Source organism: Nyctereutes procyonoides, unplaced genomic scaffold (genome assembly GCF_905146905.1).
Source record: "Nyctereutes procyonoides isolate TBG_1078 unplaced genomic scaffold, NYPRO_anot_genome, whole genome shotgun sequence".
NCBI classification, from domain to species: Eukaryota; Metazoa; Chordata; class Mammalia; order Carnivora; family Canidae; genus Nyctereutes; species Nyctereutes procyonoides.
Genome location: NW_026575047.1, coordinates 35,438,023 through 35,726,380, shown reverse-complemented (window position 1 = coordinate 35,726,380; position 288,358 = coordinate 35,438,023). Strand labels below are relative to the sequence as shown.

The following is a 288,358-nucleotide window of genomic DNA, read 5'->3' as shown; positions in this document are numbered from 1 at the left end:
GGCTCCGGGGTATAAGCAATGCGCCCCCCCCCCTTAGTTTATTTCTTGCATGAATCACTCTTACTAGCACAATAGGCAAAGGCTTTAGTAGGATAATAGAGCAGTAGATCCAGAGGAGGTGGGCTTGGGGGTAACTGTCATCATCAAATGTTGATTATTATAAACACTTATGGCTGAATCCATGATAATTAGCATAAGAAACGAGCATAAAAATCCTTTTTAAAATGGGTCAGAGTATGAGCAAATTAAACAAAGAAACAAGACATAACTTATTTAACTTCTTTGAGCAGTACATTCCTAATGGGCAATGTCAGGCCATCTTATCCAGGGATTAGCCTGCTACCCATTTTTAATAAATAAAGTTTTATCAGAACACAGCACATCTATTCATGTGCATATTGCCCAGGGCTGCTTTCACACTACAGTGATAGAACTGAGTAGTTGAAACAGAGACCATTTGACCCACAAGGGCTAAAATAGTTCCAAAATGAACCTTTACACAATTTGTCAACCCATGCTTAATACAGTCTTGGTAAAATTGTGTGCATGAACAAGGTGAGAACTAATATATCTTGTGAAAGGAACGCATCGTACAAACACAAGAGCTGATGGGTTCCTAACACTGACCCACTGTGTATTAGGTCTGCTATCCGGCTGCTTCATGCTTGAAAGAAATGAATACACAGGATGTAGTTAAGTGATCAACCAGTCGACACCTTCGCAGGCACCTGGTATAGGCATGGAAACTTGGTACCTGTCACGTCCGGGCTGCGGTTCCCCTTGCCGTACCGCTGGGGTGCCACACCAGTGCTGCTGTGGATAAAACAAAGGAAAAAAAAATCAAGGAAATCTTGAGCTTCCTTCAGAGAAACCAAACCTCAATTTCTTATTGTAGCTTCCCTAGCTACTACATAGTTAAAACCTCAGCCGGGCATTCTCAGGGGAAAAAAAAAATCCCAGTGCTTTGGGAACATTGCCAATTCCTGACACTGGAGCCCTTGGAGTTTGGGGGTGGTGATGAGGAGACCCACATTGTCCTCCACCAGGAAAGGTTAAATTTCCATGTCGAACTTTTTAGGAGTACGTGTTTAATGTGGCTGCTCGGCTGTAGAAGTGCCGGAATGCCTAATAAAGGTTTTTCATGTGTGCTCCCCCGTTGAGCGCAGGGTGAGGCCAGACTGCATGAGCCAGCCCGGCGGCTGCGGGGCTCTGGGCAGATTTCCATCATTGTTAGGATGGGCAGCGCCCCACGGGGCGATTCGCCACCGCAAGGAGGCTCAAGCCATGGCTTCCTCCCAAAGCGCATCAAATTCTTCCATCTCCAATCATTTGACCACAAGACTCCCTCATCTGCAAACCTGGCCCCTGCGCCCACATCGTCCACCATCCGGCCCGATTCAGATAGCAAGAGCCGAAGCAGCTCCTGTTGCTGGATGAAGCACACCTTGCTCTACGCGGGGACTCATATTTCCTCTCCGGGCACAAAGCCATGAGTTGAAACCTCCTTTCATCCTGAGATGGGGCTGTGCCCACTGGTGGTTAGAGCTCTCTTCTGCGTCTCTGTTGACACATGCAAATAAGATGATTAAATTCAGTGAGAGCCATAAAGCGATCGCATTATCTTACATTTGTGTCTCAGTGATCCTAGTCTCTTGTATTTAAGAATAACGACCCCTCCCTTTAAGACTCTGTAGATCTCTGAGGCTACTAACCCACCGTGTGGTGTTCCTGATCACTGTAATAAATCACCTCTCGGGAGAGGGCGTCTGACCTCCACGGACCGCTGTGGACTCTCACCTCTCTGTGAGGTTCAGATAATGAAAGCCACCTCCTGCTCATCTTAGAAGGATGCTATAAACACGTATGAGGTCACATCTCTGAATGGAGCTCCAGAAGTGAAACTCAGAGACTGTTTTTGCCTCCTTTTCTTCTCCACTCTCTCCTGACTCCTTTTCCTACTTGTGCTCAGAGAATTCTATCCATTGTGAGCAGAAAGTCCCCTAGGTCATCTCAGAAGGTTCCCACTAGGAATCTACCCTGCATCGTTCTTGGGGACTTGTTCATTTTAACCAAAGATGCACCCAAACAAGTGTGCAGGAGCCAGCACTCACATGTTTATATCAAAACGGGAGATTTTTGCTCTTAGAAGGCATCCCTGGTACCGCCGTGTGCTCTCAGGCATGGGTTCTTGGCAAAACGAAAGCTCTTCCCTCCTCTGTCCCCCCAATACTTCTACTTCTCCACACACTGCCCCCTCGTGACTCTGCTTCCTTAAAAATCTCTCTGTAGGAACTAGCTTCATTCTTGTTTTGTTAAATATCCCATCTCCCAGTCCTCTGGGAAGGGTCCCCTTGACTCACTCCTCTGGCAACCAACCTGTGCCTCTGTTTCCTTCACCACCCTCTCTCCCCACACCCAAGCCATCTTATGGATTCTCTCCAAAGCTACCCATCTGGTTGTGCCTTTGATTCTAACTGGAACATCACCAAATACATTGTGTCTTATGCTCTTGGAATCTTAACCCTATCCCTCCCTACTGAAGCATCCATTCAGCTTACAAGCGTGTACAAACATGCATGTGTATCTGCAATTGCACTGTTCCCACAGCTATGCCTATATCAGGACCCTGGAAATTTACAAAGTTGATTTAGTCAAACAATGTGAAGATGTGTTAAGAAATTGAAAAGGAAGTACATTTGAGGTTGATCATACGACTAGGTAATAAACGTGTTCTAAAGCAGTAATGATTATCCAATAAAACAACCATACAGCCCACCAAAACTTTCAATGAATTGTGTTGAATGGATAAATGAATGCCCATTAATATAACACATTAGAAAAAGAATAAATGTCGAATGTGTTATGTAAAACTTTTAAGGCAGCTGGGTAAAGCCAGCTCCACATCTCATCGCATACAAAATAAATTCTGACTGTGTTGAAGGGGTAAATTCTCAAAATGAAATTATAGAAACTATAGAGAACAGAATATGTCAGAACTTCTGAAAAGATTAAATTGACCATTGGATTTCTAGAAAAGATAGAAAAGTCACAAAGCTAGAGCTCTATGAGTTATGTTTACATAAAACTAAACTATTTTCTATTAGAAACAATAAAAAATGAAAAGGAAATTAGGGTAATTAAATATAAGCCATACAACAAATAAGACAATCATTGTACGTATCATGAATAATTTTTGTCTCCTTATATCTGAGAGGAATTCTTTTGTATGCCCTATAAGCTGATTGCCACATTATCTACCAATGTTTTTAGGTTTTCCTGATTAATTTTTAGGAGCTTTTGATATGTACACTGAATCATTGTCTGCCATATATTTTACAAATATATTTTTGTTTTCTCAATTTTTAAAAAAACATTACCTGATAGTTATTTAAGTATTTATGAAATACAATTCTATCAATCATTTTGTTTATGATTTCTGCCTTTAGGACCATGCTTAGGAAGATCTGTTCTATCTTGCTATTATGTAAATTCACTTATGTTTTGTGGGTTTTGTCTACATTTTACTTTTAATTATTTAATGTTATAACATATTTTTCATGTTGTTGAAATACCTTGCTACATTATTGTCCTGACATTTGTTTTTGACTAATCCAGCTTTACTAAAGATGGATATGAAATTCCATCTTTAGCACATGTTTGATTATAGCAGACACATGCATGTAAACACTCAGATGAGTCTGTTTTTTAGGATTTCCTTCTGATCAATTGATTCTGGTGTTGGTGCAGTTGTTGAGATTGTTTGAAGCTTGGTAATAAATGTTAACACCCCTCAGGGAAAGTTCTACTTTATCCCTGAACATTCGAACATGCTTACTTATAAAATTTGGGCTCATTGTGTAAAGTCCCTCCAAATATTCCTTTAGGATTTTGAATGCGATTATGCTGAATTAGCGGATAAAATTGGGTTACAACTGAGGAGAATTGGATGTGTTTACATATTGCCTGTGAGTAGAGAACTGGCTCGACTTTCTGGAATTGTCCTCTGCATTGGGATCGACCTGGCCACCTGGCTTCCTCCAGTGCACTGGGAACAAACTTCTGAGCAGAAGCTTTAAGAGCCATGCCCAGTTCTGTCCTCATCCTCTGTCTTCTTCCATGAGGCCAGCTTGCCTCCAGTGGACAGAAGACCTGAATGGCACAGTCAGTTCAGTTGGAGGACCCAGCATTTTTGAGGAGAAAAAGAATAATTGAAAAGTGAGCTTCTGGAAAGTTCGAGTTTAATACTGGCCCTCAGTACCCCCCACTCCACAGATGACCTTGCCCTCTTCACTCCATCTTGCTGACCCCACCCCCTGACAAGCAGACCCGGGAGTAGCATGAATTCTATCTAGAGACTGGGCAAAGGCTTGGGATGGGGTCCCTTCTGCCCTCACAAATGAGCTCTGGGGTGGTTGTCCTGGGAAGCTGGGGAGGTGTCCGGGCTCCCCATCTCTTGAGGTGTGTGGTTGCACTGTTCCCATGACACAGTCATAAATGTGTCTCATCTCCTCGACTAGAGCATGAGCTTCTGAAGGGCAGGGTCCAGGCTGTGCATCACTCCCAGTGTCCCTATGCCTACAGACGGCTTGCTTGTCACTAGAGAGAAGTCCTTGCAGGTCAGTGAAGAAGAGACTCTGTAGCCAGACTTCCTGGTGTGATCCCACCTCTGCACATCCCCGCTGTGTGCTCCTGAGCACTGTGAGGAACTACTCCAAGCCTCACTTCCTCACCTGTAAAATGGGCTGATAACTATAGTACTTCTTTCACAGGGCTTCAAAGAAGATTACATGGGTCTCTGTCTGCAAAGCCCTTAGTACCGTCCTTGCACGCTATTTCTGCTATATTAGTATTTGTTCAACAAATGCTCCCTTCTTATAAAGAATGATAATCTAGCTTTTCTTAGGTCGGTGACAGTGCATGTTTGCTAATACCTCATAAATAACAAATAGCTAGCAAGTTATTTCCAATGTAGATAGGATTTGATGAGATTTATTATGTAAAGCACAAAGGATAGAAGTAGAGCAAGGCATTGGAATTTATTCATTCATTTATTACTCAGCCAGTATTTATTGAGAGCACTGGACCAACCTCTGGGGTTATGACCCTGAGGAAGCAAATGAAAACCCCTACCTTCATAAAAGCACCATGTGGGGGCACTTAGAGGGAGACAATGAACAGGTAAGTAAGATAAACATCCACACTTTGTTAGATGGACATAAGTGCAAACAAGATAAATGTCAGAGAAGGGGAAGTGCATTGCAAAAGTAAAAAGTAGATGGGAGGCCAATGATGGGAAGGCCGCTTGTGGAGGCAGAGCTCCAGGCAGGTTGTACACAATAAACTTTTGCACAGCTCAGGCAGTCAGTGGTTGCAAATTCAAGTCCACCCGCTCCCTACGTCTCCTGATCCCAGATGACACAATGTGAGTGAGTCTCCCCTTTTGCACGCACCCACACTACACATTTAACTTGGCAATTCTCAGAAGAACATGGCTTCTGGGCCAGGGTAAGCACACCGAAGGGACCCCGCCTACAAATTCCATTTTGAGAAGGGAAGAGATCTTCATCAGGAGTGCAAAGATGGGAGGTTTCCTGCCCAGGGCACCCCAGACTGAACCCCACACAAGGAATTGAGAAGAGAGCTGGAGCAGAGGTTGCACAGGACACCCCACCCCTGTCCCTCTGAGCTCACCATGTGCAAATCCCAGGGTGCATGAGAAGAGCTGGTAATTATACAAGGAGACTCCTGGCACACAGACCCCAGCCCCACCAGGGTGTGTGCTCAGGTTCTAATACTAAGAGGAACCAGCCCTGCCACTGTGGTTGGTAGTTTGGGTTTATTTATCATTATTTTTACAGCTCACACTCAAATCCCAGTTTCAGAACCTCTGCCGTTTGTTGTTGAGACTCAGAGCTTGTGGAAAAGGAGCCTGGCTTCAGATGGAAGGGTTCGAGCAAGGACTTGCTTGCCGCCAAGCCAAAGGCCTGGCCTCTCTCCAGAATGGTGCTGAGGAAAGTAGCAGCCCAGAGCAGAGGACAGAGGGCTCTTCTCCATGGAGGTGAACAGAGAGGCTCTCTCACTTTTGCAGGACTCGGTCTATCTCACCTGAACAAGCAATTGTGTTCTACTTTTCTTGTGTGAAGGCCCAAAAAGGAAACAAAAAGCATTGAGAAAGCAGAACATTATATTTTGAACATAGGCTGCATTTTTGCGTGTTGTACCTTTACAACCAATGCGTAGCCCTCGCATCTAGCCAGGTATGTTGGTTGCAGGTGAGGACAGGCAGGGGTGCCTGAAAGGACACAGAAACAGAATGCCACAGTGACATCATTGACACAGGCTGCACCCATGTGAGACACTAAAGAGATTTCTTGCAGTTTTCACTGACAGTGGCAGACCTGTCCAGTGTAGGAAAAGAACTCAAATTCCTCATTTTTCTTTATAGATTTGTCTTCAATTCAGGAACTCTTTGTGAGATTCCAATTTTCTCTAGCATCCAAGGAAAACAAAACCCACGTAGCACCTGCCCCTACTTCTGACCCCTCCATGTCCCCCACACCCACCGTATGTCATGAGCACCTAATGAAAGGACTCCTTTTGAAACTCTCAGGAAGCCAACAACCAGCCCGTAACCTCAGCGTATCCTGGGCACTGCCTGGGATGGTTAATTCTATGTGTCAGCTCAGCTGGGCCACAGTGCCAGATACTTTGCCCAATATTATTCTGCCTATTTCTGTGCAAAAGTTCTTCAAATGAGATTAACATTTAAATCAGTGGACTTTGAGTAAAGCAGATTGCCCTCCTGAATGTAGGTGGGCCTCATCTGATCAGTTGAAGGTCTGAATAAAACAAACACTGCCATCCCCTAAGAAAGAAGGAATTTTGCCAGAGATGACCACTAGACTTGTTTGGTCACACCAGCTCTTCCCCGGGCCTCCAGCCTGCTGGCTTACCCAGTAGAATCTAGATTTGTGCCTATAAGTATCGTCAAACAAATCTTTAAAACTACCCTCTCCGGTAGTATCCAGTTGCTTCTGTTTCCTTGGAAAATTTTTGTAAAAACGGCACGCACATTTGTTGTAAAGAGCTAAGACAACACATAAAATAGGAAGGAAAACATCACATATATGTGTTAAATTTTGGCAAGCAGTGTTTCGGACCACTCCATGCGGGTACACGCTCTCGGCCACACACATAGACAACTTTGAAAAGGTAGCACTACGTATTGCTGTTCTCTGAGTTGTCTGTTGCATTGAGCAAAATATGAGCCCTTCACCACCATACATACCACTTTTTACTAAATGGTTCTTCTATATCATTACTGATTTGGGTTCCATTTTAAAGAGCACATAGGGTTTTTTTTCCTAATTTTTAAGTATTAAAACCTAGTTCTGTGATGACCAGCTTTTCACACATGCCACTCTCATTTGTGTGCTTATCTGCTTAGGGAACATTCCTTGAAGTGGTTGGATGGCCACATCGTAAGTGCATACATTCTTTTATTTTGATGCATGGTGCCAAACAGCCCAGGGGGAGAAAATGTGATGGTTTACACATCCTCAAAGAATACAGAACACCTAATTTCCCACATACTTTCTAACTATGACTTTGATAGTAACGCCCATAAATTGTCCTGATATTGCCGCATGGAGAGCGAGCTTCTCTGGTGCTTTCCTACCCACCACTGTGCACTGACCAGCCTTGCTCTGGGCCACCTCATTCCCTGTTGACCACGCAGCCCCATTCATCTTCTCTGAATGTGACTGGTTGTTCCCCTTGGCCCGTCCTTGCTGTTCTCACCTCTTCAAGATCTGCTCCCCACTTCCAGTCCCCTTCCCCAGGGCAAGGAAGGCTCGCGGGATGTCTCTTGTCACCACAGCATTGGCTTGTTCTCTCCTGGGTCCTCCAGCATGCTCTCTCTTCATTTCACAATATTTGTCTGCTGGGTTTATAGCCTCATCCTGAAAACTCCCCAAGGGCAGTAATGTGTCTCAGGGATCTGGGTACTCTGCAGCAGCTCCTCCCAGGGTGGGAGGACCAATGAATATTCAACAATGGTCTTGATGGAAGCCTGTCACCAGCAGCACATGCAGACATTTGATGTCTTTACAGCAGCATTAGCAGCATTTTTGGTGGGAAGAGAAGGAAGGCTCGGGCTGGAGAGGGTGCAGCTAAGTGCACTCTTTGGACAGTGGAACCCTGTTCTGACATTCTTCCCTTTGCCATCATCACATAAATAACCTGCCAAGTCCCCAGAGTCTCTGGATCCTCCATGCAACCTGGAGACTTGGTTTGGACCTGCTCTATGGTATTCCCAGGGGCTCTAGAACCCCCCAACAGGCATCACTATGTCTGAGATGGCTTCCCAGTAGCCCTGGTGTAGCCTGGCTCGATTTCCAGACATCTTTTTAAAAACCACCCATGAACATAACCACTCCAGTTCACAAGTAAAATTCCTGCAGATGCCTCTGCCCATATTTAAAGGACAGGAAGAAAAAAAAACAAACAATTAGTGAATGAGGCAAAACCCACTATATCCTCACCAAAGACATCATAAACAGCAGCCAGGAAGCACTCAGCAATCAAGATGAATGGAATACTTAGAAGGACCCTGGAAAGTGAATGGCGGCGGGGTCAGAGGTGCTCCCTATGGCCAGGTGCTCCAGCGGCGGTGCAGGCGTTCCCTCCTGTGCCGCCTGTGGGGACAGCGGCCAGCCCCTCCACGTGAGCCATTGTCTCCACCTGCTGACACCGTTGTCCTCTGCAGAGATGGATTCAGGCTTCCTATTGCACATGTTGCGTGTCTGGTCCCAGTCCTGCATGTGGCCCAGTGCACATTTGACTATGCAAATGCTGTCCCCTGGTGGGGACTCAGAACAATGCACGCCCAGTCTCTGAAACCTCCTACCCCGTGTTTATTCTTGGGATTCTGTGCGACCCTTTCATGGCACAGTTGAGGGAAGTGAGGCCCAGAGAACAAAGTGACCATCCCAGGGTCACACACTAAGTGGCAAAACCCTCCTTCTGCTCAAAGACGCTCATTGCTGCCTTGCCATCTCTGCCGCCGTTGGTCACAATGCGCTAAAACGTTCTCCTAAGAAAACTGCACGTTTCATGGAAGAGAAACACTCTGCAAAAGGCTACCATCCTTTGTTTTGCTAAGTCTCAGAGAGAAGCCTTTGGGGTTTCTTGCTGTTGTTTTGTCTGTTTGGTACAAATTCTGTATGTGGATGTCATGGTGCTTTTTGCTGGGTTCTTCGTATACATGCTCAGTTTTTTCACAGTGATAATTTTGCATTTTTACAGAAGCCATGCTCAGTTTTCAAAAAAAAAAAAAAGGAGGTCATAGTAAGCAGAAGAAAACTGTATCACTGAAAACAATTTATGAAAATCACTATTCTTTAGGTGTCTAAAGTTCAGGATTTAGCTATATCCTCTGAAGCAGGAAAAAAGTCAATACCAAGTGTACTCTTTTCTTCCACTTTTCTCCTTTATTTCCTATTACATTTATTTGTTTTTAAGATTTTATTTATTTTTTCATGAGACACACAGAGAGAGGCAGAGACACAGGCAGAGAGAGAAGCAGGCTCCCTGTGGGGAGCGATCCCAGGACCTGGGGATCACCACCTGTGCAGAAAGCAGATGTTCAACCACTGAGCCACCCAGGTGCCCCTATTTCCCATCACATTCAAAGAAAAATGAACATGATGCCCAATATTGTTACTGTCACTTATGCTTCCTGTTGCTCTGTGGCCACAGCAGCAGCAGCAGTGGCCCTGGAAGCAGAGGGAACCTACCTGTGCTGAGGCCAGTGTGCTCCATAGAAGGAAGGGAGAGCCGGTTAGCACCCAGATGGCCCTGGGTCTCTGTGCCACGTGCCCCAGGCTGGCAGGACCCAGTCCCAGCTCTGGTTCCTCCTTCCCAGATCAGCAGAGCTTCAACCACCAGCTTGAACCCACTCAGCAAAGGAAATAAATCCCCATCCTAAACCTGGTCCCCTGATGTCCTGGCATGTTTGATCCTTTGCTCTCATATTTGCTCTTCAAATTTTTCTCTTCCTACCGACCACTCAACCACAACTCAGCTTTCAGGATGAACACATCACTCAATAAATAAATGCAGAAAAGTGGAAAATTTAGATCCAGTTGATTTTGCTTCAGAAAACCAATGAAAACTCTTCTATACTGTTAAGAAATTTTAATATAAGGTTTGTGCATAATAATATTAGTATCATTTACCAATTACTGTTTCCCATGTTTGATTAGCATTTTATGGTTTACAAAACACTTTTGCATGCGACCAGCCAAGACTCCTTTCACTGTTTCACTGTTTGTTCTGAGACAGTCACTTCTTTTTTTTTTTTTTTTAAGATTTTGTTTATTTATTCATGACAGACAGAGAGAGAAAGGCAGAAACACAGGCAGAGGGAGAGGGAGAGAAGCAAGCTCCATGCAGAGAGCCCAACACGGGATTCAGGGAGCCCAATGCGGGATTCAATCCCGGGTCTCCAGGATCACACCCGGGGCCGAAGGTGGCGCCAAACCACTGGGCCACAGGGGCTGCCCTGAGACAGTCACTTCTACAGAGGCTCCTTGTTGTCCCATCCCTAAGGCAGTCATCAGCGCCTTTCACAGGGTCCCTACCAGTGTTCAAAGCCACATCACAAATAAGTGGGAGGCCTGAGATTCCAATCAGTCCTCTCTGCTGCCCGCCTCCTTCTGCTCACCCAGCCCTGAGTCTGCCCCGAGGCCAGCACACTGGGAAGGATGTCAGCAGTCCTGTCCCACAAGCTGGGAAATGCATGTTGGAGGAGCTAAAAGCCTCACCTGAGGATCTGAAGTCAGGCCTTCAGACTCCCATTTGCATGCTTGTTCAATCCTTCATGAGCAACCTACACAGGGAGATGCCTTCTCTGGGCCGTCCCACTCCCAGCTCAGACTTCCCCACTCCTCAGGCAAAGGGCTAGACACACAGCTGGCAGCTTGCTCCACCCAGAGCAGGAAAGGGGAGTCTAGGCTTTATTAGGCACTACCAACCTTATAATACCTTATTTATGTAGGACCCTTGGAGTGTGGGTTCTTCCCTTCCTCCTCATTGCAATTCTGGAAATCCTAAGGTTAGCAGATGGCGTCAGGGCACAGAAAGCATCATATATACTTATCCCAATGCAACCCCATCCCCATGTGGTTTCGTCTCCTGTAAACCACACCATGCTTTAGGAAAAAAAAAAAAAACATGTTGCTTATTTTTTGTTTGGTTTTCAATCTAGCAGCATTTTAGGCCTCCTAAAATTTTAGGCTGTATTGTCAAAAAGAAAACTATATTCCTTTTTGATTTTCTCATGTATTCACTCGCTCATTCAGCATGTAGTCACTGAGCATCATAGAGGTGCCTATTTTGTTTGCAATAAATAAACTAGAGGTACTATTTTGTGATTTGATTTTCTCTGTTTGCTTTATATATTGTGAACACACTTCCTGGTCATTAAATATCATATAAAAATTTTTTCATCACTTTATGTCATTTGTTTTTATTCATATTGATAACATAGCACATTTCAAATGATCAGATAGTAAGATTATTTTTAAAAGTGGCCCCTACAGAAAGCCTTGTGATGGACATTGCCTGCAGTAAGATCTTTATGCACAGATCATTTGCACAAGAAAACAGTTTTTGTGTGAAATTTGTGTTTGTAGAGGGTAAAATCAAAGGTCAAAAGGATGAGAATTGAATATATTTGAATGCATTAATAATTCAGAGAATAATTACATTAATGGAATGGGGAGAGATTTTCTGTAAACAATTCTAAAGAAAAACTAAAGAAAAAGTTTGAGGCTAATGACTACATAAAAGTAGAAAATGTCTATACATAAAAAGCATACAATTAGAGGGCAAGCCAGAAAATGGAAAAATAGTGACAATTATGAAATGGAGCTAGCAACTGCAGTCTGAGGGCTAAATCCTGTCTAATTCCTATTTTTACAATAAAGTTTTGTTGGAACACAGCCACCCCTGGTTTATGTGTTGTCTATACTACTTTCACACTGGAATGGCAGTAGTTGAGTAGTCGTGATGAGACCTGATGACTCACAAATTGTCAAATATTTACTATCTGGTCCAGCACGAGAGAAGTTGGCCAACTCTTGATATAGGAGGTAGAGGTTCACCATCCCTAATATTTAAAAACTCTTACAAACCAGTGAGAAAGGGCCCTTGACTAAACCAATATCTCCTCAGCATCTACCTATGCTGGATATATTGTTGAGAATAAAGTGGGAACAAGATAGCCCCTGTTTTCATGGAGCTGACATTAAAAGGGAACAAGGCAGGAGCACCTGGGTCGCTCAGTGGGTTGAGCGTCTGACTCTTGGTTTCAACTCAGGTCATAATCTCAGGGTGCTGAGATCAAGCCCCATGTTGGGCTCCACACACAGTGGAGCCTGCTTGAAATTCTCTTTCCTCTCCCGTCCCTCCTGCTTGTGCTCTCTCTCTCTCTCAAATCAATCAATCTTTAGAAAAAAAGGAAATGAGGCAGGTAATATAAATACATTAACAAATGAATAAAATGATATAATTCTAAGTATCCGCAAGTGCTGTAAAGATGCTTAAAAATGGCCATGATACATCAGGTTGATTTGGGGACCAGAGATATCACTGGATGGCTGGATGGGAAACTTTTGTCTGTTTCCTCAGCAGAGTTCAAGTTTATAATCCCTAGATTTAGGATCAATTTCTAGTGTTTGGAGCAGCCAAACTTGAAAACCCAAGTACTGATACTGTGTTATGTATCCTTATAGTATTGTATCCATTAATGTAACAAGTTACCTGTCCGTGAATACTAACAAGTGGAAAAAAACTGTATTCTATATCTGGCTACATAATTTAGTTTACTTACATATACTTCTACAATACATTTACTATTGCTCTATAAGTTATTTAATAAATTCCCTATGCTTGAATAATTTGCTTTTGCTTTTGATTATTATCTCCTTCGCAACATATGAAAGATTTTGTGTAGAATAGCTTTATAGGTAACTCTTGCCAAAACTATCTTTTATGGGAGGCAAAGGCTCCTAGAGGAAGAATTGTTAGATCAAAGAAAATTCACAAGCTTAAGGCTGTTGAGATACATGGAGAGACTGAATTGATGACAGTTTACAGCTATTTGTGTTGCCTCTAAGCAATGAACATGATAGCCACTTACCCTTAGTGCCATGAAAACATTCAAATTTTTCTTGGTGTGATGTGGGTAAATGTTATTTTTTGTATTTTAGTTTCCATGATTTTTGTTCAGGTGAAGTAGCATTTATTTATATGTTTATTTGTCTATCACCTTCTGAGAAATTTCTTTTTAAAATCTTTGCCTATCATATTTTATATGGTTATTGATTTGGAAGAGCTCTTTACATATTAAAGATAGTAACCCCTTGTTTTCAAATATTTTCCCCAGTTCATCATTTCCCTTTAATTTCTATTTGTGACATTTCTCAACAAAAAAGTAATTTTTGTACAGTTAATCTAATGCATTTTTACTTGCAATCTCTGCCTTTGATGTTGTTTACATAAAGAACTTTCCTAATTATACTTTATTTTCACCTGATATTTTCATTATAACTTTATCATCTATCTGAATATTGTAGAAAAAAAAGACTCAGTATTCTTCTAATTAGGGCTGTTTTCAGCCATAAGTTCTTTGAGATGTTTTATTTTCTTTTATTTTCAATTTCCAAAATAATTATACTAAAATTGTTAAAATTATATAATATTATTTGCTTATTTAGAGACAGTGAGCACATGAGCAGAGTCAGAAGAGAGCTGGGGGAGGGGCAGAGGGAGAGGGAGAGAGAATCTTAAGCAGGCTCCATGCCTAGCATGGAGCTGACGTGGGGCTAGATCCCACGACCCTGAGATCATGACCTGTGCTGAAATCAAGAGTAAGATGTTTAACTGACTGAACCACTCAGACACCCCTAAAATCATGTTTGAATTATAGATTTATTTGAAGTGGATTGAGGCCTTTATATAATCTTCCAAGGCAAAATTTCCATTTACTCTGATCTTTCACATTCTTCAGTGACTTTTTTCATAAAAGCCCTACAGTTTTCTGTCAATGTGAGTACAAAATGAGATATTTTTATGCTTCTGTGAATGGAATCATTATTGTATTATACTTTTCAATTGCATATTCCTGACATATAGCAAGTACATTCTTTTTTGTATATTTCTTTTTGTTAATTTTATAACTTTCCCTTTATTGAAATTTTTCATCAGTCTCAATCAATTTTATATTAATTATTTTTAGTTTTTCTATGCCTATAATAACACCATCTACAAAAATGTAACTTTTCATTTATTAAACATTTTATATTATTCATTTTCCTCATCTGATCATGAGGGACTGAAATACCAAACCTATGTTAAGTGATGATGTCAACAGGAGATATTTATAGCTTGATCCTAATTTCAATGGTAACCCCTTGTGGTTCTCACCATCAAATAGGACAGGTGACTCAATTTAAGACAGACCTCATTTATGCTATTATGGGAGTTTCCTTTCATTCCTACTTTAACAAGAGTTTTTAATCAAAATGAATGTTGAATTTTATCCAATGTTTTTTGGGGAAAAGTGGTATACCTATCAGGTTAATTGTATTATTGTATATTTGTGACCTTCTAATCTGACCCATTATATTAACATATTAAAGCATGTTTAAGTGTTCCTTTCTTGGGGTACCTGGGTGGCACAGTCAGTTAAGCATCTGACTCTCCATTTTGGCTCAGGTCATGATCTCAGGGCTGAGAGATTGAGTCCCGTGTCAGGCTCCATGCTCAGCATGGAACCTGCTTAAGACTCTCCCCCCCTCTCCTGCTGCCCCCTCCCAATAAATATATGTCTTTTAAGAAAAGTTTCCTATCTTCATAAAATTAAATCTACTCTATCATGGTTTCATTTTCTTTTACGAAACTTTGAATTCCAAGTGATAATATCTTATTTAGAATATTCCCCCATTACTTTTTTTTTTTTACATTTCAATCTTTAAACTTTTTTTTAAGATTTTATTTATTCATGAGAGACACAGAGAGAAAGAGAGAGAGAGAGAGAGGCAGAGACATAGGCAGAGCGAGAAGCATGCTCCCTGCAGGAAACCCAATGCAGGAATCGATCCCAGGTGTCCCACATTTCAAACTTTAATCCATTTGGAATTTGGTTTAAAATATGTAGTAGAAGAAAACTTTGGGTTTTTTTTAATAAAAATGTGTAGTCAACTGTCCAAAGATCAGTTACTGAGTAATTCAAACTTTTGAAATGCCAAATTTTCATGGAATAAGAATATGATTGTCTTAGTCATAATAAAATACTGTAGACTCAGGGGCTGAAACAAGAGAGATTTATTTTCTCACAGTTCTGGAGACCTGAAATCTAAGATGGAAGTGCCAATGTGGTTGGGTTCTGGTGAGAGTCGTCTTCCTGGCTTGCATATGGTCACCTTCTCACTATGTCCTCAGTTGGCAGAGAGAGAGAGAGAGAGAGAGAGAGAGAGAGAGAAGGAGAGAGAGAGAGAGAGCTCTCTTCCTCTTCTTGCAAGGACGCAGTTCTCTTAGATTAGCGCCCTACCCTTATGACCTTGTTTAACCCTAATTATATCTCTAGATACAGTCACATCGGGGATTAGCACTTCAACATATGAATTTTGAAGGGACACAATTCAGTCCATAGCAATGAGGTGATAATGTGATATTTGGATCCAAGGCACAGAGAACTGAGTTAACAGACTCCTCATTTCATGACATATTGTCATCAGTCTGAGCATGGTGACTCTAATCTTCCTCTTTTCTTTTTCTGTTTTTTTTTTAAGATTTTATTTATTTATTCATGAGAAACACAGAGAGAGAAGCAGAGATGTAGGTAGAGGGAGAAGCAGGCTCCCTGTGGGAAGCCTGATGCAGGACTCGATCCCAGGATCCTGGGATCATGCCCTGAGCTGAAGGCGGATGCTCAACCACTGAGCCACACTGGTGCCTCTGATCTTCCTTTTAACTGCTGGTGCCAGTTCCTCACTCCTTTTTTTTTTTTTTTAATTTATTTATTTATGATAGTCACAGAGAGAGAGAGAGAGAGAGGCAGAGACATAGGCAGAGGGAGAAGCAGGCTCCATGCACCGGGAACCCGATATGGGATTCGATCCCGGGTCTCCAGGATCGCGCCCTGAGCCAAAGGCAGGCGCCAAACCGCTGCGCCACCCAGGGATCCCAAGTTCCTCACTCCTAAAGACATACAAGCTAATGTGTTTGACTAATTTCTCTGGTGCATATTCCTTTTTAATACAAATATCTCTTACCATCATTATTTAACACTGGTTTGGAACTTCAGCCCCTTGTGGTTAGACAAGGAAAATGAGTAAGAGATAAAATATTTAAGAGATGGAAAGACCAGTTTTGCATACATTGTCATCTACATGTTTGTTGTGTATCAAAGATATATAAACAGGTATGTATCAAAGACACTACACATCTCTAAGATATGTGTATGTTTATCAAAGACACTACATATCCTTATAAAATATTAGATTAATTACATATAATGGTGCTTCTAATTAATTTACATAAATGGCATTAGCTTGCAGATCTTATTATGTTCCTCATTTTAAAAATCAATATTAGATTTTTTAAATCAATAGATTTAAAAATAGATTTCCATTTCAATAAATCTAAGACATTACCATAGGAGACATACAGAGTAAGTTTGAACATATAGCATCATAATGTTTATTGTTACCTAAAAAACAATAAAATAGGTCAAAGATAAAGAAAATAAATTACATCCATATTAACTTTTGGAATGAAAATGAATTATCCAGCATAGTAGCCATTAGCCACATATAGTTATTTAAATTTAAATAAAATAAAATTTTAAATTCAATTCTCTAGTCACACTAGCCTCATTTCAAGTGCTCACAAACCACGTAGGGCTGGTAGCTACTACACTGGATGGCACAGAGCTAAGACATTCCTTCATCACAAAGCATTCTTCTGGAGGATTGGAGAGTGCTTTACCTAGACAGTATCAGTGCCACGGAGATGGGGAGGCAGAGCATGTGCAGAAAAAGTGATTCATTTTCAGAGATACAATGTCTTCTGAATGTCCTTTTTAATTAAGAAAAAGTACAGAATTTCTGAAGTTTTACTTTGTATCTTTAGAGTATATTGGCTGAGTTCCCATTTATGCTTTTATTTACTCATTCCATGGACACAAATGTTTGGGTTCCTGCTAATCTGGGGTCTTTATCTGAGCGCCTGGACCATGTAGTGAACTAGTCAGGAAAAGGGGTCCTCTCTGTTTGATGCCTATATCCTAGTGAGAGGAAGCAAGCAGCAAACAGATAAACCAACGACAGAGTAATTTTAGATAGGGATTAGGTGCAATGAAAGTTAACGAAGGGTCGGTAGATGCAGAGTAGATGTGTGGAGTGAGGTCTCTCCCAGTCTGGGGCAGGAAGGGATCTTCTCCCTGCAGTGATATTTCCAATGAAACGTGAGTGATGACGAGGTGTACACAGACATAGGACTTCAGGAGACTTCTCTGGGCAGAGGGACTGTAAAGTGTGAAGGCTGGTAGGAAGCATGAGCTACTGGGAAAGAGCGGTAGGAAGCGTGAGCTATTGGGAAACCAATATCCAGGGGAGTTCAAACCCCATGAGAACAGAAAGGATGGGCATCCAGTCACATGGGGTTTTGGGAACCCTGAGGAGGAATATAGATTGTGTTCTTATTCACTGGATAAAATTCCTGTATGAATTTAATCAAGTTTCATACAGAACCCCTTCAGTTTGGATTAATCATCTTGAAGTTTATATTGAAAGAGAAATGCTTTAAATAAATAACAGAGCTATGAAAACTATGAGAGACCATTTTAACCCAGATAAGAAATTCAGAGTGATCAAAGAAGAGCAATGGGCCTATTTGATCACATACTTTTCTTAATTATGAGAATATTTATACATAGAGAGTTTATCATTATAAATTCTCAGACTAAAAAACATCTTGACCTTTCCTCTAATAAGAGCCTGTATCACATGGGAATGGTCCCAGCTCCCATGACCAGAAAATACTCGGGAGATGTCATTAATTCAGAGGCTACTTGTTCTCTGGTACCAGACAATCTTTGAAGGAGTGATAACAACTATGGGGTCTTGCTCTTGTGGAACTCTACATTCTAAAGGTTACCAGTGAAAGCTGGCATTGGTGAGGAAATGTGGTAAGTCTCACAGAACACCTTGGAGAAGGGATTCTACTTTAGAATGGGTGGTTGAGAAAAGCCTTTCTAAGCACACAGCATTTTGTGGAGACCAGAAGGATGAAGGAAAACCTAGCCGAACAAACCCATGAGGGAGAAGGAAGAGCAGGGCAAAGTGCCAGGCCATGAACAGGCTCAAGCATTTCAGGAAACAGAGGAAGGCATGTGTCCTTACAGCCAAACAAGTATTAGGGTGAGGAGGGGGATGCCTTGAGAGAGATGCCATCTTGGCAGCAATAAAGGATGAAGAACATTTTTCTTGGAAGACCAGTTTGTCAAACTTGAACGATGAGCATTCTGAGCCAGATGAGTCTTTGTTGGTGGAGGGGAATGTCATGTACATTTTAAGACGTTTTGCAATATCCCTGGCCTCTACCCTCCAGATTCCAGTAGCATCACCCTAGTTATGACAACCCCAAAATATCTCCAAATATTTCCAAATATCCCCTGGAGACCAAGCTGCTCCTGGTTGAGAATCATTGTACTGGAGTATTTTATTCTTTACCTTCCAGGTCAGGATATTATTCCACCCCAGTCTGTGATTCCAATGGGCAGCAATGCTAGCAGCACACTTGCCCCAGGGCCAGTGGTTGACTTTATTTCTCTTCCTTTACTTACCTGGAACAGGGGGACACTTGTAGCACATGCCTGTACTCACCAATGAATTTTGGCTGGTAATCTTCCATTTTACCAGATACTATAAAACTGACTCATACAAAGATTCTACTAATGTGACCTGAGTCAGAGACCCCTATCCACACCGTTAGGATGCCGATTTGGCTTCTCTCTCTTGGCAGCATCATTAAAAACCTTGCATGGAATAACACAACTGTAGGAATAGCAAGAGGAAAAAGGGTGAGACTTCTTTCTGGCTGGTCTTATTATGGCAAGTGTTCCATTGGCAGAGACCAATAATATTTCATTTCAATGACACACGATCAGTGTGATGTTAATTTTGTGTGTCAACTTGAGTAGGTCACCAGGCGCCCAGACATTTGGGCCAACATTATTCTGGGTGTGTCTGTGAGTGTACTTCAGATTAGCATCTGAGTCACTAGACTGAGTAAAGGAGAACACTCTCTCCAATGAGGGTGGGCCCCATTCAATCAGTTGAAGCCCTGAACAGAACAAAAAGGCTCTACCACAAGTAAAGAAAAACTCTCTCCTTGACTGACTTCGAGCTTGGACATCAGTCTCCCCTGCCATCACACTCAAGCTGAGGGTAGAACTTATATCAATCAGCAAGCCTCCTAGTTCTCAGGCCTTCTGCCCTGAACTGGAATGACTGCCTTTTCCTCCTGCATCTCCAGCAGGTCTTGGGACTTCTCAGCCTCTATAATCTCTTTATGATGTGTATATATACTATATATACCTATATACACACATATAATAAGTCTATTATATATAATGTATAACATATTAAGTAAATGTCATATATAATATTCATATATGATATAGTATAATAGTATTTTATATTGTTATATTACATAAGTATTATATTTATTTAATATTTTTCATATATACAATAGATTATGAAGCTGAGCAACCCTAAAATCTTCAATTGTCAAGCTGGAGACCCAGGAGAGAAGATAGTTATTATATACATTGTGTAATTAATAATAATACATAGTAACTATCATATATATTCATATATATAATTAAGAGATTTATTCTAAGTAATTGGCTATTGCCTCTATTTCTCGGGAGACCTAGATATAGATAGGATTGGAACTGCTTTCAAACCTACAAAGAGCAACGTAAGTGATGAAATAGATCAAGTTTGCGGCAGAACTGATTGTCTCTGAAATGTTGACACGTGTCCCTGCCCTGCCATTATTCACTCCATCTTTATGTTTCGCTCTCAACTGTTCCTATGCAGGAGCTGGATTATTCTCCACTTATTATTTCTGAACGACAATGTGAGAGCAGAAAGAAAGAGATAAAAGCACCTGCTATCTGGCTTTGATATACAAAACACACGTCGTGGGAGACAAGGGAAAGAATGAAGGATGAGACAAAGACGTTAGGAAAAGCAAGATCATACAGGAAGGGCAAATCTCTGTCCTTTGTCCGCACCCTCTACACACCAGAGCACACACACACCCTGCCCTTGGTGGATGGGAGAGAGCCCAGAGGCAAGAGGAGCCAGCAGGGTCTGGACAAGGGGCACACTAACCATAGAAAGTGGGTCACTCATACAGATTGCCAGCAACCCAAGCGTGGTGTGAGCCCTGAGGCAATGCCCATTACCTTTTCAACAGGTGTCTCTCTGACAGCAGCCAACACTTTGTTCCGTGACTACCCATCAGGCCCTTCAAAATCCCTGGCAACTTCCCAGGACACTTACAGGTCCCCCAAAGCCGAGGACTCTGGTCCCCAAGTTCAGTGAGGTTGAGGCTGGTTACACAACTTAATCCATGGCACGAAGTAGGAGTGAACATTCCTTCTAGAGATCACGATGGCTACTCCTAGTCTGCTGTCTGTGCTTTCTGTAAACAAGAAGCCCAGCTCTGAATAACCTGCTTCTTGTCACCACCCAGCATTTCTTTGAGGTGTGGAAGATACTCCTTCATCCCCCTGTGGCCGACTGGCCCCATCGTTCCCAGTCTAAGCTGCTGTGAACTCCACACTGCACAGGTGGTGAGATGGTTGCTTCTCCTCTCAACCCAATCCTCTGTGTGCATACCCCATGGAATTTCCCCACAGTTTCTGGAACATGCATGACATTTTCCCCCTTTGAAGTGCTTAGACTGATTTTCCCCTCCTATTTTCATATTTCTTTGGTCATTTCAATGGAAATTTGGAAGGGAGAGGCTTTAGCCAGGTGGACTAAATTACCTCTCTTGAAATTCTATGCATTATCTTTCCCCAGTGTCATCTTAACTTCACTGTTTGTAAAAAGGTTTTGAAGTTTCTGGAATTCCAATGATTGTACAAACCTTTCCTCATCTATGGTCATTTTAAGAAGAATGTGTGAGAAGAATATATATGTTGCGTATGTGGGCTCAGATTGCCATGTTTTTACCAGGCTCAATAGATTTAAAAAAAAAATTCCAGCTCCAAGTTGAGAGTGTGCAGTCTCCATTCTGGGATTATTTCTGCTGTTTGGGGTATAGTTCATAGATATTCTATGGAGAATTTTGACATTGACAGAAAGAGAAAGAGAGAAAGAAAAGAGAGGAAAGAAAGAAAGAAAGAAAGAAAGAAAGAAAGAAAGAAAGAAAGAAAGAGAAAGAAAGAAAGAAAGAAAGAAAGCCTCTAGTGTAATGCCAATGCACACAACTGCCTTCTTAATTTTCTCCAGGGCTGAGTAGACAGCAAACCAGCATTCTTTGTCCCTCTGTACCTAGTTCAGTTCTTTAATTTTCTTTATTGGCAGTTTACATGAAAGAAAATGTAGAGAGTTAAGAATGCACTTTAGGATCTTTTACCCTGCCAAATTTGCTTGCAAATGTTGCTCCCGCTGGAGGATAAAATGGAACACTCTTGACATTGCCAATATTCCTGGCTGTAAGATCACTTAAGATATTACTTTCCGACTTAGCAATCCCTGAAAGTTATTCTCCTCCATGATTTGATACAGGCCATTGCCAATTTGCTCTCTCTTTTTTTCACTTTTAACATATTTCCATGCAATATACAAATGCCAGTGTGCAAATCATCCAGGATTATTCGCATCCTAAAATAAAATTCCTTCCCCACCCCTCTCTCTGTGAGATTATAAAGCTGAAGGCAAAGTTTAGGAGAAACAGAAAAAAATCCCCGAACCCAGACAGATTGTTTTCATTTGTCTCTGATGGCTTTGTAGTACAAGTGGTGGTTTTATAGTGTGCCCTCTTAAGTGCACCAGCCACCTTGATTAAATGGTGAGATAAGCGGGCTGACCCTGAGCAGCACATTTGGAGGAACACTTCTAAATGTTGGCGTGAGTGGCTAAGACGCCATGGGGGCCTGGTCATGAGTTCAGTTGTCAGGGCTCGTATTCTTTCCTACATCCTACAAGAAGAGGCCCTGAAGGAAACTAAAGAGACTCTTTGCGGGTTTGAGGGGTTGGGGGATTGGGGATCTAAATAGGGCTGACTGCCATTACGGGGGTGTGGGTTGTGGGGACACTGGGCAGGGGTAGGCCCAACTCTGAGTAGCTCAGAGTCCCTAGAAGACGCCAGAGGCCCCAACCTGGAAAGAACAAGAGGTCAGAGGTTATGACCCTCCCACCGGGGTCAGCTCTTTGCCCCCCAGTACTCCCACCCAGTCCTAGGTCAGCTTAGCCACAGACATGACTGAGAAAAAAATTGAAGTCTTGGCTGCTTCCCTATGGACTCTTTTTCTTTCCTGAGTCCTATAGTTTCCAAATTCAGCACTTTGAGCTCATTTTAGGGGCAGTTAGTTGTTGTCGAGCACTAACCTCATTCGAGCTCTGTGCAAATTGCTTACATTCATGATCTCTTTGGATTCTCACAAAACCCCCAACCCCAGGAGCCTTCATTATTCCCATTTGACAGATGGGGACAGCAGGAGGCAGGTGTGTGGAGCAGGGGCCGCATCCGGGAAGGGAGGGCAGAGCCTGGACCACTCACCACTGAGCCCCCCAGCTTCTCAGCATGGGACTCATACGCTGTTTTGAAGGTGCCTTCACTGGTTTTCTCTCATAATAAACTTTTACGCTTTCAGGATTTCAACCTCCTTTTTATCTCTCATTTTTACAATCATTTAAAATTTGTGTCTATTTATTCCTTAAATATTTTATATCTTATTATTTACCCTTGAATAATTTAACAAGGACATGATTTTTCCGTGGTTTAATGTCTGGGCTCTAATTGCCAGTAGCAAGCACTTTTCCTGGCACACAAAAAGATCCAAATGAACAGTTTGAAGAATGAGTGACCTTCCAGCTCTCATAGTTTTGATTTGTTAATCTGCTTTATAAGTGGCCTTTTAATTATTTATCTTCTTTTCATTCTTATTAGTCGCTCTTCTGTGGCTGAATTTCAACCTAATTCGATCACAGTAAATTCTGAGCTAGTACATTGATTTATTATGATTGTTTTAATGTTTCTATTGATTGTTAATAAGTCTTAAATTTTTTTTATTTTACCTTTCAAAGTGCAGATTGATATTTCTTTTGCTCTGTTTGATCTCTCTATACTTAACTTCTAAATTCTTAGATTTCTGGTTTTCTTAAACTTTCAGTGTCTTTCTTTTTCCAGGTTATAATACTTATATCGCATCTTTTTACTCATTTTCCACAGAGAGTTTTAATTGTTTCACTCTGGATATGGCCTTAAAGGTGATGATTTCAGAGAGAGTGGAAGATGAAATGTAGGACCTATTCATGCTCTTTTTTTTTTTTTTTTTTTGTAGATTCTCTTAGTCCACTGAATTCTACTGGTGAAAATAAGAAAGGAAGGAAATAAGGAAGGAAGGAAGGAATGAAAGAAGGTAGGAAGGAAGAGAGGGAGAAACAAAGAAAGAAGTTAATTGTAATAGCAAAAGAATAATGGGAAATAACTAGAATAAGATATACAGTGAAGATATACAGATAATAAGATATACAGTGAATATCAGTTAAGAAATAGAAACAGCAGAAGAATAACTGGACAAGAATAACTAGAATAACAAACATATACACAGCATATCCATATCAGAATGAACCCCATTAACTCTCAGACTAGACTCAGGCACCATGCTGCCCGACTGCCCACCACCTGCCAGGCTGCCCTGGTGGGGACCAACAGCCATCCAGGGACATGAAATCTGACTCCATTTACCACATATGTGCATTCCTAAACAATACATGATTTAGTTTTTCTACTTTATTTTTTTATTTTTTTAAAGATTTAATTTATTTATGAGAGAGAGAGAGAGAAAGAGAGAGAGAGAGAGAGGTAGAGACACAGGCAGAGGGAGAAGCAGGCTCCATGCAGGGAGCCCGATGTGGGACTTGATCCCTGGTCTCCAGGATCACAGCCCAGGCTGAAGCCGGCGCTATACTGCTGAGCCACCTGGGCTGCCCTAGTTTTTCTACTTTAAAACCAACTCTTTGTAAATAGATGTACAGTCTATGCATTGGTTTATGACTACCTTTAATTGACCAAGACCAAAAGTCATCCTTATTCCTCTCCCTAACTGTGGTTTATATGTTTATTGCTGTATCGTATTTTCTGTTGTTCAAATACTCCACAATATATTTATCCAGTCTATTTATAAAATACATATGGATTTTCCTCAGGTTTTTTTTTTACTAAGCTATGAACATTCTGATTCTTGAGTCCTGATGCCCATTTCTAAGAGCAACTTTCTAATTGTCTAACTGAACAACTAGAAATGGAAACAGGATGCCAAATTGTATTTGAATTATGTTACACCAATTTACACTTCCTCCAGCACAGTTATGAGTTATTTTCCATACCTTTGTCAACATTTGATCTTATACGTGTAAGTATTTTTGCCAACGTGATGGGTGAGAAATCATAGTTTTGCATTGCTTTTTCTGGAGTACAAATACTATCGGACATCTTTTCATATGATTTGTTGTTAATTCATTTCTTCTTTTATGTGATGCCTGTTCAAGAATTGTGCCAGTTTTTCTATTGAGTCATTTTCTTTTCCTAATTCATCAGTTAAAATTATTTATATACTCAGGATATTGTACATTATCTCTTCACTTTATTTATGGGCCTTTTGTTTAAACATAAATTCTTAATTTAATGCAGTGAAATTTATCAATCTTGTTCTCTGGAGTATGCCGTATGTGTCTTGTTTAAGTATTCCCCCCACATGCCAAAGTCATAAGCATATTCTGTAGTTTCCTCTAAAAGTTTTATAGCTTTGTCTTCCACATTTAAGACTTCATCTATGAAAGATCTAACTTTTGACCTTGCTCATTCTCTCTGTTTTATGCTTTTTTTCCCTCCCACATTAATCTCTCCCTTTATCTGGTATAATCACTGATAATCTATCCTACTCATATTTAGGTAAAAATGAGCATATGCATAAATAATTTTTTTTCAAATTTCACAGTAGGTATTGGTTAGAGTACATAAAAGGGCTTGTCTTAGTATACGTACATGTGTAGATGATGCACCTTTCTTAATTCTTCAGACCTCAGAGAACTATCAAAACCTTATCAAAACCTATCAGAGCCTTTGATGGTCAGAACTACATTTTAAAACTATAACTCTGGCTGGAGGAGGTAAGATCATGGAATTCTGAACGATGTCATTGACAATAGGAATTCAAGAAGAGAGGTTAGCCTGTTCTTATAGGGTGTGAGGGATGCCAGAGAATGGGTCTAGGGTCAGTGTTTAGTTTTAATATTAGTAGAGTATGTGGTTAGTAACTATTAGTTGAGATGGGGGTATTACAGACTGAATGTTTATTTCACCTCCAAAAGCCATGTATTGAAACCTAATAATGCCCAGTGGGATGGTATTTGGAAGTGGAGCCTTTGGGGGTGATTAGGTCACGAGGGCAAATGGGATTCATGCCTTATAAAAGAGACCCCACAGAGCTCCCCAGCACCCTCTGCCATGTGAAGACACAGTGAGAAGTCACCCATATATCTCATCAGGTGCCAAATCCACCAACACTTGGATTTTGGACTTCCTAGCCTTCAGAATGTAAGAAATAGATTTCTGATGTTTATAAACCACTCAGTCTATGATATTTTTGTGATAGCAACCAAAAGGGACTCGTATACGGATGCATGGTAATGAAAATAGGCTCAGCTGTTGAGGGTAGGGGTGGGCCAATCAGGATCTCAGTAAGAAAAGATGACACACAAACTGGCTAATTTGGTGAATCCAGAAAGAGCTGTGTATGGGGAAAGCCACCTTACAGGACCTGTAACTTTGCTGAAGGGATGTAGTCAACCCCCTGGGATCCAGCAAATGCACCTAGGGAGATAAATTTCCAACTTCACTTTTCTCCCTTCTTCCAATCTCTTGCTAATGCTCCTCATTTGCCAAACCCAGTTGGAAGGCGGAAAGAAAAGCATCTTTGATACAGACTAAGCAAAGTCTCTTTGGACACAGAGCAAAGAGCTGGAAGTTAGGGAGTGCTTTTGAAGAAACACATAGAGGATAGGCACTGGAGGCTAAAGGCAGTGGAAGGAAACAGAATGGAAACAAATGAAAGAAACAGTCTGGCAAGATGTTTAAAGCCACTGGATGAGTTCTTCATGAGGGCTGGTTACACTCTTCTTAGCACTTTTGTGTATGTTTGAAATTTTTAGGACTACAGAGGTAAAGGAAGAAGAAAAAGAGGAAGAGGAAGAGGAGGAGGGAGCTGTGATTCCAGCAGGTAACACTAAAAGTTAAGATTACACGTACATTAGACTCAATATGGGTTTTGCTCTCTTGTTTTGGGAAGTTCCTATTAGAGCTCAATGAGAGAACTGTAATAGCTGTGAGAGAAGACAAACAGCCTCAGAAAAAGGTGTGGGGAAGCAGAGACACAACGCACCAGCAGTCTCATGGGCAGGAGATGCCCCGCAGAAGCCAGGGTGACCTGCAGCCCCATTGAGCAGCCCTCCACTCTCAGACCAGGTCAACAGGAAGCAGGGTGACTGCTAGGACAGAGGAGTGGAGAGGAACAGCAGCCACAAAGGATGCCATCCAGCGCTCCCAGGTAAGAGGTCCTGTGAAGCAGGAGCGACAATCCTCTGGTGAGACTCCCCAGTAGTTTTCTGCCTCCCAGCCTCCAATACCCACCATCACGGGGGAAGCCTGGAGGATCATGGACTAGCAACTTATTTGTGTGTGGCTTTGAACTTTTGAAAGCTTTGCTCTCTCCTTAAGAAATAGGATGCAGAAGCCAGGGTTGGTTCAACATCCAATAGGAGTGGGATGGTACTAAGATTGTATTCTGTGCTCTCCAGGTTAACGTGGGTCACTGAGATCCAGGTCAGATGCACAAGTTTTTCTGACTTCTCCCAGCTGCATGTCAACATATACCGCTTACTCATCCCTTAGTTTGGTGGGTATGCACGAAGAATTTGGTGTCAGACAAACTTGATTTTGGGTTTCGATGCTAACTAGCCATTGGCAAGTTCTGTAATCACCTGGGAAAAGAAAAGCATCATAAATAGCTCTCCCTTCCAGGGCTATTGAGGAGATGAAGTGCACACAAAGATGCAGGATATAGTTAAGACCTCAGTGAATATTAGCTATTCTTCTATTTGCCAGTATGTCTGATGCCAACCACTCAAGTACTGTGCTGGGCATTGGACCCACGTTTTCATTCATCTTCACAACAGCAACCAGGTTACCCGAAATCCCATTAAGCTTCAGGGGAGTAGGTTCCATTTGTGAACTAATTTCTTTAATGATCATTCAGTTAGTAAATGTGGGGACCATCATGTAAATCTGGGTATCTGATTAAGAAATGATTCGGAATTTTTCATGTCCTGAGACTGAATTGTTTCAGATGATCCAGAGAACTTGCTTCCAAATGAAGCGGTGCCTAGAGAGGAATTAATTGATTAGTATTCAGTTCAATTTCTGTCTTCATATTGGCTTTGCTGCTTGGTCTTTTAATAAAGACATGTGCTTTTATTTTTTAAGACATGTACTTTTAAAGTAAAAGTGGGAAATTGGGTGGTAAAGGGAACCCCGATCTCATGGTTTAGTACAGAAGCCAAGTAAACTAAACTTAGTCTTTAAAAAATATTTTTATTAGAAAATATTTCAAACATTCAAAAGACACAGAATAAAATGCTCAAGTACCTATACCCAGATTTGATACGCTTCAACAATTTTTCTTTTTTCCCCATATTTTTTTTAAAAGCAAGCATTTCTGATGGAAATCCTATTGGACAATAATCCTATTGTCCATCCCCCTGTCCTTCCCTGGTGGTACCAGCCCCATCTTGAAGTTAGTACAGATCCTTATCATCCACGTCCCTCTTCACAGAAATAAACAGTATATAGCATTTGTCTCCTTGATTTTTAATTTTAAACTCAACCATACTGTACATACTCTGCAGCTTGCCTTCATTTGCTCAACATGCTTTTATAGTTAATAGATGTTCTTATATAATTCTAAAGTATTCATTTTTATTTTTATTATAATATTCATATAAAAACAGCATATTCAGACATTATGTTACAAATTAATTTATCCATTCTCTTATTGTTGCCCATTGAGGCTGTTTCCAATTTCTGCTGTTAAGAACAGTTGCAGTAAACACTTTGGCACATCCTCCTTGACTACATGTCTCCAAGAGTGGGATCCTGGAGGGTTCCCATCTCCGAGCTGAGCCTTTCTTGGATATTGCAACTCTGTTCCAATTTTCACCCCTACATGAAGAATTGGTGACCTATGTTTCCCTGCACCTTTCAATGATTTTCTTAATTTGTTTATTTCTTTTCCTCCCTACCTCTTAACTTCTTCCCAGCTATATAGATCTGAAGTATTCTTTTTATTACTAATACCTAATATACCCATGTCCCAGCTGTTGATCCCAGGTTAGATTATCAGGTCAGAGGCTAAATGGACTTTTTATATTTTAATGCAATCACCTCCCAGGAAGGCTGTTGCAATTTTCTCTTTCCACTATGTCTCATTTTGTATTCTCTCTCTCTCTCTCTCTTTTTCTCTCTCTCTCCCTATTTATCTTCTTTGCTCAATTTTCCATTGCACTTTTTCACTTGCCAATTTGAAGGAGCTCTATTTCGTATTAAGAGTATTTACTCTTTATCTATTTTGGCAAACACTGTGGTTGTCCTACTTGGCAGTTACGTCCTCCACTCACCCTGTTCCCCTCTGACGATAGAACCCTGCATTTCTTAGTATCAGCTGAGCACTGCTCAGGCCCAGGAAAAGGCTTAGTAGAAGTTCATTACCCCATTGCGGAAATCTCACTACCAATTTCCAGGGGTTGGGGTGGAGGTGGCCTTATGCTCTAATCTGCCCAATAAGATATAAGTGAAAGTTTATTAGAGTGGAGGCCTTCCATGGAAGACGTGTTGCCTCCTTCATGGAAAACTGACAGAGACAGAGACACAGGGGCAGGGGAAGCCTGTGGTTTGCAGCTGGAATCATACTAACTGATAGATCACTTATTCTTACTGCAAACGTCTCCCCATTGCTTTTGTTTCTATCTTCTGTTGTGCAAAAAAAAAATTGTTTTGTATTTTCAAATAGGGTTATACTTTTCTTTAGACATTAAGCTTTCTGTATTAATTAGATGGTTTCTCTAACATCTAGATTATAGAACAGTTGCTGTTGTTCTTTTACATTTAAGTTTTTACAATGTTTGGAATTGATCTTTTATGAGACATGAAATAGAAATTCAATTCTTTTTTTTCCAGATGAACAGCAAATCAAGCCAATATTATAGAATATTAAATAGCCTATGCTTTCCCACAGTATGCAGAATGAAGCCACTCTGTTGAGTTTTTATCATAATACTCAATACGTATGTGAATTGTTCTGCTATCATGTAATCTAATTAAATCAGGGAAGAACACAGGGCTCTGACCAGGGGATCCAGTGTCCTTTTAAGAGATGCTTTGTAAAGGGCACCTGGGTGCCTCAGTTGTTGAGTGTCTGCCTTTGGTTCAGGTCATGACTCAGGGGTCCTAGGATGGAGTCCTGCATCGGGCTCCCCGCAGGGAGCCTGCTTCTCCCTCTGCCTATGTCTCTGCCTCTCTCTGTATCTCTCATGAATAAATAAATAAACTCTTTTAAAAAAAGAAAAAAAGAGAGATGTTCTCCAAGCTCTCCGTGGGGAGGGCCACCTCCACCTTATCCCCACTGAGTGGGGGTTCTGGGCTAGGTCCTTCCAGGGAGGAACACACTGTCCTGCAAACTTTTGAAAAATTACCATGCTAAATTCCACTGATATAGTTGACCTTCAAATAGTTGTATGAGATTTAATTTAAGGGAGAGTGAAATCTCTCTGGTGGGTAAGGAAATCAGAATGTGTCATGGGCACACTCTTTCCTCAGCCTGCACCATCTGTGTGTTGTTGAACATATTCTAAATTGGGGCAAAGTAAAACAGAGACTCCCCAAAGCGAATTTGCCCATCACAAGAGGCCTGACAGCTCTCTACCAGCATCACACCATTCAATCTTCTGGTTTCTTCTGGAGCCAGCCATACTTCCATCCCGTTAATATGCACTTTCAACTTTATTAACAAGGGTGACTTACCAAACAAAAGCCTTTCAAAAGCAGTAAAATCAATGGCTTTCCTTCGCTTTGACTCCTGAAGGCTGACAAAAAAATGGACCCTGATTAATTATGTTTCTACCACATGTATTTCTTGGAAACTCAGGCAGGGGTGTGTCAGATTTATAATGGCTATTAAGGAGAGTGAGTGCTCGTTTTCATCTGCATACATAATTTATGCTAATGGATGCATTTTCTGTGCGTGCATTTAAAAACTAGCAGGTTGAATTGTACTTGTGGAATGGATACAATCAGGACATCACGTATGTGGCATCTCCCTCTCCCGCAATTTCGCATTTGTAATCGAAAGCACGGAACTACTTAACAATGACGGAATGCACGCTACGTTGCAAAGATAATTGCTTTTACATTTCATCTGTTATTTGCTAGCATAAAACTTCTTTATATGCGGATTTCTTACCAAATGACTTCCAAATGAGTATTTAAAGTCACCGTTTACAATGAACTCAGAGTCCCCACTTTGATGCAATTGGGAGACACGAGAACCAGGTCTTCTCCTGTGTCTCCCCAGTCTGTCACTCGCTGATCATTTTGGAAAATATAACCAAAGTATATTATTATAGATGAAACTTTAAAAATAGGTAACAGAACCCCTAGGGTTCTTTAAAGATTTTAGATTAACCAAACATAAAATTGCTCACTTTGTCAGGTCACTACAAAAGCTCTAACTCTCGATTCTAATCTGTATGTCATTGCAGACCAGTGACAATTAGTTCAGGAGGAACTGCTCTTCACAGACTCCTCTTGAGTGGTGCTGCCTAGACAACAATTCACAAAGGAACATGTGCAACTTCCAAGTTTCTCCTTTGTTCGAAGACACCTAGAAAGTTAATGAAAATATATCCTGCCTTTGTCTAAACTGCAGGGATTTATGGGATCTGATAATGTGTCTTGGATTCTATTTCTGAAGAGCTGGCCCAGAGCAGAGAACCCATAAGTCCAGGATTTTCTCTTAAATCACATTTGGTTAACCATCTGAACATGTGAATAAATTTATTTAAGATCTTATTAAAGAACCAGAATTTAGGAAATAGCTTCTTGAGGATGGGTGCTCTCAGGGTGCCCCAGGAACATTTCTCTAGGCAACCTGCCTCTCTCCCACCCTGCTGCCTTCACCAGTCTAAACCAGTGCCATCATGCCCTTTTCTGAGCTTCTGCAAAATCTATCCACGGTTCTTTCACTCATTCATCCCCTCCTGAAAACATGGTCGTGTCAGAAAAACTCAGAAGCCAACTGGTAAGAAGCTGCCGTTACCAGAAAAAGACAGGAAAGTTTGAGCGATCCTGGAAATAATAATTACAATAGCTCAAAAAATAAACCGTAGTGTGTTAAACTTTTCAAGAGTTTCTTTGAGCAGTGCCAAATCAAAAGTGATTATGAGTGCTCTACCACAGGAACTAGGGGAGAGGGTTTTACAGAGAAGACACACAAGCAAAGCAAGGAAATTATTTGATGAGTTTGGACCTACACAGTTGCCTTATTTGGCAAAGCCTAGTTGGCTGTTTGTGACTGCTAAGTTTCATTTTCTGGGATATGAGTGCATTGACCCCAGCTCACGGGGGGTTTGGTTTGCTTAGAAGTCTTCCAAGGCATTGGAGCCACCCCAGTCTGATGGCCTCTTGTTTGATTATATTAAAAGTTTCATCAGTTTTTTTCCTTTTAATGAACAATTCATTGCAGTTAAATGTATCAAGGACTTATTCTTTTAAAGACACTTTTTTTAATTTTTATTTATTTATGATAGTCACACAGAGAGAGAGAGAGAGGCAGAGACACAGGCAGAGGGAGAAGCAGGCTCCATGCACCGGGAGCCCGACGTGGGATTCGATCCCAGGTCTGGAGGATCACGCCCTGGGCCAAAGGCAGGCGCTAAACCGCTGTGCCACCCAGGGATCCCCAAGGACTTATTCTTTTAAAGTAAACCTGATGGGACCCCTGGGTGGCTCAGTCAGTTGAGCATCTGACCCTTAGTTGTATCTCAGGTCATGATCTCAATGTCATGAGATGGAGCACCATGCCAGACTCTGTGCTCTGTGAGGAGTCTGCTGGAGATGTTCGCTGGAGATGCTCTCTCTCTTTCCCTCTCCCTCTCCCTTTCCCACAACTCACAACCGTGCTCTCTCTCTCTAAGATAAATAAATAAATCATTCTTAAAAAAAAACATGCCAAATGTATTTAAATCATGTGTTCACAATAATACATTGGAAATGCATGGGTCTTCTTTGGAGAATCCTAGAGAACAGGTCTGAAAATCCATGAACAAAGGAAAGACAATCATACAAGTTTTGCTATACAAAACTATACATATATACTATATAGGTATCACCTATATATACATCAGGACAATCAAATAGTTGGTGAGGGAAAGTTTTTCCTTATATCATTATTCCAACTAAGATGAGAGATGATTATCAGCCATGGCCACCCCCAATGCAATATCAGAGTGAGGAAATAATCAGCAGTGGGAGTACTCTTGCTAAAAATTTAACCCAAATCTGAGCAAACATCTGGATCTAACTACACATTTCGGGAAATACATGAGGTGGTGAAATATACTCTGCATGCCACGGGGATGCAGCTGGGAAAATCCAGACCATGAGAGTTCTGCAGGATGAACATCCCACTTTCTTCAGCAGATAACTGGCAAGGGAAAGACAGAGACAGGGAGCTGGAAATCCATAGAGCGCACACACATGACAGATCAACCAAATGTCATTTGTAGACCTTGTTCGGCTTTTGATTTGAATCCACCAAACCTACTCATCTTTATGTGAAATTATTGAGAAAATTTGAATCTTTAGTATTGATGTTAAGGAGTACTGACAGTTACATTAATTTGATAGTAGTAGAGTGGCTGGTTTTCTAAGACCCTCTATCTTGTAGAGATGCATAATGAAATGTTGCAAATAAAATGACCCAATGCCTATGCTTACTTCAAAACCCCAGTTGGGGAAGGGGGATTACATGAGAATATTCATGAAACTAGATTGGTTAAGAGTTAATAATTGAAACTGGATGGTAGGTTCATAGGAGTCCATTACTATATTCTTTATAATACTATGTTCAAATTTTTATAATAAAGTATCTTCTATTAAATGACCTATAATTTCAAGATCCAGAGGAATCACCACTTGTAACTATTTAGCCAGTACTTCTCTATGAATATGTATAAATAATACATATAATACATACACATAATTGACATCTAATTTTATTTTTAAAAAAGACAATTATATACCTTTGTTTCTCATTCTGCCATTTACATATAACTACATCATGAGAATTTTGCATATCATTAAATATTCTTCTACAATATTATTTTAATGACTTCAGAGGGTCCTACTATATAATATATAATAATTTTTTACCACATTTGCTTTCTATATTTTTGGCTATTTCTATTGTTTCTACTATGTTGCTATCATAAATAATGCCCCATAGAACTTACTTATATGTTGATTTTTTTTTAAATGATCATTTCCTTAGGAAGTATTTCAGGTATATTGAAATAAAAGATACAAAAGTTTTAAGACTCAGCACACCTGTTTTCACATCGCCCTTGTGCTTACTCGTATGCGTCCATGCCATAGGCGGCAAGCATGCTCACTTCGCCACTCCTCCTTCAACAGGAGATACTATCAACTTTAAACAAATAGAGTAAACCTTTTTACATCTGATTTTTTTTTAATTCGGTGCAGAGCATTATGAGTGAACAACTTTCATTCTGAAAGGGACTTCAGAGGGGGGACGTTAGTGGCCATCTACCCTCAAAGCCAACCTTGCCATGTAGCAACCTTTGGGCCATCCCACCTCTGAGTATGCACAAGAAGTAAGAGAAGCCTCCGAATAAACCAGAGCATGCCGCAGACTGTGAAATGTGTCCTGATTTCCAAGACCAAACACATGGAATGTCTTGCGTCTTGAAGCCTGGTGTTCACTTCATATCATTAATATATTTACTCTACCCATATGCTTAGTATATAATTCCCTCATTCAGAAATAGTTTTCCAAGCCCCTCACGTTCAAGATACTGTTTAGAATGAGCCTATAAAGGTGAGATAGGGTGGATTCTACCTTCAGGGAGGCTGGGGTATAGATCTGTGTAACTCACTACAATACAATATTTGTATGCTACATCAGAGGTAAACAGGAAATACTATAGGAACAGAGAAATAAACACAATTAGTAATTTTCTGGGGATATTGGACAGTGTCAGTGAAGAGCATGCGTGCCACCTTGAGGAAAGAGCCTACTTATCCAGGGAGGTGGAGGCGGGTGTGCAAAGACATGTCCACCATGTCCTGGTCCTCTGGTCCCACCTGTCACCTGCCACCTTCGTAAATATCAGGTAAATATCCAAGACTGAAATGCAGTGCTTACTACTCCGCCTAACGAAAAATCTTTTGCAAAGATTGCAAAAGCAGGGTTTTTTTTTTAAGCTTCTGAGGAATTCTGGACTACAATGGATTGCCTCCGATGCCAGAGTGAGAATCTAAAATCAGCACAAAGGTTTGAAAAAGAAAAAGTCTGTAGCTATATCTGCCCTGGGGGAAAAAATTAAGTCTTTTTTTAAATTACCTAGACTTGGGCCCTTGAAATTCCAAAGATGTGATTTTTTTTCCCATCATTGTTCTGCATCTTTAAAGTGATGACTTTTTTTTTTTTTTTTTCCTTCTGGCATTTGAGGAAAAGTCCTTGGGAAGGGCAAAGGAGGAGATAAAAAGCTTCTCTCTCGCTCTCACTCTTGCTCTCTGTCTCTCTCTCCAGTCTCATAGTTGAATTTGCCTGAGTTGGATGCTCAAACATGATTGCACTCCAATCACCGCAGAATTAAGGCAAACAGTCATTTAAAACAGTTAAAGAATAGAAAGCAAGTACATACTGGAGAAGACAAATAAAAATAAATGTCACAAACCCAAAGCCAGGCTGAGGCTAAACCATGGTTGGAGCAATCCTGAAACAATGGTCATAAATGAAGGAATGAGGCATTCCAAACAAATTAAAAACAACAACAACAACAAAAAAAAAAAAAAAACAAGATAAAACCTTAAACCAAGTGTCATGTTGTCTATAGAATTCTTGGTTGGCACTACTTTCTTACAGCACTTTTTAAAAAAAGATTTTAGTTATTTATTCACGAGAGACACAGAGAGAGAGGTAGAGACAAGCCTGATGCGGGACTCAATCCCAGGACCCCAGGATCATGACCTCAGCCGAAGGCAGATGCTCAACAACTGAGCCACCTAGGCGCCCTCCAAGTATTTGTTTTAAATAATTATTTAACAAGAAGATGTAAGCTCTGCTTAGAAAATATTCAGGTGCCATCCCATGAGATACAGCTAAAAGGAACTTTCCCGCATCCTCTTCTGCTTCTATTCTATAGATACAAGCACTATGAACAAGTTGGCATATATTCTTCTGGGTTTTCTGCTTACACATATGTAGTATACCGCATATATAACACTGACATGTGCTAACATGCATGTTTCCTCCCTTGTGACTGCCCACTTTTCTGGCAGAGGATCAGGACTTTCACAAGGGAGCAAGGAGAAGTAAGTATCGTGCTGATGGGATAGCAGTCAGCGTAGGGATTTTGGTCAGCGTAGGGATAAAGGTTTTGCCATGCCAGCTTGCATGGGTCCTGAGAGAAAGTAATTTCTAAATTTTTAAGTTCATTAACATAACCGATCTGACCTTATAATTCAGGAGATCACCATTCTCGTACAGATGGAGAGAGGGAACTCAGGTGTGCTCACCTGCCTGCAAAATCCTCTTTTCTTTTCCAAGGGGAAAGAGGTCAGACTCCTACCCACCTCATCCGTGAGTCATTCTTGGGGGAAGGGACCTTGAGGGCCAGGTCATACATCATTGCCGCAGAAGGAAGGAATCCAAGAAAAGTGAGACAGATGCCTCATTTCCATAGGCAAATGAGTGTCATTTGACTTGGAGTCACATCCAACATGGCATGGGAGCATCGTCAGTGCCACAGAGCTGTGCAAGACCTACATGCGCTGTGAGAGGGACTTTCTTGTTGATTGGTTTGGGGATTCTGCAAACGGGACAAAGAAGCCACAGGCTTAGGGCTTTTATGAAAGAACACCACCAGCCAGAGTGGTGTGGGGCCCAAGATGAGGGTCCAGTGTCATGAGTCACTTGAACATCTGGGGCAAAGTGGCCCCACTGCAAACCCACTTCCCCACTCTGCTTGGGAGCATTGGGCTCCCTTCTGTCACCCCTGAATCATGGCTTTCATTTCTCGGCCAGTTCATGGAATTACTCAAACAAATCAATCACAGCCTCCCCAGGAACCAGAGGTCCCCTCATTCTCTTGATACTACAAAGCCTGCCTTCTACAGTCCCTGGTGGGCCAGGTGGTATGTGGTGTCGTCCCTTCAGGCTGTGAGCATGCTATGTGGTGGACAGGCCACCATATGACAATCTTCTGTCCAGTGCTGGGGGTCATGTACTCAGACAGGTCCTTAATCCTCGTGAGGGGATCTCCCTCACCAACACGGTGAAAACAAGGTGTTACAACAGCCTATGTTGCCTACGTTGCTCTCTTTAGCACAAGGGCTGACCCAAGGCCCACACTGGCCTCGGGTACTCTCTGCTAGTCTCCAGAAACCACCACCAGAATCTAAGGATGGTCCTGCCCATGAGGTCATACAACCTTCATTCCCACAGTCATCCAGGGAACTGGGGAGGGAATGTCTGTGATGGAACTTTTAAGGGAAAAACAAAAGGAAAATAAGTAAAATGATATTACATCCTTGACCTGCCCCCTGCTATTTAGTAAGAGTGGGGGAATCATATGAAGACCAGATTAAGAACTATAGATGTTAATTGTTTTCGCTGCAAATCTGAGTGTAACTGAGTAATTGTGAGACCCAATACACACACATCCATAGTCAAACTTTTAAAAATAGTATTGGAATAACAAACATAAATGGATTAAAAGTTTTATTTAAAAGACAAAACCTCATAGAGTAGGTAAGAAAAAAAAGAACACTTAAGTTCACTCTTTAAAAATGAATATTTAAAACCAAGTAAAACAAATCAATTTAGGTCAGTCATGTGTGTATTATATCTGACAATAAATGTGAAAAATGATATAAAATGAAGTCACATATTGAAAAAGGGAGCCATCGGGACACCTGGGTGACTCAGCAATTTGACGCCTGCCTTCGGCCCAGGGTGTGATCCCAGAGTCCTGGGATCGAGACCCACATCAGGCTTCCTGCATGGAGCCTGCTTCTCCCTCTGCCTGTGTCTCTGTCTCTGTCTTTCATGAATAAATGCATAAAATCTTTTAAAAAAAGAAAGAAAGAAAGAAAGAAAGAAAGAAAGAAAGAAAGAAAGAAAGAAAGAAAGAAAAAGGAAGCAATTAAAGAGCAATTGACATGAGGAGCTATTGTCACAAATCTTTATGTAATGAATGACATATTCTCTAAAAAAAAAAAAAAAGAATGTTTTCATCTTATAAATAATTCACAGCAAAATGTGATATCTTGATTTTACTGTTCCTCCTGGGGGAAAAAAAAATCCCCAAAGTATGTTTCTTTCCTGACATTGACATGTTGTGTGTATGTTTATGCCCTGGAATGTTTCTGTCATTTCCGCATTCTGTTCTTAAACGTGTTCAGTCTTCGCTTCAGACCCAGTATTTTCTCAAGAAACAGGTGCATCGTGTAAGCACAGTTGGTGATCTGTAGGCCCTATGCCATTTGACCAACACAAGGGGAGGGCATGGTGATGTCAAGGATAGTAATTGCTCTGGGCAGCTTTCCCTCACTTGTGTGCTATCCCTGAAATGGCTAGGCCTACTTAGTATAAGAATTGTCCCCCTTCATCTTGGGCCTGTGTCACCAGGTGTTAAGCTTTACAACCTGAAAAGTCTCCTAAGTATCCACTGACAGATGAATCGATTAAGAAAATGTGAGATCACACACACACACACAGACACACACACACACACACAGACACACACACGCATGCCCACACACAGAGCGGAAATAGTATTCAGCAAAAAAAAAAAAAAAAACAAGGAAATCTTACCATTTGCCACAACATGGATGGACTTGAGGGCTCTGAAATAAGACAGAAAAAGACAAACATCCTATGATCTCACTTATGTATAAATCTATAAAAAAAACAAACAAAAACTGAATTCATAGATACAAAGAACAGATTGGTGTTTCCTGGAGGCAGGGGACGTGGGGATGGGTAAAATGCATGAAGGGGATCAAAAGGTACAAACTTAGTTACAATATAAATGAGTCCTGGGGATGTAATGCACAGCATGGTGACTGTAGTTAATAATACTGTATTGTTCATTTGAAAGTTGCTAAGAGAGCAGATCTTAAAAGTTCTTACCACAAGAAGAAATTTTTTATAATTATGTATAGTGATGAACGTTAACTGGACTTAACCATGCTGATCATTTTGCAATATACACAAATATTGAATCATGATGCTGTACACCTGACACTAATATAACATATGTCACCTGTATCTTAATTTAAAAAATAAAATAAAATAAAATAAAATAAAATACAAGGAATCCCCAGATCCCAGGATTCTGATTCAAGAGGGAGCTGAAAATGCATTTTTGATAATCCACTCAGGCTTTAAGATTTTAAGATCCTGGCTCTCAGCCTGAGCAACACATTGGAATCCACTGGGAAAGTTTGGGGGATTTTTACTGCCTGGGTCCTTCTCCCAGAGCTGCTGAAGGATTGGTGTCCTTGTGTGGCCAGGACATTGGGATTTTTACAAGATCCTGGGTGACTCTAACGGGCAGCCAGGGCTGAGTATTCCTGCAACAAGCCAGAGCTTCTCAGAGTGTAAAGGGACCCACAACATCAGCATCACTGGGAACTTGTTAGAAACTTGAAAAACAACAACAACAAAACCCAAGAGTCTCCTCGGAAACCATTCTCAAGAACCACTGCTGTGGCTTTGACTAGTTCAGTGCTCTTACTGCAGAATCCTCTGACCCAGCTCACAGCAGCAAATGTAAATGGTCAAAGATTATATGCAAAACACAAAACCTCATAGAATTTAAGAATCCTACAAGATTTAAGAGGAGAAAAATGTAGCCTTTTACTGGAGGGCATAAGAAAAAAATGGGGGGAAAAGGAAAGATTTTGATATGGATATAGAAAGGCATAACATAATCCTATGTGGGAATAAGTCAATATTTTTAATCAATTCCCATTTTTAAAAATCTATCAATTAATGCAACTCCAGTCATATTCCCAGGTATTATTTCTTTAAGGGACGGGGGATAAAGGAGAGAATATAGGGAGGTCAAATTGAATAGTTTTTACAAAAAGCAAAATAATTATAGAATTGTTAATAAGGCAACAGAAAGAGTGTAGAAATTTTAAATTAAAGAAATTAAGAAAGCTATGATGAGGAAATACAAAGAAAAGAATAAGGCTAGCAATAGGTAAACAAAGAAAAGAATAAAGCTAACAATAGGTAAGAAAGATTTCAAGAGAATTTTATTTTCTAAGATAAACCTGAAGGTTAAGATGTAATATTTACAAATCTATGAATTGAATGGACTCACTTTCAAGTGCTCCCTCCTTGAGATGGCCACTCATTTACCATGATTGTAATTGTGGGTGTCTCACAAATTTCAGGCACTTGATGACAGGCAGTCTTTGGTTTGTATTCCCCAGGACTAGGAATGGCGGGTTCATGTGTGGCTCTCAGCAGTTCACATCCAAGGTTAGAGAGGCTCCCCCTTTTCATTTGCAGTACCTGACAACAAGTGCCAAAATACTGATATTTTTCAGAATGACATTGCCCTAGTGGAACTGATCGATCAATCAGTCAATGAATCTTTGAATGGTGTAAACCCAAGCTGCATGGCCTCTATTTTTTTTTTTTCTGAGTAGGAAGAAAGGAAGACATGAGGAAGAATTGCTGGATCTGCAAATCACTTCAGCAGATCTACAGTGACACTGCTAGATCAGGACAGTGCTGAGACGGGCCGGGGGAGTCAGAGGAGGGAAGAACAAAGAGTTACCTTGGATTCATTTGTTGGGGGGTTTGCAGGCAGCTGGATCATCTGTGTGGAGGACACTGCCTTGAGCAAATGCCACAGACATAGCCCTCTTTTCATTATTGAAACTCTCTCGGACAGTTGTCGTTGCTGAAGTCTTTTACAACAGTGGACAAAATTGCTGCAGGAAATATAGCGTGAAAAGGGAACAAAACCCAACATATCTAGGTTAGGTGAGCACTTAGTTTTCAGCACAAAAAAATTCAGAACAGTGAAAGAATCATGCTGGTCTTTTCATCCCTATTCTGCCTTCTGTGGATTCAGTCATCTCTAAGAGTTATTTCAAGAACTGTTTTCACACATCCACTGATTTTGTTTCTTTTTTTAAGCTTTCTGGAAGCAAAACCCAAGCTGTCGATTGCAGCTATGGAGATAAACAGAGATCTGAAAGCCATAATTTTTTGAAGTCTTCTTCTCTTTTAACTATTCTTAACAGGATGAAGCTACCCTAACTGCATGATAGATCACCTGGGGAGCTTTTCAAAAACTCCAGATGCTCAGGATACATCCAAGGCCAATTAAATGTGAACCTTGTGAGGTATGCACCAGGCATGACAGAAGTAGATGCCTCCTGGCAGCAACATTGTCTTGGGACCCAGATTCATGGATATTTTCTAGGTCATCAGAATAAACCTTCATGTTGAAATAGCTTTCACTTCTCTCACAAGTATCATCTCAATTAATCCTCACCACAAGCTATGTGGTGGGTTTTCTTCTCCCTGTTTTACAAATGAGGAGATTAAGGTTCAAATGTACTTGTAAATGGCAGACTCAGGTGTATAACCCAATGTCCTGAATCCAAGAAAAAACTAGATCTTCCTGAACTAGATCCTCTACCAGTTTCCCTAGTGACTTAACTCCCATTGCAGAAATCCGGTAAAAGAGAATGTCTGGGTCCATATTATTAAAAACTGAGGAGTACTGGGGAAGGCTACCCTTGCCATTCATATCATTCCTCTTCTGAGGAAAGTCCTATAGCTTACAGTGGGTATTCATTTGTTAGTATGATTATAATTCCTCACACATAGGAGTTATATAAGAAACTGTATAGGAAACATATAGACTCACACAATCTTGTGAGATAATAGAAAATGCATATTGATTTCTGCCCCCAGCTCCTGATATGGCACTCCTGAAACCCTTGAAATTTCCTGGGTGATAGGGACATCTTTTATTCTAGTGAGGTGATTCTGGGTGGCTGGATAGGGACTGGTCATGGGAAAGACCCATGATCAGAAACTTGGAATGTTCAGCTCCACTCTCCATTGTCTTTAGAAGGGAGAGGAGCTGAAAATGGAGCTCATGATTGATCATGCTTACATAGAAATCTATCAACAAGGGATTCCTGGAAGGCTCAGTGGGTGAGTGTCTGCCTTCGGCTCAGGTCGTGATCCAAGGACTGAGTCCCAAGTCCCGCATCAGGCTCCCGGGGAGGAGTCTACTTCTCCCTCTGCCTATGTCTCTGCCTTTTTCTCTGTGTCTCTCATGAATAAATAAATAAGATATTAAAAAAAAAGAAATCTATCATCAAGCCTTCAGAAAAATCCCCGAAGCACAATATACCCTTCCCTTGCCCTATGCATCTCTTCCATCCTATGTTCATCTGTATCATTTATCACATCCCTTAATAAACTAGTATGTAATTCAGTGTTTCCTTGAGTTCTGGGCCACCCCAGCAAATTAATCAAATGGAGGGGCTTGTTGGAACCTCTGATCTATAGCTGGTTCCTCAGAGGCACAGGTGACAATGTGGACTCATGGCTGGCACCTGGACTGGGGTGGGCAATCTTGGGGACTGAGCCCTGAACTTATGGGATCTGATGCTTTCTCTGGGTAGACAGTATCAGAATTGAGCTACATTGTAGGACACCCAGCTTATATTGCAGATAATTGCTTGGTGTGAGCCAAAACCTGCAGACATGTGGTGACCAGAAATGTCAGAAGTGAGATATCTATGTAAAGTTAAAGGAAACGTGGGAAAGAAACATAGGTGGAAAAACCAAGTTTTTCCTTAACAAACCCATAATTTGGGGGAAGAAAAACACACAAAATTAGGAGGTCTTCAAATCATCCTGTGGTCAGACAGGTTCTCAGTAATGTGTACCATTATTTCTTAATGATAAAGCAATATGAACCTGATATTGTTTGGTCTATTTTAGTAGCTATAAAACATTGTTAACTTTATTATGATTATAGATGTGGAAGTTACCTAGAGAAGGTATCTGGCATCTCTTTCATTGTCAGCATTGATTCATTGATCGACCAGACAGGTAGAACTTTTCTGTATGACCAAGTGCTTTGTTGCATGATAGAAAATATGTCCTGGATTGAGGAGGATGATTCATTGAGCAAGAATATTAAGATTGAAACCAATCAAAAACATGAACGACTCCTGGAATTATAATTTTAAGACATGAGTGGCAATGGTGAAGTAAAGACCTCTGAAAATCCTTGCCATAAAAGCCGCAATGATAACATTGAAAAAATGACAAAATCTACTTCTTCAAAACTCTAGCAATGAACCAAAGGCTCACTGTAGACTGTTTATTCAAGAAAAATGGTGGATGTTACACTATATGTTAACTAAGTAGAATTTGAATAGAAACAGAAAAAGAAAAAAATGATGGAATTGTGGTTAAAAATAGTGAGCTTTGTGACATTTTAATTTGCCCTGTTACTATGACCTTCTCCTAAACTACATGGTACCCTTGAAAGCCAACTGCCCACAAGCAGACAGAAACCAGCAGCCTAGTGAGGCACTGAAAGGGCCAGACAGGGTTCAATCTCTTTCAAAACACCATTCTCGGGCAGCCCTGGTGGCTCAGTGGTTTAGCGCCACCTTCAGCTGAGGGCCTGGTCCTGGAGACCCGGGATCGAGTCCCACGTCAGGCTCCCTGCATGGAGCCTGCTTCTCCCTCTGACTGTGTCTCTGCCTCTCTCTCTGTGTCTATCATGAATAAATAAATAAAATTAAAAAAAAAACACCATTCTCAGAGAATTATTACTATTTGGCCCATCTGGAAAATAGCACACACAAGGCTTGTCTTCATTCAAACTTGGCTCTGAGGTCACCCAGTGCTAATAACCTTGTGCCCAGTGACATTTATCTTTTTTTTTTTTTTAAGCAACAATTATGAAAAAGAAAGAAAGAAAGAAAAAGAAAGAAAGAAAGAAAGAAAGAGAACGAAAGAAAGAAAGAAAGAAAGAAAGAAAGAAAGAAGAAAAAAAGAAAGAAGAAAGAAAGAAAAGCAACAATTGTTTAACATTGTTATTGCCCGAGGTGGCAACAAACACTGAAGCAAGCAACAAGCAGGCCAAAAATTTGAAAGGAAAAACTAGAGAGTGAGGGATTTTCATAGGATGCTTTGAAGAGGTGTGTCATGTTGCTGGGAATCTGGAAAGCCACTCCTACGTGTAGGGCTGTGCACAGGCCTCCCGACGGTTACACCTACTCAGAAATAACATAAGAAGGTTTTTAGCTCTCACATCTGACTGACATTGAGGCTCTAGGCAGGTAGGGAGAAAAGGCTAAGGCGGACTTGCGAGCTGTGTGATGGCCTTAACATAAACACAAGCTCTCAGCAAAGTTAGGGAGACTTACTAACTCAGGAAATTTAAGGAAATCTGAGTACAATCACTAGCTGAATACTAAACTAACCAAGCAAAAACTTCAATGGTCACCTGACAAAGCACACAGACTTTACATAATTAGTTCAGGAAAGAGATTTAAACACACAACAATGGCAACACAACGATAAAAAGCGACAATATTAAATACTACAGAAGGGGAGAATCTGGTTTCAAGAGGTGCCACATTATATTAACCAAAAAAAGTCTAGATTTCAGTAACAAAAAATGAGTTGTGCAAAGAAGTGAAAGAGTATGACCCATACAGAGGGAAAAGAAAACAGTCTATAGAAATGGTTCTTGAGGAAGCCCATATATTGGACTTAGTAACTACGTTAAATCTTTTCTTTGAAATACATTTTAAAAAACTAGGAGACAAAAAAGCACAATCTATGAAAGAAAAAAAGATACACTGGACTTCGCTCAAATTAAAACTGTAATTACACTGTTGAAAAAAAAGAAAAGACAAGTCATGAACTGGGAAAAACATTTGCAAAACACATATCTGATACAGGACTAGTGTTCAAAATACAAAATGATTCCTAAAACCCAACAAAAAGAACAGTCAGTTTAAAAATGGGCAAAAGATATGAACAGACACCTCACCAAAGAAAACACACATATGGCAAATAAACATATTTAAAAAGTGTGTCATCAGGGAATTGCAAATTAAAACAACACTGAGATAACATTGCACAACTAATACATACTTACAGTGAAAAGCTAATATGCTTCTATTAAGATCATAAACAGAATAAAGATGCCTGTTCTCATCACTTCCATTCAACACTGGGCAGAGGCCTAGCCAAGGCAGTTGGGCAAGGAGAAGGAGAACACCTATAGATTGCAATGGAAGTAAGAATACCTCTATTTGCAAATGACATGATCTTGTTTATAGAAAATCCTAAGAATCAAAGTATATTCTAAAGCTAATAAATACCATTCAACAGGCTTAGAATACAATCAATATATAAAAATCAAATGTCTTTCTATATACCAACAATAAATAATTCAAAAATTAAAGGTAAAACAGTCCCATCTAGAATAGCATCACAAAGAATAAAATAATTTAGAATGAATTTTTTTAAAAATGTATTACTTGAACTCCAAAAACTATAAAACACCATTGAAAGAAATTAAAGAAGACTTAAGTAAATGGAAATCTACCTCATGTTCATGGATCTGAAGAGTTAATATTGTTCAGATGGTAACGTCCCAAATTGATCTACAGATTCAATGCAATCCCTATCAGAATTCCACCTGCCTTTCTTAAAAAAAAAAATGACAGGCAGATGCTAAAAATCACATGGAAATTCAAGGGATTCAGAATAGCCAGAACAGGGATGCCTGGGTGGCTCAGTGGTTGAGCCTCTGCCTTCCGCTCAGGGCGTGATTACAGAGTCCCAGGATCCAGTCCCACATCGGGCTCCCTGCAGGGAGCGTGTTTCTCCCTCTGCCTATGTCTCTGCCTCTATCTGTGTGTCTCTAATGAATAAATAAATAAAATCTTTAAAAAAAAAAGAATAGCCAAAACAATCTTGAAATAAATACAAGAATAAATTTGGAGGACTCACAGTTCCGTATTTCAAAACTTACTACAAAGTTATAGTTAAGCAAGACTGTGTGCTATTAGCATAAGGATAAACATATAAATCAATGAAGTAGAATTGAAAATCCAAAAATATACCCTTACAGATGATAAACTGATTTTTGACAAGGATGCCAAGACAGTCCAATGAGGAAAATTTCAACAAATGGTTCTAAGACAACATGCAAGTACATAAGTTGGATCCCTATCTCACATCATATACAAAAATTAACCCAAATAGATTATTAAAAATGTAAGAGATAAAACTACAAAAATCTTAGAAGAAAACGTAGGTGTAAATCTTCATGACTCTGGACTAGAAAAAGTGTCCTTAGATAAGATACCAAAACATGAGCAAGAAAGGAAAAAAAGTTAAATTGCACTTCTGTTGGACTTCTTTTTTTAACTGAATTGTGCATTTTACAAGGATGAATTATATGGTATGTGAATTGTTTCAATTAATAAAAAAGGAAAAAAGAAAAAATCATACTGCTGAATGGAAGAAGCCAAACACAAACCTTCCATTTGTATAAATTTCAAAAGGCAAAACTAAGCTACAATGTTCAGAGATTTATACTTAGTTGGTAAAACTATTGCCAAAAACACTTGTGTTTCAAAGGATGTTATCAACAAAATTAAAAGACAACCCATTGGAGAGAGAAAAGTATTTGCAAACCTTATATCTGATTAAGGACTAGTATCCAAAATATATAAGTATCTCTTACAACTCAACAATAAAAAGACAAACAACTCAATAAAAAATGGACAAAGAATTCAAATAGACATTTCTCCAAAGAAGACATACAAATGGCCAACAAGTACATGAAAATATGCTCAACATTATTAGCCATCCAGGAACTGCAAACCAATGACTACAATGAGCTACCGCTTCACATTCACTAGGATGGTTATAATCAAAGTGATGGACAATAACAGGTGTTGGCAAGGATGTGGAGAAATTAGGACCATCACACATTGCTGCTGGGGCTATAAAATGGTGCAGTTGCTTTGAAAAACAGTTTGGCAGTCCTCAAATGGTTAAGCATAGTGCTACCATATGATCCAGCAAGGCACACTTTGGTTTACACCTAAGAGAAATGTAACTATATATATATATATATATATATATATATATATATATATATATATATATAAATCTTTACATGCAAATATCCACAGCAAGATTATTTTTAATAGTCAAAGAGTGGAAGCAACCCAAACACCCATCGCCTCATGAATGGATAAGTAAAATGTGGTTCATCCTTACATTGAAATTTTACTCCCTCATAAAAAGAAATGAAGTTAGTGCTACTGCATGGATGACTTTGAAAACCGTATGTTTAGCTCCTGCCTTTGGTCCAGGGCATGATCCTGGGGTCCCGGGATCGAGTCCCGCATCAGGCTCCCTGCATGGGGCCTGCTTCTCCCTCTGCGTCTCTCATGAATAAGTAAGTAAAATCGAAAGAAAAGAAAGAAAGAAAGAAAGAAAGAAAGAAAGAAAGAAAGAAAGAAAGAAAGAAAGAAAGAAAGAAAGAAAACCATATGTTACGTGAAAGAAGCTGGATGCAAAATCCACACATTGTATGATTCCACTTATATGAAATAACCAGAAGAGGCACATTCACAGGGACAGAAAATTGATCGGTAATTGCCAGGACCTGGGGGAGGAGAGAATGGGGAGTGATGCCAGTGGGTACAGGGTTTCTTCTGAGAGTAGTAAAAATGTTCTAGAATGAGACAGTGGTGATGGTGCACAACTCTGGAATGATCCTAAAAACCACAGAATTGTACACTTTAAATGGGTTAGTTTTGTGTCATATATATCATTACCTGGTTTTTTTCAAAAAGGAAAAAATCATGTTGAGCAAGAAGAAGTCAAATACAAAAATTCCATTTATATAAATTTCAAAAGACCAAGCAAATCTATAGGGCTGAGGAATACATGCTTAGGCTATAGCAAAAAGATTTTAGTGATTATTTTAAAATCCAGATAATAAGTTTACGGGCTTAAAGGTTTTTGGTTTGAAGGGAACACATGGAGAGAGCTAACGTGGTGTAGGTAGTGCTTTGTTTTAGGTGTAGGTGGTGGTCATCTGGCTGTTCACTTTATGATAATTCAATAAGCTGTACATTATGCAGTGTGCACCTTTTCTATTATATGCTGTATTTCACAATAAGTGTTCTTTTACTTTACTAGGAAAAAAAACCCCATGAAGTAAATGCAGTACACTTTACTTAATCATTCCCATATTGTTGACATTTTGATTGCTTCCAATTTTTCATCATTTGTAACAACATTGCAATTAGCATTTTTGTGCAAAAATCTCTTTCCATATTTTTATTAACTCAGGATAGATTTACATATGTGGGGCTACAGAGTCAAGGGATTCCAATATTTTGTAATTCGTACTAAGCCATCAAATATAGTTGTTTGTTTTTTTATGTTACATGTGGTTTATTTCAACCCAGTGTTCCAGTTTCCCATGGCCTTTCTGAATTCTGATTCTGTCCCTAGATATTTTAGCTACCCCCTATCCCTCTGAGACGCTGCCATCTTCCTCTCAGGCTCACCAGTTTCTCATTGCAAGCCCTAGTTTGTGCAGTGAGCTTGGTTCTGCCTCCATATGATTACCCATATCGGTGTTGGGCACTGTGTTGAGAGCCCTTGGCTGGAGATTTGTGACCTGTGACTGCCAGGCTCTGCTCAGCATTGCAGTCCTAAAACCGCGATGCATCACGTCCCCACTGTCAAGTAACAATGTTCTTGACTCTCACACAAATATAAATGAACATGCACCAAATGTGTTATTCAACTCAATTAATGAGGAACCGACCCATAGGATGGTAAAAGTGGTTCAAAGGACAATTGAAGGAGTGCAGGCTGATGGAGTTGGTCCAAGGAATACTGAAATGAATTTGCTAATAGATATAAAACTGTATGGTGTCCCACAAGATAATGTAAAAAAAAAAAGTAGTCTTTGGAATTATCTTTCTACCAGACAGTAATATACAAGTAAGCATGTGACTTCACAGTGTGTGGGTTCTAAATCAAGCACTAGCAAAGTCAAACTTAGGTGTGTTAGCTAGATAATAAATAACCTTTGAGGGAAGGACTATGAAACCCGGCTCCAGCAGAACACTGAAAGGACATTCAGTCATCCTTTGGCTTTGTTTCCAAGTATTGGATAAAGTTTCCTGACACCACAGTTTTTCATGTGGCCTTGAAAAAAAAATCACTGGGTTTTTGTCTTTTGCTCTTTTGAAAATCTTGAAAAACCTAAGTAGCTTACACTGTAAAATCCAAGTCACTACATAGAAGACTTTTTTTCCCCCTTAGGGCTAGCTCAGTTCTATCTTTTATCTGAAAACTCACCAAAAAATCAGTTCCCTTTTGCTTGAAGCCATTGCTCTTTTGCAGGATAAAAGAAATAGACCTTTGCCTAGTATCCGTGAAGGGAGAATTTGTGTCCAGGTGATTGCTATAGGTGCATATGTGCTTTCTGTCTAAACAGGAAATAAATTTTGATAACCACAGAGGGTTAAGTTGAGCTCCTGCAGCACTTTCTTCCATGAAACTAGCCACCTAATTGCAGGTCCTTTTGCTTTACTCTCATGAATGTCCTACTGTCTTCTTTAAAATCACTGATTATACACTCCGCTTCTTGTCACATCCCTCCCATCCACCAGTCTGTGTGCAGCGTTAGCCTTCTCAGTAGTATAAAAGCTGCCCAGAGTACTTCACAGTATTAATATATATACATGTTCAGGGTAGCACCACCAAAAAGGCAAAGCCATAAAAAAGGAGTTATATGCTTGTCTATTACATTTTACAAAACAAACAAAAAGCCCTGCTGTTAATGAAGCACTGCTTATTGTTAATGTAATTCCTTTTGCTCTAAATTTTATTTGCAGCCTTTCTTTATTAAGAATTCAAACACACCCTAACGTATCATTTGCATTATGTGAATATATGTTTAACATAAAGCTATTCCAAGATACCAAGAGGAGTTGATGGTAAAATTAGATCTCCTATGTAAGCCGTGAAATAAAAGTCCATGAAACCCATCTCCATGGTAGGACCAAGTTCTCAGTGTGTCTGTCACAGGTGCATTAAGCCATGTGGCCATTTGTTCAGTCCAAAACCAATGCCTCAGGCAAAGCCATTAAAGGCCACTTTCAACTCACAAATTTCACTCCAATTAGAGATGAGGGTTCCTGGTTGCACAAAGTATTGTTCCCCCTAAAAGCTCTATATTTAAATACACCAGGAGATACTATTTTTACCAGAATTATTTTTCCTTATTTTATTTTTTATTTTTTTTAAGATTTTGTTTATTTAGTCATGAGAGACATGGGGGGGGGGTGGGCAGAGACACAGGCAGAGAGAGAAGGCTCCATGCAGGGAGCCTGACATGGGACTCGATCCCGGGTCTCCGGGATCAGACCCTGAGCCAAAGGCGGTGCTAAACTGTTAAGCCACCTGGGCTGCCCCAATTTTTCCTTGTTTTAATAAGAGGGACCACATTGTAGGAGATGAAAAAGACAGGGGACAGGAAAGATAAAAAGACAGAAAGCAAGATTTTCAACCTCTCTGCAATGATAGATAAATAATGTTTCACAGTGTACTAATAGATGCTGTTTACTGAGCACTTAATATGTGCCAATCCCTGTGCTGTAAGCCTTAGAGATATTTGTTCAAGTCAGAGCACTTAGGATCGACCTTCTCAGAAAATTATTATGTAATGCAGGATTTACTTATTTAATTTTTGAAGATTTTATTTATTTATTTATGAGAGACACACAGAGAGAGGCAGAGACAGGAGAAGAGGGAGAAGCAGGCTCCATGCAGGAAGACTGATGCAGGACTCCATCCTGGGACTCCAGGATCACGTCCTGAGACGAAGGCAGACGCTCAACCATTGAGTCACCCAGGAGTCCCTCTAGTATAATATTTATTATTAACTGTGAGTGCTATGCCATACAGTGAATCTCTAAAATGTTTCATCTTAGTAACTGAGAATCCACATCCTCTGACTAACACCTCCCCGTGTCCTCTCTGCAGCCCCGCAGCCACCATTCTACTCTCAGCTTCTAGGAGTTTGGCTATTTTCGATTTCTCATGTAAGTGAGATCAAGCAGTGTTTGTCCTTCTGTGTCTGGCTTTTTTCACTCAGCATGATACCTCAAGGTCACCCCCATGTTGTTACAAATGGCAGGATTTCCTTCTTTATGAAGCTTGAGTAGTAATATTCCATTGTACGAATACTCCACATTTTCTTCATCCATTTGTCCATCAATGGACAATGAACAATGCTGAAGGTGAACCTATATCTTTGAGATTCTGATTTCAATGCTTTGGCTATACACCCAGAAGGGGGATTGCTGGATCACATGGTAGGTCTAGTTTTCGGAAGAGCTTCCATACTGTTTTCCACAGTGGCTGCACAGTTCACTTTCCTATCAACGGTGCCCAAGGACTCCCTTTTTCCCATATCCTCGCTAATGCTTGTTATCTTTTGAGGTTGATAATAGTCATCTTAAAGGATATGAGGTGTTACCTCTTAATTGAGATTATTTTGATTTGCATTTCCCTGAGGACGAGTTATATTGGGCACCTTTTCATATAATTGTTGGCCAGTTTATATGTCTTCTTTGGAAAAGTGTCTGTTCAGGTCCTTGGGCCATTTTTCAATTGGTTATTTTATTTTTTTTATTTTATTTTTGCTGTTGAGTCTTAAGAGTTCTCCATATATCTTGAATATTAACTATCAGAGTTTTGCTCTGATTTATTTTTGCATAGTTTGCAAATACTTTCTCTTATCCTGAAGGTTGTCTTTTCATTTTGTTGATTTTTTTTTCTGTGCAGAATCTTTTGTAGTTTAATATAGTCCCACTTGCCTATTTTTGCATTTGTTGTATGTGCTTTTGATGTCATATCCAAAAAATCATTGCCAAAGCCAATGTCAAGAAGCTTTTCCCCTATGTTTTCTTCTAAGAATTTTACTGTTTCAGGTCTTGCATTTAAGTCTCTAATCCATTTTGAGTTGATTTTTGTGTATGATGTAAGGTAAGGATCCAGTTTCATTCTTTTGCTTGCTGCTGCCTGGTCTTCCCAACACCATTTATTGACAAGGCTTTCCTTTCTGCACTGGGTATTCTTGGGGCCCTGGAATAATGGTGCACTCTTGTCAACATTCATTTACATATACAATTTTAGAACCCAAAATGTTCCTTAAAGAAAACAGGCTAATAGAATACAGAGGTACCCAGAGTAGGCTGGGGAGAAGCGGTTTTGGCCAGATGGTCAAAGGCCTCTCCAAGGAGGCCCCACAAGAAGACCTGGAGAAGAACTTTCTGGGCAAACTGCAAGTGCAAAGCCTTTAAGGTTGAATGGAATTTGGCATGTTCAAGAGACTCAGAAAGAAGACCAGTGGTCATATTGGATGAGGACAAAGATGGGGAGCAATGAAGAGGTCATTTCAGGGTTTAAGTAGGAAAATAATATTTCAGATTCATTTTTCAAAGGCCACTCTGGTTACTCTGTGGGGAATGCATGATAAAGAAATAGGAGGTCGTTGAGTTGGTGCAAACAAAAGATGAGGGTGGTCATCTTTTTGACCAGCATGCATGGAAGAAATGGCAGATTCTGTTTATATTTTTGCAGAGGAGCTAATAATGGTTCAATGCTGGTTTAAATACAGGGTGTGAGGTCTGGGAAAGATCAGAGATGAATATTGAAGCAGGAGAGAACCTCTGTTCTCTCTTATTCCTTTTCTACAATGGAGAAATGGGCACACAATATCACCATACTAGCTAAACAAGTGTCCCAAGACAATGTAAAAGATGTTCAATATTATGAGTAATCAAGTAAGTGAATATTCATATATTTAAAAAACCCTGTCGTTTTGGTTTCCCCAATTGGCAAAGAGTTTTAAAAGATACATATCAAGATCATCAAAAAATGTAAATGAATCTAAATCCTCTAAAGGGAGATTTGAAATGTATTTTCAATCACCCTCACAGTACACACTTTCTCTGGCAATTTCTACCTCTTGGAAAACATTCTAGGGAAATAATCAAATATGAGCTAGATTTATATACAAAAACATGAATTGCAATAACAATAAAGGGAAATTAGAAACAATATAAATATTCAACAATAAAGAAAGGGTTAAATATATGATGGTATAGCCATTTATGCTGTCATTAAAATCATATTTTGAAGTAAATTTTGTAATCATAAAATGATCATGATGTAAGCAATATTGAGTTCAAAAATATGGTTAAAGGGAGCCTGGGTGGCTCAGCGGTTTGGCGCGGCCTTCAGTCCAGGGCCTGATCCTGGAGACCCGGGATCGAGTCCACGTCAGGCTCCCTGCATGGAGCCTGCTTCTCCCTCTGCCTGTGTCTCTGCCTCTCTTTCTCTCTGTCTCTCTCTGTGTGTCTATCATGAATAAATAAATAAAATCTTTTTAAAAAATGGTTAAAAACTTTACATGTGGGGAGCCTGGGTGGCTCTGTGGTTGAGCTTCTACCTTTGGCTCAGGTCGTGAACCTGGGGTCCTAGGATTGAGTCCTGTTCAGGCTCGCTACAGGGAGCCTGCTTCTCCCTCTGCCTATGTCTCTGCCTCTCTCTGTGTCTCAGGAATAAATAAATAAAATCTTTTTAAAACTTCACATGCAAAAATATGCACATACATGCAAATAACAGGAAGGAGAAAGTGAAGATTAATAATTTTTTTTCCACAGAGGCCAGCTGATAGTTAATTATTTTCAAAACCTCCACAATAAACATGTATGACTTCTTTCCCTCAGCTTTATGAAGGCATGATTGATAAATAAAAATTGTATATATTCAAGGTATACAATGTGGTGCTTGATATATGTACATGTTTTGAAATGACTGAACTTCCATCATGACAAATTATACGAACCCTAAGAAATCCAGAAGATTTTCTGGGCTCCAATATGTGGTCCCAGCAGGATAGGATAGCTTGGGAACATTGATGGGTTCTCCCAAGAGTCCCTTCCATCCACTGTTGTGTTGGATTTTCTTTCTCGTGTGACTTAAAGATTTGTTGGACTTTCCCTCCATCTGGTCTTGGCTACATAAGACCGTGCTCAAATGCCTGAGGTTGGGGGCGTGCTTCTCTCCTGCCATGTTCCTTTCATGATTTAAGTGGGAATACATGAGAGGTGGAGTTAATTCTCTGAGCCCAGATCACATATGAATACAGAATGCTTAGTAGCTGGGCATCCCATATCTGACAAATTCCCTCACACCAGCAGGAGGAGAACAGAGGGGGAACTGTTCAGTCTACAGAAACTCAAGAACAGGAGGGTGCCATTTTAGGGGCATCCAGTACACATGGCTTTGCCTCTCTCTCTCTGGGTTATCTCACCAAATCTGGTGCCTTTTTCTCTAAATATGTGTAAAGCTAAGAAATAAAGAAAACCAAAGACACATTAGGAAACTTCTTTCTACCACAGTGGCCATGTCTAACCAGTTACAGAAGCACAAGTATAATGGATTAGTTGGTGTCCAAACACAACAAAGACCGAATTGCCAATCCATTTTGGATAGTATGACTTACAGGATTGTGAATGTCAGTTAGGAAGTTTTCCCAAAGGCTGTCACATTCAGTGACTCTGATCATCATTATACCAATTCTCAAATTTTATTTAATTCCATTTTATTAAAGTCCTTTATGAAAAATTTTGCTTGCGTGAGTGTTGTGTCCCTTGTGGTGGTTGTGTGGTTTTGGGGGAGAGGCAGTACCCTGGAAAGGTGGTTGCTGACGGGTGATTTAATCAGCAAACTCATAAATTACACATGTTTGCCGTCTGATTTGCATAGAGGGAAACATCTTAGGGCAGAAAAAGTGTCTTCCATATTTTAATTTGATTTCTAGGCCTAATTGCATTTGCTTAAATTCAACACACTTGTGATTTTATAAGGAGGACAATGTTATGTGATACGATTTCAGCTTCTTAAAACATCCAAACTTGGTTCTTTCCTAAAAATTAAACTCCCACTGTAGTCTAAAGATACAGGCATCAAAGGGAACTTATTTTGATTGCATATTAGAGAAGATTTCATGTAAAGTCGATAAATGCACAACAGCCTCTTTGCAAAACCTGATCATACAAAATGTAGCTAGACTTTTCAAAGATCAATAGGATAAAAAAGTGCCCTCTGTCAATCCTTCCAGGTACGCAAGCTCACACCTTCTCCCTAAATGCACCAGTTATATCAAAAAAGGTTTTAAAATCTTGTCTTGTTTTTTTTTAATGCTTTGCACAGTTTTCTAGACCAAATCTGAAGTCTTTTTTTGGATGAGCCTGAAATATCACAGTATCTCTCTCTCTCTCTCTCTCTCTCTCTCTCTCTCTCTCTCTAGTCCGCCACCTACCGATCTATTCAACACCTAAACCATCACTTTTATTATATAAATTACCTAGTTGAAATATTCATAATTATCTCCTCAATCAAACTCAAGCTCTTGAGACTGATAGGAACATAAAAATAAAAATCAAAATAATTATATACATTGAGAACAGCTAATTCTTAGTGAGCATTTATGTTCCAGACACTTTTCTAGATGTTTTGCCTGGATGTAACTCACTGGCTCTCCCAGTAACCCCACGATGTGGGTAAGGCGATGCCCTACTTGCCAGGTGCAGAGATAGAGGTGCAGGCCAGCATGGCCCCAGGCAAAAGCTGGGGAGGGAGCCAGCATACTTAGAACCACGTGTTAACCCAAGTAGTTAGTTAGTGGGTGGTTGCTGAAGGGGAAGCCAGTGGATAGCGCTAGAGAGGCTACTGGAGTCTTGATTATACACAACGAACATAGGAATAGATGGCCAAGGAGCCTGGAGTCAAAGATACCAGAAACTATTCGAGCATATAATGCCTCTGGAACCAAAGCAGATCCAGATGTACAAGAAAGAGTCAGCATCCATCCTCATTGGATAGTTCTGGAACAACCGGCAGATTCAAAGCTTCAAGGAAAGGCAGGACAGGAATGGTGCTAGATCTTCCAATGTTATCTACACACATATGTTATCTACATGTCTTCCTCCAGTTCATGGCTCCCATAAAATTTTCTCTGGATGCTTTGCCAATGAGCTCCGACTCTTCCTGTTGTTTCCAGCCTTCATTCTTCCTAAATGATAAACTGTATTATGATTTGATGTTTTATTTGGGTAGTGTTATATGTCCTTCCTAGTTCCAAGAAGGATTTAAAGACATTAATGTAGTGTCACCATCTAGCTCTTCCTGTGTCCATACAGGTATTTTTTCTTCATAGACATCGTGATTCCCACCATCTGACAGGCCTCTGTTTCTGAACTCAGCAGAGCTCTGACAGAGCGAGCGTGATATCCCTGGTCCTTTTCTTGTCTCGAGGCCTTGGTTTTGTTCTGTTTCGCAGCGCCCCTCCACAAGACTGGCGATGCAGCTGACAGCGAGCCTGGCCAAGTAGAGGAATAGAACAAACTACGTCTGTGGACGTCTCTCTCTGGCCCTGGAGGCCCTGTGCCTGCTCCATATCCTCTCTGAGCTCTGGTTGTAGGAAATAGCAAGTGTCCTTATAGCAATTTGATTCTGGTTTGGCTCTTTGTTGCAGACAAAGTGGTTCTAACCCACGGTCTACCACCATCCTTGCCACGTAATGGGCGCTCTGTTGGTATTGATTGCTAACTTAAATCAATAGTTCAACATATTATTTGCTAATGGGCTCAGATCACTCCATCACAAATTAAGAGAAATTGCCATGGGACAGTGTATTTGATTATCTGTCGTGGAAACGGATGTCTAATTTTAAAATTTTTAACAAGGAAATGATCATAGTGCTATAAAAAATTTGTATAAAGATCAATTATGGAGACATATTGTGATTTTAGGTATTACAGTGACGTAATACGGTTTCATACTGCAGTCATGGATATGGGTGACAACCAAATTCAACATATGCCAGCTATTCTTTTAAATTTTTAAAGAAGTTTTAGCCTACAGTGTTGTTAGTTTTAGGTACACAATATAGTGATTTGACACTTCCATACATCACCTGGTGCTCATCTTGAATTTAAAATATAGATCGTGGTGTTGGCTCATTTCCAATAGCAACAATGCTATGTTTCCATAACACTTAAACTTTCAAAAACCATTTTATATCTCCTAGTTTATTTGTTGATTGTTTCACGGTATCATGACCAGAGCAGTTCGTTATAAAAATGAGGAACTCCAATGTGTCACTTGCGGAATGAGGGAAAAAGAGGATGTGCATATTGCGAGGTTACCCTGTGGTTTTAAATGTGGCTACTCAATATGTCTATTTTTATCCACTGAAAACAGGTCAGGTATTTTTTAACAAACGACTGCGAAGACTGATCCCCAATTTGGAGGATTTTTAAGGATTTGAGTCAATGTTTCCTGTTTAGCTTTCTAGCAGGGAGGTTGAGAGACAAGCCCATTTATTCCCAACTAGACTCACAGCCTGGAGACAGAGAGCCCTTGAGGAATTCATACCACCTGTAGCTTCGGGGAACCACAGCTCTAGCAAAGTGACACTGACTCTGTCTGACCTGACTTCTGGAGCACGCTGACACAGGGTAGCACCGATGGGTCAGAGCCACCGATGAGGAATGCTCGGCACAGCATGGGTGACCAAGCCATGGTGAGAAAACAGGCGCTCAGTTTTCTGCAACCGCATGAGCTATCTGAACTCTGAGCCTGGCCACCTGGGGGACCCATGTCTTACTCTCTGGGTCTCAGTCCGGTCTGTGCTGGGGAACAGGAAAGCCAACACCAGGAGCTGTCCTGCTGAGACAATTCTAAGAGTCAAGGGTAGGGAGAGGTCAAGGAACTCAGCCATTTTCAGAGGCTCAGGTTACAGCCTGAAGACAAAACTGGAGCAAAAAAAAGTGCAGATCAGCAAAGCAAAGCCTTTTTCTTGCTTTTCCCAGACTGGGCTCAGCCAGGAACGGATAGGGTGACTCTACTTTTGAAATCACATCCAAGGAAGTAGGGATGAAAGAGCACCAGGGAGGTATTTGTTGGTGCCCTTAGAATGTGGACGCTAGACTGTGATTTTTCAATGACATGACAGATGGAAACCACCTGGCCACCTAGAACAGGTGCTAGCTTTGTGTCTTCATTTGCACAGGCGGCCACAACAAAATACCACAGCCTGGCTGCCTAGACAGCAGACAAGCATTTTCTCAGTTCTGGAGGCTGGATGTCTCAGCTCAGGGTGTTGAGATTTCGGATGGCCACCTTCACGCTGGTCCTCAGGTGGCACATGTATTGTGTGTACCCTGATCTCCTCTTTCTGTAAGGACATCAGCGATCTTAGATTAGGGTCCCACTAAGGATCTCATTTTCCTTTAATTACCTCTTTGAATGCCTTGTCTCCAAACACAGTCACAGTTTGAAGTATCGGGGGTTACAACTTCAACATACAAATGGGGGGCACATATCAGGGCATAACAGGAAGTTAGAGATGCCAAAATTAAACACACTGTACAGAAATGAAAATCACTCCACGGTGGACATCAATCCATGACAAAATATACTCAGCTGACAATGCTCACGACGTTCAGGAAGCATTCAGGAGGGTTGTCCAAATAGCCCTAAATCTGTTTCTTTTTTTTCCATCATAATCTCAGGGGCTAAATAATTTAAAAATCATATTGTAATAATACAGCGTTTTTGTTAGTATTCAATGCTGATGTGTTTAGGCAGTTCTGTTTCTTTCTATCTGATGGATGAGTTTTTGAAAGCCTAAGCCCTTGGCACATTTTTCATTAACATTACATTATTGCTTTCTAGCTTAATTGCACCATGGTACGACGACGTATGCTGTGTGGACATAGCTATTTTAAATGATTTTAAATATGTTGAGACTTTCATTATGGCTTAAGACTTATCCAAATGTATAACTGTTCCATGTGTACTTGAGAAAATTAGTGTTCTTTAGTGGCTAGGTGCCAGTTCCATGCATGTGTTACATCTACCTTATTAACTATTATCAAATTCTCCAGTTTGGGAGGGGAGTGTATATGCATGTGTATTTGTGCACATGTGTGTGCATGTGTATGTCTTTGTGCATATATGTCGTGTGTGCATGTGTGTTGGTGTATTGCATGTATGTCGATTGCGTGTGTATCAGCGTGTGCATGTGTATTGACGTGTGTGCATGCATATCAATGTGTGCATGTCTGTGTGTTTGTCTGTGTGAGCCTATGTTTGTCTGCATGTCTGTCTGTCTGTGTTTGACCTAAAATTACTGAGATAGGTAGTGAAATTTCCTAGTATAATAATGAATTGGTCACCTTTTCCTTGTAATTAGTTTTGTATACATTTTGATGCGGTTTTAGGCAGGTGTGTTTAGAACTGTCCCCTTGATGAAGTGATGCTTTTATCATAATTATTAATTTTATACACTTATTCAAGATTTGTCTCAAAACTCATTTTGTATTGATACGCGTATAGAGATACCAGCTTTCTTTGCCTGGCATATCTTTTTTCAGCTTTTACCTTCAGCATTTCTGTCGTCTCTCCATCCTCATACGTACATTGGTGTTTCATAATTATCAGATGGCTAAATTTGATGTCTTTAAACCTTAGAGGACAATTTATGCCTTTTAACATGTGTTTGGACCTTTCGCTTTTTTGTGTTATCAATTCTTTGATTGCATTTATCTTAAATTATTTTGTGCTATTTTAATACTTTTAAAACATTCTTTTTTTTTTTTACTTCCTTTTATTGCCCACATACACACCCTTATTATGTCATCTTTTGTCTGCTATTGGCAGATATGTACACTGTTTTTCCTCTTTTGGAAGTTCTACCAATCCTCGAACTCCTAGCACTTAATTTGAAAATGTTTTGTTTATGAGTCAATATCTGGCTACATGTATTCTCTGGGAACCCCAACAGCTATGGGTGGAGGATCCTTTTTCTCAAGAGAAGATCTGCATTTTTTTGTTTGGTTCAAGGGCGCTACCAACCTAAGGCCACTGCAATTTCAGGTTCCTAACTGGGGACTGGCATAGCCCTGCAGGTAGCAACCATCCACATCCTGAACTTAGATGGAACTAGCTTTGGGTTACAGGTTTCCTATTTGAAAAATTTAGTTTTGCTTTGCCCTTTGGTTTCTTGACTGCCCATTGTCTTGTTCTCCCAGTCCAGAGCCATGGGGAGATCAGCAGGTCTCTTTGTTGATGCCCTACAACTGCAGGCACACATTTCTTCAACCTCCTTTTGTGAGGGGTTATCCTCGTTAAGGGTCTCCGGTGCACAACCCCCCCTCTTTGTGCAAGGGTCTCAGCTCTGATTCTCCCACTGATGTTTGTAACTCACAGTGCTAATTTTGTGAAATCAGCAGCTGCCTTCAGAGAGTCTCTGGTTTGTGCATTTGTGCACTCTAGATTCAGCCCCTGAACCTATTATTGTAGGTACCTTTTACCTTCTGGAAAGTTCAGCAAGGCAAGTAAGATCTACTCACTCTAATGTATCCAGTAAAGTGGTTACTTTGCAGTGGCAGAAGCTTTCAGGATACCTAGACCACCACAGTGATGCAAGTAGAAATACAAAAAGTACTTTTAATAGAATATCAAGTTTGATCAGGTATATTTTTATCCTCTATGGAGAGATGTTTTCTCCCTTTTCATTTACTAATTAATAATATTTATGGAGGATTTACAGTATGCAAGGCATTCTGCTATGTGGTCCATATGTTTTATCTTCTCTGGTCCTCAAAACCACCCTGAGAGCATACACAACTATGTGTGACTGAGACAAGGAGTGCTTCCAGGCATTTCTTAGCCAAGACCTTTTTCTCCCACAGTAATTCACACAATTCAGTGAAATATCACTTAACATGGGCAATTTGTTATAGGTCATATTGTTCAATTGTTGTTTAATTATAGTGCTTAATCTTTTTAAGTCTGTTTTTTTAAATCTGTGAAATGGGGATAAAACTATTGTCTACCAGACAGGGTTGTATGAGATGAAGTGGGAAAAATAAAAAGTATGTAAAAATGTAGCACAGTGCTTGGAGCATAATGAGCGCTCAATATATGCATTCATTCATTCAACAAATATTTAATTGATTACTTTTGATTTATCAGGTACTATGCTAAGGGCTGGGAATGCAGCATTGAACAGGAGCACACAGTCCCCGCCTTCAAGATCCTTACACTCTAAGGAAGGTGACCATGAGGCCAGTTAACAAGTCGCACAGCTTACCACTTCATTACAATTTTGATCAGTTGGATGAGGGAGAGAGGATGGCATAAGAAGACAGGAACCAGAGCTAATCTGGAAGTCTGAGAAAGCTTTCTTGAGGTACTAAAATGATCTTTTCCAGCTCATCTGGAAGTTGGTTAAAGATAATGCAATTTGCAAGTACTAGACTATAAATATAGCAAAAATGCAAGGCGCCTCCCCCCTTTCAAATGAGTGACTTAATGGAGGTCCCATGTGGTTGTGCAACTCTGGATAAAATAGCAGATAAATCTGAGATTATGGCAACTTCATTCTGCTTCTTTTTGAGCCAAGATATACAAATTCTCATGGAAATTATATACCCTTATATATAACTCCTGTTCAGGATTCCTATGCCTTTGAGTTTTCTTTTTATAACTATTCAAAAAAATGTTCCAGTGCTTTATCACTATAGAGAATATATTCTTCTGAGTTATCTATAATTCCCTCTTGTTATACACCATCTTTGGCTAGCACATATTCTGTTGTTTGTGTTAATATAATACTCTCCAGTAATGGCTTTGATCCAAGCTTTATTTTCTAATCAAATTTCATAACCAGAAGAAAATAGAGAAATGGACCCACCTACCAGTCATAAGGTAGGTTCATTCAATCCTTATCAAACCTTCTAAAAAAGGGCCACACACTCTTCTAAAGGATAAACAGTAGGAGCCAGACTGAAAATGTTTCTGCCTGCTTGACCACAAACTCTAGGGAGGGAGGCAGACTCATAAGTAAAAGAAAAGATGATTTTTACTTTGGAAAGCTCTGGATGTAAGTAAGCAGGGCGATGAGAGAGTGGCTGGAAGTTGTTTTAGGTAGGATGGTCAGGGAGATTTCTCCAATGAGGTGACATATAATCTGGGAGCTGAGACAGACTCAGGAGATGAGCCAGGAAAAGTGCATCTGGGTCTCCAGATGTGCACTGGGCTCCAACTGTAGCAGGTGTATCAGTGTGGCAAAATTGAGTCATCAATTGTAGGATCAAAGGTGTCGATGTTACTGGAGGGGGTTGGGATAGGACCCAGGCTTCCCTAGACAGTGGAATCCTATGGAAGGCTACAGGAATAATGTGATGGGCGGGGGCATCTCTGGTTTCTCACAGCAGAACCTGTCTCTAAGATAAGCTAGTCACTGCTGAAGAAGGTAGGGTAGGTGGCAACTGTTGATTGAAACCACCAATTCCCCTGATGTATCTTGTCATTTATCCGTTTAGGGTACAAAGTACATGCAGGTCTCTGACTACAGAGGGAAGGGACGCGATCAGGTTTTCCTTGTGGTTAGTGAATCATCTCCTAGGTTTTGTTTATTTGTTTGTTTAGCAATTTGTTTCTGTTTTCAATCTGGTCATTTTCTGCTGCTTGAGAACCCATAGCAGAACTTGGTGTCGTCAAAGAGAATGAACCACAAAATCTAAGGTCGTATAGATCTTTTATGTTCCTGCTTTTCTAGAAGATATTTTTGTATATCTGATTATATTGCAAGAAGAACTTTAACAAGTAAATTCTGTAGGTAACACATCTTTGAGCACGTGTCCTAATTTGCTCCAGAGACAGCCAGGAGCATCATCCTTCTGCATCTCTAGGGTCTCTGCAAGAACAATAAGGCTTGAGTGTCTTCATGAGAGCTGTCCACGGTTACGGATCTGTCGTAGCACGGGGACATTACCAGGGCACCCAAACCTTCCTTCCAGGAAAGGGCATCCCATATGGTAACTTAGTGACAAATAGGGCGGCTTCCCTCAGCCTACAGTCTCTTGTAAACACAAAGGCTCTTTGGAAATGTAATTTTCCTCAGTTCTCTGGTGCCATCTGGAGGTTGGATGTTAAATTTGCATCCAATAATGTAATTCTGCAAAACAAGTCCAAACGTGTGACAAAGAGGAATGACTACTGATTCATAAATTAAGACTCTTGCTTGCATCCATAAAGGTGAAGTACGGGATGTAACCGAAGAATGAGGTCATGCTGGACCCAGGCAAATGGCTTTGCTTCTGAACACAGACTGCTAGAGTTCATAGTTGCCACCAGTAATCACACCAATGCAATTCTGGTCATTGCAGCCCTTAGTGAGTGGGGTGCTGGCTAGTGGAGAAGATCTGGCCTTCCCAAGAATTCTTGTCATGCATTCCAATCTAGTTGGAGACATCCTACAAGCACGTGCATGGTCCAGGTTCGGTAAGCAGAATTCAGTTATTGATGCAAAAGGAAACTTTCTGGACATATAAAGGAGGGACCAGAATCTCCAGATGTGGGAGGGAAGGAAGAGAGAGTCATGGTCTCCAGCACGCTGCCGTCAGAGAGATAACGCAATGCAGGGTGGATGAATAAGCTGTCGTACTGGACTTTGTGCTCCTTTTTTCTTAAGTTCACATTAACCTAACTTCTGTGTTATATTAACAATTGTTATTCTTTGGTGTTGGTCATACACCCTGCTCTTATGCAGTGTCTTACAGTTCACAAAGAATTTTCCCATGTGGGAGCAACATCGGAGGTTTTTATTTTTCTGTCCATATTGAGTTGATATACGTAAAGCACCTCACACAGTATTTGACACCATAGGCAGGCCCAAAGAAATTGCCATCATTGTCATCATTGTCATCATCATGAGAGGCAAACGGTCTCTAGTTACGTTTGGATCTAAGAAGACTTCCTTCACAGTCTTATGCCTCACACAGATGTGATTGTAAAACATATCCATTGTGAGATTCTGTCTTCGATGAGGAAAGGAAATCATTACTTTGAGAAAATTAAGCACTTTGGGATCAAAGTTGTGTGTCTCATTATTGCTTCCTGATAAACTGTGATATCACATTCTCAACATTAAAAATTGTGCTCTTTTGGGCTTTAGGTGATAAATTCAAGCTACTTATGATGTTAGCTATTATACTGAAATGTACTTCCAAAAAGGTATGACTGGGTTTCTCGAAAGGTCTAACCTAAACGTGAAAAGGCGTGGAATGGTTTTTTTCTCTAGTCTTTGCCTTCAAACTCAGGAAGCTGTGTCTCTCCTTTCCATCAATTAAAGATGCTTTGGGTAAATCCCATAGCTTTTGCTCACTATCTGGTAGTAAAGTGACTTGTGACAGCCTACCCTGTCCTGTTGGTTTCGGACTTCAGTCTGTTAGGGGATCTCATATAGCCCCTCATGGCCACTGATCCAGTTTTTTGGGTGTTTTTTTTTCCTAATTTATTTATTTGAGAGAGCATGGGGAGGGGCAAAGGGAGAGAGAATCTCAAGCAGACTTCTCATTGAGTGCAGAGATTGACTCAGGTCAATCGGATCTCAGGCACATGACCCTGAGATCATGAACTGAGCCAAAACCAAGAGTCAGATGCTCAGCCTACTGAGCCACCCAGGCGCCCACACTGCCTCAGTTTTAATAGGCCAGCCAGCCTCTGACCCAAGCCCTGGGCATTGGGGTGTTCTAGAGCTATGGGGTGGGACCACTGGGGCCTTGGGGGAACCATGCTTTCACCCCTCCAACACCTGGGAATTTTTCCAGGTCTCTCCCTTTTGGAATGTGACCATCTGCTCTACACCTGGGCCAGCTCTGGATTGCAGACTCCTGTAACTTGCTCTGTGTCACAGGTTCACAGCAGGGGAAGAATTTGGCCTCAGGATGAATCAGACCTCAAGTTTCTCACCATATCTAATTTGAATGATATTTAAATGAGACTCTGGGCTGTAGACACAAGTGTACGTGGGACCTTAAGACTTTGAGGCTATGTAAGACAGAATGGATATATCTTGCAGGTAAAAACGACATAAATTTGAGGGTGGGGGTCAGGGGTACAATGTTAAGAACATGAATGTGTATACTCCATCAAAATTCATGTGTTGAACCCTAATCTCCAATGTCATGGTATTTGGAGGTAGGGCCCTCAAAAGGTCACAGGGCTTAGCTGAGGTCACAAGGCTGGAGCCCCATGATGAGGTCAGTGGCTTTAGGACACCACGTGAGGACACAGCAGTCTGGGAAGGGCAGGTATCTCCTTAAAGCAACTTGAGCAGATTAGTACATATGTGGGGGGGGGTAGAGGGATGCAAATGTGCCTTTTTCTGGGGAGAAGTCATCACATGCATAATTATCAAGGTGGAGGAATCAGTCCGGTATAATTGATCTCAAATCCCAGTGAAGTTACGAATCATTTCATCTGGCATTGGCACAGACTCTGTCTCCACAGGTAGAGGGCCCAAGGATCTGAGTCTTAAACAAAATCATAAATGACTCTGATGCAAGTAATCCACTTCCCTCACCTTGAGAAACACTACGTTGAATCATTGTTAAGACCTCACTTAATCTTAAAAATCCAATTCCCTAAATTTTAGTCATGACCTTCCCGTAAGTGGACATACTTGGTCGGATCTAGGAAGACAACGTGTCCGGAGTTTTCTGCTGGGTATTTCCTCCCTCGCAAAGTTGTTGAACTCACTGATCTAGGACAGAAATTTGCTTTTTAGGATAATGACATGGACAGCCCTAGGGTCAAAGCTGGGGAATGGAACATGGCAGGGAGTGGTCTGAGGCTAGTACATGAAACCAGTCCTGCAAGAGACTCTGGGTCTGACCAAGAATTTATAGTAGCTTCCTTAAAACTCAAGTACAGAAAGCAGGTCCTCAGGCCCTTAGGTGGAGGCCGGAGTGTGCAGAAGCTTCTCACTTTAGAGCTAGAAAGCGTCCAGTAAAGAATTTCATGTCATGAATAACCACAGGAGCTCTCCAACCAGACTTACCCAAGGAAAACCAAGAAAATTGAAAAATACAGTACTGTCAAGTGTAAGTTCGCTGCTTACTATATCTAAGATGAGCTATAAAACATCGAAGACAAGCAAAAAGGACCAAGGATACCCTATACTTTCCCAGAAGGATGTCTTCAGAGTATTCCACTTATAAAGTATTTCTTGGAGTCCACATGTTTTGGGGGCAATGCACATGGAAGCTAAATAAAAAATAAAGATACTAAAAAGAAGGATATTCTGAAGAATCATAATCCATATTCTGAAATTACATGACTTGTGTTAGTCGTCTCTTTTGAATCAAATTATTTCTGCTTCAATTAAAAAAAAAAAGAAATCTCCAAGAAATTCATGCATATACTTGGAAAAGTCAAGTAGTCCTACGAGGTTTACTGTCAAGGAAGTGCAGTCCCTTGGGCTCCATCGTCCCCCTCTAGGAGAGCTGACTTGATCCAGGAGGGAGGACAGCCCTCCTTCCACCAGCAAGGAGGTGGGCTTGCAGCCATGAGCTGGGCTGAATCATGAATTAGTGACCTTTCCTGAACACGGCACTAAGATCACGGTTGGTAATGGTGATGGCCTTCCGCAAGTGAGGGCCCACTGGGTCCTGGATGACGGTGCCCCCTCCCTGCTGTATCCCTCCCTGGCAGTGGCGGAATAGATGCTGGCCAGACATGTGACGCTGGCCTGGTGACCCCTTTCCCCAAATCCCCTTTACTTCCTCCCTGGGGCAACCTGAAGATTATCCCAAAAATATCCACATCCTAATCCCCGCAACCTGTAGATAGCAAACTCCTCCACCTTCTATAGGAAACAGATTTGGCAGATGTGATTACATTAAGGGTCTTGAGATAGGAAGCTCATCCTAGCTTTGTCAGGGGACCCCAAGTAACTGCAAGTGTCCCTGTAAAGTGAGGCCGAGAGAGGTCAGAACACAGGGAAGAACAGGGCAGCGTGAGGTGCCACCCCACTGGCTGTGAAGGTGAAGAGCGAGGATGGGGACAGAGGCCAAGGCATGCTGGGAGTGCGGCTCTGGAAGCTGGGAAGGCAAGGATTCCCCCTGGGGCCTCCGGAGGCAGCACAGCCCAGCCAGCTCCTTGATTTGGGCTCCTGGAACTGTTTTTGAATTTCTGACCTCCAGGACAAGTAAGGGAATATATGCGTGCTTTTAAAAGCCACCAAATACGTGGTGATTTGTTACACTGGCCTCAAGAAACGAATACACTCCTCATTCCCTGATTCTTTTTTTACCCAAACACTTAAATTTCTGCTTCGCTTCAGCCTCCTGACCCACCCACTGTCTTCATGACATAGACTGTCCCGACTCATTCCTCACACCCTCCCTGCTCAGTCAGGGTCCAAGACTAACCCTCCTCCAGGTAGTTTGCTCATGCAGCAGAGAGCTCCAGGCACTGGCCATGCAGGGAAAGGCTCACAGGGCTGCAGGACGCTGAGGGCAAGGGGGAGAAGCTGGCTTTGCTGCTGTGGATTCTCTCTGGGGACTGATTCAAGCTGTGGGCCCAGAGAGACTGCGCACCGCGGGACCTGCCTGAAGTAGCTAACAGTAAAAATAAATAGAAGGACAGTTGCCCCAATAATAAAAGGAAATACAAAATGAAGAAACATAATTGGCTGGTGAACGTATAAGAGGTTACAGGCTTAGCTTACCTACTAATACGCAAATGTGGATTTAAATCACACCATGATTGCATTTTTCACCTAACTCGTCATCGTCCAAGATTAAAACAGTGGCCCGATGTTCGGGAGGTGAGGCGCTCACTCTCCAGCTCACTCTTCCCCCTTCCCGGGGGGAACCTGGGGCAGCCCGCTTACAGTACGACTTGCAATTCCTTATCGTGTCTCCTTAAACTATGCATCCTGCCGGCTCAGCTAATCTACCTTTAAGAATACGTCCTTAGGAAATAGTCCTGGAGGTGTGTAACATCTGACGTCAGTTGCAAAAGCGTCCTCAGCAGAATTCTTATACTAGCCAAAACAAAAGAAAAAACAATTAAACAATAGAACTAATGTAGGTGTGGAATAATTTCGAGCCAAAGAACAAGACAGCATCCTTTTCCACGATGTCCTTTCCATGCAGCCTGTTTTATATTCGTTTTAATGTCTCTGTTCTCCAACTTTTATTTTCTAGACCAATAATATGGACGCAATTTAGTGAAATGTCCAAGTTTTGACCTCATCCCCAAAGAAAGGCTAAAACCAACCGGCCCAGCCCTTTGCCCCTGGACCTGTCACTTTTAACCCTTCCCCTGAGCCTCTTTTTTTTTTTTTTTTAAGATTTTATTTATTTATTCATGAGAGACAGAGAGAGAAAGAGAGAGAGAGAGAGAGAGAGAGAGAGGCAGAGACACAGGCAGAGGGAGAAGCAGGCTCCATGCAGGGAGCCCGATGTGGGACTCCATCGCGGGTCTCCAGGATCACGCCCTGGGCCGAAGGCAGCGCTAAACCGCTGGGCCACCAGGGCTGCCCTCCCCTGAGCCTCTTTATTTTTGCCAGCCTGCTCTCTTCCCAGGACCGTATGTCACAAGGAAGGTGACTTGTCCCTTGGGAGAACCACTCTGCTAGCAGCAAAGAGTAAGTTGGGAGGGTGGTCCACACGGCAGACTTCAGGTTGTGCTGGGCCCAAAGCATCATGTGGGAGATGCCGTCCCGTGTCAACCATGCACACTTCACAGCTGTGAGGTGTGCTTCGTGGCCTCATGGAAGGTCTCATGAGCCAACTGTCCCCTCATCCTATGGCCTTGACCTCAGCTCCTGCTGGTTTGCCTGGATTTGCCTTGTGAACAGGTGCCCATCTCTCCATTTCAAACTGTCTCCGTCTCTTACAAGCATCACAGCCACATTTGCTTTTGATCCAATATAAGTGTTTTTCTCATTATAAATTAGTTAAACCACTTTGCATATTTATGACGCATTTCATCAGAATTGTCATGTGGTTTTATGGGGTAGTGTCTATTAGATGATTTTAAAAGCCTTTAACTGTGTGGCATATATTTATGTGTGTGCTTGTGTGTTTGGTTCTCTGATACCTATAATGGTTTGTAAATGAACTCTACTAGTTACCAACATAACATTTTTTAAAATTATTTCTTGATTTGTTTAGATGGTATCACCATAAACGGCGATAAGTTCACCCATTTCTTTTTCTTTTCCCTGTCCTACAACCACATTTTAATCTACAATATTATGTCTCTGGGTTGCTTTTGAACTATTTTTTTAAGTACTCTCTATGCCCAACATGGGACGTGAACTCACCACCCTGAGATCAAGGGTCGAACACTCCACGGACTGAACCAGTCAGGTGCCCTGCTTTTGAACTATTAAAGGATGTCATTACCTGATTTTTTAAAAGATTTTATTTATTTATTCATAAGAGACACAGAGAGAGTCAGAGACACAGGCAGAGGGAGAAGCAGGTTCCCTATGGGGAGCCAGATGCAGAACTTGATCCCAGGACCTCGGGATCATAACCCGAGTTGAAGGCAGATGCTCAAGCACTGAGCCACCCAGGTATCCCTCTCATTACCTGATTTAGACTAAGATTTGAATTGATGCTTTAAATCAATCCCTTTGGCTCCAGCTTTTAAAGAACAGGTGACGAGTCTACTTGTTTCACCTCCCCACCTTGAATTGCTTTTCTACCCGGTTCTGTTGCTTGTATCATCCCGACATCACTAACACATAGAGTCCGTACATTCTGCTCTAAAACCCTTGCACATTATGTTAGTCTTAGTTCTGTGATTAAGGGTGTTTCTCACTCTTCGCTGGTCCTTCTTCATTTCTTTTTCCACTGGGATTCAGCCTCTGGTAGCCTTCTCAGGAGTCTGAGCTCTTGCTGATTCAAAAGCACGTCTGCAGGCTTTGTACTTGCAGGGCAATTTACGTGGAGATAAAACCCTTAGATTATCCTCTTTTGCTGAGTATCTACAAAGGTTGTTATATTATCTTCCAGCTTTAAATGTTGCTGTGGAGACATCTGAAACCCGCCTGGCTTTCTTCCAAGCGTAATTGAATTTATTTCACTTGGACACTTGAAAGAGTACTTTCTTGGAGCGCCTGGACGGTGCAATCAGTTGAGTGGCCCACTCTGGATTTCGGCTCAGGTCTGATATCAAGGTCGTAAGATCAAGCCCCACATCAGGCTCTGCACTCAGCACAGAGTCTGCTTGAGTTTCTCTCTCCCTCCCCCTGCCCTGCTCCTGCTCTCTCTCTCTCTCTCTCTAAAATAAATAAATTAATTAAATCTTAAAAAAAAGAATCTTTATCTATTAGGTACACTAATTCTATTCAGCTATGTCCTTGTGTTGTTGGCCTTAGGTCATTTTTCCCTGCTACGTGAGGTGTCTTTACAGTGTGTAAACCAAGTATTCTTTAATCTCAGGAATGCTTTCTTCAGTTACAACTTTAAACACCATTTCTGTTCCATTGGTTTTGTTTCCTCACAGGCGATCACCTAACGGAGCACGTGTTGGATCCTCTACCTCTGCTTCCCGTCTGTCATCTTCTCCCCAGCCCTTTACACCTCAGTTCTGTGTGTCCACTCTCTGTGTCCCTTTCTCATGTGTCTCTTCCATGTTTTTCCCCATCATGTCCTCTTTCCTGTGACTTCTGGCCCTTGGGCTTCCTTTCCTGCCATCTCTCCATCTCTTCCCTGTGTGTCTGTATTTGTGCTCTGTACTTTCCCTCATGCTCGCCACGGATTTAAAAACAAGCCTTGGCAAATCATCAGGCCAGCTTTCCTCTCCTTGGCATCAACATTGTCATAGTAGGTTCTCTCCACCTCTTCATAGCTCACCCCTACTTTCTTCCATAGTTTTCTTTCATATGGATGCTCTACCAGTTCATTCTCTCTTCATCATAAAGTCATTCTTTCTTTGGGGATGCCTGGGTAGCTCAGCAGTTGGGTGCCTGCCTTCAGCCCAGGTCGTGATCCCAGGATCTGGAATCGAGTCCCACATTGGGCTCCCTGCGAGGATCCTGCTTCTCCCTTTGCCTGTGTCTATGCCTCTCTCTCTCTCTCTCTCTCTCTGTGTGTGTGTGTGTGTGTGTGTGTAAGTCTCATGAATAAACAAATAAAATCTTTAAACAAAAAAAAGTCATTCCTTTTTTTTTAAGACAAGCTCTTTTGTTTATTGAAGGCTTGTTACTCCTCTCTCCTGCTCCGCTGCACTGGGACATGGCTACATCCTGCACCCAAGGCTCCCTCGTGTGCTTCCCTGAATCCCCCAATCCCTCTGCTTCTCTACAGTAAGTGAGGGCAGGGATAGCTCTTGCCCCTAGCCCTGCTCGCTGCCATCCTGCATCCTGCATGTGAGGTGTGTGTTCGTCTTTCAGGGGACACCACGGGCTCCCAGAAGGGAGTCTTGCTGCTACTTTCTGAGGTCTACTGTCACCATGCTGTCTCACGACACCCTCTGTTCCTTCTATTTCTCCTGTATGTGTGATCCTAGTCTCAGCTGCTTCCTAGATTCACTGATGGCAGATCCAGTAAACTTCCTTTTATTTCCTTGTTTCATGGGAGTTATTTCCAAAGAGAGCCTTTACACCACATTAATGACATTTCTAGGGGAGGGAGAGGAGTCTGACTTAAAAAAAAATTATTCATTTGTGCAAAAGAGTATTTCCCATAGTGCATTTTAGAGACAACTACTTCATAGCACAAAGGGTTACTCAAAATAATTGCCCTGAAGAGTTCAGAAGATATTGGATTAACTAATGTAGAGACTTCTTTACTATAGAACCTGCTCACATCCTTCTCCATGCTAATGGATTTGTCAATCTCCCGTATGTACTACAATACTTCCCCTTGCACACCAACGATCCCTAATAAAACACTATGTACACTCAGGAAGCCCTAATCTAGGACATTTCTCTCAGATGTCACTGGACTTATTAGCCTTTAGCACCAATGCTAGGAGTATCTGCTGAGAGAGGGGTTCCCATGCCCAAGAGCAACTCCCTCTACCAGGCACACAGCCTAACCTCAGAGGAGACCAGCAGGCTGCTGGGACCCAGTCTGGGGCTGGGACAGCAGGGACGGGGTTCTTCTTCAGGAGCAGCAAGACTTGTGTTGCAGCAAACAGAGCCCAAGGAAGGAAGTGATGGTGCAGACAGAGGTGTGGGTGGCCTCCATGGAGGTGTGACAATGCATGTGTGTGGGTAGACAGGGCTGGTTTACAAGAAGCAAACAGGAACTCAGTTTTAGGGGTCTGAGTTCAAAGTCAAAGAGTAACAAGGCAGATTTCGTGAGCTGGCTGAGTGCTCTAGGTCTTCATATTTCCTGTCTCCACGAGCCGTTCCTGCAGGAGAGCATGAGTCCTGGCTATAAACGGAGAAGAAAAAGCAGAAAGACCTTGAGTCCTTCATTGCAGAGACTCCAAGCCCTAAAATGTTATACCAGCTCTTGATGCTAGAAATTTCATGAATGTGGCTTCATTTCACATTTGGGTGCAGAAAATGTTTGAGTTAAAGACCCAAGTAGTTACTTAGGAAACTATTTTCTGTTTGGAAAGAGAAGTGGGAGGAGGTGTCAGAGAGCAGATCTGAGCTGAGAGGAAAGGTCACCCCGAATAGCAGAGGAACTGATGCAAACAGCTGGGAAGAGGGGACAGAACAGAGCAGTTTAGGGACTTCTGTGATTCCAGCGCCACAATATCCAAGAGCACCTAAAACAGAAGAGCTTTCAGGGGCCCCTGGGTGGCTCAGTCAGCTAAGCATCAGGCTCTTGGTTTTGGCTCAGGTCATGATCTCAGGGTCCTGGGATCCAGCCCCACTTCAGGCTCCCTGCTCTGGGAGGAGTCTGCTTCTCCCTCTCCCTTTGCTCTTCCTTGTTCGTACTCTCGGTCTCTCTCACTCTCTTTCTTTCTCTCTCAAATAAATAAATAAAATCTTAGGAAAAAAAGAAAAAGAAAAAGCAAAGAGCTTTCAGCCATCTTGCTCACTTCCCTGAGAAGTAAAGCAGTCATTGGACAAGCTGCCCCGTGGTGGTGGAGCACAGCCCTTAGCACAGTGAGGCTGGTTTCCCCCAGAGGGTCCTGAGAGCCATGTGACCACCTCCTTTTCTCAGATCTCGGCTCTGGCCCCTCCTCACCACCCTTCTTCCCTTGAAGACCTCTGTGGTGAGCAGAACTCAAGGTGGTGATCCCCAAGGATCCCGCCAGCTAATGCACATGGCTCTATGACCCTTGCCCTGAGTGTGGACAGTGTATGTTGTGTCAACGATGAGAAGGTGTCACATCCCTGATCACCTTACGCTGTATAAGTCTCCATCCCAACTGACAGAGGGAGAGGTTCTCCCACTGACCTCAAAGACACTGCCAAGGAGGGGGCCACATAGCATGGAGATTGGACATGGACTCTAGGAGCTGAGCCCCTCTGCCCTACAACGCGAAGAACTAGATGCTGCAAGAAAACATGAGAGCTTTAATAAAGGACCCCAAGAAAAATAATTTAAAAAGATAAATAAATAGGACCCCAAAATCCACACAGCCCAGCTGACACTTGATTTCAGCATTGTGAGCCCCCTGGACTTCTGCCCACACAGTGAAGTGACAAGTGGGAGTGAGATTGTCGTCCTTTGTGACACAGAACTAGGAAACTAATGCAACTCTGGTTGTCAGCCACCCACTCATTACCCCAAACTTCTGGTCTCTTAGACCATCACAATTCCAATGACTTCATGAAATTTACCGTTATGATGAGAACATCTGGGACCTGGTCACATCCTGGACCTAACTCCCCTCTGCCCACTTTTTTTTTACTCTCCAGTCCTGTCTCCAGAGGGCCACTGTCACTCTCTAGCCATGCCCTTCTGGTCCATTTCCCACAACCCCAGCGTGTTCTCTCAAAGCACACGTTGCTCACATGCTTCAGGTGACGTCAGGACAAAATCTGAGCATCTGGCAGTAACTTCCATTGTAGTGTAAGATTTGCTCCTTTTCAAATTCTATACACACTCTTTCCTGATATTTAAGGATCTGTCATTCTCTTCTCTGCCCCCAATGCACTTCCCTTCCCCCTCTCCAAGTCAGCTTCTGCACCTGCTTCAGGTGTCAGCTCAGATCCCTCTGCTCTCAAATGCCCACCTGACTCCCTGGCTCTTCCCCAGGATCCCACAGCACACATACCTCCATAAGTATTTCTCGCTGCTACCCACCTGTCCACCTGTCTGCCCCACTGGACTGTGAGCTCAGCACAGGTAGAGACTGTGCCTTGCTCACCAACAGACTCACTTCCTAGCCGCAGTGGGCCCTCTCTTCAATAAAGGAACAAATAAATATCTTTGCACAGTTCATTGTACAACTTGAGATCCCCTTCCAATGGCCATGAATAAAACAAACCTGGATCTTAGTGAAGAAAGTGTGTTTATGCTGAGCTGCTCCTCTAAGTGGACTCTAGGGTTGCTGGATGTGAAGAGTTAATTGCAGAATTGAATTCAGCCACAAGATGGAGACTTCATCCTGATCTTGGAATTTCTGTAGGGAGCACTTCAGGATGGAACACCTTAATTAATTTCTAGCCCAGCCTCTGGCCCTATCTTCAAGAAGGAAGACCAGAGTCACAAAGAGTTCACAGAATTGGTTGTGAACAGACAGGAGGGAGCCATTCTTCGACTGAGTTTGAAGAAAGAGCAGCTATGAAGTGAGCTGCTCATGGGGAGGGCCTCAGAGCAGAGGACAGGGCAGGGTGAGCCTCCCTTGGGAGCTTAGCCTGGATTTGCAGGAATTCTGAGTAGTTCCTGATGGGATGAGGTTGACAGCGCCTTTCAGTCTCCCACAAGGCGGTTCAAAGACTCCGGGAAATCCCTGGGGTGGGGATGAAGGGATGGGATGGAGTGAAGGCTGAGTGGGAAGGCCAGTGTGCAAGGAAAGGGTGGGATCATATTCGTCCCTTCTGGTCCTGAAGGGAGTGTGTCCAGGATGAGATCCCTTACACCATCAAGTATAGACATCACTCCTCCCTTCACACATCCCTGAGTAGGGCAAGGCCTAGAATCAATTGTTTATTAGGATAAAAGATCCTTCCCAGGCAGGGCTTGAAAATGTGGAGGGGAAAATTCTAGATTCGGTATCCTGAAGCAAACCTCTTTGAGTTCAAGATAGTATGAGTTGTCTTTGTGCTGTGACCACGTTTGAGTCATGCACCCACGCACGCACATGCATGCACACACTCACACACATGCACGCGCGCGCGCGCACACACACACACACACACACACACACACACACATGCTTTGGGATTGCATCATTTCATCACTTGTGTAAGATAAGAAGCCTTGATATTTCCTGCCTTAAGGTACCAGGAGCTGGGGGACAGCCAGAGAAGGATGGAACAAGGTGAGCAAGAAAGGATAGGAAAAGACCTCCCTCAACAGAGGGAGCAGGCTTCATGAGTTATCATATTTAAGAGTTCAGTTGTCGGGATCCTTGGGTGGCGCAGCGGTTTGGTGCCTGCCTTTGGCCCGGGCGCGAATCCCACATCGGGCTCCCGGTGCATGGAGCCTGCTTCTCCCTCTGCCTGTGTCTCTGCCTCTCTCTCTGTGTGACTATCATAAATAAAAAAAAAAATGTTAAAAAAGAGTTCAGTTGTCTTTCTTTTTGCCATAAGGAAAGAAACAAAAAAGTCCCCGCTGCCTCTCAGTTGTTCGAGGATACTAACATGTATCTGTGCTGTGAGAACTTGCTCTGGCCTCCATGTGAGCCACTCCATGTGGACAGCACCCCACTCCGGATCCAGAACACATTTCAGCAGTGCCAGACACTCAGGATGGGGCCCTGGGCTCCTACAGAATGGCAGAGTCTTGAAGAAAAGTTAGCTGGCTACAAATTGAGGGGATCACCCTGGCCACTAGAATATCTCACAGAACTCAGGAAACCACCATCCTTACAACTGCAGTTTTATTACAGCAAAATGATTCAAATCAGAACCAGTCAAAGGCATAGAGAGACACGTAGAGTGAGCCCTTGGAGGGCCCGAGCAGAATGATTCTCTCCCCCAGGAATCAGGACGTGTGACATTATGCAGAGTATTATGAACCAGGAAAGCTCACTCCAGCTTTGGCGTCCAGAGTTTTTATTGAAGTTTCATTATGTAGGTGCGATTGATTGAATCATTAGCCAGGTGGTTGAACCCCGCCTCCACCTTTCTCCCTTCCCTGGCTTAAAGCCCCAGCCTTGTAATGCTATGGCTGGTTTTTCTGGCAGGACCAGCCCCCATCTTGAGTCATCTGCTTAGAATCAACTATCCAAGGTGGTGGTGGTGGGGGGGCATCATGAATAACAAAGACACTCCTATCATTCAGGGAATTCCAAAGGTCTGGAGGTTACCTCCCAGGAACAGGGCACAAAGGTCAGCCATATTCTTTATTACACACCAATTAAAGTAACAAGGAGGATGACACTAACTGGTTATGGGAGGTGCCACTTTGCAAAGTCAGATCACAGTTGGGGGGGGGGGGAGTGAAGGTTGGTAAAGCAGAGGGTATGGTCATCCAAGGGCCCAGGAATGGGGTGGGAGGATGGGCCATCATGCACAACAAAGTCTCAAAGTGTGAAAGAACAATGGGGAAGGGGTGCCTGGTGTCTCAGTGGTTGAACATCTACCTTCAGCTCAGGTCATGATCCTGGAGTCCTGCAGAGAGCCTGCTTCTCCCTCTGCCTGTGTTTCTGCTTCTTTCTCTGTGTCTCTCAAGAATAAATAAATAAAATTTAAAGAAAAAGAACAGTGGAGAAGATCCTGCCTTTTGGTTTAAGGAATTGGAATCCTTGGACTTTTTCAAAAACTGTCACCTACCATCTTCCTGGCGGCCTCCTGGCACTGAGATCTCTAGAATGCACACATAGCTTTGCTGGCAGTATACCTCAGTCCCCAAGCGCTGACCCTGATGCCCAAACACAGGTGAGAACATTGAGCATCTACCCAGCCTGGGCAGGAAAGTTCCTGTTTCTATTCCTATTGGGTCAAGACTGAAGACCATGGGGAGGATACTTTCTCCCTCTGCATTTTGTTGTGAACTAGGTCAAAGAAGGAAATTGCTTTTATTCTCATATTATCATCAAGCAAAAACCATAAGAACAAAGGAGTTGGGAATCCTTAGGTGGCTCAGCAGTTTGGCACCTGCCTTTGGCCCAGGGCACGGTCCTGGGGTTCCGGGATCAAGTCATGCATCGGGCTCCCTGCATGGAGCCTGCGTCTCCCTCTGCCTGTGTCTCTGCCTCTCTCTCTCTCTCTCTTTCTCTCTCTCTTTCTCTGTCTTTCTTTCTCTCTATGTCTATCATGAATAAAAAAGAGGAAAAAAAGAACAAAGGAGTTCATTCACTTACTCTTTATGTCAACTCTTCTCCTTGAGACGGTTAACTTTTACAAGCTGTGGAATTAAAGAATACCTTGGAGATGATGTTCTGAAGGCCCAGCATCCTGTTCCGAACCATGTAAGCATTTCGTTTCTCATGTAGATAAATCTCTGGCCCATGTAACTAGCCCTCCCAATATGCCTGGTCATGACTCCACCGTCCAACGGGACCTGGGTCCCAGCTGGAGACGAGGCCTCCTGGGACACAGAGATGAGGGAGGTTACATTGAGAGTTTGGATGTGGCCTGCAGATCCAATGGATTATTCACTGGCAAATCCGATTCTAATATAAATTTATAAAAGCTCTGCTCCAGAAGCAGTTTGGTTTGTGTTGACTACTTATGTCCATTTGAAATATCTTTGTTGCCCTGTTCTCCAGGAGCTGGTGCTATCATCAGAGCAAGGCCTTGCTGTGATTATGTTCTCAGTGAGACCCAGGCTGAAGGCTGAGGGCTGCCCTAGGGAGACACTTGGCTAGACTTCCACCTATTTATCTGCATCAGGGCTGGCAGACACTGTAACTGCATTTGCTCCATTTCCTATACAATTTATAGGAAGATCATTAAGCAGCAGGAAAGAACAGAGGTCAGGATATATGAGAATGGCTGTGGAAGGTCTCGGCTGGCTACTGGGATTAAAAGGAAACAGAAATGTCCACTTCAAGGACTTCCAAAAAGGTGTGAAATGAAGCTGTGATCCTCTCCATGATTTGTCATTCCTTGAGCCAATATTCTTCAGGAGATGTTATTACATAACCGAGACCATCAATGCTATGCACAAAGACTGCATGATCACACTGTCACTACATGGTATATATTATACATTACGTCTCAGCATTACAGGAGTCAACATTGAAGAGGTTATGTTCAACACAATCAAGATTCATATCTGGCTCGCATCAGGCACTACGTGGTTCCACGTTCTCCTCCATGTGGACATCCATCTCAACCTATGACCTCAATGGTCACCACCAAAGGGACAAGACAGGTGGATAGGTCTCACCAGCTGTTACACATCATGCTTTGCACATGACACATTTTACTTTGGCTCACATGTCACTAGAACCAGGCACAGGATATGGCCTAATTGCAATGTATTCAGGAAAAACAGGAAAACCAGATATGAGTGAGCCTGATTGTCCCTTTCTTCTTGTCTCATAACTATCGCTATTATCAGGATCATAATGGAGATACACTAGTATAGTTAGTAGATGTAAATAAGAGGTACAAACAACCCAATTAAAAAATAGGTAAACAGGTAAAAGATCCGAATAGACTCCTCACCTAATGACATAGGAGATAGATACTCAATTAATGCTAGCTTTTGTTTTAGTTATTCTATATCACTAACATATACATGTAGTTTGAGCCAAAGAAATGTCAGAAAAGCAAAAGCAGGAGACATTTGGAAAAGCAGCTTACAGCTTGTTTTTTCTGCACTTGACACTACTATTAAAAAAAAAAAACTTTCATTTTAGAATACTTTTAGATTGATAGAAAAGTTGTGCCGGTAACACACACAGCTCTCATATATCCCACACCCGGTTTCCCCTGTCACTAATATCTTACATCGGTCAGGTCCATCTGTCACAATTAATGAATCAATACTGATACACTGTTACTAATTAAAGTCCATAATGTATTCAGACCTTCTTGGTTTTTACTTAATGACCTTCATCTGTTCAAGGATCTCATCCAGGATCCCACATCACATTTAAGTCGTTATTTCTTTTTAGACTCCTCTTAGCTGTGATCATTTTTCAGACGTTCCTTGCTATTTAAGACTTTGACAGTTTCGAGAAGAGTTCAGTTCGGGTTAGGTATATTTTAGGATGCCCCTCAGTTGGGATTTGTTTAGTGTTTTCTCACAATTACACTGGGGTAATGAGTTTAGGGGCAAAGACTATAGGACCCATTCTGTATGGTGGTAAGACATGATTCAGAGTAAGACCTCATCTACATTTTTAGGAAACTGCTAACCCGTCTTCCAAGGGGGTTGCACCATTGTGCATTCTGACCACCAATGAATGAGCATTTCTGTTGCTCCACATCCTCACCAGCAATTGATACTGTCAGTTTTTTGGATTTTAGCCATTCTAAAATGGCTAGCCACTACATCTAGTGATTTAATGCTATTTCATCATTGCTTTAATATGCATTTCCCTAATGATGAATGATGTTGAGCATTTTTTTCATATGCTTACTTATTTGTATAAACCTTCTGAGTATCTTCTTCAGTGAGGAGTCTATTCAGATCTTTTACCTATTTTTAAATGGGTTGTTTGTATTCTTATTATTGATTTTTTTAAATAGCTTTTTGTGTATTTTGGACACAGTTTCTTTACCACATATATGTTTTACAAGTGTGGTCTCCCATCTGTGGCTTGTCTTTTCCTTCTCTTATAGGTGTCTTTCCCAGAGCAGAAGTTTTTTATTTTAATAAAGCAGTTAGGCTTTAATAAAGCCTAACTGATCAAGTGTCTCTATTCATGGATCATACTTCAGTGTTATATTTAAAAACTCATCATCAAACCCAAGATCGTGTATACTTTCTCCTTTGTTTTCTTCCAGAAATTTCATCGGATTGCATTTCACTGTTGGGTCTATAATCCCTTTTGAGTTAACTCTTGTGAATGGTATAAGGTGTGCTTCTACATTTATTTTTTTATGTATGAATATCCAATTGGTGTTTCAGCACCACCTGTTGAAAACACTGTTCTTTCTCTGGTGAATTGCCTCTGCTCTTTTGTCAAATATCAGTTGACTATTTGTGTGGATCTATTTCTGGATGCTTCTCATTGATCTGTATGTCTGTTCCTTCACCAAGACCATGCTCTCTTGATTACTATAGCTGTATAGTAAGTCTTGAAATTGGGTAGTGTGAGTCCTCCAATTTTGTACTTTGATGTTATGTTGGTTATTCTAGGTCCAGTGCCTTTCTATATACACTTTAGAATAAGTGTATTGACACATACAGAATAGCTTGCTAACATTTTAGTTGAGATGTTGAATTCGTAAGCCAATTTCATAAGAATCAACATCTTCATAATACTGAGTCTTCCAATCTATGAATGTGAAATAGCTCTCCACTTATTTAAATCTTTTATTAGTGTTTTACAGTTTTTCACATACAAATCATGTACACATTTTTATAGACTTACACCTAAATATTCCCTTACTTGGTGTTATCGTAAATGGCACTGTTTCTTTAATTTCAGACTCCAAGTATTCATTACTAGTACACACAAAAAAATTTTTTTTGAATTTTTATCATGACCTTGTGTCCTGTAACTTTGCCATCCCCATTTATTAGTTATCCGGCTCTAGAAAATAAAAATCAAATGCATGGGTAGAAACTTTAGAACAATCATTTCAGATCCATATAAAAAAGCATTAATGGCCAGGGCAATCCACAGATAAATGGACTACTTCAGGAGAAAATGATCTTTTAGCCCTTGAGGTGTTCAGGAAGGAGCCGCCTGGTCGTGTAGGGAAATGTTAATGATATTCAAATACCCCTAGAAAAAGTGCAGTAAAGAGCTCTGAGACCTCTTCTGGCGAGAAGACTTTCTGTACCTACTGGGCTGACCAGAGAAGCTAGGGGAAAAAGGAAGGGCGTGTTTACTAAATATGATCTCACTTCCAGATATCTGCTTCCAGAGGGGAGATGGCATTGATAATCAATGGAGAGGTGCTCATATGGTGAATAATATCAAGGGAACTGGAATTCTTCGAATTTTCTCATTCCATTGCAACTTCAAACCCAGTATCTGGAGGGGGCCATGACTTTGTCTTCCTTTTTCCCTCCCCATTATTACAAACCTAGAGATGCTTCATCAAGGAGCCTGTGTCTAGAGCAATGTTCCTGTGATTCCAGGAATCTTCCAGTAGGTAAGGCTGGGAAAGGGGGTGCTTCATGGGGCTGAGGTTCTAAGCTGGATGGATGGAGCATGAGAGATGGGGCATGATGGGGTCATGAGAGGAACGGGGCCGTTGAAGAGGGGACCAAGAAAGGGAGGAGACATAAGGAGAAGAGCTCCTTTTTTCCCAGAGGAGGACAATGAAGGACATCTGTGGTTGTAGGGGACTCCAGGAAAGCACAGGGGATCCAGACCCCACAAGCAGAAGAGGACAGACCACTCTCATGGGAGGATCAGGCCGGGGGGGGGGGTGGCAGAGAAGACGGGGGTTTGGAAAGACAGTCCAACTGCATAGATGGAGGAGATAAATGTTGAGGCTCAAAGGGGACAGATGTCACAAGTTCTTAAATGACAGACTGAAAAATAGAAATATAGGCTTCTTGTAATGAGGATGGCAAGAGGCTAGGGACATCTTCTCAGAAGTGTGGAAGGATAACACAGACTCATGAGTCACAGCTGACCAGGGCTATGACACAGAAGAACAGACACCAGACCCTAATGCCAGTTATCTGGGATGGTATCCCATTTGCCCTAGGTCCCCCGGGACTAGCCGGGGGGCAGAGAAGGGGCTGGCACATTATAGATATCAGTAAGTACTGCTCACTGGATGAATTATTGAATGGATGAGGCTGTGCTTGATGAGTGAGTGGAGCTCACATCAAGGCTTGCCAGCTTCACTTGACTTTCACCCAGCACATCTCCCAGCTCCTAAGGACACACTGGGCCAGGAGCATATTAGGTTCCCTGGATTGCCAGAACCTATGCCTTGGACTCCAGTTCAAGGCATCTGTGTCTTCTCAGGGCCTAGGGTCTAAACATCCATATCCCTGTGACCTTTCCTCTGTCCCTATATTGGGCAACTCCCTCACCTATGCTCTGCAGGTGGTTCAGGGCCTGAGGGACCAGAGGAGATTGGCTGCTCCTGCCTGTCCCCAAAGGTGTTTTCAGTCTTGAATGACCTACCCTTGCCCCTCACCCAGCCTCCACTATGCCTTCAGAATAGGACTTTACTTTCCAGGGCCCAGACAAGGCAATACTCCTTTCCTCTCTTCTACCCTTCTATAGCTCCAAGCATCTAGCTAAATTAAAGAGGTTCCAGAATCTGTCACTCCAAAATAGGCCACTTTAGCATATTGATGATTATGAATTACAGGTACTTGAGAAACAGTAGGTGCAGGAGGGACACTCTGCTTCCTTTGTTGACAGGTAAGATAACAAACCTTGTTGCTTCTTCACCACTTACTACCCATAGTCTAAATCCCTTTGTCTTATCAATTCTACATAAATTTATTGGTTTTTTAAAAATATTTTATTTACTCATTCATGAGAGACATATAGAGAGACATAGGCAGAAGAAAAAGCAGGATCCCTGAGGGGAGCCCGATATGGGACTCGATCCCAGGACCCCAGGGTCATGACCTGAGCCAAAAGCAGATGCTCAACCACTGAGCCACCCAGGCATCTCTATTGTTTTTTGGTTTTTTTTGTTTTTTGTTTTAACTTTAAAAAGCTTTCTACTCTGATCACTTCTTTAGGTGTTCATTCTCCTGTGAAGGTTCTCATGTACATATAAAAATTCAATAAAAGGTATAGGCTTTCCCCCTGTTAATCTGTCTTAGATCAGTAGAGTTCTTAAGCTGAGCCAAAGACCCAAATTGAGTAGACAAGAATATATCCTCCCAACATAGCAGAGCAATTACTTCATTGCCCTAGAACTCCTTTGTTTGCCTGTCATCCTACTAGACAACATATTGCTTTAATTAAGGAGAGGTTAGTGTATTTTTTTTTTCATTTCACCCCCAAGGAAGTGCACAGGTACAGGCACAAGCCAGCCTTAAATGATGAATATGCTAATTCATTCTGTATCTTTCTGGCACATCGGCTCATTCTCTCTAGCCCCACCATGTCAGCTCATCCCAGAACAGGTCAAGTTGGGAATTCTGTTTTGGCTTTGACATTTGGTTTGGAGGGGACAGAGCTGAAAGGCTATGGACAACAGGAGAAAAATAGAAACATTTTAAATGGGGACACCAAAGGATTTCTGCCAGAAGAGAGAGCAGGAAAGGGTCAACACAGCTTTGAGAATAAACGATCCTCAATTTTAGCCAACAAAACTTTGTTCGTGTTTTCCTCCCATCTGTGTGGATGGCCTTCTCCACTTTATGACCATTTGGAGATCATTTGAAGTCCATTCCATAATTGTTCTCTTGCTAAGCTTCCTTTATGCAGAAAAATGATAATGTAGTTAGGATGCTTTCAAAAGTCCCGGGGGAAATTAATTTGTTTACAGGATAGTGTATCGTATGGTTAAACCAACAAGGAAAAGCAGTCAGCCCTCTCTGGATGGAGTCACTAGGCAGGCGACGCTCACAGGGTCCCCGTCAGCCCCACTGGGGCTCTCTGTTTGCACCTGCTACCATGCAGACACAGGTCACGGCAGCATTCTTTGGAGTGGGTCGCTCTCAACCAGTCTCACCAGGGCCATTTGGTCACTCTACTTGACTCTCTGCCCTGGATTTTGTTAGTCTTCCTGGGTTCAATGTGTGCTGTATAGACACCCTTCTGCAAACGGCCCCTGCTGCTTTCCAGCCCACGTCCTCCCAAACCTCCTCTCTCCGTTTTGCAACCACCGAAATGATTTCCTAGAACTTGGGGGTTATTGCTTCTCCCTGAGTGTTACCTTGAAAGTGAATCCCAACAGCATTCAAGCTTATGGCATTAGGGGTTAAGTCTAGGTGCACAGAATGGAAATATAATAAACTTAAATCAGCGATAGGCCCATATCATCTGGCTCTGCAGCTCACATGAACTCTCCAAGTGACAGCATTTCATTGCACATATTATCCATCATGTAGGCCAGGTCAGCTTAACAAAAATTCCAAATTAGCAGCATAGAAATTTAATAAGATCCTATCATAATTCGTGATAATCTGTCTCCCTTTTTTAAACTCAGGAAAAACACCGCTTAATAAATTTCTCAGTTTCCTGCAGTTAGGCTAGAACCACACGTTCAGGTACATGGTACAGACTCATTCAGCTGTCAGCCTGCTTCCCCATGAGCTTTGGGGAGGAATCCTGTGTCTCGGGCCCTCACCCACAGCCTACTGCAGTGAATGCAGACACCTACGTAGATTCTGGATAGGTAATCGCTCACTGCTTAGGCTGATTTGTAAGATGCCTCTGCTTTTTAGAAGGAGGAAAGCATTTTTTTTAAGTTTCATTTGTATTTATAGCTATATTAAAGAACACACAGAGTATATCTATCATGTAATTAATAAATAGCTTTGCAATATACTTCCTTTGTAAAGTCTGTACATGAATCAGGTCTGTTGTCATGAAATATATGGTTTCAATACCATTCTAATCAGCTTTCATGCTGAAGTTAAAATAAGGCTGATGATAGGGATAATGATGGTCATAACAATTGCTCATATAAAATGACTAAGCTCAAATCATTCCAGTCCTGTTTTCATTTCATTTTTTTAACCCAATGATAATATGATTATAGACACAACAATAAAACATACCTGCCAGTTTGGGGCTCCTACTGCACTACAGGCACTGTACTAGGTCCATCCTACACAACAGCATCTACAACCTTTCAAGGTTACTTCCACTCTATAGGTAGGGATGTAAAGGCTCAAGGACAGTCCGTGATTCCTCCAAGGTAACCCAGCCCGCCAGCAGTGGTGCTGTGTTTAATGAAGACTATTCGAACCCAAGGTCCTTGCAAATTATCTTGGTTGATGAGTTAGATTCTTTTTTTTTAATATTTTATTTATTTATTTGAGAGAGAGTAAGAGAGCACAAGCGCGGGGAGCAGGAAGGAGAAGGAGAAGCAGGTTCTCCGCTGAGCCGGGAACCCAAATGCAGGGCTTGATTCCAGTACTCTGGGATCAATGAGTTAGATTCTTAGAAGAAACAGAACAAATTATAGATTTACACAAGATTCACACAGATTTTATTATTCACACAAGTTGGAGTAAATTCTATCTTTCTTAGAGAAAATGTAATAGGTAAGCCATTTTTTTTTTAGCTTTTGTGCAAAAATGTAAAATCCCTGATTTGTAACGAAGACCCTTGCAACGTTCGTTGCACAGTATTTAAGATGATGATAGAATTCACAGGTGTCTACTATTTCTGGGCACACATGGAGCAAAATTAATGCTCTTCACTTAAAAATCACCAGAGATGTAGGTAGATCTACATAAATATGCTTTAACCACAAAGAAGGAGACAGAGAATGAAAAGAAAAACAGTGAGAGGAGAAGGGCTTTCAATTTTTTTTTAAGTCTTCTTTAGGAAAGTTAAGTCAATGCTAAGGGTGAAATAGCATTGCACATCAAGAAGGGGACTTTCAGAGGTCATTATAAAACAAGAAATCATGTATCAAAACAGGATGAAAAAAGATGTCAGTGAAATTGAAGGGAAAAAATGAAGATCATTTGCTTAAGAGGGGGTTTTAAAATATTGCACTTAGACAGAGGCAGGAACCTGAGAAACCTCATGGTTGGGTGGTAAGTCCACATGTGATAAAGATATTTTGCCCCCGGCCTCCTCTGCCTCATGCGCTTGGCTCCTTGGGCTTCTGTCCACTGTCTGCCCCACCGCACATCCGCAGGGATGGAGAGGTAATGCTGGCAGGAGACTGTCCCTCCCCGGAGACACCATTGGCTGTGCTTCCTACCAGTCCCTGAGTATTCAGGGACATACAATCTAAAAATCATTAGAGAAAAATCACAGCCAACTATTAAGTGGTTGCTTGACAAGGAACTCAATTGCTTGTCATTATCCCAGTTTTCCAGAAAGTTCTATTCTCTTTTTCATTTCCAAGAAGGGGGCATGTGTTTAGATACAGCCCTCCATTAAAAAAGAATTTCTTGCCTCGAGAAAGCACGACAGCAGAGCAGGACAGGGCAGCTCTATAATTCGTATCTTAACTGCCACCCATCTGGGGATCAGCTCCTGCTCTGCGGGGATTCCGTGGATGTGGTGGTGACAGCCTGTCTTCACTTGCTGCCGCCCCTGTTAGGAACCTCTCACCGGCTAAATGAGTAACAGAGTATCACGTGACCCCTGATGGAAATCTCAGGGTGTCTGCTCAGTTTCAAACTTGTTTGCAGCTGATGAGTTTATGAGGAATTCACCACCAACAACATTCGCTCTCATGTCTCAACAAATTCAGTTATTATTCGGAAAACTGGAAACAATCTTTTCCCGAGTCACTCCCCTGAACAACATTTTCCAGACCCAAGATGTATTTCTAAACTTCAAACAAAAGGCTTTATTTAGAGTCACTGAAACAATACCCTCCGGCATGTCCATAATGTCTCAGAAATGGAAAAGTCTCTCTTGTAAAATGCAAAGATAAAAACTTGATGCCAGGGGCACCTGGGTGGCTCAGTGGTTGAGCATCTGCCTTTGGCTCAGGGTGTGATCCCAGGGTCCTGGGATCCAGTCCCACATCAGGCTCCCTGCAGGGAGTCTGCTTCTCCCTCTGCTTCTCAGGAACAAATTAGTAAAATCTAAAAAAAAAAAAAATTTGATGCCCTCGTAAAGGAGGAGCATTGGCAATGGGGACTCCTACGTGAGACTCTGAGATGTGCTCAAGGGTGTTACTGTCTCAGAATAGAAGTCATTTAGTGGGGGCGGGGGATTATTTAATCGATGACATAGATGATGAATGTTTTTGTTCCTGTAAGCTACACCATCTGATGATTTCTGTTAAGATCTCCTGGGATGTATCACAAAATGACTTGGGTTTGTTTTTTGTTTTTGTTTTTGTTTTTTTCGATGAAAGGGATTTGTATGTTCTACAAATAGATCTTCCTCCCCCCCCCCCCCAGATCCTGTAAGCAGTTGGTCTAGGAAATAATGGTTTTGCCTTATTTTGACATTGGATCCTTTCTGTTTTTTTTTTTAAGTGTTCTAATGGTGATCATTTGAGGGACTTTTCGTCATTTTGTCTATAGACACATCCTGGCCTGATTTAACATCATCCAGAGCACCTAAAGCCTCTAATCAAATTGTCAGAGGAAGTGCAACGCATGCAGGGTAATTGATCCCCTCGCATTCAGAACATGGCATCCCCTGTCCGCAGTTCCTCTGCCTGAACCCCCAGGAGCCTGGCGGGGGTGGGCCTTGGGGAAGAGCATCAGGGTCCTGAATGCTGGGTGCAAGGGGCAACAGTGACAGCCTCACTTAGAACTCATCGCCAGGATGGATGCCAGCAGGACTACAAAGGGAATTTTTAAAAATCCAACCAATGAAACCACAAAGTGACCACAGACAAATCTGACTGTATTAAAAAGTCATGTTACCAGTAATAATAATAATAATAATAATAATAATAATAAACCATTAAATCAACATACATGACAGTGACTGTCATTTGACAACATGATTGAATTTTTTAATGATATTCCCTTTGACTCAGTCACTTCTGGAAAACTAATTCTAAAGAACTGATGCTGAGGCACCTGGGAGGGGTTCAGTGGTTGAGCGTCTGCCTTTGGCTCAGGGCGTGGTCCCAGGGTCCTGGGATTGAGTCCCACATTGGGCTCCCCACAGGAAGCCTGCTTCTCCATCTGCCTGTGTCCCTGCCTCTCTCTCTTTGTCTCTCAAGGATGAATAAATAAAATCTTAAAAAAAAATGATGCTAAGAGGCTCAAAATCATTGATGGCAAAAAAATGCACAGGGAGAGACAACATGGATGGATGAGAAATGAGGCAAAATCTGAATATTCCATGTTCTAGTTAGAATATTCCACTAAGTACTAATGAAACATAGTCACAAAAAATTTGAAAAATAATATGGAAATTGCTTTAAGTATAAAATTGATGGAAAGGTGAGAGATACATATATAGAGTAAAATTGAAAAATATGTAAATACAAAAAAAGACACTTGGTAAAAAGCTGGGAATGTTGACTGGGAATATCACTAAGCAATACTGTTTTAGGTTTCTTAAATTTATAATTTTCTTAGTCTTTCTATTTTGGGGGGATACATTACTTTCATAATAAAAAATGTTTAGAAATCAACATTTCTTTAAAATTAGGTAAAAAATTGGGATAAATGATTCATATCAAAAGTAGTAATTATTCCTTTTTAATTATCACAGTTAATTTATGATTTGGATACTAAAAATAGTTAAATATCTTCGGATTAATCCATTTTATCTTACCCATACTGTTAAACAGAATTATCTAAATAAATATGAAAAGCAAATCATTGGTTTACACTATTTTGTTTTAATAAATCCCCATAGTACCTCAAAACTTCCTATTACTTTTTATATTCAAAAAAATCCATAAATATATATGCATAAATATTAATATATACCTATATACACATATATATGCAAAGAAGAGACAAAAATGTTCAAAATGTTAATATAGAGGGGCCTTCAGAAAAGTAGGATGAAAAAAACCTTTGAAATGCTCAGAAATAATCCTTATAGGTTAAGATCTCTAAAAGAATGCAAAAAAAAAAAAAAAAAGCCAAGGGTAGAAATAATCCAATTATATGCACTATTTTGTCTATCTGACAAACACAGATTTTATGTAGTGTTACTAGACAGAACATAAGGCCACATGGCCTCGGGCAAATTGGCAGACAGGTGATCTGGTCTCACAGTCCCCCCGGGGCCAGTTCTGGCACCGGCCTCTGCTGCCTTCCCCTGCCCAGAGCTCTCGGTCCAAACACCTGTCTGAGAGGCCCTGAACCCCAGGACCCTGGGCTAGGACTCTGGCTGGCCTTTGCCCTGCCAGTGTGGGCCAGACTGTAAGAGCCATGTAATCAATTTGCTAACGAGCCAATGGAGACATGAATAAATGAGTGAAGGAAGCCCCTCGCCCCAGCCCCACACGTGGAGCTGCTGATGGATTTCCTTTCGCCCTGGTGTGTGGTGCCTACCCATTCACTTCTTCACCTTCAGTGAGTACAAACTGCAAGTCCTGGGTTTGGGGAAATTCTTTGGTGGAGAATTCTAGTGAATTAGACTAAGAGAGGAGAACATGCCGATGACAAGGGCACTGGGTACCGTTCTGCCTAGGAAGGAGGGGCAGCTGCTGATGTGGCCTCAGGGACCGGCCTGCGCTGAGCACCCTGTCTTACAGCAGCAGGTGATTTGTTTCCAGAATATCTGTGTAAGTATTGACTGTCTACAAGCCTCACTTTCTTATTATGAAATTCCAGGGGGCCTCTTAAAATCTCTTCACCCCACTCCTTGTAGGAATTATCCTGCTGGGTGATGTGGCCACACTTAGAAAACATAAAATACAAGGAAATGTTAACTTGATTATTATTAATATGCTGGAATATTTAGGGGAGACATGTCATTATTTCTGAAATGTACTTGTAAATAGTGTTGGGGGAGAAGTAAGTAGATAGAAATAAAGCAGAGGGGGCAGCAAAGTGGATCCAGGTTGGGAGTATGTAATATTGGTGGTGCAACATTTCTGGACAATTGACTTTTCTCTAAATAGAAAAGGAAAGCTGAGAAAAAATTAAAAGCACGTAAGATGTTATGACTACCTCTCCTGGATTCTGCTGTGCAAACACAGACAAGATTCTTACTCTAAGCTTCTTTCTTGAAAGGTAAAAATGAGGGGGAAAAAGTTATGCCTTGCCTTCTCCCTATTTTCTCAACACCTGTCATGGGAATAGATGCAAAGTGCTTTGCAAAGCGCAGAGCTCCACCTGGGTACAAGGGGTCACAGATGTGATTATTTGGGCAGCACCTAGTGATCCCCAGCTCAGCTGGCCAAGCCTCCCGCCTTTGTCTGCCCAGACTCCAGCCAATCTCTGCTGCCGCAGCCACCTTAGCATTACATATGCACAACTGGCCTCCTCGCCAAGTACCAGCTGCAGACGCGCACTCTTGCTCCTGAGAACCAGAGAGCAGAGCGACTAGCAGCTCCCCTTCAGAAGCCTCGGTTGGAGCAGACCCCTGCTGCTGGCTTCTGGGGACTCAGCCGGCCCCTAGGGGTCCCTGGCAGCAGTCAGCCCCCATGAAACCCTCAAAGGCATCCCAGCGCTACAGAAGCATCCGGAGAAACACCAGTCAGCACTATTTCTACCAGGAGTCCCTGCTGCTTAGGTGAGTTGGTCCTGTTCCCCCGCTGGGCAGAGGAGGCAGGTGTATTGAGGAAGGGAGCCTGAATCACCTGAGCCTTGCCTGTATCTGACCTGAGGACGAAGTCCTCATCCCGCTCCCCTCTCCTTCAGAATGAACTCAGCAACTCCTTTATCCAGGCTTTTGGGTTGGCCACCTTGACGATGTGCACAGGGGGAGATGGCTCTACATGCTCATTGACTGGGAGAACCAGATCCAATGTACCCCAACCTGCCTGAATCCACAGGCACGCGTTCTGTTTTCTCTCTGTTGACTCCATCGGCGATGTCAAGAGAGAGCAGATAATACATCTGTCATAATAAATAAGGTGTCTGTTGGAAAAAGCTTCAGGCTAGGAAGAAGTGAGGGGGTTCTGTTCCAATCTGTTAAATATTTATAAAGGTATATTAAAGCCTCCATTAATTTGGAGAAATTGGAGACAATTCTCCTATGAGTAAGTAAAAACCATCTCTGAACTAGAGCAAAGCAGAGGAATTATTTTCTCTTACTTTTAAGTGTATCATTGATCAAGTAGCAGAATACTCTTACCTCCTCCTGAAAAGTTGTGTCAGGATTAACATATTAATTGTTACTGGGAATAAATGTTGCTCCATGTGGGAAAATGGTTCTCCTACACAATAACTCTTCCCCTGTAATATTGCCCATGTGAATCTGCTTGGCTACATTCTTGGTTTCTAGAAGTTTCTAGAACTTTCTGCCTGCACTATCTCAGTTTCAAAGAATGGAAGTGGACGCGCAGGGAGGGGTCTCTGGATGACAGCGTTTGGTTTTCCTTTATTTTGCCTCCAGAGCTAGAGAAATAGGGGAAACCCTGTCTCTAAGATGAACTGATTATTTCAGTCAGCCTGAGATAGAAATTCCTTGGCCACCAAAGATGCTGCCATTCAGGAATTGTCCGTAAGCTCCCTCCCGTCTCCTTCTATGACGTCTTCTGATAAAAGCTGTCCTCCAGAGAAACCATTGTCTTTCACCGGCCCACCGAAAGGACAGACTCCAATGAATGCACTGCAGTGGCTCCCGAGATGGCCAAATTCTCTCTCTGCCTCCCTGGGTCCCTCTCCCTCTACACATACCAACTTCATACAGATGACCCTGGGGCAGCGAGATGCTGAACGTGCCCGGGGCAAGATCTTTGCTGGAAGCAATTCTACTAATCAGATTTCCTCCTTGATGCCCTGATCCATTCAGCAACTTGGATGACAGCTTTAATGCTGATGAGCCAGGGGACAGCAATGATCCTGAACAAATCTTCCAGAATATACAGTTCCAGAAGGATCTCATGGCAAACATTCGCTGCAGACCGTGGACCATGGGGCAGAAGCTGGGAGCACTGAGGTAAGGGCTTTCCACAATCATTACTGATTATTGCAAATATGCTTTCCATGAAACCACCCTGTCCTGCCCAAGAAAATGAACACAAAGACCCATGAGAGAGTGGTGGGCAGGCACTCTTGATCTGACTCGGAGAAGTCACAAGCACCCCAAGGTGGCAATTTCTCTGTGAGTGTGAGTGTGTATGTGTGTCTGGGTTGGGGGTGTGCATTGGTGAGGGGTTGGTGGTTTTCTACCTCCCTTTCAAACACTAGATTTTAGCATTGTGTCTAGAGATAACCAAATAACTAAACTCACTGCAGACAAGTCTATAAGCTGGAATGAAAACAGATGGTAATTCCCCCTGCTTGCCGCTATTCCCTCTAGGGCCGGGGTGGGGGGGGCGGCAGGGGAGGGTACGACAAGATTCTATGGGAAACCAGATTATGATACTTACGGTCACTGGAGAATCCGTTTGGATTCAACGGCAAAAGAGTTGAAGAGAGGTTGCCCAAATTTGAATACTACCTCCCAATCATTAGCTACGTGATGCTGGGCAGCTCTCTTAATTTCCACCACTTTCTTTCTCTTTAAAGTAGAGATGATGATTAAAATAGCAACTTCTCGCCTGGGTGGCTCAATGTTTGAGCATCTGCCTTTGGCTCAGGTCATGATCCCGGGGTCCTGGGATAGAGTCCCACATCGGGCTCCCCACAGGGACTGGGCTTCTCCCTCTGCCTGTGTCTCTGCCTCTCTCTCTGTGTCTCTCATGAATAAACAAATAAAATCTTAAAAAAAAAAAAAAAAGAATAGCAGCTGCCTCTTGCAACACTGCTTCCAAAAATGTGCCCCGCCAAGCAAGCAGGGTGTTTGCTAAAGATTCAGAATCCCTGGTTGCCCTCAGACCTGCCAAATCAGAAAGTATGGGAGTGGGGCCCAGTATTTTAAACACACATTCAGGTGGATTCTTTTGCATACTGAAGTTTGAGATCCGCGATAGTTCTAGGGTTAAATGGAATGAGCCGTGTGAGCTCCTCACACAGTCTCTGGTACGCGGTTGTCACACCTCGACAGTGAGTCCTGATTGATGATGCTGATGCTGGGGGTCACAGGACAGGGACTTAATTGAACGGTCTTAATGAGCCACTCTGACCTGTCAAGTGGACCTTCCTGGAGAAACAGGCAGCAGCAGCCCTGATCATCAGGTACCCTGTGTAGACAGGATTAGAACCTCGGTCATGCCACTTTCCAGACACCAAGCACACAGCCCTCCCTCCTCATGTCTACCATTAGGCTTCCACTTCTCTCCTGTCAAATCATGGCTTCATTGGCTTTCCATGAAGGCATACTCTTCCGGTCTGGCCCAAGACGCAGCTGGTCCTCAGGTGGCTCGGCAGATGGCTAAGGACACCTGTCCCTTCCAGGCTCAGCAGTTTCTGGTTAATCCTCCGTGTCTGCTATCAGCTCCTACCACGTCTGTTTCTTTGAGTGAGGATAGCAACTTAAGACAGAAGACTGATGCCCAGAGATGTAAAGTGGCTTACCCCAGGACACACAGCCTCTGAGGGCCAGACCTGTGCTTTAAACCCAGGCCCTCTGACCCTGACTTCAAAATTCTATTGAAACAGAGAAGAACTCTGCCAAAGGAATAGTTGGAGCAATCTATGCTTAAAAAAAAAAAAAAAAGTGATGTGCTAGATTTTTTAAAAATCATGCGGAAATGTTGCTGATTGACGATAAATGATTAATAGGAGTAATTAGTAATTACTAAGTAGTAATTAGTGATCACTAATTATTAGTAAGAAGCTAAGCCTTTGTAATCTACAGGCAGAGCACAGCAAATACAACTTTTCTGTCAAAAGGGCAAAACCAGGCCGTCTGTGCTGACACCTGGCCAGGGGCTCAGCTCAGACACTGACAGGGTCACACCGGTGCTGCCCAGGGCTGGCAGTCAGGCTCTCAGAGGCGGTTTGTCCTCTGAGTACCTCCATCCATCATCTCCTGTTCCCCACGTCTCCTCCCTCGTCACCTTGAGAAGCTACTGGAGCAATGCATCACTAATTGGACCTGCTGGGGCGTCTGGAGAGCAGAGACCACTGAAGCCTAACCGTGTGGGAAGCCAGGAGCCCCAGCTGAGTCTGGAGCAGTAGGCACCTGTCTGGGAGCCCAGGGTGCAGGCTCATTTCCCTGGCAGGGAAGCAAGTGGTCAGTGCCCTATGAGGAGGCCTACGTTAGGTGGTCCTCCCTGGTACCTCAGGTCCTGGCTCACCCTCTCTCATACTCTTGCCACAGCCACTCTCCCAGTTACTGCACCTCTGGGCTCCTTCACCCTATTAGCTAGGGACTCTTCCAGCACGACTGTCTTACGCATCTCTGTATCCCACTACACTTAACCCAAGTGAGTGCAGAAAATGTTTGCAGAAAGAAAATTATGAATAATTAAATGAAATAAATGATTTCACTTGTATAAGCCTCTTGTCTTTTAGATGCCATGCAGGGTAAGGCATCAAGCCTCACCCCTGCCTGCATTTGTGGTTCTGACCGGAATGAAGCCAGGCCATCTGTGGGGCCGGGAAGCTGGGGTGATGGCCACAAGGGCACAGAGCTGCAAAACCCAGCAAGCGCTCCGATTAGCTCACGTTTCACTTGTCGGAAAAGGGAGTCAGCTAGTTCCTGCATCTCAGGGAAAGACTCAGAACCGGCGGGTGTTGCTAAAAGGCTGCTGGGGTGTCCACACAAAACCTCCCTAGCAGCTCCCAGGGCACTCAAGATTGCAGGATTCTGAAGAACCAAGCCCTTCAGCACTGGTCAGAATCAAGGGGTGGGGGGCTGGCCATGGATAACAAGGGTCTCATCAGTGCAGTGTCAGATGAGGTCACCTTGAAGGTGACATTCACCTCTGAGGGTCCTTGACTGCTGTCCTTTTTTCTCCCTGGTGCTAACAGTAATTGTCTAATCCTGCTATTCACAGGACTGTGGATGTAACCATCTACCCCAGTGAGTTCAATGCATTCCAAGGATTAATCATTTAGGTGGAGACATCAGGTCAACTCACCAAAGTCAGCAGTTCGTTTGGGCTGCATCAGGTTCTCTGTGGCTGTGGAGACACCACGTAAACCAGACACCATCATTTTCTAGAGGCAGGGTCTCTGAGGCTGTGTCTGACTTCACTTCCAGAGATGAGGGTTGCTGAGGTCAAGGGGAGGGGTGTGACCCCCTCGCGCCCGCTGCCAGGATTCCCCCCCTCCCCCCCCCAGGATTGATTCCCAGACAACAACCAGGGAAGGACTTTAAGAAATTCATTGCAACTCATTTTGTCATTGATTTATCATTCTCTAAGAATTTATCCATTAAAATTTTTTTTTCAAAAAGTATTTTTTAAAAGAGATTTCTGGTTGCCTGAGGTCAGGAGATGAACGATTTGCATATTTGCATAGCCCCACCATGCCACAGCATCTTGTCCCTCACATTTTGACCACCAGCTCCTGTTGCACTTCCACATGTTTTGCCACGGTAATGGGTGTGACAAAATCATGCTGACAATGGTGTTTTTCTTCTCTTAGGCGAGCGAAGGAGATCGTGCTGAAGTTTGAAGGGAGGCTGACCCGGACCCGCGGCTACCAAGCAGCAGGTGCAGAGGTGAGAGCATGTGGGCACAGGCGCTCCCACCCCTTCTGCTGGTCTTGGGGCCGAGAAATTGCACTCCATGGCATCTGTCATAGTACATCAATTATTACAGCCCTGAGCTGGCAGATACAAAAGTCCCAGAACCTGAATTTTAGTCCTGGATGCTGTCACTTACCAACTCGACATGACTCTAGGAGAGCCCAACTCATCCGAAAAAGGATATCTTCCCTTGAGAAAATGATCTAGCATCTTTCTTGCCTTACTCCCGCCCATACGTGTAGCTTTTATTCACTGTATGTCTTGTGATGAGAAAGTTACAGATACATTCCAATGCTCCTTTTATAATTCAGTGCTAAGGTTTTTGTTTATTATTTTCCCATTCAGTTCCTTAAAGCTAAACTTTAGTATATATTGAAATTATCTATTTAGAGAGACATCACAATAATTTTCATAAATGTTTAGAAGACAAAAAAATCAACACCCAAATAGTATCTTTTTAAAAATCTCACATTCCAGTCACTGAATATATAATTTTCACTGAGAGCAATGATAGTATACATTTTTGTCTTGCTTCTTTTTTTCACTTAACCTCACAGTAACAGAAGGATTTTTCCATGTTGCTATGTATTTTTTACACATAGTGTTTCCCCTGACAGATGACTGTAAGCTAACTTAATTAGTTGTTAGTCTCCTGGTGAATATTTAAATTGCCTATAATTTTTCATTATTGTTAATAACCCTGCAAAGAGTATCTTTGCACATATTCCTTTTCCTATCTTTTTAAAATTTAATTTTAAGGCTTTATTTATTTATTTGAGAGAGGGAGAGAGAGAGAGAGAGAGCACACACAAGAAGGAGGAGTGGGAGAGGGAGAAGTCAGCTCCCCACTGAGCAGGGAGCCAGACATGGGGCTTGCACCCAGGACCCTGAGATTATGACCTGAGCTGAGGGCAGACGTTTCACTGAGTAAGCACCCACGCACCCCCTCTTCCTATCTTTTAAAATTCCTCTTCCAGGATAAATGCCAGAACTATAATCACCGTAGAAAAAATATAATCCATTTTTTTGGTTCTTAATAAATATTAATAAATTATTTCCCAAAACCCTTGATAGTTTATCTTGCCATGCATGATGCTTACTGTTTTCATAATATTCTCGCCAATATTGGATATTGTATTTTTTTAGTTTTTAAAGTTTGTTGTACTTTAACAGACAAAAGCTGACAGATGCACTCCTTTTAGATTCTCTGAAACAAAAAAAGTATTCTTAATGAAATTTAAAGCTGGCCTCTATTCACATAAACAAATATATATTTAATGATATGTTTATATATACCTGGGTATCAACACATATATATATATAGTTAGTCCTATATATACTTAGCTTAATATAATATTACTTAAGCTTTTCTATTTGAATATATGTGTTTCTGAGACATCTGGGTGGTTCAGTGGTTGAGCATCTGCCTTCAGCTCAGGTCGTGATCCCGGGGTCCTGGGATCGAGTCCTGCAACGGGGTCCCTGCATAGAGCCTGCTTCTCCCCCTGCCTGTGTCTCTGCCTCTCTCTCTCTGTGTCTCTCATGAATAAATAAATAAAATATTTTTAAAATAAATAAATAAATAAATAAGGCTGGCCATAAATATTACATAATCATAAAATCTCAAAGGGTCTCTAGGGTCTACCTTGGCTGTCCTCTTACTCTCCACAGACTGCCTGAAGACTCTGATCTATTCCCACAACCGAGATTACCCAGGACTTTTTATGCCTATCACACTGTGATAGACTTTATGGAATCCATACAGAAAACAAAATTATCTTTTTAATTATAAGCATATGTGCTGCTGGGCTCCTTCCTTATCTTCCCTAAATAGAAAGTCTGAAATGCTATGGGAGAACACTTGCTATTACTAGGAGGCCCTTCCCTTGGGTTCAGACAACCTGTGACATATAAGAGTGAGAAGTACTGCACCTTTTAGTAACGGTAAGATCAATATGGATTAAAAGTGTAATTTGATAATGGACTGAATTATTAAAAGCAGGGTATTTAGAATGAGAAAGGGGATCTGAATTTTCAGCCTCACCTAGAGCTTGCCCTGAGGTTTTCAGCCGGCACCAGGCAGGCGCAACATTTGTAGGAGCACTGGCCCTGCAGAAAGTGGTTCAAACCAGTCCAGTTTGACCCATGGACTGTGCTTTGTTTCAGGCCCTCAGGTAACAAAATAGCCCAGACTGGGCTTTTTCTGCCTTCTGGGCACGCAGTAAAATGCCAAAGAAAATTCTTCTCCCACCACGTCTTCTTCACACTTTGGTTCTTCCCCTCCCCATATTCAGAACTGCATTCCTCTGTTTTTTTACTACTAATAATATTTTGATGCCAGAAATTTTTATTTGAAACACTTGGGACCAGCATCTGCTCTAGCTGCCACGTAGAGAAAATAAAAGGTATCTAGCCAGCCGGTGTACTGCCTGCAGCCCCTCTGTGTGTAGTCCTGGGTTTGTAAGCCCGAGATGGTAACTGTTTTCCAAACAGTAAATTTTATGTAACACAGCTACCCATTCTTCGTGACTCCCAGCACCAAGATCCTGGTCCCCATTCACAGGACTGCCACTTGGTCCTGTCTGGGGAATCACTGCTTCAGAACACAAGGCATCCTGGGGAGCCCTCCCCTGTTTCCAGCCAGCATCCTCCATTCCCGTGAGTCTCCACTCGATTCCAGCTCCTTATAGACAGTCTTCCTTCAGCACCAGCACATGTCTGTATTTCTGAAGGAAGCGAGGTGTGAGTGTGAGACAACCAGGACCCAAGACGTCACTCCAGAGGGAATCAGGACACCCAGGTCCCTCTGCCATTGTTTCCCTACTCTGGCTTTGGTTTTCACATTTGATTCTCAAGATTCCTTCTGGTTCTAATATTCTATGTCCTTTGTGTCTCTCATGATACTAGCAAAGGAGGTCACCCTTCTGGAGAACTTTTGTGGCATGGTTATCACCTGCCTAGGATGGTATATAGACTGATTGGCCTCCTGACAGGTCCTCCTGCTTCTACAAACATCCCCCAGTAATCTACTGTGTTCCCCACAGGAGCCCGGGCAATCCTTGAAACAGTAAACTACTGATGCCAACCCTTACTAAGATAATGATAGATGATTGATTGATTGATTGATAGATACTGAGACACATATTTACACAGATAGATACATAGATAGGCTTTTATTATACTTAGAATTAAATCTCTCTCCTTCCCATGACCCACCAATTAGATCTCACCCCACTTTCCCTTCTTCCATACTCTGCTGTAAAATGCCCAACACGTGCTAACTCACAGGTGTAACGGGCTGCCCTGGCCTCCTAGATAGCTCCTCTAATGATTTATTATTTTTTGAAATATCAGTTCCTTTTCATTCAAGTTTCAGCTCATGTATGACCTTCCCAGATCAATCTTTCCTGATCCTCTTGTTTAAAAAAGCTTTCTCATCCAGCCCTAATGGACCACGTCCCCCTGTGGCATTGATGCATCTGTTGCTGCCTTCTCTCTACCTAAACGCAAGCTCTGCGCCAGCTAACATCTTATACGTCTTGTCCATTTGCACCCACAATACTAGAAAGACACATGGGTGCTCAGTACATGCTCAGAATGAATGCATCTGTCATAAACTAGAATACGTGCTGTTAGAACACCTTTATTCCAAGTGAACTTACAGGCCATTCCAAAGAGGAGAGAATGAGCTTATTCTTATTTTTGGTACCAAATAACTCAGGCCCATAATTAAGATCTAATTCTTCCAAGTTTGGTTTTTGATTTTGCTGTTTTGTTTTTGCCTTGCTCTTAAAATTTCAAATCATTTCAGAGTTTCAGGGCTTTCCATGAAGATTTGGTGCAAATTATCAGAGAAGTGTGGTGTTTATTTCCCCACTTTACTGAATCTGGGTTATCAACAAATCACATCTTTCAATCCCATTTACCTCGAGGAAGCTCCCTTAGGAAGCTAGTGTAGACTCGTGTTAGCAGAATGAGTGCTGGGGTTTCAATGCCCTTAAAGCTGAGTCAGGGGCCCCTGACTCCTCACATGAGCACCAGAGGCAGGGAAGGAGGTTTTTCATCTCTTACCTACAAAAGTCGTTCTGCTTTACAGTGTTCTGCGCATTGAAATTCAACCAAAATTTAAATCGAACGAGTAACCCTGAATACTACTGATGGAATCCTGCTTCTCATACAGACAAGGAAATGGAATCTCAAAGAAAGAAAATCCCTTTCCAAAGAGTGTGTAGTAGGCTCACGACTGAGCTGGTGCTAGAACTCAGGGCTGGGGCCCTCCTCCCAGTGCCTCTTACCCTTAAGGACTTCACAGCTGGCCAGAGACTCAGCCGGTTTCCAACACCAAACCCACTCCCAAGGGTGTTTGAACACTGTGGCCCTGCACCCTGCACCCTGCAGGCTGTAGGGGATGAAAGGGCACAAGCTTTGGTGTTCTCCATGCTAAAGGACATACGCCACAGGAGAAATCTAATGGCAACACGAAGTAGGATATAATCAACATTACAAGAATATCCATCACTGGGAGCTTTACAGAGAGAAGGATCTATTTCTCTCTTCGGAGAAGCTGCGTGAACTCATCATGGGCGTGGTTAGGTTCGAGCTGGGTCTGGAATCATGAACAGAAGACGAACAATTGCAACGTCTGATAAAATTCAAACAGATTTTCATTTACAAGCAGCCGTTCTGGCCTCAGCAGACACATCCCGGAGGACATTATCATGCGTGTCTGCATCAGGACCATGTGCTGTCTCAGAGTTCAGAATGTTGTAATTACATTTGCAAGCCTTCTTTCTGCAATGATATCATTTGCTTCCAACACAAACCGAGATTGTTTGTATGTTAAAATGAACAGCCTGCCAATACTGTGGAGAGCAGAGCCAGCGTCAGGGCACATCGTGCTTTAGTCTCCTTGGAGGAAAAAGAAAGAAAAAGAAGATTTTTGAACTCTTGGCAATTGCATTTTAAACACACAAGACAAATTTCCAGATCTCACCGCTGGCAGCTTTGGCCAGGAGAGAGGGTGGGAGACAAGTACAAGGAGGACACCAGACAGGACGGGAGGCACACAACGGGCAGGCTTGGGTTCAGGGTGTCTTATTGACCCCTGGTCCTCAGTCCAGGGAGCGGTGGTCACCTGGGCCCCACTCCCAGGCTGGGGTCAACTGGGTGCATTTGGACATAATTCCTCAAGTAATTAAATGTTTTTGGTTCCCCAAAGCAGGAATGGGGAGAGTAAGGTAGGTGTGACCCCAAGGGCATGGGCTCCTCAGGACAGACACCACACTCAGAGCCTGAGTCAGGTGCCCTCCCCCAAGCAGGGGTACAGAGAAGACAAGGGGGACTGCTTTGGTCCTGGTTGTGCCTAAAGTCTTGAAAAATCATAGCTATAGGTATTAGACACTGTGTCTTGGGGGCCTGTGCTCCCCTCAGGACCATAGCATCACAAAGTCATTGCCATCTTGACAACTGTAAAGTTCTCAAACTCTGCTCCCTCCTTTTCAGCTCTGGCGGAAGTTTGCTCGTCTGGCCTGTAACTTCATGGTCATCTTCATTCCCTGGGAGATGAGGATCAAGAAAATCGAGAGTAAGTATGGGCACTCGGAGGAGTGGGGCAGGGACAAGGTACAAGTGGCCAGCCCACCTCCAGGCCTGAGGAGGGAGGAGCTGTGGGTCCCCTGGTAGTCACACTGTGTGCATGGTGCAGGCTGGGGCTAGACTTGGGATGGTGCGGATGGAAGACATCTGTCCCACCACTCCCCTGGATGACAGTGGTCCCCCTGTCGCTGCGGCTCTGCCACTCTGGCAGTTCATTTGGGAGTCAGACCCAGCACTGACCCCAAAGGATTAGGTTTAAAAACCGCAGAAGAATAAGAGAGTCATGGGAGCAGTTGCCAAACAAAACCTCGGAAACTTGCATTTTCTTAGAGCTGATTATAACCATTCAGAAAGCATATTCTAAAAAATAAATAAGTCACGTTCACAACAGGTTCACAAACCTGCAGACTCATTGTACACACATAACACGCAGCACACAACACTAAGAATAAACTTAACAGTGAATCTGTAGTGAAGAAAACTGTAAAATCAGGCCACAGGAAGTTTAAAAGGTCTTCTGAAGAGACATAGGATGATTTAATATTTGAAGATGTGCATTTTCTTAAATCAGCTTACAAGTTTAATGTAATTTTAGTAGAAATCTCAATGTAATGTGGTTTGTTGTTTCTTTTTTTGTACTTGACAAAATGATCATAAAACTTGTATGAAAGAAACACAACCAAAAGATTCATCAAAAAGAATTTTTCTTTAAGAAAAATGCAATTGAGCTTGCATAATCAAAACATTAAAATACATTTATAAACGCTACAGCAGTTGAAACTGTAGCATAGCACCATAGATGATCCTAGAACTGTTGATTCAACTGTTTTAAAGAGGATGCTTAGATCCTTCGCTTTAAGGTTCTATGAGCCATTAAATAGGAGATAGGAAGCCACGAAAGAATTAAAGGAAGTACAGAGCATGTGATCTCAGTGAATGCAAACCTGTCTGTGAAAGTAAAGAAGGAAATCATCAAGGAAAACAGCGCTGTATTTAATTACCTATAAAAGAAATTATACTTACATAAAACAAAGCTAAAAGCAGACAAATGGAGAAAAAACAATTTTCAGCATTTAAATGGAATTTAGAGTTTTCCTACACAGTGGGTGGGAATGTAAATTGGAAAGGCGTTTCTAAGGGAAAGTTAAAATTTGTAACCAAAGCCTTCATAATGTTTGTGCTCTTTGATAAAACTCTTCCATTCCCTAACAACCAGAGAAACAAGAGCCACAACAAAATTGATGCACCATCACCAAGTTGGTACCCCACCCGGATTGCTTGTCTGGTCCAGCTTTTTTCTCGGCTGCCCTGGGTGTTGATGCTGTGACTCACAGCTGCCCCTTCCCTGGAGCATCGCCCTGAGCCTGTGCTGTTCCAGCCACTGGGCACAGGTCACCTGCCCCACGCCCCAAGGGAGGGCCCAGAGGGAGGCAGTCCCTGAGGAAGGAGGAGTCAAGTCCTGCTCCTTGTGCAAAGTGGGTCAACTGTGTTGTGCAATTTGTCTTCCAGGGTCCCCCTAGGATGGGATGGAGTAAAGCTGGGCTCCAGGGAAACCACCTCCTTGCTTAGTTCTTCCCTTGCCCCCCTTCAGCTTGATGCCCACACTCCCTTTCTGCAGAGAGTGCTTCCTCAGTATGTCATAATAGCTGGACCCCTTCCTCAGGCTCTGCTTCCAGAAAACCTGCCCTTGGAGGGTAATTATTTATTGCAGGCTTACTTACCTTAAGGAATCACCTACCTGGTGAAAAGTCAGCAATTTAAGTGTTAAATGGTGGAGATAGATTAAACAGATGATGGAAAATTCAGTTGATGAAACAATAATATTTCTTTTATAGGAGAATAGTTTTTACATGAAAAAATGCTTATAATATATGAATAATTCAAGATTCATGTTGTAGAGAAATGCAAATTTTGTACAAAAAAAACTATACACATAGAATAATAATGGGGGACACACTGAAAGTTTACTAGAAACTAACTCATTCTAGTAGTTTAATTTAATGATCTCAAAATAGGTAATATTTTTGTTTTCTTGGTGATGGCTTTGTGTTTTCCTATTTACTATGCCAAACACAAACTAAATTTGAAATAAAAACTCAAGAGATTTTTTTTTTAAGTATGGCACAAATCACTCACTTCCTCATCTAATTTCTATGCTCCCTTAGTTTCTTAGTAGAAGCTGTTTTGAATATACTTTTTGTTTTAGGATAATATAGATATATAGAAAAGTTTAGATATATAGAAAAGTTGTAAAGTTCCTATAATTCACTCAGTTTCCCCTAATGTTAACACCTAGCAAATTGCTATATACCCTGAAATTAATACAAATCCTTGGAATTCTCAAAACTATACAAAATAAAAATATACATCTATGAAATTCTTAGAAGATGCTAGTTCTTCTGAACATATGTGAAATGTTGCAAATTTGACAAGTATTTTAGATGAATATGTCATAAGGGAAATTATTAAGTTAGGGTTTTTTTCTGTGCTTATAACTGGAAATACTAATGAACATCTTGACCCACACAAATGACTATTTTGGGGGGACACCCCAACTGATATAATCATGGCCTTCTTTGTCTTTGTCCTGATACACAAAACATTGCAGTGTTGCTGTACAGAGAACTTTGCACGGTAAGGGGTTTATAGTGTTCATCCTGTTTATACTGTGTTTTACCATTCTTATTTTCTGGCCTTTTTTTTTTAGGTCACTTTGGATCTGGGGTTGCTTCCTACTTCATATTCTTGAGATGGTTATTTGGAATTAATATTGTGCTCACGATTATGACAGGTGCTTTTATTGTCATTCCAGAGGTAAGAACTAGTTTAGGGAAAATCAGAAGTGCCATGCCTTAGAAACAAGAGATGTGAGAGTCTCATAAGCAACTGCCCGCATTATCCTCATGGGAAGGATAATCAAGAGGATGAAGTGAACCTTTTCTTTGCAGGGCCAGGTAGTAAATAGTTGAGGCTTTGGGGACCCACAATCCCTGTCACAGCCCTCTCACCCCCCATGCAGTGTGAAAGCAGCCACAGACGGTACACAAACTAATGACGGTGGCTATGTTCCAACCAAATTTTATTTACGAATACTAAAGTTTGACTTTTATATCATTCTTAAGTGTTGCAATATATTATTCTTCTTTTGATTTTTCCCCAGCCATTTAAAAGTGCAGAAACGATTCTTAAAAACAAAACAAACAAACAAAAAACAATTCTTAGCTCCTGAGTCATACAAAAAGAGGTAACAGGCTGCATTTGGCCCATGATCCAGTTCACCAGTGCTGTGATAAAATAAAACCCGCTTCTCAACTAAACTTCATCCTCACAAAGTAAATGGGACTGTTTCCCATGCAGAAACCCAGTGACCTCAAAAATCCACTTGTAGAAGCCCAGCAAGAGAGCACCCAGGCAGGCTGATCGAAAAAAGAACATCAGCCCACCCAGGATTACTTTTCCACCAGTGAGAATCAAGCAGAAACACAGCCCCTAGAGATCTTGTAACTGCAGCACCTTCACAGGCCATAGGGAAGGATCTGGGGATCGGCCACCCACCCCTCTTCTTCTGGTCCCTCCCCACCCCCCAGAGGATCACGGGACATCCTGTTTTCTCTAGCTCATTGCAGGCCAGCCCTTTGGAAGCACAGCCAGCAAGACCATCCCCAAGGAGCACGTGGCTTCGGCTCAAGACCTGGACACAGTCTGGTCCCTGGGGGTGAGGCTGAGTCTTGGCCGCACTCTTATCTTGAGGGAGGGCTGACTGGGTGGCAGTTCTGGAACCTAGGTTGGAAAATGACACTGAGTTCTCTCTTCACAGGGTTACCTGCAGTACTCGGTGCTCTTCTACGGCTATTATGGCAGGGAGCGAAGGATTGGGAGAGCTGGCTACCGGCTGCCCTTGGCGTATTTCCTGGTGGGGATGGCCGTGTTTGCTTACAGCTTCATCATCCTCTTGAAAAAGTATGGCTGCTCAATTTCTCTGCATGCCAAGAATGATGTGGATGATCTCAATCTGCTCCATAACTTGTAGAGTTCAGGCATAACTGTGCCCAATTTGCAGATGAGGAGACCAAGGCTAGAAGAGATAGCCACATTTTAACCAACACTTATTCAACATTTACTGCTTTGTGCCAAGCTCCGTGTTGGGTCTGGAGAAATGAGAATCACATAGGTTTAGCAGCTAAGGGAACTTCAGACAATTTAGTCATTGCTCTCACAGAGACAGGGACAACATGGTCTACGTGGCCAGAGGTTGCAGAAAGCAAAACATCCTCCTCTGGCTGCATTTTGCCAGTGACCTCGCTACAAGTCCTGCAGGGGCCAGGCTCATCTGTGTCATGATGCAATTTGCACCTCCAGTTCATCACTGAGCAGAGGCACAGGGGAAGGAAAACAAAGTGCTGGGGGTCAGGAGTCCTTCACCATCCCCACCATGAGACCTGTGGCCCCTCCTGGCTCCTCTCTGGGCCCCATCTGTAAAATGTGCAGGTGGGCTTGGTGGACGGCCAGGCTCCCTGGCAGCTTTCATGTTCTGTGCTTCTACATTGGAGCTAGCTAAATGGGGGGATGGATGTGTGGGCCCTGAGGCCACAGAGAACCTGGCCCCTCTCTGCTTGGTTCACCTATTACTTCTGTGTGCCTTGTGTGCCCCGGTGTGTCCTGTCACCTGCCCTGTGGGGCATCTTAGCCCAGGGCAGATACAAGTGCTGAGGGGGGTGAAAAAAGACCATGAGCATCATCATCACCACCAAACAACAGAAGCCTGAGAAGGTGCACTGTGACCTGGGGGCCTTCGGTTCACAAGAAACTTCCCCACCTAACTTCTGTGTGCTTCCAGACCCCGCCTGGAAGACAGGCCCTTTTCGAGATGTCACAGCTTATGGGAGAGATGGAGGCAAACTCAGGACAAAGAACTATGGAGGGAGAGGGTAGCTGGAGAAATAGTCTGAAGGATGTGGGACTCTCCGCTGGGGAGGGATGGTGACTGTTTCATGATATTCAGAAAAATCTAAGGTTTATTGAGGACTGAAGGGACCTGAAAGGCTCCCCCCTCAAAGGCAGGGCCTCCAGGAAGGCTGGTTCAGCTCTAAGGAGAGTCGGATGTCACAGTCACACTGCACAGAGATGGGAGGGGCTGGCCCCCCAGGTGCACACACCTGCGGTGACCTCCTGGCCACCGCGGGGGAAGGCCGCTTGTCAGATGGGCTTACCCCACACCCGGACAGTGCCATTTCCACAAGAGTGGGGTCAAAGCCAGCAGGTGCCACACTGGCCTGACCTGTATGGGGCCCTTCGTGGACCAGCAGCGGCCCTGGGGCGGACGGGGCCCAGCCGGCCCCTGCCTCTCATGCACGCGGCCCTCGCCCCTCTCCTGCAGGATGGCCAAGAACTCCCGGACCAGCCTGGCCAGTGCCTCCAATGAGAACTACACCTTCTGCTGGCGGGTCTTCTGTGCCTGGGATTACCTCATCGGCAACCCAGAGGCTGCGGAGAGCAAAACCGCTGCCATCGTGAACAGCATCAGGGTGAGTGGGGGGCGCGGGGGCCCAGGGTGGGGGGGGTCACACCTTCACCGCGGAGCCACCAGGCCTCCTCCCAGTGCTCCAGGGAAGGGGCTGTCCACAGGACGGCGGGGCATGCACCGCACCCCACAATCCCATGGAGCACACACAGGAAGGGACGATGAAAATGTCTTTATCTTAATTTTTCCATTTCGTCCCCCTAAAATGTCAATTGGTGTGTTTTTGATCATTTGTATGGTGGACCTTTGTGCAGGGCACTTGCGAGCCAATACACACGCTTTAGTGGTAACTCAGGACGATGTCATCAAACTCACTTGGGGACTTGGGTCTATTGACTGGTGCAAACAGCTAAATGCTGCCCCTTTGAGAAAATTAGATAATTTAACTTATGTAAATGATGTCATTGTCCACCTCCTCTGCCCAAACCCCGATTTCTTTTTTTATCTACTTATTATTGTACAAAGCATCGATGTCAATAAAATCTCACAGAGTAGCTAAAAAATACTGAATAAATAATTTCTTAGCATGAAATATTTCTAAAGATTTATGATTAATGGCGAGGCTGAGCTTTTAATTTGGATGTGTCTTTTCTTAAAAGGAGGCCATCCTGGAAGAACAGGAAAAGAAGAAAAGCAAAAACCTGTACGTATGGACCCTCCCCACTCTTCATTTATTGATAAGCTATTTTAATTTGGCACAAAACTTTCCAGACTGTCTATATCTTATTTCCACACATCGTCGGGAAATCTTTCTCCTTAAAAATCTATCCTTCTAAGTAATGTGATACATGGCAAGCCTGTAATGGTTTGATAGCCATATTTAGGAGTGGTTCCTCCCTCCTAAGTAAGATCGGGCGACAGGGTAAGAGTTCTGAAGTTGACCAACTTCTTTCACTTAGACAATAAAAGGTATTTTTAGCGTTGATTTCTAGTTTGCTAAATTAAGCAAAGATTATTTTGTTTAGCAAGAGATCCCCAAGGTCATAAGACGGGAGTAGTATCCAGTTCTTGTTGACAAGCCTTCCAAGGGGATGTCTCAGGTCTGAACTTCCCCAGGGTTTGAGGGCTGCCTTGGGGAGGTGAGGCCCTTCAGAGAGAGAACCAATGGCATGGAATCACTGTTCCCTGGAAGGGACAATGACCTGTCCTCATGGGGCAGCCATGTCCACTCCCTGCTATCCTCACTGGTTCTTTCGCCTTTTGACTAGTTCCCACAATGCAGAAAGCCTGATGGGGGGATGCAGGGGGTGTGGGGAGGGGAGGAAGCAGGACACGGTGGCAGGAAAGACTGTCCACAGAAAGACAGGCAAGGGGACTCCAGCCCTCCCTTTGTCATTAACTTAGCTTCCACAACCCGGGAAGGTCCCTGGCCTTTCCAGGCCTCCACTTCTTCCCCGTGAAATGAAGATGGAGCTCCATTGGTGCTTCTCTGAGGGCAGAGAGAACCCACCCAGTCAAGTCACCCCAGGGCACAAAACATGCAGCCCGCTTCAGCACCCACCCTGACTCACTGAATTAGAACCTCTGGAGGGGGGGCCAAGAATCCACATTGTTAGCAGGCCTTGCAAAGCAAAATGTGCAGGTGACTCCAGTGTTACCTCAAATTTAAAAACTGCAGCATTCCAGCTCAAAGATGGGTACTTCCATCCTGCATTATTATAAGCAAATATATCAACAGCATGAATAACTTGCCTCTCACCTCTCTTCCTGAATCAGACAAATCCTGAATCCTCCTCATTCTGCTAAAACTTGAGGTAAATGGATGTGTACCAGGCATTCAGGGATATCCAGGGTATTATCACAGGACAGGGAAGGAAGAGAGTAGAGAAATGGGAAAATGAGCATTTGATTGGAGACTTCACCCTGTGCCCATCATGTGCATTTTCTGGTGCAAACAGCACGAGGATCAACAGGTGCTGGTGGGGACAGCGGGACCATAATGCATGACTTGCCTGGCCCTACCAATGATGTCAGCATGGTCTGGGGACAAGAGAGAGTGGATGCCAAAAAGCATTTATGGGCCTCACTCTCGCTCAGATTTTCCATCTCCAGGGTTCAGATTCTTTATCTGAAGTTCTCCACAGAAAGATGAGGTGATGTCTATCATTTCATTTGGGAGTGAGATTCCTCCTTGAACAGATGAAAGGTCAAGACTCATGTAGAAAAAGGGGTCATGACCAGCCCCAGGTCACCCAGGAGGCAGAACTGTGCTTTACAGACAGGATGGCACACTCTGCGTACACTTCAGATCCTCCTGGCCACACCTCTTCTTCTAGTGCCCACTGCCAGGCAAGGCCATGCAGGGCTGTGCAAGTGCCACGGCCAGTGTCCAGGTGTAACAGCCCATGTGCAGGTGTCACAGCCAGGTGCATAGGCCCCTGGTGCCCCTCGTCGGTACCTGCTGCTTGTCACCCCAGGGCACCCACCAGACCCCTGTCAAGGCACAGGCATGGGAATCCAAGAGGCTGGGGGCAATGCTGGGGGTTCATGCTTGGGGAGCCACCCTTGACCAGTAGGGACAGGACAGGAGTGATGACAAAAGCTTCCTACTTCTCTGTGGGCGGGCCATTCTGAGGTGCAGCTCATCTGCCCCTCTGCAGGCCCTGCAGCAGCCCCCAGCTGTGGCCAAGTCCACCACAATCCCTTGTCCTGGCTGCCTCTCCTCCTGTCTTCCCCCCAAACCTTATGGCATCACGTCCCAAGTAAACTCTGTGCAAATGGGTCTGTGCCTGAGGCTCTGCTTGCAAGGAATTCCAGGCTAAGACCAAAGGCAGAAGCAGATGCCATAAAGTAAGCCAGTTGGAGTCAGTGAGTTTTCCCCAGCGTTAGGAAGGTAGGAGCAAACCCTTGTTCCACCTCCTGGCATTCGGTTGTTCTTTATTTGTTTGTTCATCTACGTCTAGGTATTCTAGGAGCTGAGAATACAACAGAAGAGCAAATCATTTGACAGCTTATGTTCTAGGAGAGACAGCTAATCACCTACCTCTTAAATCTCTGCACAGCGTCACATTCATGATGCTTGTTTCCAGTCCCACTGATGGGAGTTGGGTGGATTTATAAGTCACTGTGAATCCCTTAGGAAATGAGGAATTTGGACTCAGGGCGGGGTGGGTAGGGAAGAGCACTGACTCTTCAGGACAGAGGAACACTTGACAGGAGAGGGGTCCTGTGGCTGTCTGGCGTCTGTACATCTGGGCACCCTGAGCACAGCCTGGAGGATGCGTCCTCATGCCACCTCTCCCCACAGGGCGGTGACCATCTGCCTGAGGGTTGTTGCCAACATCCTGGTACTTCTCTCGCTCGCTGGGAGCATCTATCTCATCTACTTCGTGGTAGACCGGTCCCAGAAGCTGGAGCAGTCGAAGAAGGAGCTGACACTCTGGGAAAAGAATGAGGTACCTGCCATGTGATCTGCACGTGCCCTTCCAGAGGGAAGGAAGCAAGAGCAGCCTTCCCATGTTGTGTCCTAGGTAGGCTAGCTAAAAATGTCTCCCTGGAAGAACTTAGTCTTCTTTTTTTTTTTAAGATTTTATTTATTTATTTGAGAGAGAGAGGAGAGAGAGGAGATCGAGAGAATACAAGCAGGGGGAAGGGCAAAAGGAGAAGCAGACTCTCTGTTGACCAGGGAGCCTGATGTGAGGCTCAGTCCCAGGACCTTGAGATTGAGATCATGACCTGAGCCAAAGGCAGGTGATCAACCAACTGAGCCCCTCAGGCATCCCTAACTTAGTCCTCTTGTCCTAGAGAACCAACTGCAAGGGCTTTGAGCCAGAGTGGTGATGCCCTGAGACCTGATAGAATGGTTTCATTGGTCCCGATCAGGAAAGGTTCTGATTCAATATGTTCTTCAAGAGTTCACCCTACTGTTTCCCTTTGGGTCTTGCCGACTGTGCTGAGCTGTTCTTGCGTGGTGTTTCTTCACACACACGTTTCCAGGAGTGGACTTCCCCCACACACGGGCTTTAGTGACTGAATCATATTCTGCGGCACATGTCACGGTTGACCGTATGCCAATTCTTACGCACTGAGGTCATTTCTGTATTTCTAAATTACAAACAATGCTTCCCAAACCATATTTGTTCACTAAAAGATCTTTTCCCTTCATTTATGTGAATATCCTCACAGCAGGAAATGGCTAAGGGAAAGTTATAAGCAGTCTTATAATTCTTTTTTTTAAGATTTATTTATTTATTTATTTGACACACACACACACACACACACAGAGAGAGAGAGAGAGAGAGAGAGAGAGAGAGAGCAAGCACTAGCAGGAGGAGCAGCAGAGGGAGAGGGAGAAACAGACTCCCCACTGAGTAGGGAGCCCAATGCAGGACTCGATCCCAGGACCCTGAGATCATGGCCCAAGCCTAGGACAGATGCTCACTGACTGAGTCAGCCAGGTGCCCCCCAGCCCGTTGCCTTATAATTCTTAATATTTGCTATAAGACTGCTGCTGCCCTGGAAGTCACGGGCACTTTTCCTGCAACGATTTGAAAGGCAGACAAAGCATGAGGGTCATCTCTCTGACCACTGCTGTGGAAATGAGCCTCATTTATGGGATTCATAAAGCAAAATGTGTAGGTGATATGATACATATAGTTTATCCTCAACATACAGTAATTTTTCAGAATCTGAGACAATGTTCGGTCACCTTTTCTCAGACCTCCTTCTATTTCATGCCAATTAAACGGGTTGTGTAAATATGTGCTTGTGTGTTGGCAGATCGATTAAGGTTTTAAGGGCATATTCAGAAATTATGTCTCTCTTTAGCTCCCACCTCCCTATTACCAGCTAAATGTCCTCTTTTGGTTGCCAGAAGTACAGACAGGAGCCAGGCCCGGCACAATCTTCTAGACAATTTCTCTTCCATGCACAGAAAGAATATTCGATTACAAGTCAGCCCGTCCCCTTTCCCATTTGTAATGGTTGGGGTCACCTCCTTCTGCCACTCAAGGTAAGTAGAACAGCAGGGCAGTTGAGAAACGTGGCAGAAATGCTCATGAATCCCCAGCGACAAGTGTGAGCATCTCAGATTAAGTTCCTAATAGGAGTAAACCCACAACAAAGTGGCAATGACCTCTCAGAAACAGCTAACCGGCAGGGACTTGGGGGCAGGTTCTCCAGGTAGGAAGCACACAGATCTCCGAGCGCCCGCTGGCCAAGCGGAAGGCCAGGAGGCCAGTGTGAGGTAGGTGAGCCCGGGCTGGGGAACCTGGGGACTCATGGCTGGTCCGCACTCTCCTGGCAGGTGAGCGTGGTGGTCTCCCTTGTCACCATGCTAGCACCATCGGCCTTTGACCTCATCGCCGCCCTGGAGATGTACCACCCACGAACCACACTGCGCTTCCAGCTGGCAAGGTATGACAGCCCTGTGGGCACTGCCACATGGTAGGACGCCCGTGTGCCCACCACGCTGGGGACTCCCATCCCTCAAGAGCCAGGATTGCTTCACTGGCGCCCGAACCTCACGCCGAACTTCCCCTATGGATACATCTCAAGGAAAGCAGGATGCTCAAGGAGCGCATGCTCAAGGAGAACAAGAGGGGAAGGAGAGAAAGAGGGGCAGGAGGAGGAGAGGGAGGCTGGGAAGAGGAGTCAACAGGGTGGTGCCAGGATGGTGGGTGGACAGGACAGCGGGTGGTGCTGGCCAGCCTGAGCAGTGGTAGGGGGTCCTGGGGAATCCCATGAGGGCAGGGCAGTCACATCCATTTCCAGTGCTGGCTTTGTCCTGTCTCCCCGAAAGTGGCCTGGGGCCATTCAGTGAGTAATGGACTGAGGGTGGCCCTGTTCCTTGCAGCTTTATTTACAAAAATAGGCAAGCCTAGCATTTGGCCAGAAGGCTGTCATTTGCCACTCCCTGAAATCCAGCTGTCATTTCAAAGATAGGAAGACATGCCAAAGAAGAGTCAGGGGTCTGCGGAAACATGCCAGCCCTGGGTGGCTCGGAGCTGAGACCCTACACTACTCAACACTGCTCTTGATCTGAGAGAGACGTGTCTTCCTCAGCTCCTTCCTCACCAGCAGACCTGGGAGGATCAATTCTATTATTGCATTTGTTCTAACAGCAATCCTATTATACAGATTGGTCTCGTTACTCACATTTAAAAATAGAGAAATAGAGGCATCCAGAGACATGCCCCAGACAAATTAGGGCTAATTTTGGTAGTAAGAACAAGACACATTATTTTGGTTCCATTAAGTTCCGTGTAATTCATCAGCCAACCGTGTCACCTTCTGCTTAAGGCACAGTGAGGACCAGAGCAATGGGAGAGCAGGACAGCGGAGTGAGCCTTCCTGCTCTTGTGAGGAGCAGCGCTTCTGAGAGCACCCTGAGGATCTGGCCCTGTGCTGGGTGCCCCAGAACGCAGAGATGGACAAGCCCCCAGCTCAGTGTGCTGGGAGTCATGGGGAGAGCCAGGGCTGGCCCCAATGCCCTCGGCTCACTCTCACGCGGGTGTCAGTGCTGTCCCTGTGGAATGAGGGGAACTGCCTGCGCCGGGAGGCCATGCAAAGTTTCAACTTGGAGTCTTGTCCTCAGGATAAAGCTGCTTTCTCCTTTTCATCTACCCGTATTGGTCTCCTGACCCCCTTTGTGCGAATCAGTGTCCGTGGGAGGCAGTGGTGAACCTGATGCTTTCTTTTCTCATCTCAGAGTCCCAGATCCATTTCTGATAAGACTCAAGGCTACGTCCTGGGTAATTCTAGGATGCTTCCAAAGACTGGAAGCTCTGGGGAGGCTGGCAGCAAGCCTTGGCTTGCTGGCCAGCTGATCCCACCTGCTCACCGTGGCCCGCAGTCCCCCAGAACAGCTCACCACTCAGCCTGCATTTCAGAAGCAGCCCCTAAGATCCTGAAGTTGTTTTCTGCCCCTCGCAAACTGTGTGCACCTGAGCACCTCGCCTGGCCCTCCCCATGGTTCCAGCTACTTGTCCCTTAAACAGGGGTTATAATACATGCGCCTCACAGAGTCGTGAGATTCAAATGAGATCCTGCCTGGGAAATCACTATATTCACCAGAAATCAGAACATGAGGACACCTAATCCACACTGCACTCAGAACCCTGCTTCCTCAGCTCACACTCTTTCTGCTACACAAGTGGTTTTAAATTGCTGACGCAAGGATGGGCCGCAGTGGAATCACCCGGGAAGGCTAGAAAGGGGTCCCCAGGTCCGATCCAGACCGATAACAGCAGAATGGGTTCTGGAATTCTGTATTTCTTAAATGCCCCTCCCTGCCATGATTCTGAAGGAAACCATATGTGGCGGCCACTGACTTGGCATGACCATGATAGTCACTCCTAACTGGTGGCACGTCCAGAACCACGGGCTTTCATGTGGTATCTTGTCTCTCAAGGTGGACTTGTGCTTTCAGGGTCCTTGTGCTCTACCTGGGGAACCTCTACAGCCTGATCATTGCTCTCTTGGACAAAGTTAACAGCATGAACACTGAGGTGAGTGCCCATTCCTGGCAGAGGCCCACTACCCACCCCCACTGCCACACATGCACACACACGTGCACACATACACACAAGGGCCATCCTTGTGGACATCATCACTGCTTATACTTGCATTTCCTACATCACATTCAAAACTCAACTCAGCTGTGGTCTTCTCAAGGTAAGGAGGAAAGAATTAGCCCCATTTCCAAGATAAAGAAACCAAGGACAGGATTTATTGGTAGTGAGTGACCCTGCTGGGAGAAGAACTTGGGTCTTTTGAGTCCCACTCTTTGGGATAGGGCCACACTATTTCTGTCAGTTCCAACAAGATAAGCTACCTGGGTGCCAGAGTGCCTCAGTCAGTTAAGCATCTGCCTTTGGCTCAGGTCACGATTTCAGGATCCTGGGATCGAGCCAAGCATTGGACTCCCTGCTCAGTGGAGAGTCTGCTTCTCCCTCCTCCTCTCCCACTGTGATCTCTCTTGCTCAAATATATAAATAAAACCTTAAAAAAAATAAAAACAAAAACAAGCTATCCACAATGGTTTCAAGTGATCCCAGGATGAGAGATAGACTGTGGGAATCATTTAGCAAATTTGGGAGAAAATGAGCACTCATGGGGAACAGCTCAGAGTGGGTCCTCCATCCCAACCCCGCAGAGGTTTCCACTCACATCCCAGGGTGGCTTTGGAGCCCATCGTAAACCTGTCCACCTGTGAGTTCATCCCATGTAGTAGAGGAGGGGGAGGTAGGGAGGACCAAGAGGATTCTCAGGGTGTCAGCCCACACCACACCAGGCCAGACTGTGACATTCCCAAGGCTCACGGGGCAGAAGAGGCCACAGAGAGAGCAGTTCTGCATCCGAGCCTTGGTGTCGCATAGACTAGGTCCCTGCCCACCACTTGCTAGCAGACCCGGCATGTTCCCCTTCATGGAGCTGAGCATCAAGCTCCTCATCTGTAACAAGGGATAATGAGTCTGACTGATGCGCTTGTAAGGGCAAGAAGATACACCATGTGTCAACCTAGGACAGGATCCAACGCTCACTAAGGTCCAGTAAATACTGGCCATTAAGACCCTGTGTTCATTGTTCAGTCCAGCTGTGAAGTGGCTGGTCATCCAGCAAGGTGCAGGTAGGGACAGAAGAGAGACAGCTGAAGACAGAGAGACGGAGAAAAAGAGAAAGAGATTATTCCCAAGCAAGGCAGAGACATCTTTGATGTTTATGATGCTTCTTTACAAATATGTGGATAATCTTTTTTTCTTCCTTCCCTACCTTCACAGGAAACTGCCACCAAAAATAACACAAGCCACTGGATAGAGTCTACCATCTTCTTTGCTACCAGTACGGTCGCTGAAGAAGATAAATGGTCCACACCTGGGCCTGAGATAGGGCTCGGGAGAAACAGCACGTGGGGCCCAGATGAGACCAGTGTTCCAGCTTACACCTTGCCTCTCTCGGAGGCCAACAAGACCACCATCTACACCCAGAATCCACAAGACCAGTGCTGGGAGACCTACGTAGGGCAGGTGGCTCCCTTTCTGCCTTATAAAGGCCCTCCTCCACACTCATCATCTCATAACTTAATTCTGGAGTGTCATCCTCTCTATCTTGTTGGAAAGAAGAATAAGATTCAGTGAGGGTTTATGATTCTCTCAAATTAATAGGAACAGTCAGCATAAGGACTCATGCTGTGAACTATGTGCTGGTCCTGGGTTTTTTTTTTTCTTTTAAAGATTTATTTATTTTAGAGGAGAGAGTGCAAGTGCTGATAGGGGCAGAGGGAGAGGGAGAACCTCAAGTAGACTCTGTACTGAGCGCAGAGCCCAAAATCGGGCTCAATTCCATGACCCTAAGATCATGACCTGAGCGGAAACCAAGAGTCAGACACTCACCCGACTAAGCCACCCAGGTACCCCTGCCAGCCCTGTTTTAAGGGCTTGGTCCTCATGAGAATCCTAGTATCCTCCTCATAGGCACAGTGGGTAAACTGAGGCTCAACATGTTAAGTAAGTTGCCCAAGGACCCAGATATTAGAAGAAAGAAGGAAGATCTGAACCCAGGCATCTGCCTTCCACACGGGATCTTGTACAGAGAATTTTAGCCCCAAGGTCCCCTGAACTTGAATCATTGACCTCAAGTGGTCTCTGGTGGCTCAGAACCACAGACCTTGGGTTCTCTCCTGGTTTCGTGTAATGTTGGCCTCAGACATCAAAATCCAGATTCAAATTAACAAATACTTACTGAGCACCCATGATGTGACAGACATGAAGACGCTGTGGGTGGGACCCAGCAGCTCAGGCTCACGGAGTTGGCAGAGGAGGGGGCTGTGCAAGAAGAGGTGGACGGAGGCAACGCAGGCCATGGTAGTGCTAAAAGAGTCTGTGTTCCAGGAGATGCTGAAGCTTTCCATCATCGACATGCTCTTCACCGTGGCCAGCGTCCTGCTCATAGATTTCTTCCGGGGACTTTTTGTCCGGTACTTAAGTGACTACTGGTGTTGGGACCTGGAAAGCAAGTTTGTAAGTGAGATGCACAGTCCTCTGGGGAAGTTCATATGGCTAGATCCCCCTCTCCTGACATTGCTGAGAGAAACACAGGGACGGGACAGGGTTGGGGGGCGCAGGGCTGAGTCTTCTTTTCATTCTGACACTGTTTCCTGGGCAATCTCCCCATGTCTGTGGGAGCCAAGAATCCTCTGCATGTGACTATCATGACCTGGCTTGGGCAGAGGACCGTGGAATCTTTTTAATCCAAAAGTTCATTTTCTTTTCTAGCCTGAATATGGGGAATTCAAAATAGCAGAGAACGTGTTACATTTAGTCTACAACCAAGGGATGATTTGGTAAGTACCGAAGTTTCTTCTTACCTTTTCTTTACAACTCATCTGGGTTAAGATTTTGATTTACTTGGTCTGGATGGGACATGCCTGTTATAAACAGCCATGAGAATTAAATAGAACACAAACTGTTCTTAATGAAATCATCTTACAGGTATAGTCATGTTCATAACAGCTTTCTAAGCATTTTGCAGAAAGAAACAATAGAGGAAATAGTCTGTGTTTGGGCCAGTATTGATCACAGCCAAAAAAAAAAAAAAAAAAAGAAAAAAATCTACAGGGGATCATTAGAATAAGCATCTGGGGAGGATCTAGATACAGCTGGGAGGAGAGGCTGCTGAGTCCCCAGAAGGAGATCCAGGAGTGGCTGTGTCACAGCTGGGGCCAGGCCTGCCCTCGGCACCCCACTCGCCCTCCACGTGCCACCCTGTTTTCACTGAGGCTGGGCACATGGCCATCCTCCAGACTGACAGACCAATCCTAGGATGAGGCCAGAAACTTGGGAAATTCATTCACACAGGGCAACTCCTAGCCAAATGCACACAGTGCTATTTGTTAGAATAAAGCAAGTGAAGACAAAGAAGTTTCCATACTTCTTAGATGCTCCATACATTCAGAAAATACAATCTCTCCATAATCATTCAGTAAAGATGCACGAGGAATAGAGAGGCATCAAGTAATATTTCTTCCATCAGATTCTATATCCTTATAGTCCATCCACTCTGTTTTGCAAAATTTTCACAAATACAGTATTAAAGATAATATGTAACACTTATGTAATATTTGCTAGATATCAGGCACTTTGATAACTACATTAATCTCACGTCATCACCAGAAGAAGAGGGGTGAGTGTAGTCCATAAGATACTTGGCGAGAGAGGCCACATTCATATACCTTTTATTACAGCGTATCATTATCATTGTTCTGTTTTATTATGAGTTATTGTTAATTTCCTACTGCGCCTAATTTATACATTAAACTTGATCATAGGTACATATGTATGTAGAGGGAAAACGGGATATATAGAATTCAGCTCTCTGCTGTTCTGAGCATCCACCGGGGTCTTCGAACAAACCCCTGTAGGTAAGGGGAGGTGACTGTAAAAGCAAAAAAGCAATGATCCTCTTGGGATTTCTTGCTATTAATGAATGCAGGTACTAAGGACTGTCTTTCGTAAAAGCGGAGTGGTGTAACACACACTTTTGGACAGTGGGGTAAGGGTATTTGCCCCTTGCCCGTGGTGAGGAGGAAGACAAGCCCGTGGTACACCTGTAAGCAGGGGATGCTCTACATCGGGATCCCTCCTCACCTGCGGAAGGGACTGCCTCCCCCCCACTAGCTGGAGGGCAGGCATAGGGTCTCAGCCCCCCCAAATCTCAGAACCATAGGAAGCAGGAGGGGAACACATGCTAACTAACCAGCCTTCCTCTGTGGCTCCAGGATGGGGGCCTTCTTCTCCCCATGCCTCCCTGCATTCAACGTCCTCAAACTGATTGGGCTCATGTACCTGAGGAGCTGGGCGGTGCTGACTTGCAACGTGCCTCACCAGCAAGTGTTTCGAGCCTCCAGGTCAGTGAGAACTGAGGCTGCACCACATGGAGAGCTGAGGCTGGCCACGCTCTCCTCTCCCGTACGGTGGTCTCCCAGCCGTCCACCTGCAAAACTCTCATGTCTCCCCTCTGAAGCCACTTGTAGTCCCCTCTCTCAGATTTAATCATTGGTCTTTTCTTTTTCTTTTTAATATTTTATTTCCTTATTCATAAGAAACACAGAGAGAGGGCAGCCTGGGTGGCTCAGTGGTTTAGCGCTGCCTTCAGCCCAGGGCATGATCCTGGAGACCCGGGATCAAGTCCCAGGTCGTGCTCCCTGCATGGAGCCTGCTTCTTCCTCTGCATGTGTCTCTGCCTCTCTCTCTCTCTCCTCTCTGTGTTTCTCATGAATAAATAAATAAATAAATAAATAACATCTTTTAAAAAAATAAACTTAAAAAAAAAGAAACAGAGAGAGAAGTAGAGACATAGGCAGAGGGAAACCTGATACAGGGCTCAATCCCAGGACCCCAGGATCATGCCCTGAGCCAAAGGCAGATGCTCAACCATTGAGCCGCCCAGTAACTTTTTACTGGTTAAATAACCCCTTAGAAAATGCACTAAGCATAAATGTCCATCTTGATGGATGCTCACAAGCTAAATGCATGGTAACCAGCACCCAGATCAAAAAATGGAACAAGAGTAACACTAAGAAGCCCCACCATGTACTTGATTCCACTTGCTACCAACCTCTCAGGGCATTAACAGTTCCTGGTTTTTCCTGCACTTAAGTGAAAGTGCACAAAGTCCGCACCCTTTGGTCTCAGGCTTCTCTGCCTCAGTGTTGCTCTGGGAGACTCATCTTGTGGAAGAAATGTCTTTACCCACGCTCCTGGTGGGCGCACCATTTGCTCCCCACTGTGAGTGTAATGAATAACATTGCCCTGAGCATTCTCCTCCTGTGCTTGCTGGGAATACACTCAGGGTGCTGCTGCCGGCTCCCAGGGCTTGCACGTGCCCACCTCCAGCAGACAGGGCCTGAGAGCTTTCGTCTCCTCTAGCAGCCTTGTAGGAGCACCTCAGATGCCCCATAACCTTGCCTTCTTCTCTTCTGCAGTTTCATTTTAGCCATTTTGATAAATTCATAACACATTTTGAACACATTGATTAGAGCCCTGTTGGTTTATTTTGACATAAGAGTTATTTATGTGGGTGTATGTCAGTGGCTTTCAAACCTTTGACCATAAACTACCGGCATGACAATGTATTTATATTTTATCTGGTAAACAGGACACATACAGGCATATATTCATTCATATGTATATTTGTATGTTTTTGTATATATTTATATGTACATACATATATATTTATATATGTATATACACATATATAAATGAATATAAATATATATACACACTGTATATAGTATATGTGCATATTTGTTATATTCATTCATAAATATATATGTACGTATAGTATATACAGAATGTTTTACAAATTAACAATGTTTACTTGCTTACTACCTTCTACGTGCTCTGATATTTTCTATTCTCTTCTAGTCCAGTTTATTTCATTAAAGAGAGAGACAAAGAGCGCTAGCTGATCATCTCTAGATTGACCGCCCTTCCTCTTTCCAGAGCTGTGTGCAGGGCCTTGCCCACCAAATAGATTGGAGCCGTCCTTGGGGAGACCTGGGCAGCCAAGCTCCCTAAAAGCAGCATAGAGTTCAGGTCCCAGGGCTTCATCTGGCAGAGCAATTACCCTGAGCAGCCAGTAGCAGAGAGGAGAAGAGGTTGGGCACAAAACACATTTAAGCAAGAGAGTCAAGAATCACCCCAAAGGAACCTAACCATCCTCAGACGTAGGAGACAAGTTCAAGGCTGGGAACAGAAGAGGGGGTCAGGGGAATAGGAAAAAAGCTCTGAGGTTTTTCCATGAACCAAGCTTACTTGGGGATGACGATGGGTTCGCCACTCCCTTGGCTTGAAGTGGACAGGTGTTCAGCAAATGTCTAGAAGATGAACAGGTTGGGCTGAACCTTCAACGAAGTCCTTTTGGGCACCTGTTTCTAGTTTGCTAAGCTGCCTGTGACCCTGTGACAGACCTTTTCCTAGCTAACAGCTGGAGGAGGATTTTTCTAACTATACAGAGTCAGAGCTGTGGTTCTGGTGTTGGTTCTTTGGGCATATGCATCATTGGCCACTGGCCGTAGAAGGAACTCAGCATGTGGCACGTGGTTTCTTTGCAGATCCAACAACTTCTACCTGGCGATGCTCCTGTTTATGCTCTTCTTGTGCATGTTGCCAACCATTTTTGCTATTGTTCGGTACAAGCCATCTCTAAATTGTGGCCCATTCAGGTAAGTTAAGCGGCTGATGACCAGCGTGGCTGGGAGGGGAAGGGCCCCTGAATTGAAACGAATTCTCCTCCTGACTGATAGAACAGGTCAGCAGCAGAGGAAGACCTTGAACTCCCAGCCTGTGAATCCAAGACCAGTGCTCTTTCCTTGACAGCAGGCTGCCCTCAGAGAGGATCACCTCTGTGCTCATCTTGAAAAGATACAGCTCCTTTAAAAGTACAGTGGGCAGTGGCATAGCTCCTGTGCTATGGAGAAATTCCACCTGGCCAATCTTTCCCTTCCAGAACTCAGGAAGCTCTTATTAAAAACTAACCCACACCACCTATGTTATTTATCTAACGGCATCAAAGCAGTGATTTCTAGACTTCTTCACCTTAACATTTGCTTGAGATCAGTTTTGAAACTATATAGGACATTTAGAGTCTATGTTTCTATACATTTTTAAACACCCGCAAACCATGACCACTGACTCCCCCTTCAAATCTAGTATTAATCACACCATTAGTTTATAAAAAATCATCTTAGGATAATTGTGTATCTTTCACATGTGGATATTTGCCCCACCTTTGAGGACTGGACTCTAGCCCTATAGCTGTTTCTTGATGGCTTCGCAGCCTCCTTCTGCCAAAAAGCAATCCAATCTGGAGTTCTGTCTTTCTCTCAGTGGACAGGAGAAAATGTATGACATCGTATCAGAAACCATCGAGAAGGACTTCCCCGCTTGGTTTGGCTCTGTAGTGGGGTACCTCAGCAGCCCCGTGGTCATCCTGCCGGCTGTGTTGCTGCTTTTGTGAGTACTGCACACAGCCTCCCTGCCAGCTTTGGGGGACTTCTGTGCCTTCAGCCAGCAAAGGAGCACCACTTTCCAATAATCATATAAAATCATTGTATTCCCTGCAAAGTCACGTACAGAGCTGGATGATCCAGGCAGAGGCTGAATCACACGGGAGCCAGGGAGGTCCATGGCAGCCCATTCAGGAAGTCACTAGGGCCACAGCTTTGGGGCTTGAGTGCCATTATCATTGTCCTATTGGCCAGAGGTTGAAATAATCAAGGGGTTTTACAATACAGCTAAGTAGCTTCTGCTTGTTTTTGACTTAGAAGAAAACTACAGGGAGCGGGTCAGGCACTCATAGCATGATATGCTGTAAAACACCCCTCAGGTCCCCGTCCCGTCCTTATGTCCTTATATGACCCTGCAGAAGTCCACATCAGGGAGATCACAAGTTAAAAAGAGAGGAGGAAGGAAGGCAGCCCCCTCCCAGTGGCTCTGGCCAGCTCCGGCACTCACTCACACCATCGTCCTCAGGGTGGGGTGGGGGTTGACTCTCCAACATGGGACCTGGGGGCCTCTGGTTCCCTCCCACCAGCCTGGTTGGGAGGGTGTCCTGGGCCGCCGACACCACGTGGGGCTCACTCATGGCCCGTGCTCTCCTGTTCCAGCATGCTCATCTATTACCTTCAGAGCATCGCAAGGTCCTTAAAGCTCAGCAACCAGCAGCTCCGAATGCAGATCCAAAACGCAAGTATCGCATCCTCTTTGCTTTGTCATGTGTGTCAGTCACACGACAGGTCTGGCCAGCAAGGGAATACAGGTGAGGTCCCGTTTTCAAATTACAATGACTCTTGGCTACCCTGGGTGCATAAGGCCCTGCCTCCCCCAGGCTTCACAGAGTTATTTCTAAGAATACCCAGGGACAGCTCCTATTTGCTCAGGAACTAGCAAACTCAGGCTTTCCTCCTCCCCCAGGGGCCTTGCTGATGCCTCGAGCACTTCAGCGCCCTCTTGCAGCTGCCCCAAGGCTTCAGAGTGCTGGGTTCTCTGTGCCAGACCCCAAGGAAGGAGAAAGGGCCCCTTCTCTAGCATCTGAGCCCTTGCACTCTGCTTGGACCTGAAGACACACCTTTTTCGTGACTTGTAGACCCTGGTCATCATTATCCCCTCTCCCATCTGGGACTTCACTCTCAGAATGGTCAGAGGGAGACCGACAGGTCCTGTCTCTGCACACTGCAACCCCCCAACCCCGCCCCAGGCCAGGACTGGGGAGGCAGGGGTGGCACCGGCCCTCATGCTTATGCTGACCCTGCCCCACATGGCGGGGAGTGGGTGGCCCCCTTGCCTCATCCCTGTCCCAGAACTCTGTGCAAGAAATATCTGCCTTCTTCAGTTTTAAAAACATAAGCTCCCATGAATATCAATTCACATAAAGAAACAGTTCCAGCAACAGTCAAATAAGAAATGAGTTTGGAGCTGCAAAGGGCATTTTGGGGGAGAAACATACATCTTCCATGTTGTCGATCTCTATTTTTCTCTTGTATCTCAGGTTAACCATATTGGCAGAGTCTGTACACGGTCTTAAGGTAAAACTTGCTAGGTTAAACTTCAGGTGTTGAGTGTCAGCATTTCTCATTCAGCTAACAGGTCTGAGTCCCAAGTATGCCGTCCCCAAGTGACAGCAGTGGTAGGTCATGACCCAAGGCATGAGCAATGACACAAATCTCCCCCCACCCTCCACCCAAGAATAGTATTATTATTTCTTCCTGCTAAATCCCAAACAAACACATGCTTATCATTTGTATTTTAGGCCAGATCTGAAGATAAGAAAAAGGTCGCTCAAATGGTAGAAGGTAAGCATAAACGAAAATGCCAGGTGTCTCAATTGGGGACTATATTTAAAAACACAGCAGTTTAAGGTATACCACCAGTAAAAATTCCTGATAAACTGGCTTTCACAATTAATGACGCACGATAAAATAAAATCTAGGGATATAAATATTGGTTTAAATTTACAATTTTTACATCATACCCAGGCCTGTGAATAACACCAAAACAGGTCTGAAATCAGAAGGAAGTTTAGTTTTGACGTAGGGAAGAAAGAGAAACAGAAAATTGGAGAAAATCCCTAAGAATGTCTGTACTTCTCAGTGGCCATTTCTTCCTGGCAAGACCCCCGTACTCCCCCGCCCAGGTCTCTGCGCCGGAATCTAGCCTCCTACAGGCATGTCCTGGCATCCCCCACCCACACACAGGGTGGTGCCAGATGGGCACCCCCAGCCTCGAACACGACAGGTGCACCTTCTTTTCCCACATTCTCCAGCAGCACCTGGACAAACCTGTTCCCACTAGGCTCCTTGAGGGAAGAGAAAAGAGCCTCCTGCAGAAAGAAGGGAAACAGAAAGCAAGAGGCTGGTGAGGCCAGAAGGGAAGCAAGTGGGCAGGGATGGCCAAGAGAAACCTGTCTGTCTACCCCTTGGGGCCACTGAGAGACCCCATGGTGAGCTGGAAGGATCAACGGGCAGCATTAAAATGGCCAATCTGTGTCTGCTTGAACACATAGCTAAAGCGAGAGATCTGTTCCCCTGGGGAGTGGGGGGGGGGGCGGTGCTGAGCAGGAGCCACCAGCCCTGAGGGGGTTAGGTTTGCCCCACCGCCTTGTCAGAAAACAGCCTCTGCACAAAATACTACAGAAAGGGACTCCAGCTCACGCCATCAAACCCCACTGAAAGTCAAGTACTGTGTGCCAAAGGGACATAGTTAACTTTAGCTCACATCGTCTTCAAAACCGAGGGTCTCTGGGACCTCTCTTAGGAGGACTGGGGAAGTATCTGATGGCTGGTTTTTAATTTCTTCTACATCTTCTTTCAGAATGCTCTGTGAACTGCTTCCCAAAATTACAATTGTCATATCGGCTTTATTATATGCATGTAGAGATAAACCACCAGAGCCCCAAAGCTGGTGAACCACCTGCTTTGTCTCTGGGGGGGGCGGGGTGTCAGATGGCATCTGTAAAGCCTCAGGGTTCATGTGAACGCACGCTCCCTCCAGGCTCCAGCTCCCTGTGAAGAAATGATCTGAGTTAGGGAATGTTTGTTGCCCGCGGGATAGGTGTAGCTGCAAACACATACAATTCTTTGCAGACCCAGAAGACCTCCTCTTCTCACATCCCACCCTCTCCCTGCAGCCCGGATCCAAACCCAAGAGGAAAGCAGCAAGAGGCTTCCCAAGGACGGTGACCCCAGCAGCCAGACGTCCTCAGCTCACTCGGCGACGCCCCAAAGCAATGGCACTGTGGTCAGTTTGGATACATCCAACAGCAAGAGTGGCAGGGTAGGGACTGTTGGCCAGCGCACGCCCCCGAGTCCCCAGTCAGGCCTCAGCAGTCCCAGCTGGTCTCTTCCTGGCACCTCCAAATCCAGGCCAGAGCAGGAAACTCACAGGTGAGCTGACCCACCACATAGCAGGACACCTGCCTCCCTGCTGTGACACCTGTCAGTGAAGGCCCAGGGGCCATCAAGTATAGGATAAAGAGCTCTTAGGGATCTGAGGGCCTTAGCAATTGCAGGGAGGCAGGGCCATCAGATTCCAGGTCTACCAGAAGGCCATGAGGCCAGCTGGTACTGAGAAGGAGTGGAAGGGCAATGTGATCAAACAGGACAGTGCTCCTCCTAGGCCTTCTGACAGATAACCTGTGAGCAAACATTCCTGCCAGCCTAGGGTATGCACTCCTCCTATAGCCCAAGGGGGAAAAGTGTCTTTTAGAATTGTTATATCTTTTACCTTTTTAACTTCACACTGGCCATATTATTGGCAAGATCTTCTATATTTTAGGTGTAGGCTGGCCAAGTAAGTGGCAAGTTGTCTCTGTAGGACATGGGGTCAGGTGTGTGAGCCTTACTTACACATAGGACATCACTGGAACCCCTGGATTTCCTTCACAGAGGTAGAGCTTCTGGAAGGATGGACTGACCCGAATGCGTATGGAGAGTTATACTGGATCTGAACGTAATACGGTGAAAAGAACACAGATCAAACACAGGGGTTGGGGTTTGTTGGGGTCTGGGCTTTTTCCGTCCAGTGATGAGGTTAGCAAAGGACTTGAAGTCCTGCTACAGGGGAGTTGTCTTCACGTATCTGTAGGGTCTTGACAAGGAGGAGGGAGGGATTCCATTGCACTGGGTGGGCCCCAGGCAGGTTGGTCAGAGCAGCTGGACAGCTGCCTGGACAGTGCTCCTAACGTGCTCTCTACAAATGTTATTCCCACCGTGTGCTCCTGGACAAGAGGGGGCTTCCTCGTGAAATAATTCAGCAAAGCACTCTTGGCCCTACCCCTTCCAGGGAGCATCACTGTGCGCATCATTACATTAAGGGCTCTAAGAATTCCAGGAGTAAAGACATCCATTTAGCCCCATTCCCCCAATGCACCTGCGCATCCATCCACAGAATGTGCAGGAACACTTTGGATCGTGCGTCAGGGCACTGGCAGAGAGCGCATTGCCCTTGCTCTCGGTGCTCAGAAGGCACGGGCTCAGCCGGTGCCCACAGCCCAGGGGCTTCACCACCTCTGTCTTGCAGGCATCTCCGTGGTTGGTGCGCCAGCACAGGGGACCAGCACCAGGACACATCCTGCTCGCCCACGCCGCTGGCAAAGCACACCAAAGACATCCACCAAAGACATCCTCTTTTCCGAAAAGACTTTCAGCAGATCAACGCTGCTCTTTGTGGTCCAGGGCTCTCCACCTCAGTGCCACACGGTCCTAGGTCCCATGCCCCCAGATACTACATCATTAATGAACGAGACTCTCGCAAAAATACCCACCCAACTCTCTGGCCAGAAAGACATTTCAGGATGGATGCCTTAGGGGACATCGTTGAGAGGTACCCCAGGAACACGCGACGCCGTGTGTCCCGGGCCCCCCGGCAGGACCGCTCTCCACAGCTGAGTGAAGAAGAGGAAGATGCCCCGGAGAGAGAGGTAGTCGAATGGTCTTTCCACCCACAGCCCCTGACAGGTCTCCAAGGGGCCTTTTATGTTGGCAAAAAGTCAGAGAGTCAGAGCCTGGGCCCTGAGCACCAGGGAAGGATGTACTACACGTCCTGGAACTATGGTTCTGAGGCTCCACTTGACAGGCTGACGTATGTGCAGAAAAAGCCACGTTCCCGGAATTTCCAGTATGCACAGCGCCCCCCAAAGCTCCGAGGCCAGCCCAAGGTTAAGCCATCCCTTGCAGAATCTGATTCCACATCGGCAGCGTCCAGCAGCGACCAGCAGAGCAGCAGCAAGGACCAGTATCTGCGGGCCACCCACAGCCAGGGCAAATTCCCAAAGTCTTTGTGCGAGCTGGGCAGGAGGAAGGCCATGTCCAGGCAGGAGCTGATTGCTGATCTGAACGACCTGACTTGTTCCAACGTCTAGGGGTTTCTCCTGGCATCCCCGTCAGAGAATCGGGGCCCTGCTGGATGCCGGTGTGGTCTGACAGCGTACGGTCCCCACCCTTCTGGAAGGAGACACGAACACAGAGTCCTGAGACACAGCCTCACCTCCCTCTTCTCCAGCAGCCGCATGCCAGTGGGCAGCATCCAGTGCCTCTGGAACATTAGGCTGTCATTTCAGAACCTCCATCCTTTCCCTCCATTTCGGGGGACACACATCCGAGGCAAGCCAGACAGCTCATCCGGATGGCTGCACCTCTTCTGAGATGTCTCTGCCCGACCTCCATCCTGTGTGTGCGCTGCGTGTACTGCCGTGCCTGGGATGTCTGTTTTAGCACACAGAACTCAGTCCTCCCTGATAAGCATCCAGGAGGGATGTGTCTGCCCTTCGAGATTTCACTGTGCTTCTCTGGTTCACATGAATGATCAGCTTAGGAATGACAGGAGGAACTAAAATTTGAGAGCCTATTTTACTATATACCAGGCTGCTTGCATCTCTTTGTTAATGATTCAGGGACCCTGGGATGGGAGGCAGCAGAATCTTTAAGGCATCGTGATTCCTTTAAGGATGGGAATCAATCTGGTTTCAGGCTTGGCTGGACCTGAGGATCCTCAGGATCCTCTATCTTTTTACCTGTTAGCATTCCTTGTTGGTTGGCTTCATTTTCCCCTGCTGGTGACAGGCTTCCTCCAGGCAGTGGGGGGAAGAGGAATTCACAGCCACAGAAAATACCAGGCTTATGCCACCCAGCTGACGAGCCTGGGGGAAAGAACAAGGTGTCCCTCCACACTTCATGCCATCTTCACCTTAAAGGCTGGTATGCCTTCTGTTGGGCGGGCTTCTGCAGCAGCTTCTGAAGCAGCGTGGGTCAGTCTGCTGTGGTCAACCGAAGGGTGTCCCCTATTCCTGTCTCTGAGACCCTTCTTTCCACTCTAAATTGTGTCTTTCAATTTTTGTCTCCTCCATCAGCCTGAGTGCCTGTAGAACAAGGCATTGTTTGTTTATGTCTGCATCCTCAGGAACCAACACATAATCAGCATTGTACTCAGTCTCTATGGCTGTGTGACACTTTGTGGTTTAGAGCAACATGCATTTATCATCTCAGTTTCTGTGGGTGGAGGGCAGACACAGCCTAGCTGGGTGCTCTGCTCAGCATCTCAGGCAAACTGTCACCAGGCAACTCATCGGAGATGAGGGGTCCCCTCTGAGCAGCCGCCTGTGCTTATTGGGAGAATCATTTGCCTGAGGCTGTGGGAGGCCCTCTGCTTCCCTGCTCCATGGCCCTCTCCCCAGCACGGCTGTTTGCACCTTCAAGACCAGCAAGAGAAGCCCCTTCGGCTCTGAATCTCCTTTTCCAGGAACGTCCCTGGAGCTTAGAAAAGACCCCACCTGATCAGGTCAGGCCCACCCAGAATAATCTCCCTTTTCATTACTTCAAGGTTAACTGGTCAGAGACCTTAATTACATCTACAAAACCAGTTCATCTTGACCATATAACAGAGCCTAGTCAAAGGAGTGAAATCTCATCCAGCACGCTCAGCAGGAGATTACATGGGGAACGGACGTCAGGGAACAGGAATGCTGGGGGCCGTGTCAGAATGCTGCCTAACACAGATACTTGTTGAATGCCAATGGGTGGGTGAACAAAATGAATGAATTACACTAATGAATGATTGCAAATGACGGGGCGAAGGGATTACCATCCAAGATCTACTGCCAATTCTAACCAGAAAGGAGAGTTCAGTGTAAATAATGTTGCTTTAAAAACAGACTCAGATGAACACTCCTCCCCAAATGCATGACAAGAGGCTGCGTATGTGTTCATATTTTCATGAAATATGACATATTTTCAATGTAGGTCAAAGCCATGAGAGATCCCAGGGGTCACAGTCCGTTCAGGAAGAAACATTCTGCAACATCATGGCAACATGTGTTTGTCATAGGGGCACCCACAGTAGCAGGATAAGGGTCCTCTCTTCCAGGTGTTTAGTCTAGGGGTGAGGCTCAGAGCAACTTGGAGACCGAGACATACTTTGGAAAGGCCCAGCCCTACAGGAGGACCGTGTGTCTGCGAGGCACTCCACCAGCAGGCCAGGCAGGCTCTGCATCATTCCCAAGGACACACGAATGTTGCCAACACACACCCACGGCAGCAGGTGTGTGTAGCACTTTTCCCAGAGCATAGCTCACCTGCACACCTCACTCAGTATCGGGCTCTGTCTTTCACCTAGAGAAATCTGAAAGATACAGAATAATACAAAGCCTGGTGTGAGGAGCACCCCTATTCATACTGTGTCAGCCACCGCTGCTATGTTATCTTATTTCCACCTGGTCACTTTACTATTATTAAGAAAATATTACAGATATCATCAAAGTGCACTATAATCCCCACACATAGATCACACTCCTCATACTGCCAAGAATTTGGTGTATGTCCATTAAATTGTTTATAGTTGGGATGCCTGGATGGCTCAGCGGTTGAGTGTCTGCCTTCGGCTCAGGGCATGATCCCGGGATCCGGGATCCAGTCCCACATCGGGCTCCTTCCAGGGAGCCTCCGTCTCCCTCTGCCTGTGTCTCTGCCTCTCTCTCTCTCTCTCTCTCTCTCTCTCTGTGTGTGTGTGTGTCTCATGAATAAATAAATAAAATCTTAAAAAAATAAATCGTTTATAGTTATATATGCTATGTATGTAAATATGTACATCTAAACATCCATGAACAATGTGCAAGCATGTTTTACTCCAGAAAATGCTATCATAAAGCATGTATCATCCTACATCTTTATGTTTGACGTCTGTGATAAAATGTATCGATCAAGCTCCCTGCATACTATTTCGCCATATGAATAAACTCCGTATCTATCCATCTCCTATGTGTGAACATTGAAATCATCCCCACCTCAGCTAAGAATGTTGCACTCAACATCTTTGATAAGGCTTCAACTGCGCACGTGCTGGTGCCGACCTGGGAGTGGATGCTGGTGCTGCAGGAGGGGAGATCCTGGCGCACACCGGCTGCTCCTCTGAGTCTCCAGGAGTCCAGACCCCCATGCAAACTCCCCCTGCAGACCACGAGGGTCACTTTGCTTCCAGCCCTACCCAACCCTGATATTCCCACCCTATGTAAAATTTTGCCAACCTGCCGAAAAAAATTTAAAAAGCCCAAGTTATTTTAATTAATTTGCATTTCCCTGGTTGTTAGCATCCTCCTGTGTTGATTGGCCATCTGCATATTCTCTTCTGTGAACTGATGGCCGACCGCCTTTGCTGGGTTTTCTTTTGGCAGAGGCCACCAGCTCCAGGCTTTCGTCAGCTGCAGCCCTGCAGGAAGCTTCGCACCTGCACCATCCAACACCTTCTCCTAACTGACGCTCCCCTACATTCCTTTGGCTCCCAGCCATGATCTCTGTGGGTGGTGGGTGTGGTGATTGACATCTGTCTTTCGATCTCACCACCAGTGAGGACATGACCTACACTATGATTAAAAATCTCTTCTAAAAAGCCCTATGGAACAAATTCCTTTCGGCTGTCAGAAATCCTAACAACCGCCTCCATTAACTATGGAACGTGATCTCCTCTTGATAGGAACGGTCTGGTAAATATCCCAGTAACCTAATGACGCACTCTCTTGGCCACTGCTTATGCCTCCAAAGTCACGAAGGCTAGAACATTTGGAGAAAAGTCTTTTGTGCATCTTTAAAAGACTCATTTCTGTAGTCTGAGGGGTATTTATGCTTTGCAGCCACTCTGTATACGTGCTTGTGTGTGTGTGTGTGTGTGTGTGTGTGTTCCCTCTTTGTAGGGTTTGTAGATTGTTGAAGTTCTGATTTTACTCTTTGCCCATTTCCTGGTCAATACTGTGTATCCTTAGGGGAAGGAGGATGTGGTCAAGTGTCAGTAAGCCCATGCACTTCAGAAAAGGAAGTGGGTGAGGGCCACGGCTCTGCTCCTTACTAGCTGTCAGGCCCGGTGTACCCTATGTAATTCAGTTTCCTAACCTGTAAAATAGGATTGTGGTCTGCACCTCCTAGGGCTGGGCCCTTGTAAGGGTTGGAACAGCACAGGTGAAGTGCTCAGGACTCGGGCTGGCAAGTACACCTCAGTAACAATCAGCTGTTGCTAAGAATAAACAAACATACACATGCTTTCAGGAGATTCACTTGTGTAGACAGCACCTGCCTGAGCTCACATAATAAATATAACATAATAAACACCACAGTCTAAGTGGAAAGCAAATACTCCACTCAGGAGCTTCTAGGGTTGGAGTGCTTGCATATGTGGCACTCCCCTCCGTGCTCTGGAGCTGGTTTGGGGTGGACACCGCCAGGCCCCCCCACACTGTACACACCTATTTAAAATTCACCTAGGACTTCAGTGGGGTCTGCTGTGATAGCTGGGTTACTTCAGAGGCCTGAGGACCTTGTGGAAGGGCCTCTGAGCAGTGGAGACTACAGACCACCCCCCAACCTCCTTTGCCTCAGCTCTGAATTACAGCCCCAGGCCCCACTGAGCAGCTGGTCGTTGGGCGGACCTCCCATGCCCTGCCCAGCCCGCTGCTCATTGTGCCTGCCAGGCCTCCACAGACCAGGGGTTTGCCCGAGATTGCCCTGACCTCACCAGTCCTCTGCTGCCAGCTTGTCACAGGCCTTGGGGTTCAACAGTTTGCCCCTCCAAATATTTCATCTACCCAGTACTTCCCATCTTCTAAGAGTAAACATTAAAAGCTGTTACAGTACTAAAAAAAAAAAATTCAAAACCAATACTCCATTGATAAAAATAGAAATCTCTTTAAGCGTCTGATGTCAAAAGGAAGTCACTTTGTATAACAAGACTTACTTTCCTTCAGCTTGTTTGTTTTCAGAGTGTTTTATCACCCCCCCCCCCAAATTCTGATAGGCCCCAGCCTGACCAGGTCTCGAGTTGCAGCTCTACAGAAATAGTCTACACTGAATTTTTCAATAAGGCTTTTTTAATTTAAAAAGTCTTACATGTGGGTGCCTGGGTGGCTCAGTGGTTGAGCGGCTGCCTTTGGCTCAGATCATGATCCCAGGGTCCTGGGATCAAGTTCCATATCAGGCTCCTCACAGCAAGCCTGCTTCTCTCTCTGCCTCTGTCTCTGCCTCTCTCTCTGTGTCTCTCATGAATAAATAAAATGTTTTTTTTTAAAGTCTTACATGTTGGTAATTAAAATAATTAAACAGTATATGATGATATAAAATTTAAAAAGCAATGTCCTTTGGCATTATTCCCTACTGCTCCCAATTTATTCTCTACCTTTCTAGAAGTCAATCTGCTAATCAAGTAGATGTATAAACATATACAAACATCTCTAGTGATTTCTCTCTCACTCAGGATATATACATATATGACATATTATACATAAAAATGTATTGTATGCTAAGCACCAGTCTAATTGTTATTCGTCTATTACAACCTGTGACCCACTTGTTAACTTTATGAGTTAGTAGTACTATTATTCATTTTCCAAAGGAGGATACTAACATCTGCAAGGATCAGTGACTTAACCACAGTCACAGCTAGTAAGTGGTGATGCTGGGATCTGAACCCAGGCAATCTGAGCTGAGCACCGACTCTCTTACCTACAGTACTCTTGTCCTGCAATTTACACATTTGGACTTTATAAAGTCCTTATGTGTGTGTGTGTATACATATACACACACACCTTTATATATATATTAATATATTTTTATATATACTTTTATATATCAATATACTTTTATATATATAAATATGATTTTATATATATATAAAAGACATTTGATGGGAGGGATAAGAACTTAATATTAAGCTATGTTTAAAGTTAAGTTTTATTTTTATTTTTTTTTTAATTTTTTTTTATTTATTTATGATAGTCACATAGAATGAGAGAGAGAGAGGCAGAGACACAGGCAGAGGGAGAAGCAGGCTCCATGCACCGGGAGCCCGATGTGGGATTAGATCCCAGGTCTCCAGGATCGCGCCCTGGGCCAAAGGCAGGCGCTAAACCGCTGCACCACCCAGGGATCCCTAAAGTTAAGTTTTAAATACCATTTATTTCCTTTGTAGAGAATAAATTGCTCTTGGTTAGAATAGTCTATTCATATCAACTCTATTTCTAGACTGCTGCCTGAGCTCTAGGGAGCATTTCCTGTTCCAGCCCCATGTTCCTTCATCAACAGTGTCACACTGTTTCAATGGCTACATAATTTTCTACCAAATGAAAGTCCTATCACTTTCTTTACTCTATTGACAAAGACTGTTTCCCGTTGCAAGATCAAACTTACCTGTCTTTGTGCAGGAGGTATTAGGTCAGAACACAAATAAACTAAAATTTTAAGATAGCTTGTTTTCTTCCCATGAACTTACACTCCGCCCTCCGTGTATAAAAAAATTGTTTCTCCATCCACTTGCCAACACAGGGAATTAAAAACCTCTTCCTATCGACCCATTGGATGGGTATGCATGTGCCCTCTTGTTTTATTCAGGAATTCCCTAGCTATGAAAGTTCTGTATCTTTTCATGTCTTTATTCCCCCTGTTAATTTATTTCTCTGCAGAGTATCCGTTCACTTCTGATGTATTTGTTTTGTCTTCTGGGTTGTCTGAAAATTTCCTAATAATTTATAAGAGCACTTGGTACACGAAAAAAATTTACTTTCAGCCAAAATATGCTCCAATTTTTCCTTCAGACTATTACCTAACTTTTTTAAAAAAGATTTTATTTATTTATTCATGAGAGACAGAGAGAGGCAGAGACACAGGCAGGGGGAGAAGCAGGCTCCCTGTGGGAAGCCAATGTGGGACTTCATCCCAGGACCCCAGGATCACAACCTGAGCCAAAGGCAGATGCTCAACCACGGAGCCAGCCAGGTGCCTCTTTACCTAACTTTGTATAGTATTTTTGATGTCCTTAATTTTTTTAAAAAAAAGTGTGGTTACCTTATTATTTTTTTCTTTTATGGCTCCTAGAAACACCTACACGCGTCACTTCACTTGCCCATCACAATGGCACACAGAGACACCTATTAGTGTCCCATTTCCCCTTGGAGCAGGCTGAGTCTCCAAGAAGTTACGAGACTTGACCCAAACCACACAGCCACTACCGGGTGAAACTGGTCCAAACCCTGGGACTCCCTCATTCCTCATCCGGGGGCTTCTTTAAAAGCTGGCAGCCCATTGCATCTTCAGAAAAGAGTTTCAAGTCGTCCTTTTATTTAGAACTGGTTTTTCAAACCTTTAAATGAAACGATCAGCAGACCAACAGAAGCACAAATGACCTCGTGCTGACGTTTTCGGATATTTAGTTGGTTATAGAAGAGGAAACTGAGCTTGCTTGCCATTCACACGCCGGGGAGGTGACCCCACTGGCTCCCCAAGACGGAGCCACCTGCACGCAGAGACCTCCCCCAGCTGCCCGCGCATCGCAGCGTGCGGGACGCATCCCCTTAGGTATTCCGGCCCAGAGAACCAAACGCTAGAGAACAAGGTGAGGGCTGATGTACGGAGGTGGAGAGGATGGGCATTAAGGGGGCACCTGTAGTGGTGAGTGAGCATGGGGTGTTGTAAGTGATGAACCACTGAATTCTACTCCTGAAACCAACATCGCACCGTATGTTCACTACCTAGAATGTAAAGGAAAAAGAAGTGCCCAGCACTGAACGCACCAGGCGCTCACTCGGCCGGGCCCCCAGGGGTTCAGCCCCAGGGGAGGGGGGCTCCCCAGCTCCCCACTTCTGCAGCCCCTGCGTCAGGGGCACAGACTCCCAGAGCCCACCAGGGGGGTCACTGCCGGAGGAGCCCTCTCGCCTCCGGTCCGCCGCCGCCCGCCGTCCCGCGCACCCCGGGGCCCGCAGCAGCCGTCCCTGAAGCTCATTTCTGCGGATCCCCGGGCGCTGCGAGCGGAAGTCCAGGCTCCGGGCCGCCCCGGGCTCCGCCGCGCAGGGCCCCTCCCAGGCGGGGGGCGGCCCCGCAGGTCTGCAGCGCGCCACCCGGACCGCCCAGCCTGGCTCGGCCGGCTCCGATCCTGCCAATCTCGGGGCGGGGCGGGGCCCGTCCGCCGGCCTGGGCCAATCCAAGGCGCTGGGCGGGGACAGCCCACCGGCCTGGGCCAATCGGGGGCGTGGGGCGGGACCGAGGGTAAGGCTCCGCCCCCGGGCCGGGACCGTGCGGCTTCCCAGACCCGGAGCCCGCCGCCACCACCCCCACAGCCGCGCGCAGCCCTCGGCGCGATGGACCCGGCGGTGGCCGCGCAGATGAGCGAGGCGGTGGCGGAGAAGGTGCTCCGGTACCGGCGGGACGAGTCAGGATGGAAGATTTGCCGGGAAGGCGTGAGTGAAGAGCTGGGCAGGAAGGGGTCGCGTGCTCCCCGGGGGGCTGGGGTCTCCCAAGACCCCAGGCTCCTCCTCTTCCTGCTCCTTTTTGGCTCCAGCATCCTGGAGCTGAATTGCGGGTGGGATCCCATTGAGGGTTGTTTCCTTAAAAAATACTGGGCCTGTTGTGCGCCAATGACTTGGGGAGATTCCTCTGTCCCCTTCACTGAGTGACTTGCCCAAGGTCACCTGGCTAGTAAATGGTGGTTAGGCTCCAGAGCCTGCGCTCAACACAGCAGGAACCGGTCTGCGTTCCCAGGAGGGCGGTATGGGAATAGTTTCTGCTTCTGCGCGACTTCTGATTTTTAAGGAATTGACCAAAATTGCTTGAGGAGACAAATTGCATGATGGCTTTTTGGAGGAAAACCACTCAGACAGAGCTGTTCGAATCAGCCAGTTAAGATCCCTTGCTCGATCGAGTTCTACTGTAGGACAGCTTTACCCAGGACCTGTCCCTGCTCTGCGACACATGAGCCGGATCACCTTGGAGCATCGCATCTCCTGAGGCTCCAGGCTTCTATAGAACAGGGGATTGGGTCAGGTGATCTCCCAGAGCCTTTCTAGCTCTAAATTGTACGATTCTGTGCCTTTTGACAGAATGGAGTTTCAGTTTCCTGGAGGCCATCTATGGAGTTTCCAGGGAACCTGTAAGTGCATGCCTTGTCAAAGATTGTCAGAGGTGCCACACCCTTCGTGATGTCTCTGCGGGTTTGCTTCCTAAAATAATTCCACTCTGCCCTAGCACCCTGGAATCCACTTGCCAGTTATCTTCCAGAAAAGCTTCTGTTTTTACCTAAATCATTTCCAGCAAACTGTATCTTGTGAAAGCTTATGATCCGTTTCTGCAGGTCTGAGGGGAGGTGGGCTGGTAGCTTTCAGCCCCTGATCTGCAAGGCTGTCCTAAAGAGCAGTGACAGATGTGACATCTAGTCCTTCTGAATAATCCCAGGATATAAAGATTTGGTGGATACCTGGGATCACATTCCTTTTGTGCTCCAGGTACCGGGGAGAAGGCATTGTGAACTCGACACCAGAGAAAGTGTGGGGCTGCATAAAGCCGCTTGCTGGGACCCTGCGAGACAAGTGGGATGAGAATGTGAGCAGCTTTGAAATTATCGAAAGCATCACTGATGTAAGTCTTTTCAAGCACTGCTACCCTGGCAGTAACCTGACCTTGTCCCTCTGGAGGGGGTCAGTGACACCTTTTGACAAGGGGAGGACCCTGTACGCCCCTGGTACCCAGCAAACACGGGCTGCCCACTGCTTGCAACACTCAAGGCCAGCCCTGGCCCGGGTACAGGTGGGAAACAGTGTGAACAGATAGGTGAGGAAGCCCTAAGCAGAGCTCTAAGAACATAGCAGGCGCTGATGAAGGAGCGCAGCGTGAATGTGGGCTCCCAGATGAGGTTGCTAAAGCAATGCCTGGATTTGACTCATCAGCTCAGGTCTGAGATATTGCCCCGTGATGGGGCCGTGATAATGAATCCAGAGTCCCAGCTGGAGTCTGGATTCTCTGCCAGCTGTGGGACTAGGCCAGGTGGCAGCCCTGGATTATAGCTTCTCCATTGGTACAACGGGTGTCATCTCAGCTAGCACTGCCCAATAGAACTTTCCGAAGTGATGGAAATGCTCTGCAACAACCCTGTCCACTACCCCCTAGCCACTAGCCCCATGTGGCCACAGAGCATTTAAAAGGTGACTAGTTTGAAGAAATGAATTGTTAATTTTATTTATTTTTCATTACTCTCAGTGTAAATTTAAATAGCCACATGGAGCTAGTAGCTACCATATGAGCACAATTCTAGGTGCTTCTGTCTAAAGAACATTAAGCAGTAGGATCTTGTAGCATTAAGAACCCACCTCATTTTGATTACAGAAGTCAAGAAGGAAAAAAAAAAAGTCTTAGCCACAACTAATAACAAGGTTACCTTGGGGAGATGTTGCCAACCTGCTTGATTTTGACATGTGTAAATGTGACGCCCTCTTGTGTGTATACACAGATGGTGTTGTGAAACTTGAGGCCATAGTTCTGTTCTGGTCAATCTGGAGGAAACGGGTGTTCTTAGCATGGACTGAAATTCACATTTCAGTTCACTGTCAAGAGTTTATGTGAGTGTTCCCTGAAGGGTGGGGTCACACACCCCTGGAACACAAAGGATAGGAGAAATCTGACATTAAATGGCACATGGTGATGGCACCCCAACTCATTTGGGTTTTTTCAGTTCCTTTGATAGCTTGAAGGGGAGAGTTTCAGTTAGGTGCTAATGTGCCTGTGACACCCATTTAACACTTGCTAATCATCTCCTTTATGACAAAACTGGCCCGCCTGCCTCAACCTCAGAATCAAAATTAGGATCCAACAATCCTTTGTATGGCTATTTTGCAGTTGCCTTTATGCCAAGTAATACTTTTTTCCCCCCACTTCAGATAGTTAAGTAGTTTTCTTTTAAAATAAATTTATTCAAGAACATTTAGTTAACAGTATTAAGTGAATAACAACATAGAGGCTACCAGAAAGAGTAAAAAATTATTGTGAAGACAATATACAAAAAATCCTATGCAAATGCCATGAGTTGAGAAACCATGGACTAACGCCCTTTATATCATTACACAAATGTAGGGACTGAATGACCCTATATGGAGTTTTCTTGAAGGTAACAGTGGCTGCATTTCTGTAGCTGGTTAGACTTTTTGTCTTGATCCAGTGAGTGGGGAGCCGTGAGGGAGAGTGCAGAGCCTAGGGACTTAGCTCCGAGAGGGGTCCTGCTCTCCCAGAATGATGACAGTGATGGGCTTTGTGCTGCACGATGAGAGCATTTCAGTTGGACCCCATGGGGAAGGAAACATTTTCACAGAGGGAGAGAGAGTCTAGAGTGCTGGCTGGTACCTCCCAATCTCCAGGCTCCTAACCTGTTAGTGAGCCCCCAGTCTTCACCCCAGCTCCAGCTGGGGTCCCACTGACCTGATCCCTCAGGAGGCCAGACAGGTGTGTTTTCCTCGTTGCATCTTTGTAATCACATTTCCCAAGCCTGCCAATACTGCAGATGGCTGGATTCTACTTTTGCCTTTTTGGCCACCTTGCCAGTGGGGTTTGGGAGGTGATGCTACAGGGTATCTCCTCTGAGCACCTGGTTCTTCCTGGAAAGGCATGCCTGCTTCCCTGGGGGCTGCACAGGACCCTCAGTCTTGGCTGAGGGCTGAGCCAGTATGAGCCCAAAGCTCAACCCTGTATCCTCCCTGGCCCTGTCAGTCCTCCAGTGCAAGTCTTCAAATGTTTTGCATGCATACCTCCAAAGAGACGTTTGAAAAATTGTACATCATCCCTACACATACAATTGACACCTAACATTTAGTTAGCATTGAAAATTTTCATCATATATTGCAAAGTGTGCTGTTTTGAACATGTAATAAATCAAGCAATTTTGAGCAAAACCATGATCTCATTCTTTCAGATGTATCTACATGACCTGAAGTTTTATTGACCATCACTTGTTTTAAAGATACATTGATGTGATGTGGGCCAGGAGTTAAAGGTCAAGAAAGAATTCTTATGATGTTTTAGGAGCAGAAAGGTGCTTTTATTAAAGTGCAGAGGGACAGGACCCGCGGGCAGAGGGCAAGAGAGGTCCACACTGGGATTGTGAGGAGCAATTGATTATATATAGTTTTTGGTTAGAGAGGTAGAGATAAAGGAAGTTTCCAAAAGGATTTTCATATGCTAAAGAAGATATCCAGGATCCTGGAGCCTGACTTATCTAGCTAAGGTTGCATTTTGCCTCTAATAAAGCATTAACTGGAAGGCAGTCCTGAGTTCCTGGAGGTATTTCTTACTCCGCCTGCCTCAAGTATTTGTGAATGGGCTGCAGGCTATAAGGAAATTTAATTTTATCTTCTTTTGCTTTGTTCTCTTCATATATAAACTCGTTTTCCATTGCATGTACACTACTGAATTGTATCCTAATATATTTATTCTTCATAGACTTCATCCTGCATAATAAATATGTATATAAGCTTTATATATATATGTATTTATGTATATGATATATCTCCTGTGACCTTAAGACTACCTGTTGTGGGGCACCTGGGTGGCTCAGTGGTTGAGGATCTGCCTTTGGGTCAGGGCATGATCCCGGGGTCCTGGGATCGAGTCCCACATTGGCCTCCCCGCAGGGAGCCTGCTTCTCCCTCTGCCTATGTCTCTGCCTCTCTCTCTGTGTCTCTCATGAATAAATAAATAAAATATTTTTAAAAATTAAAAAAAAATAAAAAGACTACTTGTTGAAAAGAATCTGGATTGAGATACTAGAATTTATTAAAACAGTATGATTATATTACAAATGTGGATGAAGGACTATTATATGTAAAAAGTAATATATTTTACATCTCTCAATGAGAGGAATGGGAAGTTTTTTCTCAAATTAATTGCTGTGCCCATGAAAAGATAGGATTTACTGCTAGGTAGGATTTACTGCTGGCACCTGGCTGGCTCGGTCAGTGGAGCAGGTGACTGGATCTTGGGGTTGTAGGTTCAAGCCCCACGTTGTTGGTTAGAGATGGCTGAGAAATGAAATCTTTAAAGAAAAGAAAGAGAGAGAGAGCCTTCAGTGGACAGTTACTGAAAAGAGAGGAAGGCAGGCTGCTGGTGAGCTCAGGTTCTTGAAAAACAGAGAAGCCACCGAGTGCTTCTTTGCCACTCAGGGAAGTGGCAGGAATGCAGAGGAGGAGCCCTCTCTCACAGATCGAAGATCAGTGTTTATCAGCCTGATTATGAGAAATCTCAAATACTCGAATTCTAAGACAGATGACAGGTGGACAGCAGGATAGTTAAGACACAGAGCTGTGTCCCAGTTCGTGGATTTATCCCACATTGCCGCTTTTGGCATTCTTAGCAATACTGTAAACACTCCTTCAGGAAAGATGCCTCCTGCAGCAGGAATCAGGATGAGTTACTAAAAGAAAAATGTTTTTAAAAGATCATTTCTGCCATTCCTGCTGGAAATGATGAGAATTCAGAAAAGGCAAACTGCCTTGTTTCTAACCGCAAGTTTTGGCCTTTAAAAAGAATGAGGGGAATGGGGCGCCTAGGGGACTCAGTGGGTTAAGCGTCTGACTTCAGCTCAAGTCATGATCCTGGGGTCCCTGCTCAGTGGGGAATCTGCTTTTCCTTTTCCTTCTGCCTCTTCTCTTTGCTTGTGCTCTCTCTCTCTCTCTCTCTCTCTCTCTCTCTCTCTCTGAAATGAATAAATAAAATGTAAAAAAAAAAAAAAAAGTCTTTCTAAAAAAGAAGGAAGAACATGGAATTCTAACTCCAGCATGCCATGTCTTGCTTAACTATTGGAATCAGCAACCTCACGTGTCCCTTTGTGCCCTGGGGACTTTGCACCCAGGAGCAGCACCTGTTAGGAAGATTCCAGATGGGTAGGGTATGCTGTACATTTGTCTCAAGAGCTTGCAGGAAGGCGAGCCTGTTCTCAGGCTGGTGTTTTTAGGAAGAACATGGGAAGGCTGTCATCTGAAAAGGGATTCCTAGTGCCCCGAGGGATGGCATGCCCACCCTGAAGATTGAAACCCTGAGGGCAGAGGTTCCCCAGTCTTAAAACCCAAGAGAGAAGACAGGGAAAGACCTTCCCGGTCACTTCTTGCCTGCTGCGTACCCCAGAGCACTCTATCCCATCCTACACCTGACCTGTTCTCTACCGTTCCCTGAGACGGCAGGGGCCCTGCTGGAGGAGGGGATTGGTGGGTATGAGTGGGTTTGGGGCGACTTTGCCTTCAAAGTGGGACTGTGGGCTGGTGGGGTATTCTGAGAATGGGGTGAGGGTCACAGGGTGCTCCCTCCAGGGCCAGGCCTGGGGGACCAGGATGCCCAGGCACCACGCTGAAGGAGGCACTTGCTCTGAGGGCCAGACCACTGGGTTCCTAGCCTCTGGCTGTGGGACGGAAGCAGGGAGACCTCCGACTGGCAGCTGGACCCCTCTGTGCTTTGACAGATGCTGTGCGTGAGCAGAACCGCCACCCCCTCGGCTGCCATGAAGCTCATTTCCCCTAGAGACTTTGTGGACTTGGTGCTAGTCAAGAAGTATGAGGACGGGACGCTCAGTTCCAATGGTGAGTGACAGCTGGGTGGCCATCAGGCCTTCGTGGGACGTCCCAGCAGGCTCACAGCCTAGATGCCTTGTCTGCGGACTTTGTGTCATCAGGTTCAGGGGTCGTGTGCATGGAGGGCCGAGGTGAGAGGGAGTACGGGCTAGGAAGTGTATAGTGAAGGCACAGATACGGCCGGCGCCCCTGGTCCTGCTGGGGCTCCCAGTCTACACTGTAGATGTGCAGGGGTGTGGGGCTGCCCCCTGCCTCCCAGTGAGGAACACGGGTATGTCCTGCACCGGGCCTATCACACTGCCCCCCAAAAGCTGCAGCCGCTGCCACTACACAGGATCTTCACACGGGGCCAAGGTGGTGGATTAGACGGGGTGCCTCTCTCCCACGCCTGAGCCTTCCGTTGTGCAATGTTCTTTTCCCTAAGATGCCCACAGGCTTGGGGAAGCCATGAATGTGTGTGTGCGTGCGTGTAAGTGTACCCGTGTACGTGTGTGCCTATGTGCGGGTGTGGGTTTGTATGTCTGTCTGTGAGCCTGAGGGTGTGTGAGTGTAAGGGACAGTGGGGTGCGGGGAAGGGGCTTGGGACCCCCATATTGACTCGGGCTCCAGGCGAGGGGCTCTGCGTGCCCCGGGGGCGAGGTCGTAGCTCGCTGACCCTTCTGCTCTGTCTTCCAGCTGTCAATGTGGAACACCCGTTATGTCCTCCGAAGCCAGGTTACGTGAGAGGGTTTAACCACCCTTGTGGGTGCTTCTGTGAGCCTCTGCCAGGGTAAGGATAATCTGGATTGAATTAACACGCCCAGACCTACCCATCGCTTAATTGCAGACCTGCTCAATGGGTCCGTTAATTACAATCTGCAGTAACAAACGGAGCGCCGTTCCGTACACAGCAGTGACGCGGTGTGCCGAAGCGCCAGGCACAGGAGAAGGAATTGTGGGAGGCCCTGTTCCATTTTCAGTGTGGGGCTCCTCCCTCCAGCCCCATAAGGCAGGCTGGGCAAATATCACGGTCCCATTTAGCAGATGAGAAAACAGGCTCAGGGAGGTCGTGGGAGCTGTTGCAGGTCAGAGGCTGGCAGTGCAGGGCCGCAGGGCCAGGTCCTCACTTCCGTGCTCTTCGAGCTCTGGCCACCAGCCCACTCCATCCCTCTCCAGGCCTCAGTGCCCTGTGTCTGTGCAGTTGGAATGAGGCCAGGGCTTTAAAGGGTCTCTGCGTCTAGGCCCTTGACCTATGTGAGGGGCGGGTGCAGTGCTGGATGGGGCTCCTGACAAGGAATCAGGGTCCCAGCTTTTTCCTGCCAGGGTGGGTGCTCCTCGGCAGCCCTGGCGCTTGACCCAGCTCTGCTCCTCTTTCCCCAGGGAGCCCAACAAGACCAAGCTGGTCACGTTCTTCCAGACTGACCTCAGCGGCTACCTCCCGCAGAGTGTGGTGGACTCCTTCTTCCCCCGCAGCATGGCCGGTTTCTACACCAACCTGGAGAAAGCAGTGAAGAGGCTTTATGACTGATGTCCTCACCTGCTGGCCAAGAACTCCAGAGACTCCCCACAGAGCTCCTCTTGTTCGGGTTCTGGAGGGCTCGAGGGCTAGTGTTCACCCTTCAGAACCCGCTTGGGAGCAGCTCATCTCCAAGAAGCCAGCCAGAGTGGCCCCTGCCACCCTGCTCCTCCTCCCACTCGGGGCTGGTTTGGGGGTACTGCTCCAGGGCCCCGTTTGCTGGCTGTCCACACCCCAACTTGGGCCAGCAGACACGAGCAGATGAGCCTCTTTGTGCGAGTCCCTGCCAGAGACTACCTGCCGCTGCTCCCCCGCCATCCCTGCCCTCCTTTGTCAGAGTCACCATCGATGCTGAAAACCAAACTCTGCTTCCTTTTTAGCACCCGGGGCTTTCCCACCTATGCCACTGACCTCGTATCTATTTTTCTGCACCAGATTCTCCCCTCTTCAAAAGGTAATGACTTGGAAAATATTGTTTTAACAAATGGGATAAGCATTAAGGAAAAAATAACATTCAATATGTCTTTGGTTGTAACTTCCATTTGAATCAGTGGTTTCCTCTCTTTTTCCCCCAAGTTAAATTAAACTCCTACATCCCCAGCATAACCAGGTAGTCTGCATCTGCCCTAAGCCGACTCTGCCGCCTTGGGGCAGGTACTCTCTGGATTGATTGTCAGCAGGAAGGAAGAGAGACCACATCCTCTCCAGTGCTCCCTGGAGTCCTCGCTCTGGGCTCTGCTCTGAGACTGCGCCTCCCTGCACCGGCCTTGCTCACCATGTGACTCATCAGAACTGGGGAGCACAGTCCTGCCACCTGGAAGGAGCCCCAGCAGCCACACGAGGTCCCTTCCCTCTCTCCAGTCAGGACCACACAGCCTGCTGGTGAGGAGCATCCCTGTGTCTGAGCAGAGTGTCCTCGTGTTGCAGTTACTGCTGTCTGTGGAAAATATCCACAGTCCTCCATGTGGAAGACCTCTCCTGGGTGCGAAGTAGCTCGCTTCCCCACCTTCGAGTCCTGGGGTGGCTATCTCCTCCATGCGCCGAAGCCTGAGCAGGCTTTAAACCAGGAAGGCTCCGTGTCAAGGGGTTAGAAAGCCCCCTCCTTTCTGGGTTGTAATGTGACTACAGATCCCACAGCCATGCCATTATTGGGATCATCTAGCTAACTTCTCATCGAGAAAGCTTCATCAGACTCTTGAATTTATTTAGATTTCACCATGCCAAGCACCAGCTCAGGAGACCCCAGAAGGCAGTGGTCTCACCAAGACGGCATGGCACGAGTAGCCCCGTGTAGCAAGATGGAGACCATCCTCCCAAAGACATTTGTCCCAGGCTCCATCGTGTGTACGGCCCACCCGCTGGCATCAGGTTGAACAGCAGCACTGGACGAGGAGTCAGAAAACAGGCACCTGATCCCATGCCTGCTACTCAGAATTTCTGTTCCTGAGCAGTGACTTCACATCCCTGTGCTTTGACTTCCTGTCTTTATAGGACAATGTAGCATCGTGAATAGCAGTCCCCATGTACTCTGCTGCTTAAACGTCCATGCAGGTGAAATAATGCGTGGACTGTTAGAACCGCCCGAGAGCTCCATGACCACAGAGTGATAAAATGGGTCAGTGATCCTGAGCTGTGATGCTTGCTGTGTTTGGGGATGAGTGGAAACTGCAGAGGCGCTGTTCTGTACCCATCTGTCAAGGAGAGCCCAGCCTCCCATGTAAATCCCACCACCATGAAGTGCAAATGGATGAGCTCTTGTTTTAAGACCTTGCTGATTCTTGGACTGAAGATCTGCCCCCTGCCCCAGCCTGGAAACGGGAAATCTGACCAGTGGTGGCATCCCAAGTGGCCCTGTTTGAGCTGGGGGACAGAGGGCACCTTCCAAGGCAGAAGGCAGGACTGGCTGTGCCCTAATCCTGAGACAAGCCTGCCCAGCCCTGTGCAGGAGGCCTTCTCTGGGTCCCTGGCCCATGGCCAGTGCTGTGCTCTTGCCTGTTACCACCTCCCAGTCCTGACAGGGCCACTTCCTCCTCCCTAGGCTGGTCCACATGCATGACTTGGCTGCTTACCCAGCAGTTGCCTGATGATTGGAGATGTCACTATGTGATATGGGGGGGGGGGGGCATGGGTTTGCCTCTGGTCCCCATGGCCCTGCCGGCCAGCCCTGGGAGCACATGGTAAGATCCTGTGAAGTGCATGTAGAACTGGGTCATGCCTTTCTGCTGGATCGTGTTGACCTCCAGTGTTTATTAAACCTGAAGAACGGGTCCATGTGGTGTTTCAGTCTGTGTCTCAGTCTAGGGCTTGACGAAATTTAGAAGGGGATGCAAAAGGCAGCAGACAGGACACGACTACTCTAAGCCTGCTGCTTCTTAGATGGATGGAGCTGCGAGCTAACGCCCACTGCAGTGAGATCACTAAGGCACTTGTGTGGGGAGGAGGCCCCAGTGGCTCTTCTACAAGCTCACTGCCAGGAAACGGTCTTTGCTTCCTATGGGCCCTGGAGAAGCCACCAGATTACACTGACAGGGCCCTGGTGCTCCTGACCTAGGAATAACCCGTTTTCATGTGGTCTGCACTCTCCACCATAGTCTCGGGGCTGGGGCAGAGCTAGAACGCTGCCCAGGGTCTACTCGGGGAGCTCTGGCTGCTCCTGATCCATGTCTTTGTCCAGAACGGGGTGATCGGGCATTAAGAGATGAGCAAACCAATTATCCCTTCAGTCAGGCACTGACGGTCTGTACCAAATCATAAGGAAAAAGGACTATTAAGTCCTCTGCGTCATCATTCACCAGCTTGGACAAGTCACTGCTGTCTCCAGGTCTTGACACCATCAGCAATACAATGGCACAAAAGCACAGTCTGTAGACACCTACATGATTAGTAAAGACTGTCCACTGAACACCAACCCAGTGCTTGGTGCGTGGTAGGTCAATGGCAGCAATTTTAATCTTACCCTATCATACTGATGCTGGTCCATGAGGGCACGCCTGCCCACTCTTTGAGCTTAACCTGTACTCTTTGATCCCTTGCCCCACCACCAGGTACCACCCTTGCCTAGGATCATGTCTACAACCCAACCAAACCAGCTTTGCCAGTGTCTTGTGTGGCAGATCATGTTTTCCCAGAATAGCCCAGCGCTGTCTCCCCTTTCCTTCACCCGGGCCAGCCCTGACTGGCGGTACAGCAGAAGATGCCATGTGGCTCCAAGGCAGGGCCATTAGAGGAGACAACTTCTACCTGGCTCTCACTGTGGGGGGACACTGCCCCTTGCACCCAGCTACCATGTGAGGAAGCCGAGGCTGCCTGTGAGTGCTCGTGCTGACAGCCCCAGCTCAGTTCCCAACCAGCAGCCATCACCAATTGCCAGGATGTGTGAGAAAATGACCGGGTGGTTGCAAACCAGCATTTGTGTTGCTCTGGTGGATGCCCAGTAAACCAGCACCGCCTGTTCCTTCCATACCTGCCCACGTAGCAGATTCGTGAGAAAAATAAATGCTGCCTGGGGTGTGAATCATTACAGCGTTATAGGATTTGGAAAACATGCAAAGCAGGACATGGATTTCATATGAAACTGTAATACATCCATTTTATTTACAGCACCACAGTATTAGGATTACGCTCTCTGTGCATAGTCTGTACGTTGTACCGGCCACCCTGGCATGACTCTGCCCTTCGTTTTGGGACGCCCTCTTGCTGGGTGGTGTCCCAGGAAGCTTGGACCAGGGCAGCAGGCACCACGAAGCACACCTCTGCTTTCCCCCATCCAGGTGGGGATGAGCAGCGACCCTGAGAATGAGTGGTTGTGAGGAGCTTTATGTCACTGGCTTTGGCGTCAGCACCGGTGCTCTACCTAGGCGTCTCCGGCGGCTGTAATCCCCTTGGACTGGAGGCCCTTCCTCCTAATGACCATCGTTATGGGTCCATCGGGCAACGTCTTGATGATGTTCCAGGCTTCAAACCGCGTGAGGCCCTGCATGGCCGTGCCGGCCAAGTGTAAGATTTCATCCCCTGGCTGGATTGTCTCACTCTGCTCCGAGGCTGCCCCTGAGAGGAGGAGGAAAAAGATGATGGGTCACAAGGGTGGCAGGGGAACAAGGAGGGTTACCTCCTACCCTCAGTCTCTGGGGAGGCAGGACAGCTCCGGAGGGAACAGGGTGCCCATCCCTTGGGAGCCTGGCAGTGGGTCTAGAATGAGGCATCTCATCAAATAGTGACCTCGAGGTTGGCACACCAGGCTCTAGCTCCATGGCCCTTGGGAAAGGTGTAGCCTCTGTGTCCCCAAAGAAGGGAGGTTCTGGGCAGCCCCAAGCCCAGTTGAGGAGACGTCTGTGGGTCATAGAGGCCTCTGGGGAACTGACCCCCCCTCCTCGAACACCAGCCCAACCCCTTCTGTTCACATGCAGTCTCTTGCCTTCTGATGAGCTCGCCAGGCATTGGGCAGTGTGGGAAGGGGGCTGGTGAACCTTCGCAGTGCGCTGTCTCTGAACGGCCTGGAGAAGACCCCTGGGTCCATGTGAAGAGGACATAATCATATATGGCCCCCACTCATTCAAAGATGCTTGTGGAAAGAGTGTTATTTTATTGTTTCTATCGAAGGATTTTCTATCCATTTGATACAATGATATTCAGGAGTATGAATAGAAGCTAATAGTAATGAGAAGGCAGAAGTGCTGGAGAATATCGGGCCCTTGTGTGTCTCAGGTGATCTGCTAACACTGTTTGGGTGGTAGTAGTCCCCTTTCACCTGTGAGGACCCCGAGGATACAGGTAACCAGCTGAGCTTCAGAGCTGCTAGGTATTGTGGCCCAGGTTTGAACCCAAACTCTCCGCCCCAGAGTCCCCATCTCCTTGCAGCGGTAGGCCCAGCCCAGTGTCCGCAGACGGGCCTGGGCTGCTAAGTAGGGGCCTGTCCAGCATCATGCTGCTGTTAGGAGCCCAGCTCCTAACACCAGAACCCTGGCCTCTGGACTTTGAGTCACATGCTGAGCCCAAGTCCACCTTCAAAAGTTAAACTGTCTTTCCCGGAGTTGGAATAAACACGGATTCCTGGAGACTCCCCTCCCCACAGTGAGCCTCCGTGCACCCGGGGTACAGACACACCCCACACCTCTGTGTGGATGAGGAGCCTCCGGCCCCAGAGACAGCAGTCACTCAGTAAGTGAGAGGCTGAGCTGGAACCCAGGGCCTAGGCTCCTGCTCTGTGCTCACTCTGTGCACATGTCCCTGTTCTGTGGGGCAGGGGCTCCAGCCTGAGAAGCTGGGAAGAGCCTGGGTGGTTCTCTGTGGGAGCTGCAGGCCATTCACAATGTTCGAGGGAAAACCCGAGCGACCCCCACTTTAGGCCGGCTTGCACCTCAGCCCACAATGAACAAAATGTCAGAGTTTTGAATAAAGGGAGCTGACCGGTCCAGGATCAGGGGGAGGGGAGTGAGGCCGAGTGTGTACAAGTGGAAAGTCAGACTCCATCCTTATTTTAAACTTTGATATTTTGTTCCTTATGGATTTTTTCATTAATTTTAATTTTTAGAAATATCGCACTGAGGGCCACCTGGGTGGCTCAGGAATTGAAAATCTGCTTTTGGCTCAGGTCGCAATCCCGGGGTCCTGGGATCGAGTCCCAGATCGGGCTCCCACAAGGAGCCTGCTTCTCCCTCTGCCTGTGTCTCTGCTTCTTCTGTCTCATGAATCAGCAACTAAAATCTTTAAAAAATAATTAAGGAATTAAAAATAAAAATAACACACTGAAATAAGCTATCACGGGTGTGGGGGCCCCTGCAGGGCTGTGCCCTGGGCTGTGCCTCTCGGATCTCGGCCTAGTCCCCCCTGGGCCTGCCAGGCTGAATCAAGCCCAGGGCTCTGTCATGAGGACCCAGAGAAATAGAAGGGGTAAGGGGCTGTCCCGAGCCGAGGAGAACTGGTAGAAAGAGCCGAATCCAGTCCCCAAGTGGCCCCCTGCCTGGCCAGCAGGCGCCTAGCAGCCTTGTAGGGGCTCGGCCCAACACTCGCAGCTGGAGAGAACGCAAGGAGCCGGACACACACCCACCTTTGAAAATCCTGTTAATGGTGAGAGGCTTGTCCCCGAGCAAGGAGCCCTTCCCACCTTCCAGGCTGAAGCCCAGGCCCGCAGAGGTCTTCTCCAGTGTCACTGTGTGTACCATGGCCTCTGCTGCAGGGGAAGCACAGGGACAGGTGAGGGGTGCCCTCCGCGCCAGCCCACAGACGCCTGGGCACCGTGCCCGCTGGATCTGCAGCCCCGCCCGGGCCCACACGCATGTGAGCACAGACACACACCCCCAGCAGTGTCCCGGGCTGGCCGCGCATCATGGAGCAGCCCCAGCAGTACTGGCCCCACGTGGCCAAGGGCAACGTGACCCACGGGGCTCCCACCGAGCTCAGGGCACTTACTGGGATCTACAGAAACATCGCTGGCCACCGAGGCTGAGGCCGTAGAGTCCGTGGAGGAGTTCAGGTCGGGCGCAGTCTCCAGAGCCGGCTTCCGCGTGACGATCACGGCTTGCCTGGGGTCCCGAGCTTGGCGGAGGATGGCCAGGGCATCGTTGTGTGTGGCCCCTTTGAGGGACTTGCCGTTGATGGACAGAACCTCATTGCCCTTCTGAATAGTCCCCTCCTGGGAGGCCAGCCCGTTGGGAAACACTCTATGAACCTGAACAAACCAAAGGAAGTCAAGAGCCAGGAATCACCCAGCATCAGGTCCAGGTTCTTGCTGGAGGGTGATCCAAACCAGTTAGTCAAACCTGAAGGATTCTTAGCGAGAAGAAAATACAAGTTATGTCTCAGATCAGGGCTGCTGGCACAGGGCCTCCCTCATCCACCACCCAGACCAGGGATCGCTAGCCTAATGGCCAGACTGGTCCTCAGAACCCTTCCTAACGTGATGCCCTAGCCGATTGCCACAATCTTAGTTCACCACAATCTTAGTTCACAATCCCAGTTCAAATCTTTCCCCTTATCTGCTCTACGGCAGCATTTCCCAGGGTGGTTTTTCGGAAGCACTGATTCTATGTCACATTAATAGGTGTATAAGAAAAGGTTTCTAAGGTCTAAGTAAGTTAAGAATGCTGGATGAAACAAAAGTTCTGAAAACATCTACAGCTTGTTTAAAAAGGTATTAGAGACTCTACGAAGCAGATTTGCATGATGCTTCTGTAAGAACAGGCCATAGGATCCCCAAAAGTGTTTCAGCCAAGAATCCTTTTTCCAGGCAGAATTTTCAAGCCCCCATCTTCTACAGGATGTATTTTTTTGTTTTTTTGTTTTTTGTTTTTTGTTTTTTTTGTTTGTTTGTTTTTTTTTGAGAAACCCTATCCTAGTAAGTCTGGGCATTTTAAAATTTCCCTAGAAATTCTGATCCAGTTAAAAGAGGCCACACCTTCTGGTCCTCTTTTTGCAAAATAGACGTTTTTTTTTAAAAAAAGAAAACCTCATGTCTTTCCCTCTGTGTCTTTAATGAGGTAAATTCTAATGTGCATAATTAAGAGGATTGCATGAGAGCATGCACAGGCTATTACTGAAATGTGCTACATCATCATGGAAACCAGGCTCTCTGTTTCTCTAAGTTGTTTTGATGTCCAAAAAAATTCTGTGATGTAGTCAGAGATGAGGATCCCCAGGCTCTGTACAAGACCCAAGTATGAAGCAGAAGCTCTGCTGGCCATCTCAGATCCCACCTCTATCGACAAAGCATAAATAGCACCAAGTACCCTGCCCCCACTCACTGTAAGTCATGGGAAGATGTGTTTAGACAAACCAGTGAGGGCCCAGCATGGGCCTCGGTCTTGGACAGTGCTCAACATTAGTTTTCTTTTAATGACTTGGGAGTGTTCACATGCAGAAGGAGAAAGAGGAAGTTTGGTGCATATGCCTGGTTGATGTGCACTGCTTCCTCCTGGGGTTTGAGTGGCTGCAGTGTCTCAGAGTGGCTGTCAAATAGGGTGGAGAGAAGTCACCACTCAGGGCAAACCCAAAGATCCCTCGTACTATTCTCACAGGCCAGCTCTCTTCAAACAGAAAGTCAATGACCAGGAGCCTCTTTATAATCATACCCTGCTGTGTGCTTAGTGACAGAAATAGATCCTGAGTGGTTTTGTGTATCTGTGTGTAGGGGAGGGTTTTTTTGTTTTGTTTTTTGGGTGTGTGTGTGTGTATGTGTGGAGAGAGAGAGAGAGAGAGCCTGCCTGCAGAGAAGGAAGTCACTGCTCTGAATTGACCAATAGGAATGGGCCAAGTCACCTGCCTGGCAGTGTGGTGTATTTAATCCTGGCTGATGATGAACTGCAGGATTTATTTTTAGCTGGGCAAGGGAATTCATGTGAGTCCACATAAATAGTGCACTGAGACAGCACAGCCATTGATGAGGATGGTGCACCCAGCTTTGGAGAGACGGAGCGGCCATGTCTCAGCTCCATCCATGAGGATGGGACCACCAGAAAGCATCCGGGTCAGATAGACAGGGTGAGCAGACAGGTGGGCTGCTGCCACTGCAGATCAGACCGTGTGGGCCAAAAGAGGAAGAGGAGGAGGTGATGGGGAGCTGCTGCTTCCCCTCTCTGCCCCCAGGCTCCAGTTGATCCCCAAAGAACAGGGGCTGGACCACAGGATCTGAAGCCTCAGAGGGCAGTCTGTTCTGTGCTCTGTGAACTCACACAGGAACTGCTTCTTTCTGGCATGGCCCTAATGTCCCAACCCGCTGTCTCAGCCTTCCAGTGTCCAAGCTAACATCTCCACTCTCCAAGTGGGCAAAACCAGGAAAGCAGTCTCCTTTATAGAATCCACCTTCCCCAGGCACCTTTCTGTTCAGGTGAGGCCCCTTTGCATCCAGCATGCTGTGCTATGCCATCACTGCCCAGTTTTCAACTCCAGCTGTCCAGCCTCCCCTCAAGGCACCTATGATCATAAACCATTCTTGTCTAAATGTTTAGTAGCTAACAGGTTACCGGTCTCTTTTGTCCAAAACAAGAGACATTAAATAGAGCTTGCTTCGAATTTTTGTTGACTTGAAATTCACATAACATATGATGAACCATTTTAAAGTGTACTACTCGGTGACATTTAAGGAGTTTGAGTTTTTTTTAAATGTCCCTTCAGGGGCAGCCCTGGTGGCCCAGCAGTTTAGCGCTGCCTTCAGCCCGGGGTGTGATCCTGGAGACCGGGAATCGAGTCCCACGTCAGGCTCCCTGCATGAAGCATACTTCTCCCTCTCCCTGTGTCTCTGTCTCTGTCTCTCTCTCCTCTCCTCTCCTCCCCTTTTTCTTATGAATAAATAAATAAAATCTTTTTAAAAAATAAATAAATGTCCCTTCAGACAGAACCTGCAGCTGTATAGGCCTTAGAGCTTTAACCTCCAGAACTTCTGATCCAGTAGTCCTGGTGTGAGGCTGAGACATGTGTAATTTTCTTTCTTTTTTTTTTTAAGATTCTACAAGTGATTCAGATTTCTTTTGGCATATTCCAGTTGTTTGGGGTCTACAGAGACCTTGTTTGTTAAATTAAGGATCACAAAGGGGGTAGAAGAGAGTTACATAGGTGATGTTATAAGGGATGGGTCCTGACAGCTCCCCTTTAAAATCCTGTCCAGTGGACTGGTGCCAGGCACTCCTCTGATCCCAACATGAGGCCCTTCCTGGCAGGGCCACTGTCTCTGGCTCTTGCACACCTGCAGGGCTGGGCCACTCACCGTGATCACCTTGTTTTCTAGATCGGCTCCTCCTGCCAGGCTGAACCCAAGGCCAGCCCCTTCCTCCTTGTGCAAGATGGTAACGTGGATGCTGTCCAATTGCTGTGGAAGGAAACACGTATATTAAAAGCATGCACTGCGCCAGCCAGAGCAATTTAAGAAGCACTGTAACATCAGGCTGATTTGATCTCAAACCTCAGCGTGGCCACATGCCAAGTTATATCACTTCCTCAAACCTGTCCCACCATCTGGACTGAGAGGACTATGCTTTCTGGCATGGCGTCATAGGAAGTTTAGAAGAGAAAAAGCATGTGTAAAGTAACAGGTGCAGTTCTTTTCCTTCTCCGGCCACCCCGCACACACCCACGCTTGTCCAGATGGGGCTGGGTGCCACTAAGTCAGCTGGAAACCCAGCATGTTAGGTAACACAGCCCTGCCGTTTCAGTGCGGGGCAAGGTCAGCCTGTGGGACTTCAGGCACACCCAGAGGTCAGCGCTGTCCTGCAGAAGTTGGTTGCTCCTTCTATCTTCCTACTCTTCCAAAGGGGCACAGCTGCACATGAAAGAGCCCAGCCAACTCCTGGCTGCAGCACACACATGCACCCACGCAACATGCATGTACACAAAAGCACACAGTGCTTCTCACCTGGAAGTGAGCTCTCATGGAGCCGAAACAATCCCTCTGTGTTGTCTGAAATCAGAGATGCTCTTTCTGATCTTGACCTGAGGCCTCAAGGTCAAATGCACATGAGGACCCAGGAAGATCACTTAAAGGAGCAAACTGAACAGACGTGAGACATTTAGGGTGATGGGAACTGCAGAGAACCAGGGAGCACGTCCCCTGTGCAAACGAACCTGCTGTTACTAGTAAGGTAGACTCAGTGCTACTCGACTGTTCTTTCTTTCTTTCTTTCTTTTTCTTTCTTTCTTTCTTTCTTTCCTTCTTTCTTTCTTCCTTCCTTCCTTCCTTCCTTCCTTCCTTCCTTCCTTCCTTCCTTCTTTCTTTCTTTCTTTCTTTCTTTCTTTCTTTCTTTCTTTCTTTCTTTTTTTGAAACATTTTATTTACTTATTCATGAGAGACACACAGAGAGAGGCAGAGACACAGGCAGAGGGAGAAGCAGGCTCCATGCAGGGAGCCTGATGTGGAACTTGATCCTGGGACTCCAGGATCACACCCTGAGCCAAAGGCAGGTGCTCAACCACTGAGCCACCCAGGTGCCCCATCGACTGTTCTCTTTCAACAAAGAGAGAAGCCAGATGGCCAGGTATCAATTCAGGTTTTATAATCTTCAGAATACAGTAATTTCAACAACCACCATGCAAACCAAATAAAATACACCCTCAGATCCTTGTGACTGATGGGCTACCAGTTTGTACCTCACTGCCAGGGAATACCCTCATGTTGAAGAATTCACTTGCTCTGGCACCAGCAGAGCACCTGTCATGCCGCTGACTCTGGGATCCTTTGTTTGCAGTCCCCAAGACCCAGAGGGATGAAGGGACCACTCCACCTACCTCTATCCCAGCATTGGCCCAAATCTCTCCCCTTTGACCCAATAACCAGGTTACCTGCCCTGTAAGAGGCCCTCATCCAGCAGAAAAATCATCTCCTGGTGACACCCTAGACAAGTTAGATCTTTGTGTTGGACACAATACCTTTGACACTGTTATTCAGTGTGAAGGAAGCCCTGAGAGACAGGTCCTGGTGACGAGTGAATCGCAGCTCAGGGCATTTTGTTTTACTCAGGCTGAGCCGCACTCTTACCCTTGGGAATTTCAGCTATGATCCCTCCTTAAAGCTTTCACCCCAGTCTGGAAGATTCTGGTGCCTTTGCAGATCTGAGACAACCCAGGAGGGGCAAGACCTCTAGTCAATGCTCATCTGAGCTGAGCTGACTTCAGCTTTGCCTGACCACTTCCTCTCCTCATATCTTGGGGTGCTCAGAAGCATATGGGAAGTAAGACTTTCACAATGACTTGAATGAGATGGAGGGTGGTGGCTTGCAAGCCCTAGGATCAATCACTTCTCCCTGTGCAGGGGAAGTCTCTGGGGTGAGAACTTATAACCCAGGCTGCTTACAACAGCATGCTCCTATGAAGCAAGCATCTCCCTGGACATGCATGCCAGGTTGGACAGGATTTGAAGAAAGAAAACCCTTGAGCCCCACCTTTCTCATGTACAAAATAGTTGAAAAGATGCAATAAACCAACAATTAAAAGCACTATCTAAGCTACAGAGCTTCCTTTGAGGGGTGGGTCTTACTGTGGTCTGGTGAGGTAATGTCCACTTCCACGGGCAGGACCCTGGAGGCTGCTTCTGCGTCCCCTCCAGCCACAGCTCACAGTACAGCCTTGGTCACTGTAAGTGCTTACAAAGGAAGCCTACCTTTAACGTTGCTTCATCTAGAACCTTCACTTCCTCGATGAGCTTCTTCAATTCATCGGAGCTCAGCAGTTTGATGACTGATTGGCCAGACTGAGGGGAGCAGTGGTCCCAGCTATCAGCTTCTGTGGGTTCACCGAGCCCCTCTGTGTACTCTCTCAGCTCTGAGAGGCTGTCATAGAGAAACAGCACAATGTACGAATCAGAATATTAAGAGGAGCCCACGGCCATTGTGGGATCACTCTGTTCTGGGCATGGGGCTAGGCACCAGTGTGCATTCTGTAATTTGATGCAACAAATCTGAGTAGACGCCAGCATCCCTCCACTAGAGCCATGAGGACACTGGGGCCTCCAGAGGGTGAATGCCTTGTCTGTGGTCACGTGGCCACAAAATGCCCAGATCTGGGATTCACAATCACAGATCATGGTGTGTCTGTCTCCAGGTCGGGGTCTCCCAATGTCAACACCTCACGCCAGAGTACAGCAGACGCTCTGGACAAGTCTGCACCAACACTGCTGTCAGGTCACAGCCATGGCACCCTGCACACACTCACCCCTGTGCTCCTTTGCTGCCGTCAACACCTGCGTATCCCCCCATTAGCACCTAATAACCACAAAGAGCGCCTGCGCAGCCCGCAACTGGCCTTCTTTTTTCTTTGGAACTTATTTTGGTATTTATAGCCAGTTTTTTTTTCCAGCTACACCTCATATTTTGCAGGAAATTGTTGTTTCAGCAAGAAGAAATTTTTCCTCCCTCTGATCGGCAGACTTTTACTGCCAACAGGTAAAGAGTTCCCGCGGCAGTATATTCTAACCGTGAGCCTTGCAGTTCCAACTGGAAAACAGCTTCTCAGCCAGGAAGAGCCAGCTCCCGGGAAACCTCAGTGTGACAGGGCGCCTCTACCACTGACCGGCTCCCAGTGGCTACCCAGGGGTCGGTCTGGCTCTTGAGCCCCTGCTCTAGCTGTGTGTCCCAGAGCCACTCGTGTTTCTTCCCTGTCTGCAGGGGCTGGAACATGAAACATCAGGGTCGATGGGTCTCAGCAGTGTAAGAATAAGAAACACAGCTGGTAAAGACAGAGTTGTTCTGATTCAAGGCAGGACCTCACCCCACAGTGGAAGCCCCAGGGAACAGTGAGGAGCACCCCAGTTCTTTGGAGCAGGTTCTACCCACCTCCTAATCTCAATGGAAAGGCAAACTGAGGATGAGGAACCTACTCGTGGTCAGGGAGTCAGCGCCAGAGCAGGAACCAGGCCCCTGATGTTCTAACGCCCCGTCCAGGGGCCTGAACCCACGTGCAGAGTTCTTGTGGATTCCTTCGGGAGTGGGGGCGGGGGAGAGCCGGGCATTATTCCTGGCTCCAGTCTGGTCTTCCTGAGTGGGAGCAGGACATGTCAGAGGTGCATGTGTTTCCAAATCTCCATGAGCAACTCTCCAGGGACCTTCCTGCCACCCTCCCAGACCAGGTATTGTGAAACTCCTCCTTCATATGGAAGGTGTAACACAGATGCACACATGCACACACGCCTGGGGAAGAATAAGCAGAGTGACTCCTTAGGGTTCCCCAGATGTTGTTTCAAGGCTATGCATAGCCATGAAAGAAAGACAGACAAGAGAGAGCAGAAAGACAGGAAGGTGAAGGATATCGGGGCACACTCACTTGAGGGAGAAGCCCGTGTCCAAGGCAGGAGTTTCTGCGGAGGTGTTCATGGCTGGGGTGTCACCGGCAGATGATGCAGGAGATCCCCCTTCTTTGGGGCTGCAGGGCGTCTGTCCCCAGGACATGGATGACGGGAGGCACAGCAAGGACTTCATGACAGCCGATGACACTTGGCTGCTGATGGAGTAGAGCTTACTGGCCTTCTCATCCAGTGGCTTCATCTCCCAGGACTGGGTGTGGGACAGGGGGAAGCTCCGCGCCCGTTGGCTCGGCATCTTGACAACAGGGCCCTGGGCTTCCTCTGTGTGTGTGGACAGCAGCCTTGAGAGAGGATCAGGGTCGGGGAGGAGGGTCTCCCGACTGGACTGCCGTCCTGGGAGAGGGGACCCCGACACTCCCAGCTCGCTGGTCTTGGAGGAGGTGAGGGTGCCCTGCGGCAGTGGCTCTGGCTCTGGCTGCTGCTGCTTCTCCACGGTGTGGGGGGGCCCTCGCCCCGAGAGGTCAGGAACCTGTCCTCCGTCTTGCTCCCCTGGAGATTGTGCTGCCTCCCCCATGGAAGCCTGGAGACTCAGTCTCTGCGCTCCCCTGTTGGGCAGCTGTGCAGAGCCAAAGGTTTCAAAGGAGCTGATTCTCTGTTTGATGGAGGACGAGAAGGCTCGAGTGGGGGCCCCTGGGCGCTCCCTGGAAGCCGGTGCGGGCTTGGAGGACGAGGCCGTGTCAGGCAGCCGCCTGGGCTCCGCAGCACGCGTCCTCAAACTTTTCAAGCTCTGGCGAAACCAGGCTGGCTTGGGGGCCACGGGAGGACCCTTCTTCACGCTGCTGCTGTCCGCTGACTTGTAAGCTTTGGAAGCACCGCTGGTGGCATCCAGCTTCGGCGGCGTCCCATCCGGGTGGCCCCGCGGCCCGTCTTCTCCACCCAGGCCGACGCTGGGCGGCAGCGGCACGTGGCTGTGGTTCTCACTCATGATGGGGCTAAACAGGTTTTTGATGCAGTCAGAAATTCTAACCCAGGGGTCTTCGGCTGTGATGTCAAGGCTATAGTCCATCCGAGCCTGCCTCTTAAGGAGCGGGTGTTTGACTGGGGACGTTTGAGTCCCTGGGCAACAGAGACAAGGTCAAAGCTGAGCATTACACCTACATCCCCATTTCAAAGCTAAAGAGCAAGAAGCGTTCTGGGGGAGGAGACCAGTGCAGGTGCTGGACACCGGTTGGGTGAGCAACTAGCCCCCTTCCCTAGTGCCATTCCCTGCCTGCAATGCCCGCAAGCAGCACGCCAGAACCAGAGTTCACTTCGCAGCATTTTAGAGCTGGAAGGCTTTGCAGAGAATGTCCAGGCCAATGTCTGGCATTTTACAACTGAGAAATCCAACATTCAGACAGGTAAGGGACTACCTGTTGGCCCAGACAGGGCACGGCCCACCATCTCCTGATTCTCACTGTCCTTTCCCTGCACTAAGCAGCCTGCCCGTGAGTCATCACAAATTTAAAAGCCAAAGCAATTTTCTTACCTTTTAAAACTTTTAGGGCAAAGGTCACAGATCGGTGGCCATATTTGCCGTGGCCCACCCATCTCATTAAAAAGCAACTTCAACGTGCTTGCCTTCAGATGGGGTGCACCCCAGCTCACCTCGGTCCTTAACCCCCTCCCTCGCTGGTTTGCATCTCTCATATTTGTGCATCCCCTGGGAAAGTGAGGAGACTTTCTTATCCAGGGACAGAGGGAGGCCGGCCCTCACACAGCAAAGACACCAAGTGGACATGTGACCCTCCCGTGGCCTCCAGGTCTGATCTTTTCCTGGTGAAGAGTTTGCTGCTCTGGGTTTGTGCTCGGGGTGGGTGCTTGATACCCAGCAGCAGTCCAGCATGAGAAGGACTGACCCCTGCTGGCCCCTGTCTCAGTGCCAGGCCTCAAGCAAACCGTGAGAGTGTTAAGCCTCAAAGGTATGAGAGATGCTCCGCACAATCTGGAAGATCTGCATGGCTCTCTGCTAGGGGGGCCCAGGCCTCTCAGCCCAGCTCTGCATTTATCCATCGCTCTATTGCAAGGGGCTGTCATAAAGCACGGCAGTGAGGTTCTGCTGGCAAGCCCTTTGCAAGCAGGGGTGAGGCGCTGTTGCAAGCAGAGCACCAAGGTATTCTCTGGGGTGTTCCTCAACTGGGGTAACTAAGGGAAGGGAGTGTGGAGACGGGGAGCCTGCATCAGTGGGACACCTGCTCTGGGTGAGACAGGCCAGACGTTTCCACCCATAACGCCCTCTCCCAACCCTCCAGGGGCCACTCATGTGCTATTCATGTAGCGTTTCTCAAACAGGCATATTTGGTTTGTAGCCTACAGGTTAGTTCTTCTGCAATACCCGGAGCTCCTTGATGGCCTGGACTGGTGGTCTCCTGTCTGTCCCTCCGTTTCTCCAGCAACTGGCACAGAGCCTCATGAAGCAGCATTCAGTACATACTGGGGTGCCATGTGATTTGCCACACCGTGCTGATGAACGATAGAGGCTCAGAAAAGCAAAGAAGGCTACCCAGAGGAGAGAGCTGGGTGTCCCATGCCAGTCTTCCTGACCCCAAATCCTATGCAGGCCAGGACACAGTCATGTCTCAGCGATTGCAGGGTGCCATGTGAGCACACCCACTCTCACGGACACAGTGCCTACCAGGGAATGTGAAGCTGCATGCTCAGCCTGGGACATGCTGGACACCGTGTGCTAGAGTGCCGGCCACCCCCAATCCTGTCCTCCTGCTGACTGTCCCCACCGAGCACCTCCGCAGTATCACCAGTCCGATCGGGGGTCCCTAGCTTGGCAGCGCCCCCTGTCCTGCTGCCTGGGCACCTCAGGGCTCTTGTTTGCTCACCCACCCGAGTCCAGCTGCCCCGTTGGGCACAAGCGTCCATCCTCAGAGCAAACCCACATCCTTACCTTGTTCCTGGACCTTCACCGGGAAGGTCCTTCCTTCGGGAAGCCTGAACTGAAAGCCTACCTGGGCTGCCTCGTCTCCGTCCCGGGTCGGGCTCCAAGGAGGGCGCTGTGTGCGGGTCCACCGTGGGCCCTGGGCAGCAGGCGAGGGCGCGGGGGGCTCTCCCCGCCGTGTCTTCCTGCGGCAGCGGCAGCGGTGGCGGTGGCAGCCGTTCTCTGGCTTCCTGTGGTGTAAACAGGAAGCGACACCATGTGAAAACGGTGGCCTGCCCCCGTGAGGGGCTCAGGCGCACCGGGTCTGGCACCGGAGAGCCCCCGCTGAGCTGCTCCCGTGCCGGGCCCCCCAGCAGCCCTGCCAAGGGGCCCCTTCGTCCCCAGTGTTGCCCGCTCACCCAGCACCCAGGGCGCCGCTCTGCGTCCAGGGAGCCCGCATCCAGAATGCACCTCCTCCTTGCCGAGCGTCAAGTCCCTAGGCCCTTTGTGACAGGGACAAGAAGCTCGGGGCGTGAAAGACGCTGGCCCCGCTCCGTGTACCGCTGCATCGGGTGGAAGCAGGGCTCCGGGATGGGAAGGAACAGCAGCTGCCTAATCTCCACTAACTTCGGGTTAGGACACTCAGAGCAAAATGTGGGTTGGCCGCTTTCTGCCCTGTCATCCATCAGGGATGTTTCGTAAGCATGCTCTGAGGATGACAGGCCCTGGGGTGCCCGTACTGTGGCTTCCCTCTGCTGCACCTGCCGTGGTGTGGTTAGTCCCTAGTAGATGTGTTCTCCCCACTGAACCCGGATGCGGTCTCAGGCCCCTTCCTGACCCAGCCTTGGACAAGCTGACCAGGCCCCCAGCACCCACCCACTGCTTACCTGGGGCTTGCATTCCTGCAGCACAAATGTGATGCTGCCGGTGCCCAGAGAAAGCCAAGGGGCAAGCAAGGCTTCCTAGAGAAATTCTTTTTGTCTGGCTCTTGAACAAAGAGTAAGAACTTCCCAGGCAGAGAAGCGGAAAGAGAGCGTTCCAGGGAGAGGGACCCACACACTCAGTGAGAGGGACAAGCATGTGCCAGCCCAGACAAGGAGAAGAAGAGTGGTGTCATCACAGGGACGCTCTCACATGTGGTCATCTGCGGGAGCAACCCTGGGCTGCATGGTGGTGATCTCTGTGTCCTTTCATTCTAGAGCCGGGTAGAATGACGGACCAGGGATTTGGCCAGGCTACAGGCTTCCTCCCGAGAGGAAGGAAAGACGGTGGAATAAATGCATCATTTGGGAATAGAACAGAAATGGCAAACGTCTGTGGCCTGAAATGAATGTCCACACTGGTGATAAACATTCTTTGAGACTATGAGGGCTACAAAAGTTGGAAATGCATTCACAGAGCCTTGCTGCCACCAAGTCCCCATCAGAGACCTGAGCTCAGGGAGAGCACTTGGAAAAACAGAGAGACCAACCAACTCAGGAGTCCCTGAGCTCCTGAACTAGTCCTTTGAAAAACAAGGCTTGCCCATGGCATTTGGAACTTAAGACACTAGGCCGATGGCATCAAGGACCCTCATCAAGCAGGAAAAATGACACGTGGCTGGAATTCAGCTTTGCTCATTTGGGAGCTCTGTAAGGTGACATTTGTCTATATCTGTGAGTCGCTGATGCTTTTACCAGCTGACACCCTGGTACCAACCACACTAATTAAAGCAACTTTGCCCCTTGGGACAGACACATATGTATTTTTTTTCATTAACACACGTGATATTATGTATCCTCTTAATGGAGGGTTTTTTTCCCCTCTTAATTAGCCCCTGAAATAAATCCAGTTTTATGCAGATCTTTCTGGAAGCAACTTTGAGCTGCTTCCATAGTGCGATGCTCGGGGGAGAGAGAGAGGAAAGGAGAAAAGACAGACCTGTGGGCTCACAGGGCCAATGGTGCATTTTTGGCTCAGTGATAGGTCTGAGTTGATTGCCTAGAAAGGAGAGAATTGGTCTTTTGTCGAGGAAAATAACATCCTGAGGGTCATTTTGGTGGTGGTGGTTTCATCCTGGTGAGTTACAGGATGGGAAAGATTTGGGGGTTGTCCTGAGAGAACCGGGAGAGAGGGAACTGGGAGAAAGGGAGGGACAGCCAGGGAGATGCTGTTCCCTGGGGCCACGGAGAGACGCGTCCTGGGAGAGAGCCCCGGAAATGGTCACAGGGACTCGAGTGAGGTCCAGCCTTGCTTCCCAGTTTTGTCCTTTCCCTACTGGGACTCCCACTCCCAGTAGGAGTGTGTCATGTGGTTTGTGCTGGCTGGGCAGGGCCTGCTGGCCACATGGGACAGAGCGGAGGCACCGGGAAGGGGCTGCTGACCCCGGCAAGGGCGGGGAGGAGGCAGGACAGTCAGCCCCAGCCCCGGGAGGGCTGCCCGGATTAAGTGCCCACACTGGAGCCCCCGCCGGCAGAAACCCGCATCTTCTTCCAGCCCACTGGCCTAGGGACACCTGCTGCCCGGTCTGGCCGGGAACCCCCGGGGCATCACTGAGAAGCCCCGCGGCCCCGCAGACCTGTCCTGGCAAAACTACTCCTCCTTTTCTGAGTCTCCAGGAAAAAAGTGAAAAGCCTGGCTTCTCGGCCTGCCTGTTCCTCATCTGCCCTTCCGGACCCACGGGGAAGCACAACCTTTGCTTCAAGCAGGAGGCAGGGGATGCACCCACCTGGACCAGCCCATTAGGCACAGCCAAGCAACCAGGTCTGATGGCGCTGGGCTGGGCAGGACCCCACTTCCCTTTCAGTGGACTGGCTTCCTCCTCCCATCACTTCTCCCTCCTACATAATCCGCCCCCCCCCCCACTGCACCCTCTGGGCTTCTTCCCCTCCTGGTTTGTCAACTCCAATTACAGGCGGTTAGGGGACGTCCGAGGCCGCATCACCACCTGCCTGGCCACGGCAGTTCTGGGACCCAGGCTGTGAGAGGCAGGGTCTCCCAGCGCTCAAGCCACTGGCCATGAGGACTTGAGCTCAGCCAACTCTTTCGGGGGGTGGGCACCTCACCCCCAGGGGAGTAGGGCTGGACTAGGGCAGTGGCTGTGTAGTACTCAGCACAGGGCCCGGGCATGCAAATGGCCCACAGTGCAGCAGCTGCTCAGCCGACGGCCTGCCTTCCCACAGGGGTGGCCCGGGGCTGCAGAGGAAGGAAGCCAGGTCTTGAACAGATGCTGCAGGAAGGAGCACAGCCATGAAGGCTCGTGGGCCTGAGATTCCACCGGGCATCCACGTAGATGGCACAGCCTGTCTGCCCACCCCGCACCAAGGTAAGCCTGGAAATGACCCCCCCACACACACGCCTCTCAAAAGCAGTAGTAAGCTCCAGTATATTTTAGAAGGGAACCCAGAAGCCAGCCAGCAGGAATGGGGCTTCAGCTTGGGATCCGCCAAGCTTCGAATCTGCACGGTCTGCTCGAAGCTTGAGCTGAGCCTCTTCTCTCCAACACAGCAGGGGCAACCTGCCTCCCCCATGGCTAACGCTGCTGCTTTAGCTCAAGAATGACCGTGAAGAAGATAAAAATAAACAAGTAGCAACAAAACCACAATTCTGGGCTCTGGAGTGCAGGAGAATGTTCAACCTGTGAGATGCCTCTCTTACCTGGCTACACGTGGGCAAGGTGTGCCCAGAAGGGCACAGGGGGTCCTCCCTCTCTTCCGGACTCTTCTGAGGGTCACTGTCGCTTTTAAAGTATTTTCTGGGTGGAGGCTTGGGTTTGGAGGTCGTGGGCTTTCTCACCAAAATCTCGAAGGATTTCTTCAGTCTCAGCGGTGGGTGGCTGTCCGGCATCCCAGGGAGGGGTGGGCTCTCCTGGGGCGGCCTAGAAGCCACGGGAAGGGCCCCTGGCTCCTGCCCCAGGGACAGGCTGGGGCTGTGGGTGGGGACCTCTGGGTCCGAAGTCAGCTGTTCACAGCCGCTAACGGGACTCCCCCCGGGGGACCCCGACATGTAGCTGCTGTCACTGCTGGAGCGGATCATGACCTTCTGAGCTCTGCGATGCGGGGGTGCTGAGTTCTTTTCTCTCTCCTTCTCCAGGGTCGGCCGCCCATGCCAGCTACTCTCCAGCCTTTTGACACCTGCAATGGAAGGACAAGGGACTCCCACAGCTGAGCCTGAAGGGCAAACATACTGTCTGCTGTGCCCCCAACTGGACTGCTCCAGGCTACACGCCGCACTCCCAGACTGTCACCTTCTCATCTGAGGTCACTTTGGATTCAGAGCCCGGGATTCATGGGCTTGTCCCCTGCAAGCTGTAGACTTCAAGTTGGGAAAATGGCTCAAATTTCTGAGTCTCCATGTGATCGATATGGAGATGCATCTCCAACTTGCCCATTGAGGAAGGGGTTGCTCTCCCCTCTGTGGGGTGTGCTGGTGGCAGGTGTCTGCCATTGTCAGCTTCTGCAGGGACTGCCTACAGGGAGCCACCTCACCCAAGGGGCAGCTCGTTTCCAGGGACTGATGGAGGGACTGATGGAGATGGGCTCTAAAGGAGGAGCCATTCCTGCCAACCAGACGATTCTTTTTTTTTTTTTAAGATTTTTTTATTCATGAGAGACATAGAGAGAGAGGCAGAAACACAGGCAGAGGGAGAAGCAGGCTCCCTGCAGGGAGCCCAACATGGGACTCGATCTCAGGTCTCCAGGATCACGCCCTGAGCTGAAGGCGGTGCCAAACCGCTGAGCCACCCGGGCTGCCCTAACCAGACGATTCTAATGTACCATTTAGCTGCCAAACTCCAGGGGCTGGCTGAAGCTGTGTATCAGGTCACCTCCCCCACTGCCCAGCCCTCTGTTCTCTTCCCCTTCACAGGCTCTGGTCGCTAGGTACCTTCCGAGGTAACATCCTACCAAACACTGTCTCACAGTTGACTCCCTGGGGAACCCAACCAGCAACACCCCACTTTCTCACCTATAAAATGGGAATAATATTCCAGGGCCACTGGGCTTGTTTCAGGGCTCAGTATCAAAGACAGAAAACACCTGTGAATGTGTGTTAAGCCTTGTACCAAGAGGCTATCATTTTCTCCAGCTGAGGATGAACTGAGCCTCCTTCTTCTTCCCTCTCATCCAGCCTTTCTTCCCGGGTTATTCCCCCAACACGCCTATTCTCAGCACCAGGGGACATCCACAGAACCCTGAGAGGCTGTTTTCTCTAGCAGGAAACTGTTCCAGGTATTTCTTTCCTAAAATCATTGCTCAAAGGAGTGGGAACAGACTGAGGCCCAGCCTCTTGCTCAAAATCCAGCTCATTCTGGAAGGCCAAGAGAGGAAGGAGAGCCCCAAAGAAGAGAATCCTAAACCTCAGGACAAAACCAAGGTCAGCCAAACTCACAATTCAAGTCCTCTTTAAAGAAAAAAAAAATTTATTATGCTTTATCTTGACCATAAAATAATGCATCTTCATTAGAAAAAATTCAGTCATAAGGGTGCCTGGGTGGCTCAGTCTGTTAAGTGCCTGTCTTCTGCTCAGATCACAATCCCAGGGTCCTGGAATAGAGCCCTGTGGGCTCCCTGCTCAGCAGGGAGCCTGCCTCTCCCTCTCCCTCTGCCCTTCCCCCCCCCCCGCTTGTGTTTTTTTTTTCTCTCTCTCTCTCAAATAAATAAATAAATAAAATCTTTTAAAAAAAAAAGAGAAAAAACTCAGCCACAAAAAGGGAGAAATGAAAGAATTTATCTGTGGTCCTATCAGCTGGAAATAACCACTGTCAAAATATTTATGAGTCTCTCTGATATATTTTCCTGAGCATAATTGCATGTTGAGTGGGCGGAAATGATAGAACATAGTTGAAATAAAATTTTTGAACATTCCTTTCTTTGAACATTTTCAGACTGTTTAGCCTCCTAGTCAATATTTGCATGTTGTTCTATCATATGCTCCAGGATGACTTGGCCAATGCCCAGTGGTTGAGCCCTGAGCAGCCTTTCAGCTAACCTGGTTCCTGTCCAGATGCTCTGTCCACTATATAGAGTGATTTTGGCCCAAAGAGCCTCTCAGGGCCCCACATGTTCCTTAGAAATATACATAAAGGGGTGCATGGGTGGCTCAGTCAGTTGAGTGTCCAACTCTTGATTTTGGCTCAGGTCATGGTCTCAGGGTCCTGAGAGCAGCCCTGCATGGGGCTCTGTGGTCAGTGAGGAGTCTGCTTGTTCTTTTCCCTCCCCTTCTCTAAAATAAATAAATTCGTTTTTAAAAAAGAAATGTGCATAAAAACTATATGTAAAGATCTGGTAAAATAATTCATGAATTAACCCAGGTGTCTGAAATTAGAAGACCTTAGTAAGAGTTAGGTATTATTTCTTTTTTTAGATATTATTTCTAAAGAGTTTATTATTATTATTATTATTATTATTATTATTATTATTTTAGTGCTGAAAACTCAAATGTGTATGGGGTGCCTGTGCAAATGGCAACCTGGGATAACAGGGAATGGTGGGAACTACAGAGACAGGGAGAGGGCCTGCTCATTGAAAAGAATCCAAAGTCAGATGCTTCTATCGTCTGCTACCCAAACAAAGCAAAAGTGTGAGCCAAGCCTAGCTGCTGGGCTGCTGGCTTTCAACCTTTGTCCATGTGTCATGCTTGTCCGTGATCACTGTTACATCCCTGAGGTGGGAGGCAAGTTCATGGCTACCCCCTTAGCTGTCTAAGAAGGCAAAGATATTCAAGTCAGAGCTCACCATCTCCCTTACCTTCCAGACTCCACTGATGCCTCTCCTTTCCAAACTTGACATTCTCCACAGCCTGGGCCACAGCTTCAATGAGTTGCAGTTCAGAGACCTAGAAAATATGAGTCAGCTGCTCAGGTAAAACAGCAGAAATGTCTGCATCAGGCTGCAAGTCTTATTACCAGCTCTCAAGTGGGGCGCTTGGATTCCCGGGTCTGTCCTTCCAAACCACTCTGCAAATAGCTGGCAAATTCCACTTCTGGAAACACCCTATTGATTCCAGGGCACCAGTGGTTCCCTAGTATACTGTCAGTGAAGTCCAAAGCCTGTCCATAAAAGTGTTCTCAAGGTGGCCCCTCTCAACTGTCCAACCGTCTCTCCAATGCTCGCTGAGAAACTCCAGGCACTGGAGTTACAACTAAACAGTTGACCTTTGGGAGTATTCCATTTTTGGCAATGCTGCCATGACATTGTCATCATCATCACCATCAACATTATCATCACCATCATCACCATCACTGTTTTACTGTCATGGGTCACTGATTACCTTAGAGTAACAGTTAAGAGTATGACTCTTGGAGCCAAATAGACTTGTGTTCAAGACCTAGCTCCTTCACTTTCTAGTTGTGTACTCTTAGACAAGTTACTTAACCTCCTTGTGCCTCAATTTCTTCTTCTGTGAAAAAACAATAATATAACTTATTTCCTAGTGAGGTCAGAGGGATTTAAAAAAATAAACCATCTGGTACCAAAAGTACAGGCAACAACAATAAAAATAGATAAATTTGACTGTCAAAAGTAAGATCTGTGCATCAAAGGATACAATCAATCTACTGAAAGTCAACTCATGGACTCAGAGAAAATATTCATATGTCATATAAAGGATTATGATCCAGAATACTTAAAGAACCCCTACAATTCAACAACAACAAACCAAACAGCCCATTGTTAAAAAAATGGGCAAAGGACTTGAATAGACTTTTCTTCAAAGAAGGTATACAAATGGCTAGTGAGGACATGCAAAGGTGCTCAACATCACTCATCACTGAGGAACTGCAAATCAAAACCACAGTGAGGTTCCGTCTCACGCCCATAACATTACTGCTATCAAAAAAACAGGAAACAATATGTGTTTATAAGGATGTGGGAAATTGAATCCCTCTCGCACTGATGGTGGGAATGCAAAATGGTGCAGATGCTGTGGAAAATAGTATAGCACTTCCTCAAAAAGTTAAAAATAGAATTATCATACAGTCCAGCAGTTTCACTTCCGGACCCATACCCAAAGACAATGGAAAGCAGGGACTCAAGTAGATATGTGCACAGCCATGTTCATAACAGCATTATTCATGACAGCCAAAAGGTGAAGCAACTCAAGTGTCCATGGGCAGAGGAGGGGATAAACAGACCATGATACATACACCAATGGACTGTCATCAGCCTTAAAGAGGAAGGACATGCGGACACCTGCTAGCATATGGATGAAACTTGAAGAGATTTTGCTAAGTGAAATAATTCGGTCACAAAAGGATGAGGACTGTACAATTCCATGTATATGAAGAACAAAAGGTCATCAGAACAGAAAGTACAAAGCGGGTCCAGGACCTGGAGGGAGTCAGAATGGCGAGCTGTTTGGTGGACACAGAGTTCCAGCTTTGCAAGATGAAAAGAGATCTGGAGATGGACGGTGGTGCAGGCACACAATGAGGAGAATGTCCTTCACACCACTGAGCTGTACGCTTAAAACGGTAAATATGGTGAATGTCGTGTTAGATGTATTTTACCACAATTAAAATAATAATAAATCATTTAAAGTGCTGTGCACAATACGTGGCAAACTCTCAGTACAGGGAGTTCACACCAACAGCAGTCCTACCAGGTAAGGAGGGCTCCCCCATTCCAGAGTTGAGGACCCAGAGGCTCTGGGAGGTTAGATGAACGTCGCAGGTGTCACCAAGAGTGAGTAGCAGAGCCAGCCAGGAGGCAGGTGTGCCACTGCCTGTGGGCTCTGGACTCCTCTGACTGCACTGACTTTGCCCTAAGCCCCGGCTGTCCTTCAAGGCCCGACTCCCTTTTCTGGGCTGCTGGGATGCTGACTCCCTCATCCCCCGTGGCCCTCACCTTCCATGGGCTCTCCATGTGTGTGCCCCACTCCAGGCAGAACCTAGCTCCTCAAGGCCAGGGGCCCCCTGCCTTAACCTCCCAACCCAACTCCTACTCCCCTGCTCTCTCCCCACAGGGCCCCAGAGCAGCAGGAGACACTAAGACCACTTCTTTTCTTCTATCTCCAGAGGTTTAGACAAATTACTTGTTTACCTTCGTAGGGAGTTTGCTTTTCTCTAGGGGTGCTTATCCTTAGTGCTCCACAGAGCTGGGTCAGAATCCCACTACACTAGGTGCATGCGGATCTGGCTCGCAATTCCATCTCTGTACTGTTTCTGCTGGGAGTTTGGAGTTTATTCATTAAGAGCACAGCTTTGGGGCAGCCTGGGTGGCTCAGCAGTTTAGTGCCACCTTCGGCCCAGGGTGTGGTCCTGGAGATCTGGGATCGAGTCCCACATCGTGCTCCCTGCATGGAGCCTGCTTCTCCCTCTGCCTGTGACTCTGCCTCTCTCTGTGTCTCTCATGAATAAAAAATAAAATCTTAAAAAAAAAAAAGAGCACAGCTTTGTCCATTGTAGCTCCACCATGAGACAAGGTCCTCTCTCCCTTCTACACCTTGGTTTCCTCCTCTGTGACTTAGAAGGGAGAGTCATACTGACCTCACAGGGGTTTTCAACAACTAAACACAATTGTGTCTGTCTCGTCTTTTGTCAAGTACGCCTAGCACAAAGGATTCCATAAACAGTGGTGGTGAGCATCACCAGGTTCCCCAAAGGAACTTCACTGTTGCCCATGGCCTCAACTCCCAAGGCTCACTATGAACCGGACCCCATGTACCAACCATTATCAGCCCTAAATCTAACCGCCTCCTGGGTACCCCACAGGCACCTCAATCTCCTTATGCCCCACATGGGACCATTTCTTCCCTCCTGAGGGCCCTCCTCCTTCTCTTCTTTATACTGGTGGTGGTAGTGGTGTCATCACTCCATCTTCTGACCTGAAAACACTGCAGCCATCCTAGACCCCCTGTGCTCCAGGTTAATCAGCCAACAGCACGACCAATCCGTCTGGAGCTGTCTGTGTCCCCGTCTTCTCCATCCTCTTCTCACATTTACTATGTAGTACAGGCCCTCTCCATCTCTTTCCTTCCTCTTCACATTCCAGGCTGTGCCCACCCTACCCTGTCCTTCACAGCACCATCCGTGGCTAAAAATTAAAATCTAAACATATTACATCTATAGCCACAGACCTCCCCTAGCTCCTCACCTATACAATGTGAGCTCCTGAGCACCCCATGGGAAGCCTGCTACCGTGCGGCTCCAATGCCAGCCGACCTGGATCTCTGCCTCTCCACCCAGTACTCACATCCCAGCCTCAGGAGAACCTACCCCTGTCCTTCCATGACAGGTCTCCTCGTGACTCTACAAATGAACTTTGTGTTCCCACTTCATGGAATGACCTTCCTCAAATTCTTTGCCTAGAGAAAGCTAACTTCTGGTATTTCTTGCTTTATCCAACCTTCCTTTCTGTGCCCCTCTATTCCCAGAATACTTACCACTATCTATTGCAACTATATCTGTGTCAGTGTCTCTAGCAAGACCCTGAGCTTCCAGAGAGCAGGATTGTGTGCTAGGACTTGCTCAGCTTTATACGCTCAATGCCGGACAGTCATGTAGCAGGTCCCCGCTAGATGCACGGATGAATTGACTGATCTCTTGCATCTCCAGCAGGGATGCTGGGTCTCTATTTTCCTGCCCTTGAGCTTGTAACCCTACTGCAAGAGCCCCCCTTCAGGTGATGCCAATTGCCGCTGGTGTCTAGGAGTTTGCCAGTGGACCCCTGCTGCAGACACTTGCTCTCACATTTGGACCAGGTTCTTGGAAATACAGGTCCAAACCCAACCAGCATCACCTACTTTCATCTATTTCTTGTTCGAAGTTGAGTCCTGAATGAATGAGCCTGGGTAGAAGACATCCTGGTGTCATGTTACCTGCGGGTCTGGATGTCGGCTGACAATGATGGGGACTGGCCCAGGACTGCAGTGGCTCAGGATGGCGTAGACTTCGTTGAGCGTCATGCAGTGCACAGGGGAGTCATTGATTTCCACAATCTCGTCACCGCACCTGTGAAAGTGTACACAGGAAGCCATCAGCAAGCTAACCCACATGGCATTAGGACTCCCCCTTCCTGAGACCCTCACTCCTAGTTGGGCTGTTTGATGAGATTTAAACATTACACCAGTAAGTAGAGCTCCTTAGCCACCTGACTGACACCAGAGCAGGACAGACCAAAGCAGTGCCCTAATCAGCCCCTCCCTGCACAGCCACAGTGGGGAAAGGGAAGATATTTCATACCCAGGGTGGGGCAACATGAACAAAAGTTTGTCTGCAACTTTCTTCCTCCTTTTCCCCATTAAACTATGCCTAATTGAGATTGATGGTATAGGTTCACCAATGTAAGTGATTTACTAATTAACCATGACTTAACCAATCACACCCTCTCATTGGGCCTCATCATTCCTATCTGTAGAATAGTTAGGAGGAAAAATAGATGCTTTGTGCACCTAAAAGGTAAGAAGAAATAATTGGACTGGGCAGCAGCTGAAGTCCTTGTAAAAGGAAGTAAGAAGAGAAAGCATGGAATGCATTCTTGCTGTAAGATGGGAAGCGAGCAAGGGAGAATTTAGATTTATTCTGTGATCTAACTAGCAAAAAAAAAAAAGAAAAAAAAGAAAAGAAAAGAAAAAGAAATGAGGCAGAAAAGAGGGATGCATCCATACATGGAAGATAGGTGCAATCCAACCCCCTTGTCTCACAGATGGAGAACCTGAGGCACAGCGGGTGAAATCATCTCCTCCATAAGACCTAGCTTAGAGTTAAAAAGGCTTTTTCTGGAAAAGACTAAATTGTAAATATTTTAGGCTTTGCAGGCCACTCTCTCTGTGTCACAACCACCCAACTCTGATGTTGTAGCATGAAAACAGCAGCCACAGACAGTGTGTCAACAAATGAGTGTGGCTGTGTTTTAATAAAACCATTAAAAAGAAGACCCAAGAAGGTGGTGGGCCCCAGTGTGCTGACCACTGGCCTGGCTGGTTCTTGGTACGGTATGGATTGGAACACAGGTGACCTGGGACGGATCTCACTGTTCCCCCTGCTGTGATCTGCTGAGTGCATCCCTTTAACTTTGCTAAGACAATACCCATTTTCATTGATGTGACTGAAGACCACAGCCATGTAGCACCAGATGCCAAGGACAGCAGAGGCTTCCAGAGCAGTCTCCACCTGGCTGCAGTTCTAGGAGGGAGGACTCTCTGTCTGAAGGTATTAGGCAGTCTCTGTGGCTCTGTAATTATGTCCCAAGTGACAGCATAGCAGCTCAGCAAATCAGCCATCACTGCCATGCACGTGACAATGGCAATTCATCTCTAATTCGAAGCACCATCAAGACACCATCCTGACCATGGCTTGCTTGCCCTCGCATGTACTGCAATTGTAGGAGAATTTAAAAATACTGCAAAACTCTCCTGATTTAGCAAAACCCCAACCCAGGGAGAGAAGGTATAAGTGCAGCACAAAGAGAAGACACGTGAGCTGGAAGTATTGTAACAAGTTAAACTGCGGTAAATGTTGCTGAACCCTCATCACCTACCAGAAAGAAAATTTAGATTCAGGGCCTCTCTTAGAAGTTCTTTGCAGAGAAATATGTCTGCAACACCTGTGAATAGTTTTTTGCTACCATCCAGAAACTGAATTAATACTCCTGATTAGCTTCATAAGCTCCTTTATCCATACAGGGTACACAGCAAACCCCATTGGAGCTCCTACTTATATCACTATAAATCCTGTGTTAGTTAAATTGGAATTAAAATGTGGTCACTTCATGTTTCCCGTTTCAGACTGGAATTCCCTGAGATATGCCTCTTGAACTGCAATGTGCACACAGATCCCTGAGGATCTTGTTAGGATGCAGATTCCATTGCAGGAGGTCTGGAGAGGAGCCTGAGATCCTGCTTTTCTAACAAATTCCCAAGTGATTTTTATGCAACCAGTCCAGGCACTGGAGTCTGGAGAACAAGGCTCTGAGCCATGTCTGGGTCATTCTAAATATCTCATCTCCAGATGAATTTCCCAGCCTCTAAAGAATTCTTTTCCTCACTGTAAATCAGGGTTTTGTTTTTGTTTTTGTTTTCTCTGAAAACAGAAATAGGGACATACCGGAGCCGTCCATCCAGATGTGCCACAGATCCGGGAGAGAGCGTATGCACAAAAATGCCGGAAATGCACTGGAAGTAGGGTACACTGCACAGGCCGATTCCCAGGCCAACGCCAGCCTCTGCAAGAAAGTACGGGACAGAGGGAGGGGGGCTTGTGAGCCAGCCTGTGACCCAGAGGACCCCACTTCTCCTGCCACAAGTTAAGAACACAGGCACCCGAGGGGGAGTGGCCGCCCTGGACCTCACAGTGTGTTCACTGCTGCAGCGACCCTGACCCTGCTCCTCTGTGGGCAGCGTTGTGTATGATTGGGGCTTGCCTTGCTTTGTTTCCTTTTAGCCACTGCTCCAGAACACGTAGACTGGATGTGCATGCTGGGTCTTGGGCTTCTGTAATCTGCTCACAGACAACACCCTGCCCTGTCCTTGGACCAACTCCCGATGAGGAAAGTCTCTGGGAGCCCTCTTCAGTGGTGGGAGGCCCAGGCAGGAGGAGAAGGAAGAGGAGGAAGAGGAGGAGGAGGTGCTGCGACCCTACCTTTCTGCAGAGAGACCTCCACCATGACTCTGTAGTTAGGCTTGGCTGTGCTGGCAGGGGTAACAGGGGTGGCGGAGCTTTCCAAGCCCAACGGGCTGCTGTCCTTGGGGGCACAGGTGCTGGAGCTCAGGGAACGGCACAGAGGCGGAGACAGGTGGCTGCTCAGGGATGGGGGCGTCGTCAGGCGGGTTCTCACCGTGAGTGTCAGGAGCCCTTTTTTGGCTTGCTGAAAGGAAGAGACCGTGTTCTGCAGTGCCCGGCAGCTGTGTGTTTGCCCACATGTGTGCATGTGCCTATATGTGTGTGCATGTGCATGCCTGTGTGAGCCCACACATGTATGTGTCTGTATGGGTGTGCATGTGCATCATGCATATGTGTGTGTGTAGTATAATCGACACACATCCACATGCATGACAAACCAAATATGTAATGTGTGTGTGTGTGTGTGTGTGTGTGTGTGTGTGGGTACATGTGCTGGATGGATAAAGCCTCTAATTGAAATGATTACGTGGAGACTTGGAAACATCTTGCCTTAAAACTTTGCCTTAAAAACTTTGAACTGGTTTGTAAATATGTCAAAATAAATATATTGAGCATTTTAAAACTGTTCCACACATCTTAACTAGTGGAAACAGCCCAACCACGATCCTGATTACACTCGCATTTTCTGAGCCAGGTCTTTTTGTAGCCGTGTACCCAGACCAGCCTCAGCAGGGTGCCCCACATCAAGCATCCCATATTCTGAATTTGCGGGTTTGAATGAAGAAGGGTCAGGCTTATTTCCTTTGCGTGGAGCCCTGGAATCTGACCGCATACTGATAGCAAGAGATCACCTTGAACTTCTGCAAAGCGTCCTGGTGTGTGAGTCCAGCCATGGATTCGCCGTTGAGTTCCAGAATTTCATCCCCTGTCGGGAAAGAGAGAGATCACAGCAGAGAGGAGTGTGGCCCAGTGAGGGGTGTCCATGCAGCTCGCCAGGATGCATGAAGGTTCCTGGCAGCCTTCCAGGAAGCCTTCCCGGCCCGGGACTCTCCCCCTGGGAGGCAGGTGGGCAGCAGTGACCGGCCTTCTGAGGCCCCTCGTCTCTCGCAAGTGCAGATCCATCCAGGGTCCTCAACCAGCACGCAAGACCTGGCCTGACCTGTGCAGCCCACCCCCCCGTTTGGACCCTGCCCTCCTGCCTCCTTGCCCTTCAGGCCATGTGCTCCCACGGCTCCTGCCCTGATGCCTTTCCCACACCGGTGTCTGCGTCCAGGGCTTGCTTCCAGCATAGTGCGCTGCCCCCGCCCTCTCCACCCTCCTCTCTCACAGTCCCCACTGGTTTTATTTCCCGAGGGTTCTACAGCACCTGTGTCCTCCATTGCCTATCCCAGCACTGCCCATGGGTGGTGACCAGTGACCTGGGGCAGTCTCCCCACCAGGCTGGCCGCTCCCCAGGCAGGGGACTTATCTCATTAGATGGTGTGTCTCCAAGGTCAGTTCTGGGTGGGGCCTGCCCAGCATTCAGGAAACAGGGTAGGAGGTAATATTTCCAGAATGCAGCATAGGCCCCATTTTGCAGAAGAGGAAAGAGTTCAGAGAAGCCTCAAGTCATCCGGTGAAGAGAATTAGTACCCCAGCCTTTTTACTACAAGCCATTCCCACACATATATGCCGAACAGACTCATTTTTTTCTGTATCCAAAAATTCATTTTTATGGGGACAGAAAAACCAGTGTCTCTCTTTCACCTAATGCACTCAGCACGCAAAGAAGAGCATTTGATCTTCATTCAGGGCTGCCCTGGGGTTTCAGATGCAAGCAGTGTTTCCCACACAGACCTGGTTGTTAGCTGGGGAGTCTGTTGTCACTGTGCAGATAGCCTGTTGGTTATGGTCTCCTTGCAGATAACCCGTCCCTTCTCTCTGGTTATTTGAAAGATGATTTTGCCTTTATCTCTGACAATCTGAAGTCCCACTGCAATGTCCTAGGGTGTTTCCTCACACTGACATTTCAAGCCTTAAGACATTTCTGGAAAATTCTTAGCCACTACCTCAATATGGCTTGCTTCCCCTCTTTCATACTGCCCTTCCTTCCTAGAACTGGTCCTCCCTTGGGGCCCTCTGATCCTACTCTCCATGTTTCTCTTCTGCTCACCTTGTTCTCCATCACTCTGTGTGGCCCATTGGACTTGCCTTTTCTTCCCTACAACTTACTGTTTTCGCTATGTTCTGACCTTTCCTTGTTGCTCATGTTCTCTCTTTCACCTTTTTGAAGATCTCTTTAAACACAGTAATTCTAGGGGCATGTGGGTGGTTCAGTCGGTGAAGCGTCTGCCTGTGGCTCAGGTCATGATCCAGGAATGCTGGGATCAAGCCCTGTCTCAGGATCCCTGCTCAGCGGGGAAATTTGCTTCTCCCTCTCCCTCTCCCTTTGCATCTCCCCCTGCTCGTGATCTCCTTCTCAAATAAATTTTAAAAATATTTACGCAATACAAAAACACTAATTCAAAGGGATACATGCACCCTTACATTTATAGCAACATTGTCTAGAACGGCCAAGTTATGGAAACAGCCCAAGTGTCCAATGATAGGCGAATAGATAAAGAAGATGTGGTGTATATACATGATGGAATATTACTTGGCCATCAAAAAGAATGAAATCTTGCCATTTGCAAGGACATGGATGGAGCTAGAGAGCATTACACTAAGTGAAGACAGTCAGAAAAAGACAAATGCTTTTGATTTCACTCATATGTAGAATTTAAGAAACAAAATAAATAATAAAAAAAGAGAACCCAAGAAACAGACTCTGAACTACAGAGAACACACTGCTGGTCACTAGAAGAGAGGTAGCAGCAGGGATGGGGAAACAAGTAATGGGGATGAAGGAAGCACCTGTTATGATGAGCACCTGGTAGTGTATGGATGTGTTCAATCACTGTACTGTACACTTGAAACTAATATTACACTGCAGGCTAACTATACTGGAATTAAAATTTAAAACTTAATTTAAAAATGCACAATAAAAAACATGAATTCTACCAGTCTTTTAGATTCTTCTGTGCACTTGGGGTTTTGAGAGCTAATTATCCCATTATTCCCACTGATGCTCATTAATAAGTGATGTTTCCCCATTTCCTGTGTAGTCTTTGTGTCGAATTCATTTTTCCCAGGCCAGTTTTTCTCCGGGATTCCATGCACCCCAAGCTGCTGGGTAACAGCACTTCCTTTATCTCCAGGAGGCAGTCAGAGGTTTTCACTGCTTCAGGACTAGTTTTGAGGTTAGGTTCCCAGCTTGGGGCATCCTGTACTTAGTAGGGACTATGAATGTGGCCAGTACTCACACACATTACACAGGCATTGTCTTACTTTGCCTGTAGGAGATGTCTTTTCCTCACACCCGAAAACCACGGGAAAAGTGAGGTTTCCTCTCTGCTTCCCTGGGGCCCAGTGGCCTCTCATGGCCTTCCTGCAGTTCTCGGAGGTTCCAGGGACCAAGCCATGTTTCTTGTCCCATGTGGGTAGTTAAATTCTGGTCCCTGGCCCTTCATTCAGCCTTATGGGTACCAGTTCCACAGGCCACAACATCATCAAACCCTGAGTTTCCATAATTTAATTTAAAGTTTAGATATGCTACTTTATCCAACATGCCTAAGTGTCAAAAATGAAGGGTGGAGTGAGCTGGGCAGAGGATTCAAATCAGCATCATCTGTGAAGCTGCCAGACTTAGACCAAAATGAAAGATTCCGTCCTTGTATTTTGGAGAGTCCAAGCTGAGTGGAAACAGGCAAATGTAAAAAATAAGCAAAATGTAACTAATATGTCTGAAGGATGCATAGACAAAGAACATATTTCAGTAATAACCATTCTTTTTTTTCTGTCATGGACAAGAGATTGATTGATCACAAAGCGATGAGCCTAAATGATGCTCTGTATGCACCGTCCATTAAATACCTTCCTCTACTTATGTTTTTAAATTGAAGTATAGTTGGCATATTAGTATTAAGTCTGCAACTTAATGCTTTGACAATTATATACATTAGGAAATGCTCACCAGGGTAAGTGGGGTCACCATCTGCCATCACCCAAAGTCATTATGGTATTATTGCCTATGTTCCCTGTGCTGTACTTCTCATCCCCATGACTTCTTTAATTATTAACTGGAAGTTTGTACCTCATCATCCCCTTCACCTACTTCACCCCACACACACACCCCTTTCCCCCTGGGCACCATCAGTCTGTTCTCTGTAGTCATGACTCGGTTTCTGTTTTTGTTGGTGGTGTTTGTGTGCTTGTTCATTTGTTTTGTTGCTTAGATTCCACATATGAGTGAAATCCTATGGTATTTGTCTTTCTCTGACTTATTTCACTTAGAATAATGCCCTTTACGTCCATCTATGTTGTCACAAATGGCAGATTTCATTCTTTTTTGTGGCTAAGTAATAGTCCGTTATGTATTTATACTTCTATATACGTATATATCATATCTTCATCCATTCATCCATCAATGGATACTTGGGTGGCTTCCATATCTTGTCTGCTGTAAATAACCCTGCAGTGCACATGAGGGTGCACTTCTTGAGAAATGATCATTCTTAATGGCATGAGGGGCTGAACTTCTCTCCTAACAGAACTACATAACCCAACTCTGGGCTCTTTGGAGAGTCCTGACCCTAATTTGGCCATTTCTGGTGGAAAGTTACTAACCTCAATTTTGCCAAATAAATCTTACACAATCATTTTTTGGGGAAGGGTTACACAAATAAAACATCACTAGCTTTGATCTGCACACCAAACTTTTGTTGCAACTGGATGTACCTCATGAACTCAAGGGCAGATTCTAAAACCTAACTTTGAAAGAGATACAAAAGTTTGGTCAATCATTAGAGGTTAGAATCTAGGACTCAAGACTAGCTGAAAGTTTTTTCTTGCTGAGTTTTTATAATGGGTAATTATGGAGCTAGACAAATACTCAGAGGAGGAAAAAGAAGCTTGACTCAGGTAGGCTTGCATCCTGGAAAGAAAACAGAACACAACATCCATTTCCTTGCCACCTCAATTTTTCCCCCATGTTTTATTTAAACACAGAAAAGTACAAAAGATCATCAAACACTGGCACATTCTCAAGATTCTGATTCCACTTTTCCCCTTTTGTCTCACTGATCCCTCTTCTTTTTTTTAAAGACTTTATTTATTTATCAGTAAGAGACACAGAGAGAGAGAGAGGCAGAGATACAGGCAGGGGGAGAAGCAGGCTCCATGCAGGGAGCCCGATGTGGGACTCTATCCCTGGACCCCAGGATCCCGTCCTGAGCCAAAGGCAGATGCTCAATCACTGTACCACCCAGGTGCCCATCCCTCTTTCTTAACTTGCCTCTGGATTTAGCTGTTCCCCTAGAGCCCTGCCTTCACCCTCCTCTCCCTACCTCCTTTATCTGCCCTATGACTCAAGTATTTTCCAGGTGTCCACAACCCCCAAATCTACAGGCAACCTGGGCTCCCTCCCTGGACTGGAACCACCATCCTCCTGTGGCACAGCTCCACCTAGTGACCGCCTGCTGGCCTCACCCGGCATGCTGCTGATCAAACCGAATCATCCTCCTTGGCTTTCCTGTCCTCTTCCTCTTCACCTGGTCCTACTCCAGCTAGGAACATTTTCTCTGACCCCCCCTCATGTGCCGCCTCCAGGGAGGCTGTCTTCTCTGGTGCAGGTGCAAAGAAGGTGGAGAGGAGGTGCAGGTGCAGAAGAGACAGAGCAGACCCTTGAGAGCCAGAGCCTGGCTCTGCAGGCTTGTCTGCCTCTGGCTCCTGCCAGCCCCCTTCATCCTACACTCTGCTTCCCTAATCACCTAGGGACCTCCGTCATAAAACCATCAAAGGTTCCCCACTGCCCCCTTGATAAAATCCATATGCACAATCCTGCATAATGTCGGTGTGGGCAAACTTGCTCTATGAAGAGCCAGAGAATAAATACGGTAAGCTTTGCCAGCCATGGGCTCTCTGGAGCAACCATGCCGCCAGCCTGCTGTCACAAGCACAAAAGCAGCTTCGGACAGTGGGATGGGTTAAGTCAATGAGCCCTGTGCCTGACGCTCTGCCCTCTAAAACTTTTCTGCAGATCCTGAAATTTGAATTTCGTTCAGTTTTCACTTTTGCCACAAAAGAATTACAAATTCCTTTGACTTTCTTTCAGCCATTTAGATGCATGAAAACCATTCTTCATGTGTGAGCAGTATGAAAACGGGAGGCAGGTCGAATTTGGCTGGAGCTTGCCAACCCTGCCCTAAGCAAGCTAGAGTCTTTTTTTTTTTTAACCTCTTAATTTATTCTATTTTTTAAAGATTTTATTTATTTATTCATGAGAGACACAGAGAGAAGCAGAGACACAGGCAGAGGGAGAAGCAGGCTGTGGGACTCAGTCCAGTACCCCAGGATCACAACCTGACCCGAAGGCAGGTGCTCAACCACTGAGTCACCCAGGTGCCCCAACAAGCTAAGTTCTTAAAGGGGATTAGGCTCCCAGCACAGCTTACAGATACTGGCCTGGCAGAGATGGGGACATCCCCCGCAGTGGGGACGCTATGAAGTCACCTCTCTCAAGCATCCTGTACATAACCCAACATCTGGCCTGCAGACGCTGCCGTCGGATCCAGGGCTGCCTGCCCCTGAATTTCTCCCTCTGGTTGAAATTTGGGAATGTCCTTGGGCCAAGTCTGTTGTCCGATACTTCCAAACATGACTTTGGGAGACAGTTGGGATAGAAAGAAAACCCTGGCCATCCAGGACAGGAAGGCAGGAAGGGCCCTCTGGAGACAGCTCAGCTCCCCAGGCCCCTTACCCTCAGGATAGCTTCTCTTGGACCCAAGAGCTGATGGATCGTGAGCTCTTCAAAGGAGAGATCATCTCTGATCATTCTCTCTATTCCTAGAGCCACGAACACAGTGGGCTCACAGAGAATGTGCATCAGACACACTAGAAGCACAGGGTCTAGGTTATGGTGGTTGTGGGTCAGGGCGGGCAGGGGTGAAGGAAGAGGGTGGCAAGGGTACCAGCTACAGAGGAGCCCTTGGGGAGGCGGGGGAGGGAAACAGACAGCTCAGTCCTCTGTTCCAGGCTGGCTACAGGACCTAGACCTACTGCGAACACACCCAGCAAAGTGTCTGTCACAACGGAGCCAACAGGGACACGCGCTACAGACCCCAGAACCCGTGCAAGCCGCATCTGAAGGCCGGAGACACATTTTGTTTTCCGTCCTCTTCTATGGCCTAGCGACTCTGCCCGATTCCTCAAACATCAACCAGTAAGACACGGGAGATCTACCTTCTTGCAGCCTTCCATCGGCCGCCGCTGCTCCCCCGGCAAAGATGGTTTTGACATAAATTCCAATAGGGCCATAGATGCTGTCCCTTCCCCCAACGATGCTGAAGCCCAGGCCCTGGGGAGAGAAGAGGAGAGGTGGCTTGAGGGGTGCTCCGTGCTATTCCCTGGGCTGACGTCTGCCGAAGGCACGTCCCAACCCTGAGTGAGGGACCCTGGGAGCAGCGAGGTGTCCTTGGTCTCACATGCCTCCGGGCTTCACAAAAGAATGGGGAAAACCCGGACTTCCAGGCCAGACTGGTCCACATGGAGTCGGGAGCTCTCCCAAGGGCCTAATGTCCTGACGCAGAACTAAGGATGAGGCTGGAGAACCTGGGATGACACGGAGCCCTGACTGCCCCTCTCGCTGGCAATCTGGGAAGATCACCTCTCGACTCCAAGCCCCAGGTTAGCTCCTTGTAAAATGATGCTCATAACCTAACTCACTGGGTTGTGTCTGACCATCCAATGAGATACCAAGTAACAAATCCCTGCAGTCATAGTTACAGCAGCTTGCACTGGAGGAAGCACCCCTTCTCCTGCCAAAGGCCATTCACTTAGCTTCTGTTTTGCATCCCACCTCCTCCCCTTCTCAAGGACAACGCTGCAACCCTGAGCCCCCTCTGCTAGGTCTCAAGCTGACAAAAACCCCAGGAGCTCACAGCACTGGCAGCTGGCTCTGGTTAGAGCTCAGGGGGCTCAACAGAGGGTCCTAACAGCGGGAGCAGCTGGGAAGCAGCAGAGACAAGGCCAGAGGCAGAAGAGCAAGCTAAAGTGTGAGTGATGTCTGCACAGAAAGAGCAAGGAAGGAGGGCCCCACTTCCCCTGCAGACCAGTTAGGAGAACCATGTGGGCCGACCCAGAGAGCAGTCCAAGAAATTCACACATGCTAGCTTCACATCAACAATGTGATGACCCAGGAGCTCCCTACTTCCCAGGAAGGCTCAGCTAGGGTCTGGATGGGCTCCTTTCTAGACTATCAACTCCCTGGAGGCAGTGAACATATCTTATTTGGTGATGCCTGGCCTCTGGCAGGTGCTCAGGAAACGTGTATCATGGAGTGAAGGCCCGTGACGGATGATAGTTGGGTCTTTGGGTCCAGCTTGCAGGTGTACAAGGCAGTGGTTCCTAGCTTGGCTCCTGGACAGACCCCGCGGGATGGCCACCACTGTAACAGCATCGCTGCTCATGGGAAGTGTCTTTTAGGCCAGCAGCTGCTCAGAGCTGAGCAGGTGCAGTGCCCCTGTACCTGAGAGATGGCAGGCCTGGCACCCACCCTCAAGATGCCATAGGGAACCAGGCAAGCATCTGCAGGTAGGGAAGCCATGTGGACAAGGTACTATTCTAGACTTCTGGTGAGGGTGTGTGTCCCAGGGAAGGAGAGACAAGTGGTAACCACAGGGCTAGGAAAACTGAGAGATGGGCGTGGCTTCGGGGGTCCTCTCTGGGCCCCAGCTTCATTGGGCTGAAATAATTGCTGCAGACTCAAGATCTGCCCCATCCTGAAGAGGCAGCACGGTGCCGTGGTTAGAGCGAGGCCTGGGAGTCAGCAAGTCTTGGGTCATTGTCTTAGTTTGGCTGCTAACTAACCAAGTGACCCTGAGCAAGTCCTGCAACCTCCCAGACCCTCAAGGGGCCTCCCAGAGGAGGTGGACTTGTGCAGCCCTTAGCACAGAGCCTGGCTTTCCACAGCTGCTTTATTGCCCCGTTTGATTTTAACTCTGCCTCCAGCACTTACGGAGGCTTCTAGCTCTGCTTCCTCCTCCCGAACTCACTTCTGCCCCTGTCCTACTTGCCATCCTCGGTGATGCGGACTTCCTTCAGTTCATAGGTTGTGCGAGGTGGACAGTGGGAGCCCTTGTATCTGAACTCCCCACCCAGCTCTGCACTGAATGGCTCACCTTGCTCCAACCCAGGCCCCTGAAGGCCAGCTCAGGCTACCCGGTGACACGTAATGTATGATTTAGTGAATGTACCTCTTACAGACATGGGGATCAGTTAAATCATTTTTGGTCATCTTTGCATGAGCTTTGGTGCCCTTTGCTTCTTTCTTCCTTTCTTTTTCTTTTTCTTTTCTTTTTCTTTTTCTTTTTCTTTTTCTTTTTCTTTTCTTTTCTTTTCCTTTTTTTTTTTTTTTTTTTTTTTTTTTTTTTTTTTTTTGAGAGAGAGAGAGAGAGACAGAGATAGCAAGAGAGAGCATGATCAGGGGAGGAGGGAGACGCAGACTGATGGATCCGGGAGCCCAATGTGGAGCTCGATTCCAGGACCCTGAGATCATGACCTGAGCCAAAGGCAGATGCTTCACTGACTGAGCCACCCAGGTGCCCCTCTTTGCTTTCTTCTGAGCATTGCAAACGATTTAAAAGCCAACTACATTTTAAATGCCTCTACCTAAATCCAGGGGTGAAAAGCATTGGGATTTACTAATCCCAAAGCTGGGTGTTAGGAGAAAAATCAGCATGGAGAGAATTTCTCTTTGTGATGAGAGCAGCAACAGGACCTGGTGCTTCTGTCTTCTCACTCATGTCTGTAAGCTCCCACGAGAGGGAGGGAAGGGGGTAGGGGAGAGAAGAGCCAGGCGTGCAGGCAGCCCCTCCTCTGACCATAAAGGAAGCAGCAACAACATTGTTCCCTCACACTACACGCCAAAGCTATATTAGGTCTGGGTTTCTTGGGCTCGTCTGTGAACTTTGCAGCAACTGCCCTTAAATGATTTGAATTTAACCATCAGGTAAAACTAACATCTAGAAAATGTCATGCCCCGAACCTCCACGGGACATCCCGATGCTCACACTAGCAGCCTGGGATCGCTGGCCCTAGCTCCTTCCTTCCCTGGACAGGACAGCTCCCCAGGAGCTGGTGTCCATGTAGCAGTTTCTGTTGACAATAGCCCTGGCTTACCTTGGCCTGGCCCTTCATCAGCACGATGTTGGAGATGACGGAAGCCTGGAGGCCCCCTGAGGGCTGCGCCAGCTGAGCTGTGCTGAGCGACCGCGTGGGTCTCGAGGTGCCCTGCAGGAAGAAAGCGGGGTGCTGAGGGGTGAGCCAACGAAACAGGAGCACACACCTCATAGGGCAAGGGAGGGACCAGACCCCCTCTCCCGGGAGCCCACAGCATGACCCCCAAGCGTCGTTGACCAGGCACGGTGCGAGTCTGGTGAAGAGGGGCTGTTTGTCCTGATCTGAGTGGCTCCAGCCTTGCTGACCTGCAGAACAGCAACCAGAAGCCCCCTAAGGCTTGTGCAGATAGCAGGTGCAGAGTGCATCGCAGACCACACTGCCCGGGAACAACGAGCCCTAAAGCCAAAGTCTCAAACGGAGGTTGGGACAGCAGCCTCCAAGAATGTCCTCCGCAGACTGTGTCCAAGCATGTTCAAGACACACATGCTGAGAGCTCTCCCTCTGCCAGGCATGGGGTGGCAGGCAAGGAATCTGAAGATCTTAAAACGCTGAACAATTCCTCTCTCAGGGGAGGCACACAGGTGACTTAAAAAGGAGAAGCAGAGTGTGCCAGAGAGTCATACACCTGGGTGCTGCAGGATGCTGCCCCGGTCGAGGACACTAGAGCTGGGGCTATAGGTCAGAGCTTAGACTCCAGAGCCCCGCTGGCACTGCCTGGGTTCTTTCCTTGGCTCTGCCAAGTACCAGCTGGTGATCTTGAGGAAGTGACTTAACCATTCTGTGCCTGTTTCCTCTTATTTAAAAATCCATCCGTCGCTCTGAATGTCATTTTTTTTCTAATCCTGGGACCCCAATGCTCCCAGTTTGCAAATGAAAGACATAGCCCACGAAGGAAAGAGAGAAATGAAACTTGCAGGCATCTACCGAGCCCCGAGTACCGTGCAGGGAAAATCAAAGATCACTTGCCTACGGAGCCCGCCCTCGGAGCACTCATGCTCTGTTGGGGTGAGGGCAGTAAGAGGACAGGCGCCCAGGATGGGCACTAGGAAAAGTGTAAGGCCCATGCAGCTGACGGGTCAGGAGCACTCCCAGCAGAGGTAGTGTTAGGCAGGTGTCTGAAGGACGGGATAGGCTTTCCAGACGCTAGAGAGGAGACAAAGAGGGACAAGGTGCTACAGACAGAGGTGCTGGGTGGTAGAGGGGGCAGCGCAAGGCTGTCGGTGGGCACCACCCGGGGCTTAGAGAAATGGCAGGAGGGGACACGGTGCTTCGGGTGTGCTCAGCCCCTGCCCTGCCAGCTGATGCCCACAGTGGGAAAGAGGTGCAGCGCGCAGTGCACGGGGCTGGGCTCAAATCCTGTCTGGTCCCTTGGGTTCTAAGATGTGTGAACTCCAACAGCTACTCACCTGGCCAAGCCGCTGTTTCCTCGCTGTAAAACAGGGCGACTACTACATTCATTTCTGAGCTTGTCTTATGAATTAGAGGCATTATGTGTAAAGCATTTCACCATGGCACAGGGTCAAGAGCCCAGGTTTTGGAATCCTGAAGGTCCAACTTCGAGCCCCAGGGCTGTGCAACTAGTGATGTGAACTGGCATGCATCCCCTCCCCTATCCCAGCCCCGGCTCATTGTCTGCCTCCTAGAGTTGAGGTGCAGATGGAATAAAGCCTGAGCTCAGGCCTGCTCACAGGGAATGTTCACTGCAGGCCTGCTCCTGACAGCACAGACGTGGCAGCAGCCGCACACGGAGCACTCAACAGGGAGCATTCAGCGGTGACCACTGCCACTGGGCCTCTTTCCTTGCCCAGGGCTGCCAACCCCCGCTAGTCAGCCCCTCTCCTCGGTAAGTGCATGCACGCAAAACCACCAGGCAGGTGTCTTCGGCCTCTGCTGAGTCTGGGCCCCTCCCCGCTCCCCTTTCCCTGCTTCCTCCTTACCGCAGCCCTTCCTGCTGGACAGTCCAGCTGCTGAGAAAGAGATTTCCTGCTGCTGCAGAGGGAATAGGGCTGCCTGTCTGTGCAAGCTGCAGATTTCTTGATCATTGGGAAATCGATTTCTCCCATGCAGTAGGGATTGACACCTAAACCACAAGAGGAGAAAAGAAGAAATTGTATGTGATCTCAAAATGCAAAGGTCAGCTGAGAGCTGACCCTTAGAGCCATCCTGAAGCCCCGAAGCCACAGGCAACATGAGGGAGCAGCCCAGGCCGCTCCATCTCTGCCTCTTCTATCCCCACCCACCAGGCAGCCCAAGTGCGTTCCTGCTCCCACTATGAGCTGGGATCAGCTCCGACCCAGGCCCAGGGTCGGGACAGAGTGGGATCCCAAAGCACCATCTGGTCTGAAGATGGCTTCTGGATGTGCTCCAGCCACAAGGAAATGGCTCAAGATTACCAGTGCAAGCAGCAGCAAGCTGAAACCAGTTAAACATACGGCACTCATTGGGTTCATTGAAAATGTGATCATGAAAGCCAGTGCAAAGGCCAAAGTAACTTTTTAAAAGGGAAACTATAAACTACGACGCTTGCATAATAATAATATGAGTTTGTAATTTACCGTGAAGTTGAATTATGGAATGGAAAGATGAACAGGGGAAGGGACGAGGGATGCAGGACAACATTTTGGTGGGCAACTTGGAAAATATAGTCTCAAGTACTCCTGAATTAATTAAAGTCAAATGATTAACTAATTAACTTCACATAAAGGAAACCAGAAGTGGGGATAAAAATTGGATAAACTTTCCAAATCACTATAAAAATTGAGCACACCTGCAGAGCAAGAGGCAGGGAACGACGCACTGATGAGTGACCATAATAACAAAGCAGGAGAAGCAGGAAAGTGAGAACAAATATTACTTGTAAAACTGACACCAGTGGTCTAAGTGGCTCCTTTCAAAGAGATCGTCGCGTCTGCTTTCCAGATCTAACCACACATCACTTGCAAGAGATAAACAAGCAAAAAAGTGCAATAAAAGGCAGGCAGGAACTGATCTCCAATAAGCTGCGCTGCATCCAACTTAGAAAAACGTTTGGATTCTTGCTTCACATCAAACAACAAACATTAATGACAAATATAACAGGCTTTTTTTTTTTTGGGCAAATCGTTTAAAAATTAGAAGGAAATATAGCCAAATATTTTAGTAATTCTCTAGATGTGGAGGAAACTTTAACATTCTTAGGAAGGAAGAAAAACTATAGATTTGATTATATGAAAATATTCCCATCTTTATGTTAAAAAAGAACTTAAAAGAAAAATAACAAACTGAAGAAAGCACATCCCACAAATATGACAGCCAAATATAAAGGTTTATGAATGAATGCTAATGCTGGACAGCCCGACAGAAAATAGGTGGACTCCCCAAAAAGGAAAGGAATGAAGGAAGGAATATTTAAGTCCAACTGTGTGGGGAGGGATGGTTCCGCCCAATTTCAGGGTCGGGATGCCAGTCAGGTGCCAGCCCCAGAGGCCTCGGAGAGGAATGAATGAAGGGCTGGGTGCAAAGTGCAGACAGGTTTAGGAAAAGAGCGGAGCCTCTCCAGGCACCCAGGAACTGGCAAGAACTGGAAGCTTGTACCATCCCAGGCCCTAAGGGGGCAGGGGAGGAGATGGCCTTCCTAGAGCCCAGTGGGTGTTGGGTCCATGGAAAGTACCCCACCTTCACCTGGCATTTGTCAGTCACAGCAGGACCTGGGGTGCCAGAAACACAGCTGTGAGGAAAAGGGAACAGGAAAGAAATATTCCAGCAGCTTCTCTTCCACCACCACCCTCCCCCAGTCTCCTGGAGGTGCTTCTCACTCCTGAGCTCCACAGAAACCAGGAGGCCAGGAACCAGGGAGCCAGAGGCCAGGAGGTGCTGTCTGGAAGGGTCTGTGCCCAGGACACATGCAGGGCTGGCTTTGCAGGCAGGTACACTTTGCAGGCACACTTAGAGGGGCCTCAGCTTGGGTTTTAAGGCTCCACTGCCTTCATTTTGAAATCCTTAATAATATTTGAACAAGATTTCCAGGCTTTCATTTTACACTGACCCCCACAAACTGTGTAGCTGGTCCTGGGTGCGAAGTGGGCCAGAGAAAAGCAGAGATGGAGGAGGAGGATAGGGAGAAATCTGCACCAAATCTATATTGTTAAATTTTAATGCAGTGTGGGCTATGATTGAAGAAATGGGTATTCAAAAAAAAAAAAAGAAACGGGTATTCATACACATTATTGCAGTCTTAGCTACTTAAATTTGGCAGCACAGATCAAAATCTAAGGCATATTTACTTTTTAAAACTCCATTTCTAGGAAGTTATTTCTGGGGAAATAAGCAGAAACTTATGATAAAAAAAAAAAGCAACTAGCAGTTCCAAAATAGGAAATGAGTCTAGGAAATAATGGTTTAGAGGGTGCATACTACAGAAGTATAATATCAGACAGGATTTAAGGAATTTGCCCAAGGTAGCATGGATGATTAGTTCGGGAAGCAAGTGTGAGCTCCTAGCCATGCTCCCATCCACTGTACCTTATATTTCCCTAGGAAAATCATCACAAACATAAGCTAGGTTTTGTGTACAAACTCAACAATGTTGATTATCTTAGTGAAAAACTGAGAATAACTTAGCTATCTAATAATAGATAACTATTATCTGGTTAACTAGATTAGGCACATTCATATAATGAAATAGGAGGCACCCACTGAACATGGTGTTTGCAGGAGAATTTCCAAGGATGTGAAATCGTGCTGTGTGCACACATGTATGCACGTGTGCTCTACAGGCATATAGAGGCACAGGAGGGGAATTCTAATATCAGCACGTAGTGTGGTTTTAATTTCTTCATGCTTTTCTGCATTCTTCAAATTTCCTGACTTTGGAGTAGGGCTATTCTATTTGCAGCAACCCAGAATCATGACATCCTCCAGCCTCCACTCCTGTCCTGTGACAGATGGGGAAGGCCCTGGGAGCACAAATGACCTTCCTAAAATTGAGAAGCTCATCAGAAGACAGAGCAGGAGGAAAGCCCTCACCTTTTATCCCATACATCAGGTCTTCCCAACATGGCATTTGAGTCCAGCTAGAGGCAGAGCTGCCAAAACCACTGGGAGCCCACCAGCTGGCCGGGAGGATGGACGCACATGCGCAATGACAAATGCTCCCAGAGAGGCACACAGATCACAGCCACATTTCATCCCACTGGACTAGCAGAGACCCTCCCTCCCCCAAATCTCCCCACATCACTGACACTCCTGGTCCTCAGCAACAGCAAGGCTCTGTTCCTGAGGGCAGTTCCGCAACGCACTTACTGGTTGAGTTGCTGCGCGTCCTTTGGTGACGGACTTTGGGAAGCAGGAAGTGACTACTTTGTGTGTCTGCTTTTCCAGACTTTTCTCGAGAAGAAGTTGTAGCAGCCTCCTGCAAAACAGTTCCCACCTTTTATTGAGCAGGGCAGTCAGAACAGGAGAACGTGGACAGAAAGCGGAGTGTGGCACTGACCTTGGAGGCACTGGTTGGATTGTCTATCTCCCCAGGACATTATAGGTTCTAGAAAGGCAGGGATTTAGAATCACTGTCATCCACTAATCCATAGATACAGTCGCCCCTTTAGTAAACATTGAGTGAATAGATGTATCGCATAGATATTGAACTAAAACAACAGATGTCCAATAACCACGTCGGCCGTCATATGTCTGATTTGTTTTCAGGTACTGGGGACACAGGTGTGAACCAGCCAGATAGGGCATCACTGTTGGAGCAACGCTGTCCTAGCGGGGGAAGGCCCTCAGTAAACAAGCAAACAAACACAAGTCATCGGTGATAACAGAGAAGGACAAATGAAGGAAGAGGACTTCCCTGAACAGGAAGGCAAAGAGGTGCATTTCAGAGAAGAGCTTAAATTACTTCCCATGTTCTGCGAGTAGGAGGCACTTAGAAACTTGTGTCAGACCAATGTTACATAAGTAGGTTTCTTAATATTGAACCATCCATGCCTTCTTGAGAGTATGATGATTTTACTGTATTACTGATTTCCATCTCTGGAGATTTAATCTAGCGTTTTAAAAACCAACATTCTCAGGGTGCTTGTGGGGCTCAGTGTTTGAGTGTCTGCCTTCCACTCAAAGTGTGATCCTGGGGTCCTGGGATCTAGTCCCACCTGCATCAGACTCCCCACAGGGAGCCTGCTTCTCCCTCTGCCTATGTCTCTGCCTCTCTCTGTGTGTCTCTCATGAATAAAAAAATATTTTTTAAAAGTTATGCAGATTGGAAGCTCTCTGAATATTCACATGTCCAACTTTGTGGTTGTAACACTTAAATTATTTGCTGAGTATAGAATCTTTGGATATTTGTTATTGGACCTGGAAACTATTGTCTGGTCAAATGCTACCTAGGATTTAGTGTTCCAGAGTAGAGGTCTGTTAGGGGCACCTACTGCCCTTTCTAACTGTTGTGCCCCCTTTTCTTTGAAGCCAGGCTTCTTGGCACCTAGTTAATGTCATGTGTCCAATGTGTGTGTATGGATTTAGGTAGCCGGCACACTTCCCAGGGTGGAAGGAGGATCTACTGTTGCCTCTCACTTTAGACCCAACAACCCACCCTCCACTCCAGCCCCTGACACTGCAAGTGGGCAGGTTCTGGGCTGGAAGGGGTCTGCTGACATCTGCCCCACTCACTTTCCAAAGGCTTCCTTCCCCCACAGTCAGGGGCAGGCTAATTAGCCCTTGCCTCCAACCCAAAGTCACCTGCACTGTCATGCACGAAGTTCTCATGGATTCCAGAATATGGTTGGCCCCTTTCCATGGCATCCTGTTCTGACATACACTTCTCTCTATTAGTATATATATTCTTTGAATTTTAGTAGAAATAAACTTTTTTGATAGAAATTCTAAGAGGTGGGGGAACTAATAGAATGTACTCTGGAGCCTTCTGGAGCCAGAAGTCCACTCCCAGCACTTTTTTATGTTTAAAATTGCATCTGGTTCTGATCCAAGAGGATCCTGCAAGAAACCACATATCACATTCGTATTATTTCTTGTACACATCGGTATTTAAAACTAGAGCTCATCTTCCTAGCATTCATTTTCCTTTTTAGCAGCAGATGGTGCTATATCAACCTGCAAAACTATCTTCAACCAGGCTCTGCCAAGAATCTTCAAAACAGCATGATTTCTATAGAAGGTGGCTTAGTGCATTTTAATTTTGAGACTCTTTATTTCTAGGATTTAGCATCATGACTGGTTCTTTGAATCAATTTCTTCATACAATACAACAGTCAAAAGGTATTTCTTAATTACAATAGTCCCTGAGACCATTATTCCCACTTCTCCAAGCTCTCCAGTGACACCCTGAGAGTAAATAATTAAATGTGAATTCAGTAGCTCATTTGGGCTCACAGACCTTAGCCATTATGTCTACTTGTCTAAGGTGAAGCCTTTATTTGCAAAGTGCCTTTGAAATGTGGATTTTCCCCCCAATTCTCTAATAAGATGAAGGTAAATAAGTAAACGGAACATATACAAACATGAATCATCTTTAAAAATAATGTTTATAAAGGATTTATGTTATATCATATGCTTCTATTATTATGGTAGGTTTTAAAAAAAAGATCCTATGAACAGAGTCTCACAATAATCATGTAAAATAGGCAGAAGGAAAGAACTGGAAATAAATAGACAAAAATAGTAACATTCATCCATTCAACCAATGTTTATTAAGCACTTACTATGCACCAGGCCCTATTCCAAGTACTGAGGATACGTCAGTGACAGGGTCCTGCTCTTACAAGCTGGCAGGGCATGATGTGTGATGACGGGATTACAGATACTTATTTTCCTATTTCACAATCCTCTGTATGTTCTGTGTCTCCCACAACAAGCATGTGTGACTCGTACCATCAGACTAGAAACAAAATGCCATTTTACGTGTATTTCAAATGTCACATTAGTAAACCTAAGACAGTGTATTTACTGTTCACTTTTTCCCCTTCCATCCACTTTTTTTTCCCTTTCCATCCTCTTTATAAAGGTCCCTGTCCAAGACAAATTTGAGAAATAGGTCGACGAGTAAAGCCAACTGATGGCAGGAGAATCACAGGAAGTGGAGAAATTTTTTTTTTTAAGCTCAGATTACCTGGAAATGGTTAATGTCATGTGCAGAGGAGGGAAGCTTTCTTTGGGGCTTCAGGGTTGGCTGTAAGAGACTTCATCCCAAACCAGCCAGATGAACCACTTGACCTGTCTGCTGCCTTGCATGTCAGCAGTACAGCCTCTTCTAGTTGGGACAGCAGGAGCGGCCACCTCACTGTGTGCGGGCAGGTCATGGAGCCCTCTCTGCAAGCACGAGACAGCACAGATGAGTCCCTTCCTTCATAGCTCTGCATCCTCCGACCAGAGCTGTCTCAGACATGGGTGGCAGGTGACTGGTCCCTTCCCTCTGCCAGAAGTCCGTCTCAGAACTAGCTGAAGGCTCTGACATCCTGCATCTACCCAGGCAACTGCCAAACTTGGATGGTTGTGCAAAACTGATGTGCTTTTCTCTGACGGGCTGTGGTGGGAGTTGGCTCACTGGAGGGCTCGTGCAGGGAAGGATGGAAGTGTACTACCACGAACCAAAGGGGGCATCCAAGAGGCAATTTTCTAACAGATAAGTAAAAAAATAAATCCCAATTACATGGCCCCTAAAAATTCCCAAGATAGAGGCAGTGCACGAGGTTTGTGGGCCTTCTATTCCTGGAAACCAACAAGAATCCAGCACACATCCACAGTCTGGGATTATTTCAAAGTATAGTTCATTCTTTTCAATCCATACAACTCTGGGCTTACTGATTTCTTTAGCAGAAATGTGTTGTGGGAGAGAGTGGGTAGAGGGCATGAGACCTGCTGCATTAAATCTCTCATTACCCTGGGCCTGTCACTTAATTGTTTGGACTCAGTTTCCCCCTTTGTAAACCAAGGGTGTTGACTTAACAACCTCTATAATTATTTTCAGTTCTACACCTTTTTTTAAAAGATTTTATTTATTTATTTGGTAGAGAGAGGGAGAGAGGGCAAGCACAAGCAGGGGGAGTGGCAGAGGGAGCAGGGAGCCCGACTCAGGGCTCGATCCCAGGACCCTTAGGATCATGACCTGAGCTGAAGGCAGATGCTGAGCCACCCAGGCGCCACTCAGGCCCACGCTTTTGAACGCAACTGATGCTTATGTTTAAAGATCTAAGGGGCTACTGTCCTCTCAGAGATGATCATATGTTAGAAGAGCATTCACTAGAACAAAGTAGCTTTCCTTGGCTCCCAGGGGTGCCTGGTCACTCTTGGGCACAACGTCCTGGGTGGAGTGGTTTCTCATCAAAGGAGTCTCTGTGGGGTCCCCACGAGCGTCTGCACAGTGCGGCGCCCTTGGCAACACACAGAACAGAGCTCTTCTGTTCCTGCTCCCAAGGTGGGGCTGCCCTGGAAGCTGAGGACTCATCCACCAAGGTCAGACACATTTCCAGACACATTTCCCCTTGTTGCCATGAGAGACGGCAGCCTCGGGCAGCAGCTCTAAGGGTAGTGTGCCCATCACTGCGTGGGTTGCAGTGTCCTCTCTGGTGCCTGAGTAGGGAATAGCCAGGAAGGTTCTTTAAGGTATTTTTTCCAACATGAAGATCATCTGCGTGGCTGCAAGGGCTAAGCAGCCAACCCTCAAAAACGCAAAGACCCCATGTCCCCAGGGGAGCAAACCCAGAATGAAGATGCAGAGTTCCAGAATGAAGATGCACTGTGTCCTACAGACAAGATTATTCTGGAGACTAAATGCTTCCCCAGGGGCTAGATGGATCCGTTGCTTCCCTCAGAGTGCTCACTTTTTATGTAGATCCCTGACTGCGGGCAGAAGCTTCATGCTTCTGGAGTTTGCTGACTGCATTCCATGTACATAAGAGTCTTTTCATTTTTTCTCTTTGAACTGAGATACCATGGCAATTCCAGGCTAAGGAAACCACAAAATATCACCCAGCTGTCTCCAGGATCAAGGCTCACTTCTGATGTTTGGGTTGATAATGCGGCAACAGGCTTTGATCCCTTAGTCATGAGGATGAGCAACTAGGTCCAGCAGATGGGCTCTGGGATGGTCACGCAGGAGACTGAGGTCACACACCTCCTGATATGGAGAGGAAGGGTGGGAACCAGAAACTAGGAATCCTTCTCAAGTCTCCCTTCCACTGTGCTCCCTGTATGACCTGGGTCACCTTGTATTTCTACCTTTCCAAATGCCCCAACACGTCCATTCTTGCTGGTTATGCTCTAGTTCAGAGTATTCCTCTTATATTGGAATCTTATTCCAGGATCATGACCTGAGCCGAAGGCAGAAACTTAACCAACTGAGCCACCCAAGCTCCCCTTAAAGATTGTTTTTAACAAATGGTTCTGGGACAACTGGATATCCACATGTCAAAGAGTGGATTGGACCCCTTCCCCACAACATACACAAAAATTTAACTCAAAGTGGATCATAGACCTATATACCAGCTGCAACTAAAAAAATTTTAGAAGAAAACACAGATCCTCATGATGTTGCATTAGGAAAAGACTTCTTAGATGTGACACCAAAAGCACAAGTGACAAAAGAAAATATGGAAATGGGGTTCCTCAAAATTACAAAATTTGTGTTTCAAAGAACACCATTCAGGAAGTGAAAAGACAACCCACAGAACTGCAGAAAATATTTGCAAGTCATATATCTGATGAGGGACTTGGACTGAGAATATGTATAAAGCTCCCACAACTCAATAACAGAAAGACAAAAAATCCAAATGTTTAAAAGGACAAAGGATCTGAATGGATAGCTTCCCAGAGAAGTTATATGAAAAACCAAGAAGCACATGAAGGTATTCAGCATCATTAGCCACGGAGAGATGCAAATCAAAGCCACAGTGACAAGGCTCTGGTTCAAGATGGAGACTAGGAGGATCCTGAACTCACCTCTGCCAACAGACATGCAAAATCTACAGCCACATGTGGAACTATTTGCTCCAGGAAAAAAAAAAACTAACTAAAAACTGGCAGAGAGATCCTTTTACATCAGGCAAATGAGAGAGGGTAGAGTGATGGCAAGAATGTCTGAGACACAGTCTCATAATCTCACCCCTGATGGGAAGCCCACAGTCAAAAGCTTAGAGCTTCTCCTTAAGGAGTGAAGAGTTTGTACCCCATGTCAGGCACTCCAATTTTTAGGGCCCTCTCTGAGAGAGAGTCCTACCCGCTAATCCTGGAGCCTCAGGCTTAGGGGCAGGCTTCAGGGTTAGCACACGTCTAGAGGCTATGGAGGTGCTGTCAGGGAGTATGGATCGGAAATGTCACTTTGGCTGCCCTGCAGCTCACTGATATCTCCCAGGAAGAAGTGTATACACTTGTCTGGAGCAACAATTTTTGTGGCTGCTTCTAGGAGACACCTCTACACCAGCTGGTTCTGGTGGCCAGAGGGGCTTACACTTGTGCTCCCACAGGGCTGTATCTATGTGCATTCCTTAAAAGCTGCTGCTGAGGGTCTGGCTTCCAATCAATCTGAATCTAGATACTGCCTGAGATCCTCCCCTTTGGAACACTGACTTGTTGGCAGACCATCACCAATGGGGATCTTGGACAATCATAAAAATTTGAGAGACAACCAAGACCTGGGATGGGGTTGAGTGGCATGCACTATAATGTAGATGACCCCTAAAAATGTAATACTAAGTGGAAAGAGCCATTCACAAAAGACCACATATTCCATGATTCTATTTTTGTTAAAAGTTCAGAATAGGCAAACCTTAGAGATAGGAAGTAGATTACTGGATGGTGAAGGACGGACAGGAGTTGGGGGCTGGTGGGTAGAGAGTCACTGCTAATGATGGTGGGGCTTCTTTCCCTGGTGACAAAAATGTTCTAAGATCAGATAGTGGTGACTTGACGGGATGAGCACGGGGTGTTATTCTGTATGTTGGCAAATTGAACACCAATAAAAAATAAATTTATTATTAAAAAAAAAGATCAGATAGTGGTGATGGTTGCTTGACTCTGTAAAAATACTAAAAACCATTTAATAGTACACTTTAAATGTGCAAATTGTACAGTGTATGAGTTATATCTTAAGAAAACCATTTTGAAAGGAAAATTCATTTGTTCATTCATAATGTCCCTGCCCTTGATCACTTTTCCTGCTAGCATGATTTTATAAAAATGCAAATGCTACTCATGAGCCTGATTGACTCTCTGGTGGATCTGATAGACCCAAGATCAAATCTGAGCTCCCTGACCCATGCTTCCTCTGACTCTACTCAGACCGATCCATACCTCCTGGCCCCAGTGACCCACACTTCCTGCCCCATAGACCTTCTGCATCCTGTCTCATCTTACAGTGGCCCATCCTTGCTTTCCCTCCCTCTTCAAGAATATCCCACCAAATTTATTCTGCAAGAACAAATTCAGGCATCATACCTCTGTAGTGATGTCTCGATGCAAAATAGCTGCCTCCTGAGAAAACCAGGGACTGTCTCTGCTAATCAGACCCAAGGAAAGCTTAAAAGTAGAAAGACACTGAGATGCTTGTCGGCAGTTGTCTTAATAACGAATAGGACAACCCTTCATTACTCTTCTTCCAACCTAGTCTTATACATTTGCTTCACATTATAAAATTAAATTGTCTAGTTAAAAAGTTATTTCTCTTACTATTTTTGTAAGAGCTCTCCCTAAATTTAAAAACAACTCTGGGGAATACCACTTTCCCCCCTAAAAAAATTGAATATTTTTCTGCCAAAACAGAGTTTATATTTCCACTCATTTAATAGAAATAACCCTCAGTAGAGTTTTTTTAACCTATTTGGTCCAGTGAGATTTTCAGAAGATTTAAATGAAATAATCTATGCAAAGTACCTGGATCAATGGCCAGCAAGAGCCCTAATAATCCAACCAGCCACCAAGTAGTGCCAATCTATTTCCCAGATATTTCTCAATTCTGTCAAGTGTTTTTAATAGTCTACAAATTTGTTACAGGAAACAACTGGACAAAATGCACAAAGATGTATGTAGAAATATGTTCATCCCACTTCTTGTAATGGAAAACAATGATGAGGCAGTATTGAGGATGTTACGACAGTAACCCATTACTTTGATCCTTCTGCTAAAACCAAGTAAAAGTGTTGGACGGGGTGGGAATGTATCAATGGAATAGCAAAGGAGTAAGGAATACCCAAGAAGCAAATGAAGGCTGCACCACAATTTTCCTGGCAGGTAAGCAGCCCAGAAGCTGGCTGCTGCCCTGAGATTGTTTTTATGATCCGGCTGGACTTGTACTTCACCTTCTATAGCTTTCTGGATGTCAGGAGCAGATGGAAAGTCCTGATTTCTTCCCAAGAAATGTAGAGTTCCCAAGATGTAGAGTTCAGTAGGGCACTCCTCTTGCATAAAGGGATCCCCCAATAATTACATCCTCATTTGAAATGTAAACTGGAAATAAATCCCTCCCACCCTCAGGACCTGCATGAAAATTGTCAGTCTGGAAACGGCCCTAATGGAAGGGGGGAAAAGCCTTCCTGATTTGCTGGTGATTAACAGTTACCAGATGGCCCTCACAGAACTTGGCAGCCCTAATTCATACCACATGCATGTCTTGAAAAACCTCTAGACAAGAATTTAGTTCAAAACGGTTCCAGGCTGGTGGTGCCCCAACCACCTGGCAGAAACAAATTCAAATCTTCTCTGGAGGAACGAGCTTTAACTTAGGTCGCAGAGATTCCCACCAAGAAACTAACAAGACTAACAAGATTTACTTTTAGAGAAAAAAGTTAAAAAAAATAATAAAAATAAAACACATACTGGAATAAGACACCACGAGAAAGAACCAGAAGGAGCAGTATATGCCAAAATCAGCCTGCAAAGACTTCGAATCATGGGGAAATCAGACACAGAAGGCAAAATAAATATGCTTACATTTTTAAAGAAATAGAAGTGATGATTGAACAATTTAAGAGAGAGAAACTATGAAAGTTTCTAAGCAATATTGGGAAAAGTACCAAGAAATTTTTAAAAATAAGAGAACTACTGATATTTGAAAGCAAATAGGTGGATTGAAGAGTGAATGAGATAGCACTGGGGAGGGGACAAAGAGATCTGAAGTGTAGATCTGAAAAAGATGCCCAGATGACAACCAAAAGGGATGGGGAGTGTTAAGGAGGGTCTGGAAGCGTGAAGGTGGGGCAGGAATGCCTCTATCTAACCAGCATTCCAGAAAGAGACTCACTGCACATGAGCATGTATGCAATTCTTCCAGTCTCGATGAAATCATCCATCCACAGAGCCATGGAACCCAACAAACCCCAAATAAGGTGAATAAAAAGAAAAGCATTCTTAGACAGCTTCTAGTTGAACTACAGAATATTGAAACATGTAAGAGATCTTTAAAGCAGCCAGAGAGAAGATTGATCATCCTTAAATGAGCAATGATTAAACCCAAAGCTCCTGCCTTGGTGGCAATTGTGAAATAATTAATCCAATGTGGCAAGAGAAAGCAACTGTCAACATAGACTTGGAGGTTAGCTAACATACCTTTAAGAGTGAGTGGAATTAAGGCCCTTTGGATAGAAAACTGGAGGGAGTTTACCACCAGTGTACACTCACTGATGAAATTCCGAAAAAGGAGGGTAAGAAAGAGGAGGAGGAGGGAGGGAGGAGGTGGGAGGAGGAAAGGAGGCAGGGAGGAAGAAGGGGGAGAAAGGAAGAAAGAGTGAGAAGGAAGAGAGGAAGAAGTGGGTGGTGGGAGGAAGGAGGAAGAAGGAGGGAGAAGGGAGGAAGAGGATATCTAAATATATATGTAAAGATAGAGCTAAATTGCCTGAAAATATTAGGATATAAGCCAAGAAAGAGCACTACAAGAATGAAAATATTCAGTCATTTTTGTACCATTCAGAAGGAAGATAAAAGTAAAAACTGATAAGTTTAACACTGAAAACCTGGATGTGTATGCCAAATTTTCTGGGATAATCATAAAATTACAGAAACAGAGTTATAAACAGAACCAATAAGGGAGAAAAGGAATGAGAAAATATAACTACCAAAATGACCCCCCCAAAAAAGGAAAAAAAAACATGGAAAATTAGAAAGAATATTTAAAATGAAATAATTTTACATTTTTGCATAATTTAAGAGGCTCTGTGAACCAGCCAAAAGAGAAGGATTGTCAGAACAAATTTACCTAAAAGCATTTTTTTAAGCACTTCGCTTGACTTTTAAAGAAAAACTTCATTTTTAAGAGCAGTTTTAGGCTTAAACAAAATTGAGAGGGAGGTTCAGATTTCCCATGCTGCCCCCTCACCATCAGCACCCCACACCAGAGGACACATTCATGACCAAGGATGAACCTACAGGGACACAACATCATCACCCAAAGGCCTAGTTTGCATTAGGTTCCCTGTTGGCGGCATACCTCCTGTGGGTCTGGACAAATGTGTAATACCAAGTACCCATCACGGTAATATCATACAGAGTAGATACTTCACCAGCTCTGTGATCTGCCCATTTACTTCTCCTCCTGCCCCACCGGGGCAGCCACTAATATTTTAACTCTGTCTGTAGATTGTTGAGTGTGTGCAATTAAGCAGTGCATAGGCTTTTCAGATTGGCTTCTCTCTCTTCATGAGATGTATGTAAAGTTCCTCCGTGTCCGTTCATGGCTTGACAGCTCATTTGTTTTTTTTCTACTTCCATTGTCCAGGGGCATCACAGTATATGAATCCATTCCCCTGTTGAGGGGCATCTTGGTTACTTCCAAGTTTGGGTGATTATGAACAAAACTGCTGTACATACCTGTGTGCAGTATTTTATGTGGACATGAGTTTTCGGCTCCTTTGTGTAAATGCCAAGGAACCCAAGTGCTGGGTCCTATGGGAAGAGTATGTTTAGTTTTGTAAGAAGCCACTCAAGTGTCTTCTGGAGTGGCTGTACCATGTTGCCCGCCCCCCCCCCCCGCCCCATCGGCAAAGAATGAGTTTCTGCTACTCCACATCCTCACCAGCATGTGGTGTCCTCGCCATTCTAATAAGAATGTGGAGGTGGCTCATGGTTGTTTTCATTTACATTTCCCTGATGATGTATGAGGTGGAGCATCCTTCCATATGCTTCCTCGCCATCTGGAGATCTTCTCTACTGGGGTATTTAGACTTTGGCCCACTTTTTAATTAGGTTGTTTGTATATTTTGGATAACAGTCCTTTATCAGGTGCGGGGTTTTTTGCAAAGGTTTTATCCTACTCTGTGGCTTGTCTTCTAATTCTCTTGACAATTTGTCTTTCACAGACCAGTCTCTTTAAAAAAAAATTTTTTTAAATATTGTTTTTATTTATTTGAGAGAGAGAGAGAGAGAGAAAGCAGGAGTGGAGGAGCAGAGGCAGAAAGACAAATGGACACCATGCTTAGCACAGAGCCCCAACAGGGGACTCTATCTCACGAGCCTGATACCATGACCTGAGCTGAAATCAAGAGTCGGATGCTTAACTGACTGAGCCACTCAGACACCCCAGCAATCTTTTTTAATTTTAATGAATTCCAGCTAATCAACTATTTCTTTTATAGATAAGTCAGAAAAATGCTAATCAAAATAAATCTGGTTCTATCTTATAGAAAAAGATTTAAACAAAAACAATTAATAGAGGTAAAGTCACTATAGAATGCTTGCTTTAAATCATGAAGAAGATACAATTTTAAGCTTGTTTGCACCTTGTATAGCTCTCCTATATTGACATAAAAAGGAAAATCTAGCATAGATTTTGAACCTACTTCCTAAATACTGCTAGATCAAGCAGATAGACCTCAGAAAGTATGTGGACTATTTAAACAATACAATTAACAGGAGCAGAATACAATTTCACCTCAAATATATAAAATATTTGCAAAAAATAATCGGTTACAGGGTTGTCAAACAATTCTCAATAAATACAATGGCCTGGAATAGTACCACACTTTCTGACAATAACAACATCAGCCATAAAGCATGACAAAAAGATAGCTAGAGAGACAAAAGACAGATTCTTGTTGCCAGAAGTTACGGGTGGTGTGAGATTGGATGTGATGGTAAAGGGACAGTGGTTGGGGGTTCTGGGGAAGGTGGAGCAGCTCTGTGGTGGTTACACAGATGCACACATGGGATAACATACCACAGAACTACAAACATCATAACTGTGTTGAATTTCCGGTTTGGATGTCCTACTATGGTTATTGTGTAGGATGCAACCCTTGGGAAGAACGGAGTGAAGAGTATACTACCTACCTGTACCATCTTTGCCACTTCATGTGAATCTACAATTATCTCAAAATAATTCAAAAAAGTTCTGTATAAGATTAACTGGAAAATACTCATATGCTTGAAAATTAAGAACCACACTTTCTAATTAACTCATGGGTTAAAGAAAAAATTAATTTGGAAATTTTAAAGCTTTTAGAACTGAACAGTCATGGAAATTTAGATCTCAAATCTTGTGAAATGCAGCTAAAGATAAAGCTATATTCACAGAAGTTATTATTTTAAAAGCTTATATTAAGAAACATAAAGGCTAAAAATAATTCTTGAGCTAGTCATCAAAGGAAGTAGGGAAGAGATGATACTAGAGACAAGAACATGATTTATGAGACATGTAAGAGGGGGATTGACAAAATTAAAAGTTAGTTCTGGGAAAACATTTTAACATATTGGTGAAACTCCAGCAAAGTTAATCAAGAAAAAAAAAAAAGAGTGCGAGAAAACAAATAACATGAGGGGTTAGGAAGGGACATGATTACAGATGCAATACAGATTAAAAAGATGAGAGATATAATAAACAACTTTATAGAATAAATTTGAGTAATCAAGTAAAATGAGAAAATTCCGAGAAAAAAAAACTTTATCAAAATCAACTCAAGAAAAATTAGGAAATGTTCAGAAGTCTTTAAAAATTAAGAAATTCTCAAGCAAGAGAAACTCTAGGGACAGATGGTTTTACTGGAGAATTCTACCAAACGTTTAAAGAATTAACATCAGTTGCATACAGACTTTTCCAGAAAATTAAAGAATTAACATCAATTGCACATAGACTTTTCCAGAAAATAGGAAAGAATACTTCCCAATTCATTTTATGATACTAGTATTACTTTGGTACCAATATCAAACAAAGACAATACCAAAAAAAAAGGAACCTACAGATGAATATTCCTTATGATTGCAGAGGTAGGAATATTTAACAATTACTACCAAATAAAATTCACCAATAGATAAAAACAATTATATGTGATGACCATGTGGGATTATTCCAGGGATGCAGAGATAGTTCATTCAAAAATCAGTTAAGGTAATCTACCATATTAACAGGCTAACAGAGAAAATTCACATAATTTTACCAATCAATGCAGAAAAGCATCTGACAAAATTAAACACCTATTTATAACATAAGCTCTCAGTACATCAGGGCTAAAGTAGAACATTCTCAACTTCATAAAGAATATTGCCACAAAACCCAGAGCTAACAACACTCTTAGAGAAAAACTGAATGCTTTGCCTCTGAGATTGAGCATGAAGCAAGAATACCTAATTTCAATCCTCATTCAATTTGGTACTGAAAGTTCTAGCCACTGCAATGAGGCAACAAAAAGAAATAGAAGGCATACAGATCAGAGAGGAAGAAATTAATCTGTCCTGGTTTGTAGATGACATGATTGCCTACATAGAACATCCCAAGGCATCTATGAAAATAACTCATAGAACAAAAAAGTGTGTTCAACAATTTGCCAAGGGCAAAAGAAGCTCAACAAAAATCAATTATATTTTTTTCTCTGAGCAATGAACACATGGACACTGAAATTTAAATGCACACCATTTACAATCACTCAAAAGCATACTTAGGCATAAATGTAATGAAACATATAGAGGGCTTGTATGCTGCAAATCACAAAATGATAATGAAAGAAATCAAAGACCTCAATGGATAGAGAGACATAATTGTATTAATAAATTGGAAAACTCAGCATAGTAAAGATTAATTCTCCCCAAATTCATATATAAAGTTCATGTGATTCCTGCTAAAATCCCAGCAAGATTTTGTATAGATATAGACAAAATTTCTCAAAAATTTATATGGAAATGCAGAGACTAGAATAATTAAAACAAATTTGAATAGCGAACAATAAAATAGGAGAAATCCACCTACCTGATTTTGAGATGCATTATGTAGCTACAGTAACCAAAAATGTGTGGTATTGGAAGAAGGATATACATATAAAATTCAGAAATCGATCTACACAAATATGCCCACTTGATTTATAACAAAGGTACAAACACCACTTGGAGGTAAGATAGACTTTTTAACAAGTGATGCCATAGCAAGTGAACACTGATGGGAGTGGGGAGGCAGGTGGGGAAAGAGGAAGCTCAGCCCACATCTCTCATCTCATATAAAAATTAAGTTAAAATGGACCTATGTGTAAAATGCAAACCTATAAAACTTTTAGAAAAAAAATAGAAGAAAATTTTCAGGATCCAGAGCCAGGGAAAGAATTCTTAAATTTGATACCAAAAGCATAATTGGAAAAGGAAAAATTGATAAATTGGACTTCTTTAAGACTAAAAACTTTTGCTCTGTGAAAGATTCTGTTAAGAGGATGTACAATTCTGGAGAAAATATTTGCAAACCACATACACAATAAAAGACAAGTGAGTACCAAGAATATATAAAGAATTCTTAAAACTCCATAGGAAAAATAACAAACTAATTCAAAAATGGGCAAATGACATGAACAGACATTTTATTGAAGACGCAGTTTAAGCACACGAAAAGATGTTCAATGTCGTGAGCCATTAATGAAATGTAGATTAAAACCACAATGAGATATCACTACATACCTTTCAGAATGGCTAAAAGAAAAAATAGTGGCATCTAATACTGTGGAGGATGCAGAGAAACTGGATTGCTCATACTTTGTTTACGTGAATATGAAATTGGATGGCCACTCTGGAAAATTGTTGGGCAATTTCTTTAAAAATAAAACATGTAACTATTGTATAATCCCAAAACTGCACTCCTGGGCATTTATCCCAGAGAAATTAAAATGTATGTTTCACCTGTACAGGAATGTTGAGATCATCTTTATTCGTGACCATCCAAAAGTTAAAACAACACGGAGTCCTTCGATTGTGAGTGGTTAAACAAATTGTGGTACATCCATAACATGCAACATGACTCAGCAATAAACGGGAACTTATTATGCACAGTCTGCAAAGGTTACACGCCATCTGATACTATTTGTACAATGTTCTTGGAATGACAAAAACATAGAGTTGCCATGGGTGAAGGTGGAAGGGGGGTAGCTACAAAGGGGCAAAATGAGGAATCTTTTCAGGAATGGAGATATTCCGTACGTTGACTGCATCAATACCAATAACCTGATTGTGATATTATACTATCATTGTCCAAGATGTTACCATTGGTAGAAACTAAGGTATATGGATCTCTCTGTTAATTTCTTACAACTTATGTGAATCTACAATAATCTGGACATAAAGAATTTAATTTTAAAAACTATTTAAAAATTGTATTACTGATGCCAGAAAATAGTTAGAAAACAGAATTGTTGGGCAGTCCCAGTGGCCCAGCAGTTTAGCACTGCCTTCAGCCTGGGGTGTGATCCTGGAGAGCCGGGGATCAAGTCCCACGTCAGGCTCCCTGCATGGAATCTGCCTCTCCCTCTGCCTGGGTCTCTGCCTGTCTGTGTGTGTGTGTGTGTGTGTGTGATGAATAAATAATAAAATCTTTTTTTAAAAAAAAGAAAACAGAATTATTTAAGAAGGCAACATTCACAATTGTATCAGAAAATAATGTTTACAAACTATCTAATGAAATATATGTAAGATCTTTCTGAAGAAAATTATAAAATTTACTGAAAGGCATAAAATAAGTCCTGAATAATGGAGAGATAAGTCATATTCACAAAAACAAGAGACTTAATATTGAAAAGTCATTTATAAATTTAATGCAGTACTAACCAAAATGTCAAGGGGTTTTTAGAACATCACAAACAAATCCTTGAATTTTTATCAAAAATCAAAGGGCATCAAATAGACACATACTTAAATAAGCAAAGACAGAGGAACTTCTATATGAGAAAACATACTTATATTTAAATGCCATGATTAAGATAGTAGAGTTTTGACAGCAGGATAACAAACCGAGCAGCAGAACGGAATAGGGAGCCTAGAATAGCTTCATGCTCATACGAGGAAACCCAATTTCTGAGAGAACTAATCCTGTACTTTTGGGATGAAGACAAACACTCCAATAGAGGGTGCTGGGACAACTGGTCAACCATGTGGAAACAATATAATGCACCCGTACATTCACAAACATCAATTCCAGGTGGATTAAACACATAAATACAAAAGGCAAACCTATAAGATGTTCAGAGGACAATAGAAGAGGATAGACATTAAAATAGTATGTGTTTCTTTTAGAAAAGCATAAAAGTTTCAAACAAGATGCAAAACAGTACAAACTGTAAAGCACATGATTGGTAAATTCCCCAGTAAAATGAAGAACTTCACGGACTCTTGAGTGGCTCAGTCAGCTAAGCATCTGACTCTTGATTTTGGTTCAAGTCATGATCTTGGGGTCTTGGGATCAAGAGCCATGTCGGGCTCTGTGCTCTGTGAGTCTGCTTGAGATTCCCCCTCTCCCTCTGCCCTTCCCCCAGTCATGCACGTGCATGTGCTCTCTCTCACTCTCTAAAATAAATTAAATCCTTTAAAAATGAAATGAAATGAAAAACTTCTCTTCATCAATTAAAAGGGCTAAGATGACAAGGTAAAAGCTAGAAAAAGAAAAAGACAAACAATCCAAAATAAAAACAAAAAAAGTTCAGGTGGTCATATCACATAAGAGTAAATTCAAATGTCCCATAAACATGGAAATACGTGCAACCTTACTAGTAATTAGGAAAAAGGCAAATATAAATTAATGTAAAAAACAATTTAATAGGCCTTCAGACTGGGAAAAAGTTTAAAAGCTTGAGGATACCAAGAATTGATTAGGATGCAGAGCAACCAAGAAACTTATACCTGCTGAAGGAAGGATAGATTGGCACAACCATTTCAGAAAATAATTTGGGAGTATCTCATACAAAAGAAGATGCCATGCCCTAAAACTCACTGATTTCACATCTAGCTTTACACCTATCGAAACTTACAGAGATGTACAAGAAGGCAGGTAGAAAAATGCCCAGAGGATCACAATCTCCAAAAGAGAAGTAAAGCAAAGTACCCCAAATAGTAGAATGGATAAATGGTGTGTTCATACAATAGAATTCCATAAAGCAGTGAAAAAAATCAATAAACAACAACAAAATGAAAGAACATGAGTGAATTTCCGGAATATAATTGGAGTAACTGGAGTAAGTCTACCAAAGAGCAATCACTGTGCAATTGCATCTGTATTATTGTCAAACATAAGTAGGGCTGACACTTCCAAAGTTCCAGAACAAGATGGTGACTGCTCACTTTCTTCCTCCCTGCTAAATACAACTAAATACCCTGGAAGTTATTCAACAGAGAGCAATAAAAGAATTCTGAATGCCAGAAAGGAGACAGCTAGCTAACTGGGTATGGAACTCAGGACTTGAGGAATGACAATACGGTGAGTTCCCGGAGCTTCCTTCTTACCTACTGCATACCCAGACTAGGTGCTAGAGAGGCCTGTAACCCAGAACTGCAGAGCAGCAAACACAAGAAACAAACAAACAGAAAACCATGTTCTCTCTTGCCTGGCCAAAAGACCAGGAAAGAGGGGAAATCAATAAGACCCAAAGGAAGCCCGAGTCCTGGTCCCACAACCAGGGCACCAGCAGGTGGCCCAATCTTGACATAGCAATGGCAGAGGCAAAGCCCGAGGCTGACCCAGCCCCGCTCCAGAACTAGAGCACAGGCAGGATGCCCATCCACCTGCAGAGACTGTATGAGCTGAACAGTTCATTGTCCTGCCCTCCACTTACTGCCAAAAAGACCCAGGCCCAGCAGCTCCTGGCCATCCCCACCCTGCATGGCAGATGGTCACCAGTGATACCAGGCAGGCCAAAGAAGCTGCTTCCACCCCAGCAGGCCAAAATGCAAAGAAAATGTGAGAATTTCAGTAGTGCCAGAAATAATAAAGCCAACCAGAATAGTATTGCAAGGGTTCTGAAAACTGAAATGTCATTACAACAGAAGTCCATAAAAATAGTTCAGAAGTACAAGCTAAATTTAAATAGGTATTGCCTGCAGATTTAAATTGGATTGAGAGACTCTGAATATAATAATGGAAATATCTAAGATACAATTAACAGTCACTTTTAGCATCTAGAACCAGGAATACGTAATTTGAACGAGAAAAGACAAACAGCTGATGCCAACACTGAGGCGAAGCTGATGTCGGAATCCTCTGGTGATGATTATAAAGCAGCCTGCATAAAAAAATGCTTTAACGGTCACTTACAAATTCTCTTGAAACAAAGGAAAAATGAAGAGATACCAACCAAGAAATAGGGTTGTTGTCTTTAAAAAAAAAAAAAAAGAAGAAGAAGAAGCACATGGCTATTTAAAGAACTAAATGTAGGAAACCCAAGGAGATCAACCTCAAGATGCCTCACAGTTAAATTTCCGAAAAAAATAAAGTCTTAAAAACAATCAAAGAGAAACGACACATCTCTAAAAAAAAAAAAAAAAAAAAAAAACAAGCAAACCATCAACAGAAATGACAGATGCCACATCTGAAAACATGGGGAGATGGAGCAGAAAGAAAGGGCACAAGACTTTTTAAGTGCAGGAAAATGTATGTCAACTATATTCCATTGACAATACCCTTCTGGAATGAAGGGGAAAGAAAGATATTCTCAGATGAGGGAAAAGCTAACAGAAGGCTCTGCTCACAGATCTGTCCTTAAAGAACGGCCGCAGGAAGCTCTCCAAATAGAATGAAAATGACAAAACAGCTGGAAAGGTCAGAAGAGAAAGAAACGGTAGAATGGGTAAAAACAGAAGTAAACCTAGTAGATCATGTTTCCCTTCATGAGGTTCTTGCACCGTATTTCATGGTTGGAGCAAAAATTATAACCAAACTTGCTGTGGTGCCCGGTGGTTGCGGAGGAAGTGCTGGATTTATACTGAGGCACGGAGGACAGCAAGGGGGTAGCCGAGGAGTGAGTTTTCTACATGCCCTTCGCTTCTTCAACTTCATGATTGCTACTCAAGTATTTAGGGCATCTTTATCCTTCTGTAGAATGTATAAAACATTGTATAAATTTCTTTTTATATTCTCAACATACACCAAAATATTTTTTAAAGATTTTATTTATTTATTTGAGATAGAGAGAGAGTGAGCGAGAGACAGAGAGAGCATGAGCAGGGAGGAGGGGCAGAGGCAGAGGGAGAAGCAGGCTCCCCGATGGCAGGGAGCCCAATGTGGGGCTCAATCCCAGGACCCCGGGATCATGCCCCGAACCAAAGGCAGACGCTTCACCCACAGAGCCACTCAGGAACCCCTACTAAAATATTATTTAAAGATCTTGAGATAATAAATTAAGATACATCTACGTGGTGTAGTCTCATGTAGCCTTTAACATTTTTGCAGACCTTGTCCTAAGCTGGGCAGAAGCACAAACGGACACGGTAAATTCTTCCCACCTGTAGCCAGTGCTTAGAATTCATCCTTGGGTGGGAACTTACACATTTGTGTTTCTGTGAGAAATCAGTGTTTAGTGCGATTCTAGGAATGGCTCAGCCTAGAAATGCAGAGGGAGGAGGTTGTACCAAGTAACGATGGCCAAAGCTTGGGGTGCAGGAGGAGGAGAGGGTCAGGAGAAGCCTCTTGCAGGTGTTCTACTGAAGCTACACCCTAGAGACAGGACGACCAAGGTTGGGGCTCATGGAAATTGGTCAGGAAGGTTTTCCAGGCAGAGGAGACAGCAAGGGTAGAGGCTGGGAGACAGTCAGCAGCAGGTTGTGTGCAAAGAACAGGGGAAAGCCTTGGGTGGATTGTGATGTAGGTAGGAAGGGTCATATTGAGAAACAGAATTGAAATGGTACGTGGTTTACTACTTCTTCCCCATTTCCCCTTTTCCCCTCTTCTTTCCACCAGAACCCTTCTCACTAACCAAATGGTGTCTTGACAGAACCAGATGCAAAAGACACTTCCAGGCAGATTGGTCCAAATGTCCTCTGAGAATGGAAACAGGGACTAGAAATCTCCTGGAGTCTGGGAGGCGGGCAGCAAGTGCATGGGAATCATACCTGCGGGCCTCCCCACCCACTTCTGGCGTGTGGACCACCCTTGCCTCCTTCCCACCCTCCTCCCCACACACAAGGGATGCGGCTGCTCCTGCTCCGTGGGAGTCCTGGAGCCCCGAGCGTCCCTCCCGGTGGCTGCTCTCAGCCTCCACAAGCTGCTCTTCTGCGGCAGGAAGAGGCAAAGGGCCAAAGGATCGGGTTTCCCACTTGCCAAGGAAGTTTGGGCCTCAAAGCCACAGGCTGAGCTGCTCACAGGCAGCGAAAATCGGGAATTGGTCGGTTCCTGGAGGCCCTGACCACCCTCCCTCTGCCTCCCCAGCACAAACCAGCGATTCAGATGCTTGATCTGACCTCATCCATCCTGAGTCACACTGCTCAAGTGCTGACTTAGCCTAACCGATATTTTAAATTTGTAAAGAAAAGCAGGACTTTCCATACTACAGAGGCCATTCCCATGTGGATCAAAGCATTTCGCATTCTTTTAGGAGGGCAGCCCTGAGGGGGGACCTCCCACACATCCACTCTCATCTGCTGTCCAACTCCCAGATTGGATGTCCTGTGACCCCAGACCCCAGCCAGTGGGAATGCCCAAAGCAGCGTCGGGTGTAAACCACGTGGTGGCTCAGTAAACCAATGCAAGCTCCGGGTACATCAGTAGACTCTCTGCCTTAAGGGTGGCCTCAATATTCTCATTTATGCAACCATTCTTTCCACAATATTTCCACAAATATTTCTAGAACTATTACTAGGTGCCAGTTCCCAAACCCATCGAGTGTCATAAAAGGAGCGCCAGCTCCAAAGTAAGTAAATATAGTGCTTGAGGCCTATGTGGTGATCTGCTAGTATTTAGCCAGAGAGAAAGAAAGAAACAAATGAGATATGAGGCAACAGATTGCATCCAAGGGAGCTTGGGCCCTGACCCCATGTCTCGCCTTTGTCTAGTCTACTGAGGGCAAATCACAATACTAGGTATGCACAGCCCTAAGCTACAGGGGTGCAGGGTTGGGGTGGGGGCTGTTTGCTGGGATCAATGATTACAGAACTGCAAGGGTCCACATGCTTGCACGCGTCTGGACTGGACTATGCCGGGAGAGAGGGAATTGTGGCCAGTGGCCAAGAGCCAGGAAACAACTTTCCCTGTGGCACCCCATTCTCCTGCAAGACCCTGAGAACTTATCTGAACTTGACTATCCAAGTTCTTATGAAGGAATATTTGTCAAGGCAGGAGGATAGAACATATCTTTTTCACCAGATGTGACCTTGATCTGTAACTTTTAAATACTTAGACATTTGGTATGTGGAGCTCCATCTGAACTCTAGCCCTGTCTTGCCCATGTTAGAAGCAGGCCTGCTCCTAGCCGAAGGACAGTGATCACTGTGAGAGACACAGAAGTTTGGCAAGGGACAAAGAGAAACAGAAACGTGGGGCACCTGGGTGGCTCAGCGGTTGAGCACCTGCCTTCAGCTCAGGGCATGATCTTGGAGTCCTGGGATCGAATCCCACATCGGGCTCCCTGCAGGGAGCTGCTTCTCGCTCTGCCTGTGTCTCTGCCTCTCTCTCTGTGTCTCTCATGAATAAATAAATAAAATCTTTAAAAAAAAAAGAAGGGAAAGGGTAAACACAAGAATGAACAGAAATGAATACTGACTCAACAGAACTATAATAATGATCTATTCTTGGGACTTACATATAAATAGAATTAAAATGCATGAGAATCATGTCAAAGAAATGAACAGGTGCAAATGGAGTTGTGTGTTCTAAGTTCTTAGTATTATCTGATAATTGATAAAAGTGCTCTTTATATGAGACTCGAATACATTCAGGATTATGTTTTACATTTTAATGATTAAAAGAATAGTAATATATATATATATAATATATATATATATATATATATATAAAACAAGTCAATTGAAGGGGAAATGCAGTTGTAAAAATATATTAACCTAAAAGAGGGCAAGAAGAGAGAAAAAAACAAGTGTAAATCAATACCCATTATTATAAGATAAAGATTGTAAGGTGGAAGAAAATGAACCTAATGACATGCTGCTTACATGAGATACTCCTTAAATATGTGAACACAGGTTGATGATTTAAAAAAAAAAAAAAAGAAAGAAGGGAGGGAGGGGCTCCTGGGTGGCTCAGTGGTTGAGGGCCTGCCTTCTGCTCCGGTCATGATCCTGGAGTCCTGGGATCGAATCCCACATCGGGCTCCCTGCAGGGAGCTGCTTCTCTCTCTGCCTATGTCTCTGCTTATGTCTCTGCTTCTCTCTATTTCTCTCATGAATAAAAAATAAATAAAATCATTTTTTAAAAAAAAGAGAGGAAAAGTAACCAAAAGACAGTAGATTAAGTTTTACTAATACCAAATAATTTTTAGCACTATAAAAAAGGAGATTTGTAGATTATAAACGTGATCATCCACAGGAAAATATATTTTTTTAATTCTAAATGACTATGCACATAAAATATACCTTCAAAATGTATAAAGCAAAAATCGCCAGAACTGAAAGGTGAAACAGACCCATAATCATAGCTAGAGACTTTAACACACTGAACTCCCACCCCACTCCCTAAACTAATAGAGGAATAGGATCTGTAAAAAGAAAAACATCTGGAAAAAGTGATTATTGAACTTGATCGAAGAGACATACTTAGAACACTGCATCCAACAATAACATATATATTCTATCTTTAAAAATGTCCTTTTTTTAAGGATTTATTGGGATCCTAGGACCCCAGGATCATGCCCTGAGCTGAAGGCAGACCCTCAACCACTGAACCCCCTAAGCATCCCCAAATTTCCATTGTTAAAGTTATTCACAATACCCTCTCTTCTCTGACTATAGAATAATCAATATAGGAATCCATATAGAGACAGACAAACTAGAAATCCCTCACCTGCCTGAAGACTAAACAACACAGTTCTAAATAAACCACAAATCACCCAAGAAATCACAATAGGATGCATATACTGCCTAAAATAATGAAAATATGGACTATCAAAGTTTATGGATGAAGCCACTGAATTTGGAAGGAAATTCATAGCCTTAAATCGGGGGTGGAGGGAGAAAACTGAAAGTCAATTATCTAAGCTGCCATCTCAAAAAGCTAGAAAAAAAATATTGAATGTGACAAATGGAGAAGAAAGAAATAATAAGGCTAAGAGCAAAGGTTAATTAGAATACACGGAACAGAGAAGTCCAATAAACTGAAAAGCTGATCCTTTGAGAATTGACAGGCTCTGGAATGAAAGATCACCTGAAAGGAAAGAGAGAGAGAGAAGACAAAGTATCACTATCAAGAATGAACACTGACAATCACTACAGTTCCTGCAGATGTCCAAACCTAAGGTGCACACTGAGGAAGTCGGAATAAGATGAGTGGATTGTGTCGATGTCAGTGTGCTGGCTGTTCTGCAAGATGCTACCCTTGGGAGAAAGGCCACAGGATCTCTCTGTATTATTTTTTACAACATAGTGTAAATCTAACAATTCTCTCCAAAAAAAAAAAAGCTAGTTAAAATGTACTGAGATTTTATGAACAACTTTACACTAATAAATTCAGAAACTCTGATGAAAAAAACTTCTGGGACAAAGATGCATGTTACCAACACTGATATCAGAGAAAATAAAACACCGGAATATTCTTTTATCCATTAAGTAGATTCAGTGATAATTTAAGACCTTTCCTCACAGAGATCCCCAGACCCAGACTGTTCACAGGTGAATTCTCCCAACCATTCAGAAAAGCATAGCGCCAGTGTTGGTCAAACCATTCCAAAAGATGAAAAAGAAGAAATGTTTCCTAACTCATTTCATGAGTCCAGCACACCCATAATATGAAAACCAGACAAGGACATCACAAGAAACAAATTTTAGGTTAATCTTTCTTGCAAACAGAAATGGCAAGACTCACAAACAAAATATTAACATATTAAAGCCACAGTTATATCGACCTAACTAGGTCAAGTCCTTGAGTACCCAGAGTGTGTAACCTTGTCTTACCACCTTAAAAAGTCAATCAGTGCAGGATGCCTGGGTGGCTCAGTGGCTGAGCATCTGTCTTTGCCTCAGGATGTGATCCTGGTCTGGGATGGAGTCCCACATCGGGCTCCCTGCGAGGAGCCTGCTTCTCCTTCTGCCTATGTCTCTGCCTCTCTCTCTGTGTCTCTCATGAATAAATAAATAATATTTTTTTAAAAAGATGTCAATCAGTGCAATTCACCACATGAACAAGAATAAAGCAGGAAAAAAACCATATGATTATTTCAATAAATGCAGAAAAAAGTCATTTGATAAAACTGGACAACTGATGAAGGGAAAAATAAAACTTCTTTTCTAAACACAAATAGAAACTTCCTCAATCCAATAAAGAATATCTACAACAAAACAAAACAAAACAAAAGTACAGCAAACAGCTTACTTATTTGCAGAGCAATGAAGCTTTCATCTTGAGATCAGAAAGAGATAAGGATGCCTACTAGTGGCATTGCAAGGCAGGCGCTGGCCAGTGAAACAGAAGAAAAAGTATAAAAATCGGAAGGAGATAGGGTTCTGATTATTCAAACATGGTGGAAACATGATCCTCTCTGCCCAAAAACAAACCTAAACACTAGAGTCAAACTTTGGAGAGCTCCATCAAGCAGATGGGCTCAGGGTTTCAATAGTAGAAGGTATCAGTTCTCCTCAAATAAACCAATAGAGTCAAGGCAATTCCAATAAAAATCCCAACAGGATAACCAAGTCTAATTTGAAGAACAAAGCTGGAGGACTGATCAGATATCAAAAAAATACTATAAAATGATCATAATTAAAGCAATGCGTTAATCGTGCAAAGAAGAAAAGGCTAATGGATCATAATGAGAGAACATAAAGACACAGATAGATCCACGATAGATCCATACACAGATACATAGATAGATGACATACATGGTTCTTGACTTTTTTATGATAGCACTGCCATGCAGTGGAGCATGGGCAGGGTCATTAAAAACTAGGCTAGATCAATCAAATATTCATACAGGAAAAAAATGTTTTAATACATTCACAATACATTCAAAATGGATGTTGCGTGAATTAAAGATCCAAATGTGAAAGACAAAACAACTCAGCTTCTAGGAGAGACATGGGAAAATGTCTTTGTGAGCTTGCAGCAATGACTTCTTTAAAAGGACCCCGCTGTTCCAACCCTTTGGGAGACCTGGACAAGAAGGATGGTACTATGAGTGAGCAGTATGGTTTGGTTCTTCAACACGTGACTTGCTTTATGAATTATTAAACTTGTAAAACTATAAAATAAAAAAATTAAAATATGATGATCCCATTGTGAAATGAAAATTGAACCACAATGAAGTAGGTTCACCTTGCACCTGTCAGAAAGGCTAAAATCAACAACACAAGAACCAAGTGTTGTTAGTGAGGCTTCAGAGAGAAAGGAATCCTGTTGGTGGGAATGCAAAGTGGTGCATGCCACTGCGGAAGAAAGTATGGAAGTGCCTCAGAAAATTAAAAATAGAACTACCTTATGATCCAGCAATTGCACTACTGGGTATTTACCCCAAAAATACAAAAATACTGATTCAAAGGGATACGTGTGCCCCAATGTGTATGGCAGCAGTATCTACGATAACAAAGATATGGAATCAGCCCACAAGACCATCAATAGATGAACGGATAAAGAAGATGTGGTACAAACATACAATGGAATATTACTCAGCCATAAAAATGAATCAAATCTTGCCATTTACAGCAATATGAATGGAGTTAGAAGGTATTATGCAAAGCAAAATAAGTCAGAGAAAGATAAATACTATATGATTTCACTCATATGTGGAATTTAAGAAACAAAACAAGTGAGCATAGAAAAAAAGAGAGAGAGACAAACCAGGAAAAAGATTCTTAACTGTAGAGAACACACTGCTGGTCACCAGTGGGGAGGTGGGTGGGGGATGGTGGGAAACAGACGATGGGGATGAAGGAGGCACTTGATGTGATCGGCACTGGGTAATGTATGGAAGCGTTTTGTTTTGTTTTTAAAGATTTTATTTATTTATTCATGAGAGACACAAAGAAAGAGAGGCAGAGACACAGGCAGGGGGAGAAGCAGGCTCCATGCAGGGAGCCCGATGTGCGACTTGATCCCAGGACTCCAGGATCACGCCCTGGGCCAAAGGCAGGCACCAAACCACTGAGTCACCCAGGGATCCCCTGGAAGTGTTGAATCACCATATTGTATACCTGAAACTAATATTACACTGCATGTTAACTATATTGGAATTAAAATAAAATATTAAAACACAATAATTGAGAAAATAAAACTAAAAGGATCCCTTTGAAAATCTGGAGCCAGGCTGGCGCTGTGGGAGGCAGACGTGTCTCCCTCCCTCCACTATTCTCCCCTGCCTTTCTCCCCTCATCCTACCTGCACATCCACAGCTCTGGCTCCTCCTAAAGCTCCAGCAAAGCACTACCTGCATCTTCCATCCACAAATACTGAGCCTCCTGGAGGGGCGGACAGGAGGGACTTCTCTGGACCTGAGCTCATCCTGTCATTCTGAGATCCCTGAGATTCCACAGTAATTTGGCCGGACCTATTCACTGCCAGGGAAGTCCCAGAGGAGGAGCATCAATCCTACTACTGTAGAGCACTCTGGGGAAATGAAAGACAACCCAGGAGGCTCCTGCGAGGATCTGATTCTGCTACTCATCCTCTGCATGAGACCTCCTGAAAGAAAGCCGAGCAAGGAACACCCTAGCTTGGAGGAGGGGGCAAGAGATAGGATTCATGATGCTCACAGCTGTCCCCTTCTCCAGACCACAAGCTCCCTGAGGGAAGAACAGCATCCAATATGTTTTTCAGTCCCCAGGGGACAGATATCTCATACACAGCAGGTGCTTTGCCTGCCTTTGGGGAAGCAGAAGGAAGGGGAGAAGGAAGAATGAGGAAGGAGACCAGCTCAGTCTGCAGAAAGCTTCGGTTCCACCTGCCTGAGCTTCCTTCCCTCTGGCCCAACATCCTACCTAAAAGGCATTTTTAAATATTCTTCCCATTCGAAAAAAAGACAGTGGGTCTGGAGTAGCCCAGGAGCCCATACCTTTCTTCCCGCTCAAGGTTGAGGCCTGATAAATTGAGTATTTTTTGTTTGTTGGGTTAGAGAGTCTAGTTTTCAACATTCTTCCACTTGAATTTATCCCTGGGGGCCTGGATGCTCTCCCCTGAAGAAGGAGCCCCAGGCAATGCAGGTTCAGATACTTTCTCCAGACTGCACATCCCTGCCCAGCTCTGGCACATCCCCGGGCAGCGATTTCCCCAGCCCTGGTCGTGCCAAGCACAACGCACCCAATACAGCTTTTTTTTGTTTGTTTTTCATTTGGCTGTTTATCTAACTTCCTCTTTTTTAATTTTCATATTAGGCATTGCTAGAGGAGAGCCTGATGTCACAGGGCCTCTTTCCAGATGTTGTTTTGAAATCGGTGTAACCATGGCATTGCTGGCAACCGGGGAGTCCATCTGGGCCAACTGAGTCACGCCTGGGTGCAGGGTGGGGCAGGATCCAGGGTAGGAGACTAGAGTGTCCCTGCAAGAAGCAGGGAAGGAGAGGGTGTTATACCATACTGAGGCTCCCCCACGAAGGACATTGGCACTGGTGGTCACCTTTGACCCTCATGCCCTGGCACTCTTAATATGGGACCTGCTCAGACATTAAAACACTCACTTGCTTAGAACTTGATCATGGATGGTTCAAGATCACCTGTGCTCCTGAGAAGGAAATACCCAGAGCTTGGGTTGGATTCCAAGCTCGCCAGTAGCCCTCCTTGCCTTCCTGGTTTATCCCTGCCCCCAGCGTGACTCGACTGCACACTACCCCTTCCCGGCCTCCAAGCCTCCTCCGCCCGCTTACACTACTTCCTGCAATCTAGACTTCTTCACCTGGATATCTTGCTGTCAAAAGCACCTCCTCCAGGGTGCCCTCCCGCAGAGAGAGCTGCATACCCCTCAGCATTCCCAGGACCCCCTCACATGTTTGCACCCACACCCTGGAACAGGAGAGATGTGTCCCATCCCTGTCTCCAGGAGGACCGCGTAAGCTACAACTCTTGCATGCTCCTGGCACATTTGGAGGCACTCAGTAAATGCTCATTAATCACCTAATCACTCACCAACAGTCAGTGTCCCCTTCCTAAAACAGAAATAGTGATGATAATGCTAAGTAAGCAATTACTGTGTGCACTGTACTGGGTTAGGTCGATTTTCTTATCTAAGTACTTAAAACTTAGTCCTGATAAAAGCCCACAGGAGCTGAACAGTAGTGTCAACATTCTGCATTTAATCAGTAAGAAAATGGAGGCATGAAGTGAGTGTCTGGGATCATACAGCTACCAAAGTTGGACTCAAACCCAAGCAGTCAGACTGATGAGCTCATGCCCCTAAACCTGTGTCATACTGCACCCCACCCTCCAGAAGTACTCATGCTGCTGTGATAGGGGGAGGGGTTGGGGGCCAGGGGGACAATGAGAGCTGTGGATACATTATTTCAACCATAAAGGTGTGGATCACCTGCGAATCACAGAGACGAAAGAGGGGAAGCCTGTCTGACTCCTGGCCGGTTTCCTCCCCAGAGCCATTCATCTCCTTGTTCCCAGGCACGCAGCTCCTGCCACCAGACAGGTGCCACATGCTCACCTGCAGGGCGGGCCACACAGAAGCCCTCAGCACCTTCTCACCTCCATATGTTCCCTTATGCAGCTCCTTCCACCACCCACCGTCTGCTCGGCCGAACCCTGGGTCCCTCAGGAACATCTCACCATCCAGCCCCCAGTGTTCCCCACCTCAGCACACAGCATCTGCTCTCCTGGGGATGCTCGAGTCCACACCCGCAGTTAAGCTTGCCGCCTCTCATTTTCTCACACAAAAAATCTCCTGGGTTTGCCTTGAAAATAAATCCGTACTCTGACTATTCTCGGTGAGACCACCACCGTCTTACTTGGGGCCACATCACTTCCGGCCAGGGTTACAGGTGAAGCACTAGCTGGCCTCCCATGCTCCACCTCTGCTCATCAGCCAGAGTGCTCCCCTGAGGGGCTGTGCCACTCCCCAGCTTGCTCAGCCTCCCACCACCCGGCTTCACCTTCTGTCCCCCTCCCCTGTCTGCCATCCCCCAGGCACCTCTTCTCCTTGCTGCTGCAAATCACTTTTCACTTCATGTCTTTGCACATGCTGTTCCCTCCACCTGGACTGCTCTTCCCCACCTGAAATATTCATATGACTCACTCGTCCACCTCTTTCAGGTCTCTGTTCAAATGTCCCTTCCTCAGAGAAGCCTTCGTGATGACCTTTCCAAAAAGGACAGTGAGCTCTCCCCTCATCACTCTCTACGCCCATCTGCTGCCTGAGATTTCCTCAGACACCTTCACGGTTTAGTGTCATATCACACAGAAGGTGTTCACATCTGTCCCCCAACCAGAATAAGAGTTGAGTGAGGAGGACAAGGCCTGAGTCTGCATGGCCCACCTGCCTGGCACAGGTCGGAGCTCTGCAAACACTGAATGTACTGATACTCATGTCAGAGATGCACTCACTCCTTATGAGCCTCCTGCAGCCCTGGAGTGTAGTCTCTACCCCACTTGAAACAAGATCCTTGAGGGCAGGGACTCGATCCCCACAGGGCCTGGCACAGGCCCTGGTGCCTAACAGGTGCTCAGGAAACACTTGTGCAATTCAATAGGAGCAAGTGAATAATTCATTTCAAGAGTCTCTTGGAACCTCAAAATGGTTTTTGAATCTCATTTATCAGAGCTGTCACCTGGACGACGTGATCTCACCTTTAATAAATCTGACTCTCAGCTGGTGAATTGTATACTTGTCACTTCACTCATGGCAAACCAGAAGCCTGGCCAGGCTCCCCTGAACCCATGGGGATGCTGGCCCATCCCTCCCTCTGTCCTACTGGGTGAGCTCAAGTCATACCAACAGAAGTTACATCATGGGTGACGGAGCAGCCCCAGGCTGGGAGAGGCCCTTGGGGAAGCTGCTTGTGTCTGGAGATCGATCACTGGGGTCTCCCCTGTCTGGGACCTGACCTGCTAACCTGCTGTATAATGTTCCATGATATTATTGTATGCATGCTAAGCAATGGTTTTCTTAGGAAAGAAAGTTGTGCCAAGGTCCTAGATCCCCTCCACTGGGCCTGGAATGCCTTCCTTACTTTCTGTTGACAATCGTGTTACCATGTCCATAGGATTTGCCAGTAAGGTGTGGGAAAAACCCTTCCTGCTGGCCCATCACTGGGTAAGCCACACGAGCACCAAGATTCAGGGCTGCTCAGACCCTTGAGAAGTCCCACCTCTGATGGAAGGCGGCTGAAGGCTCAGTACTCGATAGAGAATAATTCAGAGTAACAGCCTCTATCCCCTGGTGCCTTGCAATTTCCATCTCATTGTGGTAACACAATTTGAAATATGGTCTCATGGAAGAGAAGGCATTCTGAATTTTGGCAGGTCTCCAAACACCACTTAGTAGCTTCCCTTGCCCCCCATCGCCATGGCTCCTCTTGTCCGTTCCGGCACTCACACCCTTGTGGGAACTGGCAAGGGCACCTGGAAACCACTCACAGCCAGCGCTCAGGGAGCAAGCTCACGGATCCTCTGTCCTTGCCCTGAGCAACATAAGGTGCCTCCTCCACCCCGGCCCCATAAGTCAGTGACCTGAGATGCTAGGGTGTGCCGGATAGTGTCTGCCTCAGATAAGAACCTGCCAGTGTCCTGACCATTGTCATTTGCAATTCCCAGCAGGGACCTAGGCTCGATTCACCTCCCACTGACCCAGCAGCAGACTGACTCTCTCAAGGGAGAAGGTTAACTGAGCCTGATTCATTACCATGCTCATTATGATCATTCCAGGGAGCCCTGCCTCAACTTCCTTCTTGCTTTTGTTCAGAATTAGAACTCTGTGCCTTCCTGACCTCAGAATAAAAGGATTCAAAGACTCACTCGAGCCCCCCAAAGCAACCACAAGTTGCAGCCCCACAAGTCCCAGGCATACCTTCATGAAGAATATCCTCCTACTGCTCTTGCCTCGATCACTCCCAGTGGCCTCAGAGGCCAGCGCTAGATCGGGAACGCTGCCGCGCCCAGCCTCCGATGTGTCTGCCAACTGCACGGACGAGTGGAAAATGCCCTCCTTGCCCTGGCCCAGGGAGGTCTCAAAGGGATTGGGATATTTCTCATCAGGGCTTGAGCCGTCGTCACTGGTCTTAGCATTACAGAGCATCAGGGACCGCGAGATGGACCGGAGTTTCGTAGACTTTCTGCTCTTTCCAGAACGGCTGTGTGGATCCATCCTCAGGGAGGAAGTAAGGCTTCCCTTCTTCTTCTCCTGATCTGTGACCTTTGGCTGGCGGGTGGGGACTGGACTGGGCTTCGCCACCACCTCGTGGGTCCCTGGAGGAAAGAGGAAGCAGAATGAAGCAGGGTGACTTGCTACTGACAAGTGGAGCAGGACAAGAGTCCTGGAGCAAAGCCACAGAGCCAGCACCCGAGAAGCAGGCGAACAAGGAGACGGTCCTTTGGTGGCACCAGCCCGCCCACTGGCCAGCCGCGTGGGGCTCGGTGAACCCCAGTGTTCACCACACCCTCCACTCCCAGAAGCCAGAGCTCCAATTATCCAAACCTTCACTCTGCAGACAAGAAGACTGAGGCGCAGAGAAGGGAAATGCAGACCCAAAGCCACAAAGCACCCCGACAGAAGAGCAGCAGAGTCACCGGGATGCTTTTAGAGATGACAGAGGCCCTGCATTCTGACGTCTGTGCTTCCTACAAGTTTGCAGAGGCTCCAGTCGACGGAGCCAGTCAGGGGGAAACCGGGACGAGGATGTACCTGCCTGTCCCCTTTCACCAGCCCTGGTGAGTCCTGCAGAAACTGCAGAATCCAGGAACCCAGTCTGAGGACCGCTGCCACCTCGAGTCCTCATTCCCAGACACAGAGCTTATGACCCAGGCTGGGAGTGTCGCCTAGTGCCAACCTGCCAGGGTCGATGTGAGTGTAAAAGAAGGTGGCACATGGGAAATGCCTGCACACAGCAGGCACTTGGCAAACCCGTGTGCCCTTCCCTGGCCCCAGGATCACACCATGGCCAGGGCCTCCTGCTCCGTCAGCCGTCCCCGTCCCCCCACCCCGCCCATCTCACGGCTCGACACATCAAGGGTTGGCTTTGCACACCGGTCAACAGTGTCTCTCTCTGCCCAGCCCACCCGGCTCTGCTTCACCAAGAGGCACCTTCCTGCTGCTTCGGTTTCCGTGAGGCAGGTGGCACACAGGGTCCATCCAAAGATCTCCTGACTCAGGCCCAAGCCACAGAGCAAAGCTGTTGCCAGAACAGAAAAACGTGGTGCTGCCGTTTGTGTGCATCCAGCATCAAATAAGGAAAGGCAGAGACCTCCCAACATCTCATTAACTAGAAGCCCTTTCAGAGCCCCCGCAAAGAGAATTTCTTAAAAGACCGTCTTGCAACACCCATGCGGCACAAATTGTTTTCTGTATTAGCCATTTAATTTTATCAGTTTATTCACCAACCATCCATGGCAACCAATAACAATGAATTAAAATGAATGAAGGAATAAATACCGGAAAGCTTACTGCATGTCAGGCACTGTTCTTGGTGCATTAGTACAAATTAACTCGATATCCGTCCATTTCATCGAGCCACCCTCTTGCCAGTACCCCTAAGTCCTGTACTCTCCGTCCTTGCATTTTAAGTAACAGAGAGCCCTCAACCACTGAGGGAGCCAGCTGTTTGCTGTTTGCTGAGCCCCAGGCCTGGCTGCAGGGTGCAGAGCCCCGCAGGCTGCTGCCGCGGGCACTGGGGCCGCCCACTGAACCCCCGGCTCTGGCCAGCAACTGCACTGCGTTTCCAGAGTTGGCCTCATCATACATTCTCAACAATGACTATTTCAAAACTTTACCTTCTTAGAAACTAGATTTCCCTCCCTCCCCATCGTAAACTGTCTCGTCCTGCTTCATGCAAACGTAGAAGCTCTCAGATGGCAATCCTCACGGCTTTCTACCACGGAATTTACAAATGCATTTGCATCCACACAGACCCTACACATCCGCCCTCACATTGGGGCTGCCCCCCCCCACAGCCCCATCTGTTCTCTGGATCCCATCCCTCCAGCGTGTTGATGCACAGCAACAACAAAATAATAATAGCTAGTATTTGTTCAGCGCTTAGGATATGCCAGGCACTGTTCTGATTGCTTTTACTATATCGTTCTCACAAAGATCTATTGATAGTCTCCAGCAAAGTCTTCATTTTACAAACAGGGTCACTGAAGCACAGAGACATTAAGTCACTTTCTCAAGATCACACAGCTCGGACTCGGTGACAGCAGAGTGAAACCAGGCATCCTGACTCTGGGGCCTGCTCTCTTCCACGCCTTCACACTGACACTGATGATCAGCCCCCTCATGGGCAGGTTGCCTAATCTCTCCTCTGCACAAGGTCTTCAGCGGCAGCACGGAAACATAGATCGCTTCTGTCTTTTGAAAACTACCTAGAGGGGTGCCTGGGTGGCTCCATCAGTTCTTGATTTTGGCTCAGGTCATGGTCTCAGAGTCCTGAGATCGAGCCCTGCTTTGGGCTCCGCACTGGGCTGGAGTCTACTTAAGATTCTCTGTCTCTCCCTCTGCCCCCCATGCCTCTACCTAACCGGCTCACACGCTTGCACACTCCCTCTCTTAATAAAATAGTGATGTGTCGACTCCACATGCTCTTCTTGTTATCTGCCTCTCTCTTATCCCTTCATCTTTTCTTTTTTCCCCTTTGTCTTTTATTACAATGAGAATACTTAGTACAAGGTCTACCACCTTAACACTTTTGCAGCTGTACACGCAGTGCCGCTCACCGAGCACCACGTTGAAAATGGAATGCTATTCCTTGTTATCTTCTTGAATGAGTGTTTCACACTCTGCACTTTCTCTCCTCCTGCTCACCTCCCCTCTGAGCCACAGCCCAGTCTGCTTCCTTCCCCTGAAACCGCTGAAACTCTCATTTTATCACTTCTGCATTTTATGTGCCCCAAGTCATGAACCCAGGACCAGAGGGCACAGTCTGCTCACATAGAACCTGCACCTTTTTGAGAGAATTCGTTAAGATCAATCATGCAATGCTTAGATCTATTGGCTGAACAATAGATAAAATTCAAGCTTTTTTTTCTCAATGCAAATGTCACTATTTATATATTTATATCCAAATTTCTTTGCATTTTGTTCAACTTCATTAGGACTCCCCACAGCTGACCTGGGCCTCTTGTGTGTGTGTGTGTGTGTGTGTGTGTGTGTGTGTGTGTTGCTCATAGCCAGCCCTGGTCCATCAGGCATTTGTAAAATTGAACGATAATCAAAGTTTTGTATTAAGATCCTTCTGGACTTGAACTATGCTCATTGGGGAGGATATAAATATGGAGCTGCTGAGGGCCTGTGTGTCGGGGAGAGCTGATGGGAATAAAGCCAACACAGAAAGAATACAACTCATGGAGGTTGGGGGACAGGAGAGGAGCAAGAAGAGAGAAGGCAAAGAGGACAGAGAGAAAGTGTGACAAGGATGAATTTAAGTGATGTAACATGAGCACCTAGATCCAGCAGTGCCTGATGCCACTCTACCTATTCACATATACAAGCTAACAGACTTCTCTTTTTACCTTAAAAAAAAAAAAAAATCCTCCTGGAATAGTTGCTCTTCTCTCTGATGCTACCGGCACATGTAATGGAAAACAGTGACATTCAGGGGCCAAGAGGGTTTTGGAAACTGTCTTTTATTCCACTCCAAGCTAGAGGAGGAGCCAGTCACCCACAGTCAAAGCCTGCTCCCCTTCAGTGCCGGGCTCTGCAATAAAAGCCTCTGTATTCTCTTCCACCAAGCTCTGTCACTGTCTGCATGGATTCTAAGAATGCAAGCCAGGCCCTCCTTCCCATCCACATTCTCTCCCAGGCTCACCATGGCTGCCCCAGCAAAGACAAGCTCACTTACTGGGCATTTTGCAGGACACAAAATTTTGGAGCCTTGGGGACCAGATGCAAGGCTGTGTGCTTCACTCAGGGGTGGGGAAGTTGGCTACAAGTGGGACTTAGGAGAACAGACGGGTCAAATTCCTCGGTGGACACTGTGCTAATCCCAGTGGGCCATTTGCAGGAGTGCCTGATGAGTCCTGTCAGTTTTTTAAAATAAGCTTTTCCAGAGGGAACTGTGACTTTCTGCAGCCTTGGCTCTCTTGTGGGGGTGGCCGGGGCCATGGGATGGGAAGCTGGTGATGTGCCGGGGATGAGAGGCGAACCCTTCGGTCCAGAGCAAAGACGGTCTTCAAAATGAGCCTTGTTTTTATGAAAAATGTAACAAAGGAAGGGAATAATTGCCAAAGGGTTGTAGAGGGGCGGCCAGCATTGGACTTCTGTAGGAGAGTGCTTTCCCTCTAGGCCTGGCATAGAGGGAGAGACCGAGAGAAGGGAAAGGGAATAATTGGAAACACAGTGCCGTGGTCACATGGTTCTGCTTAGCTTTGGTAATTGTGCTCAGGACATTGGAACCAGCTATTGCTCCTAATGGGACCAAATGTCAGCAGAGCCGGGGGGCCAGCCTGTGCCTTTCTTCGGGATGCAGGAGCCTTCCAAAGGTCTGGCCAAGGCACTTCCTCGGATTTTGCCCCAGGCTCCATGAGTGTTTGCCAGGCTCTTGTTGCTTTTTCTCTGTCTCATGTGAGTCCTCTACAAGATGACCTTCGGGGTCTCTTCCAGAGGCTTCCTGGGGAAGCGCAGAGAAGCGTTCCAGCATGGTCATGCTAATAGGACCAGCTGCTTTCACTTCCCGGCAGAAGAACCCAAAGGATCTGCTTTACCCCAGGAAACAGCTCTCCCACTCCTGGAGACCTTTCCTCCCAACCACTGGCTCTTCCACTACACCGTCCACAGAGTGCTGGGGCCAGAGGGGCGTCCCCTCACACATGCACACACATGCACACACGAGGGCACTGCGCCCTGAAGACGGTTGAGGACAGGTGCCCCATCACCGTCCTCTCCAGACGTCTAGACCAACCTGGGCTGCACCATCATCCATATAGAAAATGCAAAGCCAAAAGGAATGGAGCCAAAATGCAAATGGCTAGGTCCTCCTTTAAAGGAGTTCGAACAACTTGTGGACTTGCTGGGAAGCCAGGTCAGTAAGCCACCCTCCCTTCCCTTCCTTCCTTCCTTCCCATTTGTTTCATTCAGTGTCTGTTAAGAAAGCATGACACGCCTGTCACTACACTGGGTGAAGCTAACTCACTGGAGGAAAGGCCACAGTATTTCCATCTGGATAAAATATACTGAATTCACTGGAGAACATAGAGAGGGTAAATAACCATATGGAGAATGGGGAACTGGTTGATGAAATGTGTTTCAGATTTCTGAATTCCCCGACAGTGTCTGATATCAAAGGCGATTTTTCAAGTTTGGTCACTCCGGCCCAGGGGGTGTTTTCCGTCTTGAACAGAGGAGTAACTCGGAGATTCAATGACATGAGGACACTTGGGACCCTTGTTTTTCGGGCCCCTTGGCTGGGCCTGGTTGTGTGCATGTCCGCACATTGGCTCGGGACCCGGGGCACCTCTGGGGCAGCTTCCCAGCAGGTAGAGGGAGCAGCATGTTGAAGCAGCCCATTCCACCCTCCAGTGTTATTTCCTGGAGGAGAGAAGCCATATCTCCCTAATTCTGTGTCCCCAGGGCTCCACTGTGGCTTGGCCAAGTAGGGGCATCAGCGTATTCAAGGAATGAATGGATGGTGGGTGAGCATTTCAAAGGCTCCTTTCCACAAAGCATTTCCACTCCAGGCTAAGGCCAAATGTGTGATGGGGATTTTATGGGTCAGCCCAAGTGGGCTCAGGGACCCCAGATCGCAGAAAACATCACTTCTGGGTGTGTCTGTGAGTGTTTCCAGAAGAGATGAGCATTTGAATGCAGACTGAGTAGAGTGGATGGGCATCATCCACTCCATCATCCTTGAGGGCCTGCATGGAACAAAAGGCAGAGGAAGGGAAAACTTGCTCTGAACAAGCTGAGACAGACACTACCTTCTCTTGCCCTAGATATGGGATGCCAGTCCTTATGGTTCTCCAGCCTTTGGACTCCAACCAGCGCTTACACCATTGGCTGCCCTGGTTCTCGGGGGCTGTGGGCTTGGTGCAGACTGCGCCCTGGGTCCCTCTGGGTCTCCAGCTTGTAGGCAGCAGACTATAGGACTTCTCTGTCTCCACAATGGTGTGAGCCATTCCCTGCTCCCCCCCCCCTCATCTACCTATCTATCCATCCATCCATTCACCTACCCACCTACCCACCCATTCATACTGTGGCTCTGGAGAACCTTGACCCATGCTTAGGGAAAACATCCCACCTAGGACCACAGAATGAAGGACTCCAGGTAGCAAACTGACATCACAGTGACATGGAGCCCCAATGGGCTACACCTCAGAGTACATGACAAGTTCAAGCTACTGGAAAGACATTTTGGAACCTGCTTCTTTGGAGGAGCCTAGACTGTTTGTAAGACCCCAAGAGGAACCCATCACCTAGGCCACTGTGCTTCCAGCACCCTGGAAGGTTACCTCATCCATCAACATGCAGACACATGTAGGGTCTTCAAGATGCTCTCCCCAACACCCAGGCCTCTGAGACAAAGCAGGACAGGCCTTTCCCCCTCAATATGTATTCCCTCTGATGTGGCAGAGACTGAAGACATGATTCATCTCAAGAAGATCTAGATACATTCAGGAAAGGCACATTCAGGGGCACCGGGGTGGCTCAGTGGTTGAGTGTCTGCCTTTGGCTCAGGGCATAATCCCAGGGCTCCCTGCAGGAAGCCTACCTCTCCCTCTGCCTGTGTCTCTGCTTCTCAGTGTTTCCCATGAATAAATAAATAAAACCTTAAAAGGAAAAAAAGAAAGAAAGAAAGGCACATCCACTTTCTTTGGCACATCCAAAGAAAGGCACTATTCAGGAGCGACTGGCCTAGGCTACTCCTCATTAAACCCCAGTGCCTAGAACAAGGGCTTCCCACATGGCAGATGCTCAGGAGCTGCTGCTGCAGAAAAGCCATACAGGATGGGGTTTGTCATTGGGAGGAGGGGCCAGCAGGAGCCACAGATGCTGGCTGAGGGCTGGGCCTCACAGGTGACCTTAGTTGGCACACCAGAAGCACCGCTTACCTGGGCAGCAGCCTCAGGACAGTGTTCAGCCCCTTTACGGCATAGCTGATGGCCATTGAGTGGAGGTGACAATGCTCACCACCGAGAAAAACAAGAGAAATACTTCCAGGAGGTACTTAGCCAAATGCCTGATGCAGAGTACAGAACAAAAGAAAAAAAAATCACCCAAAGAAGCAAAACAGTGGAAACAATCTAAATGTGCATCAGTGAGAGACTGTATTAAATTTATTATGGTCCATCGTGCAGCCAGTAAGACAGTCTGACAAATCTACATGTGTGCATATGGAAAGAGGTTCAAGTATATTGCACTGCTAAGAAACCCTGTAAAATGGCTCTAGGCACCAGTTTGGTTTTAAAAAATGTACTCACATTAATGAACACTGAACTGTTAATAATTTTTTGAAGGGTGCATAAAATACTGGGGGATGGATGGGATTTACTGAAAGCTTTTCCTTTGTACTTAATAATTCCTACTCCTAATTTCTTTTACAAACCATTGTGCATCACACTTATAACCAGAAAAATAAAGGTTCCTGTTTTGAAGAACAAAACTGAACTTTACGGCTAATTTTTGCCAATAAGTAGTTCCGATTAACTTTACAGTGATTTTTCTCAGGCCCTAAAATACCGGGCTGAAATTCTTAATAAAATTGCCTGGGATTTACTGATGAACTTAGGGAGAAAGTCTTGTCATCCAAGAACATTTCTTAATTTTTTGGGGGGGGTATTTGTTCAAATTCTCTTTTCAATCAAATTTTATATCCTTCTTCATTGAGGCTTTAAATATCCCTAATTACATTTATTCCCCAGTGCTTTTTTTTTTCTATTTTGAATGGGACCATTTGTGAAATGTATTTTCTAGTTGGGTATTGCTTATATGTAAGTCATGACTTGTACATATTTATCTCGTAATTGGCCACCTTGTAGATCTCTCATATTCCTTCATACTCTAGCTACTCAATAGCTTCTCTTGAGTTTCCAACTGATTCCTAGTGAATATTAAAAATCTGCTTCATTTAAGGGCATCCGGGTGGCTCAGTCATGATCACAGGGTCCTGGGATCCAGTTCCACGTTGAGCTCCCTGCACAGTGAGGAGTTGCTTCTCCCTCCCCTCTGCCCCTGTCCCTCTGCTCGTACAAATAAATAACATCTTTAAAAGTTTTACTTAATTTAAAAATGTGTATACTACTCATTTCATTCTATTTTTTAATATACTGAAGTTTCCAGAACATTAGGAAACAATGGTACATAGAGGCATTCCACGTCTTCTTCTAGACTGTGATGGAAATTCTTGAAGTGTTTTATGGTAAGTGGGACACTGACAGCTCTATCAAGATAAAATGATTTTTTATTATGCTAAAGAAATATTCTACTAATTGTAACTTGGGAAACATTTTCACCAAGAATGGGTGTTGTTTATTAAATGCTGCCTCAGCTCCTTGGCACTCTCGTCTATCTTTCCTCTTCTGGTTTGTCTGTGGGAAGGAACCTATGACTGGCTTTCATAAGACCGGGCCACCCGTATTCTGGTGTTGTTTCAAGTCCCATTGGCTCACAACATGCAATTCTTTTACCTGGACTTGTTTTGCCTGTATTTTGTTTGGGATTTTTGTATCTATGTTCACAAACAGAAACAGCCTGTTGTCCTGTGTTGTGTTGGCATTATAAAAGATTTGAGAGGTCGATATCCCTTCCTACCCTCTGAAATAGTTGGATAGTTTAAAATACATCTAGTAAAAGCCTAAAATAATGTTTCCATTAAATCTTCTGGTCCTGGCATCACTTTTGAGGCGGTTCCTTGAAACTCTCCTTATTGGACTATTCAGTTTTTTAAAATCTTTTCCTTTGTCGATTTTGATCACTTGATTTTTGAATTTATTAGCATGAATAGCCCATTAACTTGCAAAGTTTTCTCCAGGACTCTGTGCACGCGCTCTCCTGGTCACCCTCCTCTCTGCTTTGAGTTGCGTTCACTGAAGGAGATGGTGCCATCAGAGCTTCCAAAGGGCTCTTCCTTAGAACCAGTGCAAACATCTACTCTTTTTGGTTTGCTTTCCATTACGTTTATTTCCGCTTGCATCTTACTATTACTCCCCCTGCCCACCGTGCTTCTTATAAGTTTCTTTTTTCTACCTTCTAGCGCTTAATATTTGGTTTCCTCAAATCCGTTCTTTCTATTTCAGAGAGGACAGCATGCCATTCGGCAGTTCGACCTGGGTTCAAATCCCAGTGAAATTATTTGCTAAGTGTCTGACCCTGAACATCTTCTTGACGTTTCTGTGACTCTGTCTCATTATTCGTAAAATGTGGATGGTTGTAGAAGCCATCCCACAGCAACTTTGTGAGAATAAATTAAAATACCGGATGTCAACCCCTGAACACAGTTTATTGGCTACTTGTGATCACCAGTCCTGCCACCATCATCATTATTTAAAGCCCGAAATTCTCCTCCAAATGTCCCTGTGGTCGCAAGCCCATGAATTTTGAAATATGACATTCTAGCTGTTTCATTAATGGTCTGTGAGTGTAGTTTGGTTTCCAACTTAGACTCAGTTCTTCGGGGGAAGAACTGGTTTTTGTCCTGGTCGTATCTTCGGCTTTTGTCCTGGTCAAATCTCCAAGATGTAGCCTTGCTGTTCTTATAATTTTTTTTTATTAGGAAATTCCAGTTTAATTGCATCGTGGCCACAGGATGTGTCCTGGACATTTTTTACTTGGTGGAATTTATTGAGGTTTACTTTGCCGAGTCGGTATGTGATGTGACTAAGTGTTTAAAATGTGGCGTGCACATTTCCAGAGAATTAGAACTCTCTGTTTGGAACTTCAAAGATGAATATGTCCAAATGTGATATTAAAATACATACATAAAAATACATACATATATATTATATATATAATACATATGTATTCAACCCTATAAATCACGTAGTTCAACACCTCGATTTCTTTACTTACATTTCGTCTAATTAATTTGATAAAGCTTTGACTGGTGTGCATTCAAATCTGACACCATATTTCTAATATTCCAAACATTTTTGTTTTGTATATGTCAGTGACTTCATTGGGAGCATAAAGTGTTCTGATGTTCGTGTCTCCGTCATGTTGTTCTTCTCTTTATCATTTTGTGAGAGGTACTTCTTGATTTACTCCAATATTTTATCTCACAGAATTAACACTGCTACCCTACTTCCTTTTCACCTGCATTTGCTCCGTGGATGCCCATCCCTGTACTTTTCACTTGATGCAATTTTGTTTTAAATCGTGACTCTTAAAAGTGGGATGTAACTAGATTGTGAGGAAAATGTGCTTTGTTTGGTTTTTTTTAGTTTTTAAAATTTTTTTTCTAAGCTGAACCTGGGAGTCTTCCTTTTTTTTAAATATACAAATGACCCTGGAACAACATGGGGGTTGGGGGCATGTATGACTCTTGACTCCCCAAAAACTTACCTACTCACAGCCTACCATTGACCGGAAGACCTGCCAACAGCATGAACAGCTGATGAGCACGCATTTTGTATGTTATATGTACTATAGACAGTATTCTCATAATCATGGAAGCTAGAGAAAAGAGAATGTGATTAAGAAAGTTGTAAGGAAGAGAAAATACATTTACACTACATACTGTATGCTTTATTAGAAAAGATGCACATAGAAGTGAATCCACGTGGTTCAGCCCCACGTTGTTCACGGGTCAGCTGTATAACCTCATATCTTACATCATCCCTCACAGAGATTACACATATTTAATGTCTAACCTTATGCCTTGCATCTGAAATGAGACACCTTCCTTCCACCTTGTCTTGCTCTCTTTGTGTGGCCTCCTTTCCTTGCTTCCCAGGCCAGTTATTCACTCTTCCTCATCATCCTCCATGGCTTAGATGTTACACACTCTGTGTTTATACCACTGGCAGCTCTATCAAGAATCTTTGAGTGCGATATCGGAGACTCCATCTTTCCTCTGTGTCCTTTCCAAGCATGCTGCCTTGTCTTCCTCCTGGAACCTGACCTCCCAGTCTCTGTGCTTCAGACCAAGTGGCTTTGCGGAGGGGAGGACACGCCGTTGCTTCTGAGGTAGTTATTCTCACCTGCATCATCTCAGAATCCTGTTGAGAACACAACTGAGGTTTAACTTGACAGGAGTCCTTGTGGTTCGGCTTTGGCTCCTGCATCATCTGTTGGGTTGGCCCTCTTTTTTTTAAGATTTTATTTATTCATTCATTCATGGAAGATACAGAGAGAGAGAGAGAGAGGCAGAGACACAGGCAGAGGGAAAAGCAGGCTCCATGTAGGGAGCCCAACGTGGGACTCGATCCTGGGTCTCCAAGATCACGCCCTGGGCCAAAGGCAGGGGCTAAACCACTGAGCCACCCAGGGATCCCCCTGGGTTGGCCCTTCTTGCACTGCTTTCTGTAACCCTCACTGTGTCACTAGCCTGTGAGACTCCTGAGTGTCCTCCACCCCCAGCCCGCGGGCCCCACTGCGCATTCCCATGCCACACTTGCCCTCTGCCTCCCTTGACTGTGACAGATTCCCATCACTCTTCATGCCCATCCATAGATAACATTTGTTCAGAGTAAATCCACACCCCTCTCTGCACCCCCAGTGCTGTAGTTTGGGCTGGGTCTGTGCTCTCTGAGAACCTGCTCTCCCCGTGGTACAAAGCAAGTCTGACCCATGGCAGGTGCTTGTCCACTATGCTCAGAGATGGACACTAGGTCCCGTTCAGTCGGTGGCTCCCACCAATCACTCAGTAAATACTTACTGAATGACAGAGGATGCCTTCATTTAACGTGTGAATGTGCTTCCGGTCAGACAAAATGTATAAAGTTGAACCAAACATCTTATAGATACTGCCTGGGCAACCTCTACCAGGGAATAGATGGTCCACTTAGTAACCCCATCCCTAGGAAAATTCTGGTGAGTTGTCCATGCTTCTGTGTCATTGTTTTGACCATGAAGATACATGGAACACTCTTCAGGCATGGGGAAGAATGAGGTAGACTTTTTGTGCTACACGGAAGTGGGGGAAAAAATGTATGGCAGGACAGTGTGTGTGTGTGTGTGTGTGTGTGTGTGTGTGTGTGTGTGTGTGGAAATAGAAAAATTCAGAATCCTCACCAAACTGTCATCAGGGATTATTTCTGAAGGGCAGGCTGGGTGGTGGCGGACAACTGGTCACCATATTTGACTAAGCATCACATTTTTACCCGAAGTAAAACTTTATAAAAATTAAAATACAAAGTGGCAATATAATAAATCTGCAAGAAATTCATATACTTCCCTTAATTACAACCTAAGAAGGAAGAAAGGGGGGAAAAAACACAAAAATTTAAAACACACAACCCTAAAGGAGGACCTACTTGCCAGAAGAACTGGGAAAGTGCTCAAAACACGCACATAAGTGAACAAGCAAGACCCCTTCCTGGGGACACAGCTGCAAGGGCATTAAATTGACATTGATCATCTCCAAACAGGACCGAGAGGAGATTCATGGAAATGCAAATCTCAGCTATAGCTCGTCACAGAGTCTTTGGCCTGCAAGACTTTTTCAGACTTTGTGGTCCAACAGCTGCCTGCCTGTGTGTGTGTGTGTGTGTGTGTGTGTGTGTGTGTGTGTGTGTAAGATGACTGGTTTGGGTTTGCATTTTGGTAAGAGATTACATATCGTCTCTTTCAAGATTATTTCTATTTCTCTCAGCACACCCACATGCACATGCACACAGACACAGTTGTAATATCTGCATTTGACAATCAGCTCCATGCACGGAGAGGAGGGAGCTGATGGCCAAGACACAGCTCCAGTACACGCCAGGAGTCTCCTGCTCCTGGGGCTGGTCCACCACAGCCTGGCTGGACTGGCCACGTGTGCTCAGAGGCCAAGGAGAAGAAAGGAGACGAAAGGCCCGCGAGCTTGGGGGCCTGCCTGCCCTCCCCAACCTTTCTGTTGCTCTAGCTCTTCTGATCCATTTAAGAAAAGGCAGGAAGAGAAAGAGATGAACTCATGGCCAACTTAGTCTACAATCTCTGCCACAGATAAAGGCCACCATGTTGGAAGAGAAGATTGGACTTAAAATGCTCTCCCTACACATCTCCATTCCAAATCCTACCCATTGGCTCATGAAACTTTGTAAATCTTCTCTTGCCATAAGAATTTACATTTTACATCAGAATGCATACCACATACACATATAAGCTGTATATGTATATAAATGTTTATAAACAAACACACTGTGTACATAAATACATATAACAAAAACAGAAGTTTTATGAAACAATACCCTTACCATGATGTAGTCAAGTAAAAACATGACAGAGATAGTATAAAATGGATTTCGCCTGGGACCTGATGCATTCTGATAAACTCGATTCTTTTATTTTTCTTTTAAAACGATGCTGGTCTCAAAGCACTAAATTGAGTTCCAATGCACAAGTGGGTTGTGTTTGAAAACCTCTCTTCTAAAGTGCTCTCTGATTTCCCAAAAACAATTTCACACGGGAGTATTTGCTGTGATTTCTTACTTAGCTCCATTCTTCTGAGCCACTGACTTTTTGTGTGAACAGGGCGATTTCACTGCATTTGCTTGTCTTCACGCAGATTTAGGAGCTGGGATGGATTGTGAAAGCCCCTGTTCCTTTTGTTACAGGTGGAAGAAGGAGGAAGGGGCTCACGTGTGCTCTAGATTTGCTTTGCCAGAGGAAGGGGCCACAGGGAGCGCGCACTAGTATTGGCTGTCCCCGCAGTGAGGACAGCTTCAGGACCTTTGGGAGAGCGTGTCTGGGGGGCCCACCTCTAGCTGACTGGCAGAGCAGCCATGTCCCTGCTGCTATAAGAGCCATAGAGCATTTCTGGCCAGCTGTGCCTGCAAGCCTCAGCCAGAGCAAGTCCTATGGAGAGTCCCATCTGTGGGTGGTCCCAGTGCCGGGGTCACCGTGTGGAATCACCGCCAGCCCCGGGCGGCACACCCAGCGCACACCCTGCCCTCCAGCATCTCCGAGTGTGGTGAGCGTAGCAGCTCCCCGTGGGCTCCTCTCCAAGTGGTGCCTCGCCCCTTTTCTGTTCTGCAATCTTTGCTGCTGAGACCCTCAGCACTTCAGCGGTATGCAGGGCACCTTGCCTGGCTCACAGGACAACAGAGATTTGTCCTTATTTCAGCTGGAATCCAAGAGAAAAGCTTGAAATACATTCTTGTTTCAAGCTGTCTTCTTAACCACACTCCAAGCTCTCAGAACTATTTGTTTAGTTTGCCTCCCTGGATATGAGTATGTTGCTATCTGCGCTAATTTGTGTCTTTTAGGTAAAAAAAAAAAAAAAACACCTTACATTTGGAAAATTTATTGCCAGCCTGAATGGACAGTGTAAATACAAGGTACGAAACTGTTACAGTTAAGGTTGTGTCGATGCTGTTATTCACTTATCAAGGCAACAGACAGCTTCCTGAGATTCACTGTGTGTCACTGGTGATGTGTGGAGGAGGAAGGCAAGGGCTTTCACAGCCCGCTGGAGAAGATGGATGTGTCGGTGGAGATGGCTCCTCGTGCAGCGCGTTTATGATACAGGTTTGAATCAAGTGCTACCATCTGCAGTGACTTGATAAATGGCCTCACCAAGGAATTGGCCCATGAGTCGAGGCTGGAAAGCCGAATGAGAGTTTCCTACCTAGAGGAAGGAAGGCAGACGGTGCCGAGAGAACTCATTTCACATTGAGAGCACCGCATGCACAAAGGGAGAAAGCCTTAAAAGACCCTGCTGTCTTCGTATCAGCAAATCTCTTGGTGGCCCTGGAGCCCCAGGAGTGTGACCAGGAAGCAAAGGGACCAAATTGCCAACTCAGGTGATGAGATAGGGGATCAAGGAATGAGGACCCCCATCGTGCTGGTGAGTGGATTTCATTTCTGAGTGCACCCTCCTTGCTTCACCTCCCCCCGCCAAGCCCCGAGGCCACCTGGGCCCCAGAGAAGGTGAGGCTGCCAAGGGCAGGTCCCACGTTCCCTGACCGCCTGCTGTGCGAATGACTCTAGTCTTGACTGTTTACATGTTTCATGAAAGATTTCAGAACCTCTAAAGAGGTTCCTATGGATAGGAAGAGCTAGAAAACACCTACTCTGAGTAATTATACCCCTACAATTTCATCCAGTAAAGGTAAGACCATCTTTGTGCTTAGTCAATGCAGACATTTGCTAGGCATGTGGCACAGCAGCTGAGTATAGATTTCAGAGACTGGGTTGGAAGGGTTGATGTCCTGGGAGAGCCACTTTCTAGCCAAGTGATCCTGGGCACATCACCTCATCTCTCCGTTCTGGGGACACACTACCTAAGCCAGGGCACTGAGAGGCTCCAACAACATGCCACACACAGAGACTGAGTGGAGTGCCAGGGCAGAAAGATGCACCAGGGCAGCTGGGGGCAGGGATGTGGCAGGAGCATCACTGGGCACCTGAAAAATTAAAGTAGGGGCTTCACGGAGGTGCCTGGCCCACCCTCACAGCTCCTGACCCATCCCATCTGGCAGATTGGAGGGACCCTCCACTGGGGTCGTAAACACTGAGCACCACTTAACTGCAGGACATGAGGGGACAGCCAGAGAGAGGGCTAGAGTGGAAGGCTCCTCTCATTCCCAGGCGCCCTGGGGAGAGGGGGTAGCCTCAGGGCTGGGCTTCTGGGATGAAGTGCTGCCCTTGAGGGGCTCAGCCTGAAATGAGGTGATTTCATCCATCAAGAAAAGGAGGGATGGATGCTTCCCTGTTTGGACAGAGAGCGAGGAAATCAGTTGGGTTGCCACATCCTCCAACCAAGCAGCAAGCAAGGTCATCAGTCCACGAACCACCTGCCCTGGGAATCAGTGGCGGACTGACTCCAACAGTGCAGTGACTGGCGGAGAGACTGCCTTTCCTGTGGTCAAGGTCAGAGATGCCTGAGCTCCCCACACACCTGGGGGAGGAGGGGCTGGCAGCAGCGCGAAAGCCTCCTCCGGGTGCCTCCCCCTTTCTCCCACCCTCTCCCACCCTCTGCTTCTGCTGCAGCCCCTGCACCGAGGAAGAGGAGGTCCCAGCTGATGGCCGGATGGCCCAGACCTAGAAGCCCCAGGGAGGCAGAGCAAGGACAGGGGACACAGGAAGCCCCTGCCCCCCATACCAGCCTCCGAAGCTGCTTCCTCCTCACATCACTGGGCGCCATGGTGGCACACGACTCCCACCCAAGCATTCTGGCTTCTGTTGTGCCCCCACCCCAGCACAGCTTCCAAATATGGCATTAAGCCCCAGCACCAAGACCCTCCCCCACACAGATGAGAGAGGCCAGTCTCCTGGACAGAGCCTGAAGGACATTCACCACGTGGGCCCACCTACCTCCCTGCACACCTTCCCCAGGGCTGCCACCTCTCACTTTTCTCTCCGATGGCCCAGCAGAGACAGAGACACCACCTACCCGGGACAACCTGGAGCTTCCACCTGGGTTGGAGCTGGGGGAGAATGAGAAACAGACTTCTTTCCTCACACAGAGGCCAGTCTCTGGGTCTGATCCCAGGCTCTGAGGCTCTGAGTCAGACGCTGCCTTGACCACCTGCTCTGGACAGGTAGGTGACTCAGGGCAAATGTGTCCAACCTGGCACAGTTTGCTCAAAGACTCCCGACCTGAGCCATCTGATTTCTCCACACGAAACACCTTGGTCCGATAGGGAGGCTGCCAGCACTGAGAAGCTCAGCCCCAGAACAAAGTCCACCATCTGCTGGGCTGGAGAGAAGGCCAGCCCAGTCCAGAACCCCAGGACCCCAGCAAGATTCCTTGTTCCTGGCTTAGCCTTCCTTGGACAACCTAGAAGAGGCTGGAAGCTGGGAAGGTATGAAACATTACTTGGGGTGTATACTGCGCCCGGCGTGCTGCAAGGAGCTTTACATAAACATCGGCTCACACAGTCTTGCCTCCAATCTAGCAAATACTATCATACATATCTTACAGGTGAAAAGAATCACAACACACAAATTCATTGAACACCAAGACCTGGTGCCCTTGGGTCACAGCCCATCACTGGCTCAGCAACTCCCCTGAGGTTACCCAGCCAGGAGCCTAAATCCAGATCTGCCCACCACCAAAGCCCATGCTCTTTCTATGGCACCACATTGCCTCTCTGTCCCTAAAATAAAAAACCGGTTCTCAGGAGCAGGGGCTGATACAACTCAGTGCTTCTCAAAGTCTGGTCCCCAAGCCAGCAGGATGAGCACCGGTGGCTAGAAATGCAGATTCTCAGGCTGTGTCCTAGTCCTCCTGAATCAGAGGCTGTGCAGTGGGGCCTGGCGCTCTGCTTCGGCAAGCCCTCCAGGTGATTCAAGCGTGAGGACCTAGGACGTGATGCACACAGAACATGTGGAGCACCGTAGCACAAAGGGACAAGGCACTTCTGTTTCTCCCCTTGGGATGATTGCCTTGTGACCAGGGTGCTTCCTCCCACATGTCCCCTTCTAAGGTGGCATTCAGCCCATCTGCCCCCTAAAGAGCCTCCCACACGCACGTCCTCGGCACAGCCTCTGTGAGCTCTTGGTGTGCGCCAGGCTGGGATGTCTGAGTGGCCCTCTCTTCGGAAGAATGGAATGTGCTCCGGCGCTCACCAGCAAATATCTCAGGGTCCGCTGGGGGCTTTAATGAGCGTGTAGGTGCAACCCGTGGGAAGCCCTTGGAATGCAACGTGGAGCTGCAGAGGACCAGCTGCTGCCAGGGCAGCCAGGCCCACAGTCGCATGGATGCATGCTGGAGACAGAGCTGTCTTTGTCTGTGGGTGTTGGGGACAGTTCCACTTTGCAGGGACTGAGTCTGGGGCGGGGGCAGTGGAGGAACTTCTCAAGGGCAGGGAATGGAGGCCTCCGTCAGTGCCATGTTTTCTGTTCATACACACAGACTCTCTCCATTCCCGGGTGTAGTGCAGCTGGCAGCAGCTCCTAGGGCTCACAGTCTGGCAGAAAGGCTGGGACTGACACAGTATCCCAGGCCTCTAGAGGCCAGCCTCACCCTTCCCAGATCCCACAGCCTCCCTCAGACACCAGGCCTAAGCCCCCCATCACCTGTGCCTGAATCCAGTTCCCACTTTGTCCTACTATCGGATGAGCTGTCTTGCTTACCTCTCAGAAGGCAAATTCATTGCAAAGTGTAGGAGAAATCCTGCCCAGATCCTTACTGACATAGGGTGGAAACTATAGCATTTGTGTCCTCCAGGACCTCCTCTAGAAAAAGGACAGACTCCCCATCGCTGCCTAACACTCCACAGGCCAGCTCGCTGTGTGCCAGCAGAAAGAGAGGAAGAAGCAGGCAGGACGAACTGGGGCAGCTGGTGGCACACCTCACTCAGCCAAGGTCTTACTATGGGATCGTGGTCATGTTTCAGCTTTAGCTCACTCATCTGCCAAATGGGATGAGCACAGTGCTCCTAAGGGATGGGCCAAGAGAAGAGGAAGGACCCCCCAGCAACAATGCACATGTGCACCTTCCGTCTGCATTTTAATCTCCCCTTAGCATGAAAACTGAAGCTCACCTCCATGCGATCGCCTCTGTGCACTGGCACCCGCACACACTCGCGCTCACGCACACACACGTCCCCATGTTCAGTTACGTAAAGACTGGCAGGCATCTGCAGACGTCTGTCCATGTGTTAGACGTGGATGAGCACTCAGCTTCCTTCTGCCCTGTCATCAACCCTATGAAGCAGATTCTACGTCTGCCATTTCACAGATGGAGAAACTAGGACTCGGGGAAGGAGCAGCTCACCTTCCTGGGGCGCGCAGCTGCTGGCAGCCGAGCAGCACATGAACCCCCATCTGTGTGCCTCACACCCTCTGGATACGTCCACGGGTGACACTGCCCACGAGGTCTTGGAAGAGGCGAACATTCCAAGGGGAAAGCTGTGCACCTTGTCCTTCCAGCGGTGGAGCCCAGATATCTTCAAGCCATCGTGATGCCAGCCAGAGTATCACGACCAATGACTGTAAACTAATGCACGGAGCATGTTGACGCCATGGCTGAAAGTGACCAGACCCTTCTGCACGTAGGCTCAGGATGAGCGCCACTGACCAGGAGGCCTTTCCCACAGGTTTGCGTGGAGAGCCGGCATCTTCTGGGATTAGACCATGAGTTCTATTTATACCATGATGTTTCGATTTATTTTGTTTTTGAAACTTGATGTCCACATTTTCTTCTGATGCTTTCCCTCTTTTTTTTTTAATTATAAAAGTAATACATATCTGCTATAGCAAGTCAAAATATTCAGAAGGCAAAACGAAAAGTGCGTTCACGGGGTCATCTGTTCTGGTCAAAAAGCAGCCAAATCAAGAGGATCGTGGTTGGAGTCACATCAGGGGGGAGACCACAGCTTCTGCCCTGCCCCCTCCGGGAGCTTAGGCCACTCCCTTCCTGAGCCTCACTAATTCTCCTCTGCAGAATGGGAATGACAATCCAGCAGTTGCTCCCCTGGGCCCAAGGAAGGACCTACCTAGTATTCTTTAAAAACCCTCCGGAGTTCTTCACACTGTGAAGTTGAGGCCCTGAGGACTATCCCAGAGGTCTTACTTGCTGTAACAATTATCACTGACTTCCATGTAGACCCTGTTGCTCTCCCTCTGGCCTTCTCTCACTTCTCCATTCTGGGCTTGGCACCCTTTCAGGGTCATAGCCATTGCTGATATGCAGTGTGATGAGAACCGGGGCCCACAGCCCATCCCGCTGGCATGCAGGCCGTCCCTGTGCCAACAATGCCCAAACCCATGTCTTTAGCCTTGGATTTGCTTCTGAGTCAGGAACTCTTTTTTCCTGCCACCTGCTTAGCATCTCCACCTGGGGACTGACTGGTGATGCCCAAAACTCACACCAGGAGCAGCACTGTTGATCTACCCCAGTTCTGACCCTCCACGTTCCACCCTATTCATCAGCCATTCTTGTTGGCCCTCCTGGCAGGAGACACCCCTACTGCACCCCCTTCCTCTCATCTCCACTGCCAGGGCCCTGACTCCATGGCCCTGCTGCTCCCCTCCCAGCTGGGCTTCTGGTTCCTGCTTGGGTCTCCATGTTCCTTTCTACAAAATAACCCATCACAGTTTTGTGGGATTTGGTAGGTGGGTTATGTCCTGTGTGCGCCCTTACACCACTGTATGGAAAAGTGTATTGCTCCAGTAAAAGTGTCCTGTGCCCCACATATTCACCCAAGACTTTGCATTGCTTTTTACAAATCAAATCCCAGTGCCTTACCATGTCTCAAAAGATTGACATGCCCTCGCCCCTGTTCGTCCTCCCTTTCCTGAACAAGCCGAGTCCCTGTCACTGTAATGTGTTTGTCCAAACTGCTCTCTGCTTCCAGATTCTCATATCCTAAATGGGACCTTTCCTGTCCACTCCATCTAAACTAGTGCCCAGGCACTCCCTACTACACCCCCTTTTTTCCTTCCTCATAGAACCTGTCACTATCTGAAGGTGTTCTTGGCCTGTTGGGGACCTTGTGTACCACCTCCATCCCCTCCAGAGCACAAGCGCCCCAAAGAGAGATCTCCAGCTTCGTTCACTGCAGGTTCCCAGCTCTAGGACGTTTCTGGCCCATAAGGGCTCAATAAACATTTACCGAATGAATCAACCCACAGCTGAACGAATAAATAAGTGACTAATGCCATGTAATGAGCTTCTACATTTGTTTGTATTTTAGAGCCTACAAAGAGCTCTTACAGATATTTTCTTAATCAAATGAATCCTATTAGGTACAGATTTAAATGGAACTTAAGAAACGTGCTCACTCTCTGTCCCGGTTCCCTGAAGCTCACAGATTAAGAAACAGTGGGAATGTCTCTCTGAGGGAAGAGAGTCTATTTCTAAGAGCTCCAATAATCCTGTGGGTTGACAAGCACATGGTTTCATCCACGGCCACGGTGTGAAAGAAGAGAGCTTGGAGATACAGCCTTGACTTTGTGCACGCACCTCCTGCAGGCCCTACGCCGTGCCGAGCGCTGTCGACACAGGCTCCAGCCCCACGATGAACCTGTGCAGTGGGTGCCATGGGTTATCCCTTTTTCCCTGCCGAGGCCAGGGACAGAGCAGAAGCAAGGCGGCCAGGTAACTTTCTCAAAGCTCAGAGCCAGGATTTGAACCCAGGGCGATCTGACAACAGAGTCCAAGGCAGCCCATCCACAAACCCAGGCTGAGTAAATAAACCGAGCTGAGCCATCTGGAAATCCCTAGCCACACCAGTCCGCCCAGCACAGGGTGGGCTCAGAAAGGGTTACGCACCACGGCGGGAGGGAGTGGTCCGTGCTGGTGGTGCTTTCTCGAGGCCAAGATGAGGACTGTTGGCACAGCACGCCTCCCCTCCACCTGGCCTCCGGAAAAGGCCAGGTAAGAACGAACAGCACAGGGGGCCCCGGAGCGGCTGTTTCCACGCAGCAGGGCCTTGGCAGGACGGCTGTGCTGTGTTGGTTGGGGTGTGCCCTCCTAGAAGGGTGCGGAAGCAGCCGAGCCCCTGTCTTCTGCATCTCTGACAAGACGTCAGGGGTCCCCCAACCAGCGTGCCTGGCCCCTTCCCTCTCCATGGAGCAGGACAGCCGGACCCCGCTGCCCCCTGTCTGCCCACACAACCATCTGAGGAGCGTGGCTTCCTGCCTTGCCTCAGAAAGCAACATTTGTAAAGATGAAGAAATCCCTACTTTCCTTTCTTAATTTGTTATTGTCATGACATGACTGACTCAATAAGCAAAAATGTAAGATCCTTGCCCGGGGTCACAGGCTTGTCTCCCCCAGAGCCTGATGTTCCTCCAGAGGCTCCCGCCTCCTCCCACCTCCGCACCTCGGGGCACGCACGCCACGCTGCCCTTTCTAACTCCCAGGCCCCTGCCTCCCGGCCAACGCTTGGGCAGTTTGCAAGGTTTGGCTTGGAGTCACCTCCTCCAGGAAGTCCTCCTTGTCATTCCCCCGAACTCACTGAAACAGGAGCTGCCCTGCTCCGGGAGTCCAGGGCTCTGGTTTTCAGCCCCAGGATACTGCTGACTGGCTGTGTGACCAGGGGTGAGCCACCCCCTCTGCTGAGCCACAAGTTTCCACATTGTGGAAGGCGTTTTAGAAGACTTCAGTGCAGGGGCACCTGGGTGGCTCAGTGGTTGAATCTGCTTTTGGTTCAGGGTATGATCCTGGGGTCCTGGGATCAAGTCCCGCATCAGGCTCGCCACAGGGAGCCTGCTTCTCCCTCTGCCTGTGTCTCTGCCTCTCTCTGTGTGTCTCTCGTGAATTAATAAAATCTTTTTTTAAAAAGAAGACTTCATTGCGAATGCTCTCACCACCTGACACCTGACACCTGGTGGTGGTTCAGCAAATACCAGCGCTGCCTTCTGCCCTCCCCATCCCATCACCCACAGTGAACCCAGTGCCATCCACAGCCAGAGGGATAGAAGGACCCCAGGGCCGGGGCAGGAGCCAGATCCCTGCCCTCAGTCCCTCTCCGTTTCTGCCCCAGACCACCCTAGCACGTCAGACAGTTGAGAGCACACATCCCTCCTACAATGCTATCCTCCTTGGCTGCTTCCGCCTTCATCTCAGTGGAAGAGGCACGCGCTCCTCCAGTGCCTGGGCCCATCTGCGCAGCTGCATGCAGTACACGGGAGCTCTCGTGGGAACAGCTTGGCCCCCATCACCCTCACTCAGGATCACGGAGGCCCCACGTGAGGCCCCAGCACCCACCTATGTACGCACACAGAGCCTTGCCATGGTTCTCCCCACCAGCCAAGGGTCCAGCTCCCACGACAGGGCACCTGCTCCATCTCCTCTGTCCTGGCCTCGTACCAAGCCCACTCTCAGACCCCAGAGCACCAGCCCTAACCGCATGCCCAGAGACACCCTGCGTCAGCACCAGCATCCTCCCTCCTGCCCAGCCTAACCTGCTGCTGGGTGGGGCTCCCTCGGGGCCTCAGCCTAAGCCGGCACTCGGTTCTGCCCCTGTGGCCGAGGCAGGACAAAGCAGGTACTGTATGTTATTAAACTACATGTTTAAATTTAGTGACACATCATATATCATTAGTAAATACCAAACGCAACTGAGAAGGGGCTTGGGAGAGCTTTCTGGGGGCAAAGTTCTGCATCGTGCCCAGAGTTGGTCTTACACAGCTGTGTCCATTTTTCAAAATCAATAGAATGGCACATTTTAGATACACACATTTCAGCATAGGTGCACTTTATCTCAAAAAAGAACAGTGAGCAAATACTGAACTCAGATTAATTACATACACACTGAAGTGTTTAGAGGTGAAGGGTAGTGATGCCTAAAACTTATTTGGAAACATATCCAAAAACTGAGATGGGTGCATGGATGGGCAGACAGACGACAGGATGGATGGACACACGATGAGACAAGTAGAGTAAACTGTTACTTGGAGAATTAAAGCAGTGGGGTGTGCCCACTGACGACAGTTCTTTCCACTTTTCTGTATGTTTGAATGCTTTTTTATTGTAATATTTTGGAAGAAATGCAATTGAGAGCAAGCTCGAGAATCCATGATTTGGGGAATGGGTAAACCAGTTGTGGCACAGGCATCTGATGTGGGTTTCTGGGGCCAGAGAGCTGGAGGTTCGGCTAACTCTGCAGGAACCGACAAGCCCCACCGTCCAGGAACAGGATGCGTGCATGTGAGGGTCGCCGTTGACGCGGCTCGGCCACAGGACCTACAGAACGCCGAGGACACGGGCTTTAGAAACAGACCTGCCTCGGTCGACTCTGTGTGGCTGCCTCATTGCTATTCACCTGTAAAGTAAAGACAACCGTGTTCACCTCCCAGGGGCATGGGGAAGGTCAAAGCAGCCTGTGCCTGGTGCTGCGGGATGCTCAGGAGGGAGAGAGGCCGGTGTCACAGAGACGCTTCCGGGATGTGCACCTGGGGGCCGGCGCCCCAGGTGTGGGGAACACAGGTGAGTGACTCATGCTCGCAGAGGAGGGTCTTGAGGCCTCTCCCCTCCAGCACAAGCTTGTATTTCCTGAGCTAACAAGTCACCATGATTATTTTTCTTAAATGCTGCAGAGAAAACAGACAGGTGGGTGTATACTGAAAATGCTCACAGTGGCTCATAAGCTGGTGAGATTTGAGGTAGTTCTTTTTTCTCATCCCTGCCCTACGAGGTTCTGTTCCCTTTACCTAAAGCTTGCTTCCCCACCCCTACCCCCACCCAACTCCTGCACATCCTTCAGAAAACAGCTCAAACAGCACCCCTGCAGGGAAGCCCCCCTGACCCACTGGGTTAGTTCCCCATCAGAGCACCCCAACGCACCTAACCCTCTTTCTCTGTAGATTTACACACGTCTGCGTAAATGGCCAGCCTCGTGACACCCATTAGATCCCCAGAACCCAGCCTAGTGCCTGCAACCTAGAATGTTCTTTTTTTAAAACGATTTTATTATTTTTTTATTTATGAGAGACACAGAGAGAGAGAGGCAGAGACATAGAGGGAGAAGTAGGGTCTCTGTGGGAAGCCCAATATGGAACTTAATCCCAGGACCCTGAGATCACAACCTGAGCCACCCAGGCATCCCAGCCTAGAATGTTCTAAATAAATGGCTGACAATGAGTTCTAAATGCTTGAGAAAGTGACTTCATTCTTTGCAGCTTGAAACAGAAATAGGAAATGGGTGGTAGGGTGAGGAGGGCAATAAGGTAGACTCAGTACATCCACACTTGTCTTGGGTGACACCCCGTAGCTCTCAACTATCAAAGAAGCATGGCAGTCCCTTGCGTGGCTTTACTTCTTCCTTGATCACAGACCCCACTCCTGATGCTCCAGCCCCACACAGAGCCTCCCTCTGCAAACCCTCCCTGCCCATGCCAGTCATGGAGAGGCACAAGGGTCCCCCGGTCCTGGGATTCCATTTCCACCTGAAGGAAAGGAGGCACCTGCAAAGGACATCATGTGACCGCTGGTTGGGTAGACAAGCGAGTGCTACGTCATGTGCTCAGAATGTGTACCTGTGAGATGGCAGGACTAGAAGCCTTCTTAGAGGCAACTCTCCTCCAGCAGCCTTCATCCACCTTCTAGACAGGGACAGTGAGGCCCCTGGTGCAGAAACGGGCTTCCCCAGGTCACATTGCACTGTAAGGATCTAACTGGACTGGTGTCTGTGCATTTAACCCTCAATTTACCTACAGCTGAACTCATAGAAAGGGACTATCACTATTAAGTGACATTATAGGGTGTCTCCCAGATTAGCTCCCAGACCCAGGACCAAGGTGCTTATTTCCACAGCTGATGAAGAGCCACTTGTAACAGTCAGAGTCTCTTTCCAAGAATGACCCTCTGCTGAAGACAGCTGCCTTGCCCCAGGCTGTGCCCTGATCCTAGGGCAACCCACAGGCATGATGGGTCATTGCAGGTATACAAAACCCATGGGATCAGCTGGGTCATAGCTGCATCCTGCCCAGCTTCTCCTTCTGGGAGAAGGACACACAGATGGTGTCCCCAAACACACTCTCCAATGACCTTCCTACACGAATTGCTGTCTCAGAGGCTTACCAGGAAACCCAACCACTCATGGCAATGTGGCCAGGGACACGAAGCGGCAAGACCTCCCCAGAAATAAAATGGTTTCACCAAATATTGAGCACCTACTGAATACCAGATCAATCCCAGCCCTTGACGACTCCCCAGTAAATGCACCCATGTGGTCCATAGCCAAAGGGAGACATTCCGAAGGCTAGCCCCCTGGCTGCAAGAGAGAGGGTGCATGGCTGCCTGGCCATGGAGGGCTCCCTCCATCCCCAAGCCCTGAGTGCTCTGTGAGGGCTGCCGTGGCCCCATAGGGGAGGAGCATGTACAGGTGCTGCCCTATTCTAGGTGTCACTCATACGATGCTCTGGCCATCTCCATGTGTGATCTCCGTGATTGCTTCTATAGTCCCAAGAGGTAGGAATGAACTCCCAATATCCGTTTTGCAGAGGAGGAAACCAAGCCTTGGAGAGGTTGAATGCCTTCCCCAAAACCAACTAGCCTGTGCATCACAGCGCCAAGACTGCATCCCGGGTGGCTGGACCCCACAGCCTGGTTCTTGGTCCCCACGTCCCACTGCCCTCCTTCAGACTTCAGAGATGCTTTGATGCAACCTAACCAATTGGCCTCTGGGCTCTGGCTCTATCGTCCATATCTCCCTGGAGCTGGAACACTCAGAGTGTGCCTTTGACTTGTCTCATTCCCCCTTTTTAAAGAAAACCATGTGTTTACTCTCTGGTGCCAAAGTTACAACAGGGCTGAAGCTTTGCCAGTGTTAACTTTAAACGTTGGGCAGAGGGGTTAAAACCCTCCCTGGTGCCTGTTTATTTGTGTTTCCAGAGCAAAAGGAGGTCGGCTGAAGAAATGATCTCGGATCTACTGAGCTGTCCCTGTAAGAAGGCAGGGAGTCTGGCCGGGGGACTCAGGCCCCTCCCAGCCTCACCTCTGCCCTCCCCATGCCCAGCTCTGCAAGGCTCAGATGGTCCCCTGCTCCATTCTCCCCAGACACCAAGCAGCTCCCTCTCCTGTCCTGTTTCCTGCTGGGACCAGAGCTCAGCGGGTGGGGACCCTGACAGCTGCCCATTTAGATACTGATGTCCCTGCCCCTGCTCGTTGAGAGCCACACTCACAGAGGAAGTGAGGGCTCATAAAAGCCAACCGCCCCGGCTGTTCTCATTCCCTCGGGGGACCTGCCTGCACCCGTCACCTCTCTGCCAAACAGCCTAGAGAGCACACAGGCAGCTCTGCAAGGACAATGCAGACAGACAGAGATGTGTCCTGATGCGCCACACGTGCACGCACATGGGCGAGCACGCACGCGCACAGACACACACACACACACACACACACACACACGCTCTATGGCATTATCAAAATCATGCTTTTCCATACCCCTCCGGGAGGATGTCAAGAAGAGGCAAGCCCTCCATCCCCAGCTCCCCAAGAGCCCCCGAGAAGAAGCTGCACTCACCATTCTCCCTCCGAGGGAAGATTCTCTTCTGCAAACTCATGCCGTGCAGGGCTTTGAGGATGGGGCTGAGCCAAAAAGCCCCTCAGAGCCCCAGCCAGATTGAGAAGTCCCGGGGATCACCGGCAGCTCCTGGGCAGGGAATATTTGAATAGGAGTTAAAACTCCGAAGTAGCTCCTCGTTAGAACTGGTTTTCCCCCCGGCAGGGAGGGAGGGAAAAAAATCCCTTTCCCTCTGCCAGCAAATCTTTAAAGTCTCACAACGGTTGCTTCCAACCCCTGCCTTTCTTGCGAAGCAAATGTTCATGAAGGCAATGTTATTTCACTGAATCAAGCCCTCAGATCATAAGCCTTTTCCTGTACCACAAACAGAAATGTAAAACCTCAAACTTTCCTTTGGACTCAGACTCTGTTGGGAGCGGACTGAACACAACCCTCTCTGAGGTCGAATGTATGGAAAATGTGCTAAACTGTTTAGATCATCCCGAGCACTGGACTCGGCTCCCCACCTCCCAACTTTTTTTTTTCTTCTTTTTTTAAATGAGTTCTGGTGTGTTTATGTAATTGCAAGGGACAAACACAACACCTAAAATCTCTGCCCAAAGTTGAAGTGATTCATTTTCTCCTTCACACACACACACACACACACACACACACACACACACCACACAAACACAGCGCCTGTTTAATCCAAGTGAAAACGCCTTTCATAAAATCTGCTAAGGGCTTGGGCAGAGCGGCTGGTGGTGAATGCAGCCTGTGTCCCCAGAAGGGCAGTTGGGCTCCGGGGAAGGTGGAGGCTGCCTTTCATCAGAACAAACAGAAGGCACTCTGACTCCCGCCCGAGTCGGGACAAGCAAGCATAAAAGAAAAGTGGGCACGAGCCCTGGCTAACTGGGCTGTAAAAATGTTTTCTGCCCACTGTACCCAATTTCCCCTGTTTGCCTTCTCATACCAGGAGATTTTATTTTTAGACTTGGACAAGATGTACTATTATTTTAAGTGACCGACTTGATTGCCGGGTTATATAAATCCTTGGATTCCCCACCGAAAAGACCAAAAGAATATACAATAAGTGGGCAAAGAGTCAGAGCTGGAAGCTGGGGAAGAATGTGATGGTTTTGGGAACGCAGACATCGATGATTGGACTGAAAGGAAAGCCTGATCAATCAGATAGGGAGAAAAACCCACCAGGGAAGCGAGCGACACAGACCTGGTCCAGGTCCGGGGTTACCTGTCACCTGCCAAGAGCCCCCAGTCTTCCCAGGTTAGGCCCCAGCCATGGCCACCACTGCCGACAGCCTCTGGACCAGGGTCAAGGCCACCACGGCTCAGGTCCTTGAAGTCAAAGGCTCCCGAGTTACCACCGCTGTGTTCAAACCACCCCCAGGTCACGATGGTCCCTCTACCAACACATACACCCCACGTTTTCCCATAAATAATCATTCTTCAGACCAGTGCCACAGGTTGCCAGAAAAACCTCTGCTGTCAGCACCTGGAGTAGGAACAGCTCCCTGACAGTCATCCCCATCCTGGGATGAGGGTTGGGATCCCGGCTGGCGTGGCCCCGATGCCCGCCCTACCTGGCCCTGAGCAACCAAGCAACAGCCCAGGTCCCGAAGCCGCAGGACACCGGGGCTCTGTCACCAGCATCGCGGGGACCAGAACCTGGCCTTGCCTCCTAGCAGGACGCGGCCTTAGCAACACAGAGAGTCAGGGCTACGTAAACAGGGAACGCTTTGCAGAAATTAAAATGATGCGATAAGGTAAGATTTACTATCATAGAAAGATGTCTGCATTATATTGCCTCATGAAAAAAATAGGGTGCGAACTGCAGAGTGTATGCTCTATAGATGTGAAAGAAGATTAAATTTGGAGAAGTAAAATTATGGGTGTTTTCCTCTACGAACTTCCCAGTGTCCTTGCTGATACCCCCACAATTCAGGGAGCAACCATAGCTTTCCATTCATACCACCTAGAGCATGGTAGAAAAATTTTTAATTAAAAATGATTTTTCTGGGCAGCCTGGGAGGCCCAACAGTTTAGTGCCACCTTCAGCCCAGGGCCTGATCCTGGAGACTCGGAATCAAGTCCTGCATCGGGCTCCCTGCGTAGAGCCTGCTTCTCTCTCTGCCTGTGTCTCTGCCTCTCTCTCTCTCTCTCTCTGTCGCTCATAAATAAATAAATAAAATCTTTTTAAAATAATAATAATAATTTCACTTTAAAAAATAATTTTTTAATTGAGTCACTGGCTTTAGAACTTAGTCCTAAGTAGATTTTGTCAAGTTGATAGTGAGGACTATAATTTTGAAAGTCATGGCTTTTGATCATATGAATTAAGCCTTTGACAAAAGAGTTTTTATTCGGGGTGGTAGGCAGATTATTGCCTCTACATTAAAGGTCCACATCATGTAGGAGGAATCTTTGAATGTGTTATGGTGCTTGGAGGGGGAGTTAAGGTTGAAGATGGAAATGAACTTGCTGATCAGCTGACTTTAAGATAAAGGGATTATCCTGGATTACCCAGGTGGGACCCATGTAATCAGAAGGGTCTATGAATGTGAGAGGGAGAGGCAGAAGAGGGATCAGAGTTTGAGAAGCCACAGTGCCAGCTTTGACGACAGAGGATGGGGCCATGAGCCACAGATGCAGCCACGAGCCACAGATGCAGCCATGAGCCACGGATGCAGCCATGAGGCTCAGATGCAGCCATGAGGCTCAGATGCAGCCATGAGCCACGGATGCAGCCATGAGTCATGAATGCAGTCATGAGCCACGAATGCAGCCACGAGCCACAAATGCAGCCACAAGCCACAAAGGCAGCCACCAGGCACAGATGCAGCCACGAGCCACAGGTGCAGCCACGAGCCATGAATGCAGCCATGAGCCACAGATGCAACCATGAGGCAGCCATGTGACACGGATGCAGGTGGCCTCCAGAAGGAAATGGATTCCCCCTCCAGTCTCCAGAAGGGAACACAGCCCTGTCAATACCTTGACTACAGTCCGGGGAGACCCTTCTACACTTCTGACCCCAAGAACAACAAGATAATGACTTTGTATTGCTTTAAGCCACCACTTTTGTGGTGATTTCTTACAGCAACAATCGGAAACTACTATGCTTGAGTTTGTTTTCATTTTGTTTTCCTCGATCCTGAAAGCTTGCCTTTGACTACAAACAGCAAAGTCTGGAGGAGTCGAAGCACAGTATTTACATAAGCTCACAGATTTGGGAAAAACCATGTGATGATGAAAGAACAGTTGCCTTCTTGGAGCGCCTGCGTGGCTCAGTCGGCTAAGCATCTGCCATTGGCTCAGGTCGTGATCCTGAGGCCCTGGGATCGAGTTCCGCATCAAGCCCCACATTGGGCTTCCTGCTTGGTGGGCAGTCTCCCTCTCCTTCTGACCTTCCCCTCTGCTCATGCTCTCTCTCTCTCTCTCAAATAAATAAAATCTTTAAGAAGAAAAAGGTTGTCTTCTTATCCAAAAGGAGATAAAAGATCTGCCCAAGTGGAGGTGATTGGGGTTCAAAGATCTGCATGGGGGCCTGAGAAGGAGCCCCCACTCTGATCCCTCCTGATTGATAACCAGACACACAGTGCACATGGGAGACAAGAGAGGACACACTTCCCACACAAAATGCCTACGGGAGTGGACACGTGCTCCCACAGAGGGAGTGTGGCTGAAAGTTCCCTGTGCCTTGAGAGGGTACCCAGAATTGCCTGAACGTGCCAGTGCTCCTGGGGAGCTCCAGACAGCTGGATGCGGAGGGAGGGGAGTGCCCTGAGTGGCTGTGAGAAGCAATTGCCTGGGCACCCAGCTGGGTGGGGTGGAGCCTCGGGGACAAGGAAAAGGCTGGCGGGCTCCATGCACACGGAGCGCTCCGAGAGGTGCCCACGCGTGGCTATCACCCTCCGCAGCACCCTGACAGTACTCAGCACCCAGCACTCAAACTCTGACTGGACTGAGCAGATAGATGCCCAGAGGGGACAGAGTAAAATCAGCAGTAAATCAGGAATGACTAACATTAGCAAAGTTAATATCCCATCGTCAGCAGAAGGGAGGGTTTACAAGTGAGTCAAGTTACAGAGAAATAAGGAAGGCTGCACGTTCGTGCATATTATTTTTTCCTGTAAATAGGCTATCAGTTACATGCCGAGATGTGAACAGAAGTTATCTGTGGCCAGTGGGATTATGAACACTTTTTTATTTTTTTTATTCTGTATTTCCTAATTTATTTTTTTCTCCAAAAAGAACAAGTTTATTTCTTAGCAAAAAAGTGGGGGGACAGCATATACATAGGAAGCCATAACGCGTGGAAGGCCAGAGCCGTGCACACAGGCACAGCCTGTGTCCGTCATGAGCAAGAGGGCTGTGCTTCCTTCACTGATGTGCCCCGAGTGCCCAGAACAGTACCTGGCACATGGCAGATGTTCCAGAAGTATTTGCAGAATGATTTCCTCAGCCAATCTGCCAACCTGCACACCCCTAGGACAGCCTGCTTGCCGGGTTCTCCGCACTGATGACTCATTTTCCATCTTATCCTGTGTCTCCGGGGCTTCGGTGGAAAAGCTCAAGAGGCAGCAGTGGGAATCCCGGGCCCAGCGGCCTGGCCTCTGAGCTTAACATTTCCCAAGTGTGCAGCAGGGGAGAAGCTAAGGTAGACCTGCGAGGGCATTGCTGTTGGCCCCCGGGTGCCTGCCCCCCACCTGCTCCACCAGGAAGCTCCCAAACTGCCAGGCTTCCTCACATGGCAACTTCTGCTCAGGAGGTGCCCAGGCCAGGTGGATGAGGGGGGCCACGTGGCACAATTTTAGGCATCATCACAGATTGTAAGGGAAGAGCCTAGAACGTTGGGGAAGTGGGTCTCGTATCTGGGGGTGGGGGAGGGGGCTTCTCTCTGTGGCCTCCTCTCATAAACAGAGTCGCCTCCTTGGCCCCTCCTGGGCACCATGAGGTGACGGAGGGAGTATCTTTAGTTCACTCAAGGTCGGGTCCACCGCCACACCACCCTGAATGCCCCCGATCTCATCTGTCGCACAAGGTCTGCCACAAAGAACGGGATCCCGTCTCTTACTAGTTAAACCGCCTCAAGCTCCCACATTCCAACCCACTGGCCCCTCTTGGCCTCTGCCTCTGCTCCCACTAGCAGGGCTGGGGTCCTAGGACTGGGAAGTGTATGGTGTTGACCGCCCCCGACCCAGCAGCCCCCTGGGGTGTGCTCACTTCGGGGGCCTGGGTCTTTCTTCAGCCGCACAGTGGGCCATACCCGATCCTGAGCCAGTCCTGCCCAGGCAGCCAGGCTGTGGGCGGCTCAGCAAGCGTGGCTGGTGGGCTGCAGATGCTCGGAGCTGTGGGCACAAAGCCTGCCGGCCTTCCGTGAGCCCTGGGCCTCTGGCTACCATGCGTCCGTCTGCCCCGCCAGGCCTGCCTCCCACTTCTGCGGATGGGCCTATCCCCTCCCTGCTGGACCTGGAACCTGCCCTGAACCTTGCCCTGGACCATGCATCCTGTCAAGTTCTCAGCCTCTGATGTGGACACGGGGCTCCTGTCTTCCCAACTGCTCGCCTGCCCCCCACCACAGGAGCCGGCCCGGACCCCTTCCCAAGGCAGGCAGCCCCATCCATGCCCTTCTCCTCTGCTCCCCGGGACTCGGCCCACTGCCAGGGCTCCCAGGAGCCGGGCCCATGGCAGCCTGGGGCCACTTTCTCCCGCTGCCCCTCTGCTGTGCCTCTGAGTGCCCGGCTGGCCCTGCCAAGTCCAGTTCCATGTGTAAGCAAGAGCTGAGCCCTTGCTGCCCAGCGTCACCCCAAGTCACAGACCTCCCAGGCTCTGCGTTCAGGTCCTCCCCAAGGAGCACGTGGACTGCCCCATCATCCGATGAGGCTACCTGGAGGGTCATGTGACCGGCTGTGCGATAGTGACCCTACAGGAGCCTGGGCTGCCTCAGCCAAAGCCAGGGAACTGTTTTTCAGTCTAAATGTGTAATTATTAACCTGAGTGCCTTCGTCCCCAAGGATGGTTACATGTGCCAAAGAACCAATATTCTTGGTCAACCAACCCATTCATTTTTAAATGTTCACTGGCTTTAAAATTTACTTTTGTACTCAGAAAATTATAGAGACAGCCTAATATACCAAATCATGGCGTTTATGATGTTTGAACATTATTTCAGGGGCAAACTGGATCTCCTAGCCCATTTGGCAAAGGGTGAAACACAGGCTGGTAATCCCAGATCTGAAAAAAAAAAAAAAAGTCTTGAAATTCTGTCCATCATCTGTGGCAACTCCAGAAACCACAGCACCTGCCTTAACTGTTAACCACCTGACATGATGGTCCCTACCCTTCACCCCACCAGCCAGAGGGAACCACCTATCCTGCAAGACCACATTTGGTGTTCAGTGGTCCCCGTTTTACAGATGTGGAAACAAACCTCAGAGGTGGGCTGGGTGGTGTGTGCTGGGGTCCCAGAAGTAAGAAATGATGGGCATGACACACTGAGTGCTCTTCTGTAACGACCGAGAAAGGGCTGTTTGGTGCTCAGTCAAGAACGACATGGGTAGGTGACTGCATCCGTGCAGAGGACCTGCTCCCAGGTCCCCCGCTGGGAAGGTGGGGATTTTTGGAACCCACTCCAGGCCTGAGAGAGTCAGTCATGGAACCAGGGAAGTCAGAGCTGGAAGGGCTTAGGGGTGAACTAATCTGTGTGGTTTGCAAACCTTTAGGAAGACCAGATCCCTTTCTCTCAAACGTCTCACATGGAACATTAATAGATAAAACAATGACGGATGAACGTGAATTCATCCTGGCTGAAGGCAGGATGATGAGTCTATAGCCCATCACCACCTCCCCTGTACCACTGGTCAGCATCCCCCCAGGTTCAGCTGAGCATGTCTGGAAGCCCCTGTCCTACAGCACCCCTCTCATCCACACCCAGACATGTTGTGGTCTAGAGGGAAAATGATGTACCCAAAGATGAACCATCACAGGAACGGGGAGGGTCCCAAAGGCCATCTATTCCCACCACTCCTCTGCCCCCAGAGCCCCTATCTACCACTGCCTGGTGACCAGTAGAATCAGAGAGAGAAGCCCAAACAGGGACACATCCCAGCAGATCGTGGAGCTAGGCAGAACTTGCTTTATCAAACTTTTACATACTTGGTGCTTTTGAAATCACGTCTGGAAGTAACTTCTCACATCTTAAATTTTTAATTTATCATGAAACATTTTCTGCAGACCCAAAAGCATAAAGTCTCATTTTATTCTGGAAGGCTTCTGTGGTTTCAATGTACGGTTTTGCATTTTGTATCTGCGTTACATAATGTGCATGTGTATACACACACGTATGTGTATACGGACATACATAAATGTATGTATATATACATGGGTACACATATACATTTGTCATTCCTTGCCCATGGCCAACACTAAGTTGGCTATGTGTGAGTCCCCAAGAGTAAGGGTAGGTCACAGGGAAGAAAGTCACAATAATACCTGGCATCAGAAAGCCGGTTGAACTGCTATTCAACATAGTACTGGAAGTCCTAGCCTCAGCAATCAGACAACAAAAAGACATTAAAGACATTCAAACTGGCAAGGAAGAAGTCAAACTCTCCCTCTTCGCCAATGACATGATACTCTACATAGAAAATCCAAAAGCCTCCACCCCAAGATTGCTAGAACTCATACAGCAATTTGGCAGCGTGGCAGGATACAAAATCAATGCCCAAAAGTCAGTGGCATTTCTATACACTGACAATGAGACTGAAGAAAGAGAAATTAAGGAGTCAATCCCATTTACAACTGCACCCAAAAGCATAAGATATCTAGGAATAAATCTAACCAAAGAGGTAAAGGATCTATACCCTAAAAACTATAGAAAACTTCTGATAGAAATTGAGGAAGACACAAAGAGATGGAAGAGTATTCCATGCTCATGGATTGGCAGAATTAATATTGTGAAAATGTCAATGTTACCCAGGGCAATTTACACGTATAATGCAATCCCTATCAAAATACCATGGACTTTCTTCAGAGACTTAGAACAAATTATTTTAAGATTTGTGTGGAATCAGAAAAGACCCCGAATAGCCAGGGGAATTTTAAAAAAGAAAACCATAGCTGAGGGCATCACAATGCCAGATTTCAGGTTGTACTACAAAGCTGTGGTCATCAAGACAGTGTGGTACTGGCACAAAAACAGACACATAGATCAATGGAACAGAATAGAGAACCCAGAAGTGGACCCTGAACTTTATGGTCAACTAATATTCGATAAAGGAGGAAAGACGATCCACTGGAAGAAAGACAGTCTCTTCAATAGATGGTGCTGGGAAAATTGGACATCCACATGCAGAAGAATGAAACTAGACCACTCTCTTGCACCATACACAAAGATAAACTCAAAATGGATGAAAGATCTAAATGTGAGACAAGATTCCATCAAAATCCTAGAGGAGAACACAGGCAACACCCTTTTTGAACTTGGCCACAGTAACTTCTTGCAAGATACATCCCTGAAGGCAAAAGAAACAAAAGCAAAAATGAACTATTGGGACTTCATCAAGATAAGAAGCTTTTGCACAGCAAAGGATACAGTCAACAAAACTCAAAGACAACCTACAGAATGGGAGAAGATATTTGCAAATAACATATCAGATAAAGGGCTAGTTTCCAAGATCTATAAAGAACTTATTAAACTCAACACCAAAGAAACAAACAATCCAATCATGAAATGGGCAAAAGACATGAAGAGAAATCTCACAGAGGAAGACACAGACATGGCCAACACGCACATGAGAAAATGCTCTGCATCACTTGCCATCAGGGAAATACAAATCAAAACCACAATGAGATACCACCTCACACCAGTGAGAATGGGGAAAATTAACAAGGCAGGAAACCACAAATGTTGGAGAGGATGAGGAGAAAAGGGAACCCTCTTGCACTGTTGGTGGGAATGTGAACTGGTGCAGCCACTCTGGAAAACTGTGTGGAGGTTCCTCAAAGAGTTAAAAATAGACCTGCCCTACGACCCAGGGACGACTGTTGGGGATTTGCCCCAAAGATTCAGATGCAGTGAAATGCCAGGACACCTGCACCCCAATGTTTCTAGCAGCAATGTCCACAATAGCCAAACTGTGGAAGGAGCCTCGGTGTCCATCGAAAGATGAATGGATAATGAAGATGTGGTTTATGTATACGATGGAATATTCCTCAGCCATTAGAAACGACAAATACCCACCATTTGCTTCAACGTGGATGGAACTGGAGGGTATTATGCTGAGTGAAGTAAGTCAATCGGAGAAGGACAAACAGTGTATGTTCTCACTCATTTGGGGAATATGAATAATAGTGAAGGGGAATATAAGGGAAGGGAGAAGAAATGTGTGGGAGATATCAGAAAGGGAGACAGAACATGAAGACTCCTAACTCTGGGAAACGAACTAAGGGTGGTAGAAGGGGAGGAGGGTAGGGGCGGGGGTAACTGGGTGACGGGCACTGAGGGGGACACTTGACGGGATGAGCACTGGGTGTTATTCTGTATGTTGGCAAATTGAATACCAATAAAAAATAAATTTATTATTAAAAAAAAAAAAAGAAGAAGAAAGCTGGTTGAAGATGACAAGGACTTCGCAACCAGACCCCAGCGCTCAGCCAGTGCCACAGGTACCAGCGGAGATAACTCCTCTGTGACCCTCTGGCAGCCCTTTCTTCCGTTCTCCCAGGTCTGACCCAAGCCACCTCCTGGCAGGACAGGAGCGTCCCCATGGTGGCCAACACCCATGAGGCCATCCAGAGGATCCCCCTCCCTGCTCTGTCCATGGTCCCGCCTTACTCATCTTTCGCCAGCCTCTTCCCAACTGAGACTGACCAGTGATGGACTGAACACCATGGCCCCCAGACCTCAGAGCCCTGGGGATCCCTTGTGAACTACAGTTTGTCTTCTCTCTTTCCAAGGAGGAAGCATGCATGCTCTGCCCTGGAAGCAGAGCCCTTCAATTCCAGACTCCACTTGTCTGCTGATTGTGTCCCGTCCGATGGTAGGATCGTGTTCGCTAGGCCCCGACAGTGCACGATGGAGAGGTTATGTGCAATTACTTGTGACAAACAGTGACGATGTGATGATGGTAGTGATGAGAGTTACTTAGTGGTGAGTGTCTGCTCTGGCTAGGCACTGCACCAATCGCTTCATATGCCTTACCTCTCTTAATCAAGGCCGTTGTGGTCAGCCCCGCATTGCAGAATGCCTCCACGGAAGCCTGGTTATCTCCCTCCCACTTGGACAAGAAGGTGGAGAAGGAACAGACACGTTCCCAGCAGGTACTGGTGGCCACTCTCCGGTTGGCTGACTGACCATGCAGGTTCAGCCAGGCCATCTGTCATAGCACAGGGATCAGGAAGGACAGTGACTCCAGCAGCAGCCCACGCAAGGGCACGGGAAGCATGGGGGACTCGGGGGGTGGGGGCATCATAGGAGTCACCTGGGAACCAGAACCAACACGAACGCTGCATGGGGAGCCCCGGCAAGTCGTGGCTTCACTCTTCCTTGGAGGAGTGGATAGGTAATGAGCCCACTGTTTGGAGGATCCAGAGAGTTCTGTTCCTTAGGTCAGTTTGGTCCTGCACTCAGAGATTCTTCGGGGGGTCCAGCTAGGGAGAGCTGGGGGAGGCAGAGGCATGGCAGGCATGCTGAGTGCAGACTGACCGAGGAGGCTCAGCCAGGGGGACAAGGACTGCTGTGTGACCCCCACCTCTCCACAGGGACCTTCTCATGTTTGCAGGGATGCCAGCCTGAAAGAGGCCAAGGGCCCACCCAAGGCCTGGTCTCCTCCAAGAAGGTTTATAGTATGGAAAGTTGGCACCAAAAGTCAGAGCTCAGTTCTGAAGGAAGACCCAAGAGTCAAGTTGTGAAGTCCAGGACCCCTGCACCCAAGGTTATCCCCAACACTGTCCCCAGCACCTTATCCCCTCCTTCTGTCCTCAACCTCCGCAGGGAACACTTTTGCAGCCGACACTCATCCTGCGCTGCCGAGAGCAAGGGGAAGGCCTCGTATGTGAGCTCCCCTTGCTGCAGCCACCCCTCTGTTGGCCTGTTTCCAGCAGCTCCTCTCCCATGCTGATCTCTGCAAGGTCTGAGCCCACACCCTATGGTCACCGAGCTCCACCTCCAGGCTATTGGCTGTTCACTAGCCGACACAAACTCTCCACGCACCTGATGGGCAGCTAGAGCCCAGAGAGGTTGCCACAGCCCCAGTCATACCAGCAGATGGCCACCATCCACGCAAACCTCCCTGAGATCACACCGGTAACAGGTGTCCCAAGACCACACGGAGAACAGGTGTCATGAAGTCATAAGCTCGGAGGCGTCCATCATGTCCTTGTTTTTTGAACACATTGACTTTCCGTAACCAAAAAGAACAAGTTTCGCTTCCTGCCAAGAGGCATTCAGCATCCAGCATATGCAAGTGAACAGCAGCTGGGCTGTGACCCCAGGAGCTGCTAAGGGAGAGGCCGCTTGGGATGAAGTCTGCCCCCTGGGAGATTTGAAAGCACAGAAATGGGCACAGATCCTGCACAGTCAGGTCAGAGGAGTCATGGGCTGACGGGCTGAATCTGAAGGTCAGGGGAGTGGGAAGTGGGCTTGTCTGAACCAGAGGAACCGTGTGCAGCACCGTACAGCAACCCGAAACAGGGTGTGTTCAGGAGCCACCAATCCACACAGAGACCATTTCTAAGAAGTCCCCATGCTTGCTCTCCCGACACCATTACTATGCTCCCATGACCCAGCCCAGCATCTACAACTATCTCCCACTCCTACTTTTCTTTATTTCTACATTTAATTCAAGGCCAGTATACATTCGAGGCATCCCTCAAGTGCACAGACCTCTCTGTTGCCCTTGCCACGTCCTAGCTTAGGCTCTCCTACTTGGCAGCCAGGGTGCCCCCAGAGCTGCCTGGCATCTCTGCCTTCCTCTGCGTCAAGTGTATCTGCTCCTGTAGCCACAGACACCAAACCTTTATACCTTGTAGGTAATACCCCTCCAAGACTCTATAAACACTATCGGATAAAATCTAAACCCATGAGCAAGGGATGCAAGACCTCCTCTCTCTGGCCTCTGTGTCCCCTGCAGCCTCACTAGACACCCTTGCCTCGGCCCCCCTCCCTCAACCACACTGCTTTTCACCCCCAGGCTTGTGCCTGGCCCCCTCCAACCACCCCATCCAGTCTATTCAGCTCATCCTTTGATCCACTGCTAGGATGTCACCTTTTCACAACCCTCCTTAGAATCCCCAGGACTCCCACCCCCACCCTGATGTGATCTGTGGCCCTTCTGCATACACACTATAAGGATCTTCTGCCTATCTCCAATGCCGTGCTTCCCAGTGTCCTATGATCATTCACCTGCACATCCATCTACCACGCTGTATGTCAGTATGTTGAGGGCAAAACCTTAGGTGTTACTCCTCTCTGTGCCCTGTTATCTAAATCAGCAGCTGGCACTTGGTGAGAGCAGTTGGTGAGAGCTCAAAGTTTTCAGAACTAATTAACTAATGGTATTGGCAATGGAATGAATGATTGGCACTTTCAGTGACTAAAATAGTGAATGCAGGGAGAGTGGCTGGAATGGGGAACAGAGGGTACAGTGAGATTAGGAAACTGGGGACTTCAGAATGGAGGGATGCTTGGTGAGCACATGGACGCAGGGACTGGGGGTCAGGAGAGAGACCTGGGCCAGGGACAGCCATCTGACCACCATCAGCGTATAGAGAGGAGTCAAAGCCAAGGGCTCAGATTGGAAATAACCTAGAAAGTACAGTAAGAGAAATGGCTAAAGATGAAGCCTGAGGAAATCCCAACACAGAAGAGACAAACAATGACGAGATGCACGGCACCAGGGCAGGGAAGACAGGGAAGAAAGAGATTAAAAAAAAAAAAAAAACTTTCAAAGTTCCAACACAGAAGCCAAGAGGAAGGGAGGGTCCATTTTGCATTTTGTTCAGTCTTCTCTGGCTTTGGGACAAAACAAATAAACCCCAGGAACCCTTTGGCAAACTCATTTGGCTTTCCGTCTTTCTTGGAGGCCCCTGGAATGAAACAGTTGTCATCTCTAGGGTGCTAAGGGGGTGATTTGGGGGGACAGCAGATGAACATACCTACACTGAGGATCTGATCAGCCATTCAACCGATTTCCCAAACCGAGTGCTCATGGGTACAACCCACAGTCCATTTCCCATAAATTGAAATCCCTGTGTATTTGAACGGAAATATAATCCACGTGTTCATGATTCATTTGCACTTTATGTAACCAAATGTTGGGCTGTCACCGTGTGACGTCCAAGAAACCATGTGAAGTATCTGCAGCCAGGAGCCATGACTTGCCAAGGAAGTGAAAAGGAGACAAAGCTTGGCCAGCCTCCCCTCCATCATCGGAGGCAACCAGCAGGAGATGAATAGGTACAGTGTGAAAGCAGAGATGCAATCTGCCAGTTATTAGATCAGACCCACGTTCCACATCTCAGGCTGCAGCCATCTGACGCTAAACAAGCCTCATCAACAAGCAGGCTAATGGTCATCACTTATGTAACTATTGACTTACTGTTGGATATTTATATTATTCCCAATATTTGATATTATAAATAAAGCTGAAACAAAAATCTTCCCCCATATATATTTGCCCACCTGTCTTGTCTCCTTAGGGCAAGTTTCCAGAGATAGAATTACTGGATCCAAGGAGATAAACATGTTAATGTTTGCATTTCAGAAAAGCTGCATTAAATTATTCTTTTGCTGCCAGTGCGTGAACTTGTTTTTCTTACCATGCCTTCCCCAGCATTGTACACGATCAATGAAATAATCCAGGAAAATATAAGGAAGCTATTAAAAGTCATATTTTCAAAGACTATTTTACATAGTATGGGAGATATTAATAATACAGATATTGCATGCCAATTATGGACAAGTATAATCTCAATTTTATTTAAATGATGATGTGGGTGTGGTATGTTCTCCATTGGTCAGAAGAGTGATGTTAGAGGAAATGATGAACTTAATCCTCAAATCTCAGTATTTTAACCCAGAAGAAGTTATTTGTCTCATCCCCACAAGGTCTGATGCACTTCTGGTGCCTCTTCAAGGCAGCATGTAGGCCTCTACCCTACGTCGTGGAGGTAAGTGCATCCACCACCACAACGTGACGCCCCAGAGCTCTGTGATGGGGATGAGATGCATGGAAGACGGGACAGGGGCCTTCCAGGATCTCAGGCCAAAAGTGACCACATCATTTCTACGCTGGACCTATTGCCTAGAACTTACCCTCTGACATGCATATCCCAAGGCAGCCAGGATGAGCACATGGACACCCTTCACCTCTTTGGCCTCATCTGAAGTGGGCTTGGGAAAGCATGTCTTTCCTCTACGGGGCTGCAAACACACCTTAGCCTGCTCACTGCCTGTTGGATGGTTGGGGTCTCGGGGCAGCCACAGAGTTAATAGTCTCAAATAATCACAGGCTTCTTAAGGCAGGATCTTTCTTTTTTTTTTTTTTTTTTTTTTTTTGGCAGTACAACTCTCAAATTCAGTAGTCTGTTTCACATCCAGAAACCACACCCATTGTTCTTTCAGGACTTGCTTCTCAGATGTGCTTTATTTCTTCATTTCATGACCCTGAGCCTCTTCCTTCAATGTCAGAGCTGCGGCTTCCAGGCAACGGGTAGCAGTGGGTGTGACGTTTACAGACCTTCTTCTCCTATTTGCTCTGAGACATTCCAGCCAGGGGAAGACCTGAAATAGGTGTTAGAGACATGCCTTTCTTCTGAGTTCCACCCTGATTCCAACAGGGCGCCACGCCGGGCACCACACCCTCAGTCTGACATTTGCCTCTGGCCACCCCAGGTCCTCCTTAATCCAATTCAGAAAACTTGTCCCATTTTCTTTATTCCTTTTATTTCTCTTGGAAACTCATCAGTTCTTGATGCTCCTGCCTTCCTTGTCACACCTTTGTTAAACAGCCAGTGACCACCAGCCCACACCAGCGGACTGTGTTCCAACCTCTTCCCCTGAGGCTGCAAGCTCCATCACAAGGGACTAGCCTCATCAGTATTTTACCAGTGCACAACAGGGGCTGCTGGTTTCCTCGCTTCCGGTAGCCTGGCCAACGGGTCAGTACCATGTACTTCTGGGTTTTGTCTCTGCAGCATCTTACTTCGATTACCAATTTCTAACTTAGGAAGAGCTAGGGTATTTCACAGTCCCAGGTTAACCCCAAAATTCAGGAGCTTAGGAGCACAGGTCACTCGCTCACATCAATTTTGACATGAGTCCCTGCGGCATTCTATAGCATCTAAAATATATGTTAAAGAAACACACTGAAAATTAACAATACTTATTTTATGTTTTCCTCAATTTACTACATTGAGTGCTTATTACTTTGTGATCAGGAGAAAACAAATATTTATATCAACAGATAGTTTAGTTGCTTGGGAGATATGGTTATTGGCTTTTTAAAAGATTTTATTTTATTTTTTTATTTTAGAGAGGGGGAGGCAAAGGGAGAGAATCTCAAGCAGACTCCCTGCTTAGGTCAGAGCCCGACTCAACTCAGGGGCTCAATCCCACGACCCTGAGATCAGGGCCTGAGCCAAAACCAAGAGTCGGATGCTTAATCAACTGAGCCACCCAGGTGCCCCAGGATTCGGTACTTAAGAAGTCAAGTGACTTTATCCTTGGAAATCTATATTCTCTGTAGGCGCCTTTCACGAAGCTCTTTGAGGATTCAGCATACTGTATAACCCTGGCTCCACTGGGTAAAGTCTTCCTCATTCCCAAAGCACCAGCGTGTCTGTCCCTCCTCTGTTCTGCGTCACTGATGTTTACACAATGCTGGCATTTGGATACGGTAGTAATGTTCTAAAAATATATTCGTGTGCTTTCCTCTTTTGGATTTTTGTTTCCATTCTGTTTCTAGGCAGCCTGAGGCGTGCACCTGTCTGGGGACTGGAGGAAAGGCAAGCGGTCAGGTGCCAGCAACGTAGGCAAAGCTAGTCATCTGGGACTCTGCGGTCTCCTGCCACACCCCAGTCCTGTAAGCCAGATTTTTGCTGTAAGAAAGGAATTTCCCAATTGGTTTTTCACCCCCATTCCTCCCTGGCTTATCAGCAAGCACATTCAGATGCAAACTTTCTTAGTGTATTCCCTAATATAGAGAAACTACCTCTGACCCTGGAGGAGACGCAGTGGCCTCAGATGCTGCCCCGCACGGGGAGAGGGGAATAGGAGCCCGGTCTTCTGGTCCTGAGGTCTTAGGGGAGGTGAGGAAAGTGCTTCTGACCAGTCCATGTCGGACTCCTCACAGGTCTGGCCATAGAGAAGTCACGACCCTCTCACCCCGGAGGGAAACCATACCATGGTGAACGGGAGCTGCCTCAGGACTGGAAGGTGGCCCTCGTATTTGGCAGTGATGAGCTGCTTCCCCTTCCTTTGCACCGTGCACGTGATCAAGAAGTTCCAATGTCTTGGAAAGGATAAGCCGAAGTTGGTGAGAGTTTGGGGAGCTTGCCAGAGAGTTTCCTGCCTCCGCGACAAAGTAGCCTATACCCGAGGGCATCAGGATGGCCATGGCCATGTGGAGAACTGAGGTGACACTAGGTCAACCAGCGAGGACTGTGAAGTCCTGACCAGGCCAACAGAGAGGCCGGATCACTGATGGCTCCGGCCGCACACTCCTGTCACCAGCATTCCTAGGATGTCAAGGGAGAGAGCTGGTCACCAGCCCTTAGCAGTCACCGGTCCAGGGGACAGAGGATCCAGGTGTGTCAGGTAGGGCTCAGCGAGGATCTAGCAGGGCCATTTCCAATTCATGGACCTACTCTCTCCCTGCTGCCTGGAGCATCTGGTTACCCCGTGCACCCCAAATGCCGTCTCAGGGTAGGGAAAGATAGTGGGGACAAACTTCAGAGATTGAACTTCTGACCTAAAGGAACTGTTTGAATGATTGCATTGGAATAAGATCTAGGGCTGGATTCTAATTAACCCCTTCATTGCCACCCCTTTATGGGAAGGTAGGACTTCGTGAAGATAATCACGGTGACGACAGAATGCAAGAATCCTCCAAATGATACCACGGAGTAACTATTCCGACCCTGCCACAGTTTTACATATTCCACAAAACCATGAACTCTTCGGCCTCAGGTACCGTGCATCACTTATGAGAGCAGGGAGATCCTGGGGAAGGTTCACAAAGGCAGTTAAGTTCAGAATCCCTGTGGATAGGAACCAAGATTAAAGGCAGGCATCAGGACAAGGCGAGAGTGATACAGAACAAGCTGTGCGGTCGGTGGATAAGGTGCACGCAAGAGCATGGGGTGAGCAGCTGCATGAGGGGTCACCTGGAGTGAGCAAGAGCTCCCTTGTCTGTATGGTGCACATGCATGTGGTGAGGACCACATGCAGATCCAAAAGGGAGACGTCAGCCAAGTTACATCGACTGTCCCTTGTAATCCCCAACACCTGGGCCACAGCCAGGGGCTCGATGAATGAATGAGTAAATGAACAGATGTCTGAGTGGCTCAGTGGTCCAGCATCTGCCTTTGGCCCAGGGCGTGATCCTGGAGTCCCGGGATCGAGTCCTGCCTCGGGATCCCTGCATTGAGCCTGCTTCTCCCCTTGCCTGTGTCTCTGCCTCGCTCTCTGTGTTTCTCATGAATAAATAAGTAAAATCTTAAAAAAAAAAAAATAGACCTCAGAATGAAACCGTTTGATCAGAATAGCTATTTTGCCCCATTTTTTCCAAACTGTGAACATCACCTAGTGGAGTTCCCATCACACTTCATTTTAAAGCATCATCTCTCAGACCATGCAGCCTTCTGCAGGAGAGGAAGCAGTACAAGCCATGGCAGTAGACCTTCCCACCAGATCAACACCCTTCCACCCAAAGGTTTTCCTTGAAAATTCACTTCCTTTCGGAAAACTGGAGAATGGGAACCAGAAAGCTTGAGGGAATTGAGGAAGACTTGGCATTAAAGAGGAGGCAAAGAAGGTATGACTGGAAGAGACCTCAGCTTTCTGAAGAGTGAGCCTTGCCCAGGAGCTTCAAATGAACCCTGAGCCAAGCAAGGAATGAAGACTAGCACCCGGAAGCTGCTCCTCCCAATATTTGAGCACACAGGGCCTGAGGCAAAAGCATAGCTGAGCCTCAGATCCCGAGGTCAGCTCTTCAAGCTCTCTCAGTGGCTCATTTGAAACAAAGCGAAGAGAGGCAAAGCTGCCATTTGCAGCGCTGTTGTCACAGATTTAGGGCTGCTGGGCCAGGCCTAGGCTCCCTCTTCCCCCCCAACTAAGTGTGATGATCCATCAAACACTGCAGAGGAGGTGGGGAGCCGATCTGGCCCTCACACCAGCCTCAGCAAAAGATCCCTCCAAGGTCCTCCTGCAAGTGTCCTGCTGGGTCAGCACACTCCGGAGAGCCCTCCCGGACCAGGCTGGGGCCTGGCCAAATGTGAAGGACTCATTCAGCTGCTTGACACACACATGCTGGGCTTTATTAGCTAACTGCCAGGCTCTTGGCTGCTTGTGAGGGACACTGCAGTGAGCAGCCCATCGTGGCCCTTCATCGGACCAGAGAGTTACCCTGGAGTCCATGGATTGGGGCGCTAGGCAAAGGAGGGGGCATTGTGAGGAAGGCACCTACCTGCCTTGACACTATAAGAGAGAGGTAACTGCATTGGGATAGGTCTGCACTCCCCAAACCTGATGGGACTCAAAGACTCCATCACGGGCCTAAGGGCCAGATGGGAACCAGGCCGGATGGGAGATTATTTAGAGGGCGTCCTGGAAGAGTAAGCAGACCCAGGTGGGAAGAACTCCAAAGAATGGGGGATGATCAGAGGCTGAGAGTAAGCCTCTGTTGGAGGGGGGACACATTTCCTTCAATAGGAGAGTCTAGGTCAGACCCAGGAGTGGGAGATACCCCAAAGCCTCAGCAAGACCCTCAAGACAGTCACCTTGGCCATCTATCTGTCAAGACTGGGGAACCCAGAAGGAAGAGACTGTCCTGATTTCCCAAAACCATATTCTCCCCCTAAGCTCCAACCCCACAGGTCAGACACCACCCTCGGTAGGATGGAGGAGAGGACCTGCCAGGGCCTCCTGCCTGCAGGGAACCAGGCACAGAGGAGGAGGGGAGGCTCACCTCTGCAGCCAGTCCTGGACTCAGTAGTACAAGGGAAAATCCCATTGCAGCTGCTGAGCAGTCTGGGTTCAGGTGTTCAGCAACGTAAAGTGGTTCAAAGGATACTTTCCCACCAAAGGGATAGCAGAGTATTCATCCAGGGGACGGGAAGAAACTAGCCACAGGACAGGATAGAGGATGAGGGAAAGGCTCTATCCTTGGCTTGTTCAGGGCTAGGGCTACATGGGAACCCAGAGAGACAGGTATGAGGGATGGATTCCCAGAGAAGAGGGCCAAGAGAGGGAGGATGGGGGACAGAACTGATGATGTCCAACACTCCTAATTCTCCTTCCAGGGGCTTTTTCCCGTGTGGCACAGACTGTCACATGCCACCCACAATCCCTCTGTCCTGACTGCAAGCACCTGAGGCTTCCTCCCTGCCCATGTCATGCCAGGGGCCAGGAAAGCTGGATGGCGAGGAGGCCCAGGCCCAGGGGCCACTTTTGTCAGTGGCATGTGGCGGGTGTCTGAGGCTCACCCCGTCTTCTGGTTCCTCAGGGGGATGGGGTCCCACTTGCCCCCTGTGTCCATCAGCTGCTGAATCGGGTATTCTTCCAGACTTTCCTCCTTCCCTGCTTCACAGCATCCCCAATGCACCTATGTCAAATAAGCTGTGTGCGTTCACATCTGCATGGGGTCTATTTCCTGAGGAGCCCAGGCTAAGGACGCCCCACGCCCACGCCCACCTAGGGAAGGGAGGGCTCTAACAAGGCCTGCTTTCTGCCCCCCGCCATCTCCCACAGGCCCCTCCTCGGTCCAGTGTCCCTGACACTTAGCCACATCCCTTCTGGGGAAGATGGGAAGAATGAGGAACTGAGAGACCTCTCCTGCCCCCTCCCGGCTCCCCCCAAGGAGATGAGCTCCCAGTTCAGGGGATCCCACCAGCCCCCCAGTGAGCCAGGCGGTGTCCTGGGGTGGCTGCTCACAGGCCCTGGCACTTCAGCGCAAGGGTGGTGCTGCTTCCTGCCCGTCTGTTTGGGAGCACATTCAGGAGACATGAGCAGATGTTTGGCAGATGTTCAACCTTGCTCACGTCAGCCAACAATAACACACAGCACAGAGACATTGCAGGGAGGGAGGAAGGGAGGAGGCTCTTGCCCAGCAGCTGGGGACAGCCATAGGAGACACCGTGCCCACTCCCTCTGGGGGAGGACGGGGTGTCCCCGTGTGACTTGGAGCATGGAGTGTAGGGTACAGTGTTCTGGGGTGGAGACCTGGGTGGCTCAGCCTGCTGCACTGGGTTCCTAGGCAGAGCCCACAACCCCAGCTCCAGGCAGCCTGGCCACCCTGTGGAGCCTGGAGAAGCTGCAAGGACGAGGGTTGCTAGGTCTTTCATAAAGGGCAGGCTTGGGACCCAATTGACTTCAGTATGGCCCATGGCCCTCATGGATACACGGGGCATCTCTAAGCTCTCTCCACTGCACTGGGCACAATCCCAGTCTTGCTTGGCACAGGGCTCCAGAAAGCCCCTACTCATCAACAGAGCTGGTACCCAGGAGGACCCCACCCATCACCCATCTGGGCTTGCAGGATGCAGCAGGGTGACAGAGCTCCCGGGTGTACCGACACAGCCTGCAGGTGCTCAGAGCGCTGAGCCTTTTCAGAAGAGAGCTGCCTGTGGTCCCGCCATGGGCTCCCAGCAGCTTCCAGGCCTTCTGCGTGGCTCCTGCTCCCCGCTGCCCTGGACTGGACAGCTCCTGAGCTCAGACGCTCCCCTCATGCCCTTCGTCCCACTCATTAAATCATGCCTGGCAGGTGCCCTGCCCCCCCCAACACACGTATTTAAAGCAGGTCTGAAGGTAGAACTTGAATGCATACCCGCGGTCGCTCCCCACATACACCGTCGTACGGATCCGTTTCCATTCTTACTTTTCAATTCCATCCAAAAAAATGCACTGGAAGCTTCCTGCCCGAGAGGCAGTACTGCTGGGTCATTAAGTGCTCTGGACCTGGATCCAGACTCCCCTACTGGGTTGTCGGATGTTAAATTAACCTTTCTGTGTCTCCACTTCCTCGCCTGTCAAATTCAGGTAACGACGGTGCCCATCTCGCAGGCTGAGTGCGAGTGTTCACGTGGCTGCACCGTGAAAGCGTGCTTCCACCAGCATCTGGCACCCAGTGAGGGCCCCACACGTGGCAGCCGCACCCCCGCTGATGTGCCGACATGGGGGACATGCTCGGAGTGAGTTTTCCTGCCCTGACGTCTTGCCATTCAGAGGCACAGGAGCTGTGGCACAGAAGGGCCGCTGGTGTGCAGGGCAGGGCAGCTCAGGCCCCCGTCCAGGCTCTGCTCCTCGTGCTGTAAATGAGGGACAGGAGCAGCTGACCCTGAGCTGTCTCCACGCCGAGGAGACGTGTGTATATGCGCAGCCTCCGTGTTTGAAGAGCTCACAGCCAAGCAGAGGACACAGATGCTAACGAGACAGGATGCAGCGAGGCCGGGCAGCGCACCAGGTGGAAGAGATGCACACGAGATGCCCGAGGCCTAGCGATCGGCACTGTTGCTATGGAGAGAATGCTGGACGGGAGCCTGAGTGCCTGGCACGCGTGGGCACAGCGAGCCCGTGAGACAGGTGATTTGGAGGCTCTTTACCCCAGGAGCGGATGGAGGCTGGAAGAGGTGTGGTGACTTCCACGGTCACACAGCTGGGTGGTGACCGGTGACCCCACGGAGCTATCTGGCCCTGGAGCCAGCCCACAACCATGATTCCCTCCTGCCTTTATCACTTGCCTTATCTCCTTGCATTTGACCTTCTCAGCAACACTAAGAGGAAGTCAATAACCCAGCAGAGGAAGCCGGGACTTGGCACCAGAGCTCAATGAGGCTGGAAAGGAACTGTGAGGCCTCGGATCTGCCCAGACATCACACTGCCATCACTTAGGGAGGCCCAGAGTCCCCGGCCCCGGGGTTCAGAGTCCAGTGTCCTGGGGCGAACTCCAGACTTGGGAGGGGATGCCTGCCAAGAGTCCCAGAGGTCCTGTGCCCCTGCATGACCCCTCGGAATACAGAGGCCCCTTGCACCTCTGGGAAGGAAGTGAACTGATACCCCGACCACTGCACTTCTGGGATTTTTTCCTACTCTTCAAATGAGCATTTTTAAAACTGGGAACTCCCTAGTGTTTTGAAATTTAGCTCAATGGTTGAGCAATTGCTGGGCATTGACTTGTTTGCGTTCTTCACATGGACACCTTGTGGCCACTCTGGAAAACTGCAAGAGCAAAGCTGCAGGACAGGGAGAGAGTCTGTCCCAGGACACCAGCAGCTGCGGGACTCTCACCCCAGGGGGCTTCCCTCGGGAGCATGAGACCCACCCGCCCAGACCTGTTCTCCCCGGGCCACCCTGCCTCATCCTCCCCGCCACCTGGGCCGTGGTCCTCCTCCAGTCAGGGTCCATCCCTCCACCTGTAAGAGGATGGGGGAGGCCCAATCACCTGTGGTCCCTGGCTGCCTTCTAGTCAGAGGGAGAGAAGACGGCACCCCAGTCTTCATCCGAACATGCTCTGGGATGCTCAGTGGATACTCAAATCGCTTCTTTCATAACTGCTATGTCAAGCCCTTCGCCCTGCTTTTCTGACAGGACGTTGTTGTTTCCTCTTGTACTTGAGGGTTTCTTCACATAGTAGTAACCACCTGTCTTCCCTACAACATGGTCTCCTCCTAGGAATGGAGCCAGCCTCTCCTTATGCCAAGTTTCCATCATAATTGAATTTATGTTGAGTTATTAGCCAATCGGTGAATGATTCTAAGTGGTCATTCTTACAAATAAGGCAGCTATTTCCTTTTAAGAAGCTCCAGGTGACATCAAGAGATGTTGCGTGAAGTTGCCAATGGAGAAAACAACATTTCTACTATTTTCATAGCCTTTGGTGAAGAAGGGATAGTAGAAAAAAATGAAATCATCTGCTAAAAGCCATGGGAGTGCCGGGTCTGCTGTGCCCAGGTTCAGGCCTTCAGAGACTCTCGCCGACGTGATCGCAGACTCAGAGCTCACCTTTCCTCCCACTGTACCTCTCCCGCCAGGGAAACCTTCCTTTCTCGTCCTCTCCCTCTCCCACCCAGCAGTGTGCTGTGTGGCTCCGGCCACCTGCTCAATGAAACATGATCTTCCACACTCTGGCCTTTCCCTTTCCATGTCTTCTGCCCCCCTGACCATCTCCTACCCTGTGTCGCAGCCAAGGTCGGCTGCTGTCAGCTTGCTAAATACCTCCTGCCTTTCCCCAGTCGGAGGCTTTGGCTTCTGCTGGGGGTTTCGTGCAGATTCCTGCTCTTGCTGTCTCTCACCAGCACGAGAAGCCACCCTTCGTCTTGTCGGAAAGCATCATGTCCCCAGTGGAGGCCCTGAAGGTAGGAACACGTTGGCTCCCCCTGGATCTGCAAGGCCCAACTGGGCACCTGGCAGAAGACAGTCAGGGAGCTCTGTTGGGTTCGACTCAAGGTCGGCCGTGGATGGGGACAGAGTGGGGCCCAGTCCCAGCTTGGAGCCACATGCGTGACAGAGACAGATCACCTGTGGCTCAGACGCACACTCACCTACAGTCCCCCAGGAAGGCAGAGGGGACGGGGGAGGAGCCCACATGCACAGCACCTGCTTCCACGCAACCGGGTGCAGCCAGTGCTGCTGCTCCGCAGACAGTCCGCTGATCCTCAGAAAGGTGACCTTCCCGCAGCCAGGGAGCAGCCAGTCCTCGCCACCGGGCTGCCAGACTCCTCCACACTCCCCCTGCCAGGAAGCTAAAGGCACCAGCACCACTCAATCCTGAAGTTGTATTTGCCACCGTGCACTTAGCTCGGATTTGGTGGGGCCAAGCGTCCCGCAGACGGCGGCGCTGCGCCCAGGAACACGCTGTAGCTGGGATGCAGCCACATCTGCGGAAAACATCTTCCTCTCTGGGCCTGACACCACGGGGCACCGCCCCCCTGCGCAGCCCCTCGCCCTCCTGTGTTCTGAATCTCAGCAAGGAGCTCCCTCTGCAGACCTGGGGCCCACCTTCCCCGTCTTCTCTCAGCCTCCCAAGGTACAGAGTCATCCCGCTCATTCTCTCCCTCTGTCTGTCTCCCTCCCTCCACCCTTGATGTCTCTCTCATCCACCCCTCCTCTCCAGGCCTCCGGACACTGCCTCAGTGCAGTACCTCAGCTCTCTCCCCAGGACCCCTCCACCTCCCTGCTGCTTCCATAATAATCCCTCTAAGGGAAAATCATGCTGTTTCCTCCTCAAACTCTCTCAAAAGCTGACCATCACCTTCCAGATAAAATTCAAATTCAGCAATTTGATACACACAGCCAACAGTGATATTCAAAACGTTGGACAACCTGCCCAGCTTTTCCTGAATGTCACTGGGCATCATCCAAACCGAACAAACCCCAACCACAGAGTCCTGAATGTCCCCTGGCCAGGCCAGACATTAACTCTCCAGTGGCTGGATTGTAGTGAGGGCAGGGGTCCCTGCAGGGAGGTGCCAGGGCTGCCAGGGGCACCTTGGGGACTTGGGTCACAAGCTAGTCTCCAAGCAGCTTGGAGATATGACAGTACTTTACCGGCCAGTACAGGCTTGCTAGGACTACTTGTTGAGCATCAGCTGTGTACACAGCCCACGTGAACTGGGCCCTTGCCTAAGTCCCTGCCTCTGGGCACAGTCCCCACCCCCCCGCCCCCACCCACTGTGCCTGGAATGCTCCTCTTTTCCATTCCTGCTGCCTTGGCATCTGGTCCCTGGGCATGAGTCATCTCCCTCTCCCTCTCCCCCACGGCCCAGCCCGAGAAGTGCTCTCTGCACGCACAGGCTCGTGGTCTCCCCCTCCCCTCCCTCACTGCAGGGACCTGGTGTGGGTGCCCACCGTGTCCACAGCCCTGGTAAGAGAACCGGCACTCCGTGTGCGATCCACAGACACCTGTTCAGGTGAGCGAGTGAGGCCTGGAGCTGGGGGAGCCCACAGCCCACAACTCCGGACAAAACTGCACAACATCAGTGACTCCGGGCACTTTCTGTATGAAAACAAGCACACACAGCACCCAGCACACAGCCCTCCATGGTAAGTTTTGAGCAATAGCTAGACACACACACACACACGTATATATATTTGCACTTATAAATTTTACTCAAGCCCATTAAACTATTATGTATATTTTAAAACTAACATTTTGAACAGTAGGAAACACACATTAATGTATTTTAAAAGATAAAATAATGATACACATAGAAGTCCTAAGCTTTTCTTTTCACATCTGTATGGGCTGGCTTGTGTGCCCCCCACACTGGAGGCCACTACTGAGCTGCTGAGTGCCTTCCAGGCACTGTAACTACATCCAGAGCAACTTTGTCCTTAGGGCCGCTGTACACAAAATTCTAAGTTTCCAACAAAGCCCAAATCAGATGCTAAAAGCAGATTATTCATGTACCTGGTAGTTTCTTAAAAGCACATAGTGTATCCTCTAAAGAAAAAATATAAATAGAAGAAAGACCCCTTTATGGCATCCTCTATAGATGGGATATAAATCTCTAGAAGATCTAGGGTAGTGGTGTCCCAATGGCAGATGTGCCCCAAGTGGACGTTGAGCAATGCCTGGAGACACCTTCAGCCGTCACAAGTGGAGAGGCTCTACTGTCATCCAATGGTTAGAGGCCAGGGATGCTGCCAAACATAACAGGACAGCCCCCCACCCCCCACTCTCACTAACAAAAAATTATCTGGACTCAAAACCTGAGAGCACCAGGTCCTCTACTCTGGTGTAGAGGAGGGTCTAGAAGACCTGACCTGCCCCTGCCCCATCCTGCTTGGTAGAAGCTGTGTGATCTTGAGCAGACCACTTAACTTGTACAAGCCTACTGCTACCCTGTAATAGGTGCGGGCTCATTCACCTGTTCCTTTACTCACACAACAGGTATTTCTCAAGAAATGGGGACACCGAAATGAACCATATCTCGTCTAACCCTTGAGAAGAGTGAGATTCAACAAGTTTTATGGTTTTGTAACATGCTTGACAGACCCAGGGAGCAGACTGAAGTGATGGCACTAGGTAAGCGTGGGTCTGAACTCGGTAGTGCTAACTTCCCAGCTGCTGGGTGTCTTTCATTGATGCCAAGATGCACAGGGATGCCTTTTTCATGGTTTAATGTCTCTGGATTAAAACGACTGTGCTTTGCCGTCACATTCAACTGTTATTGTCACTAACCACAGTCATGCAAACCTGCTCAGTAGTCCTGGTACTGAAACGCTGTGCTGGTTCTCAAGATACCGCCGATAAGTGGCTCAAGGCAGGAATCCCAATGCCGTCTGGAAGCTTTTCATGGACGCCTTTTATGGTAGGAGCTAGAATGCACCAGAATTGGTCCAAATGCTTGCAGATTGAACTGTTAAAGAACATCTCTCCCCAGCTAGAGCCCCAACTGACCTACTCCCAATCCTGATTTCGCCCTCAGGAGACACTTAGGCAAACCTAACTCCATTCACCTGCCAGTGGTGCTCAGACCAGGCTGTACATTACAATAAAATGGCGAGTTTTTGAAAATATTGTTACCTCCACCCCAAATCACTCCAATGAAAATCCCTGGAGCTGGGCTCAAGCATCCATATCTTTTTAAAGCCCCACTGCAGAAACTCTGATTTCATGGTTTGGCATGCAGAGGGGCACTGGGCTCACTCCATGTTGTTCACCTGATTCGGAATGGTGGCCTGATTGAGACTCACTGAGGAAAGCCTTCCCTGGACGCCCCAAGGAACCCCTGCTCCTTCCTCCGCCTCCTACCACAGTGGGTCTCCACCTTGGCTGCATTAAATCAGAATTTCTGGGCTGGGGCCCAGGCATCAGCAACTGCTAAAGTTCTCTGAGTAAATCCAATGCATGGCTGGGGACAGGAAACACCACCCTAACTCCTGCAACACTTGCTGGCAAAGGCCTCCTCAAAGCAATGTCTCTTTAAACCACATCTACACCACCTGCAGCCTACCATCTGCTAAAGAGATGGCTCATCTTTACCTACAGGGCTGGGGGACTCTTCATCCCATTATAACACTTTACCTTATACCCCACAAAGAATGAATAGACAAGCAAATATGTGGAAGGGAAAAGTATTTATTTTGTCAGGAACTTTCTGATCACATAGCTGCCATGGCAAATGTGCCAGTTTCAAAGACTATTTTGCACTTGGCAAAAAATCATTGCAAGATCGTGTGGCCAGTCAGGTAGAGGTCCTGACCGCCCCCGCTGACCGTTGAGCGGGTGCACCTGGGGTCACTGCACCCCGGGGTCCACAGCCTGCTCCAGGGCTTGGGTGGCCTGCTCCAGGGCTCGGCTGTCCTCCGCCGGTGGCTTATGCAGGTCCAACATGGTGGACAAGTCTTTGCGGGGATTCCCAGTCACCAACATCCAATGGTTCCTTGGCTTTTCAACTCTGTGTGAATCCAGATGTGTGTGAGCCGCCACTTCAGCTTCCTTTCCAAAATAGGTACTGGGGCAAGAAAGAATGGATACTGGTTGGAAACGGAGTAGTGGCTCTGGGTAAGGAACTCTGTCCACTCGTTCCTCCAAGCCCCTGCTCAGGGAGGGTGGGCTCTACAATACATGTCTGCCCAACATTTGACCCTGCTTAGGCAATGATGAGGGGCACAGGGTCCCCTTAGCTAAGATCCTCTTGTTTGAGAGGGACTTGTGGACACAGGTAGGCTTTGTCACACCATCGAGTCCTTTGTGACAATACTTCATCAAAGGACTTGTGTCTGTGGCCACACTCCGAATTGAGTTTCTTGGGGGCACCTGGGAGGTTCAGTCAGTTAATTGTCTGACTCTTGATTTTGGCTCAGGTCATGATCTCAGGGTCGTGAGATCGATCCCTGCATCAGGCTCTGCACCAGGCATGGAGTCTACTTGAGATTCTCTCTCCCTCTCTCCCTTCCCCTGCCAAAATAAATAAATAAATAAATAAATAAAAATAAATTGAGCTTCCTTGCTAATAGGCACAGCCTACCCCCCTATTTGTGGCATTTCGCTGAACCCTGCAACACATACCTTAAGAATAGGTGCCGGTGGGCTGCCAGTCCCCGATTCGTGTGACAGTGATTGATGATAACTTTTGCATTTGCCTTTAAAGATGAAGAGAGTGTGTTATTTGCACTAAAGCCTCCAATTCCTAAAGGCAAAAATTTGGAAATATTCATTTAAATTAATTTTTAGAAAATAGAATAACCAAGAAGCCAAACCATAAAGGACAGATGACATACATCATTGCAGGTGCATATATGATGGAACATTCTAGAGCCACTCAGAGCCACACTGAAGAAGATCTCTCACAACATGAGATATAATCAATGGTGTTTTTAAGTGGAGAAGATAAGGATATCACTGAGGTCCAATTTTGTTTTAAAAAATTAAGTAAAAAAAACATGCATGGAAAAAGAAATTATAAATACCAGTGGCTTTCTCTGGAAGGTGAAATTACTGGTTAATTTCACATTACTTGTGCTTTTTAAATTTTTCCTTCAGTGAGCAGGTATTACATTTATAATCAGAAAAACAATATGTATTATTTCAAACTCCTGGCTCATGAAAGCTATAAGCTGTATGAGGAAGAACAAAGGGGTCCCTGGCCTCCAGGGACTGACGGGCACTCACTGCAAGGCCCCCATACTCCTGTGGGACCTATTCAGGGTCAGAGGATGCTCACGTCAGACCCGGCCACCCTGCAACCATGAAGGGTCAGAGCAAAAAAGAGACCACTCTGTGATATCTTGTGAACACGGACTAAACATGAGCATTGTCCACGCCACGGAATGGCCAACATCCATCCCTCCAGGGTCCGCCCTTCTGGAACAGCATGAACCTCACTCTGGCCCGCCCTCTCCACAGCTAAGGGGTGCTGAGATGCCAGTCACAGAATCACCCCACTTCTGACAGCATCAGGAGAGCAGATCCCCACTTCCTGGGAACCTCCCTAAATCTCCCAATCAAAGCCCAAATCCTAGGACACGTCCTCTGTACCACCCGCTTCCTGAGATGCGCCCCACGCTTGCTGCAGCAAGCGGGAAAGCTGACTTACTCAACCCCAGGAGCACTTGGCGAACTCTGAGCACAGTAAGGTAGCCAGGACAGGTGTGAGGCTCTGAGTGTGCAGACAGCAGCCGTGTGCCAGGGAGGCCTGAGCAAGCAGGAGGCACAGATCTGGGCCCGGCCCACTGCTTTCCCATAAGCACAGCCACAACCATGACAACCAGGAGCGCTTGCGAGCCACTGGGAGCCAGGCACTGTTCCAGTGAGCACAGCCACTGCACCGACCAAGCCTCATCAGCAGATACTATCATCACCCCCGTTTCATGGCCACCTCTGCTGGCCAACCCTTCAGTCCTTGCCCACTGCAATTCCAAGCTCTCTCAGTGACTTCCAACGACCACTCACTGTATGTGTGCTGGATGCGTCAGGAGCCAGAGCAAAGCCTCTGGCCCAGGGGACCCGTGCCTGGTGCTCCAGCCTTGCGAGGCCCAAGCTCCCGGGGAAGCGCCCAACAACGAGAACAGGAAAGATGCTGCCCTGTAGGACCCAATGTTTCCCAGCACCTGCAGAAGTGAGCTGCCTGGAAGAGAGCAGGACCATAATCCTTACAATCCAGATGGTGGTGTGTGTGTAAGGCTCCGTGGGTAAGTCTAACATCAGCTGGGATTGAGAAACAGCCGTGCAGGATGCTGCCCCAGGCTAGAGGTTCAAATGAAGTAGGGGTGGGGGGAAGAGAAAGTACACGGGGCCCAGACGGTGCAAGAGTGCTCAGAAGCCTCCCATTGCCCACACAGGAGTAAATCACACCCATGGAAGAGCCCTGGGGTACCAGTGTCTCTCCCAGGCTGTGCTCACCGGAACGGGGTAGCCTTCATACTCCAGGCGTAGCTGGGGGTCGAGGAAGGCAGCCTGCCAGCAGTTCAGGTAGGAGACTTCATCTGTCAGGTACACCTCCTGAAGCCAAGACCTCTTTGACGACTTCAGCAGGGTCCTGTGGTCACTTGATAAATACAGCTGAGAATGGCAACACGTGAATGAGCAACACCACAGCCCTGCAAAAGCTGGGCAAGTAAACTACTACCTGGCTAGATGTCAGGTGTGTTCAAAAGCAGTTTTAGGGGCAGACTGGGTGGCTCAGTGGTTTAGCACTGCCTTCAGCCAGGGCCTGATCCTGGAGACCCGGGATCGAGTCCCACATTGGGCTCCCTGCATGGAGCCTGCTTCTCCCTCTGTCTGTGTCTCTGCCTCTCTCTCTCTCTCTTGTGAATAAATAAATAAAATATTTTTTAAAAAAGCAGTTTTGGAAAATCCCACTCTTGCCAATTATATGAGAACACTCGGTTTTCCTCCACCTGAGAAATGTCATCTCAGAACGCTGAGGCTGCCCACCTGCCCATGTCACCTCCATGGCTTCTCCTTCCTTTGGACACCAAACCCACTCTCTCCTCCTCAGCCCATCCCTGCTCCCCTCCTCCATCGTAGGGCTTAGGCCTGGACCACTAGTTTGCTTCTTCGAAATCGTGTTGCACAAAACTTGTTACATGAAGTGAAGTGTCCTTACAACCAATACCATCACAGCTGACATTCACTCTGCGCCCCTCAGGAGTCAATGTCCACACATGGGACTCATTTCAGCTGCTATCCAGGCACCTGGATTGAGCCAAGAGGGGCCCCATCCTGCAGAAAAGTCTGAAACATTAGTGGCTTGTTAGTTCTTAACTGATGGACTTTGACCCTCAATGTCGAGGCTGTTTCTGCCAATCTTGGTAAGTTCTCACATGCAAAGCTGTGCCAGGAGGTGTTCACTGTGGGGAAGGTAGAAATGAGGCACTATCTTCAAGACCTTTCCTGATGAGCAGGGGAGTGATAGAGGATGAGCCTGGGAAGCACCTGCGAGGGATGGCTGGCCACCAGGGATGGAAGAGCTACAGGCAGGCATAGGTGAGGACACGTGCTTCCCTGGGGCTGAGGAGGAGGCAGTGTGGTGGCTGTACCTGGTCAGGGAGGCCAGGGACATGTCACAGAGGGAACAGCAGCATTGACCAACCTGAGCCCCTGAAGGATCAATCTGGCAGTGTGCATCTACTGTGGTCTGAAATCAGGACAGACAAGAGAGGTCAAGCCAAGGGGCCCTGGACTGAGGTCCTGGCATTGGGGAAGAAAAGCCAGGCCTACACACAGTATGAATGGAGAGCTGTGAGCTGGACATGGGCAGGGAAGTGGGATGGGCCCAAGACTCACCAGAGCTTGGCTCTCAGTGACTGGGGCAATGTTGATGCCACCTAGAGCAACAGGAAAACCAGAACTTCCGATGGCAAAGAATATCTTCCTCAAACCACAAACTCTGCCTTCTTTTTTTTTTAAGATTTTATTTATTTATTCATGAGAGACACAGAGAGAGGCAGAGACAGAGAGGCAGAGGGAGAAGCAGGCTCCATGCAGGGAGCCCAACGTGGGACTCGATCCCGGGTCTCCAGGATCACACCCTGGTCTGAAGGTAGGCGCTAAACCGCTGAGCCACTCGGGCTGCCCCAAACTCTGCCTTCTTAATGTAAAGAAAAATAATAATGAATCAGGAAGAAATCTAGAAGTTCAGTATTACCAGATATCTTTTAATGAATGCCCCGGAAGCACTTGCTATTTCAAAGACAAGCAACAGAAATGAGAAAATTTGAGAAAAGATTGAATCATCATCCCTTGAAAAGGAAAGGACCGTCTACCCGGAAGTCATAAAACAATCGGCTGGAAAATCATTAGAAATAACAAGAGTAAGGGATTTCATCAAAGGTAAGTATGAATGTTGACAGGTTTCTTATAGTTTTGTTGCAACTATCATAAGGGCTGCCCTACAGGAGCCCCCACAATAGAAGATACCAGGGGACCACCTTGATGAGATCAGTGCCAAATCTGTGGGAAGAAAACCACAACATTTTACAGAGAGAAAACAAAAAATAAATGTATAAATGGCAAGACACCTCAGAAGAAAAAGTGTTGTAAAGCACTAAATATGTGAATTTACATAATTTTCCAGGGCAAATCAAAATACTACATGATTTTTCCCCCCATGGGGGCAGAGGGACTTGTAGAAATAATTAACTGAGAGGTTAATTCTTAATACAATTCAAACAAAGAAGTGTAGGGAGAGAACTAGCCTGACAAGCCATCAAAATGTATCATTATATCATAAAGTAGAATTCTAGAATAAAAATATACAACTTGAAAAATAAATAAATAAATAAATACATACATACATACATACAACTTGAGTTGAAAGGGTTAAAATAGGAAGCTCAGAGACAGCATGTAGTCTGTACAGTGACTTAACGGACGGACGCTATGGGGGCATTGCGTGTCAGTGAGGAAGGGAATAATTATTCAAGAAATAACAAAAACGCAGCTAATTAGTTGTTTGTGGGGAAATCACATGTCTGCATAGAACCCTGTATCAAAATAAATCTCAAGCGGATGAAGACAAACTGGAGCAAATTCAAACTTCAGACATCCACAAGTCCATACAAGTTTTTCTTTTTATAGTATCTCTGGAGCAGACTTAATAGGGCTCCAAGCAATGGAAGGAATTACCAAGGAAAACACTGATACATTTTACTCAAAAAGATGTGAGAGCGACTGTGATTTAAAAGCCAAGCAGCCAAAAAAAATAAAAATAAAAATAATAAAAGCCAAGTAGCCAAAGGGAGGAAAAATTACCAACAGAATGACAAGATGTTATAATCTATGGAAGAGCAGATACATAATCACAAATCAGTACTCAGGCAAAGAACAGATGATTTACAGGAGACAAAGAAGATGGGAGAGTTAAGGACAGTATGTGCAGGGGAGCGGGGGGGAGACCAGAAATGGTGTATCTCCATGCTGCAGGGCTTGAAACTTTCCCGGTATTTTAAATCTGTTCTGAGAGGGATGCCTGGGTGGCTCAGTGGTTGAGTGTCTGCCTTTGGCTCAGGGCATGATCCCCAGGGTCTTGGGATGGAAATCACATCCGGCTCCCTGTGGGAAGCCTGCTTCTCCCTCAGCCTGTGTCTCTGCCTCTCTCTCTCTCTGTCTTTCATGAATAAATAAATATTTTTAAAGGCCTGTTTGGATGATTGAAAATATATATGTGTGTGTCAGTTAAGCATGTAGTAAGGTATAATAATCCCCATTTTATAGATGAGACTCAAAAAAGTTATATGACCTATCTGAAGTCCCACCCCGTAGAGAGACAAGTCAACTAGTTAGACCCAGATCTGGTTCTATTATACCTGCTAATCCTCAACGGAAAGACAAAGATCAAGTTTAAAAAAAAAGGTAATCAGATAATATACCCTGAGAACATTGGTGACATTGACAGCTGTCAGACGATGATTAATTAATCCAGTCATTGACTTACAGGTGGAGGTGGCATACATTTTTGCTTTTTGTCAGCAGCATTTTAGGAAGAGTTTTCTCCCTTCCTCCTTAGCATCTAAAGGTATACTTTTGTCATTCAAAAAGTTAGAAGGAAAGAAGTGGCCCAACACTGCCAGTGAAGAGCTGTGGACTGAGGCTGAAGCAGCCAGAGGTGAAGCTCACGCCTGCTGCGTCCTCTGTCCGCTTCTGTGCACAGCCACAAACACGCATAGAAACAAAAACACCTGGTCCCGAACCCACATGCAGGTGTGACCACCTGGTCACACCCACCGTGATGACTCACCATTTTGCCTTCAAATCCTCCTGTTATCGCAAGGCAGAAGTTCTGTCCATATCTAAGGACTTGACCCATGGCATTCCTGTCCTCACTGTCAGCGAAGGGTAAGTATCACGTCAACTCTCTATATTAGAGTCATTCTACATCCTAATTTTTTTTTGCAGATGCAATTTTGTTTATAATCAATTTTCTTGATAATGTACATTCACACACCATAACTGATTAAGTAACTAAACATTTTCAAAATGGTCATTTCTTTGGGCCTTCGAATCCAGCTGGCATTCTGTCCCTGTCTCCCACCACAGCCAGCGTGCTGTGCCTCACAAGAGGCATCCCCTCTTTGTGAGCACATCACGCTATCTGACACTGAGGAATTCTGGTCAGGTGCACGGACATCTTTAGAAGAGCCACAGTAACAAATGTGTACACACCTAATACAGTCTTCCCTCTTAATCCTCCAGGACACAGAGATTGTGGTCAACTTTTAGTTGTCTTGACATAAATTATCAGTATTCAAAGGAGATCTCAATTAAAGACTTAAAAGACTGGCTATACCTTTGTCATATAAACATTGCTAAGCAATACTTTTTCGTTATTATTATATATCTGTTCTCTAAGGATCTAATTGCTTATTTGCCAGATCTCAAGTATCCCACGCATGATGCCACCTTGTACCAAACTATTTTTGTTATAAAAATAACAGTGACATTAAGAGCAACAAAAAAACTCAGATGAGCTCACAGCATCCCGAGATGTTATTACAAAAGCCCAGCTTCTAGGCACAATATGATTTTAATTACCTAGATCCAATACTTTTGAAGTAAGCATTTATAACTGAACACAAACGAGTAGTTATCTTGACATTTAAGGTGAAGGCAGGTAAAGGCAACAATAATCCTTAAGGGGAGACAGCAAGATGAGAAGCACAGAGTCTTATGATTTTCACCTCCAGGCAGCACTGCTCCAGTCGCAGGGCACCCTGAAGCTTTATGTGAAAATATATTTATGATTTAAAAAATGAGCTGAAAATTAAAGTATTTCTACCTCAAAATGATAAAAGTGTTTCTGCCAACTGGGATCTTGGTTTGAGCTGCGCTCAGGCCACAGGGCACCTCTAACTCGTCACTCAGGTGGGCTTGAATTTCATCTGGGGTCATGCACAGGCTCAGGTCCCCGCCCAAAACCAGATGGGCTTCTGTCTCAGGGTCGTCGGAATTCACAAGCATCACTTTGTCGCCACAGTGAACGTACCCATCCTCAGATATGGAAAGCTGCATCTACAATTTAAATAGGAGTTTTTCAAACAAATGGTGCAAGTCCTTGACAGCCAACAGCCGGTGCTTTGGCCACTGCCTTGGGTGCAGAGGTCACTGCCCCAGGCACCTGCTTTCCTTCACTGTCGAGGACCCATTTCAACAGAGGTGAGATCATTTGGATGACTTGTAATAACTCACATTCCCCACGTCCTTCATTTTCTTCCCTTTCCTGCTGCCTACACCCTCCCACTGTGCCAAAGCACAGTCCCCCCAAAATCCTAAATGAACTAAAAAAAAAGTTGATGAAAAACCACATGAGTTGACTCCACTTAATTTCTTCAAATGCACTGGAAATGTCTTAAGCCCCAGCTAAGGGGTATTATACATATTGCACTGATCCACCCATGTCTTAATTTGGAAAATGTGGGTAAACATAATTAAGAGCAGATTTCTCCTATGTTTCTAAAATCTTAGGGAATTTTAAACACTGTGGTTTTCAGATCTAAAGGAAAAAAAACAGTATTTTCCAAATGATAATTCATTTACAAAACGTTTGCTTGCTTAACATACACTCACACTTGATTCGATGGGATTTTGAAAACAGTGCTTGAATTTAAAATTACCGGTCTCAAAAGATTCTCTTTGAGTCGCCTATTTCTCTGAATGAGAAGCTGTCCCTTATCTCTCTTCTCCAAAAAGTCCTTCATGAGCTCCTGATGAAAGAGAAAATGAGGGGAACCCAAAAGGTCAGTAGTAGTCCTGAATCTACAGACACTGGTAGCTTACAGGTCAGAAGCACATCACGCTGAAAAAGCAAAATTTTAGAAAAAGAAATGTGAGCATAATGGGAATGGTGGAAATTGTTTTAGCATGATTTTAATATTTTTACTTCAGTGTAGGATACCTGAAAAATGAGAAAGACACACAAAGAAAAAGAACCATCATGCTTGATGCGTCCACCCAGAGACAGTCATGAATAACATCTGGAGGCCACGGGGTCCCCAGCTGAGGTCTCCCCCGGTTGTGCGATAGTTGGCACTCAAAGTCCACCCCACCCCATAGTCCCAGCTGGATGGATTCCTGAAGGCCCAGGGCCCTGTGTGAGTGTAATGTCAGGGAAAGGAACACCCCAGGGACACCACGGGGACACCTAGAGGGTGTGTGTGACCGGGTCAGGAGCGGGAGGGGGCGGTGCTTCCACACAGAGCGCGCCTCCTTCGCACCTGGACTGCAGCCTCTGAAACACATACACCTGTGAGGATGGAGGACACCTGGTGGGGCTCTGGACGGAAGGGGAGGCATGGGGTTTGGGAGGCCAAGGGACCCCTAGAAAGAGTCGAGGAGCGTGAGACCTGGGTTTGTGGGACAGCAGGTGAACTTCCTGGGGGCCGAGCCTTGGTGGGATGTCACGGGTGTTGGGGGTCTGCTGGGTGAGAGGGGAGGCCCCGGCCGCCGGCCTTGGGGCGGGCCGGGGAGTCCCTGAGCAGTGCCGCGTACCTCCTCCAGGTAGATGTCCTCGTTCCAGTTGCCCATCCGTACTCGCGGACTGTACAGGTTCTGCGCCATCCTGCGCTCCCGGGCCTGGCCTCCCTCCTGCACCTGCCCCGTTAGCGTGCTTGTCGCCCTGACAACCGGTCCCCGGCGATTGGCCAGGTGTGAGGCCTGCTGGCCAACCAGCGGCAGCACAGGAGCCGCCCCCTGGGCGGGGGGCGGGGCTCTGGAGGGGACCGGGGAGGGGGGCGCCGGAGGGAGGGGGGCCTGGAGGGGCGGGGAAGGCGCGGAGCCGGGTGGAAGGGGTGGCGCGCTCGCCTCCTGGAGTCCCTTCCAACACGATTTCCTGGAGTTTAATTGCAAAGCAGGCGGGAGGACAAACTCTAGCCGGCAGACCTCATTATGCTAAAAATTTAAAACATTTTTCTTTCTTCTTTTTTTTTTAATCCAAACGAAAAGTGCCATATAAGTAAAGTATCCCTTACTTGTTGAAACACCAAAGAGGAGCTTTTGTGGGGTTTTTTGTTGTCTTTTTTTTTTTAAGTTTTTTTTTACATTTTTTTTAAAATTGGAGTTCAATTTGCCCAACATATAGCATAACACCCAGTGCTCATCCCATCAAGTGCCCCCCTCAGTGCCTGTCACCCAGTCACCCCCACCCCCCACCCACCTCCCCTTCCACCACCCCTTGTTCGTTTCCCAGAGTTAGGAGTCTTTATGTTCTGTCTCCCTTTCTGATATTTCCCACTCATTTTTTCTCCTCTCCCCTTTATTCCCTTTCACTATTTTATATGGTTTCATTCATATTTGGGGAATATAAAATATATAAAAAGAGGAGCTTTTGAATTGAAGCACAACTTGCCTGCCTCTGATTTTTAGAGAAGCAGAAGCAACATCAATTTGACCTTAACCCTAAAACATGCATCCTCGATGCAGAAATTTGGAAACCAAAGTAACACGGAGGAAGGACCGAAGGTAGAATTACAACGTCTGTGCCTCAAAAGTAAGAAATCTATCATGTTAGCCTGTTTCCAGGGTTCTGAGACACCCCTATCTCTATGGGCTTTACAGCATCCCGCCCGCCCCAGTCTCCAAGTGACAGGACAAGCCTGTCGCTTGCAAAAACTCCTGATAGAGCTAGAACATGCCGGAGCCAACGTTTTTTTGTTTTTTTTATTTTTTTATTTTTTTTTTTGGTTTTGGTTTTTTGAGTGGTTTTTTAATTTTGTTCTGATGCTGGAGCCAACATTTTTATTTTTTTTATTTTTTATTTTTTTGGAGCCAACATTTTTAAAGCAGTGTTTTATGAGTAGGAGGAACAGGCAGTTGCTTTAGGATGACCTGGAGCTTGACGGAGATGGAATGCATTTGGTAGTTGACCTTGTTCTGTGTCTACTGAGACAGCACAGACATGAAGGACTCATACCCTTGCCTCCCTCCAGCAAACCCACTCTAAAAGAGAAGATAATTGAACAAGTGGTATCACAGATGTGCCAATGAAGCCTGATGAAGGGTCAAAGCAGTGTAAGGAAAAGTTAATTCTGCCTTGGGGAAGTGAGGGAATGAGAATCAGGAAGGAAGCCTCTGGGTGGTGACTCAGGGTGGGGGCACTTTGCAGCTGGCCTGGGAAGGATATCAGCTGACTAGCTGCAGCCGCAGGTCCAGATGGGCCATTCTCTCACACTTGTGAGTCCACTGGCCCTGCCAGCCCATCAACACATTCTAGGATACTTCAAAAGGCTCAATAGGACAAAGAAAGTAGGTCATGTAGTATCCCACTAAGACTGTGTTTGATAAATTAAGACACTGAGGCTCCAAGGCGCTACAGGCTCCTCGAAGCTCAAAATGCTCAAAGTTGCTCAAAACAAAGACTAAGCCCAATCTCCTGACTTCCAAGTTCATGCTTTCTCTAAGTGCTTCCATAATCCCTGTAAAATCAGAAAGATCACAAGGCAACTATGGTCTCCATGTAATTTAGTGAAGTTCGATGAGTCTGTAAGACCTCACTCCAAGGAAGCTTTGCTCTCACCTACTTCCCTTGGGCCATTATTGTGAAATGAGTTACACTGCTGTTCAGCATAGACCCAAAAAGATGCTCTCCACACATTGTTTTGTGAAACAGCTTTTTAATCAGGGGAAAGATATAACTACGTGATTGTGCAGTTACAGACGCACTTATCTTTGCTGACTCTCTTTGTTGTTTCTTGTGGGTTCAGGTTACTGCCTGGTATAACCTGCTGTCCCCCATTCCCTCTGTGTTTCTGTAAGGCAAGCCTAGCAATACATTCTCTTAGCTTTTACTCATTTGCTTATTTCACCTCCAGTTTTGTAAGATGGTTTACTGGTTGTGATATCCTTTGTTACAGCTTTTCCTTTCAATGCTTTAAATATGTCATCATCCTGGGGCACCTGGGTGGCTCAGTGGTTGAGCATCTGCCTTTGGCTCAGGTCATGATCCCGGGGTCCTGGGATCGAGTCCTGCATCAGATTCCCCGCAGGGAGCCAGCTTCTCCCTCAGCCTGTGTCTCTGCTTCTCTGTGTGTGTCTCTCACGAATAAATAAATAAAATCTTTTTTAAAATTTTTAAAAACTAGGGATGACTGGGTGGCTCAGTGGTTGAGGATCTGCCTTCAGCTTAGGGCATGATCCCCAACCAGAGATCGAGTTCCTGCATCAGGCTCCCTGCAAGGAGTCTGCTTCTCCCTCTGCCGATGTCTCTGCCTCTCTCTGTGTCTCTCATAAATAAATAAAATCTTTAAAAAAATTTTTAAAAATAAATGTCATCATCATCCTGCCTTCTGACCTCCACCGTTCCTAAGTCAACCATTAATCTTATCCAGGTTCCCTGCACATCTGCAAAGGGTCCTGTGCTGTCTCCTCTGCTTTCAAAATGCCCTCCGTGACTCTGTCTTTCATCACTTGACTGCAGCCTGGGGGCAAGGGCCTCACATTCATCCCATGTGGAACTCATTGAGCTGCATAAATGTGTAGATTGTTGTGTTCATAAAATGTGGGATTTGCCATTAATTCTTTGAATATCTGTCTTCTCCTTTCTCTCTCTCCTCTCCTTCTGCGACTCCTGTTACATGTATGTGTGTGCCCTTCTTTAGGTCCCACGTACCTCTGTGGCCCTATTCATTTTTCTTCCTTCCTTTTTTTTCTCTGGCCTTCAGATTGCATAATTTCTGTCCTTTGCTCCAGGTCTTATTTTTTTCTCAGGCCAGCTCAAATCTACTGTTCCACCTGTCTAGTGAATTCTTCATTTTGGTCATAACACTTTTCAGCTCCACAATTTCTGCCTGGTTCTTTTCTATCACTTCTTTATCTATAATCTATATTTGACTGAGACATTGCTGTCCTACCTTCCTTAGATTCTATCATCATGGTTTTCCTTAGTTCTTTGAACATATTCTTAATTGCTTTGGAGTCTTTGCCTGCTAAGTCCAACATCTGGGCCCTCTTAAAGCCTGCCTTTTCCCTGGAATATGGATCACATTTTCCTGTTTGTTGACAGGGATCAAATTTTTTTATTGAAAGCTAGACATTTTCTGTAACATAGTATAGCAATTCCGAATACTGATTCCCCACCCCAGGTGTCTGCTGTTGTGTGCTTGCTTGCTTACGAATCTCTTAAGTGACCTTGGCTGGATTACTTCAGTGAGACCTGCCCCCAAGCAGCGCACAGCCCTCTGACATCACCTTTGAGGGATGCATCCTTGAGCGTGTGCATAGTGTGCTGATATTCTCTCCCCCCAAATGACTCTTAATACAATAAAGAACCATCAGAGAGGATCTCACAACTTACAACACAGGTGGATTTAAAGGTTAAGTAATAATAACAAAATGTTAAACAAACATGCAAGAAGTTTTTTTTTCCCTTAGTTTTCCGAATTTTTACTTTCATTTTTGAAAAAAAAAATGTAAAATGCTTATTTTCTACTTCACTATACAAAATGTTAATGTATAACCCTCAAAAACCCTCAAAGCTAAGATTAAAACAGAAATACATTCATGCTTTTCTGGCCACCATAAAGTGTGCTCAGTTCTTATTTAGCTATAAATATCTCCTTAAAATCAGGCCATCGTTCCTTCCTCTTTACAGTTACTCTGATTTTGATGTAAGGCAGGTATATACTAGAAAACGTATTTGCTATTTATTGTCATGATTTGATGAAACTCTTGGAAAAATTTAATTGGAACCTTTTGTTCCTTACTTGTGAAACATCTGGCAGGAAAAGAAAAGCCAAAGAAATACTTGGACATGATCATTCTTAGAAAAGAGAAGTAGGACAAAGTTCAGATATTAGGACAGAGGAATGAGAGTTACAGTCTTTGAAGCCAGTCACTTCCAGGGTTCCGAGAATAAATTTTAAAGTCCTCACTGGATGATAAATATTATAAGTCATCAGAGCATAGTAAAGAAAATAATGATATTGGCCCTCCTTTCACTCAGCTCGTGCCAGCATTCTTGCCTGGATTTCTTCCCCAATAAAAACAGGTTAAGGATAACTTGACTGATAACTCTGAGGGAAGCATTCCCCAGAGAGGCTGCAGGATGTGAATACATATGGAGGGGGGAAGAGTTCTGATGTCAATACATTCAGGAAATGCTGGGTTAGAGAGTCATCCTGATGGTAGCCATCCTCAGGACCTCAGGTGCTGGAGTGTCACCCTAAATCCACAAAGGGATGATGATGCACATCATTGCCTGAGCCGATTTTAACATGGAATCCTTTTTTAAAGGATCATCTTGTAGGACCAATGTTCTATGACTGACTCAAGAGATTTTAGTGAGGCTCAAATGGTATAATAATGTGAAAAACATGTAGGATTTGGCCATGTAGATGAACGACCAAGGAAAACACTTTCCAGACAGGGGAGGCAGGATGAGGCGGGCACAGACACAAAGACTCAGGGAACATCTAAAGGGCCAGAAAGAAAATGGGTAATGAAAGAAGACAGGGGGAGGAGGTGGTGAAGGGCCTGTAGACCAAGGTGGGAAACAAGGACTTCTTCTGTGAGTAGTGGAGAGCTACTGTGAGTTCCTGAGGAGGGATCGACCACCAGCAGAGCCCAGGCACACCTTGGAGAGGTGCTGAGTCCCTTCCAGACCACTACAATAAACTGAATATTGCAATAAAGTGAGAGTCTTGTGAATTTTTAGGTTTCTGGGGACATATAAGAGTTAAGTTTACATACTGTATTGTCATCTATTA

The 288,358-nt window shown here is 46.2% G+C and overlaps 4 protein-coding genes across 13 annotated transcripts; 2 read left to right on the top strand and 2 right to left on the bottom strand.

The window, feature by feature from the left end:
- The first annotated feature begins 90,089 nt into the window (after positions 1-90,089).
- On the top strand, positions 90,090-127,635 carry TMC3 (transmembrane channel like 3). Its single transcript, XM_055326602.1, has 22 exons — positions 90,090-90,178; positions 91,403-91,549; positions 95,089-95,164; positions 100,694-100,775; positions 103,494-103,600; positions 104,403-104,501; positions 104,604-104,746; positions 106,164-106,311; positions 106,907-106,950; positions 109,555-109,702; positions 111,553-111,662; positions 113,677-113,755; positions 115,028-115,273; positions 116,138-116,266; positions 116,522-116,589; positions 118,024-118,152; positions 120,361-120,471; positions 121,136-121,261; positions 121,915-121,993; positions 123,057-123,099; positions 124,434-124,689; positions 125,825-127,635. Exons 1-22 carry the CDS (start codon positions 90,090-90,092, stop codon positions 126,663-126,665), a joined length of 3,300 nt encoding a protein of 1,099 aa, XP_055182577.1. The 3' UTR covers positions 126,666-127,635.
- Positions 127,636-134,848: 7,213 nt separating this feature from the next.
- On the top strand, positions 134,849-145,785 carry STARD5 (StAR related lipid transfer domain containing 5). 7 transcript variants are annotated; one of them, XR_008664536.1, is made up of 7 exons: positions 134,849-135,008; positions 135,648-135,697; positions 136,050-136,182; positions 141,041-141,158; positions 141,825-141,918; positions 142,509-143,098; positions 145,689-145,785. XR_008664536.1 is itself a non-coding variant. In XM_055326011.1 (6 exons), exons 1-6 carry the CDS (start codon positions 134,910-134,912, stop codon positions 142,654-142,656), a joined length of 642 nt encoding a protein of 213 aa, XP_055181986.1. In that variant the 5' UTR covers positions 134,849-134,909; the 3' UTR covers positions 142,657-144,911. The 7 variants fall into 7 exon arrangements, 1 of the variants encoding a protein (XP_055181986.1); XR_008664535.1 differs by lacking the exon at positions 145,689-145,785 and adding an exon at positions 143,325-144,911; XR_008664533.1 differs by lacking the exon at positions 145,689-145,785 and adding an exon at positions 143,299-144,911.
- Positions 145,786-145,932: 147 nt separating this feature from the next.
- On the bottom strand, positions 145,933-246,990 carry IL16 (interleukin 16). 4 transcript variants are annotated; one of them, XM_055326006.1, is made up of 20 exons: positions 246,499-246,990; positions 219,359-219,756; positions 188,344-188,452; positions 185,001-185,143; positions 183,064-183,174; positions 180,127-180,241; positions 173,661-173,734; positions 172,828-173,053; positions 172,294-172,411; positions 170,067-170,199; positions 165,998-166,085; positions 162,909-163,384; positions 159,364-159,523; positions 156,385-157,480; positions 154,727-154,895; positions 152,342-152,443; positions 149,053-149,311; positions 148,691-148,813; positions 147,059-147,150; positions 145,933-146,691 (listed from the first exon to the last, which is right to left on the bottom strand). In XM_055326006.1, exons 1-20 carry the CDS (start codon positions 246,536-246,538, stop codon positions 146,560-146,562), a joined length of 4,164 nt encoding a protein of 1,387 aa, XP_055181981.1. In that variant the 5' UTR covers positions 246,539-246,990; the 3' UTR covers positions 145,933-146,559. The 4 variants fall into 4 exon arrangements, with proteins under 4 accessions (XP_055181981.1, XP_055181985.1, XP_055181982.1 ...); XM_055326010.1 differs by lacking the exon at positions 246,499-246,990 and adding an exon at positions 220,592-220,623; XM_055326007.1 differs by lacking the exon at positions 147,059-147,150.
- Positions 246,991-273,810: 26,820 nt separating this feature from the next.
- On the bottom strand, positions 273,811-283,217 carry CFAP161 (cilia and flagella associated protein 161). Its single transcript, XM_055326580.1, has 7 exons — positions 283,149-283,217; positions 282,275-282,364; positions 281,440-281,672; positions 280,402-280,486; positions 276,564-276,722; positions 274,731-274,804; positions 273,811-274,173 (listed from the first exon to the last, which is right to left on the bottom strand). The coding sequence occupies exons 1-7, from the start codon at positions 283,215-283,217 to the stop codon at positions 273,957-273,959; spliced, it is 927 nt and encodes a 308-aa protein (XP_055182555.1). The 3' UTR covers positions 273,811-273,956.
- Between the last annotated feature and the right edge of the window lie 5,141 nt (positions 283,218-288,358).

Bases quoted from the DNA above. Each gene is read 5' to 3' on its own strand.
- TMC3 (XM_055326602.1), top strand. From the start codon at position 90,090: ATGAAACCCTCAAAGGCATCCCAGCGCTACAGAAGCATCCGGAGAAAC. The intron at 120,472-121,135 runs GTAAGTTAAGCG...TCTTTCTCTCAG, and splicing joins CTAAATTGTGGCCCATTCAG to TGGACAGGAGAAAATGTATG. The intron at 124,690-125,824 runs GTGAGCTGACCC...TCTGTCTTGCAG, and splicing joins CCAGAGCAGGAAACTCACAG to GCATCTCCGTGGTTGGTGCG.
- STARD5 (XM_055326011.1), top strand. From the start codon at position 134,910: ATGGACCCGGCGGTGGCCGCGCAGATGAGCGAGGCGGTGGCGGAGAAG. The intron at 135,698-136,049 runs GTAAGTGCATGC...TTTGTGCTCCAG, and splicing joins ATGGAGTTTCCAGGGAACCT to GTACCGGGGAGAAGGCATTG. The intron at 141,919-142,508 runs GTAAGGATAATC...CTCTTTCCCCAG, and splicing joins TTCTGTGAGCCTCTGCCAGG to GGAGCCCAACAAGACCAAGC.
- IL16 (XM_055326006.1), bottom strand. From the start codon at position 246,538: ATGAGTTTGCAGAAGAGAATCTTCCCTCGGAGGGAGAATG. The intron at 219,757-246,498 runs GTGAGTGCAGCT...TCTTTCCTCCAG, and splicing joins CTTCCCTCGGAGGGAGAATG to GGACCCACGAGGTGGTGGCG. The intron at 148,814-149,052 runs GTAAGTGCCCTG...CTTCCCCTGCAG, and splicing joins CGATGTTTCTGTAGATCCCA to CAGAGGCCATGGTACACACA.
- CFAP161 (XM_055326580.1), bottom strand. From the start codon at position 283,217: ATGGCGCAGAACCTGTACAGTCCGCGAGTACGGATGGGCAACTGGAAC. The intron at 280,487-281,439 runs GTAGAAATACTT...CTTCGCTGACAG, and splicing joins AACACTTTTATCATTTTGAG to TGAGGACAGGAATGCCATGG. The intron at 274,805-276,563 runs GTGAGCACAGCC...TCATCTTTAAAG, and splicing joins ATGAAGGCTACCCCGTTCCG to GCAAATGCAAAAGTTATCAT.